Here is a 214,605-nt window from a genome sequence, read left to right as displayed (position 1 = left end):
TTTGTCTAACTAATTTTTTACCAAAATCAGACTTACCGCAACTTACTTATAAATAGACGGCAGCATATTACCCTTATTATAAAGCTGAAAAGTTTGTTTCTTTATACGCCTTCATTTCATAATGTTCTAGGTCATTATGTGCTTTCTATAAATTCGAGTGTTGAGACAAATAAAAAGACGTATCATTTATCAAAATGGTCTAAGTTTGATGTAGATATAGTGCCACAAACAAAGGTAAATCGGCAGTCAAACTACTCTCTTTTACGTTGGCTCAAACGGATAAAAACCTCTTGTTTCATCAATATATTCCATAGTATTCGTTTATCTGTGCTACAGTTAAAATACAGGTCTTCTAGTTCAATGTTTGCGAATAACTAGACACAGACACCTACAATGTCACATAAACTAACGGTTTCAATTACTTACCTAAATGTGGCTGAGACGAAAATAGCAATATACATAATAGATGACGCTGGACAACTTCAAATTGTCTCGGGTTAAGCCTCCTGTAATACTAGTTATGCCGATGGAGTTACTAGTATTTGAATTACTGCGGATTCTTATATCTAGCCGATATGCCCGATATATAGTCGTTGTTTTTCGATGAAAGATTGTTTGCCATACCTAATTTATAACAAGGAGCTAATGTCAAAATTCAAACTCCAATCGCAATTTAAGGTATGGTATATAATATAAATCCATCATAGAGCTATAATGGCTATATAGATTTACCTACATAACATAACATTTAAAAAGGAACGGACTCCGAAAAGCTTACAAAAGTTCTGGTTTACTATACTTTGTTCTATATGGTTACAGAAGCCGGCGCCTTGGAATTATTTTTCCTCAATAATAATATTACACATTAAAGCTTGAAAGCCTCGTTATAAAATAGAGCTTTCTATTTTCTTTTCAGGGATGATAATTTTACAACTACTGCAACGTATAAAACGAAAATGATAATGCAATAAACAATTTCATACTTACTTAAATAATTTAAAATACGATGTAATTCATATTAACCTTTTTTGACTGCACGGCTATAAAATAAAAACAGAAATATTCCGGGAAAAGTAACTACAGAACATCAAGTTCTTCATGAATATGCAACAGTAAAAAATTCAACATGTAAAAAAAAAATATTAATTAAAGCAGTATTCTTTAATTAAAAAGACTTAATAGCCTTTTGAAGTGCGATTTAAAAACGAATTATCATTTATGTCCTACTATTACCAATGTGATTTTGTTATAAGTATGTTTGTTTCACTTTATCGGAAAACATGCTGAATTAAATTGTAAAGTGAAAAAAACTATAGTTCGGCCATTCAGAGAATGCGTTCCTGACACGTCGCGATTGAACTGACGACGTAACTACATTCATTGATTATTGATATAATAATGTTGTTTTAATGCTCCTCAATTGTTAAAACGGTAAACAACCAGCAAAAATATTTTTATCGTAACTGCAACGCCATTGCAAAGTTACGTCGTCAGTTCAATCGCGACGTGTCAGGAACGCATTCTCTGAATGGCCGAACTATAAATGTGATTTTTTTAAATTAAAATATAAGTAGCTTTCAAAGCGTATAGAAACTGCATATGCATCGCCCGTCTCAAAGGTGAGAAAACCTGGACTTGGAATAGTCAATCGTCTTAAGTAATTAAGTGCTTGCACACTGGCTGATTTTCCGACGTTCCAAACGGCAAAAAACCCGATGCGGCATTTCAACTGTCATTCTTTGTACATGTAGTCGTCAATTGTTTGTTTTCACATACACGACAACGTTCGTAAGAAGATGTTTTGCCGTGCGGTGTGACCGATCAACATGATGAAAATCTACTAGGTGTGAAAGCGCTGTTAATAACAATGATGATCATACTTTTCTCCTGATATGATAGGAAAGCCGGTCTGAATAATTCGACGGCATAATACTTGATATTTACTCAAAGATATTAAGAAAGTTTGAAAAGTAACTGTAAGTAATTTTACTTTATAATAGCAAAAATAATTTCACTTTATTTATACTTTGAAGGATTACTTATAAATGAGTGAAATTATAAAGTTATTTGTTTTCCAGGCTTTCTTTGACCCTTTTAATTGAGAATGATCCTCAATTGATAAATTAATTATCTAATAAGTTACTTGCTTTTGATGAAAATAAAGCTAACGCATATTTTCTTGAAAGAGTTGATTTTAATCATAATTGCACCACTATTAATATAATAAGATTATCAATTGTGATAAAAAGTTCTCTTAAGTTTGTATATACTATGTGAGAGAAGAAGAAACGCTTTGATGTTACGGCTTTTGTCTATATACGTACAGTAGGACGCCAATCTGACAAGACCAGAGAGATCAGGCACAGAACCGACAGTTACATACCCTTCAAAGCACGGGCGTATCACCACCAACTTCTAGACTCTGGACTCCTATGTAAAAGTTTCTTAAAACCCACACAGCGATTTCGAATTGATCCCGAGACCCCGTGCACAGCAGTCGCCCTTTGCTCATACTATACCAATAGAGCATTCATGAGACAACATAATATTTAACTACTATGATATAGAATCACGAACAGCCGTTAGCGACACTTGCCAATTAATAATTAAAACTTCGCACATCAATAACCTCTTACATACAAATTAGGGTTGCCAGATTACCTTAATAACTAATGTAGGAAATTATGAGAATGTCCTCACTTGATTTAGGTAGTTTATGGCTAATGTTGTCAAATTATGCAAACAATAACAGTTTTCGCCAAATAATGATGCGTGTGTGTGTGTGTGTGTGTGGAGGTTTGTAACTCTTTCATAACAAAATCTGATATTGATGAATCTTTTTAGTAATATAATTCATGCATTGGAGTAGTAACAGCTTTTTTTTATTCAAACGCAAGAAGTAGGTTTCTCCGGACATTATAATTCAGATTTTTCTTTTGATAAAACATTTTTTTTATTATTTTTTTAATTAATTTATTTATTTTATACTATGTACACTACACTATAAAAGAAATATTTTAGTGAAGTCTTTATCATTTTTGATTACATACACATCCACACAAGTATGTAACTGAGCAGTGAAAGCCTAATACTTTCATTCTACACACATTGATAAAAGTACCTACCTAAGCAGTGATTACACTTACGTTTTCATTGAGAAACGAACCCAATAGCAACACGTCACGATAACTTTCCCTTATAAATCAATATCGATCCACTAACGATACAGTTTGGTAGTAATTACTGACGTATGACGTCATCATTCACGTCCTTTAGATTTTCTTCTACGTATCAAGAAGTTAATCGTAGTGTGACCTTCGATTTTTTATTTACAAATAGCTTATGCTGGCGTATTACGCGTTATAAAGTGCCTTTAGCTTTCTTAGTTGACTGATATAACTGAAAGATAGTATCAAGTTGTAGTTTCTGACATTAGCACATGCACGCTAACAAGCAAACAAACAATATCTAGATAATATTAGTTTAAATTAATCTATCATGGTTTCGTAGTTACTAAACTTTGTTTTCCATCTAAGTGTGAAAAATATTTCAGTACGTAAAAGTTGGTTTGGGATTTTGAGTAAGATCGAAGGTACAGTAATTTTTACCTTGCCTTTCTTAACTCAAAAAGTGGGACTGATTGTCCCATCTTCACCACAAAAAAGACATGATAAATAAAAACACAAAAAGACAAGATAATTAAGAGATTCTAAGGAAATAAAGACCTATTCTAATCTATATTTTTTTTAGACAATGGTTGCCACTACTACTTTCAACATTACTTTCTGAGACATGAAGTAGGTATATTGTATATGAGTTTATTCACAGACTAACTGTAGCAAGCACAAAATCACCTTCGGGATCAGCTTATACTTAGTTATTAAACCGCAAACTCATCCTAAAATTAGGTCCAAAATTAGGAACTATATTACTAAAACCGCCTACCGAAAATTTCAATTCAACTAATATATAAGCCAAAGTGAGGCATTGTTAATGATTGTTGCCAAGTGTAATTTCCCGAGGGAAGCCGGGAGTCAGAGTACTGACACACTGAAAACTTTTAGTCGGCCGATAGTTTGTTTGAGCTCATAAGTAATCATAAGTCATTTTTATCAGGATCAGGGATTTAACCGAGGCCGACTGAAAAGTTTGACTGGAATCAAGATGTTATTTTAATATAAAAAAATGCGGAATAATAAATAATGGCGTCCAAATCCGATTTCGACTACGGTGGCTGTTTTGATATAAGGAGATCAGCCAACTGCGCAGGATATACATATTTCTTATAGTGCACGAGCATTTGCGCACACACAGGTGCACTCACTATTCCTTCACTCTCACAGCCCGATGGGGCGGAAAATCCGACACGACCTGAGAGAGGTCAGATCAGGATTAACAACTATCGGGTCAACTGTCGGCCGACTGTTTAGTCTTCCGTGTGTGGCTACTCTAATTGTATAAGTTTTAAATAATTAGCCACTATCCAACATGGCGGGTGAACACGATGCAATTAGTGAATAATGGCGCAATGTTTTAACTTGTATTTGGGTTCTAGGATAATGATAATATTTTTAAGCGTCCATTTGGAAATGTATGGTTAGTGATGCAGTTTTTCATGTAAATACATTATAACTGGCTGTTTCTTGCGGTTTTACTCACGTGTGAATCACGTGGGGATTACACCTCGCAACATGTTAAAAAGTGGCCTAGGTACCTATGTATTTTCTCAGTCTATAGTAAAATTGTCTACCAAGGTTTAGTAGTGTCAGGATAAAAGCATGACAGACAAACAGATACAGTAACTTTGGCATTTATAATTAAAGTTCGGCCATTCAGAGAATGCGTTCCTGACACGTCGCGATTGAACTGACGACGTAACTTTGCAATGGCGTTGCAGTTACGATAAAAATATTTTTGCTGGTTGTTTACCGTTTTAACAATTGAGGAGCATTAAAACAACATTATTATATCAATAATCAATGAATGTAGTTACCTACGTCGTCAGTTCAATCGCGACGTGTCAGGAACGCATTCTCTGAATGGCCGAACTATAGTAAAGATATTGAAACCCATTTTCTCATTACTGTGGCATTACAAATTTCTGCGTGGATTACACACAAGTTTATAATGAAGTAATGTCATCCTCCGAGCCTTTTCCCAACTATGTTGGGGTCAGCTTCCAGTCTAACCGGATTCAGCTGAGTACCAGTGCTTTACAAGAAGCGACTGCCTATCTGACCTCCTCAACCCAGTTACCCGTGCAACCCGATACCCCTTGGTTAGACTGGTTATAATGAAGTAATGTGCGCTTTCAAATACCTGCTATACTGAACTATCACATTAATAATTTGTAAGTAAAGAAGTTAAACATTATCCAACTATTCAATTTCTAACACAAATCTCTTACACGTAACGACAAGCTGTATCGAAATATCATTTGTTAGTCCCATCCCATGCGACATCATGTTTTATTCATACTGAACAAGCTAGGGGAAGGGAAGGGGGTGGGGAGGGGTAGGAAATGACGTCAAATGAGGGACCCAAGTAGGTGAGCTAGATTGCTAAGGCATTATATGAAAGAAGGTTGTCTTTGTCTATGGGTTGTCTATGGATAGGAGTAGATAAGGAATGTATTGGGTTAACTGATAATGAGTTTGGCAACTTTATTACGTCAATTGAGTAAAATATTCAAAGTGCTTACTGAAGGAGATCGTTCTGAAGTTTTAGCCTCCCAAAGTTGACCACTGTTTAGAGTAACGCGTGTGTAGTAGGTACGTTTTAATTTTAGGCACTCTCATCTGACCACCACCACTATGTCCATTTTTGCTTGTTTTCAAGAAACAGAAGCATGTAGCTTTGATCCATTTACCTTAAACAGATGTCTCTGCGGTTTCCTAATTGGTGAAGTTTATAGCGTTTATTTCAAGGATCAGGATTTAGATTATCAAGCTTGCATGTTTTCAGGTGGAAAAGTTACAGTATACACAAACATAATTTCCAGTCAATAATATCTACTTAAGTATCAATCTCAACAATTCACCGAGATACACTACAAACAATTGTTCAAAAACAAAAGCCGGGTAATTAACTGGCGTTTCTTTTGTTACGACTTAAAGAAAATATTCCTTCTTCTACACTAACAAGTGGCTTCATTTTTTCATTGCCCTTTGTCTTTATTTTTAATTCATCTGCTCAATGGTTCGCCTTCGAGATAAATAGGCAACTTTAAATACAAAGAAATGAACTTTGTCAATTATTTTTACTGAAAGAAATTGTAGCTCTTTTATGGGCGAGTTTACTGTGAATAAACTTCTGAGTACCTAAGCTTTAAAATAAAATAGGGCAAAATGAAAAAGAGATGATGAGTCTGTATCTGTGTTTTCAGAATTATTTTTCAGTGTCTCAATTAGCCACTATGTCTATTTGATACTCGAAAATGACGTTCTGATTATGGAATCATATGAACAGTCACATTACTCTTCATTAATCTATTTTTTTTATTGGTTTCCATTAACCGAATAACTAAAATGCTGTTGAAACTTCTAACATATAGAAAATATTCGTAAAACTATATAATCTGGTTTACCTTCAGCCTACTATCACTAAGTGCAAAACAAACTATATAAACTTAAACGAGCACACAATTAATCAAAAATCCACGCCCTACTTTACCAAAATATTTTTTCAAAATAAAAACAACCTGGTCAGGTTAACTACTACCTTAACTGTTAGTCGTTTAACTTACAGAATGGTTTTAATATATTCTGGTATAAACGCTGCAACGCTTAGTTAGGCGATGCAAAGCAATGCATATTAAAGGCATCTGGTTAAGGGTGTAGATACAATATTTTTCCACCTAATTTTCTAGGTAGGTATATTTTTTAATCTGTTGGTAAAATTTTTAGCTTGTATTATTTTTTATTTGCTTTCGGCAATATTTTCAATTGCTATTCACGATATTTTTACTTATCTCCACCAAATTGCACTAATATGTCCATAGACCCATTCCATGCCTTTAACAAATTTACTAGAAATGTACGTACAACCCATATTACTAGTCAGTTTCATTAAAAAAATGTTGGTGATTTGTGAAGTGATTTTCTCCATGTTTAAGAATTTCAGATTTCCACAAAATACTTCAAGCATAATGAAAACTCGAAACAGATACTTACAGTGAAAGATTGCAGTGTAGACCTGGCGAATGATAATCATATTAAAAAAAGATTAAGATTAACTCATATTGTAGTAACCTTCAGTCATAAGGTATTGAGGAAGAAGATTATTAGTTATCTCAGCTAACACCTGTTCATACATTGTAACCTCACCCTTACACGGGTCTGAAACGAAGAACAAATGAATCTACTAATGAGAACCGCAAGGGGGCCAATTATACAGCTTACCCCCTTGCCGGAGCTAGATAACGTTTTTATATTTAAATACCTTGGCTTCGGGGCTTTCTGCTTTTTAATAAACATTGGTTTTTATGCAAAAGTATTGAATTGAAAAGGTCGGGGCTAGTGGAATAGGTAACTGTTTTCGAATAGGAACGCACTGTTTTATTTAAGTGCATTTTATTTCGAAAAGGCTTTTGCAGGTTTTTTTTGTGAAATACTCAACAACTTTTCATTTTTCAAAAAATGGGTAGTTGATTGTATAAAAAAAAATCTTAGCATGATTTTAGTTGTCTAGTTCTGATATTTTATGTGAGAAAGTAACTTAACTACCATATAGACTTATACAGCCAAAAAAATAAAAACTTAACTACCAAAATCTACATAAACATTAAAACGAAAATGTTTCGAAAACACTCTATTTTACGTACCTATTTTCATAGATAAGAACTATAGTCTGGCTACAGCTTAGCCGGACCTCTATTCATAGCCTAGACTAATCACCTAAAGCCCTTGGGAATTAAATTAAGACCCTCTGAATTCTCATCAGGTTTCTTGTTTGTCCTGTACCTTGGCTTTGAAAACGTGGCACCCATGTTGATGCGCTAGTTTCAATTTTGAGTTTAAGTTTTCACATATTTTAGGTTCTAGGTTTGTCATTGCGTGAAAGTGCTGTATTTGGGACCTTTTATTAGAAAGATTTAAATAGGCCAAAGACTCCAAATGGGACGCGTAGTATTTTTCTTGTTTTGTTTTTAAATTCATTTCAGTTTTTGTGGCTGTTAAGTATTTATGGTATTTTTTACCTCGGTGCCTTTGTACTCGACTGATATTTTTTTTGTCTCACCAGCTGTGTACATAAACAGTTTAGTAAATAAAATAAAAATAGTTCTTATAAACCTATGTAAATATTTTTCTAGACAAACGTTCCATGATAAATAAACCTGACTTAATAAATAGTTTCAAACACCTACTTCCACTCAGCAGTTTTTTCACTGGGTAAAATTGTCAAAAAACGCTACCTATTAAAACAAATGAAGTTATCACACTATCTTAACCAGCTACATAGCTTCCTAGCAGCCTTATATTATAAGCTACAATCTCAGCATCCAATCTTCAGAGCATAGCCTGAGAATTAAATTAACCCTGCCTCATCGTAAGTTTCATTGACACACGGTAACGTAGTTAGCAACTCAGTTAGCAGGACTATCCGAGGCTGTGTCAATAATGGATCAGTGTTCGAGAGCATTCTCTTGGTGATACGGATTTATTTATTGTGCCATCATGATTGTCTCTTTTTGATAAATTTTTCTAATACCTCAAAAAAATTGACCAAGAAGGGGACAATCATGACCTTGAATTACCTATGTATTTTAATAAACATACTATCTCCACCATCAACTAGCTTGACATTTCGAAAGAGCTTTTATAAGCCCATTTGAAATAATAAAAAATCTACTTTGACTTTTGAATAGGGCTTGGATTATAAATATTAGAAGTCCTTAATCAGATACATAGCAAGAAGTACAAAAGAAGAGCATACCGTTAATGACCAGTCGATCACACTTCATGCAATGTAATTTTTTTAGGGATTTATACAGTGATGTTAATTCTCTCGAAGCCTTCTTCTAACTAAACAATTATATCAACACAATAAAACCGTAAAAACGGACTCATTCTTAAACTCTCGTTTGATGAGGGAAAATACAGGTTACGACCAAAAGCTTCGGTTATCGGTAACACAAGGTATCGTCGCGTGCTAAAAGCCTTTGACGCTTGGTACCGTATAGTGTTGTAATGAAACTGTCCTGCTTTAGGGCGAACACAAACGAGGATAGTGGTCTGAGCTAGTGGTTTGGGTTTATGAGAGTAGAGTTTGTGGTAAGAATTAGATACTAGCGTACGTTCTTCGTTCTACGATGCAGTAGTTTGTTTGCAAACTGTAATTATGAATTACTTAGTTTTAGGATTTTTCGGCATGAGCCAATTGTTTGTCCCACCATTCGCACGAATAGGGCGATGTACATCGGGTTTTCCGTTTAATAAATCCTCCAGTAAGAAAAGCCTGTAAGTTCAGAAGAAGAAAAAATAAATAATATAATATTTAACGTATAAAATAATAGAGTACAGGTATCCTTGCAAGCCCAATGCCTGTGACACTTGTGGTACCTTACGGAGCTGTAATGAAATCTTGCAAACAGTGCTGCTTTGTCGCACCGAGCGTTAAGGCGTAAACAGACGAGAATAGTGGTTTTAGACAGTTCAGTGGTACGTGCGACGATAGTGGTTTTAGTCCAGTGTTAGGTAGCGTTTTTTCAGTTTCCATGCAAAGCAGAACGTTGATACCTATCCCTGGAGTAAAGTAGAAAACGGTGAACTTACTACAAGCTGTTAATAAAATAAGACTGCTTTCTATACTTCGAATATTACTATTTCATAACAAGTAACAATAGTGCAGATTTAAGCGGACATAATATTTTGCAAAATCATTAAATGCTTTCCCCACTCGACTGGAATAAAATAGATACTAGGTCAGTGTGAACTAGGCTTTATTTACAGGGTTGTCAAACGCATTCTGCACTCAAGGTTTTTTAGTTCGTTGCTTTGAGAATTGCAATTTTAATTAACTAGTATTGTTTTAAGAGTTTAATATTATTTTTACGCAATCATTGCAATACAGTGACAATATTGGAATTGGAGATTTTTCTGTTTTGTTTTAACCGTGTTTGTAGTGTAAATGACGTTTTTATTTATGTTTCTTCTCTTTCTGTAGCTAGGTATAAGAGTTGAATGTCGCAAAGACAAAGATAATTACTACAAAAATTGATGATGAGAGGAAATTACTCTTCAATGAACCCTTCTGAAAAATATTAGTTAATCTTCTTTACTTTAGGAAGAAGTTATTCTACGAAGAGCTAGGTTTACTTATCCATAAAAAAGTTATTGCTTTACATTTTCATTGAAACAAATTGCTCATTCAAAATCTAACGACTGCCACAAAATGTAATGTACACATAATTTTATTTTTAAAGCGTCATTATTCCGCAGGATGAGTGCTATCCAGCAGCTAAGATAAACGACTCGTAACTAAGAGTCGCATAAACTAGCACAATATAGTTTCTTTGTTGCACTAAAGGTGCAGTCCAGATACATGCAATTGTCGCAAGCTGCACGCGACCAGGAGCTTGCGAGAACCGGCTATGTGACAAAAGTTAACATTTAAATAAAACAACCTTTTACGGATTGTATCGTAGTTATATTATAATATTATTTAATCCAGAGTTTTCGGATAAAAAAGGCAAAAATGTAAAAGTAGTTTTCTTTAAATGTGTAATATTAGCGTAAGTGTCAGAAATCAAAAGATAACATGTGAGAATTTATGAGACCATTTCCGAGGCATGCGACAGCCAACCGCAGCTCGCGATGATAGATGATTTAATCCAGATATATAATTCATCATTCGCTTGTTCTTCACTTATTTTTTGAGGTCGGCGCATCATGTCTTATTCTTTAATACCTTTTTATCAGACGTCATCTCCCAAGTACCACTCTTTGCGGTCATATCGTCTTCGTTAATATAAGGGAGGTATTGTTTGCATTACCCATACATCCCCATATTGTAGTAAAACTATCTTCAAACAAGCGATCAAGTGGCGACAGTCGCTAGTTTCTGAACTGTACATTTACGGTTCCACTCTTCGTATCAGTGTCTTGAGGGACCTATGTCGGTGATGCTGCAACGAGAAGTGCAGTTGCAAACAAGATTTCAACAGTTCGCAGTTAAACTTATGTGGGATCATTTGTAGAATTGCAGTTGGTTTTGGAAAATGAAACTGTGTATTTGGTTTGGTTTAGTTTTTGATTTTGTTGTGTAGAGTTATGAAGATAATCTTGCTTCTTTTATTTTATGAATCAATATTGTTGCTTTCTGATGTAAATTATTCTAACCCAAAAATACTGGATTACCTTCCTTTACGCACAACTTGTTGTCTATTTTTGAATAATTACTAAAATAAAAATTAATACAAAGTTCCATTGTTTGTAAAACCATATTGAGTTCGTTCATAATCAATTTCAAAGACAAACCTTAAGCCACAACCCTGTCTGTATACCTGTCAATATTTAAAGCAGATCCCATTGATTAGAGGGGTGCAACGTGGGTCAGATATTTAATTATGTAACGCTTTGAGCCTTAGAGTATTTAAACAACCGGAATTGCTATAAGCATAAATATTTAAGCAAAAAAGTCGACCGTTTTATTAGTGGCAGATCTGACCTTTTTGAAGGATGAATCCACACCTGCGTGGATGATAACTCTACTCAAAAAATAGTAATAGCTCATTCTTTAATTTGAGATCATGCCGTTATGCACGCACTGGACAAAATCTAACATAAACTTGATATACACATACTTATAAATAAGTATTACCGGAGGTCTCACATCTTTCACCGCGTGGAAGGCGGTAATGGCGTGTCCGGTTACATAAATCATCTAAGCTCTAAGCTAGAAGGATTTAATATGCGGGTTCTGCGCAACTTTGAGCGATTACCATAGTAATCTGGTGAGCCAGTGACAATTGTTCAAGGTAATTAAAACTAATCTGATTGAACTTCAGGATTACCCGATATAATAGGATTTGTTTACAGATTAATTGTTCTGTTAATTAATCGTAGTTGGTGACGTCAAATTGAGTGGTTTGATAATCCTTTGACTAGTTCATTTTTTTGTGATAGAAAAGGTTTCGTAATCAAAATAAGGTCTATGTTTTTAATGATTGTACCGGTCCTATGTGCTGAGTTAGGATATAACACATGCGTATTTAATTTTAAGACAATACAGAACACGCTTTCTAGAATCTTCCTATTATGTCGTTAATTAATTGTAAATAAAAAAACCCCATTGCTAAAAGCTAACGTTGAAAAAGTAAAAAATTATATGAGAAGTTATATTTTCACGTTGGTGTTCCGCAAAGTTAGTAACTATTACCAACAATAGATGGCACCGCAGTGACGACGTATAGCGAGTAACAGAGAGCAATATTCGTAGAGAACTTATTGCTCCACCCCAAGTAAACTTGGGAATAGGGTACGAAGAAGCAAATAGATGGCGCCAAGTATGTAGTGATTAAGAAGCAAAACCCATACTAAAGTCCCTCGCGAAGTTATGCTATGTAGTTCTTGTAATTTGCAATAGATGGCGCTGTATACAAGCTTTTAAAACGAAAACTAGTCAAATGTTCAGTAACCTACTATCTGAAATTGGCTCTAGATGGCACTGACTCCATTTTTTTTCAAGCTTTTCTTATGTTTTTTCTAGTATGTAATAATATGAGACTTTTTCACAGATAGATATTTCATAGCTCTAGGCAACATTTAAAATGAAACAGAAAATACTTCCATTTTTTGTTTTATTTAAACAATAAAATATGGGTCACAGAAAACAAAATTTTACTCGATCAGTTTTAAATTGGATAAATTGTTTGATTTTTTAAATCTTGTCTGGCGCAAGTAGATAGATACGAAATGCAATTTTGTGACTAGAAAATATTCATGCTATAGTATAATTTGATAATTTGAAAAAAAAAAAACAAAATGAATTCCGCTCTTATAAGTATAACACGCATCTAAATCAATAAAATATTTTCATTGTGTCTTCACCAAAATTAACAAAATATTGAATTGACTACTTACTATACATACATCTATAGATAAACCCAGCAAACTGTTCAGGTCAATGGCATAATTATCACGAATTAATTTGAAAAATGTTTTTTTTACATAACTTTAGGTGACTATATTTCACATATTTGTCAAATATGTAAATCATAAAGTCTGTCTAAATGTCTGGCGAACTTGTTTTAATGTGCCAACTGCACAGACCGCTCGATAAGTCGATAGTCGTTGTAAAACATTTTGAAATATTTATTTTATATTCATATTTATATTTATAGATATCACAATTTAATATATTAACATTGTTTTTTTATAAATCTAAAATTATATAAACATAATGCCAAATTAAAACTGATCTTCAATAAAAATAATTGAAAAAACGATAACATTAGAAAAATAGTCTAGTTCTAAACAATTTTTTGGTATACTAACAATGTTAAGGGAATTTTATACAAATCGTTCTTCACTGTCAGCTGAATTTTGATTTTATAATTTACCTTTGCTAATAATTCAGCAAATCTTTATAATGATAGTCTTGTTTCGTGTGGTAGTCTGAAGTATACATCTCGCACGAACTACCTTTTGAGGCATTTTAACATATCGGAAATCGTCAAATTAGGCCTGCGTATAAAAAAACTGAAAACAAAATTGTTGCAAATTATAACTTTACATTACGCCAAAAAATTATATAATTTTCATTCCACACTATACAGATAGTGACCCTCAACAGCCTGGTATAAACTAAGGATCATAAAATTTCTACTTTTTATACGGGTCAATAATAAAAAAATCAAATTCAGCTCACAGTGAAAATCTTTCTTAGTGACAACGTAGTCAAGAATATACAATATCCTAATTTACACTCCGACTTCTTACTATAATTTCAAACAGCCATCATTAATTATATACTAATTATTATATACCTAGATATCTACAACGTTCCAGTTTGGCACAGCTGAGATTCAAAAAAAGCCATTTTGGCATTTTATTTTCAAAAATTTGGCTTTGGTAGCAAGGTAAAATGTTGGCAAATATGACAATTAATTAGATTCAAAGGTTGTAAGAAGATATTTACGTGGTAAATAATGTTTTTCTGTAGGCAGTTTTAAATAATTACATTATTTGGCACAGGAAAGTTGAACATGCTTGATATGAACAAAACTTATCGGACTATAATGAATTAATCGTATAAAATTCATCTCTGTATTTGAACAGTAATTTCATGGTTTTAACAAGTAAAATAACAATGGATAAAAAACAAATATTTACTATAATACATATTTTATTTTACTTATTAGGTTACATATTTATTTGGCAAAAAAGGAAGAAATCTGTAGTCTATTTACAAATTGATCACTGTCATGTCTTCCATTTACAAAATATATATACAAAATATTTCACAGTTCGTACACGTAAACTACATCAACTAGAAATTTTTAGTTTTGGTCATTGGTTTGACTAAAAGATCGTTCTTAGCGAAACTATTGTATCAGCTTGTTTATATGCAAAATGGAAAGAACATCAAAACTTAAATCATTCTTCTGGGAAAGCTATTTCTATACATTAATTATAGTTCGGCCATTCAGAGAATGCGTTCCTGACACGTCGCGATTGAACTGACGACGTAACTTTGCAATGGCGTTGCAGTTACGATAAAAATATTTTTGCTGGTTGTTTACCGTTTTAACAATTGAGGAGCATTAAAACAACATTATTATATCAATAATCAATGAATGTTATTACGTCGTCAGTTCAATCGCGACGTGTCAGGAACGCATTCTCTGAATGGCCGAACTATAATACACATTTTAGTGCAATCATATTTTTCTAATCTTTTCAAATTTTCTTCCACATAGCACCTTTACACTCCCATCATCAATAAGTAAAAATATTTCAAGTGCCTTATCCTTTATATACCATGATTTGACACAAATATATTGACTAGAAAATTCTAAGAAAAGAGATTTCTTTATATTACAGATTCATAAAATCTAATGGGAGACATTTTTATCTAACGGGGTTTCACAGCTAGAAACATTTACAATTAACATTTAATAAGAATTGTTATTGGGACTATCATCATTATCATTTGAATTCACAATACTGTTAGTGTCTATTAGATTAGAATTAATTTCATCTTTAATCACATTATCATTATCAACTACTTCAGATATATTATGATTGCTAGATTCACTGTAGCCATTAACTTGGTCTGTTTTATTTGAATCTTCGAAAGCATCACTGTCTTCTGCTTCCCTTTTTTCTACAATGACTTCGATTCTGGGTTTATATAGATCGTCTTTCTTTTCTATGTCTGGTGGCCTTACTGTTGATAGGGTGTTGGAGAGGAATGACGATTGGAGGTTGTAACCTGGTAGCAACTTGGGTTGTAATGGCAGCATGAGGTCTAAGGAGCCAGTGGTTGCAGGTCTTGGTTGCAGGGGTGGGGCAGTCATTAGAGGCGGTTGCAGTGACGCTAGCGATATGGCACCCGACTGCGTGTTGATTACCGGACTCTCGACTGGAAATAGAGAATTACTTCATTACTACAATGATTTGGCTTTGATTATACAGTTATTATAATCAAAGGAACTTGGGTTGCTTGATTAAGGATAGCATAACCTCGTAGTGCATTTTATGACAAGGCAGGTGTTGGTTTTCGAATCTATGGGTTGGGCATGAAGAATCCAATTAGTGCATTTTATTAGGGCTAGGTTTTGGTTTTAATCTAATGGTGGTGTTTGGTTTTAATCATGCAAAGATTCAAAAATTTATTGAAGTTTGTTGGTCATATAACATCGTGGTTAGTTCGAAAGCGATAGTAAGCTTTATGATGTTTCTTTAGCATCAGCTATGGTTGAAAAACAATGATGTGGGCTTTACCAATGGGTGCTCTTGCTTGAAGAGGCATGGTGGCAGTGGCTGGTGGCCGGAGGAGATTCGTCGTTGGACCCTGGAGTGCGAGGCTGATCATGTTCATTCCGTTGACACCTGGAATGTATGTACACGCATGTTACTGAAGAAAAAGAGAAATATATTAAAGTAAATAGTGACATTTTTAAACATATAAATTAAATGACCTGTGTTTCTATTATATCTAAAGTAGTCTCTCCAGCTATCTAAAACAGTATAACAGCACTAGGCATACATTTTTAAAGCCCTCATAAGATGTTATCATCATCATCATCATGATCATCATCACATATCATAAAAATAATTGACATAAAGTTGATACATAAAAAACGAGTACCCATAGGAGGTCTCCTAGCGCCATCTGTTGTCAGCAACATAAATTACAATAAAACTCAACGTACCAAACTTATTCCCTCCCGGAGGCAAGTCTTTCAGTACTACGGGATGTTTCACAGCATTGACACGGCGGTTGGAGGCGCTAGCGTCGCGTTTTCTTCTCGGCTGTTCCACTGGTAGCACGCGGCGCCGTTTCTTTGGAAGTTTCGACCGGGCCTGCAATAGATGGCGTTGGTAGTTAATAAAAATGTAATATAGCATGTGCTTTATTTTTTACATTATTTTGAAGTCGTGAGATTTGTTAAACAGTTCGCAAGAATTATGTAAGTAATTTTGGTTGTATTAAAATTATAGTTCGCAAGCACGTCATCGAAACCTCCCAAAGTTAAATATCATCTTGCAGATTCAATCGTCAATTTTACTACATTGAATTACGTGTAAGAGTTTAATACAATTACTCAAAAGATGGCGTAATAATAGTCTTTCAATGATACCATTTACTCACTAGATGTCATTATTAAAAATGTCTGCTTTACATCTTCCTAATCCCACCACATCGTTACATAAAATTGTGTCATGTTAAAAGGATTTTATTTATCATCTTTCATACACCAATGACTTCTAACTGTCGCATTATGGCGAAAGCCTTTTATGAAATTCCACTTTCTGCGAAAGTAGGCATCAATCATGTCACAATATTATGATGACAGACACAATAAGGATTTTGGGTTTCATATTGAAAGTTTGAAAGCAGACTATACTTGAATTAGGATAGTAAAATAGAGGTTTATTTAAAACTAGCCATCCCGTTGATATACTTCGCGCACCTGGGTAAATAAAGTCTATAGCTTTCCACGATCTAAAACTGAAATATTTTTTTGGTCTTGTATTGACTGAAATTAGTGTGTCCAAAGAAACTTTTCAGATTTATAACAGTAAATAAGATGGCCGCTCTAATGGAAACATTTACTCTTAATTTTACATGGATTTTAATCAAAATATTTGCTACGAATATACCGACTGACTGACACCATGGATTTTATACACACTGAAAAAGTTCTTGTCGTGGTCTATCTTCGGATGGGTGACCATTTAAATAAATAAATAAATAAATAATCATTTATTTCAGGATAACCCATACATTACATTTGATTAAAAAATAAAATAAAAGTACACTATTAATTACCACCTTACATCACATTACATTAATCATTGAAATTATAATAGAATATGTATTGAATCATTATAATTATATTAAGTTATTAATTGAAATTACATTTTTACACATTTTACATGACATTTTACAATACATGCAAGTACCCAGGTAGTGCAATATGGGACAATCCCATTTGCCAGCAATAACGTTTAGGAGGCTGTTGGTGCTGCCACGAACTCTACTTAACAAGGAGGCAGCTCGTTTGCGTCTTATAGCATTAAAACCATCAGTATGCGCATCTGCGAACATGCCTGACGCACTACAGTAGCGTGGCAGCCCCAGCAGCATCCTAAACGCATTATTGTACTGGACACGAAGAGTATTCATGGCTTTCTTTGTACAGTTCGTCCACAGACTACACGTGTAAAATACTTGGCAAAAGGCTTTAAAAAGTGTTATTTTTACTGCTGTGCAACGTGAGAATCTTCGTACAAGCATATTACTTCTCACTGCCAATGCTCTTCGCTCCCTTTCAACATCAAGGTCGTCTTTCATATTCTCCGTAACAATATGTCCCAGATATTTGAACTGTTGAACACGGTTTAAGACAACACCACTCAAAGTAATTGAGGGATAGATTACTGATTTCATATTGGTTGGTCTAAAGATGAGTAACTCACTTTTCTTTGAATTGTATCTCAAACCGTGCTCTTCAGCATAACATTCACAGATTTTTATTAATTTTCTGAGACCTGACATTGATGGGCTCAACAACGCCATGTCATCAGCATAGCTAATATTGTTAAATGCAATTCCATCTATGTAGCAACCTGCATGCACACTGCTTAGCTCAGCAATGAGCTCATTTATATAAATGTTAAACAGAGTAGGGGAGCTCAAACCACCCTGTCTCACGCCACATTCCATTGTGTACTCTTTCGATAGTACATTTGCCCATTTCACATAGTTAACCTGATGCTTGTACCAGAATCTAAAAACATTTATTATGTGCGAAGGAACATTTGCCCTAGATAGCTTTTCCCACAGTATGTCATATGATACCATGTCAAAAGCTTTTGACATGTCTAAAAAACAAGTAAAAACTGGAGTTTGGCTATCAGTGTAGTATTTCACAGTCTTTTTCAGGCATAAAATCGCTGTTTCGGTTGATAAACCTTTTCTGAAGCATGTTGAGCATCGTGCAGCTTTACGCTATGTTTTAAATAGTTATTTAGTAGACTGTCAAAAACCTTTGCAATAATCGTAGCTAATGAGATAGGCCTATAATTTGCTTTATCTGACAAATCACTAGTTTTGTTTTTAGCAATGAGGACTACAACAGTTTTCATCATATCCCCAGGCAAATAAGAGTGTGACATACAAAAGTTAAATAATAACGCTAACACCCGAGGTAGATGTTTTCCCGCGTGCTTTAAGTGTTCTACACTAAGCCCGTCGTGTCCCGGAGACTTACCCCGTTTCATATGATCAATAACAAATTTAACATCCTTTGCTGTGAACATAGTTGTCAAGTCTATCGTTTATCTATGTGAAAATCTTAACAGTAGTTGGGAAAAGCCTAGGCAGATTGTAAGCTTTCTTTTGGTCATCAATAAAATTGTTTTAAACAATACATAGGTACCGATTAAAACAAAGCCACTACAGACCAGCAAACACGTTGACAACATGTAGATAGATCTATTCGTAATGCAATTAACATAGCCGTTAACTGCCAGTCACACGCTGTGTAAACAAACTGACAATTATATATGTATGTTTGTGTGTATGTATGTATCTATGTATTTAGGCCTAATTGGCCGTGTTGTTCGCGTGCGTTGTTTAAATGTGTATCGACTAATTATCTATTTGTGGTGCTTGTTTATTGGTTTTACATTGAACTGTATTGTGAAAATTGTTTGTTGGATTATACCTACAGGTATTTTGGGATTCATAAAAGTTGAAGAGTTGTTGCGCCAATAAGTATTTATATCCTCTTTGGTTTAAGGCCGTACTTGTGATTTAATAAGTAGATAAGTTGTAAATAAATAAATAAGGGTGGGTTCCATTTAACTTTGACAATATCCAAAACATAAACATCATTAAATCAGCGTTTTGACAACTGAAAATGTTCATACATAGGAACACATAACGTGCCATCAATTTTTACCACATATAAGCAAGTAAATAGTATGAAATCATTTAGAACAGCTATTAAGAACATATCTACGAACATTAATATTTATCTGTTTAGGTATGATTGTCCTTGTTTATACAAAACCAGATAAACAAAATCCAATTATATTACATACTTAGTTTGTTTATTCAGTGTAATAGTGTGAAATTATTCATATGTTTACACAGACTCTTAGAATAATATAGTATCTCCAAATAGGTCTTTAAATAAATATTTAAGTAGACACTTATCTAGAACACCTTACTTCTTCTTAGAGAGCTAAAAGTACAAAGAAAATTACTTACAAGTCTTAAGAAAACCTAAATTTTAAAAAGTGGCAATTAACGCTCTTAGCTTCTCTTTATGAGACAATACCCATGCCTTGCAAAAATGCTCACAAAATAATAACACCTCTACCATGAGTTTAAAGCAATAGTATTTGTCAATACTCGATTCCAAATATTTTTACTGGCTAATTTTACAGCGCCTCTAGTGGTTACTTATGGAAATAAAATTTGTCCTATGTGCTCAACCCTTGCATCCACTACTCATTTATAAGGTTTCAACTTTAACATGTAAACTAACACTTAACTATAACTAAGTATGTAGTCAGTTTAGAAGTGAACCGCTTGAGGTTCTTCGCACTAGGTTACAGAACTTCTAGACTGGTCCAACTCCGGCTTTGATAACAAACTGAAACTTGATAACTATCCAGTAGTTATGTAATGAAGAAAGTGATAGCGGAGTGTAAAACACTAGATTTTAGACCGCTAGTTCACCCGCATCTCGACAGAAGTACATTTGCACCCAGATAAAAATTAAGGCTTCTCTAGAGTCTTATCTCTAAGCCAATTTTCATCTCAATTGGTTCAGATTCAAACGAAATTGTTTCACGAGTTCACAACTGTGCATATTTGCATGTATTCGCATATTAAGGTTGCAATTGCACGAGGATTTTATATATGTTCACACACCAATTTCTAATGTCATGCCAGAACGAGAAGACCAGAAGAAACATTTGGGTGCACGACATTGCAGTAAACCGGTTAAATCTCGCTTTTATAACAGATAGTTTTTTCTTCACAAATAGCCTGCAAAATATTCTCAAGGCAACCACATGTCACTTTAAAATAAACCTATCTACAGTAATTTATTTACCATCCTTCCCTTCAAGTCCCCATAAATAACCTTGGCCTTTCCACTCGTAACGAAATGAATCAATTACCAAGCCTTGCTCAGGCGCACTCGATTAGTTTATAATTGAGCGCACTCCTTGAACATGTGACTTCATGCGAGCTAATAAGTAGCGACCGGCTTCGCTCAAGGTTGCGGAATTGCATTTCATGAGGAAGATTGAAATGTGGGGTGGATGCGGTTTATTTATTTAAAAGTTGATTTGATGTGCTTGTAGTAATCTACATATTATTGAAAAACTATTAATGGAGATTTTGTTTGCAATTACACATTGTCAATTTGTCTATACTTAATCTTATCCTAATCTCAGGAACTACTAAATCGATTTGCAAAAACTTTCAACATTAGATAGCTCATTTATCCAGAAAAACAAGAGCCTACATTTCATCCAGGAGCCCGGAGTGGGTCTCCCGAGACGCAGGTGAAACCGCTGGAGGAAGTTATAGATGTAGGTTAGTTCCTAGTAGGGTTAGGTAGTTATCAAGAAAACTAGAGCCTGTGTGACTATTCCAATTAAAATCACCCTTTTGATCTTAGATAAAAAAAAAACAAAAGCAATCCGTAACTTTGTTGTTCTTGAGAGTTCTTGACTTGATGTCAAAGTGAAATCAATCGTGACTGTCATAAACATAGCAAGGGTTATATTATGACATCAAATTAATCTTCCGTATACAGGGTTATCGAAACTTAGCTTATCTCTTACAACGGGTTAACAAAATCAGCCAAATTGTTCCCCAACTTTCCTCAAAGTAATTTCAGTTTCCAACTACGGAATATGATTGATGAATCCATCTAACGTAATTGACTTAATGGGATAAATAATGAAGATTTTTCCTAAAAGAATATCAGAAAAGATTTTCTTCTAAGAAATTTTTTGGCTAACATTTTTGGGGAAGTGACTTTATTATTTTCTTTATCAAAATTCCTTGAGTCCTAAGTTTATTTTAAGTTAATTCAGTTTCTCTTCTTTTTCTCTTCTCTATTACTGAATCGCTGAATAATAGAGTTTCTTTGATTAAGCCCGTAGTCTCAATTAACGCTTTTTCCTTGTGCCTAAAACAGTAATTTTATTTTTTTTTTACGTTTTTAAGAATATTTGAGAGAATTATCTAGGTAATTTAATAATTGATCACTTTTCAAATGGAGACTAAAAAAGATTATTACAAACTTCTTTATTAAAACAGTAAAACTGAAGTGGCGTAAAACCGTGAAATCCGATTACAGTAGATTACGTTCGTATCACTGGGAAATGAAATATTTTTCGGACATAAATCATTTGTGTTGTAATCGTAAATCTAAATTATTACATCACACTGTTTTACTTCACTTTATTTGATCATAATGACTTTAAATTTGCAATGTTTTATCATTACAGCGCTTTTACACTTTACACTAGTGGATTTTCCGATCGGCGATTCTGTGGAATAACGTTCGGTTCGTGTTTGTCAACGAGTGTTGTGCTTAATTGACCAACATCTTTGCTTTATCTTTATTGAAACTCTCCTATAGCGAGCCTGCTGGAAGAAATTTCTTTAGAAATAAGCATTGCCTTTGTACTTGAATGTTCTATTTTTATATTTTCTATATTTATTGTCTCAGCAACTGTGTACATAAACTGTTAAATAAATAAATAAACAAACAGTTGACAATTGAAACCTGATACGTTTTTGCCTAAACCTGACACCGAGCCAAAAAACAGCGTTTAATAAGCTTCCGAACCGTACACTTGCCTAAGGTACTATATTATATATCTTCTATATTCATGTCTATATTATTATACCTCTAGAACTTCTATATGTACATAGTATATTATTCCTGCTACCAGCAGCTAGTTCTGACGTCTTAGTCTGCATAAGCTATAGTTCCAGCAAGTAATTCTCGGTGACAGTGAAGTTTCAGTTAGTAACAGGTATAAACATATTACACTGAAAGCCGCTTCTGTTGAACTACGACGCTCTTATGTTTAGTTCTAATACAGCTACTTTAATGTTTAATTTTTAATGTTTAACCTTAAGGTTAATAAAACTAAATACCTAACAAATGTTACGTTTCTTAATACTTATATATTACTTCACAGATCCCAATCAAAATCACACTGTCTTAAGTTTTGTATATCTAAATTAGGCCTCATATTATGCCCCTTGAAGAGCGTGATATACATAAAGAGTTAAAGAGCTACATCAATTTTTTAAAGGTACTTATTATGCCATGAAGGGCAGCTTACACTTTAATTTTTTCAACGTTTACTTTGATTGCAGACAAAAATCTAAATATTTTCGACGTACATAGAAAATCCCAATGGCATGAATCTCATTTTGATCCTCAATCATGTTATGAGGAAGCTTCTGAGCAGGAATGTGGATGGATACATACAGAGGAAGATGGCGACCATAGATACAATGGATGTATTTTGATAGTAAGGTGTGGAAGAAGAAGACATGCTGAGCCAACTCAAATAATAAAATAGGTAGGTATAAAAACAAAGTAATGATTACATAAAAAATGCCAAAACTTCTGACTCTCCATTTTCCGCCTTCATAAGTTCACAAAAAGCGAAATTTAATACATCCAATCAGTAAGCTTAACATGTTTTTGAAGATATTCTTTATCCAGTAAGATTACTACCGAAATCCCTTGGAGATTGAACCGTGTTTTTGCTTGGGATACTTCTAAAAGTTAATAGAATCAAGACTTACAGAATAAATTAGGGAATTAGTAGTTGCTTGCGTAATAATGATGTTGGACTGGTCACGTACTCAGCTAATCTTAGAATTTGTATACTATAGATTAAACTATCGGCCGATAGTTCTGAAGGTTAGTTGATAGATTATTTTGAAGGATAAGTATTGTGAACCCAATCAAAATTTTAGTCGGAATGATCCCCGTCGTACTTCTGATTCTTGTAATGTGCACACTATTATTCGTCTGCCGATTTTCGTTCGTCAGCCGACTTAGAGTTTGCAGTGCGTCTTTTAAGGTCATGGCACATTATAGCGGCACCGCAACAGCACGGCTGCAGCACGGCGTCGCCTCGAATTTAGACTACGGCTAGCTGCCAGCGCGCTAACCACGCGCTGTCCGCTCGCCGTGTCGGAGCGCCGTCGGCGCGCCGGCCGCGAGGTGTAAGCTTGCTGTCACCGCAAACTCAATGTTATTTTAAGACAGTTATGATTGAACACGACTCAATGACGTTGTTTCGCTGCCGGCTCGGAGTCGGCGCGTAATTAGCACGCCGTCGGCGCGCTGTACGCATGAGGTCCGCTCGTTTGCAGCACGCGAGCGGCGAGCCGAGTTGTGTGGTAGCGGCAAGCGCGTTGAATGCTCGCCGTTGGCTTTTTCATATTGACATTACGAAATATATTATAATATACACGATTTAATGCTCTAAATTGAATGACAACTTAAATGCTGGTGTGGAGCCGTGCTGTTGTGGTGCCGCTATACTGTGCCATGTCCCTTAATCTTCATGTACTTATAACATATCTTAAACTTTTTCTACTGTTCCCAGTCGCAACTTTGATCGCTAGTTTAGCTAGTCTTTGTCATAAGTGTGTTTGAAGAAATGTCAGCAACCCCAGCGGGGCCAAGGCCTGCCGGGGCTGCGGGATTTATCGAATAGGTAAGTTAACGCGGCCCTGGTACATAAAAAGGCCTACGACGGAATATGACGGTTTTAAGGTCATCAAGCGAATTTGACCCGGTTCAATAGTTCCTAGAATTACTTTCAGCTTTAAAAATTTTGCACAGATTTCATATATTAAAATTTGTTCATATATTGTGCTAAATACACAGCCATGCCAAAATAACCAGCCCTTTTTCAAACATGAAATTCAAAAGCGCTAGATGGAAACGAGTATTACATTACACGCAGCATAAATTATGAAATTAGGTCATTTTGCATGCACTATTTGTACTGTAAGAGAAATGCTGGAAATCGCTGCTAATTAGTTACTCTTTGTTATAAAATTCACGTTCATTATGATTGCGGCGCTTTGTTGTATGTACTTATGTGCTGAGAATATCTGCGTTTATGTACCTACTTATGTGTGTTCTTTATTAAAATAGTAGTGTATAATATTTAACTGTAGATCCATTAGGTTTCAGGGACAAATCAATGAATGGAAAACTATTTAACGTGTTTTCCGTAGCTGTTTTTTTTAATTGTCACCTGTTCACTCCGATCGACGGATCCTAATGTTAAAAGCCACTTTTTACCGGCTTCAGGATAAGGAGTAGCTAACTACCCAATTCGTCGTTTATTTTGAAATTAAACACATCAGGAACCGCGACAACCACCAACTTCTAACGTGCAATTAAATATATTTCGCTCTGAAAATAAACTAGTAGCAATCTTTTAATGAATGTTCCGAGCTCCTCTCAAGACGCGAGTAAAGCCGCAAGAAACAGCAAGTTCCAGACAAATATACGGAAAGTGCATTTATGTCATATTGAAAAGTTTAATGGAACATTTTTCAAAGCATACCGTCCGTTCCTGACTTGTGAATATTAAAAACTTGGCCCGTGAGTGCCTGCGGAAATTGTGCGTCTTTATCAGTTTTCTTGGCAAGATTTATATGTTGAATTTGCTTTATGGCCATTTTTATTATTGGGTTAACTTACCCGTTTATTTTGCAGTGGAGTGTATGAATGAGATAAAATAAAATCAGTTGGTATGTAATCTAAAATGTCACTAAGGCTGATCAAATTGCTTGGATGCGTTATAACAAAAAAAAAATAGCAATAATAATATTTTGCTACATGCCCAAACTTTTATGAAAGCAAAAACAAAAAAAAGTATTTCGAGGGCTACGATCAAATAACACCTGTACCCTTGATACAAATAAGTAGTCTGATATCCATTTTTTCTGTCTCTCAACACATGAAAAACAAAACCAAATTCATAGAAAATTCTAGAACATCTCTATTAGGTGACAAATTGAATACTTCGAGGCTTCTCTCAGCTTCAACAGGTAATCCCGGGAGATGAGATGAACTAACAACTTCTGATATAATACTGCCTTTGGGATAAACGTATTTCAAGTTTGTTTGTAAAGACAAACTGTCTCTAGTTTGATCTGTATGAGGCTTGCTATTATATAAATATGCAAATGTTGTACTTAAGTTTACTCGCGACTTTGTCTGTTACTACTTTAAAAAAACCCAGAAAAAACCATTTCCAAGATACCATCTATCTTTGAGCAAAATTTTATCCAAATCGGTTCAGCCGTTTTCGCGTGAAAGCGTAGCAAACTCACCTTTGTTAGTACCTCTATAATGTTTGGTTAATACAGGTTTTCAAAGGTAAGCTTTCGAATTTCGACCTTCGTAAAGACTAAAAAAATTGTCGTTCTAAATATTTTGTAACAAATATGACCGTTACCGCACAGAATTTTCTCCGCCATTTGTACCTACCTGTGATAAATTGGGCAGTTATGTTACACGTAGCCAAGGAAATAGGAGGCATTAATCATGTAGGTAGATACTAGATACTTTAATATTTTGTTTACAGAGCATTTTTCGTGTAGGTAAACAATCCCTAGTTTCAAAAAGGCAAAGTTTAAAAAGTGTGAAGACGCGATTCTTTAACAGATTTCTGAATACTGCATCAATTTGAAATGTTATCTTATAACTTAACTAGCTTCCGCCCGCGGCTTCGCCCGCGTCGAGTTCGGTTATATCGCATTTCCAAGAGAACTCTTCAAAAGTCCGGGATAAAAACTATCCTATGTTCTTTCTCAAGGTCAACTGTATCTCTGTACCAAATTTTATTAAATTCGGTTCAGTGGCTTAGACGTGAAAGCGTAACAGACAGACAGACAGAGTAACTTTCGCATTGGTTTATGGTTTTAACACTGTGAACTACTTCGCGCACCCAGATAAAAAGCAATTCATACAAACCAATTGCTGCGACATTTTACAAAAGCATTAAGCCGTCTATTTGATTACCGCAAGTGTAGGCCCGCCATTAGACGTGAGTGCCATGTAACCGCACCAGCGGTTTTCCAAGATGGACGCACATACATACATACATACGTATGTATATGAGTGTATGTCTTTTGATGTCGGCATTGAAGCTCCAAGTATTTATGTACTAAGATATAATATTTAAAAATAGACTGAACATCATTCTCAAGTAATTCAGTTGCAAAAATACTTAAAGATTTCGTATCAGAAAAAAATACATACATGTTTTGAATTAATAGTCTTTTTAGTCTCACCATTCTTATCAAATTATCAACAAAATTGATCTAACTTTAGACTACCTGAACAATACAATCTTTTAGTCGGCCGATAGTTTATATGTGCTCATAAATCAGTATAAAGATATAAATAGTATTTACTACGAACATTATCTAGCCAAATATCTAGCCGGTATCAGAACGGCTGAAAACAATGATTGAAACCAAAAATTGTCAACTGGTCGACTGTTTAGTCTGCAGTGTGAATCCACTCTAACTGTAATATTACTGACTACAATGTTATATTATCCTAACACACAACAACATGTCCACATTAATAAAAACACCAGCCATACAAAAGAAAGCCCAAAACTTTTGTTTCCCAAAATCTTATCAGGCATACAGAAGAATCAGAATTACCGAACAATAGGAGTAAATGTTTAATAGCATACGAGATGCGAGGGCTGGACGCTGATTGATTAGGCTGATGGCTTCGGGAGCGAGGGTCAATCACTTAGTATAAGTTCCACTGATGTATATTGGATGTGAATAAACTTTGGACAGCTTGAACTTGGTCACTGGAAGGGTGTTTTAGTGCAAGCAGTGGTATTAGAAAAAAAGTTAGACAATTGGACGTTGGACAATTATGATTCTAATCCCGATACATATACACACTCACATTAATCGCACGTAACAAATGCAATGACCATTTTTATGTGAGTATGTTATATCTATAATAATTTACCTCTAATAAAGAGGATTTTTTTTTGTTTATTTGTTTGTATTTAGAATGCTCCAAAACTACCGGGCCGATTTAGAAAATTCTTTGACTATATGTAAGCTATACTCTTCCCGAGTAATATTTATACGAATTGCCTACAACACGAGAAAATAGAATGCTAATAAAGAATTAGTATTGATAAAAGTCCCACACGTTTTTTTCTTAATATCACTGAAGTTGGTCAAGTACAAGAATACAATAAAATTCAAATAAAATAAAACTTGCAAAGGTTGAATTATTCTTATATTCTTTTTTGATTTTATTCAAAAAGTTATATTAAACAGATGGTAAGGTTATGTATACGTTTACCTACGCTACTTTAAGTTCGATAAAAACATTTATTGAAGCTAAACTATAGAACTTTTTCAATTGTAATTCTGAAAGTTGTCAAAAATACTTTGTTTTTATTGAATTTTTTGATCATGTTATGAATATTTAATTTAATAATCTTAATTTATGAATCCAGCATAATTTATTCTAATCATTTTAATATTATATCACGCGTAAATTAGAAAAAAATACATATTATTCAGTTCATTGTATTATACTCCATGACTATCAATTCATTATTGTAGTTTATGCTAAGAAGAAATGGGGGACCACTGATCACTGATATTTTCTTTAATTAGTCAGCTCTTTGCTATGATTAAAATTTGATAAAATTAACCATTTTTCGGCATAAGAACAAAAACAAAAAAATGCTTAACTTTCCCTCATAAACACAATATTTGCCCCAAGTAATAAATGGTATATTATTACCGCACACATATCTTATTACCGGGTATGATTAAGGGACCCCGACTTTGCCGCCTGCAGTCGACACGGATACCCGTATATTTAGCTAAAGTCCCCTAATTTAAATAATGGGGGACTCGTCTACATTAACTTCGTAACCGCATTAAATCCATACGTCTTTGATGTTAATGGCATAAGCGATTTCATTTGTTTTTTCTTTTATTAACTACTCTTTAGGATAAAAAATCTAAATCAAAAACCCTAAAGTTACCGAAATCAAGATTTTAATTTAAGTAATAAAAAGTCATTTTTTTTTATTATGTAGTCAGTATTTTTTTCTAAGTATCTCATTTTTCTTCTTGGTGTCAATGGGCTTAATCGTGTCAAGTCTACTTTTTGATATGGTTTTTTTTTATAAGACTTCACAGCGCACTTATTATAATGTCACTAACATTAGGGTGCGTCCACATCTGGCGAATGTGCCGCGAATGTGCAGCTCGCGAGCCGTTTGCGACCTGCCCGCGAGCTGCGCGCGTGCATTTTTGTTCGTGCGCCGCTTCTGCGCCGCCCGCGCGCAGTTCGCGCAGGCGGCGCGCGACGCGCTCTTTATTAAATAATAAACGGAACTGTAAGGGCGAGAACTGAGTGCGCGCAGATCGCGCGCTCTATACGAGCCTTGCATGAGTTGCGCTAAAGAGGCGCACCAAGCTATTGCAGTCACTGCACGCGCGCAGCTCGCGGGCAGGTCGCAAACGACTCGCGAGCTGCGCATTCGCGGCACATTCGCCAGATGTGGACGCACCCTTACAAAACATAAAAGTACAATTGTGTGGAATTTTCTCAAAATCTTTGTGAAAGAGTCACGCAAAAGCTACAAAACGGATTTTCCAGAAACTTGGCCTTTATCTAGATTACGTCTGTTAAATAGTCTACTGTTAATCCTAAAGCGGTTTTTAATTCCTCCGAACCACTACTAGACCACTGAGAACAACTAGTTTTCATTATTTCTTATATTACTGAAATTCGTTTGGAATTCATAATACCTCTAATTTCATTTCCAAAAAATCACACTGTTTTTAATGGCAACTAAGTCCTTCTATAACCGCCTACCCCCCCCCCCCTAAATCAAAGCGCAAATGCCTCGTTAAGTCATCAATCAGCTTCGACAAAGGCTGTGTATAAATATAGCCAGCACTAGATGGCATCACTCGCCAACTCCGATCTGATCAAGTCCTGGGTTAATCACCAGAGATGGAACCACTACTACGATTGTCAAAAAAGAAACGGATTTGTAAATTGAGAAACCCTTATAATACTTATATTTTTTAGCACCTGATATACATAGTTTAACCATAGATTTGTAGTAGTTTAAGAATGAGTTGCACCATTTAATTATTACGATAACCAAACCATAACCAGCCGTGTACAACCCACCGATTGGTCAAATCGATAATCGATAATCGTAATAGTGAAATGGTACAACTTACAGTAAAGACAGGTATCTTCAAACACTGCCTTTGAGTTCCATTTTAATGTGATAGGTAGTCGTTTGCTCCAAATAGGCATATTGGCTGGTAAGCGATTATTGCGGCCGAGGACTAGCCTTACAAAAAAGACATTGACATCCATTTAAAAACTAAAAATATATTCTCTTTTCAAATAATTTACGAAATCCAAGTCCGAATTCAAAGACCAATACTAATGAAAACTCCTGCAATACATATAACAGGAACTCACACAAAAATCACCTTCATCCCATCTTGATACCCATAGTAGTATCCCCAAGCAGTCTATTAGGAGATCGTAAATTAGACTGTGGCTGGCAATCTGTGCCGCTTTTGATTAAATTCACCTGCCGCGACGGTGATTTGTAGGCACAATATCACCACAGTCTAACATATTGAGTTGCCGAGTGAATGAAGGCGACAATTGCTTCACATTGTACTGAATTTGTCAAGTTCATTTGGATTTTTCCTGTGGAGAATGTGAGTCAATTTGTGTTAAGGCCTATTGTGTTATCTTTTGCTGCAAGCTTTTTCATCTATAAGTTGTGATTGTAATGGACTGAGGATGCGTGATACTAAAAGTTTTGTATTTCTTTGCAAGCACTTCAGCAAATTGCAATCTCGATTCGGTGATGTCCCTAGCAATCCCTGTTCAGTCCAGTTTAAGAGATCCTGTCTTCAGGACACCAAAACAAAGTAGCAGTAAATATTATTATATTTCTATTCATTTAATTAAAGTGATAAATCCTAAAAACCTTTACATTTAATTCCCCTAAAGCAGCACCCATAAAAACTGCACCGTCACTAACTCCACTTAAAGCTACTCCCACAAAAGCTGCAGCCTCACCTCAAATGAATGTGCTCATCAGTAACTCGGACAGCACATAGGAGAACTAAAGCGCTGACTTTGACGAACATGTATTCAGCCGGTAATACCTCTCCAGCGAGATTTACTAGGCTTAGTAGAATTACTCCTGTGTTTGAACTTAGGCAAGATTTAATGAGAGGATTGTTCTGTTTGGTTATGTATTAATTTAAGGAATGTGTGGTGTCAGTGATAGAATTATGTGTTTATAGTGATACCAGCGTCTCGAGTGAACTACTTCTCGCAGACGGATAAAATGCACCCTGTGTTCTGGCTCAGGCTCTAGATTATTTGTGAACTAAATCGCATTTAAATCGGCTTAACAGTTTTAGCAAGAGCGATAGACAAGTTATCTTTGCATTTATAATATTAAAGTATGGATTATCTCCTAGTATAAGGTACTAGACATCTTGCAAAATCTCAGATACCTATTTACTATTAAATATTGTCACTCTACTAAAAGCGGTATAACTCAGAATTTTGAAACAAGCTGATGTAAATGCAACAGATTTTCCAAGAATTCATGAGCTAACGTGAATTTACCTGCAACATGTTCTGAGCTATATTATAAGGTATGTTGATTGTCTGACGTTGCAGTGAAACTAGAAAATTACCTTCACAATTGTTGGTACCTTCAAAATTGGGGCGTCATCAAAATACCTATGAAATACCTATAATAATAATAATAAATCATTTATTTCAGACATATATCCATAATTTTGCTAGTAACAGTATATCTTAAAACCTAATGTTAGTTTTGACAACACTACACAACACATTTTTACAACTATGATTTGTAGGCCAAGGTAAAAACTATGCTTTCTGAAATACAAATATATATTTTTTATGTGCGTTGCCCTAAAAACTGCAGTTACATTTTCAGAGCTACGATGTATATCCCCCATTCTATTCCGTCAAAGGTTAAGGAGGATAGAATCCCTTCTTTTTCACCTATCACATTATTTTTGCGCTGCTCTGGTGAAGGAAAACATACGGGCTAAGAGTTTTTCTGACAAATAACCGACTAATATTGTTTGTTTTAGGTGTAAATATGTAATGGTATTCTATATATGTATAATATTTTATACATAATAGGTATACCTATAACTTGTACTTAAGTAGGAAAAAAAACACAAATATCCGAATTTGTAAACCTCCTCGTTTTTTGGTAAGTCGATTAAAAATTACTCAATATTAAAAAAAATCCAAAACGTTACAGCCCTTGTTAGCTAGCTAGAATTGAATAATTTTACAAGTCATGGCTTCTTTTTCTTTATTTCATTCCTGACTCACATGTAATGCTCAACCCACTCTTACATCAAATAAAAAACCAGCATGCTCGTCAAAACACAAAACCATACAATTCACGTAACCACGTATGCTCCTAAGTGGAAAACAAGATAAGGGGTGAATTCTGCCGGTTCATTACATTACTCGCTAGCTTGACATGGAGCGACGTACGTGCGAATATAGCCAGCCGTATAATGCAAATATTAGTTAGGTAGTTTTTTATGATTTACCGTAATTTAGAAGGCACTATCTTGTGATGGAATTTCTAAAAGAAGTCGTTGTTTAAGGTTTCAGATTAATATTGTGGTTTAAGTAGCTGTAACCCTGAAGGACCTACTTCTCGCACCCGGGTAAAATATAATTTAGACGCATAACCTACAGGTTTCCTTCAGCGGTTTCACCGGCTTCCTGATGAAACTATGTATGTTTTGTATGTTATTCGATTACTGAAAATGAGTACAAATATGTATTAATCCGATGTAACTATTCTACTTATACATATATATAGTAGATATAGTCATATAAAGTCATCCGGTTAGACTGGAAGCCGACCCCAATATAGTTGGGAAAAGGATCCAGAGATGATGATGAGATATAGTCAATTTTCATCGAAATCCATGCAGTGTTTAGGTACTGTCTAAAAGAAAAACAAACCACACAGCCAAACTTTTCTATTTATATTAGAGTGAAGAGGACGCTATCAGTCTTTCCTGCCTATACCGTCTCATAGTAACGTGGCAAGCGTGATATGTTTTACGACTCCATCGATTAGCTTCGAGTGGTTATACCAAATGAAGTTTGCTCACAAATACAATAAAACATGTATTTCTCGCTCGTTTTCCTATATGCCATGTGACGTGTACGTGAGTTTGTCACAGGATTATAGTCAGAAAAATTGTTTTGGAGAAACATTCCGTTGGTTGAATACGAATTAAGTTAATGTGGATAAAGTAAACAAAATTGGTTTTAGCAAATTATGTGTGCTGTTTATTTCATGTGGAAATACATATACTTTACTAAACAATTCTCAAATAATTTTCATCTTTTATCAATTAAGGCTAATATCTTAAGTATGTAATATGTTAAGATACATTTCCAACTTCTTTTAACAACTTAATGAAGAGTTGCGTAAGTACTTCAAATGATTTCCGAAAATTCAAGTCTATTGATAGCCGGAAGGAAAATCACCATTCTATTAATGATGTAGGTAAACTGGGTAGATACAGAAATTAAGCTCAAGTGATGTGAAATATTTACTTCTCATTTCCTTTCCATTTAATCTTGTCAAACATATCCTTGTTTAATGTAGTTAATTAGAATCAATATACAGCATTTCTCTTCCAGTACAAATACTGCATAGGAAATTACCTCACTTCGTGGTCGTCTTAAATTTCAGCTTTAAATAACGCGGTAAAATATGTTCTTTAGGTATTTCTAAAGTTAGTACTAAATATTTCATGTTAATTATTGTAAGTCAAAAACAACAACAGGAGGTTTGAAACTAAATTTTAGAATAACACAGTGTTCTAACTTAATCAAAATATTAAAGTTCTTATAATATTAGAACTGAACATAAGAGCATCTTAGTTCAGCAGAAGCCGCTTCCAGTGTAATATGTTTATACCTGTTACTAACTGAAACTTCACTGTTGCTGAGAATTACTTGCTGGAACTATAGCTTATGCAGACTAAGACCTCAAAGCTGTGCAGAGTACCTACCTTGGTATCTGTACCATGGTTTACTAAAATTAATATTATTAATTCCTAGTAACTCTGTCTATCTCGCATTCACGCCAAAACTGCTGAAGCGATTTAAGTAAGTATGCAGATAAGCTTGAGAAATGCCAAAAAATGGAGGAAAAAAAGAAGTGAGACACGGTTGGACTGAGGGAAACTTTATTCCATTACTATGGATTCTTATTTCCGAAATAGCTACCTCCTACTCATTATTTTGTGTTGCTTACGAGACACAATTTGTCACTATTTTTGCTGATTTATTTGTGTATTTCCGTCAGTGTATGATTAAGATAATGAGTTCTCATAATTTCTTATAATTGATATTTTTCTTCTATATGGACAGTATATTCTAGTTACCATCTAAATCCCACAAATATTATAAATGTGAAAGTCCGTTTGTTTGCTACGCTTACACGCAAAAACGGCTGGACCGATTTGCAAGCTAGTAATACATAAAGGAATGGAGGATATGGATTTTATCAATCAGGACCGAGTAGATTAGTTTTTGAGGTTTATATCAAAGTTACCCATAAAAAACTAATAGTCTATTCACACAAAGCTATCCTGGTCCAAAAATTCATTTATTCAAAACCAACAACAATAATAAAATCATATCACCTATACTCCCAACAGAATATGTACCTACCTACATACTTCAATCCCTTTTAAAGTGAAACCGCGTAAGCACTAGCGGCTCGTTACTCACTGTAGCCGGTCGGCAAATTGGCAGATCCACGCCATAAGCTGAGCGGAATATTACTGCACTCAAGTGCATGGCCGATAGAACATATTTACTTCATATTTTCTACCGAGTTAGGGCCGTTTACTCTGTTGGATGGACTTTAAAAGTGGTTTTGGTTTTAAAATTTTCTATTAACTTCATGTAGGTATGCCGAAATATACAGTTGATTCAAAATGTCACGTCAAAAAATAACTCGCAACATACCATGATAGATAGGTACTGGGGTATTTTCGTATGCACCTAATACTTAAGAATCTAGATTTTGGAGCTTCTAGTCTTTTGGTGGAATCTAGTCTAGCTATAAAATTGTGAATAAAATTTTCAAATTATCTATTTTGGTTTCTCGGTATTAAAAAAAATAATATAAGATCATTACTGTGTATACCCTTACGCCCAAGTTTACGAAGTTTTCTTAAAATTTTACTGTTTATGTCCAATTTTCAAAGTAAATAGTTGTTTTAAGAATTATGTTGTTGGTGAAAATAAGTCCTAGAACGCTAGTCTAGAGCAAAAAATTTACAAACCTTTCATAGCAAAAGCACAGCAAAATCATAGTGTCAACTCCTTTTTACTGCGCTCATCTCCTAGCGTTAGTTAGCGAGTTTTTAATAAATGAAATATGAGTGCTCTTGCATAACATAAACAAACCGTGCTTGTACTAATTGCTGGTGCTCTCGGCAGCAGGAATTTAGAGTACTACCGTCAGGTGTTATGCTTGGTACATGTTGAGCTGTAATTGGTCGTTTTAAGCCTGGGGTTCACGCTCACTTGGTAGGCAAGCTTGTAGCAAGTTCGGACCCCGTGTCAGCTTAGATCACGGAGGAGGCTTAGATAGACATGTGATAGTGCGAGTAATTGAAATTACTGCTAAGATGAATAAAATAATATCTTTAAATATTTTATTGGTATTAATTGTTATTAAAACCAATTAAAGTTTGTTAATAAACTACTTATTACAATTCAATAACAATGCAATAACTTATTGGTGATTCGGTAATTATCTTAAATTATTATTGTACACGCTGATGTAGAAAGTACTAAGACCTTACTTTGTAGTTATACGTGAAGTGAATTATCCTCAATGCGACAAAAATACTGCCGAATTTTATCAAAATCCGTTGTATAGTATTCAGGCGAATAAGTAGCAAACACTTTACACCAACACAGTCATCCAAAATGTTACTTACTCATAATACAAGCTGTTGATTTGCATCCGTGCCATATTAAAGGAGGTAATTATGCTAATGATTCTCGACCCAAATCAATAAAAAAATTGGTACGTAATTTTTTTTCTTTAATTTTTTTTCGAAATTCCGTAAATGTCATCTAGCCTTATTTAAACTTGACGCGTATGTTACTGGCGTTAAAACCGTGCTGCACCCTCACACAAACGCAAACACAAAGCATAAGCAACGATCACTCATAAACTTCATTCATAAAATTGGATTACTTCGGAAATACCACGACATTACAATGACAAAAAAGCAGTGCATATTAGTTTTTTCCCATCTACTGTAATTCCAATCGATTATTTACGTATTGTATGTCCTCCTCCTGAACTATGGCACAAATGCAAATCAACACCTTGTATAGTCTTATTCAGACCAGCAAAAAACTGGTCTAAAATTCCTTTCTAATTTCCCAACAAGACTTACATTCCCAGCGCTATTAAAGTTGCAAGAAAGCATTCTACTCTTAGTTGTCACCCACTGTCCCGCCTAAGAAACAAACTGCAAATTGCTTGTACAAAGCTAAGAAGACCCACACTAAATTATTTACTAATTAGAAACTACCTAGCGAAAAAACATTACGTACAAGAGAAAATAATTTACTGAAAATTTTACTGAACACAAAGCAATTTTCTTCCAGTGTTTTTTCTTGTTAGAATATATAAAACATCGTTTATTCGGGTAATTTTATGAAACTAGTTCTTTATGAGTCTGTTGCTTAGGCATGAAATATTTTAATACTTTGTCTCAAGATGAGAAAATATTACATTTAGGCCTTTTTTTTTCTTTTTTGATCAAATTACTTAAAGGTAGCTATTCTGTTGTTTTTTTCTTCTTGATCAAATTACAAATACATACGCTGTTCTTAACGAAAAAGTTACAATAATTTGTAAAAAATTCAATCAATTATAGTGGTTAACAGGTATTTATTAAACATCTCCATAATTGTGAGTTTTGTTTTTACTTTTCTTCGCAACTTACTGCAATTTAACTTTCACCTATTATCTTTTACCTCACATAGACATACACACCGTCCCACACAAATCTAGGTCATGTTATTTCAGCGTCTATTACATAAGATTTCATAAAGCCTGCTGGGTAAGACCACCTGTCATAACTTAGGGTGAATCCCACTATTGTTAATGTTCCAGCTAATATTACGAGGTGTTATGAAGAAAAATACTAACGTTGTGAAAGATTACAGGTTATTTAATGCTGGCTGTGAGATATAATTTATGTTTCAGAAAAAAAATGTCTAGTTTTTGACTTGCGTAATCATTTATTGTAATGCTTAATCATTAATTTAAGTGCCGCATTCGTCAGCTTAGTACGTGAATGTATGGAGAAGAGGTCCGCTTTTTGATAGTAGTTGAAAAATACATAACAACTATATAATGCATACCAGCATCGTCAAACGGTCAAACAAAATAATTTACACCAAACACCAAAAAAAAGTAGCACAGCCCAAATAACCGAACCGTTAAAAGAAACCAATTCGCACACTTCTCACTCCCCCCTAATTAGTTGGTACATTTATAGGCACCACAAACACCTTCCACGGACCACAAAAAGAATCCAATTAAAAAACCCACTAATTGGATTAACTAACGAGCCACGAAGCTCTAATTTACAGCAGCATTCAGACCAGATTTATTTTTAGACCTCAATGCAGTTGGTCGGTTTTTCGTCTGCAAGTGTAAAGTTTGAAGGAAGTGACGGCGAGTGAGGTTAGAGAAGATGGGAGTAGAATTGAAATTAAATTCTTAGAGAGAATAATACCAATAGGAAGTAATTAGTTTCTAGCTCTTCAATATTAAACGTGGTCAAAAATATTGAACAATTAAAATGTAATCGTTCTTTCAAGATCCAACTAAAGAATCAATAAATAGCTGGCCATTATTTAGTTTAGTGCTCAACCACATAAATGCTGAATTTAAATCAATCTTTGAAATTGATGCAACTGTTTAAGACAACCCTCAATTTTTTTTAACACATATTAGTATTAAAAATATTAATCAGACATTGTTTTTAATGCAATTTTCCTAAGATACTCAAACAAATATTTGTTTCTTCAGTATTTATAGATTTCACAGACCAGAAATATGTAGGTAAGCCGTAAGATTTCATTGTACGTAGGATTTGGCGGGAAAATGAGCCTTCTTTACGATGCCCAGTGGGTTTGCTTGATATAGGTAATGCTTAGCTAGAAAAAATGGTGCCTTACTTTGATTTATAATTTTGGCCTATCTTTGCTTTGTTTTGTTTATAAAAAGTAAGTCTTCTAAGGGTATGATTTCTTTGTTTGTTCTTCAAATGACAAAAAGAGTTAGATAATCCTATGCGTCCTAGGCTATGATAATGCGGTACCTAACAATAATGTATACAACTAATATAATGTGTGTATAAAACTCATCATAAATTAATGTACATTTTTAATATTAAATTGGAAAAAAAAACATTTAAAAATGTGTCCGATAAGTTTTTAATTTATTTACCGTTACACATTTTAGCAAATTCCCTACAAATAAACAGCAGCAATGAAAAAAAAACTTATTTTTTCCCCTCTCTATGATTCAATCAGAGATCTATTAAGAGTCGGAGTCGCGAATCTAATCTCTGGAGATTGCAGAAACCTAGTGAATTTAATCTAATATCTACCATACTTTTATAACTCGGTTCAAAAATTGTATATTTATTTATTTTCTTAAGGGAATTATTTTTGTCAAAAAAACCAGTAAAGTATTTGTAAAAAACTTGTGAAAACATTCAAGATCATTTTATTTAATTGAATGTTTCTTTTACCCTTCATAAAAGTAAATCATTGAAAATGTTGTACATAATTGTATTTTTATGTATCTGAGACTGCCTCGTTGGTATAGTTGTCGCAAGTGTGACTGCTGAGCACGAGGTCTCGGGTTCGATTCCCGAGTCGGGCCGAAATCGCTTTGTGGGTTTTAGAAGACTTTCACAAAGCAGCCCGAAGCCTGGAAGTTGGTGATTGATTCACCCGTGCATCGGAGAGCACGTAAATGTCGGTCCTGCGCCTGATCTCTTTCCGTTCGTGTCGGATTACCGTCCCATCGGGCTATGAAAGTGAAGGAATAGGGAGTGCACCTGTGTCTGCGCAAATGCTTGTGCACTATAATATGTCCTGCGCAGTTGGCTAATCTCCTTACATGAGAACAGCCGCCGTAGCCGATAATCGGCTAGGAGGACATCATGCATGAAACAGACCAGTTGGTTAATGTTAGTGTATTCAATGACTTATGTATCTAATCAAAATTCAAAGTAAAATTATTTATTGAAAATATGTTACTCAAATTTCCAAAAACTCCCAAAAACCCTTTAACGCACTTCCTAGCGTTATGGCTGGAAAGAAGAAGAGGTGATGAACAAACATCCCAGTAACGCAGTTGTCTATTACAATTTAATTATTAATATCACATTTTTTTATTTAGGTAATAACAATATGTTTACCTATACTTTTCTTATAATACCGCTTTACACACTTTGATACAAACAAAATGTTCTACTTTTACTCGTGAAAAGCTAACAAAATGTGTCACTTAGCTTCCCATAAGGAAAGTCTTTCAAAAGAAAAACGCGACCTGTATAGAAAAAAAAAACATTCCTAAACAACGTATATAAAATAATGTGTCTCCACGTGACAAGAATTATAAACCTTTTTTGGTGAAAAATATAATATTTTCTATACCCACTGAAGATGGAGTTTTCCTTAAGGAAGTTACCCACAGTTTAATAATGGCGTGACATGAGGTTACTTATTATTTTTAGATTAATTTTCCTTCTCTAGAGTGGAGAAAAGGATCGAAAATTTGATTAAGGTCTTTTTAGAAGTGCCTCTATGTATATCTATACCAAAATATGGCGCATATTGAGGAATCTGTATCTCAAATAAACAGTACATAAATATGAACAGACAACAGCATCTCAAACTACCTTTTCGTCATTTTTTTATCAGATTTTCTATCTTATCCCTATAGAGGGTTAGTTATATAACTTAATGTGCGATTTTGTAAGATTTAATACAATCGGATAGGTTGACCTGCATGAATGTGTTGAATGTTGAATTAAGTGACCATCAGTGAGAAAATACATAGCTACGTAACTTATGTACCTAATGTAGGACATTTCAGCAGACAGCAACTAAAGCAATACGTGGCAACACAAGTGCTTGGACCGATGCCAGGGGAGGCGAGTTTTTTAATATTTTCCTACAAACGGATTAAAACCTCTTTTCTTGTTGTGGCAGATTTTAGAATAATATTTGTTGGTAGATCAGTATTGCAGTTTTTTGTAATCAGCTTAGGTTTCTCCCAAGGATTGAACAAAAGCTTCAATTAAATAAAGATCATAAAAAATTTAATTGTTGCCGTTAAGAATGGCAAGTAGTCCGTATAATAAATTATGATTATGGCGAAAAGTGTATCTGCTAAAAGTAAACCACTTTCTAGTTTAACTAAACGCCAAGCTTTGCCGCCTATGTTCAGCAGTGGACGTCCTATTGCTGAAATGATGATGATGATGATGAAGCTTTGCCGAACCTGGATAAAAATTATAAGTATTTTTCTAAGTAAGTGCTTAATTCATCTACCATTATCTCTTCTCTACAAATTCCAAAGTGACACACGCGAATGTAAACAGCCAACGTTCTCGGTTGAACTCACAAAGTGGGTTACTAATGTGTGTAAATACGAGCTACGGATTACTAGTCGTTAGACAAACTAGTTGGTAATTGCATAAGTGCTATAAAATATTTTGAAACGCTGATAATAAATTGGGATGCAAAAATAAATAATATTATATGTCACACGTGTTGAATTTATGGAAATAAAAAGAAAAATCTAACAGTAAAAAATGGTTAGCGTCAACTTAAATTAATGAACTATTGAATTGATAATATTTTCACAAAAAGTGCACTCTAGCGCGTTATGGCAGATCATAACTTTAGTCAGAGAATTTATTGCACAGTTCATAAAAAAAAAAATTACGACAACTGCTAAGATATTGATCGTTGATGAAATCAAGCCTAAAACTATAACCACATAAAGGATTTATTCTAAACTGAAACCCCAAGTGTGCCATAATGTTAGTAAAAACTAAATCACGGATAAACAACTAGATAGTTCCTTCCAAATAAATCTCTCACGGTTCTGACAACCCACATTTTATAACTTTGAAATTTTGCAAAACAAAGCTAAACCATAGCAAAGGATAGTACATAGCGACGCAAACAGAAGATTTGATAGTTCCAAATAATGATTTTGGTTTGTATTTACGTAATCTTAATGCACTTACAGGTCCGAAAAAGTCTTTTAGTGTTTGTATCACATTTACTGAGGAAGGCTATAGACTTAATCCTAAAAGCCTATAGGCTGTCATTGAACATCCTTGGCAGTCGTTACGGGTAGTCAGAAGCCAGCAAGTCTGACACCAGTCTAACCAAGGGGTATTGGGTTGCCCGGGTAACTGGGTTGAGGGGGTCAGATAGGGCAGTCGCTCCTTGTAAAGCACTGGTACCCAGCTACATCCGGTTAGACTGGAATCCGACCCCGGCATAGTTGGGAATGAGGCTCGGAGGATGGATGGATGGATGGATGGCTATAGACTTAATCCGAGTGTACAGAGTAGCTTCTACAGGATGCGGGTGAACCTTCTGCTCCTATATATTCTACAACAGTGGCGAGACAAAAGTTTCACGAAGCGCCACTCAGTAAATCGCCTTTATATCCCCCGGGGGAGTCAGTCCATCCTCCACCGACACTAAACACCGCCAAATGTTTTATACGGATGAAATATTTCGCCTTTGTATGCCGTTTTGTTGAGGTTTAAATAAACTTTTGATAGTATGGTGATAGATCACAAAGTGTACCATGTATTTTCAAGTGCCTGGTACTAGATCTTGTAGTGGCTTAGAAACTACTTATTATTGATTTTTTTTTACTTAATAGATGGTCAGTATATTGCAAAAAAAAATCGACTTTAGGTAAGTATTAATTAACTGGTCTAAACAAAATAAATATATTTTGTAGGATATATCTGTAGCAAATGAGGTTGCAGATATTCCTTCATAATTAAATCACAGGATTTTGAAATCACTGATTAAAAGAACAAACTTATTTGATGAAATAACATTTTAATAACAAACTCATCAACTCATTAACGAAAAAAACACGCAATCAAACTTAATTCAAAAATAAAAACTTTTTAATTGCGTCAACGAAAAATTCGTATCACAAACAATTTACAAAATGGTACTGTCATCATCAAAAAATTGGTCGTTACTCTGAAAAAGAGTTAATTTATCAAATAATTTGGGATCGGTCCAAAAGCCGGGGGTGGCCTTACTAATTGCCTACTATTTGGATTAACTTTGTGATAAACTGACTTCTGTCTGAAGCTTTGTCCTGATTTAATGAACCAGTTACCGTTAGTCTATACCTGGTTCAACTTTGTCATTGTTTTTCTTTCTATTTTCTGATAATTTATATTTTGTAAGTATACCCTCCAGCTCCCAATAGTGGTCTTTCCGTGGTTACAAATCAAGATTTTTTTAAATCGGTCGCAAAAAATATCAGAAAATTAATACATTTTATGTAATGAAAGATAATTAGTATATTTTAAGCGTAAGAATAAAAACATAGTAACCAACAATTTTGTTAGAATATAGTTCATCTATACTAAACTTCCTTTTACGTCCCCTATAATGAAACTTCCAAACTCTCGACGCACATTAAGTGCTTATAACTAAATAATAATGTTTAATATTAATGCTCGTTCAGTAACTTAATTCAGCAAGTTTCGGCTAACTAAGTTACTCGCACTAGCGTTAAGGATATCTTTGATATTATTATCTTTAACAACTTATATTTGAGGCATAATTAAGTTACGTGATGGTAAAATAAATAGTAGGCCTTATTACCTTTATTTTAGCAGAATATGTTTTATTTATTAGTTTGTCATTAACTACATATCTTTCTGAGCATAACGATTCTCAAAAAATTGTCCGTAGGTTGGTCTTTAAAAAGTTAGCGTCAGGACCGCCGTCACAATTCTCCGATCCTCTCGAAATACATATAGAGAGTTGCTACCTAATTGCTACCAGCTACCATTAGTTGCTACCAATTGCTACCCTCGTGGTTTTGAAGATATTCCGCATCCAAAGGTGACAGCCATTCTGATATCAGGATGGCTGTCACTTTTCCCAGTGTGAAGAAACGGCGCAAAAGTATTGAGTTTTTTTTCACCCAGAGTTGCTACCTAATTGCTACCCTCCAGAATTAAATTTTGGGCCACAACGATTCCCTGGATAAAAAGATATTTAAAAAATGAGTTTTTACGCCCTGCCAAATTAAATTAGCAAGCAGTCAGTTAATACAAATGAGTACTTTTGACGTAGGCGCTATCTATTATAATCCGACAGCTGATATAAATGCGGCCGAAAAGTGAACTAAAGCAAGCCGCCATCTTTGAACATCATTTTTGATTAGGTGTATTTATAAATGTTACCTGTTGACTGAAATTTCCCGAAATGCATGAAAAAAGTATTTATTATAATTACCTCAGCCTTCGATTGTTAACACGAAATAATTCAAAATTTATTAAATCATGTCAGGGTATGATATACACTCTTTTGCAAAAAAAGCGGGCACCTATGCGAAATCTTAGTTTTAAGGACTTTATGTGTGTTTCAAAGGGTTGTAATGATTGTAGTATGTTTCTAGCATCAAAAAGGTTAGCCAAGCATGCGTGAGAGTGTATTCTAAATTTGAATATTTTAAAATTGCTAAAAAATTTGTAAACCTTGTTTTGGACTAATCGCTTGCAGAATGTTCGTTGGTGTTTTGAATTTTTTTTAGTCCTTAAAACTAAGATTTCGTATGGGCGCTTTTTTTGCAAAAGAGTCTATTTTAAGTCGGTGACTGAAATAAAAATATTTTTTAATAAAATCAATATTGTTTTACTGTGACCAAATCAGTTCATGTTTTACGTAGAGTTGGGTATGATTTTTACACGACTGGCCTTACTGGATGTTTTCGTGTTAACAATCGAAGGCTGAGGTTATTATAATAAATACTTTTTTCATGCATTTCGGGAAATTTCATTTAACAGGTAACATTTATAAATACACCTAATCAAAAATGATGTTCAAAGATGGCGGCTTGCTTTAGTTCACTTTTCGGCCGCATTTATATCAGCTGTCGGATTATAATAGATAGCGCCTACGTCAAAAGTACTCATTTGTATTAACTGACAGCTTGCTATTTTAATTTGGCAGGGCGTAAAAACTCATTTTTTAAATATCTTTTTATCCAGGAAATCTTTGTGGCCCAAAATTTAATTCTGGAGGGTAGCAATTAGGTAGCAACTCTGGGTGAAAAAAAAACTCAATACTTTTGCGCCGTTTCTTCACACTGGGAAAAGTGACAGCCATCCTGATATCAGAATGGCTGTCACCTTTGGATGCTGAATATCTTCAAAACCACGAGGGTAGCAATTGGTAGCAACTAATGGTAGCTGGTAGCAATTAGGTAGCAACTCTCTATATGTATTTCGAGAGGATCGGAGAATTGTGACGGCGCTCCTGACGCTAACTTTAAAAATAGTCTTTGAAGCATAAAAAACACGTTTAAATTATTTTCAACTGTCAAAGAGACAAAATAATGATATAAACGTTATTAAAAAAATACAAAATTGCTTTTTACATCAAACGATACAAAAATCATAGACAGTTATTACATTTTTACTAGAAAAAAAAGAAAAACAAAAGTATTGTTAGACGACTGATACAAAAATACAACAGTATCTATATAACAAAAGAAAAGGTGAAAGGAACGTATAAAACGCCACAAAAGATAAAAGAAAGACTTTTCTTTTCAATACGTGGCTGAATCAAAGAACGTGTATGTGTGTTGGCTTTTCCTGCGTCTTGTAAATATGGCCTTATGTCGAACATCTTTTTTTGTATGGAGATGAAAACTGGGACGAAAATAAGTACGACTTTTTATTTCAAAGCCTGTGAGAGTGAAATATTTTCTGCCTATGTCTGTTATTGATTGATTGACAACGAAATGTACTTTTTGTTTCTTTGTTCTAACTGTAGTGTTTCTTTATCGCAAATAAAAATGTCAGCAGATGAAATATTAAAATCAAAACCAGAAAGTATCAAAAAAAATCTGCAGTTAATATAACTTTTAAATAAAGAATAGTTCAAACTGGCACAGCCAGTTAATCATTAAACAATATTTAATACTTCATCTTTGGTTTCAATTTAATTCAATATTCAAAATGAAAATATTGCTCCTATTTTTTTAATACTTTGAACTGATTGGTCGTAAATAGAACCTGGTTTATGCTAAAATTAGCCGACTGACTGGGTCCATTGGGAGGCTCTATCGATCCCAGCTACTATTTTTAATTTCCAACATAAGTCTATTGAAATCATACTAGAGTAAGAAGTTCAAAAGCTTTTGAAATAAGTTGGCTATTGTCGGCCTTTCTTAGAAACCTCAACAATAATTGACATAACAATGGATGTTAATTTAAATTTGTTTTGCTCACTTTTGTTTTTTAGACATTGTTTTCTTTTAAAGTGAAGTGGAAAACTGTTCAAAAGGTTTAAAGTTATTTTGATTCAAAGAAGTATAAATTGCTCGTATAAAAGTAAATAAATATGTAGCTTTCTTTCAAATCATGTAGTAGAAACAAAATTGAAAAAAAAATATTCTCTTTGCACCTTCAAACCTGATTTCAAGGTAGATAAATTAAATTACGATCAGTTCTTTTTTGTCCAACTTTTGTAACATTTGTCCTAGAATAGATAGTCTTCTGCTTTAACGATTGTAACCTGAAATTCAGGTAATTTTCCTTGACCTAGCGCCCCGACGGTAATGTCTTTTGGACGTCGCTGCAAACGTAACAATGACTGGGTACGTAACTTTAATTATATTACTTAGTAGAACCCGGTTTTCGTGACAGTTTTAAGTAACATTTTTACAGTAAAACTGCAAAAGAATATATAGCGCATTTTAAATTGTAAAAGGTACTTCTGTATTCCAATTAAAACAATTTTTTTTTTTGTTCTCCTGAACTAACAAAAATACATAATCTAGGATAAAATTACAAAACAGTTTAACCTAATCCTAGCTGTTGTTCATTTTAGTATTGTAATCTAATATTTTCATCGGACACAGACAGTAAAAAAGCTACCTGAATGTTCGCCAAATTGTATGCAAAAAGCAAACAAAATTTACAATCAATCTCTATTCACATTGTATACGCTAAAATCTTCATTCGTTTTCAAGTAAAACAATAAACCTCGAATTACACAACAAATAAATAAAATAAGTATCGAAGACTCTTCAAATACTCAAGTATTTTATTCTTGTTTTCAGTGACTAACTTCTTCTATCAAGAAAATATTTTACAAGCATTTTTTTTATATGTATGACAAGTCCATTTTTTCATCGTAAGCACTACTTAACGCAAGTAATAACATTAGATTACAGACTCATTTTAATTAATATTCTAGACCCTCTTAATGACCTACATTATGTGGGCCTTGTACATGTAACTAATTATGTAAATGATTTTTATAGCTATTAAAATAATAACAGTTTTTTTTTATTCAATTAGGTCTCTTTTCATTTCATAGCTTTAATTAGTAAAAGCGCTTGTCATGGGAATTGATGTTCTTCGTCTAACATTTTTGGTTTTGAAAATGACAAACTATTAAAAGCAATGAGTACATTTGTGTGTTTCATATCGTTGCGATTATTCTATTTATAACAACAACCCTAAAAAAAAAATGAATATAATGATCCTCTCTTCATACAGTGTAAGGAATGAGCAAATTTTTTTAAATACATACCTAGATATTTCCCCGACTTAGAATCACACCCGCATAATTTAAATAAGAGTTTAAAGCTTGTGGCACATTATAGCAGCACCGCAACAGCACGGCTGCAGCACGGCGTCGCCTCGAATTAAGACTACGGCGAGCGGACAGCGCGCCAACCACGCGCTGTCCGCTCGCCGTCGGCGCGCCGGCCGCGAGGTGTAAGTTTGCTGTCACAGCAAACTCAATATTATTTTAAGACGATTATGATTGAACACGACGTAATGACGTTGTTTCGCTGCCGGCTCGGAGTCGGCGCGCAATTAGCACGCCGTTGGCGCGCTGTACGCATGAGGTCAGCACGCGGGCGGCGAGTCGAGTTGTGTGGAAGCGGCAAGCACGCTGACTGCTCGCCGTTGGCTTTTTCATATTGACATTACGAAATATATTATAATATACACGATTTAATGCTCTAAATTGAATGACAACTTAAATGCTGGTGTGGAGCCGTGCTGTTGCGGTGCTGCTATAATGTGCCACAAGCTTTATGCTTTAACCACAACTAAATACATGACAAAATTTTTGTAATTTCCTGACGCTTTTAATATAACGGTTAGACTGCAAGCCAACTCAAACATTACTTTAGCAAATAGTTTAAAGTCAGATACTAGGTATCCCAGTCAGAGATATGCGTCAAAGGATAGAAACTACCCTTGCAGTTGGATGCATGTATTAAATGTTTCAACAAACATGAAGTTAGCAAACGTGGTTTTCTTAGTGGATGGTAATTAGAATAGTTTAGCTTCACATTGCTGTATTTCTATGCCTTGTTGTAAAAATATTATATACCTATTTGAACACAATTGAAAGTGTTGTACCTACTTCTTTTGCTTGTTTGACTATTTCTATTTACAAAACAGACTAAGAAAAGGTGTTGCTGGCCTAAGCTGAATTCATGTAGTTAGTAGATACATACGTAACTAATGCGAGACATGATTTTCTGAAAAAAAAAACCGTAAGCTTTTTTTCCTACTAATAATAATTGTACCGCCCTTAAATGTAACCTTCACTATACGAGCTATGCCAGTTGTTATCAGTGACCACAGTTTAGCTTTATCACTCCAGGTTGCTTTACGAATTAATAATCAACCACCTATTAATAAATTATTGATCAATAACAATTTTACACACAAAGCTAGCAAAACGCCAAAATGTACCAACTCACCACATACCCATTTTCATTCGCAGAAACGTAGCCAATAAATTAAAATGTCAACCATTAATTCTCTTTGAAACCATGGACGGCAAAATGCGAATAGTTTGTGTTAATTGAAACGCATTAACTGCTGATCACGCTTGACCGATTGCCTTTGAGATAGTGAAACCGGTCAATGGGCTGGAATCATTTAGATAGGTCACCTGGCCTGATATTTGTGTTTTGTGGAAGATAAACTGGAAGTATTTGTCAGAAGTTATGGAAGATAAGATGTTAATAGTTTCTGAATAATGAAGAAAAGTACATAAGAATCAGGGGAGTATATAAGGGAATACATAAGGAAGTACATATGCAGGTTCATAAGGGTAGTACATAAGGAAGTTCATAAGGGGAGTACATAAGAGGACTACATAAGAAAGAACTTAAGGAAGTACATAAGGGTGTATATAAGGAATTACATAAGGGGGATAGATAAGAAAGTACATAATTACTTCCTTATATACTTCCGTACTCCCCTTATGTACCTCCTTATGTACTTCCTTATGCACACCCGTTATAAACTCCCCCTTATGTACTTTCTTATGCACTCCCGTTATGTACTTTATTATATCCATTCCACTTGAAGTTATAAATAAAAACAATATAATTAAGAAGCCAGTTTTGTCTTAGAGTATCAACAAAATGTACATAATTTTTGCTTTTCAGTACCTGGCTTTGAAACGTTTCATACAACACATACTTAGTTCTTTGAACAAAAATTGCTGAGCAGAATAGCATAAAATTATATACTAAAATGAACATTGCTCCTATAAAACCTTCCAATTACTCCTAAACCTTCAAAAGTAAGAAGGGTCGACTGAAATAAAATTCTATGAAAATGGAACAAAAAAAGAATTTACAACAAAAAATACAAAATGGCTGAAAAAATTCAATAGACGCTAAAACCCATTGTGAGGATTGTTGCCGGGGATTTTTTCAAGTTAAATGTGTAAGAATGACGTTGGATGGAAAAACGGCTATTTAGTTATACAACAATATGTTTCAAATTGTTAGGTTTTTGTAAAAGGCAAAAAGTTGTTTCACAAGCAAGAAGCCCAGAAAAGTAAAAACAAAAACGATAGTATTATTCAAACATCAAGTAGTCGTGGTGGCCTAGTGGGCAAAGAACCAACCTCTCGAGTATGAGGGCGCGGGTTCGATTCCGGGTTCCGTACCCAAAGGGTAAAACGGGACCCTATTATTTTCGCTCCTCTGTCCGTCCGTCCGTCCGTCCGTCTGTCACCAGGCTGTATCTCATGAACCGTGATAGTTAGAGAGTTGAAATTTTCACAGATGATGTACTTCTGTTGCCGCTATAACAACAAATACTGAAAACTAGAATAAAATAAATATTTCGGGGGGCTCCCATACTCATTTTTGCTCGATATCTATAAATATATGTATGTATATAGAATAATAGTTTGGATGGTACGGAGCCCTACGTGGGCGAGTCCGACTCGCACTTGGCCGGTTTTCTAAGTTTGTATGTACTTTCTAAGTATATCTTAGACACCAATGACTGTGTTTCGGATGGCACGTTAAACTGTAGGTCCCGGCTGTCATTGAACATCGTTGGCAGTCGTTACGGGTAGTCAGAAGCCAGTAAGTCTGACACCAGTCTAGCCAAGGGGTATTGGGTTGCCCGGGTAACTGGGTTGAGGGGGTCAGATGAGGCAGTCGCTCCTTGTAAAGCACTGGTACTCAGCTACATCCGGTTAGACTGCAAGCCGACCCCAACATAGTTTGGGAAAAAGGCTCGGAGGATGATATTCAAACATCAACTTTTTATCAGAATGCTCGATGTACATACATACTTGCTTCGATGCGGGGGTGATCCGCGCGATCAACTAGTGCCGTGTGAAAAAGCTAACAGAAGTAAATAATATTGGCTGTTTCACAACTCACACAAATGAATCAAACGAAAAAAAAAAACAAAAGAACTCACAAACGGAATGCATTTCAAACAAGCTCAATACAGCTAAACTCCCAGCAAATAAAAATGCAACCCTCTGTAGTTTACCTGAGAGAAATTCCTAAGCAGGCCACATGAATGTGTACAATGCTATTACCAATGGATTCCAACAGGTTAGCAGCGGTGAGGGAGTGTCAGACTCTTACTGACTAAAAGCCGTCGTGTTCCGTCGTAGGCCTTCTTATGTGCTAGGGCCGCGGTACTTCTTTCGAACAACCCGCAGCCCCGGCAGGCCTTGGCCCTGCTGGGCCCCGCTGGGGTTGCTGACATCTCTTTGAGGAGCGCGTGGAACAACGCGCGCCGCCGACACGGGTCTGTTGTCTAAAAGCAGACATGAGCGATGAGCCACCCGAACTCACCGCCCACAGACCCACGCCTACGGTGGCCAGGAGTCGTCTCGCGACACCCGGCGCCCGTGGTGTCTACCTGCTCCAGCGCGGCGGCCGGGATGAGAGGTGCGAACTCTCTGACGTTCCGCCGCCTCCTTCTCGAGCATGACTGCTTCGCAGAAGGAGGCGACGGCATCCCATTCCCTCTCGCCCCGGACCATGGCTTGAACCAGGGCCGGACGCGAGAGGTCGCCGCCGCCTAAAGCCTCGACGAGGACCAGGCGGTGCCCTTCCCACGCAGGGCACTCCTGGACTGTGTGGTCCACCGTGTCCTCGGGGCTATCCGCACAGTGGTGACACCCGGGCGCCTCCTCACGACCGATTCGATGCAGGTACCTCCCGAAACAACCGTGTCCGGTGAGGACCTGCGTCATGCGGTACGTGAGGGCGCCGTGACTCCTCCCGAGCCACTCCTCAAAGAGGGGACTTACCGCCACTATGGTGGCGTGCCCTGCACTGGGTTGCGACAGTCGCTCCCTCCAGGCCACCATGATATCCCGCCGGAGCTCTGCCCGCTGCGCGACAACTTGTCGCGGCAACGGGGTTTCCCCCTGTCGCTGAGCCTCCTCGCGCCAGTCGTACAGGCGCAAGAAGACTCTCGCCTCCAGATCCCACGGTGGTAGTCCGGCTAGTAGGCCAGCTGCTTCGCGGGAGATCGTGCGGTACCCCCGGATTAGCCTAATGGCTATCACCCTTTGGGGCACGTTCAGGTAGTGTACAGCTCGCGGCCGTACTGAATGTGCCCATACCGGGGCCCCGTAAAGGGCCATGGACCGCAAGACTCCCGCGTAGAGTTTACGGCAGGGGGTGCTTGGGCCTCCCAGGTTGGGCAGGAGCCGCTTGAAGGCAGCACCTGTCTTCTCCAGTTTGGGGCCCAAACGTCGGAAATGTTCGACGAAGTTCCACCGGCCGTCGAGGACGAGTCCTAGGTACTTCATCGCCCTCTCGACGCCGATGGTAACACCTCCCACCGTAACTTGGGAACCTGAAGGTGGCGCGTTCCGAAGCCCATGAAAGCACATGGCCTCGGACTTGTGCAATGCCACCTCCAGTCCCAGCAGCTGGATCCTCTCAACGACTATCGCAACCCCGCGCGCCATTATGTCGGCTGCCTCCTGGTGCGACCTCCCTTGTGCCAGTACCAGCGTGTCGTCAGCGTAGCAAACCACGCTGACGCCGCTAGGGAGGTCGGCGCGCAGCACCCAGTCGTAGCCGATGTTCCACAAGAGCGGCCCCAGTACCGACCCCTGCGGAACACCGCACGACATCTCTCGCCGGTTCCATTCCCCATTGTGACCGGGGTAAATGATGGACCTATCCGACAGATAGGCCTCGACCACGCGACGAAGGTAGGTCGGCACCCGGTGGTACCGGAGTGCCTCCCTAATGCAACTCCAGGGAAGGGTGTTGAAGGCATTGGCGATGTCAAGAGACACCGCCAAGACGACCCCCCCCGGGACACAGCATCCCCCGTCGTGAGAGATCTCACGCGCATGATGGCGTCCACCGTTGAGCGCCCCCTGCGGAAACCGAACTGGTTGTCCGCGAGGTCCGGCCCCATCCCCCCAAGGTGCTCAACGAGGCGGTGTGCGACAACTCGCTCGAAGAGCTTGCCCACCTCGTCGAGCAACACGATGGGCCGGTATGCGGACGGAGAGTCCGCAGGGCGCCCCGGCTTTCGAATGAGGACCAGTTTCCCTGTTTTCCAACGAAGTGGGAACTGGCCCCTCTCCATACATGCGCTGAGAAGCCCCCTAAGTCGAGGCCCGAGAGCCTCAAGGGCCAGGACCCAGGCCTTGCCAGGCACGCCGTCAGGCCCTGGGGCGGTATTTTTGGCTTTCAGCCTGGTTACCGCCACTCTCAGGTCCACCCCAGTCACCTCGGGGACATCGTCGTCGTCGGATGTGTGGTCCACAGTCGACACCGCGTGTTGCAGAAACATGGGCGGGGGAGAGTGTTCCCCGCGCGAAGGGAACAGAGCGCTCACCACCTCCTCCACCAGTTGAGGCCGAAGACTCTGGGTCAGCGGGGGGGCCCATGGGCGGAGCTTACCCCGCACCATTTTGTAAGGGCGCCCCCACGGATCTCTGTCCAGAGTCCCCAGCAGCTCTGTTTTGGCTACGTCCTTGGCCTGGATGATGGCCAATTGGAGGGCGGTCTTCGCAGCTCTGTATCCCTCGTACAGTTCCGCTTCCCTGGCCTCTGCATCCGGAGGGCGGATGCGCAGCCTGCGGTGTCTGGTGTACAGGTGTCTCGCAGCGACGCATGCCTCACGAAGGGCCGCAATCTCGCTGGACCACCAGTACACCTGGCGTCGGGCGCGTCCTGGCAGGACTCGGGGCATGGCCATGTCACAGATCTCGGACATGGTCTCCCGGAACCACTCCCCCTCGTGGTTGATGTCGACGGGCCTGTCCGGTGATGACACCCAAGCCCGCACGACTGAGGCTTCCAGGAGAAGCTCCCGGTCTCCAACAGGTATCTAGTAGATAATTATCTAGGTATAGGTATTATTGTGGATATGTGAATAGCAATTGCGAAGCGTGTTGATTTACATCTGTCAGTAAATAGTGTGTAGCATTCTGGATGGGCCGTTTACAAATTTTATGTTTTTAACTAGGTTCAAGAGGTTGTAAGATTAAACAGCGATGAATATATATAGGGGTACACAATTTTGCATTATTTGGGAAAATGTGTCCTACTGAAGTTTTGATGAATTCTATATCCCTATTATCATGAGAATATTTGTCTTAACTTGGGATAAGTAAAGTATGATAGACAGACGTGTTTAGCCATTCTAAAACACATTTTTTACGTCTATAAAATATTTCCTAAAAACAATAGCTTAGCTTAGCTATCTAGTCCGCTTAGCAGTAACTATTAAGTACGAGCATATACCACTTTATTCGTGGTTAAAATCTGTCCTAAAACACATACTTCATGTATCTATTCCCCTACAATCCATCACGATATCCGGCCGCCGGTAATTGGCTGTCGACCAGAATCACTTCATGGTCTCAGGGTACTTCTGAATGCTAGATACATAACCCATTCGAGGGTTAAGTAGACTAAAATCAAGGTGAAGTGTGCTATGATTAAAGACTGTCCATTGATATTTTTTATTCATATGTAATCTGGTAACAAAGGTTCTGAAAAAAACAGTCGAATTTGAATTTTATTCGGAAAAGAAACCATCAAGAACGATCGATAATATTAGGTTAAATATTTGAATGTTCTTGAGAAAGCACAATCTTTCTTTTTGTCACATTTCAGCACTTTAATTACAAATAAGGATGATAATTCAGTAAGAACCTTTTATTATCTGTCTACGATGCAAAATGTATTACATGTCCAATTTTATCTTATTTAATGTAAGATATTAGGTTACATTACACCTTTCCCGCACGGTCGGTAAGCCCCGAAGCATCTTCAAGCATTTAGAATTGTTGTCCAATCCTTACTTTAAACCTAATTTTCTGCTAAAGTAGCATTTAACCAAAAGGTACAAGAATAATAATGGAAAGTCCAGGTAAAATGGTTTAAAAAACAGGTCACGCCTGAACAATCAGCAAGGTTGTGTTTATTTTGTTCAAGTAAACATGCGTGTATTTATTTTGGTATATTGTTCTCTGAATCGCGTGGTTTAAACTTTATCAGTGTTATACAAATATTGTAAGTACTTTTTGCGATAATATTGTTCAATCATGTCTATGGGTTCACAAATGTATTAAATAATTATGAGTATTGACAGAGTTATGTAAACTTAATACTTGAAATTATTGCTCTATACAAAGTTAACATTTGGGTTTGGTTGATCGATCATAGGTTAAGCAAGGGAAGGTTTAATTATATTGTTAGGTCCCGGCTGTAATATCAATAGTGTTGGCAGTTGTTTGAGTACATAGTCAGAAGCTTAAAAGTCTGACAACCAGTGGGATAAAGGGATATCAGGTTGCGTGGATTACTGGGTCGAGGAGGTAATACAGGCAATCGCTTCAAGTGAGACACTCAGCTGCATCCGAGAGGCCACAGAAGCCAATAAACTATATGAAATAGATAATCTGACAAGGTCTTTAATATCTATACTGGACATTAGACATACTTCCATCTCTTGTCACAAACATCGACCAATCACAGAACAGTGTTTCACTCGATTGAAAATCGTCAGCAGACGACGAAATTATCAGCACTTACCGCATTTGCTGAGCGCGGAAATCGATTCGGCTCTCGATTTAGACTGCATAGAATTTGGTATATTTTGTTGGTTTAGAAGTGTTGGAGGGAACATAGATTTTGTGTCTATACTGTTGATTATAGTTTGTGAAAAATACAATGCATGTTCTAATCAAGGAACCATCGATATTACTCATTGCTTCAAACTTTAAAAGGAATTAAAACAACCATTTCAATTAACTGTATTTTGTCTTCGCTAATTACTGCTAACTTGTAATTGGCCATGGTTATTAAATGACATTGATTTACTCAAGAGATTCAATCAAAACAAAAAATATATACGCATACATATTTAAAACATTGCTTTATAGACAATAGAGCTTCTAAACATTAGTATGCACACAAATTAATTTTTATCAGAAATACATATTTTTGACATGAAAATCTAGTAAAGCTTTTTCATAAAAACAACAAATTGAAAGTCAATTGCCTAACAAAATAAGATGCATCATTCAGAAGTAATTTCATTCATACATTAATAAGCAAGCAATTTTCTATTGCAACGAGACGAGCTCATTTCACACAAAAAACATCGTAACAACACATCGTATAAAAACATTTTTCTGCCAAAAAAAATGTTCAAACAAATTGCTCCCGAGAGTACCGGCAGTGTGTTTCTCAGAATAAAATCACTAGTGGAGATGTCATAACGAGCTGCGGAATAGTTCGAAAGAGTTACCGCGGCCCTGGCACATGAAAGGCCTACGAAGGAACATGGTCGGTTTTAGTCAGTAAGAGTCTCATACTCCCTCACCGCTGCTAGCCCACAGAGGGGAGGAGTCATTTGATGATTTCCCATCAGAAAAAATAAAGATATCATAATGAAAAATCTCCTAAGAAAGTAGCGCGCCTAAATACGGGTGTTCGGAGGACGAGAAACGTTAATAGCTCTGCCCTTACACGTCTTTTATGAAAACCACCCCATTAAATAAAATCACTAATCAATCAAGACTAATCTTTGATTTGACAAATAACCCGAACGTCTCTTTAGTTCTAATAACTGAGCACGCTTACCGTACGTTACTTGAACTACAAAAACGTGACAGATCTACCTTTCCTATCGTATCTCCACTATCATTCCTACCTCCGTGGTTTCTCATAAGAAATTCTTTTTGATTTATTCAACTGGCTGAAACAAAGGAACGGGCCGTACACTGTCTGTCAAAATAATGGACTATTTTTTTTATTTGCGAAAGATAATGTTGTTGTCATGTATAAAAAATAAGCTCCGTGTGATGAATGAAGTTCACTTTTATTGTATCTAAAGATTCGTTGAGCGAGGTCAGTGACCTCTGTAAGTTTTATGACTAAAACGTAGAGGTTGGGTTATGAGGTACTTCATTATTTTTATACCCAGCTTTAAGGATTAGGTACTATTTTGAACAGGATTTTTTCATCTCAGAAAACTATTGAGTACAATGAATTACTTAAAAAATAGATCTGTCGCCTTCAGAGACTGAAAATGTTGAAATGAAATCTTGGTCTAGCTTTTACGAACTATGTTTGGGTCTGTTTCGAGCAAAGCTGGATGTGTTTTATCTGACATCTTTAATAAGGGATACTCTTTACCTACTTGTAAAGTTGTAAGTCAGCACTAACTTTAATATTACCTCCAATCATGATCAACAATAAGTCTTTTAAAGACAACAATAAAAGGTCACCGAACGAGGTTCCTAAAGCCTATAGAGTCTTATAAGGTCGCCAACACCATACAATCCTTTACAATAAAGTTGGAACTCTGCTTATTCCTCTATTATACTAGCTTGAAACAATAGGGCTTCAGAAGGACTGGAGAGCCCTTACAACGTGCATACTTCATCCACGGAGCAAGGAATGGTGAGCGGAGATGCCATAATGCAGGTAGGCCAGGCGCCTTCTTGTAGGTCAAATACTTATGGTGGGCATGATCTAAACGATCAGTTATGAGTCAACTAAAGAGGCGTTCGGGTTCTTTAAGGCATATGTCAACGATTTTTAGTATTACAGAAAAGGTCGGGTCCAAAGAAGGTGTATAAGGGCGAAGAAAGTAACGTTCCTTGTACCCCCGCATTTTGACGATCTACTTTCTTAGGAGATTTTCCGCTATGCCACCTCCGCTAGTAATTTTATTCTCCATGACTGCATTGTTCAACCCTCTTGCCTCTCTTTCTTGTTAAGGGTCTTTGTATATATCCGTCCTGCTTTACTTCGTGCACAGTCTTGGTCTTTTGTATGTGGGACACGTAGTTTTAATATTTAATTATGTGTGATGCAGTGATCTTGGTACTTGGATGAATTGAGATTGTTTCTCATTATTGATTAATTAAGGTGGTCTTTGCTATAATGTAATATGTACCATGTAATAAATTGTATGTTAATTTCAGCCAGTATTAAATGCTTGACTTAAGTTCAAATTGTACGCCTTAAAAAGTCATTTAAGTATATGTAAGTATATTAAGTATAATGCGTTCGATAAGGTCTCAGTTTGATACATTTGGCAAGCTTTTAACCGACTATGTGCAAGTATATAATGTTCCCAAATTGATTAAAAATAATTGGCTTCTTCCTATACCCATAAATAAACTTTAAGCACCTTATTTATATCAAGCAGAACTAAACGAATTCCTTCCGAAAGTTTTTTGTCAGACCTGCCAAGTTGAAAATTAAAGGTTTCCAGCTAATGAGTACGCCGGGTTTCTATTAGCAGAGAAATCTGGCGAAACGCCAAAACGATAGCTTTGTGAGAAACAAAAGATCATTGGAGAAAAAAACATTCGAGCAATCAGAGCGAGAGCAGAAGAGGAATTATAGAGAATTTGTTGGACTTTTAGGTTTTGTAAAGTGAAAAATGTGCAAAAGAAGAGCTCAGAAATAATAAAAAAGTTTAGGTATTGCTTGAAATAGCTCGATGGTATTATTTTTCTTTGAATTGGTCAAGTCTAACTTTAACTTATTTGTTTTAAGAGTAAGTATTATTATATCTTTGTGTATAAATCGTACAAACTTGTACGTTTTAACTAAAACAAATAAATACCATAATAGATAAAAACCCAAATCTCCGCTGAAAAGCCGCTGACTTACAGACAAATAAATCTTATTATAATCAAAACATAGGCATTAATCCTACAAGAAGCTACATATTAAAGCCCTTAAAATCTTCAAAGGTTTCCACCATCTTTGATTATAAACATCTCAGACTAAACCGTCAAACAAAATTCAAAACAACTCGAAAACATTTCGTTCAAATCATACATCACCGAAAAGTTAGATTTACTGGGAGCATTTACAATCCAAAATGCACCTTATGATGTAGAACATAAAGTTGGAAATGTCTAAAATGAAATTCAATTGAAACTGGCACTTTATACAAGATCCGTTTCCGAGGGATGAGACGCAAAAGTTTTATATTGGCTTAGCCGACTAGCGGTTGTGACAGATGTAGACATAAATGTACTGGAAGTGGCTTAATTTAATTGTTTTTTAATTGTAAAACTACTGAACATTTAAAATTACAGAGTTTATGCAGATATTACCAGTATATCAGTTTATGTATTCATTACCCACGTGTAACAAAAAAAAAGCACGACAAACTTTATATAAAACTCGTGAAATCATTGGAGATATTTTCAGAATTATAGAGATGAAAAATCACACAACTTTTGATTTGGTTTATGCCGACGACTTAACAATAGGACCTACATTAAACAAGTGAATGCCACTACTTATTAGACTCTCCCATCGGAAAACTTTCAACCCTCGAACCAGCATTTGCCTTCGAGGTCCGCATATTTTTTCTGTTATATTTTCACAGGCTTGTCAGATGAATTCCTCATATTTAAAAGTCAACCACAAAGCCGCATCCAGCGACTTTATTCGTGCTACTGAAAAAAAAAAACAGCCGTGAATAAAAGCAGAGATTTCAGTAATGCCAACTGGAATACTGAGGACGTACTTTTGAGAACTGCTGAATTGTTTTTTTTTTTTTAAGAAATTAAATGTTGCAAGGTCTGCGTTGCGGTGCTCAGTTTAAATGAACTACTTTTAAGATTGTTTTTTTTTGTTTGTATATAGGGTAAATATGAACTGAGTTTAAGCTAGGAAAAACTGTTGTTCTTATACAGGCTATATTGTTAAGTTGGGACAGAGAATAGGCATATTTTTTGGAGTCATACAGTGATCATCCATTTAATTATAACGATAACCGAACCGTTTTCAGTTGACAAATCGCTGATTTGATCAATTGGAGGCAATTTCACGGCTTGTTATGGTTTGGTTATTGTTATAGTTAAATGGTGCATCTAATTCTTGCATTTTTTGTCAATGCATTTTTTCATTGAAAAGGTCATATTTTTTAATTTCTCCGTTTTGAATATAGAACGTTCTAAAATTTCAGCAACTGAATTCTGAAACAAAACTTCACTAGCCTCCAACAACGCACTAGGTAAATTTTTGGCACTGCACAAACCAACGAAATACCGCTTTGTATTTTCACTTCCACAGTGCGAATAACGAACAAATGAATTTAGCTAATATTTCCTCTAAACCGGTTACAACTGGTGTGAATTTCGATAATTTCTTTCAACAGTACTGTTTGGCGATAGTGCCGATGATACTGTGGAAACCAACCGTTATAGGTACGATTTTCACTTAATACTTGTGTAAACGTACGAAGAGGATCTGTGGTGAGTGAACTATTCATTTTTTAAATAGTTATATTTTTCTTTACTTTTGACCACTTTAGGTAGAATTTTTAATATGGTCTTACTACAAAAAAGTTAAACAGACGTTCGTCACGTATTTGCAAAAATGTTATATATAATCTCAACCATAGATTGTTATTACAGAAAAAAAAAAATATTAACAGAAAGCTCACATTACCTCAGCCATATTTAAGTATACTTAGTCTGCAAGGATTATCCCTACTGCTTTCAACTAGGCACTTACATATTTAGCCTTTCAGTTGCAACAACCCCTACATACCATTTCATAGCTAAGGGATGTAACTCGAACCCACCGCTGATCTTTAGCTTTGGATCAGCCAGGTTCCCAGTCCACCGAAGACTCCACTATCCTCAAAACAAATAAATTTAGACAAGCAATAAATTAAGTAGCTTTAATATCTTTCAATTTATACCGTTTGTTGGATTTAGAGGCGATTAATCTTGTTAGGGGAGTTTAGGAAAGCTGGTAATTGGTACGGACAAAGGAGTCCCTTGGTCTAATCTTATTACCATTGAATTTACTGTCGTATTCACTTTTTTTTGTTTGAGGCAATCGTCATATTATAGGATATATTATGATTGGTTTGGAGCGAGAGCTTTAGAGATAAGATATGGTGATTCAGCAGAAATGTGTCATTGTTTAAGAATATAAATATTGTGTTTGTTATAACTGGTTTACGCGGTTCTACTCGCTTTCTAAGGGAGTTATTTCCAGTATCAGAGTAAGATATAGCAATATGTTAACAAATGAAGTAGCTTTTTGTTGAGGAAAGTACATTTCTAAATCAGTTTCTGTAACTTCTACAACCTCAAAACATTATAATAAAAAAATATTGATCGACTAATAATGCACGTAGTGAAGGTTATTTAGATAATAGATATTAAATTATTATCTTAAATAATGTGTATTCTTCTTCTTCTTTCGTGTCGATGACATGTCATATATTGAGACTACAGTACGACTACAAGTCAGAGAATTATGTGTATGTGTATGTGTGTATTTATTTAGTACGGTAGAGATTTAAACAATAATTTTTCCAAGTATTTTCAGAAGATTGTAAAAGTTATCAAATTCAGTTCTGAGTAGAAATGGAAATATAAAAATAACTGTAAAAATAAAGACAAAGACTTGGCAAACGTTCTGTTGCTTTTACTTGCAAATGTTGGACGAATAAAAACGTCGTTAGTCATTATTTTAACATGAAGAGCTTTGGAGTAATATTTTATTAATATGCGAGATCATTTTCCTGGTACACTGTGTACTTTGGTATATTTTTACTTCGAAAATGTATGTTTGAATTGATTAATGAATTTGAAGAAAAGCCGTACCTAACGGTAAAGTGGATAATTATTCGGAGATAATGATGGTGGATGACATTTAATTCCATCTGTGTGCAAATAAAAGAAAATTCAATAAAGTTTAAAATAGAAAGAAAGAAAGAAAGAAAGAAATCAGTTTAATTGCGCAAAATATAAGACGCATAAATGCCCCGCAATATAAGACGCATAAAAATATAAGACGAATAAAATATTTGACGAAACCTTGAAGAAAAACGGTATATCGTTATTAAAGCGAAATTGTAACACCTCCTTTATACATTGTGGAATGCAAATAAATAATATTAATATGAATATACCTGTGCGCTGTTATTTTGATAAATTATAAAATCCATCTGTGTAGTGTGTACTAATAAAAACAACAGCAATAAAATGGTATGTTTCTCTTAGGGTGCGTCCACATCTGGCGAATGCGCCGCGAATGCGCAGCACGCGAGCCGATCGCGAGCAGTCCGCGAGCTGCGCGCGTGCATTTTTGTTCGTGCGCCGCTTCTGCGCCGCACGCGCGCAGCTCGCGTGCGACCTAAGCGCCGCACGCGAGCGGCGCGCAGGCGGCGCGCGACGTCTGCCATCTTCGATAGTACTGAGCCAATATACGGAACTGTAAGGGCGAGAACTGATTGCGCGCAGATCGCGCGCCGCTCGCGCGCTCTATACGAGCCTTGCGTGAGTTGCGCTAAAGAGGCGCACCGAACTATTGCAGTGACTGCACGCGCGCAGCTCGCGGACAGCTCGCGATCTGCTCGCGTGCTGCGCATTCGCGGCGCATTCGCCAGATGTGGACGCACCCTTAAAGTGAAAACAGAATATAAGCCATTTAAAATAATAATATTTTTCTCTTCCAAAGTAATGTTATAAAACCTCATAAAACATGACTACACAATAACACGAAACTATAAAAATAACCACGTCGTTTGTCACGACAGTTATTTCGCTCGACATACATTGACGGCTACGTTTATGTGCTCACCTTGTGAGATGGAACATATAAAGTTATGTATGCGTTGTCATACGCAGTTTCCGTTATAGACTGTTTGAATTTTATTATGTACCTCTAGTGGTAGATAGAAGATGTGATGAGGTGAGAAGGAATTGATTCTGTGAAGTTAGTTTTCGATTGTTTTTTTTTTTTTTATAATTCCGTGGTATTCTTCTTGTTAGTTATTATAGTGAGAGGTAAAGATATTGATCGTAATTAAGCCAACAAAAAATTGCAACTTTTGGATTTTATTTCATTTTTTAGGGCTCCGTACCGAAAGGGTAAAACGGGACCCTATTGTTTTCGCTCCTCTGTTTTAATCTCTGTCTTAACCGTGATAGTTAGAGAGCTGAAATTTTCACAGATGATGTATTTCTGTTGCCGCTATAACAACAAATACTGAAAACTAGAATAAAATAAATATTTTGGATTTTTTTTGCAAATTTTTGCTCTGGTACGGAACCCTTCGTGCGCGAGTCCGACTCGCACTTGGCCGGTTTTTTATGGTACAGCCAAGAAGAGCTTTGTTTCTCCTCAAGGGTAAATAAATCAATTATAAAATGAAAATTATTATTTAAATACCAAACGCTTTCAGATGTTTTCTTCATATTATTTTTCAAACTACCATCCAAAATATTTTTTTGACGACAATATTTTCCCAAACAGCAAAAACCAGCAGACAACACAAAAAAAAAACACAAATAACAAACAAAACTTTCGTCTTTTTTTATTCGACAACGAAAAAGCAAAAGATACACAACTGAAAGTTGATAAACAGTTTTTGTGAAGATGGCCGGTTAAGTAAATATTATTGTCGTTTTGTGGGTAGACGGAGATTTATCATCTCGCTTATGAAGGGACCCGAGTGGACCGGTACTGTGATTAATGTTTTTTTATAAGAAATAGAGCGAAATGGTACAAGTTAGGAGTTGGTAAAAAAAATATAAGAGATTGATGTTATTTATGTAGCTTGAAGGTACGGTTATGAAACAATAGTTCTGTGTTTTTTTCTGTAAAAAATAACAAACATCCCTTTCTATCAAATGACCTCGTAAAACCTATTTATTTCTCTAAATAAATAACTAATGAATACACACAATCCAAAAAGCAACATCAACGAATTTTACAATATTCCTCGAAAGCCTTAACAAACATCCATCAAATTTACCAAACCGACGTGTTCTTACATTCAACCTCATATTTCAGTTCTGAAATTGCTCCACATTTGAGCGCCGTAGCATTTTGTAGCTCAAAATATACAACCAGACGTCAAGTGTTCTACAAGCTACGAAAGATTCGTAGCCGCGTAGCCTCGTAGCCTCGTAGCTTCGTAGTAATAAAATATTCGTAGCGTCCCGTATTTCTTTGGTGGTATCTTTGTTAACGTTTGCAAAGATAAGTCAGAGTAATTATTATTAAATGTTTCTTTTATGGGTCTGAGTGTTTAATTAGATTAAATGTTGATTTATATTGGAGCTTCCTTTTGTATTGTTGCTTTGAATAAATGGTAATATGTCATCATAAATATTACAGTGAAATGAGAAGCTTAAGAACGTATGATGATGATTCATAAAATATTTATCTTGAAAAGCGCTGACACGTCATTTTAATGAAATAATATTATGCTAAATATTTTAATATAAAGTCAGATCTGCAGTGCTTGCATAAAGTGCTATTTCTCGTTCCTAAAAACACTATATTTTAATAACTTTGTAAAACAACTACGAAACTTCAACAAAGCAACGTAAAATCCCGCAATATAAAAGCTACAAACATAAAAAGAAATTGCAATATTTTCTGCGAAATATTATTACGAAATTTACAAAAGCGTAGCAATCTTATAAAGCACATTCGTAGCCGTAGCAACCTCGTAGTCGTAGCGTCGCGTAGTACCTCGTAGCACCTCGTAGAACCTCGTAGCAAGTATTAAGTTATTACTTGGAAAGGTGCAAACTTAGTGATGACGTCATAATATCAGCTTTACGTCTCATATTGCAAAGTTGAGACGTCGTGAACAACGAGAAAGAATTTGCGTACATTAAAAGTTTCAACAAAATAGCATGTGAAAATAAAAGTTAACGTTTTATGAGAGTTCTTGTGAAAACGTTTTGAAAATGTTATTTGACAACTTATAATAAAATACTTTATGTAGTGGTGGCTTGTTATATTATACAGTTTTGTAAAATTGCATTATAAAAAAAGATAGTTTAGTATCAGAAATTACAGCGTTAGTAGTAGAATTAATTGTGAGCTGTCACTTAAAGTCTGTGACCTCGCTAATTCGTTTTGTATTGATGGTAGAAAAAGTACAGTAATATTAGTATAACTTTCTCAGAACCTGATATACTGAAATAAATACATTTATCGTGATCTAATTTGATAACTTGGCAAAAACCTAAATAATAACAAACGAAGAGAAAACGCCCACAAATAAATATTTACCTAAGAATCTTACACAATAAGCCATCTGCAACTACCGCTGACCTTTAGTCTAGTCTAAAACAGTATTCAGGTCGAACACTCGGGCTGAACCTAATTTCTATCCAGATACATTGACAGTGCATTAACTGGATTTCTCAAAACAATAGAATTAATATTATTGCAAAATTATAAAAATATTATTGAAAATTTCAGGTGATCTAGTGGGTAGTAAGTAGTGATAGTAGTGATATGCATGTGAATACAAATATATTTGTTAATATTTCTCTTGATTAATAAAAGTTTTATTTCCAAGTAAAACTGAATTACTTTCCTTGATCATCAAGACTAGTAGATTCACTGTAGAGCCAAGAGATTCACCGTCATTCACAATTTCCAGGTAAATGGTCAATTTCAAGATTACAAAAACAATTTGAATCCCCTTTGAATGCCAAAATTGAAGTATCTTATAAAGGAAATCGTTGTGCGACATCACAAAGATTTTCTTTACCGTATTTAAAAAATCTGTACCTACGTGCATTCTGAAGGCTATAAAATAATCTGCTAGAAATAATTTAGTCATCCCCACGCCTGGGGAGTGACAAACCGTGTTAGTCGGACCGACATAAAATATTTCGGGAGGCGTTTTATTAGCGGTAAGCACATTAAAGGCTCACAAGCTCAGCGGACATATGAGGGGTTAATAATGATTATGTGAATATATGAGAATGCTGACCTTGGTATTTTTTGAGTTATTGTGGAAGAAATATTGAAGGTGAAATATCTGACTACAGGTTTATTTTTCATTGATAGACTTTTTAAAAATCGAAATTGTGAAAGATTTAAAAATACTTTGTTTTTAAAAAAGAAATCACGCCCCTTAGCCATACCAGCTGTTTCCCCGCAGGTTCGACTACTGCCCGTACCGGGATAAAATATAGCCTACGTTACTCGGGAAGAGAGTAGCTTTTCACCTCGGTTCAGTAGTTTCGAAGCCCGTAGGGGAGAAACAAAGAAATGTTTCCATTTGTGTGTATTTTGATTTACATTTGTGTATGTTGCTAGCCCTTAAGGTAGAAACAAAGAAATGTTTTCTATTTGTGTGTATTTTTATTTACATGTATTGTATGTATGTTGCCAAAGCTAAAAACAGGAACTATTCAATTGAAAATTGATTATATTTTAACAAGGATCTGAAATTTTCTTTACAAACATCTCAACCACTTTTTCCCAAAAAAAAAAATACGCCCAAAAAGAATATTCAAATACAAAATTCCTCTCTGTTTTCATACAGAAATAACCTTGAAGCTAGGGGTGTGCATTGGACCGCTTCGCTCACGGTACATTTACTTACAAAACGATATTAAACCCCACCTGACTTATATTATATTTATTATACGTCAAAATATCTTCGTGTCATGCTGATCGGCAGTTTGGACAAGCCTTGGATTATTCAAAGGAAACATTTCGTGGTGGGTTTTTCTTATTCTTATTTTTGTGTAAAAGATTAAGTAGCTATCCGTTTCTCTTTCTCTCGGAACAAAATATACATACAGGTCATTTTGTAGGCCTACACATAAAAGAGTGTGAAAAAAATAATATTTCGTATTATTTCCTTGGATATTTTCTATATTAAAGCCCTATGTGGTGACCTTTTTAAAGAAACAAAGTTTACACAATGAAACTATAGGCATTTGTTTATTTTTACAAAATGTTTTCATCATGTTCATGAACTTTGAGTTGTATTAGACCGATATTTAAACCGAGATATCGTTATTAATATGTTATGAAAATAAGTTATAAATACAATTTACTTCCTTACATATTTCAGTCATTATTTAACGTATTTGATGTTCTTCCTCCTTCCCAAAATTAATATTTAAACGCAGCCCAATGTTGTTGACATTTCCTGGTTAATTACTTCGGAAGACAAAGGTCGTAAGTCTTTTTCCTTGCAAACAAATGTATAATCGCGAGCAACAGTACAGGAACACACAGGAACTAAATATTTTTTTTTGTTTCCATCACTGTCAACTGTCAACCCAATGCTTAAATCACAGTTTTGACATAGATCGATGGAAAACTGACCAAAATAAGAAAATTGTACATTCTATATTTTTAAATGGTTCAGTTAGATTTTCTAGAAAACGTGACTACATGATTCTCTGGCGTCCTGTTTTGCAGCCTTTTGCAGATAACAAGTCTAAGCTATTCTCACCAATTTTCATTGAATTGATTTAGGCGTTTTTGTGTTACAAGTAGTGTAACTAACAAGACTTTCCTTTAAACATAATTAAATATATTTTCGCCCACGACTGTACACACTTTTCCTCGATTGGCAAATGACCTTTCTAGTGAACAGTTAATTTCCTCGTTTGTCGTTTCCGAAGATATTTGCCGAACGAATTGGTGGGCGGTGTATTAGTGAAAAGTGACGTCCTGAACAAACAATCACTGGAAGGGGCCCTTTGTCCGTGTTTCCTGAATGGAACACTCTTTGATGTTTGGGGATGAAGCTTAAAATGAATTGGAGATTTAAGTCTATTGGAAAATATTAAGTCTTCTCCAGGAAGTCTGATGTTAATGTCATTCTGATTCAAAAGCAGTGTATTCAGAAACGAAAATAATATTTAATTAATTTTGATATATGGTAAGTGCTTCAAAACGATCAAGTTTGTTGGAATTTGGTTTAATTATCAACTCCGTCTTCAGTAGTTTACTCAAGTTAATGCACAAACTTATTAAAAGAAATCTTTCAAAGTTTAAAACATTAATAGTGCAACTTTAAGTCTGTTTTTCATATCAAGCCGAAACCACTCAATGAAAGGATTTTCCATAAGATTTTGAAATATTCTTCTGATCTTCACTTCCTGTACATATTCTAGTTTATTTCGTTGCAAACACCCACGATACATGTCAATATCCCCCAAAACTTTTACTGAAAAGGCAAGATTTTCTCCTAAACTTAGGATTGAAACTTTCAACACTACTCTGAATTTATATTCTAAAACCCTCCTATTTTTACTTAAGTTTCCATCACACTTGTCGACGGCTAAGCTAAAGAAGTACTTGTTATTTTTCACACAACTTTTATTTTCAAGTTGGTTAACTTACTGCAACAAAGTTCTTTCATCTGGTGCGTTTAACTTAAAAAGTTTAGTTCGTCTCAATTAATGGTTTAATTAAGATGTAAGGAGTTGTTAACTGCGGTTTAATTTTATGTCCTGTTATGTTTATGTTGTAAGAGATCAAAAGTTTATCGGTTTTATAATGGAAACTGCTTGAGTTTGAGGCTGAATATCTCCTATGACGGTTGTTGAGGCTAGGTGGAATATGACTAATATATGTAATTTGATCATTGAACTCAAATTGGTAGTGATTCCTTGTACAAGACGGGTGAAGTACCAATATATTCAAGAAATTTATTCAAAATGCGGTTGACCTGATTTATTTCCATAAATAATTGTTTGATTTTTTTTCTTCTATGTACACGTATTAAATCGACAAAAGGACTATCACGCAAAATCATGATAAAGAAGGTGCGTTCCATCAGAATATCTTTCCTTTCCTATTAGATATGATGACGTAACCATAGATACAATCTTGTATCATAGTAGTGACGTGGACACTCGGATAGTGTCGGAATATCAATATTATGAGTTCCATCTTGATGTATTGACAGTTGACACGTCTGTCGTCTAGCGGTGAGGAAATTAAACGTGATTGCTATCGGTAACCACCGAAAAAATAAATGAAAAATAATTTACCGAAGTCGAAAAAAAATGTTATGTAAGTGTTTTTTTATCCATTCAGTGTTATTAGAGTCTTGAGACAAAAATCAAACTTTCTAAAATGATAATACAATCACTGTATTATAGGTTTCTTTTAGCTTTACTAAAACTGTATAAAAATTCATTTTGACCAGTCGTAAATCCTAAAAAACTTATGTAGGTACTTACCCGATACTTGACAGAACACAGAGTTATAAAACCACATAGTTAAAAAGTCACCAAAACGCGTTCAAAAAATCCACATACCTTTCTAACGAATATCACGTCATATTTTTTTTGATATTACGTATCTTAAAATGTATTTTCTTCTTTTATGAGATACAAAATAGCTAAGCTACACTTACCTGAGTATGTGAATAAAACATAGAGAAGTTGGACACGATGACTGGAACCGGCAACGCAATGGTGAGTACGCCCGCCAAAGCGCACAGTGCGCCCACGAACATGCCTAGATATGTCTTGGGTGCCATGTCTCCGTAGCCCACGGTGGTCATCGTTACTATGGCCCACCATAGACCCAGGGGGATGGACTTGAATTGGTTGTCGGGGTTATCCTGTGGACAAAATTACGATTCCATTAAAATATAAGAAAAACACATACACACAGACATGGAAATTGAAATTGTTATAATAGGGGTATCGGTTTTGGATTCCAGACCAGAACCTACAATCTTTTGCGCCAGGCTATGGTTCAAGCCTTGGTTAGGTTAGTTAGAAGGATGGGACCTCATTGCTTCTTTCTTGTCATTTACCTCAAGACAGTCAGTAAGACTAGAAGCCGACCCCATTGGGAAAAGGCTAGGCGGATGATAAGTTCTGTTTACGTCGTATATTTTTTCAATAAAATTTTTCATGTTTTACTGTCAAGGACTAGAATAGAATATTTTTTACGAAACTTTTTATTGCTCTATATGTCACTTCATTTTGCGTTAACTTATCTCAACTTACCTATACCCAGTAAATACAGAATATTGATCACGATCATCAATCTAATTTTCTTTTACACAATTTTCAATATTACCGAAATAGAATTCTAAAACAAGTTAGGTTATTGCGTCATAACTCACAGTTAGTGACAATTAAGAGAGTTTAGTCGAAACGAACCCTTTTGAAGCCTTGCTAATTGAAGACAATAAATCATTTTGGAAATATCACAAATTGAACGAAATTATTCTTTATTGATTATCTACTAGCCAACCATTTATATATGTTTACGTTGTATTGAAAGCTACATGATTTATTAATCGCAGCAAAATTTAGTATCGAAAACAAAGTGAGTGCAAAAGAAAGATACGTAGAAAAAGATATACATAATTTTTCTATTATAATAGTGTTTTATGTAGCTCAAATCTTTCTTTTGCATACATTTTGATAGTTAAAGTTCCAGGCATTTTATTATTTAATTTAGCAGGCTCTCAAATTGATTCCTGTTAACCTGAACTCACCACTTTATTATTACGAACTACATAATATACTTCTTGAAGAAACTATATACTTCTCAAAAATGTGGCCTACGTTACTTTATAGCAAACGTACAAAACTACGCATCATTCCTCCTTATATCGATTATTATAAAGTAGTATAACGTCACGTCTACATTCCCTGGACGCAATCACATTCAGATTCAACTCCACTGATATAATTTACATGGAGAAATCCAATCATATTTTGTTGGAATCGATTTCCAGCTTATTATCTGTAGTGGCTTCACCAATAAGTAGTATAGTTCGACCAAGCAACCTGTTCAGTACTGCTAGATATAACTTGGTGAAACCACTTCCATTATTCTTTATTAAGACTACGACCAAACTACTGAAAAAACATAAAGTTAAGGAACTGTCTTTCTGTTGAGTATTAAATGTTTCGATCATGACGTGAGAACGAGTGACTTTAATTTTTTTAACATTTTCAAATATCTAAAGTTATAAATAGTCAGTGAAGTAACACAGATACCTTTTTGGTGATTTTTGAAAATCTTTTAATGCACCAGTTTACTTTGAAAGTTTAAATTTATATTCTACAACATCAGTAAAAATAATCCAATCAACCACATCTCCCAGAGGCGAAAGAAATAAAACAACTTACCAAAAAATAAAAATAAAACCTCAACTTACAAGACCCAATCAACGAAATCCAAATTAATTAATACAGATAATAATTAAAAACTTTCGGTTAGGTCAATATAGGTTCGTTTATTACGTCTCTTGTCGCCGTAATTAATTATTTTTATTAATCTTATTGCGCACTGACCCGGTTCAGAAAGTAAATAAATATAGAATCAGATTGAGTAGGTACGCAGTAAGGAAAGATGAGCGGAGATGACACAATGCAGATAGGTCGCGCGCCTTCTTCTAGGTCAAATACGTACGGTGGGCATGACCAAAACGATAGTTATGAGTGAACTAACGAGGTTTTTGGGTTCTTTGAGACATCTGTCAACGATTTTTGGTATTCCAAAAAAATATCGAGCCCAAAGAAGGGGGAAGAAAGTAACGTTCTCAGGTTTCTACTTTCCTAAGAGATTTTCTGTTATGGCACCTCTGCTAGTCATTTTGTTCTCCATGAGTATAGCCTTATATCATAATATTAACATGTGGATATTCTAGTGACCTATAAAAGAGAAAGAGAAAAAGTAAGGAAGGCGATACAATTATAGGTAAGTTGTTGAGTGAAAATAAAATGTAGCGACATGCGGACAGTTTCTTTATAGGTATGGAATATTAAATTGATTCAGATAAGAGTAATAACTGCGTAATACCTCATGTATCTGTCTGTTGCTTTTTGTAAAGTAAACATTTGTAAACAATTGGGGATAAATTAAATTCTTAGTTAGTTAATAAATAGTACGTGTGTATTGGGATATAGTTTTAGGTAGCTTATTTACCTAAAAATATTATCCTAACCTTTGTCAAAAAAAGATTCATGAAAATCCAGTCCAAAAGGCAACTTTTAGCATGAAATTGGTGTATGATTATTTTCTAAATAAACGGTCTAGCAAACTCGCAATACGATTATTCGGTGACGCACCTGAACACAATATCCCGTTTCGGTTCCGAAATCGAAAAGATTTGGAGGAAATTGACGTCTTAAACGAAAAAGGGATGAAGGGAATCGATGCTGATTCAGAAACCGATCTGACGAGATATCGATTAGAATACTACTTGTGAAAATGCCTACCGATCCGGTATTTTTGTTTCTATTCATCACACTTTGTGGGGCTATTGTTACGGAGAAGGCTTTTCAAAATTCTGGACATACGATGAGACCATGCAACTCTAATGTGACTTCTGCTAGAAAAAGTTCATCGACACCAATAAGTATTACCCTTCTAGGTCAGCTTGTATCGTGCTGCGGGATTGTTTGAAAGAGTACTGTGATAAGGATAATTTCCCACCTCGAAACTAAAGATTGCATTTGCCTAATCGCAAAAATTTAGAAGCATGTAAACTCGTTAAAATGGTACGATATTTCAATTCACTCAATTATTTAATAGTTTACCTAACTATTAAACTAAATTGCTGGTTGATCTAAATATTGAATCAATTAGCAAATGCAAACAGCAAACTGGGCAAACCAAAATAAATAGCTTGTGTACAAAACACTCAATTCAAAGTGCAATTAAACAATATTCACTTGTTTCATAAATGGACGTAAAAATTAATTATTTGGAACGTGAGTGGACTGGAGTCAAATCTATACTAATATTATAAGTTTTAAACATTTTTAAGTTTGTTGATAACCTTCTTATAATAGAGCATTATTGCCGTTTTTTATAAAAATATGGCAAACTGATAGACGGGCTTATATTTTTCTTAATATTATATGAGTGGAATTAACTATCTATTGCACTGTCACGCCAAAACTACTGAACAGATTTTGTAGCCGTAGTCTAGATTCTAAGAAGGGACATACATGGTTACTTTTTATTTGTATGCGGGAAGTGGTTCAATTTGGGATCCGGGTAGAACCGCAGAGAACTACTAGTATATTCCCATCATCATCATCATCATCATCATCAGCCTACAGCAGTCCACTGCTGTATATTCCCATGCTTGATATAAAAAAATGAACGATATTTTTTCATTAAAACCGAATCTCATTTTATTTCAAAAAGTAGGTACCGTAGCAAATTGTTTCTATTCCTAGTTAAAAATGTATTACATTTTGTTAGTTTTCTTTAGGGAATGTAGATTGGATTTTCAGATTTTTTACAGGGTCGTTTTACAGATTCATTTTAGACATAATTTTCGTAGTATTACTTTGAAACTCGAGTTTTACTTACCTATTCTAGGGCTATTTTATCCGTAAGCTGACAGAATTTAAATAATACTTTTGTCTTGGCAGTGATGATTACAGTTGTGCAGGATATCGTCATAAAAGTAAAGTTCTCGTACTATAATGAATCCTACAAGAAGAGCGAGATTAAAGTAAAATATTGACAGTCGCATTGAACGTGAACTATAAATATCTCTTTTGAAAGCGCTCAAGTTAGCTAGCTATATATTTTTAAGAAATATTTGTATTCAAGAAGAATATAATATTTTCAATCTGTTATACACTTTTTAACTCGTTGTCACTTTAAGTTGGCTTACTTTAATTTACTGAGCAAGCGTGGTGATTAATGCTCAATCCTTCTTCGTGTGAGAGGAGGCCTGTGCCCAGCAGTGAGACCATAAAAAGTCTGTAACAGTAACTTTAATTTATAATTTTTATATCCGTGTTACGTCTTCAAAACGATTATTTTAGTATCTTAGTTTTGTAACATAGATAATTTCACATGAAGTAAGTAAGCTAAGTAAGGTCCGGCTCAAGGACCTAGATTATTATTCAAATAATAAATTCCTTACTCCACATCAAAGCCAGTATTAACAGCTACATTAAGCGTATGTTTCACAATATAACTGAGTATACTGGCCAGGCCTTGTGACGTTATGAATCGACTGCATACTATGGAATCGTTCCGAAATATACTAGTCATTGTGTTGACGCCATAGCAGTATTTGTGCTCGTATATACGTCACATTTGTCGCACCAATAATACATGTATTCGACTTTATGAATTCGACACTATACTATAGTGGAGTAACCACTATCACGTCTTCTTCATGAGTATTGGCCAGTATAGCGAGCCACATTTCGGGAACACAAGAATATACTTTGAGATGATCGTATAAGAAAGCGAAGAGGATTACACTCATACATATGTAACATTGTAATACGTGAGCCTCTGGTAATAAAACCGGGCGCATTGAAAAAAATACATTGGTGAGAAAAATTTCAATACAGGCGGCATATTGGCAAAGTTTCCTAACGCATTCTTTGGCGGGAATATAACAGCTGCGCGTTCGGTTTGTATAGTGATGTAACAGTATCGGTTTGGGTTATCGACAGTCGATGTTTTGTGTGAAGGTTCATTTTGAATGGATTCTTGTCATTTAGTCGAAAATAATATATTTATTAACGCCTTGTGTATATCAAAAAATCTGTTAGTGAAATAAAGCTTGGGGACAAGTGGTAACTAACTTTTTCTTATTCAAAGAAATCTTTCCGACAGCAAAGCTACAAGAGTAGTTTTATTCGTAACTTTTAATTTATCTTGCTGGTTTCAATCTTCCTTTGCTTAAAGGCACGACGACGAAGATGACAGTTCAGCAAATAATTAAGTAACAGTTATCTTATAACATACTTAAGTGTTTATTTTTCTTACTTTGTCATTTTAATGCAATAACGGGCCATTTTAGTAACTCGACTTATTGTTCATTACAAAGACCAGTATCATAGTAGAAGTACATCTCTATGATATGTAGTACTTGAACATCATCATCATCCTCCTGCCCTTATCCCAATTTTGTTTGGAATTGGGGCAGCATGTTTTCTCATTCCATGCTCTTCTATCCGTCATCTCGCAAGTAACAGGTTGATGTGATATGTTCTATGATAGTGCTTAGATGCCAATTTTTTATAGAACATTATTTGACAACTAAAAATACTATCGATAAAAAAACTTTAAGGTGGCACATCCCTATCTTTTTACAGTGTCACACAGGGTATTACGCGGAGTGTAAAAGCAAACGCCACCATGAGCCGCAGTGTAACTGGGTTTTTGTTTGTCTTCTTATTTTTATATTTGTGCTGGACAGAAGTTTTATCATAAATATAGGGTGGTAATGGTCACACAAACAAGACTGCGTATGTGTGTGATTCTAACTTGATAAGCTGAGCAAGAATCTCATTGATCGTTTATGCGGTTTCGAGATACGAGGACTTGTATATACAGAATGTAAAGAATAGAGATAACAGACCCATATTGTGTCACTAATCCTAACTACTAGGATGTATCCCTTACTAATTAATATATGGATTAGAGACAAAAATAACTCTGCCTGTCTGTATCAACCTCTATTGGGCTTTCACGCCAAAACTACTGAATCGATCAAAATTTTTCGTTTCAGAGCCTGAAAAATTACTTAAAATAAAATTGGCTAAAAAGCATGAATATTAATTGGTCGGCTTGTTTTCAAAATAATTTACGGCCATTCAATTTTTATTGTGGAACTTAATTGATATGTTTTCGATCATAAACTGAATTTTCCGCTTTTGCATAGTCATGAATATGCTGAGACCTTGATGATAGAAATATTGGAGCTGGCATGTTGATAATGTAAATAATGTTGATAATGTAAAGCAGACCCATGAAGAATTAAGAAGTCGTGGTTTACCACTATTTCAATATTATGAGAGACAGTTGCAGTATTTGTGTCTGTTAATGGATTGTATTTACATGAACCTAATAAACAATTTAAGGTACTGAAAATAAACAGACTATGTTGTATTCATGACGTGTCTCAAATTGATGTTTTAAACTTTAAGAAGGTCCAATAGGCTCTTTTATAAAGCCATCATATAAAACTGGTCCACGTTCAGACAACAACGATTTAAAGAAAATCTGGACTTTCCTACTGATCTATTTTCAGTGATGACCTTCCAATATATTTTTTGGCAGATTTTTTTTCCCGTATCTCCTCATTTTAACAATCCATGTCCTGAACTTTTTTCAGTAGACTGAATTGACAGTCAATTAACTTTCAGTAGCCCACTCAGTGCCGGTAGTCTGAAATTCAGCCGAGTGCCTGAAATACATGGCAAAGGTGATATTGAGAGGGTATTTTTACATTTTTCAGAAGCGATTACAGTTTTTATGGATCGTTTATTTTGATTATATTTCAATTATGGCTTGAAGTAGATTGTTAGGGCTGCATCAGGTAATATTGAATTTTAATGGAGTTAATTTCATGGGGCATTTGAAGGGCATCGTAAAATTTAGTTTAATTTTATGATGGTGTGCTTAATAGGATTTAGAGCTGATTTGCAATTCAATCATCAGAAGGTGACGATTACAAGTACGGGAAAGAAGTACAGGAAGTAACTACTACCAATAAATAAGGATTTTCAGAGAAGGAATCAATAAGATGATATCTTGGGCCGTATCAGAAAGCCCAGGCAAACTGATTGAAAATTTGAATGGTTGAAAATGTCATAAAGGTCATGGTACTGTACCTATCTAGAATTTTGGAAAATGCTACTATGAACCGTATGCGGCACTGAATTGAACGTGAAAAGAAATGATGACACTCACACATAAATCGAATAGACACAAGAGAATAATTCGATAAAAATTTGCTTGATTAAAGTCATCCAAATCGATTACCATCATCTAGCTCAAAACACTTCCGTAATATAAAAAGACCTGTCATTATATTCAAAACTTGCCACCGAAAATGAAAATTCCGTATACAATAAAATTTTCACCGAATTTATTCAGTTTCAGCGAAGTGGCCATTTTGTGGGTATAATCACTTTGTTTTCGTGAGAACGGTTGATATTATGCAATTTTCATGAAATCATAATGGTTTATTAAATGCGCATGAAATGGGAAATATAATTGGGTTCCGTGTAAAAGTAAAACGTGCTTTCAACGTTTACTGGTTGGTTTTCATGATTTTATTATGTTTTCAGTAAGTGATTGCAGATGATATTGAATATTTTATTATAATTTCTTTCAGTCTTTTTCAGGAGTAATTTATATGGGCTCATCGGTAAGTCTGAGTTAATGAACAGAAAATTAAGTAGTAATAAGCCCTAAAATATTTTTTATTATGTCCGCAATATCTGAGATTTCCGCTAAACACTTGTTTATTTCTTCAAGTTTTTTGACTAACAAATTTTTATCGTTCACAAATGGACGTAGGTCTATCTTGCGTACTACAAAAACATCACATCAACAACTTTATGATTTTGAAATGAACGTCATGAGGTAAACAAAACACGACATACTTATGACGTCATTACAACATCCCCATAAATAGACCATTCTAGAGACCAGACATCCGTGCGTAGGTAGCAATATATATTTTAAAATAGCAAGTCAGGCTAGCGTAAAAAGTCCGGCGCATAAAATGAAACGATTAAAATAACTTAACATACATTCTGTGACGTCACAGGCTGCGTCATAAACGTCAGTGTAAAATTCCTTTTAGCGGTTTATTTTGGAGATGTGAGCTGCAGTGAAATGATATTAATGAAACGGAATTCCAGGAAATAAAATAACTGTGAGAATATGTTCCTCGCAGTTATTTTATTTCACATTATTTCATATTTTTTCCTATCACATTTATACGCCACAGAGGACTATTTAGTTCATAGAGCAACACCAACCAGACATGCCATGAGCACTTATTTAATTAAATCTAGCTCGATTTCGTTTGCGTGCAATAATTTGTAATTTTTTATACCTATGTATAAAATTCCACGCTATTTTCCCTCCTTAGATGATAGTATACTCTTAACGCCAACTATCTTTACACAGGCAGGTAGATACCTTTACCTTCCCACCTACAAACGATCATTCAGCCGAAATTATTGACAGTGCCAACAAAAGGAAAGTTCGCTCCAATACGATAGTGATGCATTGTGATCGAGCTGTTATTTACTCAATGTGATCGAATATTGTATGTGGGTCTGTTTGTTTGTGTCAGTTGTTTTAGCGATCAGTTTTGTAGTGTGTGTATTCTATAGATGATGGAGTTTTGTACCTAAATATCTGGCTTCAAGTACCCTTGGCAGTCGTTACGGGTAGTCAGAAGCCAGTAAGTCTGACACTAGTCTAACCAAGGGGTATTGGGTTGCTCCTCAACCCAGTTAGGGTTGAGGAGGTCAGGCAGGGCAGTCGCTTCTTGTAAAGCACTGGTACTCAGCTACATTCGGTTAGACTGGAAGCCGACCCCAACATAGTTGGGAAAAGGCTCGGAGGATGATGATGATGATCTGGCTTCAAGTACTTATAGCAAGGGCTTTGTAAAACAGGAAAAATCATAGATCTACCCATAACTTACATACTCCACATATTCTTCATTTTCACGTGAAGGAAGAAATGAGGAATAATAAATGCAAATTTGTACTTTTGGTGAACAAGAGTTGCTCGGAACTTTGAATGTTTATATTGGTGCAATTTAAAACAACCTTGTACACGTAACAAATCTACTTTGATCAGAACTGTACTGCGAATCAAGGAAGTGTCCGTGCTTCATCCGGAAAATTGACTAGCGTAAGAATTGTCAACTCATGTAATATTTCAAGATGTATTCTTGCTCTGGGTTTATTTCCTTTATTCGTCACAATTTCCTTCTCACAGTATTTTGTTACATGCTTTACATTGACGACTAGCCATATTTTAAGAAGTAACCAAGTGAAAGTTGGGAGACTACTCAAACAGAGATTTTTATGTAGGGGAAAATAGCTATTATTTTAAAACCTTTTTGGGTAGGTGGAAAATTATCGAATGTTCGCCGTGTATGTAACTGACTGAAACCCACCCCTATTGTTTTGGATCCAATGCTGTTCCAGAACAATAAAAACTTTTTCGAATTATCCCCTCATATTATATTAAGCCTAGATTAAAAAGGCCGTTAAAAACTCACCTGCGATTTCTCAGCATAATAAACAAGGCTCGCAAATATCACGATGCCGAGCACCAGAAAAAACACCAACAGCGTCAATTCCTTAGCCGACGCCTTGAAGGTATGCACCAGAATCTTTAACCCTGGGCTGTGCCTCGTCAGCTTGAACAGTCTGAGGATCTTGATGATGGAGATGAACTCCAGAATGTCGGCTTTATCCACGTACTGCCGAACCACTGTCAGTTCTACTACCACGTCCATGTAAAAACTTAGTGTTGCTATAAAATCTATTATGTTCACTGGTGATTTGACGAATTCTATTAGGTTTGGGGCCACCTGGAACAAAGAGAAAATGTATTTTAAAAACATACTAACATATGAATCAAGAAACTGCTCCTTTGTGGGCAATCGGTTAATGAAAAGGTCAGTTACTTTGCACGTAGTTTTCAAAAAAAACTGAATAAGTAGCTTAGTTAGTTTTCAGTTTTAGTTTTCTAGGTTTCAAATAATTTAATAAATGTATAATTAATAATTTTAATTTCAATAAATAATTTTCTAGGTTTCTGTTTTCATAAAAAAACTGTTTTAGTTTTCTGTTCTGTGTGTCAGTTTTTTTTGGCATTCGGGCTGCCCGTTACTAAAGACATATAAATGACAGCAGAGTCCCACAATTTTTAACACGGAGAAACTTGTCATCACAAAATGAACACACATTCACAGACAGACCACGCCAACTTTTGCTCAATCTTATGTGCGGTAGGTACTTAGCCACGAACACCTTAAAACACCTACTATTACTTATAATTTATGCACATATTCATTATTCTCATACTTTAGCCTGAGTCTTTAGTGCATGGTGCAGCTGCACACTACTAAACCAGACGGTTGTTCCCGTATGAACACTAATTGAGAGCTCACCGAGGTATTAATATAGCTTCGTGCTAGTTCGTAAACTAAACTGCCTTGTATTCCCTATAAGACACGTATGATAAATATGTGTGTCATTATGTTGAAATTAACCCATTTTAAACAAGTTTTCAATAGCGGTTTCACCCGCGTTTCGTGGTAACTTCTTCGCGCACCCGGATAAAAATTAGCCTATAGACTTTCTCGATAGATAGCCTATCTAACACTGGAATACATTTTTAAATAATAGTTTATATAAAATACTTCTACGTAATTCTTGAGTCTATTTCATAGAGCTTTTTTTTTTCAAGACTCGAGAGTAACAGCTACGCTAAATATATAATCATGTATATGTAGTTCGACATTCCCTACAAAGATTAAAGGGTTTTCCATGGAGCTCATCTGTCCAATTTTCTGCTCAAGTAGTTTCAATCTGAAGGTTATGGATTACTTGTGATGGTTCCCAAGCAGCCACTTGAGATATAAATAGGTATATGATATAAGTTTTATTGATTTATGTACTGCTAAAAATATTCAGAGACCAAAAGCATGTTTTGAATTCAAACTTCAAAGTAAGATGTGACGTCCAGAAATAGGTCCCTAGATATTCGACTAAAACCTGTGTTTCTTTTTCTTGAATAAAAAGAAAAAAGCGTTTATTTATTCAAAACATAGGCAGTACACACTGGTACTCAGCTGCCTCCAGTTAGACTGGAAGCTGACCTCAATTTACTTGAGGTCTATAGGGGAAATTTGAGGCACTAACTAAGACAAAATATATACCTACTTGGAAAACGTCTTGGCAGATGATGATAAAAGTATACAATGGTCACTCAATTGTTCTAAAATCTACCAGAAAATCTGATATAATTACACAGACCAATCTATTTAATCCGACTAATCACGGAAATACACCGTGCCTATTGTTGGGAACGCCTCTGAAGTACCTCGATAAACCTATTCAGTGGGGCTTGTAATAATAATAATGAACTGGAAATAGGCCTTATTGACGTTACGGACACAATAGGCTAAAAGGAAGATGATAAAAGTAAATGTTATGGTTCATACTTACATTTTGTTGGTAGGAACCGTTTAGGAAAATTTTGGGTACTCAAGATATTTATTTAAAATTCATTTTTTAAATCTGAGAATATTCATTTTTATTTCAATTACTTTATTTAGACGTTTTGTCTTGACCGGCGTCCCGTGGGAACTACCGGTCGTACTAGGATAACATATCTATGTTGCTCGCAGATAGTGCAACTTTCTAATGGTGAAAGAATTTTTAATATTGGTCCAGAAGTTTTTGAGTGTATTCATTACAAACACCAAACAAAATACCAATTTTTCATCTTCAAAATATTAGTCGAGAAGTATGGATAAGAGAAAGCATGATTGCGATTGTATTTTTTTTCGATAGGTGACAATTTTAGGATCGGTTTCTTGATTACAGCTAGAAAAATACTTGTGCAAACGCTACCAAGATGGCCAGAATAAATGGAAGTATTTGTCAAAAATTGAGACAAGTGGCGCGGAATCTAAAGAAATGGTATACATTGTGGTTTTCTGCAGAAATGGTTTAGAATGAGTTCAATAAATCTTGGTTTCAAAGTTCAACCAGTATCTTTTTGGACTTGGATAGACTTCAAAATAGTAGACTATTTATTCTACCTGTATGCAATATTAAAAGGTTTGGTGTTGAAAAAAAAACATATCCTTCAGTTATTGTGAGAAGTGTACTTACCTACATGTTTGGTCATAAAAAACTTCAAAAGTACAGAGATAGAAATAAACATTTCTTTCTACAAAATCCTATTTTATAACCCTTAATAACTTCCAAATTTCCATACGACAACAAAAAAATGCTAGCTCTAACAAACACCTAAGGCCATACTCAAAAATTCCAGATTCGCTTATCACGTTAAAAAGAAACGAAAATGCTTTCTAAAGGTAAAGTGGGCCCAAACAAACACGGGGCCCAATTAACAGGGCCCTTATCACGCCTGCGGGGCCCAATCGGATAATAATGAGACGATTTGAAATAAAAAATATATCGTGTAAAGTAATGCGTAATTGAAAGGGTTTAGGGTTTAAGGTGTGGTTTTAGTAATGCGATTATCTGAAGTATGTATTATTTTGCAATGGATTTGTGGATGATAGTATACTTAATATATTTTTTGTCTTTTCTCTAATAAAAAATTTAACTAATTATTAAGATAAAATGTAATTTTTTGGACAGGTAAGAGACACTGAAGCCGGTTTCAAAAACGTATCAGGTTTGTTGGACCATTCAAGTTAAAAATGTGATGCAGATGTAATTTCATGTTTTATCTGCAAGCTTAAGCAAATCTTCACGTTTAATCAAAATTATAACTTCCTATACTACAGTGGAGTTCATTTTGCGCAACGTGCACGATAAAGTCTGTGCTGCTGCAAACCGTGAAATAAACAGATTATTGCGATGTCGTTTAGGCAGGTCTCACATATTTGGCTTGTGAAGATGCCGTTTTAATCTTTTTATACGAAAAGTGAAAACGGAAAAAAGGTGGAAGATATATAGTAGGTTACAAACCTACGAACCTTCCTAGAAGCGTGCGATATCTGTAGACTATACTATGACAACTAATAAATAACACTACAAAAACAAATACTGAAAGTCTATCACATAATCGGTAAGCCCATTGTATTTTTTTAGGTATTTAAACACTATTTTGCTCCACACTGCAAGTATATCACTTGGTAGTGTGTGATGAGCTTTAGTTACGTACTCTGTGTCATTTATATTTCCCGTTTATAACATGCAGGATGAAAGCGCAATGATTTTAATGTGCAAGTAAAACTTTCTCGCGTTATTTGAAATTCTGTATTTTTGCTAATGACAGAACTAGAATTTGGATTCAGAATAAAGTTTGACAATTTTAAACATACAGAGTGTGCATATAATTAGCATATTCACATTTTGACAATTTCATTTTATAGTTTTAGCTATAAGTTAACTTTATTTAAAAAAGGGGCTAAAAAAGTCAATGATACGAAAATTATATTTAATTTTATACTAAAACAGTTACAAAAATTTCGTTTATACCGACGGTGCAGCGCCATTTTCTATGGACAAGAATTTTAATTAACATACCAAAAAACAAGAATGTAAAACAAACAAACGTAAAACTGTAATTTGTCCTACAAAATAACTCCCCAAATCCCGGTTTACACTGATACCCTGCATACGACGACTAATCCGCGAGAATGGAACCACACCTTAAATTTTATGGGAGAAAACCCGTTGATTCGGTGATCCTGTATCTAAAAGACTGTCAATATGACCTTTTCTCATTCTATACCTACTTATTACTGGAGATTATTTCACTTATGTAATATTATTTTTAAGGTAAAACTCACGGTCTGGAATATAAGGTTTTATAAGAAAACAGTTCATAACAGCAAATCACACCAAAGTTTTGATTTCATGTCGCTCTTTTTGAGATACAACTAAGAAACTTGTAAAGTCTAGAGCCTTACATGGCCAGTCTACAGATCTGTTATTTTTTGTAACTCAAGGCGTGACAACAACGTTTCGACTTTGATTAGATACTTACTTATAAACTTTTATGAATATATGTAGAATAAAAAAAATCGTATATAGTACGTCATAAGAGATATAATATCATACACTGCTCCAAACTTTGTGTAAACATTTTCGCAGGTTTTACGACCTAACCAAAATACTTTGACCTTTTAAAATCTATTTTCCAAATTTTATTTCTAGAAAATTCTGTTTTTAGACTTCGCTGTAAACTCGTTACTTTGCTCCTAGTTTTATTGCTTTGTACATTTTAATAAATTGTTTGGTTTTTAAAACGAGTTGTTATTTTAGGGTTTTTACCTGTGCCAGCCTTTTTTAGGTTTTTGTGTTTGAAATATATGAATTGTAAATAACTTTGTTTATGTTAATTTCATTTCACTGATTGATTTTCTTTCGAGAAAACATTTTCTTTTGTAGTTTTTATGAAATAAATATACAAAATACAAACACATTGTGACACATTGTGTGGTCAGTTAATTGTTATAAGATTAAGATTACCTTTTATATAGAAACTAAAACATTCATATACAATGTTAAGTGTTTGTTGAATCAGTAAAATAAAATAAATGAATGAAAATTACATTTCAACCTTCCAGTCGTTGCAATGTTGCAATGCCTACAAAAAACAACTCCAGTATTTTTCTCTTGTTACTGTAACTGGCATTCTAAAACAAGAAATCCTTGAAGTAGAACACAAAAGTTTCCTCAGGGAAACCTCACACAAACAAACAGAAACAACAGCTGTATTATAAAACTTATTTATTCCGCAAAAGGTAACAGAGTATGGACTTGTAATTAACATTACAGCGAACAACTGTCACCTGTTTTTCTTCGCAAATAATCAGATTTTCACAAGTATATCTGGTTTGTCTTAACATAATATTGGCCTTTATCTTTTGACAAGACAGGGATGACCTGTTTTCTTTTTTATATAGTAAAAAACCTAAATCCACATTCTAATCACAGCCTATTGGCCAGATGGTAGCACCTTTCTCGCTAGTTTATTTTTGTATCGGAAAAAGTTCAGATAAGTTCGAAAAAAAGACAGGATCCAATATAATACCATACATGCTGTCACAGTAAGTTTTTTGATCAGGTATACAATGCCTAGTACCACAAGAATGAAACGATCAGAAAACCTATTACCGAAAGTCGTGAAATGAAAAAATAAAACCATTTCATTTATACAATCAAATATAAAGCTCCCTCAAAAATGAACAAACCAAGAATCAGTAGAACGATAAAATTTAATACCATTTACAATAAAACATGAATATCTCAAAAAGTACAATTTACATGTAGATAATTTGGAAATGAAAAGGCCTAACGCTTGAGTGGCTTGAAGGGTACCCATTTCATTCGGATTTGAATAATTCATGTATTGTTAATTGTGGGCTTACATATGTGTTATCTTATGAATAATCTGCAGCTAGAACTGGTCTAATATTGCTGATGTATTACAGTAGAGGACGGTGAAGGAAAACATTGTTAGAAACCTGGGTTATAAATTGCGGAGATCTAATTGGCCAGTTGAACAAGCAAGAAGTGACCCTTGTTCAATCGTAGGGTATCTAATGGTGAGATGCTAGGGTCTAGGTTTTAAACTTGATATGCCTCTTTTTCTCTTCAGAGCTCAAATCATTTTTAAAACCTCATTTTCTTAATATGTTTGACAAAACCACGTACCTATTTGTATTTCGTTCACCTATTTTGTTCGATACCAAATCGTACTAATACAAATGATTTGCGACCGCAGAGAAGTTGTAAAAATATTACAATATAAACAAAAATAAACATCAATTTTCCTCATTTACACAAAAATTAAGAACAACAAGAAAAGTCATTATATTCTTTCAAAATATAGTACCGTCGCTTACAATTTTCTTATTCATATGAATATGTATTATCCTACTTATACCACAATCTCGACAAATTGCAAGTCCATTTGCAATACAAAATAGTACATTATTTCTGCCTCAAAATTGACGCTAGAAGTTCTCGAGCTAGGAGAATTTATCACTAGAAATGTTTCTAGGTGAAACTTTGCCTAGGGGTAGCAAATGAGGGTTACCTTCAAATGAAATGTAGTGTAGTGGGTATTTCAAGGTTAGTTATTTAAAGTAGTGAGCGCAAGTTAATTGGGGTCTGTGTTAAATAATGAATTAATATTTAATAAATTTATATTTTTAAAAATTCTCAAAAAGGAGGAGGTTCTCAAGTTGGATTTTTGTATATTTTTAAAGGACAAATATCAATTTTTGGAAGTACCTACAGTCAGTAAAAATGTTGTATTTTTTTTTGTATATGAAACATGTCAGTTACCAACTGAACATGTAATAGGTAAATTAATATAGTTAAAAACTTTTTTATTGTCAGTCAACAATATCCATAAAAAAATAAAATAAACAATAACAGCAGTTACAGTTACAGCCTTTTTTATCGTCCCACTGCTGGGCACAGGCCTCCTCTCACAGGGAGAAGGATTGAGCATTAATACAACAATAACAGCAACATGTTTAAAAATCTAACTGTTTTGTTGACCATATTGCTATTGGTTCTGATCATTGTACATTGTACAAGCAAAGCGAGCGTTTCATTGCCCTTAGGCTAATTTGTGGCTAACCACTACATCATAATAGATGAATTGTTTCATAGGCATAATATTGTGTAGGTACCTATTGCAAAATATGAATGACAGGGTTTAAATTGAGTAGAATAATGACGCGGTTGCAAAAGTGAAATATTGTATTGTCTATCCAAATTCTATAAAAAATCATTTTCATTTAAACATAAAAAAAACCTTTGCAAAATAAACTGGATTGTTAATTTCAAAAGTTTCGGTGTTGTTAAGGATCATTTTATTGATAGGTCAGTGTTAATCTTGCTATCAAACAATGATGCTCTATATAGGACCAAACTTCGATTAACACACTTACAGCCAGTTTCTTCATCAAAAGTAAAAGCCAAAGTAAAAGTCAAAGTAATGTCTACAGTAAAAGTAACGGTAGTCAAATTCATTTTTTCTATTAGTTTTGCTGTCACTTTAGCCTTGAAAAAACGAATTTGACCGTTACTTTTACTTTAGACATTACTTTGACTTTTACTTTTGATGAAAAAACTGGCCGTTAGACCATATTTATTACATCTTATTATATTTGTCTTAAACGAACAGCAAACGCATATTAACTAATCTTCAACTCACAACACAAAATTCTGAAAAAAAAATTCCCTCCATTTTCCCTCAAAAAATTAAAGAAAAAAAAACACAATAAACAAATAAAGCAGTCCTTTAAATTGCCGTTAGTATGTCACCGCAGGAAAATGCTTTAATATCATAATTAAATTACGGCCCCCAGAGCTTTCCGCCAGCTGCTTCTGTGTGGGGTACAAGATTAAAGAAAATACTAATATAAAAAAAATGAATAAAATTTTTTTTAAGGATATTCTAGCTGGGGTAATGGATTTTTGATGAAAATTGTTAGTACTAGTTAATACAATGTAATTGTTTCTACCCTAAATGCTCCGAAACGACTAAGCCGATTTGAAAATGTTTTTCACTGTTGGAATGATACATTTTTCCCGGGTAACTTAGGCTATATTTTAATCCGGTACGGGCAGTAGTTCTCACGGGACGGGGTAGAACCGCTGGGAAATGGCTAGTCTTTCATCACCGGGAAGTAGTTAATTAGAAACATGGGTGAAGCAGTGGGTTAGGCTATTTAAGATATTATTGAATCCCAACATTATAAATTTAAATAAATCTAATACAAAAGCCTTAACTCCTTCCAAATAACTAAAACTCTTACATTATAAATTAAGTCTCCAAATTCAAACCGCTCCTAACTTGCACCGCATCAAATAAGAAACTTCACTATAGGCGGAAAACTTGAGTTTTCATAAGTTATTTAGCAAAACTCCGCATTTGAAATATGCATCTTGTACCGAACTTGGGGATAAGTAGTACTTATAATTTAGTAGATTGTGTGTTCAGAAAATGGACGGAGATAGCAAATTGCTCCAGTTAGAGAACATTTTAATATTTAAATACAGGATTTATATACGTATGGGTGTTTAATGTTTTGGGTTTTCCGCACTGTATTAGGCTGAGTCGTGGTGGCCTAGTGGATAAAGCATGAGTCTCTTAAGTACGAGTGCTCCGGTTTCATTCTAAGACAGGCAAGTACCAGAGTAATTTTTGTTAAGTCGTCTTCCAGTAAAGGTGAATGAAAATATTGAATAAACTGGGACTTTAACGTCTAAAGCTGTCGATCCACTTTGAGCAAGCGCAATTAACGATCATTTCATTTCTGTTTTAGAAGAAGATTGTTAATCTTTATTGAGTGCTTACAAATCTCTCAGAAAGAAGTCTAGGTGTATAGTTGATAGTAATAAGTTAAACCCTACTGAGGATGTATGACTATGTGAGGATGAATATATCAAAATTGACGAGGAATTTACAAGCAATTTGTTTAATAAAATTTATATCAATATTAATTTCTCGCCATAAAAGTATTCGTAAATATTCAAGTCCGTTTACCGTAATATTATTCTGTAGAAATATGATTGCACAAAAGAATGTAAATCAGAATTCTCTTTGATTGTGAAGAAATGTTCAGAATAAATTGATTTTTCGCTTTATACGTTTATGTGATTCAGTTTTATTTAATCAACGTAACGAGGAAAATGAGTATATCTCATTACGAAGGTACAAGGATGTCAGTATATCAGTTGTATATTTCGTAATGCTATTACTGCTTTTTATATTAAAATTATTGCGAAAGAACTATCTTTGCATATTCCTTTTTTGTACTCATATAATAAAAAAAATGCGGTTCCAATTATATTTTATATAAATAGTTATTAAGGTGTATTATTGGCAAAATATCGAAGAATAACGATTCAGAAATTCTATAAATCTTATTCCAAATCATGTTTCTCCCGGTTTCATCTATGTTCCGGGGGATCATCTTCCCCAAGGTACCTGGATAAAAGTAACATAATATTGTCACCGGGATATAGCTTCCACTTAACAGTCAAATAATTTTAAATATTTTTAGTAGTATCGGATCCTTTATCTAACACCAGTTTACATAATAGAAATTCCTAACTTTACCACAAAGAGAATAATTCTATTAATCCTTTAATTACTTTATCAATAATTACCACATACCGTCGACGTATTCAATTAACTTTGTATTCGAAACAACAGCTTAATCCTGAAACATAATCGAGTTACGGAAGTATCGAGTTAACAGAACTGATACTTTAATATCGATTGTTGATACCAATTTAACTTTTTGGTGATTAATTAATACTTCATTTAAAGCTTATTTATAGGTACGTAATTTTGCTTGTTATATAGTGTTTTGTTATTTTAGTTAGGAGAAATTGTGCCCAATAGTGGACCGTGAATGGGCGTGCCGTCGAAACTCTTGAAAGGCTCTAAGAAAGAAGTCAATTATAATACTTCACCATCAGCTTTTTTTATTATTCCACTGCTGGGCACTGGTCTCCTCTCAACAAGAGAAAGATTGAGTTCTATAAGTATACATAGGTATAAATAATCTGGTATATTATAGCACATTTCAATTCATTACATCATCATCCTCCGAGCCTTTTTCCCAATCATGTTGGGGTTGGCTTCCAGTCTAACCGGATTTAGCTGAGTACCAGTGCTTTACAAGAAGCGACTGCCTATCTGACCTCCTCAACCCAGTTACCCGGGCAACCCGATACCCCTTAGTTAGACTGGTGTCAGACTTATTGGCTTCTGACTACCCGATGTTCAACGACAGCCGGGACCTACAGTTTAACGTGCCATCCGAAACACACAAAAACAATTTCAATTCATTACATAACAGTCAATTTACATAAAAATCCTTAATAGCCAATTTAAACAGAAATCATAATTTTCCTTCACGCTTCGCAAGTTACGCAAACTTCAAACAAACTTCCTCATACTTATTAAAACAAAAAATCAAGGGAAACATCTTCGAAAACCTACCGAACTCACTTAAAAACAACAAGTGGAAGAAATATTTCCAACAAAATGAACAGACTGTTGGAAGTTACAGTCAATTTCGTATCATTAATTGCTTCCGTTCTGTTCGCGACTGTACCTTCAACTGAGAGATTTAAGAGTAGCTCTATACTGTAGACTAAGAGTAAGCCCACACTATAAACTTTTAGTCGGCCAATAGTTGATTGTATGAAGATGGAAGTACACATGTCACAGTCTTGCCAAGTAATACTGGGTTGCCCTTGTTACTGGGTTGAGAAGAAGAAAAATTTAATAGAATATTAGTTTATTGTATTGACATTGATATTATATGGACAATATGGTCAGATGGGCAATGGCTTCTTGCAAAACATCAGTTGAATCTGGTGAGAGTGGAAGCCGACCCCAACATAACAACGATCAGGTATTTCGTCCGGTATCAGACCGACTAAAAATTTTGATTGCATTCACGACTTTCTAAAAAAAAAAATATTTTCCAACCACCGGGTCAACAGTAGTAACAGCCAGCCCTACAGTTGAAAATCAAACAAACAAATGAAAATCTTGATTTTAATCAAAGTTTTCGGTCGGTCTGATACCGGCTAAATACCTGATCTTTGTAATGTGCGTACTACCATTCATCTTCATACTGATTTACGGGCTCAAACAAACTATCGGCCAACTATAAGTTTGCAGTGTGCGACTACTCTAAGGGCACCTACGCATTATGCGGTTAGCCGGACTGCGGTCAGCCGTGCGGCTGACCGCAATAAAAAATTTGTACGAGAATGTAGTTTTCATTCGCACTACGACGCGGCTGCCGCCCGACCGCTCCGGTCGTTCTGAGCGCTGCGGCCCGACCGGCGGCCAGCCGGACGGTCGCCATACACACTACGCGGATATGCTAGTTTGCGGTTGCCCGCCATTGACGGTAAACGTGTTCACCAACATTCGCGCATTTAACTGATACTTTATTAATATGGATTTCGTTACCGAAAAAATTATAATCGAGATACAAAATAGGCCAGCAATCTGGAATACTAAATCCGCAGAATATTCCGATAAAAACCAACCGCAAACCACTACGGTTTCTAAACGCACTTTCCGGTTGGAGTTGCGGCTATCCGCCACCCGGCTAACCGCAAGCGCAACCGTTTCCTACGGTTAGCCGGACGGCTGACCGCATTCCGGCTAACCGCATAATGCGTAGGTGCCCTAAAGGTAACGTTTAATAGTTCCTTTCACTGCTGCACTTTTCTTTGCTCTAAGTAGATTTTATTTTTTATCAAATGGATGGCTACAAAGGGTGATGTTCACTTTTGTAGACGTTGTAGAAATAGTCGGGTTCGAACAAAGGTTCCGTATTACAAGAACTTTAGGAGGAAGTCAATATTCACTAAAACAGTACCCTATGTTATATTTGAACCGATTTTTTGACAATTATATTAATTTCATAAGAACGCTTAATATTCTTAGGTTTTTTTTTTGTATATTGCACCAAGAATCACACCAATTCGATAGATCCTTAAAATTATAACTGACATCCAAAAAAACATCCTTACAAAGAAAATAACAAGCACCCGATTTTTCCTCAAGCAACAACTCAACCAATTAAAATGCCGTAAATTAAGAAGAAACGAGAAAAAATAACTTGTAACAAAATAAACAAGATGAGTTACACTCGGAGTTAATTTATTTGTTTCTTATTAATTGCTGACTTGCTTTTGGTTTGAGATTTACCCTTTGAGAGACTTTGAGAGATCTGAAGGCACTTATCCTTGTCTTAAGCTGGTCTTTAAGTAAAGAGCTAGTCTGACTGCTGATTTGTAGTACCTACAATAATGTTAGTTAGTTAAAATATTTGGTTGTAGATATATTATTCTGTTCAAAGTACTTATTCATTATGACTTTCAAGTCAAATGGTTAAGGCCTAGTTCACCGACAACATAAAGCAACTTTTTAATATGTATTTTCACGTTCAATTGTTGAAATACACAGTTACGGACGCTTCTCTTATCGGTGAATTGGAGCTTCGGCCACATATTGATATATCATAAGATCTCGTTGCTGTCGGTCCGTGGTTGAGTGACCATTTGGCCATGCCGAGTTCCTCAGTGATTTATGGGCTAACTACACGTACCGACTACAGTGGCGAGTCAATGCCGTTGGCCGGGTGCTCGGTACAATTGAACATTTTGACGAGTGACGAGTGACGCCGAGCAGAATGGCGAGAGAGTCAATAGAAGTACAGTTTGTTTGCTAGGCCGAGCGCCGAGCGAGTATCGTGTTACTGTCTCGCCACTGGACTCGTTACGTGTAATTAGCCCATTAGAAAGCCCCGCGCCTAGTTATCATTATACACCGAGCCACCGTGATCATCATCTGCCTAACTTTCGCAAAGACGCAAAAACGCTACCATCCACTTATCACCCCTTTCAAAAACCCAGCTACATCAGACAAACAAGAATTATTCACACAACACAAGATATCTAACAGAGGCTCGTTATTTCCGCGTTCTGGTTTCTGAAGGAATGTCTGACAAATCATATTTGTTATAAAGCTTGTAGTCAAAAGAATCGTAGTCTTTTGATGTGACTGACTTGGAAGTAATGGTCTTTGAGTTTGGAAAGGAAAGGGTGTACATAAGTACTGGTGATAGGATATATCTTTGTAATGTTTTGTAGTTTCGTATGCTTTTTGAAGGTCAAAAGTTAAAAGTAGGCTGATAATTCAACGTTCATTCTTTTTAAACGTTTAGCTAGGGAAAAGTGATTTGAAGTCTGCATAGGTAAAACATTAATTTAAAACTAATACTTTTAAATTACACAATCTTTGTCGAGATTGAGAAATTCACTTCGTCGAATACGTGTAAAATGAAAATAGAAATTGGATCTGAAATCCTTGTATGGTAACGTTTTTTAAATATTTTCATCCTCCGAGCCTTTTCCCAATCATGTTGGGGTCGGCTTCCAGTCTAACCGGATTCAGCTGAGTACCAGTGCTTTACAAGAAGCGACTGCCTATCTGACCTCCTCAACCCAGTTAGTTTAGTTTTTTAAATATTAATTAATTGAATTACATTACGTTTTCACTGTCAATGCAAATAATACTTAGCTATAACATCATTTCATTTTCTTGATCAGGTATAATAAGATCACATTACAGTCTGGTCACGAACTACCAGGATTATGATGTGGGGGAATTATTAGGGCATTGTGGCCTATAGGTATTAAAGATGTAATAAGTATTAGGGAACTGGGGAGGTCAGTATAAGGTATAATAGAAAGGTCACTTCTTTTTATGGAGATGGTGGTATATTTTGCAATGCATGAAACTAGTAGAAAAACGTTATCTTTGGACATGACCATGAGTTAACTGTACCATATTATATGGGTTGAGTATTGAGTACACAAAAAAGATCGATTTAAATAAAAATAAGGATTTTTAAAGTAACTAATTTTAATAAAATGTAATAGCGTAACTCTAACTACTTTTCTAACAGCATATGTATTCGTAACTTAATCTACATAATTTGGCACTATATCATATCGTAAGCATTATTATATAGAAACCTTACTACCCTAAAATACTTAGACACAAGACTCGTAACTTGAAGGTACAAGGTACCGTCTTAATCAAAACTAAGTGAATACTATGACGTAACCGATGTTTGACTTGACACAACTAAGTTATGTGCGGTTCAAGCGACATGTTAAGTTGCCAACTAAGTTATACCAAGTGACTCAACTTCCATTGAAACTTGCTTCACATTGTTAAGATATAATAGTACCAAATATTGGTCTGTTTGACGACCGTTTTACAAGTGGTATTATCCTACTAATATTATAAACGCGAAAGTTTGTATGTATGGATGTATGGATGTTTGTTACTCTTTCACGCAAAAACTACTGAATGGATTTTAATGAAACTTTACAATAATATAGCTTATACATCAGAATAACACATAGGCTACAATTTGTAAGCATATTGTTCGAAATACTAAACCTGCGCAGACGAAGTCGCGGGCACCAGCTAGTATGTTATAATAACTGCTTCGCGCATCTGGGTAATTGTATTTATAAGTCCTTTCTAAGATTCTAGACTCTCTGTACCAAATATTTTTCTAGTCTGTTTAGTAGTTTTTGTATGAAAGCGCGACAGAAAGACGGACAAACATTCTTTTGCATTTATTATATTGAAAAAAACATAGTAAGAATTACTAACAAGGATAATTGCTTTCCGTTTGTATTTGAGATCATTTACTTGATACACTGATGTACCAAGGTATCACCTTGATTTAACACACATAATTAATAAGATCTGGATAATAACTATCCACTGAATTGATAATGACTAATGATTTGCTATGCGAAACCGCAATACACACGCTAATTCAAATGTAATTGATACATTGAGTGGTAGGTATAATATACCTACTTAGTTACCAAAATTATAATCGTTAGGAAGGTTTGGTTAGATATCTTGAATCCTTAAATTTCCTAGGGTTTATGAAAAGCTGCCACTTGATTTATCTTACTATGTATGTTGCGGTGGTGGACATACTATATGTGTTGGTATATATTTAGATATCTACAGCTTGAGAAATGACATAGTCTACTTTTCATCTAGGTTTGGGAAGCCGTTTCCTTGAGACTCAGCTAGTAATAGTTTAAAAGCAAAATTAAGTCTTGTGTGTCTGTTGCCCTTTCATGACAAAACTACAAAACTGATATCAATGAAATGTACAGTAAAAATAGTTTACAGTCTGAGAAAGCGTTTTACCTATAGTGTCGACCACTAACAATGTGAAATAGACGAAGAAGAAAAAGTTATATATTTTTTATATCTGACCAAAAGCAAATTCACAGTTAAACTCTTTCAACAGTAATTTTTCAAACTAACCACTCCATACCGATAAGAGAGGGAAAGACAAAGTTTCGCGTCAGCCAGTTGGCAAGATATCCGCTAAACTTACAACGTTGAACTCACAAACTATTGTCGAGTAAGATATTACTATCTGCCGCCAAATCAATGATGTCTTGCTGAAAGGGTTTTTGTGTAGTAAATAAGTTAGTAAATTGTCTTATAATGTACCTAGTTTGTAATACTCTCATCAGCAGGTAAGCCATACTTCGTATCTGTAAATGTGTATACGCATTGTCTTTCAAAAGTACATTTACCTACGTAAGCTCGAGAGCGCTCAGTTTTGGTCGAGGTATTAATAGAAAAATGGATCCACTAACTAACTTTTAATATAGGTATTCTATAGAATATAATATTGTCTAAAAAAAGTCACCCCTTAATTGTTTGAATCATTTTATGTCATGAATTGTAAACAAGCTTTATGAGGCAGTAATTTGAATTTTGAAAAGTCACCTTCATTAATTTAAAAGTAATTTTCAACAAAATTACTAGAAAAAAAACTCAAAAAATCTCGTAACTTCTCAATCTAAATGAACTGTACTTTTGTTTATTTGGACCCCCGAGGTCTAAAACAGTGAATTGAATCCACTAACGAGACTCCGGTCAAACAATGTTATTATTTCGTTCAAAAACTTACTTCAGTTGTTCAAATAAAAGTTGAAAGTTTTCTGCTTGATTTTTTTTCATTTGAGCTTTGATTTAGAAGAACAAATGTTTTGATTTTGATTTGATGATTTGTGTAGCCGCATCAAAAAATATTGTTATCCCCAATGAGCCCTCCTGAATTTATTCCTGAAAGGAACGTTTGGACACGCTTACGTTCAGTGCCCTCTTGTGTGATATAGCCCTATTGTCTGATAGTCCAACTGCCTTGATTGTCTTATCTGCAATTCACGGATAATATTTGATTTAAGATTAAAAGTGAGCATAGATTGTGGGCTCAGGCATATTAATTGTACTTAAATGCGAAAGGTATATCTGAAAACTGGCTGAAAACTTTACCTAAGTTTCCATAATTACTACATTGTCTTAAAACGTCCTCATTACACTCACGCGCATTTTTTATTGTCAACCGCGACTTTACCTGATATCACGTGAACTTCAAACTTCGGTCTCTGAATCATTAATTCCTAGAAAGCTTTTAACAAATTGCGGGTACGAACAAAAAGGCTTGCTGCCTTTGTGGCGGCTCCCAGCTACAATTACAGGCCACTTTGGTTATAATTAATTTTTAATTGCAACCCCTGTTCAATTGTGAAGACTTGGCTTGAAAGTTGAAATATTTTTATGGTGAGTCTCCGTGGGAGGTAATGGGAAAGGTTGTCCATGTTAAATATTGTCAGGACAAGGTGCTTTTCTATTGTGAAGGATTGCGCATTTTGTGGAAAAAAAAAGTTTTGAAAATGACCAAAAGTAAAAGTTAAACTTTAGCGACTTACAGCCAGTTTCTTCATCAAAAGTTAAAGCCAAAGTAAAATTCAAAGTAATGTCTAAAGTAAAAGTAACGGTCAAATTCAATTTTTCTATTAGTTTTGCTGTCACTTTAGCCTTGAAAAAACGTATTTGACCGTTACTTTTACTTTAGACATTACTTTAACTTTAACTTTTGATGAAGAAACTGGCCGTTACTTTAGTAAAACTAGCGTGAAGGTGATGATAGTCACATTATTCAGTTCTAATTTATTTTTTTAAGTACGAGTTAAATTCACATGCAGTAAGTATTGCAATTGCATAAAAGCGCTCGTGATTTTCCTTCAACTCGAAAGACATATCACTCTAGTACTTCCGAGGTATTTGTATCAAACTTTTCCAAGTACCCGCATGAAAAGCACGATAAATTCATTCTGAGTGCATACAGTAAGCGACAAAAGTTGCTACATTATCTGATGCCAGGCACTATGCCAGGCACTATGCCAGACAGATGAAAAACTTTGAAGAAGGACTGTAATTAAAACTGGTTGCTAGACTTGTCTTATCGTCGTAAATGATTAATGTGAAAGGTAACGTGTTATGCCCTTTTTAGTTTAAATGAAAATTTGGCGCGTTTTTTACACCTATAGCAGTATATATGTTGCAAATAGTTGCAATCGTTAATATGTGCGAAGTAAGGTAAAGTTATGGTAATAGAAACACTTTTTGTCATTTAAAAATTATACTTACCTACCAAAATTTTATTTAAAACTCAGGCAGTTTTTAAATTCAGGCAATTAAATTGATGCGAAGTCAAGTTAGCCCTGATTTGCAAAGTTTAATTAGATTCTCCATCAGAATTTTTTCTATAGTTCTAATTGATGCTTATAGCTAAAATTAGTATTAAAAACAAGCAAACTTATTTTCTTTTTTAATCTTAGAACAAATGTCACTGGACAGTGGCTGTTTTTTTATCAACTAAAATAAATTACTTAATCTTTTAAGGAAGCACTTAAATAGTGTCCATTTTTAAGAGAATATTCTTAGGTGCCCTCTGTGAATATCTTCGATTATATCGTTTCAATATTCAATTATTGTTTGATTTCTCGTATTAGTAGATGAAAGGACCAAGAATGACCTGACCAACGTAAATTTTTTTGACATGTAATTTAACATGCTTATGGAATTTCATAGCATAACTTTGACAATTTTTTAACCAAGTACTAATAAAAAAAATATCATGGAAATACTTACCAAAAATCGCACCAGCAATTCAATAGTGAACCACACATTACACACCAGCTCTATATAAAAGAATGCTGCATGTGGTTTCCCATTGTCGTGCCAGAGCATCTCTAGAGACTCTGAGCCGTTCTCTCTGACCAGAGTCCCGTGGCTGAACACCCGGAGGTCAGGGTGCGTCTTCAAGCAGAAGGACAGGACTGATATGCAGATGAAGAAGACGGATATTGCTGATATCACCTGTGGAAGAGAGAGATAAAGATGTTATGCAGTGTTTCGTCTTTTTATAGAGTGATAAGTAAAATAAACAGTGGTGGAATTTAAATGCCTTGTCGCTGATATAATGTGGAGCTCAAGTTTTTTTTTTATAAAATTTAAGAAACTCGAAGAAGAATACTTGCCGACCCCAAATAAAATATTTAGGCACAAAAGAAGGGATACGAACAGAAGGATTATGCGACAGTTTACAAGCAAACAAACTCAATCAATATTGATATTAAGAAGTAGAAGTAATAAAGTTCAAAGTTACAAAATAAAACTAAAACCATTATCGTTTCTTCCCGTGTAATAACATAGGATATTATAAATTGTGGCACATTTTTAAAACCACTTGGAACACATAAAGCGGTGTTACATCGTCAATCATGGTGTTATTCTGGCGCAGACACTGCGCAATCATGGAGTCTAAGTTAGAAGATTACGCGAATTAAAAGAACGTTAGCGCAAATAATTTGTAGGAATGATAATCAGGAACTTGTTAGCGCAAAAAAAATTTAAGAATGTAGGTAATCCAATCAGGAACTTGTCTGACGGATGCACTATTTTTGGTTTCGCAGTTCTCTGAAAGTATATGGCCGATATTATCTGGTAAATAGCATTAACTATGAGATAACTGACACTTTATTGAAAACCTATAAAGCTAGGCCTTAGAGTTGTTTTTTAATGATAAGATATCCGAAAAGTTTTACATGTTACTTGCTGTTATGACATAGTAAAATGTGAAATTTTGTTTCAGCAGTTTCTCACTAGCGGCTTTCGTAGAGCCAAAAACATAATTTTAAACAATAAGACCCTCTTTAGAGACCTCGAGCTTTAAGTCATAGAAAAATAACCTTCCTCATTCCCGCTACCGCCTATGGTTTATACCAGCGGTACTATATAATTTGTCACAGCGGTGACGTACAAATATTTAGTGAGAATCTCACCGCCATTCTAGTTCAGTTGGTAAACATAGCTTAATCGCGGATAATAATGATGTAGGACAATGTCTTGCGTATTTTCCGGGATGAAACAGCACTTTACTATGATACTAAAATGTAAACAGTCACACTAAAATTATAAAGACGCAAGTTTGTAAGTGTGTGTATTTGTGTATGTTATTTATTCATCCGCGAATGGCTGAATGGATTTTAAACGTTGGCAGTTGTAATTTTATGTTCTACCTATCAAATACAAAAAGATTCTACAGCCCAATTCACCAACTTTTTCACAACACCAATTCTTTTAAACATTTATTTGTGCTGCCCTCAACAGTTCACCAGCAAATCTTAGATCAACAGACGAACGGTCTCAACGTGAACTAGTGCAAACATTCGCGGACTATCCAAACAGAAGCGATAGGGAGGATTTGAAACGGTTTTATATCTGTCGAATTGATATAGCAGTAATAATTGTACAGTATGTATTTTAGTTAGTTATGCCGGTGGTTTTATGTATCTCCTGAGAACTACTCAAATAAATCGGTCCCTTACTTCCTGATTCAAATCAAAATCAAAATTCGTTTATTCAAACTTCCCTGCGAAACAGCACTTTTCGAACGTCAGAAATTTACAAAAGACAGCCCCCAAAACGCCCACCCTTCACCATTTCCTATGTGTTTTGCTGGGAAGAAGAAGTGGCGCAACAAACTCCCCAGCAATTTTTTTTTTAGCTTAGCGCGAAGTGAAGTAATGAATGCCATGCCATATGGACACTAAAAATCCCCACATAACGCTTCGTATGAATTAACGAATCGATTAGATGTCAGTAATTTTTGGTATTCATTTACATCCTTCATCCTTCATTGTTTAATCCACTTTGTGCAAAACTTACCTGCATATCATTTTATCAAAAGAAAAATACTTACTCTAACTTTAGAAAAGTCATTTTCTTTTGTGCCTGCCCTTATAGAAGTTCACATCCGTCCCTTTTAACGACTTATCATATCCACGTTCTCATAATCCATCTCTTTTTCAAATTAAAACAGTTGACGAGCACTTACTTGGGAACAAACGGCACTGCTCGTTTTTTAATGAAAACGCCTCGTAATGGGCGACCCTGCAACGGGTTTTATTCCACTTAAGACTGATATATTACAACTGCTTTGGAGGGGTTGTAAAATGTCGCTTTTTGGAATTTTTGGTGCTAGTTAAAGATTTGTGAATCGTTTTATGAAGATTTAACATCTTATATTTTACATTATTTACAAGAATTAATATAAAAGAATTAAGGATATTAATTAATATACGGTACCTATATTCATTAATAAATAGGCAAATAAGTCTCTTTAGTATTGACCCTGAGACCGCGGGGAATAACTTGATTAAATAGGACTGCTATAGCAGAGAAAATTGATGAATTTCCAGTTTTAAGACAGTTATGAAAAATAATACTAAAATGATATCGATTTCTCCTTAAGTGATCTCAGTCTTAACCAATCTCTTAATTTCATCTCAAACCTAGAGATTTTAGTAATTACTGAAAATATTTTGTTCAAAGCGCCATTTTAGTTGCCCTTTTTCAGCAAAATGAGCAACGTTGATTAGTCTGTGCTCATTCTGGAATACAACGCGATTTTACACCATTTGTATCAGTTTGTTACTTTTAACCCCTGGCTCCAGGGTTCACAAATCCCCAGCCCGTGTTTTCCAACATAGTTGGGGTCGGCAACCAGCCTAACCATACAACTCAATGCTTGTTATATAGAGCGATTGTCAGAACCTATTCAACCTGGTTACCTGACCAATTCGATAACCTTCGGTAAGACTATTTCTGATTCTGACGTCGAAAATAAAATCATAGTTATTGACGTGAGTACACGCATTACTAATATTAATTGAACACAAAATATTTATTTATATAAATATCTACTTCAAAATAGGGCAAACATTTTTACTGGCAAATTGATTCACTAAGAGCTTCACCACATAAATACGATGTTTAATAGTGACAATTTTTCTTTAAGTAGTTTTATTGTATGAAAAGGAGATGTAAATTAAATCCTAAGATCATACAAAATGTATTCTGAGCATTAAACAATTGCTCTCTTGTTGCCTTTGGGTTTCAAGCCGATATTATTAAAGTAGAAGTAAAAAATAAATTTCAATTTGCAAAATAAATTATACAATGAAAAGTTAGTATTTTTGAATTTGTGATAGAAAAGTACATCAATCTTGTCGTCTATTAAGTACTTAAAGCTTGCAAAATAATTAATTGACGTAACATTTGGGATGACGATCAAAAATGTGAGGAATGTGTAAACGAATTTAATCTTCTAGATTCCAGGCTTAAAATTAGTGGATAATAATATAAGGTAATTACCACAGGAGCTAATTAGTAGTGTTGAAGTCTTGTCAAAATAATGTGGGATATGAATGTCAGGGGCAAAAACAGCAGATATCTACAAGATTCTTTTGATAAGATAACTAACGCTAAATACAAATAAAGTAAGGCTATATTTAAGTGAAACAACGCAACGCGAATCCTATCACCTTTAAATACCAATGAATGGACGCTTTTCCATATAAACAAAACCTGACAAAATACGGTAACTATGCTTGTCGGTCCAATATCAGACGAACACAAGTCTTGTCTTGTCTAGTTGTACTATATGCACTATCATTTAACTCCATACTAACTTGCAAACTATGTATTGGTAGACTAAAAGTTTGCAGTGTGTTTGAGTTCTGAAAAATAAAATATTTAAGTACTCTAAACCCCCAAGACAGTAAAGAGCTTCGAAAATAAAAGTATTTTATTAATAGGGACCCCTGAATCTTGTTCCCGACAGAAACAAGAGCCTTTGATTAATAGATATGTTCACCGCGCCGTTCGTGACGTCATTTGTACAAGCATGTTTTTACTTAGACAGAGTCTTTTTAGTAAGCTGGGATTAAATATTTTTAAGTATATAATATAATTAGTTAGTAGTACCTAATTGGTAGGTATTATAATGTTGTATTATGCCGGAGAGAATATTATGTTGATTACTTTTTAACTGAAGAATAACTATGGTATGAATGTCAGTTCGCTTATCAGTATTAGTTACATAAATTATAACTAAGAAATATAACATTGTCAAAACAAAATGAAAACAGTTAATTATTTAAAACTAATTTATGAATTTCATCGAGACTTCGTCAGGGCTGTCAAAAAGTTCAAAAAGTTTCTGATATTTCTTTGACTAGGTGTACAAACAAACAGTAAAACATTGCTTTTGTAAGAGTAAAAGATTAAAATATTTTTAGCTTTGAATAAGAGTTTTTAACGAAATAAATTATTCTCTAATTAGTGCATTTCGTATCGGATTGTAACTAAAATAATAGCAAAAATATTAAGTTCTTTATTTTAATCTTTCTATGAGCTTATATTTTTTGTCTGTCTCATAATCCGAAGCAGCGTAAAAAGTCAAATTCAAATGAAAGTCGAGTGAATTTTTCAGTCTACGGATTTAGCTGAGTTTATTTTAATCTATTTCATTCAGTTCTTCAAGTACCTACTTTTGTCAGTTTCTAGATAGGAATAGCGTTTGTTCATTTATTTTATTATGTACGAGATATATCATAAACCATATTTGAAGCCATATTCATAGCTCCAAATTAAAAGTTCATAAATCGGAAGGCAGGCACTTCTACATAAAAATACCTAATTGTTAAGATAAATCCATGGTGACACCCACATCCTGTGGATTGTAATCTGTGCACATGGACATGAAATGGCCTGCAGCTTCCCTCAATAGTAATTGAAACTATATAATAGTGCAATAATTTCCTGAGATAAGTGCGTTCAAGCAAACAATCCTCTTTCTTCTTTCTGATTATAAAACAATTTTGTTTCTAAAATATTTCAATAACAATGAATAGGTAATCTTTTGTCTTATTCGACAACCCTTAACCTAACACAGAGATTACTCCGCATAGAAATAAATTAACTAAACTTTAATAGCATTTGAGGATAACTGTAATTAGTTAAACACAGGATCAGGTTTAGATCAAAAGCTAGTTACTATTGTAGCCATCTGAAATAGACACTATAATTGGATTATACATAGTTAAGCTGCAGAGTATAATGACCAATGAAACTTGCAACCAAAACTATAACTATCAATTATTTATTGATATTGGCTATATTAAAAGGCAATTTAAATTTCTCCCTAATTATCCTCACACTAGTTATTTTCCCGCGGTTTCACTCGCATCCCGGGGGAACTACTGCCCATACTGGGATAAAGTACCTAACCTGTGTTACTCGGGGAAAAGTATAGCTTACCAGCGGTGAAAGAGTTTTTCAAATCGCTGACTTTGAAAGTGCAATATTTTTCAGTATTTGTGTATTAGTAAAATCCAAGCCAAGAAGAAAGTGTTAAGCCAGTCCAGTCAGTCAGTCCAGTCAGTTCAGTCAGTCCAGTCAAGAAGAAAGTGTTCAGCCGTAATAACCTCCTGCGACGTCTAACCACCTCCAAATGGGGTGCTGCAACGAATGTCCTGCGTAACACTGGATTAGCATTATGTTTTTCTGCCGGTGAATATGCTTGCCCGGTTTGGGGTCGCTCCACGCACACAAAGGGGGTGGATGTAGCTCTTAATGAGACGTGTAGAATAATAACAGGCTGTCTCAAACCAACACCGGTTCAAATGCTATATCCACTCGCCGGAATTGCACCCCCAGCGGTACGCAGGAACGTGGCTGCCTCCCTGGAAAAAATGCGCCAAGAAACGGACCAACGTCATCCGCTACATGGCGCTAGACCACCGCGCAGCCGACTAAAAAGCAGGAACAGTTTCCTCGCCAGTGTAGCCCCAGTTAAAGATGCTCCTAAGACCCGCATCGAACAATGGGAAGAACTTGCTCTGCCTGACTTCCTTCCACCCGTGGAACGGCTTCCACCAGGTCACAACCAACCGTGGCCTGTATGGAAGTCTCTTAACAGGCTACGTGCACAGGTAGGCAGGTGCAGGGAAAACCTATGTAATTGGGGCTACACTGACGACAATAGCTGCGGGTGTGGTGCCATACCACAAACCATGTGGTACCTTCTATGCTGCCCACTATGCCCCGACAGCTGCATAGTGGATGAGCTTTATAACGCTACTGACAATGCCGTATGCGTAGCGAAATATTGGGCCTCCAAAATTTAAGTTGCCATCGACTCGCCAAGAAGAAGAAGTAAAATCCAGCTTCTATACTATTATAATGAAGAAGATATTTATAACAATAGATATTACTATTTATGAACACTAATTGGATTTACCCTCAAAAGCAATCCAGAGGTCATTAACATAAACCAAAATACTAAATGAAAATTTTGAATATTAATTTTCTCTTTGTTGAAAGTTGGTTTTAGGCAATTTTCCAAAGTTCATAATATATTTATTGGTTCCCAATTATATTAATAATAGAGATTTATTTATAGCGTCGTTTGTACTCAATAAGAATATTTGGACCAAGTTAATTATGTCTTCAGGGAAAATTTAAGTGAAAATGTAATTGAGACGATTTAATTTAATTTTAGTTGTGAAAAAATTACTTTACTTACTTATTAATAATGACAGTCTTTGTTAATAATAAGTTAGTGGAGATAACATTAAAAAAAATCCAGATCTTTAAATAAAACAGAAACAGTTAAAGTTCATTAGTATTGTAGTAATTATTATTTTTGTATTTTTTTATCTTATTTTTGTAATTTTCTTTTTATTTTCTCATTGTGTTTGATACGTGTGCGTCTGCGCAAAAATAAATGTTGTGTTCTTTCTTTCTTCTTTCTCAATAGAAATATGCATAAAAAACTTTTCCGCGGCGTTATCACCTCACATAATCCTTTCTGCCCATATTTTTAATTAATCTCAATAACACAAGCAAAGTAAGTGCCAGAAAATTAGAAAATTAATTATACAAAGTCAACATTGTCAAAATGCTTTCCATCAATTTTAAAAGTCCTCACCTTTGTTATCGGTCTAAGTTTGAAAAGTCCTTGATTTATCGGAACTGTGGATAGGACATGAGTCTTTCGCGTTCAGTTTGAGACCTCTTGAAACTTTTTAAATTTAATGAGTGTCTTGTGATGTTTTGTAAAGTTTTTTTTAGTAAATATTGAGAGTGATTTAGTTTACATGAAGGAGCTCATTTCTAAGTAACAGTCGCACGGGTCGATCATAAGGTTAAGCAAAGCTTGGTCAGTGTGTGGATGGGTGAACATATTGTAATTAGTACCTCCGTGTATTGGAATGCACGTTTAATTGGTGGATCCGAGACCCTGTCATATGAAACGTCTTTGATAAAATTAGCCAAAAAGTTACAAAACAGTTCGACCTTGATCAAACGGGGAGATTAGTGCATTTTCATCTGCAGTAGAAGAAGTCTGTGCTGAAATATATACCGATAATAGTAAATAAATTATGAAAATATTCCACACAGGTCAAAAAAGAGCCCTTCTTTTGATACATCTGCCGAATAAGCGTACAAAGTATGCCGTTTTCCCCATAACTAACCTCTTACTTTTCAACGCGGAATAATTCAAGCACTTCCTCCGAGAATCGAGTGATACATAAAACATTGAAGCGTTACATTCGATTTCCTTTATCGATTCTAAGTGGATTGAAGGGGAATAAATGTTGAGAGTTTAATGTTTAATAGGCCAGCTAGCTTAGCCTCCACAGGCGTCTACTTGCGTAGATTTCGACAGATACCGCGTGGATTTTTATTTTGAGATGAGTCATGATTTGATATTTATATAAACTGAATGTCAACCATTTATTAAGCCGCCTATGTGTTATATTGATGCACAGACGTATCGTGTGTACATACACACCGTATCGTGTGTACATACACACCGTATCGTGTGTACATACACACCGTATCGTGTGTGAATCATCTTAGAATCACACTCCAAACTTTTAGCATGTTTGGGCTGAAAAATCAGTATGGTTTTAAATGGTAGTATATAAAAACAATTCGTTATTTGGCATGTATTACACCGACTAAAACTTTGATTTTTAGTCTGCATGTATGCTCTTAATGTCATGTTATAGTCTGTTGAACTCTTACCATGATTTGGTACATACAACCGTATTTACATATTTTCGATTTTATGCACGAAAGGCAACAATTTAATGCTACCAACCAGCAAGAGAACTCAAAGACTAATCGTTCGGTTAAACTTTAACTCTGTCGGTTAAAGGACTACTTACAAAGGACTTTAATATCACAGTTTTATTCTACACGCGACTTTCATTCTGCCTCTGTAATGGATATTACTGGTTTTGTAACTAGCAGTTCCTTTTTCAAAAAGCAGCCCCAAAGGAAGTGGACGTGGCAAAGCCCCGACACTATGACAAAAAATGAGATTGACTTCATCATGACGAACAAGAGGCACATATTCAGAGACGTCTCCGTGATCAATAGGTTTAATACCGGTAGCGATCACCGACTTGTCCGAGGCTCTCTGAATATCAACTTCAAGGCCGAGCGTTTCCGTCTGATGAAGGCCAGGCTCCGACCAACACTGCTCCAAAACATGACAGGATCCGAAACGTTCCAGTCAAATTTGGAGAACCGATTTGCCGCCGTGGAAACCACAACAGACGTTAACCAGAACCACGAATATGTGGTTCGGATCCTCAGGGAGGAAGGTTCGAGATTCTGTAACATGCAGCGTAAGGGCAAGAAATCAAAGCTTTCGGAAGAGACTTTAGGGCTTATGAAGAAACGACGTGAAAACCCGCCTGTCACTTCGTCAGCTAAGCGGGCTCTAAACCAAGAGATCAACAAGCACGTACGACGCGACCTCCGGTGCTCCAATACTCTTGCCATTGAAAGAGCAATTGAGCTGAATCGGGGGTCAAAGGTGTTCGTACAATCTCTTGGAAGAAGCCACTTGACGAAGCTGACCACAACAAGTGGAGAAGTTGTTTCTTCGGTGCCGGCAGTCCTTTCGGAAGTGGAAAATTTCTATGGCCGGTTATACGCATCGCATGCATCTCGACCTGATCCCGGAAATGAGGATTCTAGAGCCACATTAACACGCCATTTCACCGAAGACCTGCCAGAAGTCAGCAGTGGCGAAATCGAGATCGCTCTGAGACAGCTCAAAAATGGAAAAGCCCCTGGCGAGGATGGCATTACAACAGAGCTTTTAAAAGCAGGAGGTAAGCCCGTACTGGGGGAGCTCCAGAAGCTTTTTAATGCCGTCCTGTTTGAAGGGAGAACTCCAGAGGCGTGGAGTAGGAGTGTTGTCGTCCTGTTCTTCAAAAAGGGAGACAAAACCCAGTTGAAGAACTATCGACCCATTTCCCTCCTAAGCCACGTCTATAAGCTGTTCTCAAGAGTGATCACGAACCGACTTGCGCGAAGACTCGACGAATTCCAACCACCGGAGCAGGCTGGGTTTCGGAGCGGATACGGCACCATAGACCACATCCACACAGTGCGGCAGATTATACAGAAGACCGAAGAGTATAATCAGCCCCTGTGTCTAGCATTTGTGGACTATGAGAAGGCCTTTGACTCGGTTGAAATCTGGTCTGTTCTGGAGTCCCTGCAGCGTTGTCAAGTAGATTGGCGATACATCCAAGTGATGAGATGTCTCTACGAAGCCGCTACAATGTCCGTCCAAGTACAGAATCAGCAAACAAGGCCCATACCGTTGCATCGAGGAGTGAGACAAGGGGATGTTATTTCCCCGAAACTCACTAATGCAATGGAGGATATGTTCAAGACGCTGAACTGGAAAGGACGCGGCATCAACATCAATGGCGAATACATCTCTCACTTGAGATTTGCTGACGATATCGTCATCATGGCGGAAACGCTGCAGGACCTACAACAGATGCTTAACGACCTGGCTGAATCTTCTCTACGCATCGGCCTACGGATGAACTTGGACAAAACCAAGGTCATGTTCAATGAACATGTTCTACCGGAACCGATTGCGATACACGGCGCCGTTCTCGAAGTTGTTCGGAAATATGTATACCTCGGGCAGACATTGCAGTTAGGTAGAAACAACTTTGAGGACGAGGTGAATAGGAGAATTCAGTTGGGTTGGGCTGCATTTGGGAAGCTACGTCGAGTCCTAACATCGTCGATTCCACAGTGCCTAAAGACAAAAGTCTTCAATCAGTGCGTCCTACCTGTCATGACTTACGGAGCCGAAACGTGGACACTGACGGTACGGCTGGTCCACAAGTTTAAAGTCGCTCAGCGGGCTATGGAAAGAGCTATGCTCGGCGTTTCTCTGAGGGATCGCATCAGAAATGAGGTAATCCGTCAGAGAACCAAGGTCATCGACATAGCCTACCGAATCAGCAAGCTGAAGTGGCAGTGGGCTGGCCATATTAGCCGAAGAACCGATAACCGTTGGGGTAAACGAGTTCTAGAGTGGAGACCGCGCCTCGGCAAACGTAGTGTAGGACGTCCTCAGGCACGGTGGAGTGATGACTTGCGCAAGACGGCTGGCAGGAGCTGGATGCGAGAAGCCGAAAATCGATCTCAGTGGCGTGCACTTGGAGAGGCCTATGTCCAGCAGTGGACTGCGATAGGCTGATGATGATGATGAACTAGCAGTTTGTGGAAAACCCTATTTAGAAACTGGTTGCTGGTACGGCTTTTTAATAGACTTTATAAAAAGATAGTTATCATTAGACGTTGCTACTGAGTTAAGATTTTAGATGGCACTTGTTTGATGCGTACCTATTCTAAGTTTGATGAGTAGCATAGACCCAAAAAAAAATATCTGGCATTACATGGTGAAAACTTGAGTACTAGTACACAAATAATATGTATAATAGAACAGATTGCGACGCAAATATTTTTGTCATTATCATGTTCAGCCCATTAGGGTAGGTATCGTTTAGTTAGAGCATAGCGGATAGGTTTTTAAACAACCAATAGAATTTGATTATTCAAACAGTTTAGGAAAGTCCGGATCTGAATGTGAGAGGAATATATTCAACCCCAGATCCACTTCTTGCAAGTTACAAAGCTTACCTTAGCAGCAGGTGAACTGGAGGGCTCGTCAAACAGCGCCCACACTTTAGGCTTGACTCTCTGCCAGATGCCCAGGTCCCCTGACAGGTACGCCTCCTCGTACCCAAACAGCCGCGCGATCTCCTCTTCAGACGGCTTCTCACTGTCAATGTCCAGTTTGTCGAGGATTGCCAGGGTGTTCTGAAGACAAGAAGAGAAACAATATGTTAAAATAGAAGAGAATAGGCAACTTATGCAGGCCGATACAAATATCCAATGAGACCATAGAAATAAATGGTTCGCTAGATTTAAAGAAAGTTTTATTTAGTACTGGTGACCCGTGGCTTCGCACGGTTGCAATTATGATTCTAAATACACTAAATTGTACATATAAACCTTCCTTTTCAATCATCATCATCCTCCGAGCCTTTTTGCCAACTATGTTGGGGTCAGCTTCCAGTCTAACCGGATGTAGCTGAGTGCTTTACAAGGAGCGACTGCCCTATCTGACCTCCTCAACCCAGTTACTTCCTTTCCAATCACTCTATCAATTTAAAAAAAACGCATCAAAAACCGTTGCATAGCTTTAAAGATTCAAACATACATTAGGATATGGGGCAAAGAAAGCGACTTTGTTTTATACTATGTAGTGAAAAAAATAAATGTCAGTACAAATCAAAAAACAACTTTGTCAATTAGCACCCGAAATATTTACAAAATTATTTAAATAGACAACAGTTATTTATTACACCAACCAAGTCAGTTATCGAATTTCGCTACCATTTCATATTTCAGTCTATTGTCAAAGAAACCAAAAAAAAAAAAAACAAATTGGAGTCTCAAATTTCACTTCGTTATAAAGGCCTCCGTTTTTCCAATCACGAGGTAGTACCGAAATTTTTTCGTCGTCCTAATATTTTTAATAAGAAAAGGCTGTAAGCTACAGGGAGGGGTAAATAGGCTTTTTCCTTTAAGTAGATGGTATGATACTTTCAAAGTACACTTTGAGACAAATAAAAAGGAACGCGCGTCAGTTTTAATATTTCTTTTTCTTCATTTATACAATGAACAAATACAACATGTAACGTAATTAACGCACACCCTCAAACACCCCAATTAGAATATTATGTTATAATCATAATACATACACTGAATTTTTAATTTAACATGTATATGCATTGTTATTTAATAAATTAGTTATACCAATTCTTGGAGAACTTTTTGGTCATACTACTACGCACGCAAATATCGCGCCGCGCGCCGCTCTACTCGACACAACATAACGAAACTACGGAAAAAGCCGACAATACACGAAGTCTTATTACTTTGAGTTACGGTCTATTTGAATTTGTTTTGACTGTACAGGGTTAATATGACAATAATTTCCGTAGTTTTAATTATTTTTGGGATAAAAAATTACCTATATTAAAAATGATATAAATCGATTCAGTAAAAGATTCTGAATAAACTAATTTCAGGATGTGCGTTAATTAAGTTACATGTTGTATATACACATTTACATTAATAAACAATTAAAAATAATTATATCCATATACAAGTTAAAACTAATAAAGAGAATCAAAAAATTGATTCTCATTAGTCAAATTAGACAGTAGGTACAGTAAGATTTTTTCAATTTTCGACTTAATAGACTTCTTACGACTTGCAAAGGAAACTGCAGTATTTTATTTTAATTCTTAAATAGTGACTAAATGCACTTCATAGTGTAATTTGCACTTTCTGAATGTTAATTACTGCGCTTAAGTTGGCAAACGTCTCAGCGATCATCATCTGTTTCATTTGTGCAAATTAATTTCGTCTTGCAGTTGAAGTTAAAGAATCCTTTTATGTTTGAACTAGTTGTGTTTTTACCCGCATTTCATGAAACTTTTTTCCGTACACGGATAAAATGGCCTATATCACCTGGGGATAGTAGGATTTCCAACAGTGAAAGACTTGATCAAATCAGTCCAGTAGTCTCAGAGCCCATCGAATCAAAGAAACAATTGAATATTTCCTCTTCATTAATATTGATTTGTATGTTTTACACGTAGTATGTAGTAGCAGTATGTAGACATAAAATAAAAATAAACATCATCCTCATCCTCCTCCGAGCCTTTTCCCAATCATGTTGGGGTCGGCTTCCAGTCTAACCGGATTCAGCTGAGTACCAGTGCTTTACAAGAAGCGACTGCCTATCTGACCTCCTCAACCCAGTTACCCGGGCAACCCGATACCCCTTGGTTAGACTGGTGTCAGACTTACTGGCTTCTGACTACCCGTAACGACTGCCAAGGATGTTCAATGACAGCCGGGACCTACAGTTTAACGTGCCATCCGAAACACAGTCCATGGTGTCTAAGATATACTTAGAAAGTACATACAAACTTAGAAAAGTTGCATTGGTACTTGCCTGACCTGGGATCGAATCCGCGCCCTCATACTTGAGAGGTTGGTCCTTTACCCACTAGGCCACCACGACTTTTTAAAATAAAAATAAACAAAATACTTAAATTCAAGTATCCACTTTATTATGGCCGACAGTGTACCGACGCGTACTCTAGTAAACCAAGATATCTTACGACAGACATTTTTGTCTCGAACTTTTAACGAAGCGGGGCAAGAACCGATAAAAAAACATCAAAGTTATTATAAGTTAGTAAGTAAATACATGTACAACGACTTCAAACAATAATGAACTTAAGATCTTATTGTTGAGGAAACAAGTTGAAAGTTAGGTACGTAGTTTATGCTTGCGGTGATATTAATTGCAATGTGAGCGTCTTATCTATTTTGAAACTAAGGAAGAAGATACTTTATCAAAAAATAATTGATTGAAAACATGCAAACATCCGAATCGAGAACCTCATCCATTTTTGCGCAGTCCGTTAAAAAGTAGACTACATTTGTAAATAGTTTGCAAAAAAGTAGATATGCACCTATATTATTATATTCTATAACCACAAAAGTTCAATATCTATTATTATCGTAACAGCAATTTCACACTAGCAGATTTTGTCGCACGCCTGGTTTAAGACGTCGTTGCTTGTATCGGTAGTTGTCAATTCTTTGTGCACAACGCCCATGCTATCCAAGCGTCGTAGAAAAGCCGCGAGTGTAAAAGCGCTTTAAATCCATAATCTAACTCTTCATTTGATCCCTTAAAAAGCAATGTTTATTGGATTAAATTATTTTTATAGCCAGACTTTATTAAGACAGCCTTAAACTAAGAAACTTACTAAAGAGTATTTCAAAAGAATTACGACTGAATTATATTTTGAAAAAAGGTTTACCTAATCATAAAACGTAAAGTTTGTTGGAACTTTTGACGTAATTCCGAAAGTGTTACTGAAACTTTTCATTAAGGTTGTGCCATATTAACATCTGGCTGTATGATGAGTTTCCTTAGTTTGTAATAAAGTTTGTTAAACTAGTAATCATTATCAGCTAATTTTATTTACATTGTTACCTAGCAAGCACAATAATGGGGGTAAACATTATATTTTATTCAATTGCTACTAAAAATATATTTACATTAATTGAAAATAAAATAAAATAAACTTATATATATATATACAACTTAAAACTAATACAGTGCATCAAAAAATTGCTCCTCATCGCTGTCACTGGGTAATGTACCCAAAAGACTGGCAGCATTGCCACGTTGGATGGCAATGCTCAACCTCTGTGCGAAATAAAATAAACTAGTAATTAGTTACCAAAGGTGTTAATAAGTATGGAATGAACGTTATGTTTTGAAGGGATAATCCATTTGAATCATTCTATACAAATAAGGAAATTGAAACAACTTGCCGATTTAGGATGAAATAGTATCATTTCAAAAATATATATTTTGTTTGTCTTAAAAATACGTTTTATCTAAAAAAAAGTTTGTGCTATCATCTACAAGTCAAGCTAAAAATTTTCTAAAAATAATATCCGATACTATACTTTTTACCATTAATTTCGTAACCAAAATCATAAATCAATGTAATCCGACCCTTACTTTACAGTGGACGCTCAAAACCACTGAGCATAACAAAATTATTAAAGAGAACATGTAACTTAAATAACTTACAAAACCAAATTAACTTTCAAACCATCTAAAAGGTAATAAACTCGTATTTTAACGTGACCAACTGAATTTCTGTGAAGTCTCATTTTAGTTTTAATTAATCGTAATTAAAGTTGGCTATCTGTTTTAAAGTTTAATCAGGGTTCCGGGGTATGTGATGCTGTCATTGCGGTTTTAATATACTCGTACATGGGTCGGATGGGCGTACGATACGTGTGTATATTAGCTACTTCAATTTAAACATAATTTACAGGCCAGTTATTTTACCTCTAAACAGTTATTTTACAAAAGGGCATCGAGTTGTACAAAAAAAAAACAACAGTAGCATATAAAATCCTCAGTTTTAGAAGTCTGTACAAAAAGATTATAATACAAACTTTTCGCACCTGCGGATTTTCCGAGAGGAAATCATCAACTCGAAAAATGGAGCGGAAAATCCTCCAGTGTGAAAAGGCTTTTAAGCATAGTATCACCCATACATATTTTAAAAAAACCTTAATGACTTGAAATGGCTTCATGGAGTAATACCAATTCTGAGAGAGCTCTAATACTAAGTGGACTGACACTTTCCAGGCTTACAGGCACTAATTGGGCATCACATACTATTTATTTCGATTCCTCAAAGCCTGCAAATTAGCAATCAAAACGAAACCTATGCTATCGAAAGGCTTTTGGAAAAACACTGAATATCATGTGAATAAACTCCAGTATTATAGGTGTAGTAACACCCAACCTATTTCCATAGCGTTATTATGTAAATCCAGTGTTTGTTTGTCTAGTAAAAACTAGTACAATGTTGTGAATATCCGCCAAGTTTGTCGCACTTATATCGTAAATATGAATAGTTGATATTAGCCTGCTTACTTGCAATGCTGGCAAGATTTCTTAAAGACTCCTGTTGTGAAGAAAATTAGTAGTTTTGTAATTTTTACAGCCTTTTCACACTGGCGGATTTTCTGCGCTATTTTTTGATGTTTTATTTGTACTTAGTGTTAATTGTAGTGTCGCTCGGAAAATTTGACAATGTGAAAAGGCTACAATTTTTTATTTAAAGATTTCTAAAATTCGACAGACTATCAGAATCTACCGTCACAAGGTCGTCACGGTAGATTCTGATAGTGGTGCGTTCACCATTAAGAAAGAGTGCTTTTGACACAGCAATTTAGCGTTAACATGATGGAGTTACAATTATGTTTTAGCCATCTTTAAAAACAAGTAGCGTTTCACTATTCAGCCGTAAGCCTGAACAATATTTATCAAGGCCGACCACATTTGCTATCAAAGATAACACTAAAAGTGTCGCATTGCTGAAAATGGTAGAAAGTACCATTACCCTTAATCGTTCTTGGTACCAGACATGAATGTTAAACAGCTGATATCCGCCGTATATTTCTTTTTAATCCAAGATCGGCAATCAGCGAAGTAATTAAAATAAATAACGGGAACGCAGTTTAGCTGATTGTCTGAAATGAGATTAGGCGGTTTGGGGATGTTTTTCTTAGTCCGGTAATGGAGGATGGTTGTGTAAAATTGTTTCACGAATTAAAGGCCTTTGCGATTGTCTTTGCATTGTGGATTAGTATCCAATTGATAATACTTATTAAATTGCAATGTCTTCGGAAATTATATAATAATCCAGATTCCAAAATTGGCAGTTTGTTTAGGTGCTAGTTTAATAAAATGATGTTTACAGAAACCAGTCGAAAGAAAAGTCAAATCCATTACACACACATACATACATAGCAATAAGAAAGAAGAAATCCTGGACATGTCATAAACTATTTGTAATGTCTCTCATCTGATTGACAATGATGATTTCATTCAGTGGACTTCAAACCACAAATATTTCAACACCATTATCTCAAGCCTAAAAACTTTTATAGACCATTCCTTATCGGAAATACCCACAGATTTTTCTCCTACTATAAAATTATAAATATCGCCTTATTATTATTCCGTCCGTATATACAGGCTCGTTTATTATTCACGCACGAGCTTTGACCGCATTGCCAAGTGCCGAAGCTATTTCTTTCGGAGCACCCTGTGTGTGATCTTTAAATCGGATATATCAATCTTATATGGGATATCATTTGTACGGATTTATTTTGAATGAAACGTGTTTAGAAATTTGTATGGTCCATTGTGTTTTTTATGTCGAAGAACGATACGTATTTGTAGGATAATCTTGTGTATATGGTAGTATTTGGTCTGTTTTGTCATGTATGCCTACCGAAGGGAAATGAAAAGCTGATGATTTTAAATAAGAAAGTCACTTTGTCGCTCAATTGTTTACTTTATTTACTTACGATATAGTGCCAAAATCTGGATTTGGAATGAATAATAATTTAAATCTGTGTTGGGATATTAAGATTATTTTGATGCATGGCACCATTTTCTCATTATAAAAGTTATACCTTCCAGTTCAATGTTTAAGATGTAATATCACTTTCTTAAATATTAATCACCCCTAAGCAATTTCCTTTTCAAAATTTTTTGTTTGTTGTTCACAATAACGTCTTTTAACAAATTGTTTGCTAATAAGGACAAAAAACAATTTTTAAAACGTTGTCTACAAAAACTTTTCTCCGGCGTTCCGTTATTTTGGCAAAAAGAGCAATATATTTCGCTATTAGAAACATAATGAAGATTGATGAAGGTGTAGAAAATATGATTTTCATTACTCCAAGTAAGCCAGGTGGATATTTTTAAATGTCTGCCGAAATATGTCGCTGGCCATTTAGATTTGTGAGGAATATATGTAATTAAAATGTGCACTTGGTATGTAACTTTGTGCAAACTAAGGCTCTCTGTACTGCTTTAACCTATAAAGCTGAGGAGTTTGTTTGTTTGAAACCGCTAACCTAAGAAACCGCTGGATCGATTTGAAAAATTTTGTTTTTATAGGTACGGGTCCGCAAATTAGTTCTTAGGAGACCTGGGTGAAACTGTTGGTTCTAGACCTAGTCTTACTGAAAATGGCATGGTCTTTTGATATCTAAACATCTGCTCTAAACTGGCTACCTACCCTTAATACTACATTATCAACACTCACATTAAAAACCAACCCAAATAATCACCCAACAGTAGAATCAGTTGAAACGGTTGAAACAACACCACCGTCTATCGCCCCGGGCAAACCCGGGTACATAAACAAAGGATCACCATTCCATTATCGGAGATTACGAGCGGTTTTCACCCGGTTTTCACCCGGTCAGGCTGCCCGCGATTTACCAGATATGATTGAACATTGCGCTTTGTTCAGAAACGTGAATTTGTTTGGTTTCTTTTGTGTGAAAGTATGTGCTTGATTTTTGGTAAAGGTTAATCTTTGCGGGTTTTAAAAGTGATTTAAGGAGGTGTTGAGGCTAACCGGTCGTTATAGATAAAGTAGCTATTGCCTTTGCGGTATGATGAAGCTTTAGGTTTGAGACTAATTGATGATTGATAAGCTAATGTTGACAAAGTAGAGTTTACCTGTTTGTTTGAATGCGCTAATTTCAAGAACTAGTAAACCGATGATTGATAGCCTATTTATTTGAGTGCATTGAGTAGGTCCCGTGGGATTAAACCGATGCTGGCGGAAGTTAGTATTGTTCCATTAATTTTCATTGAAACATGCAAACCGTTATAGAACAAAGATGGACACATTCAAACGGTAAGATTTTTCACCCAAAACCTAATTCAAAACCACACCCACACAATCAGCCCACAGCCCACAGTCCTTGCATCCACCACAACTGCAACTTTGAATAGATTTTACGCTACAAACCGAAGAGATTTAGTTCAAACCGAGCTAAACTAAAATAGGATTAGACAAGCCACAGTGGGCGTGTGTCTGATTAGCTTGGTAACAGCCTCACAGGCGGGCTTTGCTTTGCGGTGGGGTCATTGGGTGTGTCAAAAGATCTTTGTGGATGTATGGTTTGGAGAAACTGTATGTCATTATCTCTACAAGCTTTGATATAATCGGGACACCTTTCACATATTGTCGGTTAGCCCCAAGGTATAACCTACCTATACCTATAGGTGACATATTATAAAACCTCTAGACCACAACCAACAAACATGCTCATTATACGAATGATAATCGTACCCGGAATTGAACTCGGGACCACCAGTTTGACTGTCAGTAGCTGGGTTGTTTTGGTAGTTCTTGCAGTTTTCACAGTTTTGATCAGATAGTAAGTTTCTGGCAGGCGATCTGGTACAAAAATTATTGGGTTATATCTAATCTGCAAAATGTTTCACACGCTGATAAAAAAAAAAACAAATGTTACGAGCCTAATAAAACTGCACTTAAAACAAAACACTACACAAGCGTCAATTCCAACATCCAATATTAAAAACAGTTCTATTTTGTTTCCCATTTTGAACCTAATAGAAACAACTTATTTTAGGTCCTTTCTTATTCTTAGTATATATAAATGATTTACCGTTCCATTTGAAAAATATATGTGATATAGTATTATTTGCAGACGATACATCTCTCATTTTCAAAGTTGATAGGAATAGAGAGCAATTTGATGAAGTGAATAGTGCACTCTCCTTAGTTACGCACTGGTTCACAACAAATAATTTAGTTCTTAATGCTAAAAAAACTAAATGTGTTAAGTTCACCTTGCCTAATGTGAAACACTTAGGACCTAATATTATCCTAAATAATGAAGTTCTTGAAACTGTGAAGTCAACAGTGTTTCTGGGAATAACAGTTGATGCAAAGCTACAGTGGGGCTCGCATATATCTAGCCTCGCGGGAAGGCTTAGTTCTGCTGCTACGCCGTCAGAAAAGTAAGACAATTCACTGACGTAGACACAGCTCGACTAGTCTATTTTAGTTACTTTCATTGCGTTATGTCCTATGGTATTCTACTGTGGGGCAAAGCTGCAGATATCGAAAACATTTTCGTACTACAGAAACGAGCCGTTCGTGCAATATATCAGTTAGGTAGCAAGCATTCCTTAAGGGAGCTTTTCAAAGAAATAGGTATCCTTACTGTGGCATCTCAATTCATCCTTGCTAACATACTATATATTAGGCAGAATATTCATCTCTACACTAAGAAAAGTGATGTCCACAGTATCAACACTAGGAACAAGCATAAACTGTGCGTACCCATTCACAGGCTTCACAAGGTGCATGGAACATTTAAGGGGCTAGGTATACGATTTTATAATAAACTTCCTCAGTCGTTACTAGAATTGCCATTTGATAAATTTAAAGTCCAAGTCAAATCTATTCTGTCGAAGAAAGCCTACTATACTGTAAATGATTACATAAACGATAAGAGTAGTTGGTCCTCATGTTAAACACCGGACAGCTTCAAGAGTTATCATTGATAGTTGATGTGATTTACTTTTATTTTATACGTGACATTTTCCATTTTGTATGTATACAGACAGATTATCACCATCGTACTGTTTTCACGATGAGTTGTTTCGCAATTTTGTAAATGGTTTACTAGCGACTGTAAAACTATTAGTATTAACTGTTTTCTTGTTATGTGGTTGCAAGTCGTCATGCTCCCTTAGACGGTATTGCTTGCGGTAGCGTCGGTGGTCGGGTTGCCTCCCTCCCTCAAAAATGTGCGAGGGGGGCGATGGCTGATCCTCGCGTTATGCTCGTGAACGGGTGCTGCTTGTGGTACCAGGTCGTCTTGCTGACTACATATTTTCTTGACTCGTAATATAATGTGTATGACTTTTGATTTGAACAGTAGTCCCAGTTCACCGTTTTCACTGTTTATGTTGTAAATTTGTTTTTTTTTTTTTTTTATATATTATATATATAAAAACACGTCGTGTTTCGCATGTCGCTGAGTACGCCCTAAAACTATACCTATTTTCACTGAATGGAGGCATTATGTTCTCTCTTTTTTTTTTCCGACATTTTTTTTTTTTTGTAGCTGCTTGAGTAATAGGTATGGGAAAGGTGTGTACTAGCTAACATGATTACATGTTTACTTGTTTTTTTTTTTTATACAAATTTATGTGTATAATTTTGAGTGATATTTTTATTTATTTTTTTTGTATACGGTTCTTCAAACCATACAGACAGAATTGTGTTGCTGGGGAGTTTGTTCCACCACTTCTTCTTCCCAGCAAAAACACATAGGAAGTGGTGAAGGGCGGGCGTTTTGGGGGCTGTCTTTTGTAGATTTGACGTTCAAAAAGTGCTGATTTTCAGCCTACTTTGAATAAATGACTTTTGATTTGATTTTGATTTTTTCAACAGTTCACCAAAGCGATGACATTCAAATCAGTCGGTAAGTTGTCAAACAAAATACATATATTGGATACTATTGGATCATCCAACACGTTCTGTTGAGTGCGCTTGTCTGTTTGTGTTGTAGCTACAAAACAAGAACTTGGCTTTGAAATGCTCGTTTTGAAATTCTGTACCAATTCGTCATTCACCTATTTTATTATTATTGTGGTTGATAACTCTATGTTATGCAAATTGTAAGGCGGTATTATTACAATATACAGCTATATAACACATATCTAAGAATATATTACAGCCCATACTGGAATTGTATAGCTACAAATATTAAAAACTGTGTCTGGAGTTCTAATTCGTTCGATCGAGTCTCAATATTGCAATGGGTAGCAATCGTACTCACAACCTTCCGGCCGCCTGGCTGGCGTATCAACCAGAGAGCTATAGCAACTTCAAATCTATTCGAGTATAAAACTAAGTATATTTATTTTGGTGTTCATTGTGTTTTCCTCAACTGCAAGTATTGCTCCATGTAATTCTACATCCGTCTTATTAAGCAATTTACTAAGATGTTAATGAATACTGAGTGTTTACGATAAACAAGGGGAGGGAATGTTAACCTTTACATGCTGAAAGCTTTTATCTAATAAATTGTAGTGCATTACTATGAAGGATGCATTAAGAACACGCTTCAATGTAACAAAATAAATGGGTCTTTACTGTACTATACTTACCCACAACACGGTTAGACTGGAAGCCGACCCCAATATAGTTTGGGAGAAAGGCTCGGAGGATGACTTACCCACAAACAACATAATTATTTTATGTGTATTCTTTGAAATTTCGATGAATAATTTCATAACCTACATATTAGAAGCATTTTATGATACCCATGTGTTATCTACTGGAAAACTTACTTAGCAGGTCTAAGTGACCGATATCAAATCGCTTTTACGAGCAGACAGAATAGCATCAAATATGTATGTTTGTGTAGGTTTTGGAGTTCTGGGGATAGCCACTTGATGGACTAAAGACTAAGACACCACCATTTGCATCGTGAAGTCACTATTCGGCTCATTCGATAGTGATACTCCCATGGTCTGTAGGTGACGCTTTCTCTTGAGAGTCAATAAAGTTTTTCATTATAAGCCAAAAATCATTCCCGACTAAACCCTTCTTAATTCAAACCAATTAATTACCCCATAGCATTTAACATTTTAATGCAAATAAATTAAACCGTCAGCCGTCAACAGTAGTAAACTGTCAACAGTCTGACGGACTGACGGAATGACGGACTGTCGGATGGCGTCGTGTCGTACCGTCGTAAATCTTTCAATTAGCACGGATCACTTTCATTGGTAGGGTTCAATTATTTTAATGTTTTACGTTATAAGCGACAAGCGGGAATGCCCAACAGTAATTTCTTGGGTTATACGACTTAAACATAAAAATATAAATAAACTTAGTCTGTAAGCCTTCTTTAAAATGTAACAAATAAAACAAACTGAAAAAAAATAGCTTATTAAATGGCAGGCGTTGTGTATAACAGTTGTAACAAACATTTGTGTCCTGTCAAACAATTGAAAACTACCAAACGATGACGCGTGAAACCGCGCGACATGTTTTTATTGTTCGGCGCGTTGTTCCCGTAAAAAAACCGATTGGAAAATACGCTTATGTAAAAGCGTTGTAAGGAAATATACAGTTTATTGATTTGAAAAGTAACGTAGTCAATCAGTTCTCATGAAACTAGGCAAATACATTTTTCAAATTGACTGACGTTAAACAGCTTTTGTAAAACTGCTAAAGTCAGAAATAAATGTTAAAGACATAATTATTATAATCCCTCTTCACTTGTACCAAACACCGAGCTTTCAAAGCAACAGATGGTTCGACAACTAAGAAAATACTTTTTTGCCCTTTTATACATTTTCACGGGAAATATAAAAAACATTTTAGTGTGCACTTATTTTGTAACAAATGAATGCGTCATCGTTTGAACGAAAACTATTGCATGTGTTTTTTATACCTTTTTCAGTCAGAGAGAGGATGAATGGAAAATATGGCCGTGAATGTTTTATGAAATATTGTTTCGTCGAATTGAGGTATTGCGATTTTTTTCATGTTATCATTTTTATCAAGATTTCTATTAAGTCCACGTTAAGGCTGTCAGACGGATTTGAGAAAACTGACACCAGGTTTTGCTAGGTGATTAACCTTGCAAACCACTCCATAAGAAGAGTATTAACACCAAGTATAATATCGTTGACAAATAAACGACACATTTTAAATTTTTCCGACAAAAATGATAAAAGGTATGGAACTAGATTTTAACGAAAGTTTTAATAATTAAGCCTAATTACGCTTAATGTTCTTCAATTGTATAAAGTCTACTGCTTACATAGAGCCACCGTAAAAGGACCAATTGAGAACCATTGCCAACACTCAGATATTTTTATAGAAAAAAGGCAGCAAAATACAAGTCTGACCGAACAAAAATCTTCTTCATCAAGACTTGATCTCCCAATAGCACAGATAAGACATGTAACCCTCATAAGTTGCTGTTTCTAATGGAAAACCGTTCGTTAGGGTCGAAACGACCCTTGTCCAGACCCAAATACTTCAGACCTTTAATTCAATGGATAACCTGGGTGGATTGGCTATTTATATATTTGCGAAGGTGGAGCTCCGATACACGCATTATCGTGACAACCGAATGTTGATTTCCTTGCTGTGACAATTGTTGTATGGTTCTGAATTCCATCTATAAAATAATTACTGGTTTGTTACAATGTTTATATTTAAACTTTATAATGACTACTTCATAACAGTTTTTAACATCGTTTGTGCAATTGATATACTCAAGACATATCGTAACACAGGTTATGTAGATTTATATCAATGATTACTAACTCGCTCAAATTAGTAGTTGTCTACTAACTACTAATTTGAGCGAGTTAAGTTGTTCAACATATAATTTGCAACAGATTTACTTAAAAAATTCGGTACAATTTTCATTGCAAAAATAAAACGTTGAGACTACTCTTTACCGATGTGATCTATTTTACAGCAACATAGCATTTCCATTTGTTAATTAGCATCATCATTCAACGTCATTAGTATCATATTCCTGCCTGCAACGTCATTATTTTTACACAAAACTTCATCAACCTATTGTTTTCATGTCATATTGATGAAGAATAAGCCAATTGACATACTTTACCCGTCATAATTGTGTACTGAGCTATCTATTCAGATCAGTGCCGCTTTGATATGATATTGCCATTTTAAAGCCCAACTTTATCGATGACACAAACGTCCGTTTTGCTTGAAACAACGTAAAAAAATCATAGTACCTAAACAGTTTGTTTTAAGAAAACTGCTGTTTATCTTGTCAGTGAACTTGAGCTTATACACAGCTACCGCGGCTGCGGGATTGTTCGAAAGAGTTACCGCGGCCCTCATAAAAGGCCTACAACGGAACACGGGTTTTAGTCAGTAAGAGTCTGACACTCCCTCACCGCTGCTAACCCACAGCGGGAGGGGTCAGTTGATGATTTTTGGCGTCGTCGTTAAAAAAAAAAGCTAATACACATTACACAGCTACCAAGTAAATCGACAGTGACTCCATGTTAAGCACCGGTACTCAGCTGCATCCAGTTAGACTGGAAGCCGACCCCAACATAAGGTGGTAAAAGGCTAACCAGTTGATAATGTTTGAGACAAACAATTCAAAAACTATTTGGCCTCTATTTTGAATACCAATTTAGAAATATTATCTGAAGTGAAAGGAAAGGGATCAGTTTGTATAAGGGTGATCCCTAAGGGATGGTTTCGTGTTTGACCATCTGTTGCTTTGAACAACTTTTAGTTTGGGAATTATTTTACGAAGTTAGTTGGATATTATTGTATTTGTAAATGAAATGAATTTGCTTTATGCTAAGATACAGTCTTCGTGGCTAAATGGCTGTAACTGTCTCTTGAGTAGGAGTATGTGGGTTCGATTCTTACTAATATAACTTTATCATTATCATGATGCCTCTTATATACCATTAATAACCAGGTAGTCGTTTTAATCTCGAATACTGTAAATACAAAACTAACCTGCCTGTCTGTCGAGCTTCACATCAAAATTGACACTTTTTTGTGAAAGTTTTACAAATAATCTAGACTCTGAAGCTTGAGAAAGAACGACATCCATGTTTTACCCAGTTTGGAGGAAAAGGTTCTTCCAAAACGTGGGTAAAACTGCGAGGAACAGCTAGTAGGTAGGATATATAATACGATATAATTTCAAAGATGCTTAGTACGATGTTCCCAGTACATTAGCTTTGAATTACCGCTGCGTAGATAAAAATATTAACTGCACGTTATAGACGGTGACCTAGATATTCACTAACACTGGAAAATACTAGAATTTAATAATAGTTTGTGAGTTCAGTATTTATGGGAAATAAGTTAACATGAGTGAAGGCTTTGGAAAAATGTTAAAAACTGTTTAATAACTGTGCTTTTTAATATACTAGTGATGCACCCTGACTGCACCCGGGATTTATGTGTATGTATTGGTGAAAACTGCATGAAAATCTGAGAAGCGTTTTTTTGGTTAAGATTTCTAATAGCCAGAGTGACTAAACCAAGCTTTGATATTGCCATTAGTGAATTGAAATAAGGTTAATTTAGTTACACACTTGGTATAGTTCTTAATCAGTATCAGTATATCAGTTGTACGTAGGTACAATATAAATTAACGGGGTAAGACGACACTATAAAATACTCAGTTAAAATGTCTAGACCTCATACTTTACTGAACACAAATGAATGAACAATGCAATTCAGAATTAGTGTCTGGATCTGAGCAGTTCAAAATATTTTAGCTACAGAATACATTGAACTTAGACTTTAGACAGATAATAAGAAGGATTACAAGATTTAAACTATTAATACAAGCTTAATCACAAAAGTAAAGTCTAAGCCAGGTTTAAGTGTGCCTAACATATTTAAATTTAAAACCATACTAATATTATACAGCAGAGTTAGCTAGTTGGTTTGAACGCTCTAATCTCAGCAAATACTGGATCGATTAAAAAAAAATCTGTGTTAGATAGCCTATTTACAGAGTAAGGTTAGGATAGGATATCTTTCATCCGGGTGCGCGGAAAAGTTCCTATGAGAGAGGTGGGTGAAACCGCAAGCACCATGAGAATTATTCTATCACATAGGCAGATAATTTCACAGATTTTTATTCTATAGTTGACAGAAATACGAGTTTTTCTTATCTGAGTAGAAGTCTTTATAAGTGACGGTAATTTTATTACCCTATCCGTTCTTTTTATCCGGTACCGTGATACATGATCCCGGGGAAATCCCTAGTGTCATAAAAAGTCATGCGATATAACAACGACGTACAATGATAATTATTAAGGCTATATTTACTGAGTAGCTCCTGCTGATTTAATGTGCTTTTCTGAGATAGGTGGTCAAGACAGACAGACGCATACACGGACAAAGAAGTGAACCGATGGGGCTCCGTTTAACAAAAAATGCCCTAAAATAGTTTTTAACACCAATACTTTCACTATAAATCGGTCTTTCGAATTCGACGAAGTTTTGTTCGCAAAATATTTTCGTCTACACATCCAGGTTTCTTGCGTGACAAATGTATTTTTTTTCCGTCATATTCATACGTTTATATATACATAAATAAACTATCGCAATGAAGAAGTTTCTTTATTGTGAAAATGTGATATATGTATGCGAGGCAATACGCTGCGAACATGGAGGAAGGAAAGATAGCGGAGATACCACAAGGAAGGTAGGTCAGGCACCGTCTTGTAGCAACGAACGACAGGCGGAATTAATTACTAGAACCGTTTCTTTATCAAAACTTTTTTTTTTTCAAATCAAAACCAATTTGTCTGAGATTGGTACTGTTTGATTGGTGATCTTATTTTGATTAAATGTGTGGGTTCCAATGAAGGCGGAGCTAGTAACGTTCCTCGTCCCCCGAAAATCGACATTTTACTTTTTTAGGAGATTCTGCGTTATGACATCTCCGCTAGTTTTTTATTCTCCATGGCTAGGAACGACTGCTTGAATTTTTTATTATATTATTTTCCGAGAAAAATATGTTAGATAAAATACGTGTTCTGATTCCATTTGAATTCTGCACGGTTCGTTTTATATTGAAGGTCATTGTTCTATAATTTATCGTGTTTTAATGTTCTTCCTAGGAAGTTTTTAAGTACATATTTTATTAAATACATGGTGACAATTACTAAATAAAACATGAATAAGACAAGTGCGGTCGGCATCTAGTTTTCAAAGTGCACCACCAGTCTTGATATACCTACTATTATTTCTATTACTATTACTTTCATTAATTTCAGACTTTATAATACAATCTGTACGAAAAAATAATAAATAGAAACTGCTCATAAATCTCTGAAAACCATGTCTTAAATACCCACAAAACAAAAGGAATTTAATTACTGCAATGTTTGATACAAACAGACACACGTCCACTATAATTTGACCTGCGTTGATTAAAAGAACCTCCGTTTTAGGGAACTTTGTTGATCAGTAGAGCAAAGTGAGGGGGTCAAGTTAGACTAGTTGTTAGTTCCAGGTAGGAAGAAAAGGGTATAATTATGATGAATACGGGCAATTAGCTCGTGTATTATGGTGTTAATAGCCCATTCTATGGTTATGGAATATTTTATGATATAGTGGTATTTATTTTATGTAACGTAAAGTATTATGTACAGTTCTTGGATAAGTAACCGCCGTTGTTCGTATCATAAGATTAAGCAACGTTTGGCGTGGTCGGTCCGTGGTTGGATGACATTTGAATATCTCTACCAGCCTTTATACGAGTAGAAGCCGAGATCAAAGCAGTTGGAAAATACCAGGCAGATAATGACATTGTGGATTTCCCATAATTATTTTGTTATTCATAGGTTAATTTCGATTAGACATAATAAACCAAAGCAAATACGTTTAGGTATTTCATCAGTCATCAAAGATTTATCGATGCAAAACGTATTTTTAACCCTCATCCACATCCCCCCAAAATAAACAGTTTATCAGGAAAAAGCAATTTTCTCAATAAAAGCCCATCCTCGTATCGCAAAATATTATCGATACAGAACAAAAATGAAATAAAAAAGATACCCCTCTTTACGAAATAAATGCTTTAGAAAAATAAAAGATAAAAGATTTCTCCTTTGAGGGTTATGAAATTGAATGTCGTTATTCCTCTTTTGTGGGAAAAAAGAATTAGGTGTGAAAGAAAATGTCAGTAATATGAGTTTAGAATAAATTTTGACATAATACTTGCTTTATCCTTAACGGATCAAACTGATTTAAAAACTATAGACAATGCTTTCATTTGTGGTTCTTGCTCAGTCTAAATTCCTGCAGTTTTCTTGACATGATGTGAATGTAATATTCACATTCACAAATTAAACCTCAAGTATTTCTGAAGAACATTTTTTTTAAATTGTTTACGGGAGTACTTAAAATATCGCTAATCGCATACTAAAAAGACAGCAACCATTGCAAATAAACCATATCACACAAACAATAAAACTTACTATTTCATTGTATCCAAACGCTACTTGTACGAACATTAGAGAAAAGAGTACCATTTTATTAGGGTCCCGTATCAGCGAGGTGAAAACGATACGGCCCCATATCAGCGAGGTAACAATGATAAGGCCCCGTATAAAAGAAGTCTTTATGGGCAATGCTATTGTGAGTGAATGAGTTTATTCATATGGAGATGTTTTCTACTAAATTGGAATACTTGTTTGCTTGAGTAATTTGTTCGAGCACGGAGTAATGCCACTTATTTACTTGCGAAGTGAATTACTGCTGAAATGATTTAAATTTAAAAGGTGCATTTTGATTCAAAACATGATTTGTTGTTTAAATGATAAGGAATAATAAACCAGAATAAAAGTCCAAGAATAAAATCCAGAAACTTCATATTTACTAAACACACTTGAAACTAGCCTAACAGGCCAGGCTCTAAGTACGATCATATTTCTCCTGAAAAGCCTATCCGATAAACCTAGCTTTACCAGCTTATCCTAAAGATATTATTCAGGTATATCCCCAAGAGCTGAAAACTTCACAATTTACATGAAAAACACTCAATATTTCGACATTTACGAACCAATATGTCTCCATTGGATGAATAATTTACGTGCGGAACCCACCTTCGGAAGAAAACTGAATAATTCAACAGTATAGTACATATCACATCGTCTGAGCTATAAGTTTACAGCCATTGAGAACTAAAGGACTAGCAGAGATGTCATAACGCAAAATCACCTAAGAAAGTTGCCCGCCAAATGCGGGTGTTCGGGGAACGAGGAACATTACTAGCTCCGCCCTTATACGCCTTCTATACCTCTAGAATTCATTGTATTCAAAATAAAATCACCAATCAATCAAGACCAATCTTTGACAGATTGGTTTTGATTTGACAAGGAACAAGAACGCCTCATTAGTTCTAGTAACTGATCACGCCTGTCGTACGTTACTTGACCTACAAGAAGGCGCCTGACCTACCTTTCTCATGGCATCTCCGCTATCTTTCCTTCCTCCATGTTTACCAACACTTACACGGTTATAACTTTCAACATTGTTGGAACTATAAAGTACGGTTTCAAGCAATTTATCGCGTTTATGTTGTGACGTATTGGCAACTGTTTGTTTGTTTGTATAGTTCGGCCATTCAGAGAATGCGTTCCTGACACGTCGCGATTGAACGATACTAACAGCGATTTACTTGCGTTGCAGTTACGATAAAAATATTTTTGCTGGTTGTTTACCGTTTTAACAATTGAGGAGCATTAAAACAACATTATTATATCAATAATCAATGAATGTAGTTACGTCGTCAGTTCAATCGCGACGTGTCAGGAACGCATTCTCTGAATGGCCGAACTATAGTGAATGTTCAGTTTATTGCTTGGAATGTAAAATTATCAGATAGTACTATGAAATAACTATTAAAGTTAGGCATGTATTTAACGCGGCGACTAAGTAAAACGAATATAGGTTTTAAAAAATAATAGAGTGGGTACCATTTATAATGGGTTGGCAGCTAATAAGGAGTATCATAATAAGTCAAAGGTAGCATATTAATATATCAGTTATGATGTCCGTTTTAATTTAAACTAGCATCAAGTTTTTCTTTTGGCAACTGAATTAATATCTAAGCGAAAACTTAATGATGACAATAAAATAGAAAATGGGCATTCATAAATAATACAAATCAGGTTCTATTTAAAATTGTTTGGATGAAGAATAAATATAAACTAGCTCATATTATAAATATATTGTGCGACTTTTTAATAGCTTTAAATAAAGTCTAAAATGGCATGAAGAAGAAATATTTTGCGGCTGATATTTTCAAAATTATAGGTGAATAGCATGGAAGTAAGCATGCAACATGCAGCAAGCATGACTTCTGTCACGGCTCCGGCGCTGCGGGGCTCCGGCGGTCCCATGTCTCCCGTCTCGCCCCTCCGCGCTGTCACGTTTAGCGTGTGGACGGTTTAGATTTTAAATTAAACCCCACATTGTGAACATAAAAATTTATTTCCAAGGTCGCGATTCGAATCATCATCATCATCATCATCTCAGCCATAGGACGTCCACTGCTGAACATAGGCCTCCCCCTTTGATCTCCACAGATACCTGTTGGAAGCGACCTGCATCCAGCGTCTTCCGGCGACCTTTATAAGGTCGTCTGTCCACCTCGTTGGTGGACGTCCTACGCTGCGCTTGCTAGTCCGTGGTCTCCACTCCAGCACTTTTCGGCCCCATCTGCCATCTGCTCTGCGAGCAATATGGCCTGCCCATTGCCACTTCAACTTGCTAATCCGGTGGGCTATATCGGTCACTTTGGTTCGTCTACGGATCTCCTCGTTTCGGATTCGATCACGTAGAGAAACACCGAGCATAGCCCTCTCCATAGCTCGTTGAGCGACTTTGAGCTTTGAGATGAGGCCGATAGTGAGAGACCACGTTTCGGTGCCGTAAGTCATCACTGGTAACACACATTGGTTGAAGACTTTCGTCTTGAGGCACTGAGGTATGTCGGACGAAAAGACATTTCGTAGTTTCCCGAACGCTGCCCAGCCGAGTTGGATTCGGCGGTTGACCTCTTTCTCGAAGTTGGACCTACCTAATTGGACTACTTGTCCTAGGTAGATATATGAGTCAACAACTTCGAGTACCGAGCTTCCAACAGAGACTGGGGTGGGCTGAACATGGACATTTGACATAATTTTCGTCTTGTCCATGTTCATTTTCAGGCCCACCCGTTGTGAAACTCGGTCGAGGCCCTCGAGCATCATACTGAGTTCCTCCATCGACTTTGCCATGACTACGATGTCGTCGGCAAACCGAAGGTGAGTGATGTATTCGCCGTTGATGTTGATGCCAAGTCCTTGCCATTCCAGGAGCTTGAAGGCGTCTTCCATTGCGGCAGTAAACAGTTTCGGGGAGATTACGTCCCCCTGTCTTACGCCTCTTCTCAATGGAATCGGCTTCGTGCTATGCTCCTGTACTCGGATCGACATGGTGGCGTTATTATACAAACACTTCAACACCTCGATGTACCGATAGTCAATATGGCATCGTTGGAGTGACTCAAGTACCGCCCATGTTTCCACCGAATCAAAGGCTTTCTCATAGTCCACAAACGCTAAGCATAATGGCAAGTTATACTCCTCGGTCTTCTGTATAACTTGCCGCAGCGTATGGATGTGGTCTATGGTACTAAAGCCTCTTCGGAAACCGGCTTGTTCGGGAGGCTGGAAGTCATCAAGCCTGTGCTCGAGACGGTTCGTGATAACCCTTGAAAACAGCTTATAAACATGGCTTAGAAGTGTGATGGGTCTGTAGTTCTTCAATAGGCTGTTGTCACCTTTTTTTGAAGATTTCGAATGCCCGTCCGCGATTCGAATGCCCGTCAGCAAAATTAATTTTGTTATATGGAGGTAAAGCGCGCTAGCACTGTCCTGGCTTCACGTGGAGAGATGTCCGGTGATGACGCTCAGCCGAGGAGGCGCTTCAGGGCGGACGACCCGCAGATGGTGATGCAGTATGGTAGAGGGTAATCGGTGCACGGTGCCTCTCGGTGCCTGTCGACGTTCGGCCAACGGATCAGCCGTGGCCCGGAATTTAAGCCGAACTTTGAACCCGAACTTTGGACCCTGGAATTTACATCCATTCAAATAAATGTCCATTTCTGATTGTCCTCCTCTGACTGTGTTTGCCGCGGAAGCAGGAAGCAGAAGCTCAGTGCGCTTAAGGCGAATGTGTGCAAATTCACAGTCAGAATCGGAGTTTACAGAGAACAGCTGAAATGTAATTTTTATATAAAATGTATAAAACATATAAAAAAATAAGATGCAGGGATAAGCAAATGAAAAGAATAACCCTGACTGCTTATGATGATGAAAAAGGCTACAAATGATGCGACAATGTGCAAAGCAAGAAAAGATGAAATCTGCAAGTCATTTGCCAACGGTCACCCAATAGGTGGGTGGTAGCAATTACACGAATTGTTCAACACTTACCCAATACGGGGAGATGCACTGATTCTACAATATAGAGAATAAGTTAAACGAAATTTGAAAAATATGTTTTCAAAATTATAAAATAAAACCGTTAAGACCACGATTAACGTCACGCACTAAGGACTGGCAAAAGTGAGTGCTTGTAAGGAGCGCGTGAACGTGTGTCTTCCGTGATGATATTTTAAAAATGGTCGAGTCGCTAAAGCAGCTAACCAACCTCACGGTACACGCCCGTGAATGAGTAGCGAACGAATCCGATTTGCATTGGTACAGCAGTCCAGGTAAAAGAATCGAAACCATATCACAATGACGTGAAGTCCAATTTGGTTTAACTTGCCGTTGCACCGATACAGATAATGACTACGTACTGTTTGTTTTTAAGTTTTGATTAAGTTACAATTTTTTATTTCTAGACCCAAGTTGTTATAATAAATATGAATTTAAAAATACGTTAATCAGTTTAGTAAAAGAAATAAATAATACTTAATTAACGAAACAAATAATTGTACGCGTTTCTAAACGCAACCGTAGGTAGACATTACATTTATTTATTTATTTTTCTACCCACCTTATATTAATATTTTGATTAAAAACAAAAGGCAAGTATTTTAAAACGTTGACATTAACGTACAACGTTACAATACCCCCGCGCACAGTCAAGGATTTTGTTATTTCTCTAAAAAAAATGACAAAATCCGCATGTTCTCGAACTATGTTGCTACACTATTTGTTTATTCTTCCAAAATACACTCATTCATACATCTCTCAAACACACTCCAGCAGCAGTTACTCTTAGTATCTATTAAAATAACTGACGCACAATTGCATACTGTTATAAGTGCCAGTATTCTTATTTACTTGACACTTTACAAATAGAAGTTCCAAGTGAAGGTGGAAAAGTAAGCGAGAGGGAACTAAAATAATAAATAAATTAAGATAAAAGATAACTTGAAGAAAAAAATACTGAATAGTTAAAATTGATGAACAAAAAATATTATCTATTGCCGACAAATAATTTTAAGTCTTTTATGTGCCAAGATCCTAAGTTTTTACCTGACATGTCCTGCAGCACATAAACTAAGGGAGACTTCTTTTCAATTATTTTAGCTTTAATAAATTTCGGTGCTAACTTTTTCGAAAACCGATTTGCCTTATCACTTAAAAAGTAAGCGCGCTTCATGACTATGTCTCCAACGTTAAATTCGGCAAACTTGCGTCTCAAATTATAATGTGAAGTGTTCTTTACATGGGCTTGCCATAATCTAGACTGCACAGTATCAAAGGTACTGGCCAAACAACCAAGGTTTTCTGCGTATATATCACGTGGCAAAAAGAGTATTTCATTGCCGAGGTCATTATCAATATAGTGAGACCCGCAAGAAACAAGTTCACGGCCGAAAACTAAAAATGATGGCGTAAAACCTGTGGCTTCGTTTACAGAGTTGTTGATGGCAAACTGTAAATAACAACTGTACACTGTGTAAATAAGTCCCATGATCTGTGGTCATCATTTACGTATGTGGATAAACAAGTTATAATAGTTCTATTATACCTTTCTACTAAATTTACCTGAGGGGTGTATTTAGGTGTAAAGTAAATGTTCGGTATTCTATATTTTTTAAATAAGGCATCTGTCACCTTCCCAGTAAACTGTGTACCATTATCCATTAATACAGTTTGAGGTATGCCGTGCACTAAAAATACTGACTCTTCTAAAATTTTTGTAACTATTTCGGCAGTTGCTCTTTTAATTGGGAAAATCGAACAAAATTTTGAAAAACAACAAGTTATAACTAATATGTAGCTATTCTGCTTTCTTGTAGTAGGAAGAGGTCCCATTAGATCTATAGAGATCATTTGAAATGGTCGTGAACATTGTTTAGGACGACCCATTTCTCCTAAATGCTGATGATTCTGGGCTTTGTAGGCTAAGCACTTATCACAAGTACTAACAAATTTAACAACGTCCTTATACATCCCTGGCCAGTAATAACGTAACGCAAGACGGCGGTAAGTTTTAAAAATGCCCATATGTCCTGCTTTAGGCTCGGAATGATTTTCGTGAATTATGGGCTCGCGAAATTCAGTAGGAACGACCTGCTTCCACGAGAATTCAGAAGTCATTTCATGCTTATTTTTAGAAAGCCGGAACAGTTTATTATTTTTAATAATAAAGTTTGCAAATTTTGAAGGGTCATTTAGGCAACCGTGGTAAATACTTTTGTACCAAGGGTCTTTAGTGTCCACATAAGTGGAAGAACCAATGGCACTAACTGGTACGCTCCTAGACAAAGCGTCGGGAATGACGTTGTCTACACCACGTCGGTGCTTAATAACAAAGTTAAAGGCTGATAAACGTACGCCCCATCGTGCCAGTCGACCAGTAGGGTTACTTAATGACAAGAACCATTTGAGCGCACTGTGGTCGGTATAGACAGTAAACTGTTGTCCGTTTTCAATATAGCAACGCCAATGCTCAAGAGCGGTAATGACAGCTAACGTTTCGCGCTCGGTTATGCTGTAGTTCTTCTCGGCAGCAGTCAATGACTTACTCATGTAGGCAATTGGATGTTCCTTGCCATCTATTGACTGAGTAAGCATTGCGCCGACACCGTAACTACTAGCATCCGTATGTACTTCAAACGGCTTAGAGTAATCTGGACATGAAAGTACGGGGGCAGAAACTAAACACTCCTTAAGTTTTTGGAATGCAGAGTCAGCTTCTGGAGTCCATTTGAAGGGAGGAGTGCCCTTTTTGGAGGAAGTCAACTTATTTAAGGGCCCCGCTATAGTGCTGAAGTTCGGAACGAAACGTCTGTACCATGTGGCAGTACCAAGAAAACGTTTGAGGTCCTTCCGACTTTTAGGCGTCGGATAATTGAGTATAGCCTCAACCTTGGCTGGATCTGTACGTAGCCCAGTGCTATCGACCACGTAACCGAGGTATTTGAGCTGTGACCTGAAGAAATTGCACTTTTCGAGGTTAACAGTTAAGTTAGCCTGTTTCAACTTGTCTAAAACGCGCAAAAGTAGTGTCATGTGACTATTGAAGTCTTCAGAAATGATGATGACGTCATCCAAATAAGCGAAGACTTTTAGGCCAAACTCGGAAAACAAAAGGTCAACGAGTCTCTGCTGAGTAGCCGGTGCATTTGTCAAGCCAAAAGCAGTACGCTTGAAACAAAAGGTGCCCCTGCCAGGAACGTAAAACGCTGTCTTCTCACGGTCTTCAGCAGCGATAGGTATTTGCCAGAAAGCCTTGGATAGGTCTAAACTTGATAAATAGCGCGCGTCTCGTAAGTTGTCTAAAATCTCCGATATGTAAGGGAGATTATAGGCATCGCGCTTAGTCACCGAATTAAGTTTGCGACTATCAAGGCAAAACCGAGGCTGGCCGTTCTTTTTATTTACGATCAGAACAGGAGATGACCATGCGCTCTCGCAAGGCTCGATTACGTCGAGTGAAAGCATTTCATCCACCTGTTCAATCAAAATACGCTGCTTCTCCGGTGACAGTCGGTAGTAACGTTGACGAATTGGTGCTGCGTTGCCCGTCTCAATGCGGTGCTGGATAAGACTCGTTACGCCCAAACCTTTGCGATGAAAAGAAATGTCTTCGAACTGTTTGATGACACTATCCGCCAGTTTCTTTTGTGCCTCATCAAGATTAGTATAGCCTTGTATGAAGGAATGTTGAGGAGTATCTAATGAGCAATTAATGTCATTAAACATTGTAACGCTACCAGTATATTTTGGACATATCTTAAATTTACGCCAAAAATCTATGCCTAAAATCAGGTTCCTTTTAATATCGGGAATGACATGTGCCTTCAAAATGTGAAATTGATTCTCGAATTTTATTGGTAAATTAATATAACCTAAACTATTTAAATTTTGACCTCCTGCTGCCGTTACTGTAATGCAATCGTTTTCAATAAGTGGCAAGCCATAATCTTTAAGTATGTTATGAGCACTGTTGCCTATAATGGTTACCGCGGAACCGGAATCTAGAAGACCCGAGACGGTAAGATCGTTAATCAGAACAGATACATAAGGCCTATCATCACAGTCTCCTTTATCCTCGAGAACCGTGTAGATGTTATACGATTTAAAAAATAACCTAATTGTTTGTAACCAATCCTGCCACTCTTGGTTATCAAATTTATTATTTGCACGGTTCTCTGTAATTAGTTTTTTTCCCTATTAACATCCTTGCTGCAGTTTGGACAATCAGGAGCTTTCACGCCCTCACGACCACAAGAAAAACATACTACCACATCCTTGCTTGTACACTGCCTTAGATTATGTGTGTTATTGCGACAACGTGGGCAGTAGCGCATTTTAGAACTAGTATTATGTTTAGGATTAGGGTTAGAATTAGGATTAGGAGTACCGACTGCATGAACATATTTAGCTGTAGAATTATTATTACCTTTGTTATTATTATAAATATTTTGATTATTATTTTGCCTATTGTTATTGTGAAAATTTTTACCATATGTGTTGTTATTATTAAATTTAGAATAATGCTTACTATTAGATTGTCCTGAATATGCTAATTCAGGAGCTAAGGTATTCGAGGACGGTTTAGGGGGTTCCTTAAATTGAGAAAATCGTGACTGGATATTTTCATAATTCCGACACAGGGTTCGCAATACGTCAATGGAATTTATTTCCGAAACAGATGCAAGGATATTCGCGTAGATTGGACGAATATTGTGAAGGATTATCTCCAATTTATCTTCCTCTGACACCTTCTTTGAAAGTCGCGAAAAGAGTCCAGACATAATAGATAAGTAAATGACGATATTTTCAGTCTCACCCTGTGTACGAGTCCGTATCTCTGTAAGCAGTCTGTAGTCATAATCAGACTCATCGAAATCACGTCTCAACGCCAGTGTAAGATCGTTCCAACTCGAAATCGTATCCCTGACACTTCTGTACCAATGCAATGCTTCGCCGATAAATATCTCTGTAGCGTTAGATAATATTTTATTATAAGAAATATTTTTAGCCTGACACAATTCTTCACAACGTTGAATAAATGCACGTACGCAAGACTTGCCATCATATCTTATCTTCGAAAATTTGTTAATGTTGCCTTCACAAGTGACGGAAACATTAACAGGTGTCGCAGTAAGAACGGATGAGCAGTCCGTACTAGTGGTAGCTAGAGGGTCCACAGCAGAATCATTAAGCGAAGTAAGCTTTGCAGAAGTGCTCTTGAAAAGGCCAACACATTGGTCGTAAGTCTCCTCTAATTTGTCATCAAATGCAATACGATTAAGACGGTGATAAACATGGTTAAGTAAATTTTGACTCCGTAACAATGTGTTTTTATCTATTGAAGTAGATTCTAAATTATTGTTAACCCTTTCAAGAACATCCAAAACTCCTTTAAGGTCGACTGCTGAATCGAACGGACTAGTGAGGATGTCTTCCGAAGGAAACAATGGCCCACACTTAGCAATTTGTTTGCGCAACTCCTGCACTGTAGTAGCTGGAGATTCACCCCTAATAGAGACTTCGTACTCAAGCTCAGCCTTTTGAAGCGACATAAACTTAACTGGATAAGCCATAGCGAAGAAAGATTGAATAAAAAAAAAATTATGCGAAAAGTGATTGGGTGAATGTTGAACAACTCAATAACGTGAAAAAACAATTAGAAATTAAAAAAAATACTCCGTCTGTTACAATTTTTAAATTTAACTAAGTAACGTCTTGGTTGTTTTTCCACGGAGAAGAATGTTAACTAAAATAAGCGTGTGACAAAACAAAAAAAAAAAATTGCAACCAAAAAAAAAAATTGCAACAAAAAAATAAAAAAACAAAGCAAATTTCGTAACTAATGTGTACGCACATTAAATACACAAACAAATTTATTTTTTAATAAAAACGACAAATAATGTTGCCGACTGTAATTGTAATTTGCAATACATACATTTATGATTGTACCGTTTATATTAAAAAAAAAAAATGTGTAAAAAAAACTATATAAAAAAAAAAACAATAACGAAGTATTAATTTACACTGTCGACTGTACTGCAGATGTAATAAAATTAACTGTAGTACCAAAAAAAAAAAATTAAAAATTAAGTGTCCACCAAATTATGCCGTTGATAGTACCTTATGCAAGACATTCTACGAAGCAAAATTTTATTTAAGAAACAGTGGGTAATTTACAATAACTATAATGACGGCTAAAAAAAAATTTGAAAAAACAAAATTAACGGCAAATTATACTAGTGTGTGTCAAGTTTAGGACTGTGACTGCACTTTGATAATATCAATCACTGATTAATATTTAAAATGTTAAATATTACAAAACAAATGTGACGTACACCTTAGTTACTATGCAACCAAAAGAAAAAAAACGTTTCACAAAACTAAAAAATATAAAGAACGCACACAAAACACCAAAAAGCACTACTACCTCCATAGAACAAAAAAAAAAATTACTGACCATATAAATATAAACCACGAAAAGGGCGCCAATGTCACGTTTAGCGTGTGGACGGTTTAGATTTTAAATTAAACCCCACATTGTGAACATAAAAATTTATTTCCAAGGTCGCGATTCGAATGCCCGTCAGCAAAATTAATTTTGTTATATGGAGGTAAAGCGCGCTAGCACTGTCCTGGCTTCACGTGGAGAGATGTCCGGTGATGACGCTCAGCCGAGGAGGCGCTTCAGGGCGGACGACCCGCAGATGGTGATGCAGTATGGTAGAGGGTAATCGGTGCACGGTGCCTCTCGGTGCCTGTCGACGTTCGGCCAACGGATCAGCCGTGGCCCGGAATTTAAGCCGAACTTTGAACCCGAACTTTGGACCCTGGAATTTACATCCATTCAAATAAATGTCCATTTCTGATTGTCCTCCTCTGACTGTGTTTGCCGCGGAAGCAGGAAGCAGAAGCTCAGTGCGCTTAAGGCGAATGTGTGCAAATTCACAGTCAGAATCGGAGTTTACAGAGAACAGCTGAAATGTAATTTTTATATAAAATGTATAAAACATATAAAAAAATAAGATGCAGGGATAAGCAAATGAAAAGAATAACCCTGACTGCTTATGATGATGAAAAAGGCTACAAATGATGCGACAATGTGCAAAGCAAGAAAAGATGAAATCTGCAAGTCATTTGCCAACGGTCACCCAATAGGTGGGTGGTAGCAATTACACGAATTGTTCAACACTTACCCAATACGGGGAGATGCACTGATTCTACAATATAGAGAATAAGTTAAACGAAATTTGAAAAATATGTTTTCAAAATTATAAAATAAAACCGTTAAGACCACGATTAACGTCACGCACTAAGGACTGGCAAAAGTGAGTGCTTGTAAGGAGCGCGTGAACGTGTGTCTTCCGTGATGATATTTTAAAAATGGTCGAGTCGCTAAAGCAGCTAACCAACCTCACGGTACACGCCCGTGAATGAGTAGCGAACGAATCCGATTTGCATTGGTACAGCAGTCCAGGTAAAAGAATCGAAACCATATCACAATGACGTGAAGTCCAATTTGGTTTAACTTGCCGTTGCACCGATACAGATAATGACTACGTACTGTTTGTTTTTAAGTTTTGATTAAGTTACAATTTTTTATTTCTAGACTATTGTTATAATAAATATGAATTTAAAAATACGTTAATCAGTTTAGTAAAAGAAATAAATAATACTTATAATAATTAACGAAACAAATAATTGTACGCGTTTCTAAACGCAACCGTAGGTAGACATTACATTTATTTATTTATTTTTCTACCCACCTTATATTAATATTTTGATTAAAAACAAAAGGCAAGTATTTTAAAACGTTGACATTAACGTACAACGTTACAGCGCCTACGCGGTTTTGAATTGCACTCTAGGGGTAGGGCAGACAAGACTACGTGGAGTCGGTTTTGCAGCGATTCGTTTTCGTCACTAACTTCAATTTTTAATACAATGTTTTTTTTAATTGAAGGTTATAAATGGCAATATTGGCAATATGCTAAATAAAATGAATCCAAATTAAATTCTACCATCTTCATAGTGCGCCAAGTGAGATAATACCACCGCACCTTCCGCCGTTTTCATGAAATTATGATACACAATATTAATATTAACTCTTATTAATTTTTATTGTACTCCTTTTAATATTTAGAGCTATCCACAAAGCGAAGCCTGAAACTGGGTTTTTAGTCGGCACGAAATAGTTGGTAACATATTATCTTTGCCACCCAACTAACATTATTAGTCGCCAAGTCATTATAAATAGCTCCTAACCTAATATTTCAATTGACTGGTATAGTTTATTTGCTACCCAAACGCAGCTGCTAGTTTTTAGTTTTTATAACACCCTTAATTTTGAACCTAACATATTATAATAGTCGCGAAAATATTTAATCGCTGGCAAGTTATTTTATTTGTTGCAAACATTTGTCGACTTTTAAGTTATTAGTCACCCGGAAAATAATAAGCCTTAAAGTTATACAAATAAATAGTAAACCACTTACTAATTACATTATTATAAAAGGTTGTAAAGAAATGAAACAGCTAAACACGGGATATATTATAGTGACCAAGCATTTGCGCAGACACAGGTACGTTTTTTATTCCTTCACTCTCATAACCCGGTGGGACGGCAATCCGACACGACCGGAGAGAGATCAGGCGCAGGACCGACATCTACATGCTTTCCGACAAGCACAAACTTCCAGAGTTCGTACTGTTTTGTGAAAGTTTCTGAAAACCCGTAAAGTGACTCAGGAATTGAACTCGGGAAACCGATACAATGGTTCAGTTATCCTTATGTATCTATCACAAAAATAAACTACAACCCACAGTCAATAAAGCCAGTCTAATATAAGGACAGGCTCATACATATTAATATACCAAACCTAATATACATATTTGTAAACAAAGGGGTTATTGATTCTCCATTTGGAAACTTAAACCGTCTTATGTATTTGTTATAAAAGGTATGTTTATCCAAGGTAGATTGTTTGTATACTATATAGGGATCATAGATGATTTGGGTAGTACGCTTCAGGGTTTGAGAACAGGCATCTGGTAGGTATTGTATAATCATTTTCTCACGCATAACTTCCTACTCTAGAAAACGAAAGTTTATTATTTTTAAGAAGAGTGTATATAGCCAGTAACTTCTATGACGCGTTAAAAGAGCATTACATGACTTTAAAAAAATATGAATATCTAGTCTTAATTCCGGTACCCTTAATCAATTTAAGAAAGAAGACCCAGGTTTGGCCCATTATTAGTAAAACAATCAAACTGTCTTTATAATTATTCTGCATTTATCAGACAATCATTTACTTCCATAAAATTCACCGTAACAATGTCTACAACAGATGAAAAACAAACCAACAAACTTCGCTTTTAAATACCAGAAACAACCATATAACCTTGATCTACCCAACTACAAAATAATCATGACAACACAACATGTAGTTTGCGTTTGATCGACGTTACATTTCGGAGCTAATTTTAACTACCGATCGGAATCGAAACACATTAAATCGTGTTTCCCGGAATGCAGTAGCTTATAGTTTGGTATTTACATAATATCATACGTAAATGTGAATGGTATATATTTACATAATATTGAACTAATGTTTGTGCAGTAATTAGTGTGTTTCTCATGCATCTGCATTTTGATGTGAAGTTGGTTCATCATGAAAGCATAACATACTTAACAGGCTACTGCGAATAGCATATTACTAAGAAGAACTGGAAAGGGCTTTGGGGGGCTGCTGTTATTTTTTTACGTGAAAAAGTGATATTTAAAGAAGACAAGTTTGAATAAACAATTTTAAGTGGACTTTGTTGAGATCCTGTCTTGCATCAGAATAACATTTTTAAAATTGTTTTCCTATTTACAAAACTGTTACCCTGTTGCCTACTTAGGCAGTGTAAAGCCTGAGAAAATAGAAAAAAAGTAAAAATCATTTACTTTTCAAATACACGTTTAAGTTAGCTACGTTTTGATCGAGTGCGGGACATAATTTCCTCAGGGCCCCGATGGAACCAAATAGCTGAAAAGTAAGTACCTACCTATATAAAAACTAGCAACTCACAAAAGTAATAAAAAAGCAACTAATAAATCCTTTATTGCATTGTTTGTGCACTTCATGCAATATTACAGCATGCAATATGCAGTCTGCAGTATCAGGTTTAATACCTCATTCCCGCTATGAATAATAAACAGACAGAACGACGTTATTTATGTAGTTAATTTCAGAGATGCTGAGGTAAGAAGCGATGTTAATAATATATTAGTGAGGTAAATTGTTTTTTGAGGTAAAATAGTCTCGTGACATTATAATGATTGGAACCAACTTATAAATAAGAAGACGAAAGTTTGTAAAATGCATGTTTGTTACTTCTTCACGCAATAACTACGGCATGGATTTTGATGAGTCTTCGCAGTAATAAAGCTATTGCTATACAATAACGTACCTATTTGCTACTTTTAAGCCACGTTCAGAAAACAGTTCCCTCGGGAAGCGGAGACTGCTTTAGAATAACTTTGCACGGGATAAAATCATATACCCAAACCTTCTTTGTTAATGACTCAATCTATTAATAAAAACCGCGAGAAAGTTGCAGTAGATATGAGCTTATCGCAAACAGACGTACCAACACGATGTAAGATTTGTTTATTACCATAGTAATTCACAATACCCATTGCCTGACATCACCAGTGAGATCACTATGGAAGATTTTACACTACACAAATAAATCAGAATAATAGAGAACATGCAATAAACAACGGTCGAACATTTTAGTAAATAAAATAAAAGAAAACCCACGTGTTTTGGGTCGTTCCGAAGATTTGTTGGTGCACGTGGAAAACAAAATGACAAGCGGAGATGTCATAACAGAAAAATCTCCTAAGGAAATAGAGTCGCTAAAATGCGGATGTTCGAGAGACGATTAACATTATTGCCTCCGTCGTCATACGCCTTCTTTGGAACCCACCAATTTTTTGCAAAATCAAAAATTGAGGAACTCGTAACACTCGTAACTGATTATTTTGGACCGCCCACCGTACGTTTTTGACCTAGAAGAAGGCGCCTGACCTACCTCATAGAACCTCCGCAGATCTTTCCTTCTTCCGTGGTCGTGTCGAAGATTTGTAGGTTTGACCTGTACATAGTTTTATGGCTTGCACCGATTTTGTTCTCGATACAAGTTTAAATCATATTATTTATTGTGTTTTCTTACAGTACATTTCCTGTTGTAGTAAGATATTGGAGTATCGGATTGTAATAAGGTTAGGAATTTATTTTGCTTTCTAAAATATTTGTTGTAAAGTCACTGTAGTTCTGTACTTATTTTGAGTTTAGTGGCAGATGACTTTTTGATATATGACTTACTAGTATGATCCTTCTAAGACCCATATATTGCAATTGCTATTATTATATGAAAGATGTCCACTACTGGACAAAAGCCTCTCTCAAGGTTCGCCACTTTGCTTGACCTTCAGTAACCAAAACTAGCCAGCAAAATAAATATGCTTACAACTTTCTAATATTCTACTTATTTCCTTAAAACAATATTTTGCTATTATATACTTACTACTAAAAACTTACTACTTAACTTTATTTATCAGATTCAGAGCAGCCTATTTCCCGTTCTGACGTCACTTCCCCTGGCTTGAAAACTCTAGATTTTTCCATCTGGCCTAACAAATCAGATTTATAACGCTCGGCAGTTCCTTAAATAAAACTGGCGGTATTAGTTCTTTATTTAAATGCGCATCACTGATTGGTTTGTCACGAGGTTCCTTATTTAAAATAATAGATACGATTGGCAACTTCAGTTTTATTGCAAGAAAGTAAAACATTTGACACGTGTTGCAAAAAAATTTGGATACGACATAGATTCAGACAATGACAATAGTTTAAATACATTACCTCGAATTAAACAATTTCTAAGGTGCGTTTAGACTAAAACTATTTATTTATTTATACTTACATATTAATGTAAAACATGATTTAGCTAAACACGTCACGTTCACGAAATACATACATATTTTCAATGAAGGGATATAACACTGCGGCTTAACTATATTCGGAAATATGCATAAAGATTCTGATCATGCAGATAATTATTCCATACAAAAACACAACAAGCATACACCAATAATTTGGATGGCCTTTAGTACAAAATTTGAAATGCAATACACAAAATTGACAAAATATCACATTCCTCCCATTACTAGTTAACATGATATCAACAAAATCATACTAATTACCCAAAATTAAACAAGCACGTTGTCAGCAAAATACCAACCAAACAATATGGTCGAACGAAACATTAAACAATTGTAATCAACGATTAACATTAAACGACGATCAGTATCGAACAACGGAGGATTAACACTGCAATTACTGCTAACGCTCCGTTAACCTCAAGTACCTGCAAACAGCCAACTTTTAGTCGGCCGATAGTTTGTGTGGGCTCATAAATGAGTATGAAGATAGTTGGTAGTTCGCACATTACAAAGATCGGATATTTAAGCGAAATCGCTTTGTAGATTTTAAAAGATTTCACAAAGCAGCCCGGAGCCTGGAAGTTGATGATTGATACACCCGTGCATAGGAGAGCACGTAAATGTCGATCTTGCGCCTGATCTCTTTCCGGTCGTATTGGATTGCCATCCTATCGGACTATGAAAGTGAAGGAATAGTGAGTGCACCTGTGTCAGCGCAAATGCTTGTGCACTATAATATGTCCTGCACAGTTGGCTAATCTCCTTACATGAGAACAGCCGCCGTAGCCGATAATCAGCTAGGAGGACATCATTTAAGCGACTGAAAACTTTGGTTTGAATCAAGATTTTTTTCATGAAACATTTTTTGCCAAGCATGGGGTGAACCGTCGGCCGACTGTTTAGTTTTCAGTATGTTGCTCTTAATGTGTTTTACAACGTCTTTATACTGTCATCGTAAAAGGATCGAGAATATAGCTTTATGTCGAATGTTTTATGTCTTTTTGATGGAGAACAAGCGTGGTTTGAATCCTTATTATGATGTCTTTGAAAAGGAAGAATCATGGATGAACAGGATCTGAGTGCATTTAGCTTGTTGTTTCGTTACGTCCAACTCAATAAAATAAAAAAAAAAACTAAATCCTAATACTGAATTTTATTTCCGTTTACCGTATTGAAGTCACATTTACTGACTTGAAAATATAATCAGTGGGTCAAAATGTTTATTGAACCAAAGAAAGCTCTCTAAGTTTTTTCTTATATTTCTGAACGATATATTTCTGGCCCTTAATATTTTTTCTATGGATATTCTAATATTTTTGTAAGGATTTACAATGGTGTCTGCCATCGTAAAAGGAAATCATTATATTATCGCCATAAAAGCGTTCAGGATAATATTTTTGTCAAAGTTAAGATTGTTTGAAACGAAGATAAATCATAAGTTTATAAATCTTGTGATAATAATATATTTGGTCGGAGATTTGAGAAAAGAATTTATATTTATTCACTATTTGGTGTTAGTTACGAGGAGTTATGCCCAATTCGTCATTTTAGTGATTTGGCATCCATAAAAAACGTGTCCCAGTTTGTCATTCGATAAAATATTTTATTTTGCTTAGTCTCAATTCGTCATCCGTACTTTATTTTGTAAAAAGTACTGTCAAAAAGAAAAGCTTTACAGTATTGTAATATGTTTTTTTTATTTATGTTGGTTATGTTTTTTTCCGAATATGGCAAGACGCTATTAATAAAATCGCGATTTCAACGGGCGTCACACAACGCACGGCCGAAACCAAAATACCAGGATCGCATTTATAAATCAGATGAGTAATATACCAATCAACGAGTGTCCATGGAACTGCCCACCGTGTACTAGGACCGCATAACTTACAGGAGTATAGCAGTCAAGAGTTTCACGATTTTACGATATATAAAATCAGGTAATAAAACAGAAGTCTTTTGTTTTTTAGAAAGAGACAAAATATAGAAGAAGGGGCAAAGTATGGTCCGGTTTCTATTGTTTTGTGTAAGTAACTATTTACTATTATCGGTATTAGCAAAAAAATATGTGGTGTAAATGCATAATTAGTTGGTTGTTGAGTTAGTAAAAATGAATGTTTGCATGTGAGTTAGTATAAATGAATACCGGAAAAACAGTAAATAGCACAATTTGTGACCAAAACTTAAGCTCATTTAAATAAATAAAATAAAAATATTTTCTTAATTGTGTATGGACGGTAATTGTCTATTTCACCACCACCCTAAGGTAGACTGGTAGAGAACACCTAACGTCGTTGTACAATGTGCAAAAAGTATTTTAAATAAATAAAAAAATAGTAAGAACAAGAAGTTTAAGAAGATAATTGAACTGAAACGTTCTGTTTATACGGACAAGGTCCAATAAAAAAAAACTGCAGTATGTGCAACACAACTGTTGACTAGATTCATATTTATTTTCTTGTTTGTGAATATTTTTATGTATACAGTCTCTTTGCTAGTTATGGGCTCCTGGTACTTTTGTTACCGGTACAAAAAGTATCGAGTCACATTTTCGGGTTTATAAAATGCCCATGTTGTCTTCACCTGTGTTTTGAATGTAAATTTTATTATTTTATTATATTTATATGAGACCTTTACTTACATCGAAGTTTTTCATTTAAAATGTCTTCTAACACTTTTATTTCTGACGGTACTCTGCTACGTGAAATTTTATGCGGGTGACGAAATGAAACTCAAAATTTAAATATTAAATTATTTATTTTGCTCGAATGACCAATTGGGATTTGGTGTATGGAAAAAATAGTTGGTGACCAATCGGTACTAATGACAAATTGGGAATAACTCGTTACGAGTGAGGGAGTCCGATTCTAGGCCAGGAGAGTACCACTGCATCTTTCCTTAAGCTAAATATGATACATAGTAGTTTTTGAATGACTGAGTAAAGGTGAAGAAAACATGAATGATATAGTCTGAATTCGCACCACTATTATGATATGAACGTTCATCCCTTTTATGAGGCTCCGAGTTATTTTTTTTATGTAGTACTGGTAAAGAGTCCACTTCTGTAGCAAAAATACATGGCATCTGTCTGTATATAGCAAATCCATGTAAAAGTTTCTAACATTTTCGACTACCACTGCAAAATAGATAAAAATACCTAATTAAAAAGAGTCTGATGTTACCTTTTACCACTCAGCTTTGAAAGAGATAATCAACGCTCATACTACGCCCTTTTGTGTGAAAAGAGTCGGCACCCAACGGGTCAATAAATAGCTTAGGAAACTTAGGTACAATTTCTCACAGACGTTATTCATTAACTTTAATGGCCCATTAACTAACAAATGCTAATAGATGACCTAATATCTTCACTGGACATGGGTGTTAAAATTATTAACGTATCACTACCGAGATTTGCTCATATTTGTATGGGTTTTACTGCCTTTATAAGTAAGGCTACCCAAAGCGATAACTGGATAATGGGCCATTTGTTTTAATGAATAACGATATTGTGGAGTTTAGCAGTATTCAGTGCAAAGATAATCAAATGGACATAATATGTATAAATATGCTTATGTTATAAAGTTGAAGAGTTTGTTTGAACGTGCTAATCTTAAGAACCTATTTGAATCATTATTTAATATATATATATGTAATGGGCTTATTTGAATAATTATTTCATTGTCAGAAAGCCTATCTATAGAGAAAGGCTAGATTTTTTATCTGTGTAGATCTTACTGGATTAGACGCGCGGTAGTTTGTACTGGACGTCGGTGAAAGCACTGAAGACTTTAGTTGTCTATGTTTGGTTGGTCGATCGAAAGTTTCGCTCATAGTTGTCTATGTTTGGTTGGTCGATCGAAAGTTTCGCTCAATCAGCTCAAAAAGTGTGACCAGAAGAGGTTCATTTCCCTCACCAATGTCGGAGGAATTGCGTTATGTACCTTCCTCTTATCCGTGACCTCTCATATCTCATGGCTCCCAAAATATTATAGATGGATCTCACACCACAAATTGGGAACATTGAGCATGTGTGTCAGCGTGTCAAATTGCTGTGCTGGGGTTACAAACATAACATAACATACAAAAACATGTAAGCCAATGGTGCACCAAAATTTAGGTGAAAGATTCCAATTGGTCCTGTGGTGTAGAATAGGTAAAAACCTCCATGGATACTACATGATGACCACGTAGTTCACTGTAGCTATAAGTCAGAAAAACAGTGAAAGAACATAATATATTTAGATTGTGCTAAAAGCTTTGTATTGATTGACGGCATATATTTACAAGCATGATAAATGCAAAACTGGAAAACCATATATTTACAAGCATGATAAATGCAAAACTGGAAAACTGTATACAAAACTGGAAAACCCTAGGTCAAGTGTGGTAGTGTGTGACCTACCCCTAAGTCCAATACTACCCTTGGGTAATACAAGCAGACCTTGAAATCTTCAGACCGCAAAACATTGGTAAAATATCCGCAACCATATTTACGAGGATACAAACCGTAAATTTACATATTTTCTCCCGTTTACAATCTTTTGTAAACAAAATATGGTTATATTACTTGGGTCAAGCCTTAGATCATGAAACCAACCGGAGACACCAAGAGCAGAAAAGTATACAGAAAGTCTGTCAATTTACGCGCGGTGCGAATCAACGCAAAAAATAGTTATAGATCACTCACGCGTACACAACGAAATTGAGAAACACAAGCATTAACATGACGCAAATATGTACATTATTCTGAACACCGATATCATACATTTGGAAGAGGGAAAGTTACGGCAAAGGCGGCTTCAGTTGGTGAAATTAGCCAAGAGTCTAATAGATTCAGTTTACGATTTTTCTATGAAAATGTATTGCAATATTCATCTAGTAATGTGTATGAATTTGAATCTGTAAGTTGTTTTCATGTGTTAAGGTAATACGAAAGTTGTAAACACATACGATTAATAAGCTGAAGAAAATAATATTTTGCTATATTTTCGTCTCATGGGAAATAAGTGGGTGACAAATAAATAACAAAATCTTTAACTGGTAAACATACCTGTAGCTTAAAATAACGTTAGGAATATATGGATTTTTCCATTATAACACCATTCATAGCCATCCTCATCATAAGATGTCCACAGCTGTACATAGACTACTCATGATAGAATATGATTTAAGTAGCGAAAAAAAAAAACTTTTGGCAGATGCATGCACTTTTGAGTATTAATTGTTTTCATAAGTTGAATAAAAAAATGATTAAGTAATTTGTCCACGTGAAAAAATCAGACGTAACAATTTAAAGACCACATTATTATCGGAGCACCACTTTGATCTGTTATAACAGTTATTTCAGACAATCTAAACATTGATTTCGTTTGATCTGAAGCGGCTTTTACTAATACAGTTAGATTTCACGATAGAAGTACGAATGATTGGCTTAATTCCGATTTTCTAGGAGATGTTTGGTTTGGCAAAGGTTTTCATGTTTCATAAATAAATATTGGAGAGCAAGATTGGATGTGAATGTAGAAAATCAAGAAGTAGTTTTGGATTTATTTTAAAAAGGAGAATATCAAAAAGTTTTTAAAGGAATTTAAAAGTATGAGACAAATATCTTAAAAAAATATGGACACAGTAATGGAGTATGTATTAAAAGCAAAACTACATAAAATGAGTGGAAAAAATCCAATACTTTACTTTATATGAAAAATGTATAAAGGAAATAATAGAGTTTATTTCTCGAAGGGCGAACTTAAGTCAATATTGGTTTTTGTGAAGTGGTTAACCGTTTATTGGTATTTTATTATCCTGGGATAAATCATAATGTATAAAGAATTGAATTTAGGATGATGCAGCCAAAGTAAATAATAATATGAAATCAATTTAGTAATGGAAGACGTAAAAATATGACAAAAAAGAAAATGTACCTACTCGGTCATTTTCACAAGATTCCTAAGTGTCTTTTTCTGTAGTGAAATAAAATACAGAAAAATAAAAATAAGAACTGGGTTCAAGATGTCATACGGTTAGACTAGAACTCAACTCCAACATATTTAGTTTGAAAAAGGCTAGGCAGATGATATGATGATAGAAAAACAGACATATAACATTTTTTTTTCATCAAACTCTTTTATGTTATAGGCATCCTACCAATAACTTATCTCAAAGAAAAGTTACCACATCCCTCTATAACTGTAGTACCCAAAGACTCTTACTTGAAACAACAAGAACATTTAGGAAAACTTCTTCTCACGTCAAATACTTGTATACATCATAAGTCAAAAGTTTACCTTCATACACTAGATAGTTCTAAAGTATTTGGCTTTTATCCCTGAACTTCTATAGTTGAACGACTTAGAGCTTTTAACCCTTCAAACGGTTGTGGCTCGAAGTTTAAGTGAGATATGTCTATTGGTGTTTAGATACATACCTGATATTTTTTTAGTTTGGATTTTGATAAGATCTTATCTACACTACTTACATCTCTAGAAAGCTGAATCGTTTAAACTGAAAATTAGAGGGGAGGTAAATTAAACCCGGGAAAAGTACAGGAGTTTTTGTCACCATTCGGCTACGGGAAGCAGAAATAGTTAACGAAACCGTAGTGGGTTTTAACATCTCATACATACAGACATAATTATTTAGAATGTTTTTACAATTTAAAAAACATACCGGCCGAATTGAGAACCTCCTCCTTTTTGGGAAGTCGATTAAAAATGAGTAATCTATTACTCAAACAACTTTTCCTCGTTTCTGACAACATTAAAACGTTTGAGATCTTAATCTTCTAGAATATAAGCTTTAAACACTCTTGTACAATTAAAACTAGTATTTCTGATTCCGATTAAAACTAGTTTTTGCCACTGCATTAATTTAATTCCTACAATCTGTAGCACGCAATGCAGTTACAGAGAATATACGCTGAACACTGCACTTGACAGTTGTGTCTAAGCCATACACGGCTTTTCAAGCCTTATAATAATATGTGTGAGTATAGTAATTTATTCTTAAATTGTTCTAGTTTTTTTCAACCGACTTCCTAGAAAGGAGGAGTTTTTCAATCCGGTTTTTTTTTTTTTGGTAGTTCGTAATTTCAGTTCTAACTTTAGAAAATTCCGTCACGGCATCAAGGTATGTATTTTACGTCATTCTCCTGCTCTCATTTATTTATTTAGCTACTTTCATGCTGTCTTCAAGTCTATATTTTAAGTAATAATCTAGGTTACTATGGGACCCTGGAACCCTAAGAAATAAACTTGCCTTCATAATAAGGTCTAAACCCCTACAGTAATTTCTCAAGCCTGGTCATTACAATAAATTCTTTGCAAATTACGTTTTGGACATAACTTTCTGTTAGGCTATGTTTATGCCGGAATTCTGCCTACAGCACTAAAATATTTGAGGCCCAAAAATCACCTGTCGTGCATCGTCCCACTGTTGGGCACATGCAATGTACATATATTCTCAGAAATGTTAGATGACCTGGAATCGAACCCACACTAATACTGTTTAGTTTGGTTCTTTACCCACTAGGCCACCGCAACTTCACACGAACCCCACCCGTATATGAAATATATTTTCTAAGCTGGCCATATTTTAAGTCCAACCTAAAATTCCCCATTTGGCAAAAAAACGTGCGTAGAAATTCAATGGTTAGCCTATTTATCAGGGGGTGTCATGTGGCCTAGCTAGAAGGCCGTTTAGACTAATCGCTGGGGTACCGAGCGACCCCATTCAGTGGCTTTTATCCAGATTTGAGACCCCTAATGCCGGTTATTTGCCATTTCGTGAACATTTTAGTACTCTTGTACAGTTTGCGGTCACTTCTCGCGTGATGAGGACATATTTATGTACATAGTTTATAAAGTTGTTTGTGGAGCTATTATTCTGCTTAAGAATACAATTTAGTATGCTAACATTATCCATCTGTCTTACCGTTTTCAGTCATAATCGGAAACAGCTGAAAATTCATGCAGTGACTTTTATCTGACCTTCTCACTTCAATCATCTTTAAACCCCATAGCCCTTGGTAAGCCTGGTCGTCCCAATTCCTTATATCTGACAATCCGAACTAATCTTGAAGACGTATAGAAGACGTCCGTACCTGGGCTTTATAATTTAAATATTATATAGAATTAATCTAATGCCTTGTCACCACATATGAGCGATAACACCTACTCCTTTCACGCATTCATTCTCTAACATCAGCCTTTCACAGCTCATCATTCCACCTTTCCTTACTAAAATAGTTCAGCTGGTGTCTCATCAACATAAAACACTCGTTTCATAAAGAAATACGAGGGTCCATCTAACCCTAGAAACGCGATCAGGTGTCAACTCGACCCTGCAAATATTTTCGACAAGCCTATTTTTGTGGATTTACATAAAAATTGCCACATATCAGCGGTCGGGTAAATGTTGGAACGAGTATGAACGTGGATGATGTTAGATTCTGTAATCAGTATGATAAACGACAAACTAATATTTTAGAAGGAAACAGAAAATAAATATTTAAATATGAAAGAAATACTTATTTAGAGAAGAGTGTGGTTCTTGACGATTATAGAAATTACCCACTGAGGGAAAGTTTTTATGAAGAGACTTGTAATGATAAGATTTTCATACTCAAATCTGATCTACTGAAATATGAAAGAGTCATAGATAACAAAACAAAAGCTTACACAGGTATTTGTATTAAATGCTCCCAGCAATAGCAAAACCAAATTATCCATTACTAACTTAGCAATACCGACCCATATGGCTATTATCGAACCACGAGCACCTCTAACTTAACTAAGCAACTAAATGAAGACACATTAGTACAGCTTAAACCCACTCAAACCGATTAAATACATACGTGCTTAACTACCATGTATACAATGAATAGATAGTTGATTATACTAAGATGTATTTGTATTTATAGTAAGACAAGGTGTTCCCTACGGTTCGACCCGCATCCCGGGGGTACTGCTTCTCGCACCTGGTTGAAAAGTTGTTTGTTACCTACTTAACCCAGTTACCAGGCAATCAAAGTCAAAGTCAAAGTCAAAGTATTTATTCCGATACCCCTTGGTTAGACTGGCGTCAGACTTACTGGTTTCTGACTACCAAGGATGTTTAATGACAGCTGGGACCTACAGTTTAACGTGCCATCCGGAACACAGTCATTAGAGTCCAAGATATACTTAGAAAGTACTTACAAACTTAGGAAAGGTGCATTGGTACTTGCCTGATTTGGAATCGACCCCACGCTCGTACTTGAGAGGTTGGTTCTTTACCCACTGGGCCACTACGACACACAGACACACCGACTAACTTTTGGACACATAATATTAGTAAATATATAGATTTACATAATTGTATGTATACCCAACAAACAAAAAATCCTCTCATAGTGGCTAAAAATGCCAAAAATAAATTTCTTATAAGAGCCGTATTAACGCTAATAAGGGTGCGTTTGGGCACAAATTACAAGAACAATAACCTCAAACCCCCCTTATATTTGCTTTATTGTCAGCTTATTTTTCTTATATATACTTTATTATAGCAAGCGATAAGGGAGTCAAACTAATAAAAGCTAAAGGATTTGCTCTTAAAAAGCCAACCAACCTTATACATGTTTTATAATGGCGAGCAACAAGGGGGTAAAACTTATAGCAGCAAGACAAATTCTATTTTAAAGCTATTCGCCTTAAAATCAGTGTTTGGATTCTGCAACAAGTGTTTTGTTGAGTGATTTTTCACAGTTTGGCAGCGTCAACGAATATTTTAAATAAAACAAGAACCATGATTAATTTCATTTATTTTTCTTAGTGTACCTTTTTTTTTTTTTTTTTTTTTTTTTTTTTATCGACGTAAAATCATCAAATGACCCCTCCCGCTGTGGGTTAGCAGCGGTGAGGGAGTGTCAGACTCTTACTGACTAAAATCGTCGTGTTCCGTCATAGGCCTTTTATGTACCAGGGCCGCGGTATCTCTTTCGAACAACCCGCAGCCCCGGCAGGCCTTGGCCCTGCTGGGCCCCGCTGGGGTTGCTGACGTCTCTTTGAGGAGCGCGTGGAACAACGCGCGCCGTCGACACGGGTCTGTCGTCTAGGAAGACAGAGGGACGATGAGCCACCCGAACTCACCGCCCACAGACCCAACTCACCGCCCACAGACCCATTCTTAGTGTACCTGAATCCGAGAGTATATTGTGCTTGTTTATTGAGAAAACTTTGTGGGAATTCAAACGTATGATAAAATGTGGTACAAAAAGTGTAATTATATCAACGCGCCCTTGAATTTGAGTAGTTTTGACGTAAAAATGGGAATAATTATTACGGCATGTTTTTATAACGCTTTTACAAGGGTAATATCATTCTCACAACGTCTATTAGAAGTCTATAAGGTTATAAGCTCTGTAATGGCAACATTTATTCCATCTGCTATCGCCATTTTATCTACCGTTAGGGTTCCTTTCATCATTCCGTAGCTGTATTAATATTAGCTATATTACATTTTAGGTATTATCACAAATTGTTCACAATGGTCGTATTTACGGAGATTTCACTGTTCAAAACAAGAGATGGCCATGGAATTTGACACATTTTATCGTACGAAGAAAATGTTTTCATTGCAAATATCAGACTTTGTCAAACATACCTTCACACTAAACTTTGTGATTGGTCGTGAAAAAATAGAAGTTTTGCTACTATTCACCTTCTTGTTTTGTCAAAATTGTAAAGATTATTTTTTCGACCCAAATATCGACCAATAGAATTGCACCATTCGACGTCACGTGGTACAACCTACATGGTATTATACTGAAAATTTTTTGAATATTTTCTCTGGTCGTTGCTACGTCAAACTGACAGGTTGTGGCCGACATTTGGGACGGAAAAATAATCTCCCGAATACCACACGAGCTTCATAATTATCTGGCATTTCCCTCAAGGTTCCCTGCAAACAAATAAAGTCGTCAAGTTTTTCAGGAAAAATCACTCGCGCTTCGCGCTCGTTATTTTTTAACCTGAAAAACTTGACTCCTTCATTTGTTTGCAACGAACCTATCGGAAAATACCCGATAATTTTGAAGCTCTTGTGGTATTATAAGTGAGTATTTGATTTATGATCTTTATTGAAGATGAATGTGAAAATTGTAATCCATAATTTTATTACACATTTCTCAGTAGTAATAAAAAATTTCAATACCAAGCAATGGAAAATAATTATTACTAGGTAAATGTAAATAAATAGATATTTTAATAAATAGATTAATAAATAGATTGTAATATTTTTAATAGATCACTCAAAGCCATTGTGAAATATTATTTTTTACTGCCCAGTTTTTGACATCACCACCGATATCCATCGTATTCAACTCAAAGGACGATGGGCGTTTTGGTACCCTGTTCAACAGTGTTGATTCTAGTACCATTGCGTAGGTCTTGGCAAGGCAAAGAATGTTTACTATGACGACCAGTCCCAAATCCTTGTCCATTTCGCGTGACATCGACGAATAGAATGTGTAATGTTCATAAATCATCAACGTAGATGTAGTTCATAAATCTAACTGTATTGAATTCAAACTAGTAAAGTTACAAAAAAAAAAAACAAGAATTTGGCCTTCATAGAAAGTTTGCCTGCCCACTGCTTTAAAAAAAGACTGGAAACCTTTGCAGTTCACGCAGAACTAGCTTATTAGCCCGGTCAAAATAGACATTTGAAATAACAAAAATTCCCACAGAGCTGATTTTTGGTGGAGAGCTAGATTTGATTATTATAAATAAAATACTAAAAGTCCCCATCGATCCCATGTGTGCGTCAAAAGTTATTCGAGGTCAAATGTCAAAATTTTAGGTTTTTTGATTTTTTTTCGAAAACGGTAAGTTTTATCAAAAAAAGACATCAGACCAAAATCGTAGATCTTTAAATTTTCTACAAAAATGGCATTAACAGTTTTCTCCTAAATCTTACCATTCCTGAGATATTGCGCATCAAAGTATATTCCATACATGACATGCACACATGTCCACGCCACCTGTGAGGTAGTGTACTCGGTGCGTTTTTTTTACCGTAGTTTCTCCTGTAGGCCTACTCCACTAACTGTCATGACAATTTTAGGATAGTTTAAGGGAATAATTGCCGTCAAGTTCTAATATGATGTCATTATTGATATTAACTATTGGGTTAACTATTATTGTGATTGTTTTAGATTTATCAGATTCATACAAAAACTCGTGGTGGCCTAGTGGGTAAAGAACCAACCTCTCAAGTATGAGTGGGTTCGATTCCACGTCAGACAAGTACCAATGCAACTTTTCTAAGTTTGTATGTACTTTCTAAGCATATTTTGGACACCAACGACTGTTTCTGATGGCACGTTAAACTGTAGGTTCTGGATGTCATTGAACATCCTTGGCAGTCGTAATGGGTAGTTAGAAGCCAGTAAGTCTGACACCAGTCTAACCAAGCGGTATTGGGTTGCCCGGGTAACTGGGTTGAGGGGGCAGATGGGGCAGTCGCTCCTTGTAAAGGACTGGTACTACATCAGCTACATCCGGTTAAACTAGAAGCCGACTCCAACATAGTTGGGAAAAGGGCTCGGAGGATGATTTGATACTACAATATTTTTTGCAATTGCAAAAAATTATGTCAGGAGTTTTCCTGGAGCAGGTGGGAGTAAAGTTTTAATAGGTTCCAGATATTATGTATCAATTTCCAACCCCAGTCTTCTGGATAAAAATGGAAATGTCGAAGGAAAATAAGCGTGCGATAATTTTCTACAACTTTAAAAGCGGATTGTCGCGACTTCAGCGCTTAAAAAAAAAATGTTCTGTGTTTAGTGATGCAGAACCATGCCTTAGGACTGCAGTACGCTGATATTTAGGATTTAAAAGTGGGCAATCTAGCCTTAGAGACAAGCCACTTGAAGGTAGTTCAAAACCCGATATGACCCAAGATAATATCGAGGCTATGCGGCAGTTAATTGTCGCAGACCAACATGTAACATACCGTGACATAGATCCGTGGGCATAACGATTGTTTTACATTCCACAAAATTAAGTAAAGTCTTCGTGGTAAACGTTTCAGCACACCTGAAAAAGCTATTGACTCATACAAATCGGCCAATTTGACTACCCCACTTTAGAATGGAATAAATGTTTCAAGAACTGGGTTTAATGCGTGCAAAAGTACATTAAATATCGCAGAGAATTCTTTGAAAAACAATAAATGGTATTAACTTATTAGATTGTCTGTACTTATTTCAAACGATACAACTTAAAGGTAGCCCTCGTATGTACGTGGCTTATATGTGCATATCATGTATAGTGTGACTCTTTGAATCGCTATATCTCAGGAATGGTAAGATTTAGGAGAAAACTGTTAATGCTATTTTTGTAGAAAATTTAAAGATCTACGATTTGGTCTGATGTCTTTTTTTGATAAAACTTACCGTTTTCGAAAAAAAAATCAAAAAACCTAAAATTTTGACATTTGACCTCGAATAACTTTTGACGCACACATGGGATCGATGGGGACTTTTAGTATTTTATTTGTAATGATCAAATCTAGCTCTCCACCAAAAATCAGCTCTGTGGGAGTTTTTGTTATTTGACCACTACTTTTATGTCTATTTTGACCGGGCTATATGTATTTGATGAAAGTCTTTCAGTATTTACAATCAATTAAGGTTGAAAAGTCAGGAGACGATGTTAATCTAAATTATATAATAATTATATATTATATTAATCTTGCTCCTCAAGAGGTGCTGAGATAATGATGAATTTCTTCTTAAAAAAAGATGAATAGAAATGTTTTGAACTTTTGTCAAATCAGATGACGATTGTGTTTCCGTAGTATGACTCCATAGACTATTACAACCTTTACATTATAATAGAGTGTATCTCAAACAATGTATGATGTCTATTAACTAAGTTTAAAATTATTACACTGACGACGTATGCCTCTTAATGAATTCGCATATATGGATGACATACTTGTTTCTATGTCGATTCCATTTTTATCATTACTCGGATCGGACAGCTAATTGAGGCAAGCCCCCTAGTTTTTGTTATTCTTCACGTAAATACCTTTCTAATGATATATCATACGTTACTGTTGGAGCGGGTACCAAATCCCATACAAAGTGCCCATTGTCCTTTAGTTGAAAATGTATGTCTTCTTCACTACCACTACCGTTATATTCTTCTTGATTGGTTTCCTGTACTTCATTGTCATCTTCCATATAATCATTGACGGAACCCTCAAGTGATTTGTTGGCATCGGGTTGTCATTTTGTAGTATTATTCTCGAAGCAGTAGAAGTGGTATAAGAATATTTTAATATGACCATCTAGAGAATAAGACCTTTTTAATGACTATGTAAGAGATTATGGATTGCGTTCATTCTTGTAAAGACCATATAAAATGCAGAATATTGTTTGTTGGGTAGACATCTTATGAAATTCTCCTATGAGTTTAAAAGTATCATAGTTAGCTTATGCATTACTATTATAAGAACAGTTAGCCAAATAAAAAGCTTTTATAAGGTTTTGAATATTATAAGGCTTAAAAGCATTGTAAATGCGCTTATGAGAATAACACATTTTCAATCCTTATTATAATCATGTAATTTGGACTTGTTATGGTTAACCCAACCAAATTATAAGAGTAAAGGTAATATTAGCCAAATCTTCTTATATTGTGCCATAATAAGGAACATTGACATAATGAAAGCGATTTTAAAGCAACTATAAGAAATTAGACCTTAAACATATAATTTTATAAGAGTAGTTTGTTTGTTGGGTAGTGATTAATGCATGGAATTACATGAATGCGGTGCAATTGATCGTGTGTTCAATTAATTAATGTATTCATGCTGTATTGATGGGTTCATTCAATTATGGAGTGAATATTAATTATGTCTTTGTAAACATATTTATGATAGGACTAAATAACTTAGGTACACTTTGACTTTATAAATTGACTAGCTTTTGCCCGCGGCTTCGCTCCCGTCAACTGACTTCTCTACTTTACCCTATTTTTTTTTTACACGCTTTTTATTAGCTTCACCTGTATGTTTGTATGTTTGTAACCGACTTCTTTGGGCGCGATTTTGACCCACTTTAAATGGCCAGATTTCGTTCAAACTTTGTAGATTTATTGAGGACCGATGACAATACACTAATTTGATAAAATTATTCCATTTTTAACCGACTTCCCAAAAAGGAGGAGGTTACACATACACATCGATTACTCCGAGGTTTATAGACCGATTTACGTGATTCTTTTTTTGTTCGACTCGGAATAGCTGGCAGTTGGTCCCATAGTCATCAGGTTAGGATCTGATGATGGAAACCCTGAGAAATCGAGGGCAACCTTCAAAAGTTGTAGGCATACATAGGGTAAAAACTTGACACTCAGGTGTACGCCTAAAAGCACTATTCAACTGTGAAGATTTGGAGCTGACCTGATGATGGAGACCAGAGAGGGTCGAGGGAACTCGACAACTGAATATGTAAACTACCTCGTGTTTGGGCTTAGATTATTCGTATTGACAAGACCTATGCAACAGTGAAGGTTTGGAGCTGACCTGATGATGGAGACCAGAGAAAGTCGAGGGAACTCGACAACTGAATATGTAAACTACCTCGTGTTTGGGCTTAGATTATTCGTATTGACAAGACCTATGCAACAGTGAAGATTTGGAGCTGACCTGATGATGGAGACCAGAGAAAGTCGAGGGAACTCGACAACTGAACATGTAAAATACCTCGTTTGGACTTATATTCTTTGTATTGATGAGAACTTCCCACATGTATGGATAGTGACAACTATTCGTATCACTGAAAAGCTTTGAATAAATAACCTTTTTACAAAAAAATTAAACATACTTCCCAAAACACTAAAAAGCAAAAAAAAAACTAATTTTAGGTGCACCGGCCTAGAAGTCGGTGGCAAAATTAACTTAGTAACATCCATTAGACACCGACTTCTAGGCTTTTCAATTTGCAAAATATGATTTTTGTTAATTTACCTATATAATTTTCATCTATAGTCGATAAGGTAAGAAAATTAATTAAAATTTTCTAGAATTTTTCTCTACAGTCGATAAGGCAGGACTCGATGTAAATTTTTATTTCCAATAATTATCTTTAGCCGTTTTCTCTAATATTGACAATTTTTTGTATACTAAAGAGAATTTTAATTCTACAAAACAAATAATAGTTTTGAAACAAACTAAAAAGTAGAAAATAAATAATAGTTTTAAAAAAAACTAAAAAACACGCTTTTTATAGAAAAACGAACTAAAAATTAGAAAATAAATTTTAATGGATTTAAATTAAGAAAACAGTGTTAAAAATTTCAATGAATATAAATTAATAATAGTATGAATACAAAAAAAATATTTTAAAAAAGCGTGGGGTGCTTTTAAGATATTATCGAAATGAAAATCACTGTACTCATATCTGTCAATAAAATATTTAGAACTATTGACACCATGCACCCCACGCTTTTTTAAAATATTTTTTTTGTATTCATACTATTATTAATTTATATTCATTGAAATTTTTAACACTGTTTTCTTAATTTAAATCCATTAAAATTTATTTTCTAATTTTTAGTTCGTTTTTCTATAAAAAGCGTGTTTTTTAGTTTTTTTTTAAACTATTATTTATTCATAAGAACCTTCTCCTGACAATAACAAACACAACAAAAAAAGAATTAGCCAAATTGGTCCAGGCGTTGTTGAGTTATGCGCTTACCAACACATTTTGCGATTCATTTTTATATTATAGATGGATGACTTACATATTTACTTAATGCATAAGATTTTTGAAACCCTGTCTGTGTGGTTGTAATTATGTATGTATTTATTACAAAAGATATCCGGTGGTCACTGTCATTTTAGCTGGTAAACCTTATGTGTTGGTATTTAATATTTCAAGCGTGCTTAAAACTTTTCCGATGCTTTTTATACAGTTCTAGAACAATAGACCTTCCTGCCAAGTGAAAAGATAAAAATAAAATTCAGCCTAGTAGTAGTATATATAGCCTGTATACCTACCTCTACCTACTCACAAAAACTGACTGAACAATACGTTCACTTAGCCATTAATCTAGTAAACAGACACAAATACCGTTTTCCGTAATTTCTGGGCTAAACACTCCTTGCTATTGCTAACTAATCGGGTCTACTAATAGGTGTCCCAAAGTAATAAGCCTAGTACCACATAATACTCAATATCATTCTCATCATCTGCCTAACCTTTTCTTATCTATGAACGTATCAAGGCAATATGGACCCATCCAAAGACCGGCCATACTAAGTATAGCTTAACCCCGCGAGGCTTAATTTGACTTAGCCAAGCTAGAGCTCTTCTCAATCTCATGCTAATTTCATAAATATTACACACTATTAGCATTTTATCATCCCTAACAGCCTTCACAGAACTAATCTAGTCTCCAATAATATATTCATTAAACTTTACATCACAAATAACCCTTTTTCTATGTAAATAGCTTATCAAAGAAAATTAATTTCGTATCTATCAACCTTATTGGTGAGCAATAAGGTTGAAAGTTGTGTAGCAGTTTGATTTTATTGTTTGTTCAAGGGAAATATTGCCTTCTTTTAGTAGATTTGAGGAAAGACTTTTCAAATATTATGATGAGGTATTACAACCTTTTTGATTTACTTTGCCTGAATTGGATGGTTTGGAGATGTCAAATATTGTGGCAGATGTTGTTTATCCCCGTATTTTACATAATACCCTTACATTTTTACTTCGCTGATATCAATAGCTACAGAGGAATGAGACTTTTTGTTGATCGTTAACACAACTTATCGTAACTACATTCTGACAAATATTTTTTTCGTTCTTTAATATATTCTTGTTTTAATAACCAGACTCCGCCGAAGTGCAGCGGAGAAGTTTTTAAGCAACCAACAGAATTCCTTGGCTCTGGGGTACTACTGAGGAGGCGGAGACAAGATGGTATGGTAGTAAAAAATGTTTAAATAACGAAATTCTATTAGTTGTTTAAAAACTTCTCCTCTCAGCTCTGGTGAGAGTGGAGAAGCCTGAAACAGAAGGAAGTGACAGATTCTTATTGCTAAAAAACCATCGTTCTCTCAAAAAGCTATCACAATACTGTTGAAAGTCAAGAGCTAAAGCCTAAAAGCTATGCATAATTTTCACCAACAATTTGCATAAAACTCAAAACAATACACCTTTCTAATGAGATTTGAAACATTAAGTATAGGTATCTTCTGGTACCAATGAGTATAGAATTTGCAAAAGTACCACTTTATATCTTAAGATAAACGGGGAAGATGTGGGCCATTATTCGATAGTACTTTGCGTTTAGTCTTTTAGCAACAATTGTCGCTAGAAATTTAAAAAATGAAAAGTTAATTTTACCCAACTAATAATTTATACTTGTTTATAGAATCGAGCATGAATTGATTTATCAGTTAATCATTTCTAGTTCCCGCCACAGAACTTTATTCCTCTAAACTCAGGCATTTGATACTTCACGTTCAGTTTGTTTACAGTTTACAGGAATTAGTTCACAGTGTTTCATCAAGTCCTTAAAATATTCAGCCGTCACTCCTGTCAACTATTTTGAAACATACATAAGAACACAAATAGCACACTATAATTTTTCAGTCGAGAATTGGTTTGGTTGGGCTCATAAATGAATGGTAATCAAATATGAAATGTTACTTGCGAGATGATGGCAGATACAAGAGAATGGAAGGAGAAAACATGCTGCGCAGACCCCAAATAAAATTGTAATAAGGATAGGAGGATAATGATGAATCAAATTACTCTTAGTGGGAGAAGTGAGCCTTCTGAACATAATCTTATACATAAACAATTGTTTACCGTTAATTCCTGTCTATTTTATAATATAAAGAGGATTTGGCGCCTGCCAAGGTAAATACGCTTTCACGGTAAACTGTTTACGGGAACGTGTGACTAAGGTTTTCGGGAACAATTATCTTGATTACTAAGCTAAGTGTGTTCAAGAGTTTTAAATCTGTTATTTTAGGTTTTTCTCAAATAACTCATTGACCCTTTCAAAACGCTAGGCTAAAAACCGGCCAAGTGCGAATCGGACTCGCGCACAAAGGGTTCCGTACCATTATTTATAAAACGCACAAAAAAATCACTTTTCTTGTATGGGAGCATCCCAAAATATTCATTTAATTTTAGTTTTCATTATTTGTTGTTATAGCGGCAAAAAAATACATCATCTGTGAAAATTTCAACGCTCTAACTATCACGGTTCATGAGATACAGCCTGGTGACAGACGGACGGACGGACGGACAGACGGACAGAGGAGCGAAAACAATAGGGTCCCGTTTTACCCTTTGGGTACTGTACGCTAAAAAGGAACTTTTGCAAGATTATATTAATCTTGATCTAAAAGTATATAATCTTGCAAAAGAACAAGTTAAACCTATTTAAGATTCTCGATTCGACTACGTAGATATGTAAACTTTGTTACTGTATCAAAGCAATTCATCTGTAACCCTCCTTTACATATGTAGGTTTAATCAATACTTATCATCAATAAGCAGTCTTCTATGAAGTATAAAATACTACAAGACCCCCTTTTGCCCCACCATATTCAACTGCAAAATAATCCTATTATCTACTAAAGTTGTAAACTCTCCAACAATAATAGTCCGAGCGACCGTACAATTTAAACACAATACATGACTTCTCTTCACTCGACTTCCCGATTGCCATTCAGGCTTCAGGCTGTAAGTCCGACCGGAAGTCTCGAGTCCGAGAGCCGACTTCCGGTTCCTAATGCCGCCATAATAGTCGTATGGGACATAATAATTTATTATGCTCTTTAAAAATGCATGGTTAGTTGTTAGTATAGGATTATGTTTGTCAGTTCGTCATTTTGTATGTACTTTCTAAGTATATCTTAGACACCAATGACTGTGTTTCGGATGGCACGTTAAACTGTAGGTCCCGGCTGTCATTGAACATCCTTGGCAGTCGTTACGGGTAGTCAGAAGCCAGTAAGTCTGACACCAGTCTAACCAAGGGGTATCGGGTTGCCCGGGTAACTAGGTTGAGGAGGTCAGATAGGCAGTCGCTTCTTGTAAAGCACCGGTACTCAGCTGCATCTGGTTAGACTGGAAGCCGACCCCACCATAGTTGGGAAAAAGGCTCGGAGGATGATGAGTTCGTCATTTTGTTACGTCATCATCAACCTTTTATTATCTCATGGGGACAGTAACAAGCTTGCTTAAGGTGGATTGGGGATATCAGACTTTTAAGTACAAGTTCCTTAGAGATATTTACTTCACCTTTCATCAGCATAAAATAAAAAAAAAATGGACAAAAAGTAATTGAAAGTCCTTATTATTACTTCATCATCAGCCTATCGCTGTCCACTGCTGGACATAGGCCTCTCCAAGTGCACGCCACTGAGATCGATTTTCAGCTTCTCGCATCCAGCTCCTGCCAGCCGTCTTGCGCAAGTCATCACTCCACCGTGCCTGAGGACGTCCTACACTACGTTTGCCGAGGCATGGTCTCCACTCTAGAACTCGTTTACCCCAACGGTTATCGGTTCTTCGGCTAATATAGCCAGCCCACTGCCACTTCAGCTTGCTGATTTGGTGGGCTATGTCGATGACCTTGGTTCTCTGACGGATAACCTCATTTCTGATGCGATCCCTCAGAGAAATGCCGAGCATAGCCCTTTCCACAGCCCGCTGAGCGACTTTAAACTTGTGAACCAGCAGTACCGACAGTGTCCACGTTTCGGCTCCGTAAGTCATGACAGGTAGGACGCACTGATTGAAGACTTTTGTCTTTAGGCACTGTGGGATCGACGATGTTAGGACTCGACGTAGCTTCCCAAATGCAGCCCAACCCAACTGAATTCTCCTATTCACCTCGTCCTCAAAGTTGTTTCTACCTAACTGCAATGTCTGCCCGAGGTATACATATTTCCGAACAACTTCGAGAACGGCGCCGTGTATCGCAATCGGTTCCGGTAGAACATGTTCATTGAACATGACCTTGGTTTTGTCCAAGTTCATCCGTAGGCCGATGCGTAGAGAAGATTCAGCCAGGTCGTTCAGCATCTGTTGTAGGTCCTGCAGCGTTTCCGCCATGATGTCGATATCGTCAGCAAATCGCAAGTGAGAGATGTGTTCGCCATTGATGTTGATGCCGCGTCCTTTCCAGTTCAGCGTCTTGAACATATCCTCAATTGCATTAGTGAACAGTTTCGGGGAAATAACATCCCCTTGTCTCACTCCTCGATGCAACGGTATGGGCCTTGTTTGCTGATTCTGTACTTGGACGGACATTGTAGCGGCTTCGTAGAGACATCTCATCACTTGGATGTATCGCCAATCTACTTGACAACGCTGCAGGGACTCCAGAACAGACCAGATTTCAACCGAGTCAAAGGCCTTCTTATAGTCCACAAATGTATATACTACTTTATACCTTTACAAATAGGTTACAATGTAAGACAACAAATACTAAAATCCTTACTAACCTATAAAATATCTTCGCAAAACACGATAAACCAAACATTCCTTATACATTCATTCCCCTACATTTCTACGTAATAAAGTTTAATGTCAATTTATTTGTAAATCAACGGAAAAGCTTTCCGATACAGTGTTTGTTTTGTCACGAGGATTATGTAGTAAATGGAGTGGTAATTGGTAATTAACTATGAGTGGAGTGTCATGCGTGTGTCAACGCCGGAGTCGAAATGTGTCTATGCCGTCATTATAATTGTAGCTTTAAGCCTCTTAAACACATGTAACATTATGGAATGCAAACAAATTATGACTAAGTATAGGTCATACGAATGAATGCTCATATGAATACAGCTTAGTTTGCTTATTTATTTGTACACTCAGTAACTCCAATAAAATAAGTATTTCAGTATTAGAAAGCCTATTTATCGAAGAAGGTTACAAACTACTTTTTAGCAGAATGAGCGTTTCATATAGTTTTCAGGAGATGAGGTTACAACTGTGAGCAGAGCAACTCTAACCTCGTTTAAGTATATATATTATTGCCAGTGAGTACTCCATTTGTTACCAATCTTTGACTGCAATATTATGTGAACTGGATAAAATCCAAATGGATGCAGTTTTATGCTTTTACAAGTTAAGATGTTAACATTGATTTATGAAAAGTTTTAGTATATTGATTTAAGATGGTTACCATTATCATGAACTATGGCAGTTTAAAATCTTTTGGTTGTTATTGATGTTTGTGTGAGAACAATGGAAATATATTATTATAAGTCAGAGGTTAGTACTTCTCGGTCTATTTTGTTGGTGATAAATAATAGGTTTACAAATCATTATTCATTGGAGCTTTCCGGCGTTAAAAATATACTAAAATAAGAGATATTTTATTGCAAGCTTTTATCCAACCTATCGATTATTAAATAAACGAAAAGCTGTCAATTACCAGATTGATGATGATAATTGATAAAAATGGAATAAATTGAAGTACAAAACTTTGTTTTCTTTTAAAATAAATGTCATTTATATCTTGTTTTGTATTTAGTTAACCGTTTCATTTCATCATGTCAATTGTCACTGTCTTTCTTTCAGTATCGGGACAACATGTAACACTACTGTAATTAGTTATTTCACTATTTCCATATTAAAACAACCAAGCACTAAACTAAATTGAAAACAAATTCCGATCGCGAATAAATACACAAGTGACAATGCATACAGGCAGAGTACAGTCGAACACAGAAGTGAGTTGGTACAGTCGCAGCCAGAAGCGTGCTCTCAAAGAGATAGGACAGCTCATTCGCAAGCGATATGAGCGATGTTAGCTCTGAAGCAATTGTCTGTCGCTTTACGTCGACTTCACAGCTGAGCAGATAGGGGCCGTAGAACAAGCGGTTTTGGAGAACTTTCGAGAAAAATGTGTTATTAATTGAAAAGTTCTAAGTATGATCTTAAAAACTTCTAGATACTAAATTGCAGCCGTGGCTTTATTACAAATGTAACCGTTTTTTTTTCAGAATTTCGTTTAATATTGTGTAAAGGGATAGGTGTGGAGTTATTATATTCTGATGTTTTATGTAGTGTAAAATATCTCTCGGTACCTAGGTTATTTTATAAGCTATGTCATAAGCATGAGCATACAAAGACAGTGTACAGTCGAACACAGAAGTGAGTAGGTACAGTCGCAGCCAGAAGCGTGCGCTCAAAGAGATAGGACAGCTCATTCGCAAGCGATATGAGCGATGTTAGCTCTGAAGCAATTGTCTGTCGCGTTACGTCGACTTCACAGCTGAGCAGAGTGGGGCCATAGATCTAGTGTGTAATATGCTCTTTAGAGAAAAAAGGTGTCCTTAACGGAAAAGTTTTATGATCTTAAGAAAAATGATATAACCGTAGCTTTTTTCCTAATATAACTTTAATTTCTAGAAGTTACTTTAATATTTTTGACAGGGATTGATGTGGACTTTTAATTATGTCTTACGTGAAACGTACTACAATTGAAAGTTATGGGTTCAAACTTCATCTTAATTACTTTCTGTTTTATGTAAAATATTTCTCAGTATCTAGGTTATTTTATAAGCTATTTCTCTACTGATCACGTCTCTCTGGAGATATAGCATTACACGAATGTACAACTCAATCGCGTCGATAAACCAGCGTTAAACCAAACCGCGTGTTTCATGGCCCCACAGCAAACAGCATGACGAATCCCCATGAAATACAACTTCCTTGCCGGTTTTATGTTAAATAAAATACGTTCAAAACAAAATAATATATGAAAAGTTACATTGACCATACGTTTGAAAAACGTTTATATTAATACCGGTTCCTATTTCTGAGATAACATAAAAATATATCGGGAAAAGGTTACATGGAACATCTGTCCATAATACTAAGAAATAAATACTGTACGGAAATGTCTGTATGAATTCTATCGAATGGCTAAACGAGAATCTAAATAAATATCTGGAAGAATTTTCATCTGGTAGCGTACCAAATAAGCAAGCGTACATATAATCAGCGTACAAGCGTACCCAAATAAGCTGGCAATCATTTTAAAGATAATTAATTCTCAGAACTTATAGAGGCTCAGGTCACTGGTCTCATATCACCTAGAATGTAGTACCCATAATTTAAAAACTTAGAGGTACAAAAGAGCATTGTTTACATGCATGTGCCTTGCCTTACTTGACAATGGTAAAATGTGGTGATAGTAAGTAATTATGTGCAACATTTCCACCTCTTAACTATTCTTTATACTTTTACTTCTTAAAAGACGTCCATGATCACAATTAGCTAAAAGTTAACGCACTAAAGGATCGCATACATCAAGCTACTCCAATATGTCAAATTATCCCAATCAAAATTGAACCTTTTCCTTTAAAGATAAAGTTAAAAATCCATTAAAGACATTTGACAGCCTGACGTGCTGTAGTGTGTTCAAAACAAAGTACAAAAGTATCGTATAACATGACTTTGTATAAACAGATTAACATTTCAACGTGAAATTGTAGTAGATAAAACACTGAATATGACACGCTCGCTAATGTATGTGTTAGCTTTGTTTATCACCCTTCGTTAATGTAATTGATTTAATATATTTACCTGTTAAATGAGAGACTCGGTATTTGTGTTTCACGGAATTTTCCTAAAGGTAATGTTATTGTTAAGACATTAGATGTTGTCCTATTAGAAATTGTTGTTGTTGAATATGTTTTCTTGAGAGATGAATGTCATGTTAATGTAGGTATAATAATATACTATGTTTTTTCAAATGTTTGAACATTCTATCTTCTTCTAATTTAATTCGACGTAGAAGGTTCATTAATATTATTTAACGGTGACGAATATCAAACAAGGTGAACCAATAAATAGAACAAGAGCAATATTACTCAGCATTTCAGCACTTTTTATTTGATTGCAAGATTGATTTGTTTCTGCAAGTTAATATTTCTTTTAAAACATCAAAAATTATGGTAGTCCAAACTCCCAAAAAACACACCTCAAAAACCGGTTGAAAGCTTAAAATCCCTTGCACCCAAGATAAACCAGCTCAGTGCCCTCATGAAGCAATATATATGGGGATTTTAACATAGACATAATAAAAAGGAATAGATTTACCTTGGACTTTGAATCTATACTGCTCAATTACAATCTTAAATTAGAAATACAACAACCAACACGCCTATTGAGTAAAACTTGCCTAGATAACATTGCTCATAACTGTAAGCAGAAGTGCGACAGTGAAATAATAGAACTTGCTTTATCTGATCATACGGCTCAACTTTTGAAAATCCCTGTAAAGAAAACTTGTATAATTAATTCCTGGCGAATAAAAAAGCGCATGATTACAAAAGAATACTTGATTAAATTTAAAAAATGTCTAAAATCTCTCACTTTCTTAGATGTGTTCGATACTGAGAATGCCAACGAAGCCTATAATAATTTCATTAATATTTTTTGCCTTATGTATAACCTTTGCTTTCCAATTAAATTGGTTATTGTCAAACCAGACAAAAAAATTAAGTGGATATCTCGAGGAATCAGAATTTGTACTCGCAAAAAAAGAAGTTTATTATGGCAGTACAGGTCATCTCCTACAGCTAAAAATAAACACACGTTCAAAACTTATTCACAGAAACTCAAAAAAATTATTAGACTTACGCAAAAAGCCCAAAACAACTATATGATTAATAATTCTGAGAACAAAAGCAAAGCAGCGTGGCAAATTATAAATAACACTAAATTTACTAAGGATCCTATATTACAAATAAATAACCATAATTCCATCGTTAAAGACCCTCATGAAATTGCCGAATCATTCAATAATTTCTTTATAGACCAAGTAAAAGACGTATCCAAAGAAAAATCTGAAATAAATAACATGACTAAAATAGATAATAATCCTAACTCAATGTTTATGCCGCCCGTGGTTCCACAAGATATAGCCAGAGCAATAAGAACATTAAAAAACAAAAAAAGTCATGGCTACGACGGCATAACAACTTCTGTTGTCAAATTTGTAGCTGAAATTATTGCTGCACCCCTTAGTCATATCATGAATGCAAGCATTGCCTCAGGTACCTTCCCCGATAACCTTAAAAAAGTAATTATTAAACCATTATATAAAAAAAACGATAAAGAAGACTTAGCTAATTATAGACCAGTAGCCCTAATTCCTGTATTTTCTAAAGTTTTTGAAAAAATTATGTACGAGGCAGTTTATGATTTCTTAAATAAAAATAAAATATTATGTGATGAACAAAAGGGGTTTAGAAAAAACAAAAATATTAATATGGCAATTTACGACCTACTCAATAACGTAATGCCAAATGTAGACCAGAAAATACCTGTATGCGCCATATATACTGATATGACAAAAGCATTCGATTATGTAAAACATGAAACTCTTGTAACTAAACTCTTTAAGTACGGAATAAGAGGAAACGTCCTGAATCTAATAAAGTCATACCTTACTAATCGAATGCAATGTACCGAAATATCAAGGGTATGTGTATCATCAAAACAAGAGCTTAAATATTTATCCAGTTACAGAATAGTTAAATATGGCGTACCCCAAGGGAGTGTGCTTGGCCCCTTACTATTTCTTTTATATATCAATGACATGCCTTCGTTCATTCGATCATAAACACGTCTACAGAAGTGGACAAAATAACTATTGCTTCGGCTTATAATTGCGATACTTTGACGTGTAATACTCTCATTGGTAATAACAACAAGTCATTAAATATTTTTTCCCTTAACATTCGTAGTATATACAAAAACTTAGACAATCTATTAGTTTTATTACACAGTCTAGCATTTGAAAATGACGTCATTATTTTAACGGAGTGTTGGCTTCACGCTAATAAAAATGTCCCATCTATTGATAACTATAACACATATATTTCTAAAAAATATTTGAATAAAAGCGATGGTATCGTTATATACGTTAGGAAATCGATTAAGTGTTCTGTGGTGGAGCCGGATTACTCTGGAGCCAATTTTTTATTGTTGCACATTGAACCCGATATACTTATATTGGCTGTATACAGGTCGCCGTCCATACAATGCCTGGATAGTTTTCTTGACTCGCTGGATAATATTCTACGCCCAATGAATTCTAATAAAAACGTATTTCTAATCGGAGATATTAATATTGATATTAAAATTAATAACACAGACAGATGCAGCTCGTCGTATTTGAACCTATTGGCAGAATTTGGGATATTACCTGCTCATACTTATCCCACCAGAATGCTTAACTGCCTCGACCACTGCATGATGAAAACTATGTATCCTGCAACTGTTTGTGTTATTGACTCCTGCATAACAGACCATTTACCTGTTATTATCTCATTGGGCATGTCCCAGCGTAGAATTGTAAACAAGAACTGTAGTGTAATTAAATTAGACATAAAAGCGTGCGTTAGTCAAATAGAAGCACTTGATTTCTCCTTCATTAACACTATTTCTGATGCAAACAATGCCGCTACTGTTTTTGTTGATAAACTCTCTAACATTGTGAATATGAATACTAAAGTCTATCGAACAACTTGCAAAAAAAGAATCCTTAAACCATGGATTACTGGTGGCCTTCTGCGCTGTATTAGGCATAGGGACCGACTGCATAAACGACATAAGACGTGCCCTTCTAACCACATCTTAGAAATAACGTTTAAACGTTACCGGAATTATTGCAATTCTCTGTTGAGGAAATTAAAATCTAACTACGAAAAGTCTTTACTACAAAACGCCAAAACTCCTAAAGATTCGTGGAAAGCAATAAAGGCTATAATTAACTACACTGGTGATAAATCGACCTCGGATGGCTTATTAAATTCTAATTTAAACAATATTGACACCATTAATAAATATTTTTCGCAAATTGGCAAGCAACTTGCCGATGCCATTACTGTTACGCGTAAACCTAATTACAATTTTAAAGTCCCTCGCAACCATAATTCTATAGTTCTTTTACCGCCGGATGAATCTGAAATTGAAGCTTTAATATCAAACCTTAAAAACAATTGTGCTACTGGCTGGGACTCTATTCCAGTTCAGTTACTCAAACTGTGCAAAAATACTATAGTCCCTCCTCTGACTTGTCTGTTTGAACTGTGTTATGCTCAAGGTATCTTTCCAGATGTGTTTAAGAGGGCACTCATTACTCCTGTGCACAAGGGCGGGAATCGAGACGATGTGTCGAATTATAGGCCTATCTCTGTATTGTCCTCACTCTCAAAACTATTAGAAAAAACTCTTAACAGCAGACTCATTAATTTTCTTGAAAGTAAAAGTATTTTGGCAAACAATCAATTTGGTTTTAGGACATCAAAAAGCACCGATGATGCAGTTAGTCTACTTACCGATTTCGTAACTACTAAAGTTGACGAAAATCAAAAGTGTATAGGTATTTTCCTGGATTTAGCCAAAGCTTTCGACACTGTCTCGATTCCAGCACTTGTGAACAAGCTGGATGTCATTGGCGTGAGGGGAACGGCCCTAAAAATTTTTGGAGACTTTTTATATAACCGTAGACAACAGGTAAAGATTGGAAGTTATGTTAGCTCTGAAGAAAATGTTGTTTTTGGCGTTCCTCAGGGCAGTATTCTAGGACCGAGTCTCTTCCTGGTGTACATCAATGACTTATGTCTCCAACCGCTCTGTAACGGGAAAATATTTACGTATGCTGATGATACTGCCATAGTATTCCATGGTGGGACTTGGGAAGAGGTAACTCGTATTGCCGAGAATGGCCTCCATCGTCTTGGCCAGTGGCTGGAAACCAATCTCCTTACCCTCAATGTATCTAAAACCTCATTCATTCAATTTTCATTTTCCAAAAACAACCTTAATAACATTACTATCAGAGCTCATTCCTGCAATTATCCTAATGGCACAGGCTGTTCTTGTCTTTCTATTAATAAAGTTACACATGTCAAATATTTAGGTGTTATATTAGATGAGAGGCTAAGTTGGGAACCTCATATAAATGTTGTGACGTGTCGTACTAGGAAGTTAATTTGGGTTTTCAAAAAACTCAGACACGCCGCGGACTTCTCGCTTCTCCGTAATATATATTATGCCTTAGCTCAATCCATTCTTGGATACTGCATAGGAGTTTGGGGTGGTGCCTGCAAAACCCGCATGATGCAATTAGAGAGGGCTCAAAGGTCATTACTAAAAGTGATGACCTTTAAGCCCTTCAGATATCCGTCTAAACAGTTGTACGAAAATTGCGAGCTGCTTACAATTAGACAATTATACATTTTCCAAATTATAACTAAAAAACACAAGCAAACTCCCTGTCCTGTAAATGAGTATAAGAGGAAACGAGTTATTAAAAACGTTTGCTTACCGGACAGATGTCGGACGGCTACGGCTAGACGACAACAATCTTATAGGTCATCCTACTTATACAATAAAATAAATAAATTAATAAACATTCATCCACTTACCGTTCGAGAAACAAAAATCAAAGTTAAAAACTGGCTACTTCAATTGAACTACGACCAAACTGAAAGGCTATTGCTCGCAAATTAACATTCCCTATTATCATATTCAGACATAACACACGCACTTACACACACACACACACACACGCACACACACACACACACACACACTCACACACACACACACACACTCACTCACTCACTCACAAAGACTTCTATAAACACTCATAAGTAACCTTCCATTATTATTAGATTTATGTTAAGCTACTTTAATTTTCTAATTTCCTTTTTTATTCACAATTTGTATAACAGAAACTGGAAGAGGGTACTGACTTCTGTAACACAAGTTTTTACTTAGCTCAGAAGTCAGGGTTTTCAATAGGATTTTTGTAAAAAGTTTGTGTGAATAAATTATTTATTTATTTATTTATTTATTTATTTATTTATGCCTCGCCAAATTAACCAATGTATGGTACTATTTGCGGATGACAGCACAGCAATAGTAAAATGCCAAAATAAACTTAATTATGAATCCGATATAAATAATACATTACAGAGCATAATAAATTGGCTAGATAGGAATAATTTAGTTATAAATATACAAAAAACAAAAGTAATGCACTTTCATCAGCGTCTAGTAGCTGAAGATTATGATATAAAATATGAAGGACAAAAAGTAGATTCGACAAACATAACAAAATTCCTTGGCATTCTTATTGATAACAAATTAACTTGGAGACCGCATTCCGAGGATATATGTAAAAGGTTAGGCAAGGCAGCGTACTTACTCTATAACCTAGCAAAAAAAGTAAATAACCGCACTGTACTTGAAGCTTATCATGGTCTAGTAGTTTCTGTTTTGAGATTTGGCGTAGTTTTCTGGGGCAACTGTACTGAGAGAGAGAGCATATTCAAAGCCCAAAAACGTTGCATAAGATCAATGACTAGCCTTAAAAATACCGACAGTTGTGTACCTGTGTTCAAATCCCTAAAACTACTTACATTTCCATCTCTGTACATAATAGAAGTTGCAATATTTGTTAAAACAAACAGTCACTTATTCACCCTAATGGACGATATTAGAACACGTCCGGGATTAGTTAGATCACAATATAAAAATCGAATGTTTACAGGTACATACAAAACAGCATTATTAAAGAAAAGCCTTCTGACAATGGGCCCTGTCATCTATAATAAAATACCCCAGGCCTACAAAGAACTAACTTTAGGTCTTTTCAAAAAGAGGCTAACGTCACTACTTATAGATAAATGCTATTACTCAATTCAAGATTTTCTGAATGACGATAGTCTATAATAATGTTATAGGTATATTTCTTTTCTATTATAATTTAAGTAATTGTTGCCTTTTAATAAATTTTTATTTGTTTGTATAGTACCTAATAACTTTAAAACTTTTATTTTTCTTTTGCATGCCGTAAGGTAGAATGTGTTGGAACTATGTATAAATCTAACATCTTATTTTGTACCCATATTCTTTGCAAAATAAACGATTTGATTTGATTTGATTTGATTTGATTTGAAGCGTGATACACTTCATCCATCAAAATGATGGACAGGTGCTCAGATCCTCAGCTTACACAGCGAGAAACCGTCCTAATACCATGTAGATTTGTAAGCCTTTGAACATAGGTTATGTTTGTGATGAATACTTGGAAAAGGTCACTATTTAGTGTGTAAGTACATAAATCTTTGCTATTATAAATGGACAAGTAAGTCCGTTTGTTTGTCGTGCTTTCACACCAAAAGTATAGAACCGTTAATTTTGGTACACAGATAGTTTAGAGCCTGAGAAAGGAAATACTTTCATCCGCTTGCGAGAAGTAAATATTTCTCTTTTGACGAGTGGTACCACAGGAAACAAAAAGTCAAATTATAATTAACTTTCGTATAAGAAAATCAAAGTAATGAGAAAGTTAGCTTCTTGTACATGAATATTTGTTTATTTCCATCAAGACCGGTTTCTTTGAAGTTAATTATTTCACAGAAAACTATATTATCTCAAAGAAATAGGACTTATCAAAATGTTTAGATGACGGCTGAAACAACGAACATAACCTACTTACTAAGTAATATTCCTAAATAATAATACTTTCCCACATAAATTATCAAGAAATAAAGAGGGTCTAAGATGGTTATCTTCACCCTGGAGCTAAAAGGAAAAAGAGGTCCCTATCTATTAAAGGCGACGAAAGATCGCTTATCAAGTGAAAATGTGACATCTTAGGCCTCCTATTGGTTGATTTTAGATGGCCTCACTTCATTCAAACCCTTTTTATTGGTCCAGACTACGGAATAAGGAAAGATGAGCGGAGATACCATAGTGCAGGTAGGTCAAGCGCCTTCTTTTAGGTCAAATTCATACGATGGACATAACTAAAGTTATAAATTACAAGTGAACTAATGAGGTGTTCGGGTTCTTAGAGACATTTTAGAGAGTTCTTAGAGTCAACGATTTATGGTATTATAAACAATGGTCGGGACCAAAGAAGATGTATAAAGGCGGAGACAGCAACGTTCCTCGTCCCCCGCTCACCCACATTTTGGCGCGCTACTTTCATAGGAGATTTTCCGTTATGGCACCTCCGCTAGTCATTTTGTTTTCCATGATCCAAACCCTCTTTATTGGTCCAGACAGATTCTAAAAAAAATTGAAAGGGTTGACGATTTGAAGAGATAAACAGATAATCCATTTTTGGAGTGCTTTCTTTCAAATGATGGCCTAGTTATTTTGGAAATGAAAGCCTTTGAAGACTGTTTGGAGTTATTTCAGGCTAAATTGCTAATACTTATCTTTATTGACAGCTAACTACTAGTTACCTTCTAAAAGATTTTAATGAAACAGGTCAATCTTTCTTATATTAGAAACGAATGACCAGATGTAGGTAATGAATGTTTGTTCCTCTTTCACACAAAAACTTCTGAACGAATGTTTGTGTAACTTGACAGTGACCTAGCTTACTTATATACATATATGTATGTCAGGATAACATAGAAGCTATTTTTCATCCATGTGCTTGAAGCAGTTCCTAGAACCCCAAGTATACTAGAACTGAGGATGGAAGGCGACCGAGAGTGAGACCAAGGAAACGCTGGAGAGAAGACTTGGACAGCTTCCTCTCTGACTGGCCTCAAACAGCGATGGACAAAGAAAAGTGGAAGGCTATGGGGGAGACCTTTGCCCAGCAGTGAGACAGCATAGGCTAGTTAAAAAAAATACTAGAACTGAGTACCTATATTTGTAGAAATAATTTGTGGAAGAACAAAATTCGATCACGTATTAACGCTGCAATTGGCACTTCCTTTTACTTAATGAAATTGTATAGGCCCTTTTGATCCGTATTTATGTTTCCTTTGTGTTCTCAAATGCCTATTTTGGAATTAATTTAAGGGTTAATTTCCTTTATGTCGTGGCAACAGGTAAATTATTGACTTTGGAAACGAATTTAAAGGAGGTTTTGATTTTAATTCTTTTGAAGATGTTAATTAGTTTGAGTTAAGGTACCTTTCATAGCTTACTAGCTGTAACTATTATAAAGTTCCTCAGACGTCCAACTGGAACTACCTATTTCCCGCATATATGTAGATAAAAAGCTTCTTATAATAAATATTATTGTTACACTCTTATCTTAAGGGTCCTTAAAATTCAAATAAAGTTACTAATGTCTTATTAATAATTACAAAAATTATATAAATAGAATAGTCACAAAGAAAGTACCTAAGTGTGAATGAATATTTATAACAAAATTATTAGCGATGAATAAATTGTAATTGAATTTATTTAGAACTCGTCAAAAGTGACCTAGTTCGAAACAGGATTTCCATCAACTAATGAACGCTCTATTCGTGAACATAATACTCGGAAAATGTTAATTAACATGGCCTTAATATTTCAATAAACGGCATTATTAATGTGTCAAATATATTTTGTGATTGGGGTGATTTATTTTGTTTTTGGTGACGAACGTATTAGTGAAGTTAAACCTGTTGATCTGAATCATTATTTACTAATAGTGCTTTCGCCTACCGTTTCACCCACGTCCGTGTAGAGCTACTCACATCGCCCATATAAAAAGTGACCTATGATTGACTCCAGGGTGCCATTCTTAATTATCTAAAGACCTACTGCTAACATTTTGTATTTCTCTTCGTTAAACAATAAGCCCGTAATAAACCTTCAACAAAAAATCTATTGTTTATAGCAGTTAATTCAAGCTTAAACTCATGTAGATGGCTTAGCAGCGTTTTTTTGGCATCTCGCCAATCCGGGGTGAATTTATTGCTTTTTTCTCGTATTTCCCCCTTTCGGGTCAACGGTTTCATCAATAGTAATCTCTATCATTGCCAATCCGCCAATCTAACGTCTCATGAAGACTCCGGCTATCCGGGAAAAGTCTGTGAATAAATCTGCAGCTAACTGTTGGATGGTGCTCTGTCAATGTTTCGCTTGCTTGAACGAGTAGGTGACGGTTGCCAAGTTAGGATTATGGTATGATGGACGACTATGTGAGTTTTATAAGTCTGTATTGACTTATGCTTTGTGGCGTCCAGACAAATTAATTTGCCACAGCCGCTGTTCTCTATATACACATATAGACATATTGATATTAGTGGACTCGCAATTGTGCAGACAATAATGCACTCTGTTTCCTCGTTCTAATAACCCGATTATACTGCAATTTGACGTGACGAAATAAAATATGATCGCGTATTCAGATATAATCCGTTCAACTACAAACCTTATAGATAAAATAATGATTAAAATAATTGCCGTATATATTTATGGATAAAATTCACATAAATAATATCTGTTTTGTATAAAATTCACATAAATAATAACATTTGTAATGAGCAGTTTTTAGGTGCCTTTTTCCAAAATACTTTAATCATCGATATCTTAAAATGGTCAGGTTTAAATGAACGTCATACCATGGCTAAATGTTGAAAATCACCACCACCTTATACTAAACTCACCTGTGTATCCCTGTGTATACTGTAGGTGGACCAGCAGCACGGTTCCACCTGGTTGGAGTCCAGCCCCCAGAACTCCAGCTCCTCCTCGAACAGTGGCCCGCACACATTTGTGGGATAGTGCAGTTTGCCGGTTCTGGGAAAAGAAAATAGAAATGAGCCTTTTTGGACTGATAGTGTGGATCTATGCGCGGTAAACTAATTTAAACTTCCAATTATTTTGTTGGTACTAATGTCTAAAGCTAAAGATTTTCATTGTTTTTTTTTTGTTCGTTTAAACGTGCTAATTCTAGCACTACTGGACTTATTTGAAAACCAATTTCAGAGTTAGATAGAACATTTAAGGCTACATTCGGGTGCGCGGAAAAGCTCTCACAGAATGAGGATGAAGCCGCAGACATAAGCTAGTGGATCCATGCACTAAGACATAATGGCTATTAAATCTACCCGACTTCTGTCCAACCACAAATAAATCTATACAAATCCATCATCCCAACACAATCGTTCACCATCAGCAGTCCCCCATAACGAAGCAGAATCCCCCATAAAGATAAGTGGAAGCCCCCACTGCTTCCGAACAATATCCGCCCAATAAAATAAAAATAAAGTGTCTCTCCATCTCCTCATAGGGTGTTATTTATTCACGATAACGTTTTCCATCAAAACGGGTGTGAAGGAAAATCATTTTCTGTTGGGGCTTGTAATGGTGTATGTTTTATGGATTTCGTGTGACGGTGCTTAGAAATGTATGGTGTTTTGATGACTTAAAGTTCAGAAAAGATAAAAACGTAACCTAATTCCGACTTAACATGTTGTAAGCATATTGTTCCACTTCTATATTTTGATAAAAATAAATTAATAGATGGCGGTTCTTACAAGCTATTTTGTATTGTTCTTATTCGGTGTAATGTCGAAAAATGCTTTAATAATTAAATTGCAAAAAATGTTGGTTACGTAAATTTAATTACAGCTCTAAAATTGAGTAACAATTGCTTATTGATAACACACCCTTGATCATTACCTTACAATAAAAGTAGGTGTCAATGCAGACATTTGCGCGACGCTTAATTAAAATCGTATTTAACAATGCACTGCAGATCCAGGCCAGAAGAGTCTAGCTAGGTTTCCATAGCACTATTCTATTCTCGCGCTTTACCAAGAGAAAAGCTATGAAAATACCAGCCGTTTACAAGAAGCATTCAGTGGAAAGCTATGAGGATCAAATTGATTAGGAGCGATGAGAAGAAATTTAAGGAAAAATGAATTGCTTACTTGTTAAAGAACTTAAGAAGAATTCGTGGCTAAATAACAGCCGTGTGGTTCGATTGATCGTAAGATTAACCTATGCTTAGCGCTGTTGGTCAATTAATGACCATATTGTCATGACGAGTTTCTTCGTGTTTTGGAAGGCACATTAAATTGAAGGCTGTCAATTGAATATCTTTGGCTGCCGTTACGGGCAATCAAAAGCTAGAAAGTCTGACAACCAGGACCCACAATGAAACGCACCTTCCGAAACACAAATGGGTGAGACCCAGATATTAATACAAAACTGAATATCACAGGTTTTTTACTTCCACGTAGATTAACATTGATTTTAATCCGAGGTTTACATAAAAAGGCTGCATGCATCGCTATTTATTTATTGCTTTACTTGGCTGGCAGCCAGAAACAATCATGGTTTAAAATATAAAATGTATGTTAAAGATGATTGCATGGTTTTATTTATTTTTGTGTTTGATGTTTACTTTTGATGATTACAGTGGAGTTACTTACAATTAAATGAACCACTTTTTTCATCTTTTGATGAGAAATTTTACCGGTTTGTGATAGTGTGACGTACATAAATATTTCTTCTGATGTACTCTCTACTCTCTCAAACAGTAAGTTTAAGAAGAAGAAGTGGACATATGCCGACGAGAACATATTTTTGATGAAAAATCGTCGTAAGAAGTTCCGGATAATACTTGTTAACTAATAATTTAAAGCAATCGAGGTTCATAGTGAAATTAATACTTAAAATTTTATCATTTAGTCTCGACATCTAGCCTCCGTCTATGAGTAAGAGGGCTTAAAATTTTTCACGACAGCATAAAAACGTGTTGATCGTCAAATATACGGAACAGTGTCGTGACGAGCATGACAAATGACACTTACTCCAGCTCTAAAATATAAGGAAAGAAAGACCCTATAAAAATATTATGAGGTACTGTATAAAAATGAGAACGGTAATGGCAATTTCTTGTACGGTATCTATAAAATTCCAGTATCTTACAGAGGTACAATGCTCAAAACTAGGACTTAATAACTGTAGTACCCTTTTCACGTCATAATCTAAGAAACTTAGTACATTTGACTTCAGATCAAGCCTGTTAATTGATTTCAAATTTTATACGGAAGTAATAAGGTCTATTTTCATAACTCTCTTCATCTCATTAATGAATGTGTTGCAATTAAAATTGGAACTTGAGTTAGAGGAATAGAGTTCAAAATTGTGTGAAGACGTAGTTTTTAATAACTGCAAATGTTTCAGACTTTAGTGTTTACATTATTTGTCTGTGAACTGTTCAAATGTAATAGATTTTAAATTGAAATCTTGTAATGTAAAATGTTTCCGTAAATAGTGGCTCCTATTGCGTGTACGCATAAATATATGTATTTTACGATTTGAGTACGAAGGTGAGAAAAAGTTCCATTTGGATGTCTTAGAAAAATAAATAGGATTGTGTGTACAAAAATAAATTTTGTAATGCTGTTACATTGCTTGTTTGGAGTAAAACAAAAACAGTTTGGGTGAATCAGACATATAGTATGACTGCGGTAACTGATATAACTATTGCGGTAACTGAAGTAAATTAATAGAAATTGGTATTCGCTGTGTAGAGTTAAAACGTGAACGTGATAGAGAGCTCTTCAGCTGGACTGTAACTCAGTCTGTGACACAGTCAAAGGCCTACTATTTATACCTATCTTCTATTTACACAGCAGTCAAACTGAAATAGTCAAAAAATAGACAAAGCAACAGGCGTTACTAATTAAATTCAATTTAAAAATCTACTGACGTTTGTTACTCAAAACGTCAGTCGTCACTGCAAAAGTTAGGTGTATTAAAAGAACGACAATATTACCTCGATAATCCACAAATTGATATAATTTCGACACAGTAACATTTACAAAATATCGAAATCATTAAGTTTAGTAACAAACAATTTTTTGTCAAATAAAATGAAAAACAATCGTCTCGAATATGACTAAAATTTTATTTTGGTACGATAAATTATAGATATAACAAAAATAACTGAAATATAGAAAAGGTTTGATCGTTTCATCTTTCAGCTTTTATTCTAGTCATAAATTATTATTTTCAGCGCACGACTAATGGAAATTCGACACTTTCAGTTCTTGAAATGACGAATCACCTAAATCTATTTTCAGATTCAGTTGAAGTGTTATATGATTTTCTAGATCAAATTGATATTGTCGTATGTTAAACTAGCTCCTGCAAGTGGATTCACCCGCGTCTTGTGGGAATTACTTCATGCACCTGGATGAAAACTAGCCTTCCTTGATTATTACGAGTATCGTGTTCATGGAACAAACAAACAATTAGTTTATCAAGTGTTTTGTTCGACAGTAGAGAATTCGTGTAAATGTACCTACACAAGTATGAATAATGAAAAAACTTATTTGTATGTCACAGTTTTATTGCCAACCTATAGACCGACAAAGTCGACAAAATTTTATCAATAATCACAACCAAGCCTTACAGTTTATAAGTCACCACAAACTGGCAAAATGTAAAAGCAGCTTCAAGTCACACCTCAAGAGATTTTATCACCATTTCACCGCAAATAACAATAAAGAATTGGGCTTTAAAAATCACTAAACTTTAAACGAATTCCCCGGGTGCCTATAAAATGTGATTTACAATCGTTTATACGGTTTATTTACTGATCTTGAATTCAGGAGAATATCCGAGCAAACATGTTAGAAAACAGAATAAAAAGATCTATTATGTTTCGACGTTTATTCAGTAGTTCCATGGAAACTGGTATACTGACTTTTATGTGATCATTTTTCTAAACTCTGACAACTAGTGTTAGTATATAAGTCGTATATTGCCTGAGATGAGGAGGTATAATAGGCAGTCTTCCCAAATAAAATACTTATACTTAGCTGCATTCAGTTAGAGGTTTAGCCAAACTAAGCACAATTGGGAAAAAACTAAGCAGATTATTTTGATATGAATCTGAATACTTTACTTCTCACACTTTTCACAACTAACTTTCAAAGCTACATATGTGGAGTTAAACATGACTTCAGTGAATATCCACACTTAGCAGAAAGAACGTTATTACTCCTTAAATTGGTCTATCAAATGCACTTCGACTCAACAATGCCTGCGTTTTTCCAGCTACTGAAATAAATCGCAGAAACTTCACGCCAGTCGAACACCTACTGCCTTCGCCTCGTAAATCAATGCCATTTTCAGTGCCACTAGTATTTTGCTCTCCCCATGCAAATAGAGAATTGAAAACTGCTCTAGTATCGAAAAAGCTGAGTTTAGTTTTCGCAATTTTGAAATAGAAAGGGGAAATTTTGTTTGGGGATGGAAAAGTTGGGCTTCAGATTAGACTAGGGTAACGATATTTCTCAATATATACAAGATTCTTTTTTCATCAATGACTTTGATTATTCAACAAATTAAAACATTTTAATAAAAAAAACTTGTAGTCGCAAACACGACTGCCCTGTAACGGGTCAAGGGTTCGAAACCTTTGCCGGGCCGAGATTTCTTCGTGGAATACCTATTCACAAAGCTGCTTGGAGTCTGGAAGTTATTACTCACGCTGTTAGACTGAACCAATTTTACATTTTTCCACTGTTCATATATTCCCCAAATACCTATAATAATTTCTTTATTACCTACACATATTTTCAACATTTTGGACAGCACAAAGTAAGTATCAGGGAACATAATATTTCCAAATGTACTGTCATCATTAGCCGCATTTTCAATCAAGATCTACTCAAAGGGATAACAGATGTACGGGAAGGGACGATAACCCAACGGAGGGTTTCCCGGGATCGGAAGGTCGTGGGTTCGGATCCGGTCGCATCAATTTATTATGGGGAACTTTCATCAGGGGGATTAAGGGAAATAATAGTTGTGTAATTTGTGGCGTTTTAACTTCCCGGTTTAAGAGAAGGGAAACTAGTTAAATTATAATTTGATTTATTACTCGAAGTAAACTTTGTTTCATACCCTCTTCTTTACAAAACATTGTAATTATTCATTTCATAATCAATATCATGCAAATTTTTGTTTGTTACACCCACAGTCCACACGCTAAAATAGCAGAATCCATTTAAATGAAACATAATAAAGACAAATGGGACCTTAGCGATGATGACTTAAATCACACAGAACAAGATCAGAAATGCAGTAAGTTCTAAATACTCATATCTTAATCACATCCACCCATCCACATAACAATCAGAGAAAGACCAGCTTAAACTAGCTTAATGATCCATCCATACGGTTTTCATAGAGGCACCCTTTACATTCGTACATACAAGTATATCCTCATTACTACACTGTAGTTGACCACTACTTAAGTTTCGGGAGCACCATTTTAGAGTAACTTACTCGTAAAAGACAACCAACATTGTACGCAACAATTCTAAGTTTTATGACGTTTGTCTATCCCTACTTTATGTACGTAACTCGTAAAATGCTAAGCGGATTGTGACCAAACTTCCACTGTTAGAACTTAATGCTAATTTAAGGGACAGCGTATGTTTAATGTTACTGAGATTAATGCATTTAATGGTAAAGTTAATGGTGGATGTGTGACCCAGAATTTTATGAACGTGGTTGAGATGGTATACGAGTATGTTTATACAAAGTTGAAGTGTATGTTTGGATATTAGAATGCGCTAATCTCAGGAACTACTAGATCGACTGTTTTTTTTTTTCAGTGTTTGTTGTGTTACCCATTTTCAAAAAGACTTTTGGGACACCAATGTCTGTTAATTTCAGTTTACCATTAACTTTAATACGTTTCCATCACAGATTTATATTCTTCAAATAAAATGTACAGCTTTCGTTGTTAACGTAAACAACTCCCTGCTTTGAACATTTCTACGAACCAACCATTAGTTGACTTACAGATATTTATGTAATACGGAGATATTTCTTAGTAATAATCTTGTACGGTGTATGGTAGTAATGATAAAATCTGAAGGCTAACACCCCCATTTTAAACTGATCCTTTATTTCCCTTCAAAGAGGTTCAAAATAATTAAACAATTATTTGTTCGTATTTCTGTGTACAATTTACAAAATAATGGCTTAGAAGTCTGTGATAAAAAAAGGTAAAGATTTAATAAAAAAAGATATGAACTTTAACGAAATTAAATGATTAATACTAATTAACTCTCAACTTCCAGGGAAAGTGAAAAGGAGTGATGAAAATGTGGGTTTAGCTAGTTTGAATTATAAATAGACCCATTAGGGACGAGCCACTAACTCATGTAACTGCTAAGACGTATAAATATATTTTAAGTAAGTAAGCAAACGTCATTAAGTTGTCTTTATTTATATTTTATAATATTTTGTTTTCAACCTGTCTTAGGTCGCCCTCTGGGACTGCGGGATTGTTCGCGCGAGTTACCTCAGCTCTGATACACAAAGGGCTCCAGAAGGAACATGGTACTTTTTAGTCAGTGAAAGTCTGCACATACATCGAAAGAGATCTTCTGATCATATGCCACTACAAAAAAGAGGGTTTGCTGTGTCATGATCTGTGGTACAAAGAACACAACTTTTATGCGGATTAAATAATATGAATGAATGTCAGTAATTAAGGGCGGATCACAATTTTTGGCTATATAGTGTAAAAATCGTAGCAAAATGTTTACTAAAGCAGTCTGAATTATTTAAATGACAAAATGAAGATGGTAATCCGTATTAATTCATTATCCTATCATAAGTCGCAATTTTGCTTTCATAAACCCACAAAATTACACCAACTCCCCTCTCTTGTCTCTAAACAAATAAGATTTTTTCAAGACAATGAAGATAAGCTTGTTATTTTCAGAATAGCAACTCTGGTAAGATTGCTAGTAATTCCGCGTCTTTCAAATGAAAAAGCAGAATTCAACAACAAGAATATCTTTAATAAAAGAAAAGCTTCGCTAGAGAAAGTGAGTGCTTGAAATAAAGCGAATGGAGCGTCGAAGCCACTTGTCGAATACAACCTAGAGAATTTACAAAACGTTCGGAAACTTTGTTTTTATATGTTTGAAATCTTTGCTGTATAAGGATATTATCTTCCCCGAACTATTTCCGGATTAAACGTAGTCTTTGATCTATCTCAGGCTCTAGAATTTCTGGGTACTTTTCATTAAAATCTTTTCAGAAGGTTAGGTGTGTAAGAGCGGTAGACAGAGCTACTTTAGTATTACTACTAGGTATATCTTTGCTTACCTATGGAAAAGGCAGGTTGTTTCATTGCATCGTTAATTATTGCTCTACCAACTCATGGAGAAAAGGAATGACTAGTTTTTACTAGAAAAGTAATTTAGACCAATTTATAAGATCAAAGACATAATAATCACAAACCAAGTTTAACTTGAAATGATCCAACTATCTCACTTGGATGATCAATATTACTGTAAATAGAGGGGGAATCGCTTCGTATCAACGCAATGAACAGCCATTGAATATAATTATAATATATGGAGATTAAAGCGACAGGATTTACTGAACCTGATAAAGAAATTTCCGTCTTAGAGGTGAGCGCTTGTTGCTTTGTGACGCACTGGGTGGGATAACTGCGACGTTTGACACTCGCGTTTTGGTCATAATTACTTTGAAAGACTTAAAACTTTACCGATTGAGGTAGCTCCAATTAAGAAACTGGTTGGAAGAAGTAGAAGTAATAAGTCTCATTTGAGAGATTCTTCCACCTTTCTTCTCAGTTTCATCTGCGTTCGGACATACCACACAGCAATTCCCAAGATTCTCGTTTTCAAACTAACTCTTCTTCGACCGCTAGTACATATATCGAGAGCCGGGGCGGGTCGCGATATACTAGCAACCCACCCCAGCTTCTCGCACGGGTACAATGCTGATACATATAAAAACTATGATGATAATATATGCTAATACATACTATTATATCCATAAACCTCCCTCTTCAATCACTCTATCTATTAAAAAAAAAACACATCAAAATCCGCTGCGTAGTTTTAAAGATTTAAGCACACATCGGTAAACAGAAAGCGACTCTGTTCTATACTAATGAAGTGAAGTATAGATGTGCGTTTTCCACGCCTAGTGCGTTCATATGTTGACACAAGACAAGCAAACGAAGCGTAAAATCGCGTGGAGCCAGCGATCCGGTCACTGCTACGTCACAGCCGGTGTGTCGGTTCAAGCTGTGTTATTTTTAATTTTATATCAGGTGCCTTGTTCTAAGGTTTATAGAAACAATGGAGTATCTGTATTTTTTATTAGGAACTACTTTAGCGCTACCGCGAGTGGGTAGGGTAAAAGTAGCCTATGTCTTTTCTCTGGGTCTAGACTTAATTTCTGTGTACCAAATTTAATTTAAAACGGTTCTGTAATTTTGTAGTATAAGCCCGGCAGACAAATATACTACCTTTCGTCGGTGAAAAATGCGTAAATTAGTTGGTGATTAAGACCTTTCTTTACATACGGTTGCTTTTTCAAGAATAATATCTGGATATTTGTAAAAGTCCGAACACGCATTCATTTACAAATGTTGACCCTATTAAAAACTTCAGCGAAAACCAGTCCCGAACCTAACATAAAAACTATTTGTAAGTACCTTATTTAAAGGTCAAAGTACCCAATTATCTGTGCCTTTCAAGGTTGTAAGGTTGTCGAAATTATTTTATGATGTAGTTCAACAAAGGCGGTACCATATATCCTGGGGCTACGTAAAATATTATGGGCCACAACAATGTCTGGGTGATCCCTTATATTTTGGACCACCTGTAGTTACCATGGCAGCGCTTGTTCTCACTTCTAAGAATTTGTTTTGAAAAGGTCAGGTGAGGTTGTTAGGATTTACAAGATTAAAGTGCTTTGTATTTATAATATTTATTTAATAATTAATAATGTAGACGCTTTTAGGTACTAATAAGAAAAATATAGAGAGATGATGTTTTTAGTTCCAAACATTTGAGATTGAGATAACTTTTTTATTAAACCATTAGCTTAAAATACATTAAAAACAACAAATTCAGAAAACTAAATATCTAGTAACTCAATAAAAAATGACGCACTAAGAACCATACCAAATCTAGGGATACCACGTAACCAAAACTCACACATAAATCCATAACAACCCTGTGACAATCGAAAACAACATGACTTCCGAACCAATAGTAGAACCACAAAACAAAAATAAATAAAACCAAGACAGGTCCATCCCTCGGTTACAAAGGGACCTCGGGGTTAGAAAAAATAACGGACCACAAAATACTAGGGGTTTTTGCTGATCGAGCGAAAAAGTACGGAGATACTGACAAAAGGTTTCCATCCAGATTCCGTAATGGAAAAGCAAGAATTATCTGATGCTGTTACTGTAATGGAGTTGAAAAGATAAAATCAAAAATGAAATAAAATGCTGGCAGCTATTTTTCTTTTTTTCGACTCGTTCCTTGTATTTTTGCTTAACGATCTTTACGAAGCCTATAGTTTTAAATGGCTCTTTTAATTATCAGAGCAGATGCGTTGAATAGTCTAAAGACAATGTTCTTGGATATAAAGTGAGCATTTATTTTAAAGGTTAACACACTTAGGCCCAAGTTCCCCGACAACATAACCACTCAAGCGTTCGCGTGCGACACCTGTCAACACCTCGTACGTTCACGCGCTCGATCTGTGTTGAATCGCGTCGAGCGCCCCATGCCGTTACCGATTTAAAGTGTATTTTCTAGCAAACTATTGCAGCTATAGCAAAGTAAAATATACCAGTATAAAGCTGAATTATTAATGAATAAAAATATGTACTAATTAAAGTACAGAAATCAATCACAAATGCATAAAAAAAAGTTGATCTTAACAGAACAGGCTAAATTCAAGCAAAATATTTGTTTTAACAAGTTTTAACTAAACGTTATTTAACTTTTCTCATTGATTTATACTTATTATTAAACTAGATTAAATAAGCTTTTTTTTGATACCAATATTATATATACTTGGAATGAACAGTGTAGCACATTAAACCAAAACAAACAAGGCATTCCCGCAGCAATCTGTTATCGCCTCGGATGACAAAATGACGAAAAAAACGTTAAATCCTAACTATTTCCGTTTCTTTTTTCCTCATATTTTTTTTATACATTAATTATGACCTATTCTCTTAATTTCAAGAAGAATTTTATTAAAATATAGAATTTAACACACAAAAACTTAACGAAAAACTGGTACTCAAAGGCAGTTCTCGCATGCCGACTTTATTTAAATGTAAAGACAACCTATCAAATTTTGGATTGATAGCACTTATGAATATTTTGAAAGAATGAATCTTGAAGATTATTTTAATATATAACACTAATACAGTAGGATGATAAATAAATGAATAATTAAATATTAAATGTAAAGTTCCTAAACACTTCACAAAACTTGACACACAGTTTGTAAACAATTATTTTTTATATTCTTGCTGTACCTGGCATACTGTTTTACCGACCCATAGACGCGTTATTTAATACAGATCCATCTAGTGTAACATTCGTAAAGCTCTTTGAAACTTGTCATAGATAAAAATTCGTTTAAAGTGCACAAGTCAAAGAGGCTGCTATAGTCGCCCGGACGCTTAACGCCAAAAATTTTTGGGCGACTATAGTCGCCCGGACGCTTGAGTGGATAAACGTCAGTTTTATTAAAATAACTGTTTATAGTGCTACAGATATTTTGTGCAATTGACAGCTGTCAATTTTTAAGGGAAAACAGTTTTTTTTGTACTGACTGACAGCGCTGTCAATGGCCCCAAAAACGGTCAGTCCATACTATGAATTTTCAATTTCAATTTTCAAATGAACAGTTATTTGAAGAACAACGTTTGTTTATGTAGTCGGTGAAAATGGGCCTGAGAATAATCTCTTGTCATCTCTATATAAATCATATAATTAACGCAATATTGTAATAGAAAAGAAAAATGTTTGTTTTGATGACATCCCCCTATAATTAATGCATTTGTCAGATAGATTAGTGGTCGTATGACGTTATTGGGTCGCGTCTGATTAATGATAGAGGATGTCTATGTACGAGAACGATGCTCTTGTTCATATGCGCTGCATAGTGGTATGCGGTAGTTTTTGCTGGAAGTAAAGTTATTTATTTCAAGTATTTATAATTTAATCTCTTTAAGTCAAAGATCACCAATTACGTTAATTATTCCATGATTAGTATTTTGCCGACTGGTGTTTATTTATTTGTTAAATAAAATTGGGCATAGAGGTAAGTGGAATAGTTATAGAGTCAAATTATGGTAAAAGCAATTTTCTTAACAATACATAAATTTGAGTTAAACCAGAAAAAAGAAGTAGGGTCGAAATGTTTCATCCACTGGCAGTGTCATTTAATCTAAGAACCAGTTCGATCAACATTTGTCCCACACTCAAAGACAGCCATTACGACCAGCTGAACACTTTCAAAAATTTCACGTTCCCCTTGTAAATCAAACAGCCTGACAGGCTACCTGCCATTTTCATGTTATAGCACACAAAAGAATTTTTATTGCCATACTCGCTCCACCGCTGGTTTCACCCTCATCCCAGGGGAACTACACCATCCATCCGAATAAAAGTACCGTACAACCTTCCTCAATAAACAGGCTAGCTAACACTGAGAGAATTTTCCAAATCGGTTCTGCAGTTCCTGAGATTACCGCGTTCAAACAAACTCTTCGACGTTAGAACATTAATATACCTAGATTCTTTTCACCATGATGTTTTCAATTCGAGTTTTGAGTACAAAAATTGTGCACCAACACTCAAAAACACATTAGGTGCTAAAAGCTTTCCCTGATGAAGCGGTTCTCTTGTGCAAAGTGAAATTTGTGTTGCATCCGAAATGCAGTGTGAACGTGTACGTATTTTAGAAGGAATTTGTATGCGTAAAGCTATGAAAGCGAATACCGACTACGTGAGCCATAATGCTGTTAGAACGTTGAAATTTTGAAAATTATGCCGTTGACATGTATTCAAATTTTCATTAGTTTACCTGTTTGAGTCATGAAGTGAGGGATCAACTTCATTCATCCGGATATAAAAGACCTTTCTTTTCTTTACCTATGTTGTTTTGCAGATGGCAAAAAGATACTTATCCAGTTTTTGGAACTGTGGAAGACTGCCAGCACTTTATTATAAAATCCAGTTGGTCTAACGCTTTTCTGTCTACAAGAATATTTGGCACGTGATGATAAAGATAAAAGAATTTTCTGCTACAGCGCTTTGGAGCGAAATAAATTATAATGTATAGTACTAACCCAGTGTTCATGAACATTAGGCATAAGTTTATGGACGATTTGAATAGTAAAAATCTACTGCCTCTTTGAAATAGTATTTTAGGTGATTCTCAAGACCGATAAAAGTGTGAAGATTTCATGAGAAATATTTTGTGTTAGAACTTCGTTTATATAATTATAAACCCTGATATTCTTTGCATTATTCTATATATCTATGAAAAACAATTGTAATATTATAATATGGTTATAATGCAAAATCTATTCAAAATCAAAAGATTCATTGATACGCTAATAAATCAATGTTCTCATTGTCTAGCATCATTCATCATAGTTAGACGTCTAACAACAGCTTCTAAAACTGTCAGAGAAACTATTCTATTCATCTGATTAATTATATCAATACTATCTCCCTCATCATCTTTCAAATTTGAACAAAAAACTTTAATTTTCGTTTGAAAGTTAGCGAATATCGTGACAAAATCTTTCAGCAAAGGCGTCCAGCTAACTGAAAGGGGGATCAAACTTTGGACGCTCGTTAGAATCTTAAAGCGAACCACACACTAACACTCTAGTATGTATTAAATACCTTGCTACGGATAGTTTTGCTTCGTCGGCTGCAATACTTCGGAAAAAGAAAAAGGAACAATGAAAGATAGAGAAAAGGAGGTAATAGATAAAACCTGGAGAGGGTAAAAGTAGAAGAGATTAGAACAACGTCTAAGTCGAGAAAATAAAGTGAAAGTAGGTGGGAAAGACCAGAACGGAACGAAAAGAATAGATCAAAGAAACTTTATATACTTCAGTGTTTACAGATACTGCGTTGAGAGCGTTGAAACTGCAATGTTAGCTTGTGTGGGATCCTACAAAATATTGAACGTTAATCAATAACTGGCAACACTTGCCCAAACATGTCATGGCGGACATTAAGGAGATTTGTATTGTAGAACTTTGACTTGAAGCTGTTTCAAGCTCGTTTGGGCGAATGACTGATTTGAATTGAAATTAATGACGAAGCAGAAAGGCAATATAATAAAAAGTTTCACAAAAATAATTTATAGAAACAGAATGAAAATATGACAGATATAAATTGCATTTGTCGTGTGAAAATGTAGGATTAAATAATAACGTTTAATAAGACAATGACTAGCATTACCAGAAATAAAAGTAAAAGCACAGTCAGAGAAGCAGATTAGAAAAAATAGAAAGCTTTCTAACAAAGGAATAACCCCATTTGTCATCTCGCAATGGCACCACATGTTCAATGTTCTATAAATTCAATTATCTGTAATGTTCTAAATTGCTTTCAATACACATGTATTTCTAAGTTCACATAGCACGTTTGGCTCAACTTCAATCTACGTAATTGTCTTGCCTTACTTTACTTTTATCCTTTTTTCTCGAAATTGTCTTCGAAATGTCCTTTTAATTTTTGTTCAATCAGCTCAAGCAAAGATGATGTAATGGAAAATATTTAAAAAAAATTAAAGTCATTATCATGATCATGACATTTATACCTATTTATGTTTTCATTTGTTGTTTCGGTTTAAAACAAGTACGTCTTAATCTAGATGTCTTAGTAAGAGTCTGAACTGATTGGGTTATTACTGCATTTGCTTTTTTATTCGTTTTATATATTACTAGCCGTTTTCCCGCGGTTTCACCCGCGTCCCGTGGTAACTACTGCCCGTACCGGGATAAAATATAGCCTATGTTACTCGTGGATAATGTAGCTTTCGAATAGTGAAAGAATTTTTAAAAACTATCCAATAGTTTTTGAGCCTATTCATTACAACCAAACAAACAAACAAACAAAGTTTTCCTCTTTATAACATTAGTATATATAATATTGTTCTATGTATTTACTTCTTACTTATACGTGTAGGCCATACGTTTATGTTGTAATCTGAAACTGCCTCACATTGAATTTGAAATTCCACTTAAGCTAGTCGAGTGCCATTTAGTTCATAATTTTCTGCAAGCCACATAACTTGATCACCTCGCCTGGCTAACATCCTTTTAAACCTAATATACTGGACAATCAATTTTTATTTTTAGCGTACAAGGCTAAAAGGTGAAAATAGCTTGAGTACCTACTTCAGACCATGATAGAAAATTCTGACTATAAGGCTAGTCTCAAACCCATGAAATGTGTGTCAAACTTTAACGGAAAACTGTAAAACCAATTTAGATAACATATTGTAAGATTATTTTCTTGGGAATGAATATACCTATAGATATTTTTTTATTATTATAGATGATAGAGGGTCTCTCAAACTTTCAATACGCAAAAGACGCCGTAGAAATAAGCTAGTTTCACAACAAGACTTTGACACCTAAAACATCCATCCATTACAACCATTTAAAACCAAATAAATCTTACCAATCCATTCTTCACGAGAAAAGAAATCTCCAGTTTTAAATCCCAAATCGGTCCCAAAAGGATCTTTATCTGGACCAAAATCATTTGATTTCAGATTCTCAAGTTCAACGTCACCCTCGCGACCGATACGCATAATTAATGAGTGTCTAAGACCATCTATTGTACCATCAGACAACGTCACATTGTTGATTGAGCCTGTCCATTTGTCCTATCTCTCTTCGACAGACATGCCCATTGGGACACAAATACTAGTTGGCATCAGCCAGGAACATTTTATTTTTCCCATCTTTTGTATAAGTGTGGACAATGTTAGGGATGCCTTCTGAAATGAAGGTTTTATGTAAATTAGTTAATTTTGTTAAAAAAATATCCTGATGTTTTATATGCTGATTGGTTTTTGGGTTATTTTTTTCCTCAACTTTGGGCAAATATTTTTTACGTTCACGCATTCGCGATGAAACATAATCTACTTCTACTGCCATCCCACACATATTTTCCACACACATGTTCAACAGAGCCCCGAATTAATCCACCCAATTTAGCAAGAACATTTTTTTTGCACCTTACAACAAAACAATTGAGAATTACCTGAGCAAAAATCTAACCTCTATATTTTTCGCTAAATTAAATGCTACAGAAGCGGAATCATCTCACACAAAAATAGACTTAAACCTTCCTGAATTAGAATCCAATTTCGTTTGATCCCAATTAGAGGGATAAACTCTCGGCCTTTTAGAAATTTTGGCCTGAAAAATCCAATTGCCTTTGCTGTAGCTGTTTGTAGGAAATTACAGTTTTTCAAGAACATTCAGGGGAGAAAATACGTAGTTATATACCTACATATGTCTATGCTTTTCCCCTTTTTGAATACTTCCTGTCGTGTGTTGTTTATCTGAGAAAGTTTTGTACTAATGGCTTGGAGCTTTCTGCTGTATTTTATAAGGAACGTTTATGGTCGTTTAGGAGTTAGATAATAGTGAGCTAACTTGTGCTAGCTTTGTCTGAACTCTTGTAGTAACTTAAAGACTGGTCGTAAGTGGGTTGTGAACAATATTAGAGTTTATTATCATCTCAAAGTATCAAATATTACTCTGTTATTCATCTCTGTTATAAATTCCCATTAAATCGTGCTGAAATAAAGCTAATAAAATCTCCAAAAACTATGCCTAACGATTAAAATATTAAAAGACATTCATTACAAAGATGCACCAGAAAGATATTTTACATAACGTATCAAAGCAAAACTACAATTTACAAACATTGTAAACATCTTAGCTCATACATCAACATTGTAAATTGTAATCTTTGTTCAAGTAGTAAACTACACAAACAATAAATAGAGTTATTAAAGACTATGTAATACATTCGGATTTCCCCGTATCCCAAAGGAATCCTTACGGGTATGGTGAACTATCTAATGGCCTAAACAGTCCCGTATCATAATCATTTGCATCCCATAGGAGCTATTACGCGCACAAGGATAAAAACCCTTTTACACTTCCTGTATAGTATCGTTTATCTATCACTGAAATATTTTTCAAATCGGACCAGTATTTCCCAGGATTAGTACGTTCAAATAAATAAGCAAACTATTCGGCTTTATAATTCAAATAAAAAATACATTACCACAAAAATGATCACAATGAATGTACATATACAAATGGTTGGTCGTTATTTAAAAAAAAAATATAGTAAAAAACGTAAGAGTAAACAATCTAGATAAAATAATACAAAATTATTCGAAAAGTTAAATGCCAAAAATATTCATTTTCAATATACATACTTAGGAACTACCCGAACAAGGTTAATTTAAACCTGCGATTTCATATAAGCTTAGATGTAAGATTAACTAGTAAATATTAGAGCAATATTAATATAAATATGTATGTCAAAACCAGTTAGCTTAGAATGTCCCTAACTGGGTTAGGGTCTGCTCCAGTCTTACAAGCTGAGGCTAGTTATCAATATTTAACAAGAAATGTCTGATATCTGACAGGCTATTAGATAGTTCCAATATTTGAAGACCCAAGAGAAAGTAAATCCATTGTAAGAGAGATAATTACATCAAAACCAAAACAAAATTATTCATGAATCTGGTGCCAAGGCACAGGATTATTATTTTACTCAATCGCAATCGTTTCAAAAGAGGCAGAAATTTATAATTGACTGAATTAATACGTTTTCTAGTTGCATATTATAAACACGATTGTGAGTAAATCATACATACACTAGCGACCCGCCCCGGCTTCGCACGAGATAACAGTATTTCTCAACTATTTAATGCATGTTATTATACATATAAACCTTCCTCTCTATTAAAAAAAGCCGCATGAAATCGGTTGCGCAGTTTTGAAGATTTAAGCGTACAAAGGGATATAGAGACAGTAAAAGCGACTATGTCCCCTCGTCTGTTGAACGGACTCCAGGAGCTCTCTGTCAAAAAACGGTCATCTGTGGCGCGGACTCCAGGAGTCCTCTGCGAACCGTCGCTTTATCTTATCGCTTTATGACGTAATGCTGTACCTTTCTTGCTCTTACTTGTACGAATTGAACGGGAAAGAACATTAACTATGCATAAACACGCACTTGAAGTAACTGGAACCCACTTGTGACGTATACTAGACACTTGAAAAGTAGTCGGCCGGCTCACGGCTGACGATGCGTTTTTGTTAAACGTGTTTGTGTAAATAAAACATATGGCAAGTGGTGTTTGTTTTCTTTTTACTTTAATTAATGTTAATTCAGCAGTGTAAAGAAAAAACTTTGGAAATCGTTTTTTTTTTTTGTTTTTTTATGACGTATTTTTTACTATAAACTGGGAAAATAATAGCTCATCGTGATTTCAAATTAGGACTAATTATACATTACAAATTGAAACTGGACTAATACATATTTTTATGTTAGCCTATTTCTTTGCGATTTCAAAGATATAAGCTTTATATAAGCTTTTATTAAGACTTTTGAGATATTGTAATTTTAAATACACGCGCCGGTATCGCGCGGACCACCCACGAAGTGCTGACACAGATGCGCCGAATCGCGCAAAATGGCCGCCACAGACGAGAGGATGTAGTGACAACGAAATTGAGAAATTGATTGAATGAATGAATTTGATGACTATTTTCACAAACCAAAAACAACCTTTCTTCCTTTAACCATCTCTTCCTCAATAAAAAAATCAGACAGATTAGATAGAACCAGCAAACCGATTCATATTTTTTTAAAAAATTTTAAAGTCTACGTCATAAATCAAAAGCGATTGTATCTGGTACCCGCAGTGGCTCTTTTGTGGACACTAATGGAATATTGGAACCTAAATTTAGGCCAACTGTGTTTGACAGACGGCGTCTCGTTAGGGTAACTGCTAACTGGGGCGTAACGTTAGTTGTTTTTTTATTTTTGTTTTTGTTGTGACCTTGACCTGTATTTTTTTACGGTATGTAGTCTGAGTGTTACTGTGTATATTGCATAGTATATTGTTTTAAATGGAGTCAATAGGACGAGTTTCTGATCATTGAGGAAAGGTGCTATCATATTCTAAGATTATAAAAATCGTTTTTGCATTTAAAGTTTAAAGAACATGGAAAAAAGAGTCAAAATATTTCAATGTACCTAATCCAATAAGTGGCCTTTCTATCTTAGAACATGTATTAGAAACCAGCACTTTTCAATATTACATGCGCTATGCTAGAAAATGTCAATAATAAAACGCACATATTTTCAAAATGTATATTTGATTATATGTTGCATATATTTTATCGTATGTCGAAGTACAGGTATTACATTGAATTTGTATATTTGCATATTGCAACTTAATACACACCAATATTGGATATTCAGCATTGAAATTTCAATATTACATGCCAATGCAGGTATATGTTTCGTTTTATTAAATCTACTGGAATGCTTTGAAGCAAAATGAATCTGGAACGCATTTACATGTTAGCAAATATACAAATGTACAAGGTATATTCACAAATACATGCAATAGAAACGTTTGTGTTCTGACTTAAGAGCTTTTCTTGAAATACATATGAAAATATAGGTAGCAAGAAATATGTCTTTCTGTTTGTTCCAGATGAGATGTAAAAAAGCTGGCCTGGATATGACGACACGCACCTCGAAAATAAATGATGTTAAAAGGAGCTAATGAAACAGATATGTAGATACCTCATGATAAATGGGAATCATTATCAATGTCATTAGATAGGTATTACTGATCCGGGAATCTTATCGCGAAAACTTTCTTCTTTGCGAATAAGTGATCGCGAATATCTGGTCACATTGCACCCCAGTGTGGACTAACCTTTAAATCATTGGGACCTGACTGAATTTGAAATATCGGCCTAAATTAATAACTCGGTAGAGTGGCAGCCGGTATTGTTCATTTGTTACTATTGTTTTTAGTTATTGGCTAAATTATAGCACTGGATCCCAATGAGGGTAGGCAGATATTGCGGTTGGCAGTTATTGAATGGATGCCGTATTTCAAATTGTTTTTGGGGGGGGGCAGAAGATGGTAGCTGAAAGAGACACGTAAGTTATTAGATAGATTTTGATTGTTTTCGAATATATTTAAATTATTGCTTTATATTTTACTAGCTTTTGCCCGCAACTTCGTTCGCGTGGAATAGTGACTACCAGCAGATTTTTGATTTGACCAATAGATGGCGCTATATGTCCGGAATAATTTTATTTTTATTTTTTTTTTGTAATAAAAACTATTCTATGTCCTTTCTCAAGTTTCAAACTATGTCTGTACCAAATTTCACACAAATCGGTTCAGTAGTTTAGGCGTGAAGAAAAGACAGACAGAGAGACAGACAGACAGACAGACAGACAGAGTTACTTTCGCATTTATAATATTAGTTTGGATTTAAGGAAATCAAAATTAAATCAAAAAATCATTTATTCAAACTTGGCTGCAAGACAGCAATTTTTGAACGTCGGGAATTTACAAAAGACAGCCCCCAAAACGGCCACCCTTCACCACTGCTTATGTGTTTTCGCTGGGAAGAAGAAGTGGCGCAACAAACTCCCCATGAATTTAAGAACCTCTGCAGAAAACTTGTTCTCAGTCGATAATTTGATCGAGCTCTTAATCATCAATGTTTGGTCGTGCGTGTTAGCCGATTATCTTCCAACTGCCTACAGTTGGCCGAAAGTCTAGTCTTGCAGGGACTTTAAACCCTCAGATAGCTAATTTACTGAGCTACGAAGAAAAGATAAAACTTTGAGCTAAATCTATACTTGGCAATCCAGCCATAATAAATCTACCTTTACAATACGAACCGTTATACTTATAAAGATTTCCATGTTATGTCTGAATAAGGTATGCAGGGTTTCCTCAAAGGGTAGGGTATCTCATAAATAAAACATGTCTACATTCACTTACCTCGTTAACTCGTTTAAAGAGAAGATTTGGATGTCTTGTTACTTCTTACTGTATCAGCGAAAATAGACGTACAAGAAAGATTTTGCTAATGATTGAAGATTTTAATTCTGTCTTTATGTCAGAGTTTCTGAAAGTGGGGTCTACGGTCTCCTGAAGGGGTGGCATCAGGGGTGTATCAGTCTATCAGGGCTTTACTCTTGTGTATCAGAGGTCCACAGTAAGTCAGTTTGTAGAGTGTAGATTGTGGAGTAAACTCGACGAGACGCATTGTAGTTTTTGGGTGGCGAAGCTACGAAGGTTTTATTTTTTCATTTCCAAAAATATTTTTTAACAGGGGTGGGTGGAATTGTTTATATTATGAAAGTGGTACGTGGCTGCAAAAAGTTTAAGGAAGGGTTTCTTAAACTTAACAGGTAGGTATAGATAATATCTATAGAAAGCTGAATACATAGTTTGTTTATTTGATTGAATAGGCTACACGCTGACCCGGATTTTGTTGGGGAAAATGAAACTGATTTCAATAGTCTAGGTGTATCAGAATCAGAGATAACCATAAAAGAGATCATAAAATGACTTGTGATGGGGTGGTTTAAGCTTTCATAACTACCATTCCAGCTATTACAAAGGACTTAATCTAGCCGTGTGCTACAGTTATAAAGCACACACTATTTTACAAATTCTTTCCTAATCTCCTTCCTAACAACCTAACCTAACAACAAAAAAACAAACGCAGAAAATTCCCTGTTTATATAAAATCAAGTATACAGAAACGTACAGATTCCGAGCCTCATAAATAATACATTCCTGAGTTAGCTTGTTTAAATGTACACAATTTGTTCACTTAAATACAACTTATTCAAGTTCTTTTGGCCTTAAGTTGTGACTTTGTTGATGTTTTAACTTAGCTTTGCATTCATTAAGACGACAAACTCATTCACATCAAATGCTTTAGCTTAAGAAAATTACGTGTTGGTGTTAACATATTAACAACTCAATTCTTGTTTGTGAATTTTGGGTAAACCAAGAATTTTGGCTTCTTAGGTATATTTGTACGTACTTTTTTATGGTACATTCTATGACCCTCTTACTATCCACTTTCGTAATAAACATATCTAAAAGAAATTCCTCATATTTTTATGTTAAAATATATAGTTGCAATCCAATCTCCATAAAACTTAATTCAGATCAATTTCTAAATCATATATTATTTCAATTTCTAGAAATGCATAAAATGTTTAATATAAACATAGACACATATAACTTTATGTTATTCAATGAAAACCATCTTAACGTAACGTTTTTCCAATGTATATCAATAATTTTACGTGGATATACTTAATTCATTTCTATACTCTTTATTAGTATCGAGATGTATTGTAGTGCGTATTAGTATCGACTGACGAAACAAACTAAATTGTCGGCCCACAGTTACAACCATAGTCTACCAACACTATAGTCGTACGTCTGCAACAGCTCTAAGATTTAATTGAAAACAGTAGCAAATTACCAAAACAATAGATCCGACTGTGAAACAATGAGGTTTAAGCGTGCCAAGACGTAAATTGTAAATCCCATCTGCAGTTGGCACATATTGTCTAGAAACATACACACTTAACGTCACGCCTACGTTTCAAAGGGAGCTAGGCAGTATTGTTGAGTACTATTTATATTTCAACTTGCTGTTACCCACGGTTCCGCTCATGTTTGTGAGACACTGAGAACGCCGTTCACTCAAGTGAAAGTAGTCGATAGCCTTCCTAGATAAATTGGGTAATTAACACTAAAAGATATTTCAAATGGGTCCAGTAGGTTCTTAGATTCAAGCAACTAAGTCCTTAGTTTTACAATATTAGTACAGTACCACTTTAAAGCGCTTTAAGGAGTGAAGAGTCGTGGTGGCCTAGTGGGCAAAGAACCAACCTCTCGAGTATGAGGGCGCGGGTTCGGTTCCAGGTCAGGCCAGTTTGTATGTACTTTCTAAGTATATCTTAGACACCAATGACTGTGTTTCGGATGACACGTTAAACTGTAGGTCCCGGCTGTCATTGAACATCCTTGGCAGTCGTTACGGGTAGTCAGAAGCCAGTAAGTCTGACACCAGTCTAACCAAGGGGTTGAGGAGGTCAGATAGGCAGTCGCTTCTTGTAAAGCACTGGTACTCAGCTGAATCCGGTTAGACCGGAAGCCGACCCCAACATAGTTGGGAAAAAGGCTCGGAGGATGGAGTATAGTACCGCTTTAAACGATGGCCGAATTTTACAATTAGATTATGATTTTACAGATCAGACACATCTGTTCCAAAGTACCTGTTATTTTATTACACTTTTTAATGTCATAGAATTCAAAATGAATTATCTGAAAAACGTTTCGTCTAAAACTATAAAACCATTATGGAAACTGCGCGTAAATCCCAACTAAAAACCCGAATATAAAAGAGGGAATAGTGAATTTAAACTTTAAGCCGCTTTAGCGCTCAATAAGAAAATTGAAGCACTTATAGAATCAGCTGGATCGTTCAGTGTCAGCGCTTTTTAGAGTTCCGCACCCAATACGAAAAACGGAGCGCAGAAAAAGTTACCGCGTTTAGTCAGTAAGAGTCTGACACTCCATCACGCTGCTTACCCACAGCGGGAGGGGTCATTTGATGATTTCTCATAAAAAACCCCATCAGGCTGTATGTCATTAACCGTGATAGTTAGACTGTTCAAATTTCCATGGGTAATATATTACTAAAACTTGAATAAAATAATTAAATATTTCAAGGAGCGCCCATGCAAAAAACGAGATTTTCTGGCCATTTTATAGATACTGGTACGGAGCCCCTCGTGCGCGAGTCCGACTCGCACTTGGCCTGTTTTTATCCCTTCCACTTGAATCTTAAGTATGTGGGTCACGTTAAAACATTATGGGCCTTACTACAAAAACTTTAACCCCTGTTTTACACTTGTCTAAAAAAACTTTGGCTGCAAAATGAACCATATGTCAACGTCATAATTTGACATTTTTTTAGACAAGGCATAAACTGACGTTTAAAAGTTTTTGTGGTAAGACGGTGTATGTTATGCAACGGTGTGTCGACGGAAAACTGTCTTATGTTTTAAAAGCAGGTTCATGGGTAATGTTTTCGTTTGTAAATTGTGTTTGGGTAATAAAGCTCCTGACTTTTATATTCATTCTACAATATCAATTCTACTTTTCTGCGCTCTTTATTACGTTTTGATGAATAAATCTGCAACTTACTGATTTTCACCTGGGGAAAGGGGGTAAAACTGCTAGCAATACAGATAAAATAATGATTGTTTAGAGGCAAATCTTCGATAAAGGACAACTATTAGTTGAAAGTCAATTAAAGTCATAGAGATCATAGTCTTGACCCGCCTAAATCTGAACAAGCCATAGCAGATAACTCTAATACACGAACAAAATCAGCCAGCAAAACAAAAAGTAACGCGGACGATAAAACAGGGGACAAAAGAAGGCGTTTTATAGTCCTCACAAAACACTGATTGAGGTCGAAACTCGTAAAACTTATAAATCAAAGACCAACAATACCTCGGGATCTGCCAACCCCCTTAAACTTTAGATTTACGAGTCCAACCGTAGATGTTAAATTAGAAATCCATGCTGATTTTAGTGACTGTAATTTGTCAGAATTTATGTACTGCGGAAATTGTAAATCATGTTTCTGATCGATGTGACGTGATTTGTGGGTTTTGCATTGATTCTATCAGTCTACGTCAGTGTTTGTATGTTCCTTGGACTGATTATATTACCGGTCATGTTGGCGGCTTTCCTCGGAGGATATTTTGTAGTGTACAATCGCAAGCGCAGATGCACTCTCTACTTCTTCATTCTTATAGAATGGCAATCCAAAACAATCAGGGAATGATAAGTCGTAAGAGCGTACTGTAGACTAAACAGTAGGCCGTAAAATTTAATATTTAATCTTTGTAATGTGCGTACTACCATTCATCTTCATACTGATTTATGAGTCCAAACAAACTATCGGCCGACAAAAATTTTGTAGTATGCGTAACTCTAAGACCGACAGCTGAACAAAATCTCCAAGGCGTGGCTCCAATATACATAAGTATTAATCTTAAGAAACCTTGTAATGAAAGACGATAAAAATGAACAAAAACTTTTCCACTTTTGGAAAAACTTGAGCCTCACTGGCTCAGAACATAATAATTTAAATAATTCGAAGTACGAGTTCTTCAAGACTAATGACTGCTTTACAACATTAATGCTCCGAAATGTAAGAAAACCGAGATAAGAAAAATCTAACAATAGAATAAACGTCGAAAAAAGAGAATAAGAAAAAGGCTGGCCGGCTGTTACAATATTTTTATAGACATCATTTCTGTCGATGCATTTTTCAGCACAATTTTGTCAGTGACATTTAAATACTCAAGAATAACTGCGATTGGGTGCTCCGTGCTGCTCTCCTCACCGCTGTCCATGTGGTGAAGCTGTCAGCAGCCTTGGACACCACGGCTTGTCATGTAGTCGCAGCGCCGGCCGTTTTACACGGCATGCGAATATCAATGACATAATCCGTCGCGCTCTTGTTGCCGTCGGCGTTCCAGCCCAGTGGTCTGGCACGCGACGATGGCAAGAGACCAGACGGTATGTCGTTGTTCCCGTGAAAGATAGGTAGGTCTTTAGTATGGGACGCGACCTGTGTCGATACTCTTGCACCATCTCACCTTCCTAGCTCGGCGCGATGTGCTGGCTCCGCTGCTGCGGCTGCAGAGGACCTCAAACGGCGCAAATATAGTACCCTGGTGGGTAACTATACCTTTGAGCCGTTTGGGGTTGAAACCCTCGGGCCGTGGGGTCCAAGTGCTCATCTATTATATAAGGATATCGCTAAGCGACTTGCTGACACTTCAGGTGACCCAAGGGCTGGTTTTTATTTTGGCCAAAAAGTAAGCATTGCCATCCAACGTGGCAATGCTGCCAGCCTCTTGGGTACACTCCCGGTGGGCAGCGATGAGGAGGAGTTTTTTGATGCAATTTTTTAAACATTTATATTTATAGTAAGTGTATATATTAGTGGGCGAAATCGAGATCGCTCTGAGACAGCTCAAAAATGGAAAAGCCCCTGGCGAGGATGGCATTACAACAGAGCTTTTAAAAGCAGGAGGTAAGCCCGTACTGGGGGAGCTCCAGAAGCTTTTTAATGCCGTCCTGTTTGAAGGGAGAACTCCAGAGGCGTGGAGTAGGAGTGTTGTCGTCCTGTTCTTCAAAAAGGGAGACAAAACCCAGCTGAAGAACTATCGACCCATTTCCCTCCTAAGCCACGTATATAAGCTGTTCTCAAGAGTGATCACGAACCGACTTGCGCGAAGACTCGACGAATTCCAACCACCGGAGCAGTCTGGGTTTCGGAGCGGATATGGCACCATAGACCACATCCACACAGTGCGGCAGATTATACAGAAGACCGAAGAGTATAATCAGCCCCTGTGTCTAGCATTTGTGGACTATGAGAAGGCCTTTGACTCGGTTGAAATCTGGTCTGTTCTGGAGTCCCTGCAGCGTTGTCAAGTAGATTGGCGATACATCCAAGTGATGAGATGTCTTTACGAAGCCGCTACAATGTCCGTCCAAGTACAGAATCAGCAAACAAGGCCCATACCGTTGCATCGAGGAGTGAGACAAGGGGATGTTATTTCCCCGAAACTGTTCACTAATGCAATGGAGGATATGTTCAAGACGCTGAACTGGAAAGGACGCGGCATCAACATCAATGGCGAACACATCTCTCACTTGAGATTTGCTGACGATATCGTCATCATGGCGGAAACGCTGCAGGACCTACAACAGATGCTGAACGACCTGGCTGAATCTTCTCTACGCATCGGCCTACGGATGAACTTGGACAAAACCAAGGTCATGTTCAATGAACATGTTCTACCGGAACCGATTGCGATACACGGCGCCGTTCTCGAAGTTGTTCGGAAATATGTATACCTCGGGCAGACATTGCAGTTAGGTAGAAACAACTTTGAGGACGAGGTGAATAGGAGAATTCAGTTGGGTTGGGCTGCATTTGGGAAGCTACGTCGAGTCCTAACATCGTCGATCCCACAGTGCCTAAAGACAAAAGTCTTCAATCAGTGCGTCCTACCTGTCATGACTTACGGAGCCGAAACGTGGACACTGACGGTACGGCTGGTCCACAAGTTCAAAGTCGCTCAGCGGGCTATGGAAAGAGCTATGCTCGGCGTTTCTCTGAGGGATCGCATCAGAAATGAGGTAATCCGTCAGAGAACCAAGGTCATCGACATAGCCTACCGAATCAGCAAGCTGAAGTGGCAGTGGGCTGGCCATATTAGCCGAAGAACCGATAACCGTTGGGGTAAACGAGTTCTAGATTGCCATCATGCTGTAAAAACGGTTGCTTAAAGTTTTTTAGATAGGTATTAATGGCCATAAGTGGTGAACGAAAGTATCATATCTATCCGAGTCGAACGAATTAAACACACTGAAGAAATCTATAGGTCCTTCTTTATAAGTCAGGTGCATCGAATCTAATGACGTACAAGAGGATGATGAATCCTCCTCCTCCGATCCTATGTTGGTGGTCACGACTTCAAGAGTGTGAATACGAAGAAATACGAAGAAGTAAGACTAATAAACTTACCCACTGGCTGCTCCAATAACAAAGGTTAACCATTTAGGCATCATCCTCCTGGTCGGCACCCTTTTGTCGGCCATTTTAACGTATATTTTAGAATTTATTCACACATACATTTAATCAGATTCAATACGAATCTGATGAATGTAAAATATTTTTTTCATTTTATATAAAACTAGATTTAGCTGTTTTTGTTTAATTTTACATTGAAGAAGTCTAAACTTTTGACAGAACAGAATGTGACATTATCATAGATGTCGGATCCTTAATCTATGACATTTATATCAATGTCTATCTAAGGAGGTGTCATGAAATATCTACTTATTATCGTACTACTTACAGACCACAGAAGAGAAGATCCGCCAATGTAACACAAATGCAACGGGCGGTCGAACACACAGAAAGGTTTTTTAAATGTTGGATTCCGGACACTGGTGTCCCATTTGTTTCATAGGCAACTAGTAAAATTCAGAATCTTTTTCCAACGCCTGAAAGATAACGCGGGCACCGCGACACGGATAACGCAGATTTTGTAGAAACAACGCATGCACAGCTAGCGTACTGACGCGGGGTGTAATGGCTGGCAAGTAATTTATTATATGGTAAACTTGTTTCATGGGAATTTGAGGTAACAATTTCTTCAATCAGCAACTTTTGTCACTACTTATTCTTTGAGAAAGGGAATTGTATTTAAAAACAAAAACAGCAATATTAAATTAAATCATAATTTAATAAATTACCAAATACTTTCCCAAACAATATACAAAAGGAATGCACAAATTTTACATAACTTATTTAAAAATATTGATACCGACACAGCTTCACATAAGCTTCCGCCTTCTCCTATGCGTTTGCGCATCGGTTTTGTGGTACAATCATTTTTACAATAACTTTCACTTGCACCTTTGTAAGACTGAAAATTAAAAGACAACGTTAGTACATCCAGACAGGAACTTCCATACAATGAGCCCCGTTTCAAGGACTATCGTCTTCTGAATCAGACCCTTGAACCAGATGCCTACCTAGAACCTCGCAAGATATTGATAGAGGCTCTTGGCTGTTAGCCGTCATGACAAGTACCACTTACACATGGCGACAACCTCGTACGGAGTCCATATACTTAATTTGTTTCTCTTTCTCGGCTTTCTCCAGGTTCTCGTTACGCGGCACGGCGATTTACTTTCATTGTGCGGCGCTCTATCATCAGGCTTATTGGCTACAATAATCCTGTTAGTGATGATAGATCGTGATATAACGTTACATGATATGTTTCGGGACTCGTAGTACGGTACATTACATATATGGTACATAGATGAAAGTGAGCAAATACTCACAGAAATTACAGATTGACAGCGACAGGATAGGAAGTCAGGATTCCACAAGAAGGTACCCGTAGCTTCTCACTTTCGAAGTAGGGTAGTACTGTACACCTCACCGCGGTCATCACTGTATCAGAAAGAAAAGACGAAAAAACTCCGTAAGAAAAACATGTTTTCATGATATTAATTGGTATGCCTCCCTAAGTATATTATGACATTTTTCTTTCAAGTAAATATGTAGTAATAAACAACAGATACAACGAATCTTAAAATTGTTTAATCTCGCAGCTATCCGTCTGCTTTATGCTAGCAATAGCTCAAATATATTTTTTTTTGCTTTAAATACATTTCCTATATCGATAGAATTACCCGCAAAAATTAACTTGATTTTTTATTTATTGTCATCTCGCAGTTCAGCTTAGTAGGCTGTTTACTGCTTAACCGATAAGTGGACAATTCAACAACACAATAGACACATATAAAATATATATAAAGTATTTTACAGAGATCCCATACAACCATGAAATGCAGTAAAAATTGTTGAGATACTAACCGTTCGTATTTGTGATACAATCGTTTCATCTGTTCGAGGAACATGAATATCAGAACTGTCATGGGACCAATCTTCATATAAGTCGGTAACAAGCCACTCCATAGAGAAAGAACACCTTCATTCCTGATAATTTTCCTTAAAACTGCGAACTGGCTCATTCCTTCTACTGAATTCTGTACTCTGAAAAGTGGCAGCAATCTTCTCATATATCTCTCAGGTCCATAAAAATTAATATTCGAAATAACGGATTTTCTACTTTTGCCTATTTATATATTTAACAAAGTTTAACTCCATAGATCAATTTTATTTTTTGCAAAGGTGCTCATTACCTTGTCTTGACGATGTCGACGGGCAGAGAAGCGACAGTTGTGATAAACCCGGATATCATAGCCGCGACCGTGTGAAGCGGCAAGCCATCACCAAGAGTCGGTAGCAGCATTTCTCGAGCCTAAATATAGGACATCACAAATTATTTATCTCAAGCCCTTTTGGGGAAAAAGGCTAGTTACTTTTAAATGTTTGTAACAATACAAGGTAAGTCGAACTATTCCTATAGCCAGATGATATTGTCAACTTTCTTTTATGTTCCAAAAAATCTTACTTTGCAGTAGGGTCTAAAAAACGAACCTGAGCATATGAGCCTAATTGAGCGCCGTTTACGACCATAGCTCTGCTGACTGTGGCACCGGCTCCCCTCCATAGAGTTCGCACACCCTCCTCTCTGACTATCCTGTCAGAAAAAAAATCATAGCTAGCTATTGCCTAAGAATAATAAATTCACCTACCATCCCGTGCTTAATAATTGCATCTTTGCAGAAAATCATTTTAAAAACACGCACGTACGAACTGATTAGCGCTCATCCCTTTCCTGTTATAGAAGAGGCCTGTGCCTCGCAGTGCCGTTTAAAAAGCTGAATATGATGAGGTATGGTACTGCGACTGAAACCTTCACTGAAGCTAAATAAGCATAATTGCAATAAAATAACAGATCCGCGACTCAAGCTGGACTACACCAAAGCCTAAATGTGGAAGACGTAAACGTAGACGTGGAGACGAGAAGGGATGTTTTCCAGCTTAGTTCTTTGATACTTAGTTTGTCAACACATCTACGCTTTGCTCTTGTCGTTTCTGCTTTGATGACTCATAATCCTTGTTACTTATGGCCAGAAGAATCAACTATCGTTAATTTTAAATAATAAACTTTAATGGTATCTAGAGACCTGGATATAGCGTTGAACACATTCCTATAGTTCCTCCTATCTTGCTCGGGCAGCCTGCCATCAGCCGTCATTCTGATCAGAGCTACCTCAGCCGGATTCCCAATCAAGGAACCAACGCCTCCAGCAACGACACCCATCACCACCTTCTTCGGAAATGATGGAGTACCGTATTTTCTAAAAAAGAAGAACAACTATTTAACTGAATATCAAAATAGAGCTTTACGAAGACATTCAAGCGATTACCATCAAAATGTTAAAATTTTAAACTTTTCTGTAATGTTTGTTTTAGCTCAAAGATTTCGTAGTAGAAAACCGTCTGGAGTATACTCCAGAAAACCGTATTTAAGATATAGGCTATAAGAAAACTTGATTGTAATTATAAATAAATAAACTGAATGCCAAACAACAGCAATTACTTGTTTAACTTACGATTTATACGTGTCAAACATAACGTTAAAACAGCCGAGGCGCCCAGTGGTGTAGGTCGCTTGGCGGAACAGGGCGGCGGTTAGACCTCCGTAGAACCCTCTGACGCCTTCATACTTCACGATATCCCTGGCTAAGGCAAATGCTGACAGGTTCCGTCCAGCAGGCCCTAGTAACTGCATACGAGTTTTCAACAAGTCTGCTGGCTGAACTATGGAGATTGCCATCATTCTATAAAATCGTAACATAACAAAAAAAAATATAACTTTTTCAACCAAATATCAGGTCTGCCGTCTGCAACAGCGAGACCACTCGATACGATGGTACGATACATCAGCAAAGAGGCGATGAGACCAAATTGAAGCAAAACGGAGATTTTTTCAAACAACCAATAGAATTTCTCCGCTCAGAGATACTCTTGAGTACGAGATTTTGAAAATAAATATCATGTCTTATAGTTCTTATAACCTACTCGCTACGCTCCACTTTCGTGGAGTGTAAGATCTTACGCTCGTCCATCGATTGACTTGGTAAAATTTATTTATTTTGGCTGTAAACTTACCCACTAGCTCCTCCTATGAGGAAGTTCAACCATTTAGGCATCATCCTCCTGGTTGGAGGGAACAACTTCTGGTCGGCCATTTTAACGTTTATTTTTAAATCAATTCACACATACATTAAGTCAGATTCAATACGAACCTGATTAATGTAATATGTTTTTTTCATTTTATATATAAAACTCAAATTTGCTATTTTTATTTCATGTAAGATTTTTTTACTAAAACGTGTATAGATTTATAATTTATTGGCGCATTGCATTGTTTAAAAAGACACTTTTATAATCTGTCAAATCTTTCGGCCAAGTTTGACGTTTGACAAAATTACCGGCGATAGAATTTAATTTATTTATGGTTCGATGGAGGTTTTATGCCTTCTTTAAATAAAAAATAAGTCGGTAAAGTACACGTTCATTAGTAAAATATACGTCTACTATCTGCTGCGTGCGAAAAACATAATCCTTTTTAGCAGTATGGTATAACTGCGTCCGCCACCTATATTGTTGTGCACGGAGTTTCTTCTATTCAACCTTCTTGCTGAGATATAAAACGTTCGTCTATTCACCGGTAGATGGCGCTAAACGAAAGTCTGTGGAATGTGACGATATTTATTTTAGTACCTACTTTGTTTTCATCATTTTACTGAGATACAATTTGACAAATTATTTTTATAATTAAATATTTAGGATTAAAATTCTATATCGACTATCCTAAAATGAATATGGATGTATTACGCGTCATAGTGCTAAAAGCGCAGTATAATTATGAATTAAGAAAAAAAACACAATAAGTACACTCAATAATATTAATTTATTCCTCTAAAAACCTCACACTTGCAAAATCTTATTAATAACATTCATATATCTAGACAGCACACTGACATCAGTATTATTGGCGCATTTGTCAACACTGACGCATTCTCCATTTGCATCTCGGAGAAGACCTGGGGCGCATATGCAACCACCCTTGCATATGCGAGTGCATATCGGCTCGGGGTCATCGCATGAAGGCTCGCATTGCCCGTTGCAGAGGTCGTAGGTTTCGTTGTCGTTTAGGCATGGTTCTGGAAGAAATGGAGACGATGGTTAAACTTAACTTTTGTATATGTGATTTTTGCAAAATTGTATATACAAAGAATAAAACTCATGTCACAAAGAGTTTGTTTAGTATGGCGGAGAGGGAGACGAAGATTGAAGAATAGGTGGATGGACTGTGTAAGAAAATAGTGAAGTAGTTCTTACGTAGTTCTTAGTTTTGACGGGACAATCTGTCCTTATTCTGTCAGGGTGAAACGCGTTTTCCCAAATTACATTCCAGGGTGTTTTGTCTAAGCCAAAATTGGACAAATCAAGTAATTTTTATTGGCACCCAACAATCGTACATACGTTTCACAACGGCTAATATCTAAACAGCTACTATACTATCACGTGCTATCCCCCTTAGAAAGTTTAAGTCAAGATCAAGAAGCAGGTAAAACGACAGTTAAACTTACCAACGGGACATTTATCCAGCGTAACACACTGATTGTTGACCGTGTCTCGCACATAACCAGACTTGCAGAAGCAGCCCATCCCACACGCAAGCCCGCAGATCAGTGGCTCTGGCTGCTTGCAGGTCAGGGGGCACGCTGTGCCGCAAGACAGGAACTCCTCGTTAGGACCGCAGACTTCGCTTTTACCTGAAAAATTATGTAGAAGTTGAATATTTTAAACTTAAGATAAAGTATTATGGCCTTACTACAAAAACTTTAACCACTGTTTTACACTTGTCTAAAAAAAATGTGGCTCCAAAATGAACCATATGTCAACGTCATAATTTGTCATTTTTTTAGACAAGTCTTAAACTGACGTTAAAAAGTTTTTGTGGTAAGACGGTTTAAGTCTAGGAGACCGATGTTTAAGCTGATGATGAAGAATCTTTGGTGTTTCAAGGAATTACATGGTGAAAGCTCAAATTAAATATTTTTGAAGGTATTACTATAACTTAAAACAACGAAATAAGAACAGGGAAACACCATACAAAATATGGCTGACAATGGGTCATACCGCATACGTGAGGATAACTGTCGCGGATCGTGGTAAAGTGCTAAGAAATCCTGTCTATTTTGCTGGCTCGTGTTGTATCGACCCATCAGACTATTTGGATAGAAAAAGAAACAGTACCCCTGTGTCAGTGTCAAATACTATATAGTGCCCTGTAACATGTTCCGTGAAGACGACCTGATCTCTTTCGAGAAAAATATCACTACAGAGGACATAATATTTAGTATTCAGCTCCCTCATTTTTTTTTTAAACCAGTACTTACCAACACACTGATCAGTGGTGACACAGGTGCCATTATCGTTCCTTAAGTAGCCAGCCTTACAGAAGCAACCTTCGATGCAATCCTCAGAGCATATGACGGGACCCTCAGGGTTGGAGCAGTTGAAGGGGCACGCTGACCCGCAGAGCAGGAACTCTTCGTTTTGGGGACATTCTTCTGTAGGACGAGAAAAATTATTTGAATTACGTTGACTCTTCGAGACGTTATGTACATTTTAATGGGAGTGAAGGAATAATGAGTGCAGCTGTGCCTCCGCAAATGCTTGTGCAGAATAATATGTCCCGCGCAGTTGGCTAATCTCCTTACATGAGAACAGCCGCCGTGTAATCGGCTATGAGGACATCATCATCACGTTTTACTAGAAATGTAGTGGCACGATAAAGAATAACAGTCGTTTCAAAATGACGATGGTTAGGAAATTAATTAAGGATAGAAGTAAAATATTAATTTTATCTCCTCAAAATAAACACCCTCTTGCTTTGTATTTGATAAAATCTCAATAAGTACTCCAAACTATCAATCGCGAATGCTTTTATAACCTTAACCAAGCTCACTGAACGAGCCCAATCGACTGAAAGAGCCTCAAAAAACACGCGGAACTTTATCGGAAAACGATTTTCTTCGATAAAAAGTCTCAATAAAATCGATTCGAATTGACTTGTAACTAATTGCCCTACTCGTTTCACAGTTGATTTGCTAATTCCCCTTATTGTTTCATTTTAAACTGTGATTTTAATTGAAAATTGATTTTCATATTAATTTGTTTTAATTTGATGTTATTGAACGAATGGTTATTGAGTGACTGTTTGTTAATTATTTTCGGTTGGCATGGTTACTGTGTAGTCAAAAATGAGGGTTTATATCTGGGTTTGTGAATAATATTGGTGGTAGAAGTAGAAGTACTCAATCTAAATGACTTGATTAATTCGGGCGTAATTTTAGTCTCAGTTCATAAGTTCATAACTGTTATGTGAAATAACAAACTAAAAGAAAAGCGGTACTGTGATGTGATCTGTCCAAATAATGATCTTTCGAAGAAAATACGTCTTTATTTTATTGTTTTTGATAATAATAACTATGCATGAGTCTGGAAACGTGACGTTGCGTGAGTAAATTTAAATTGCATCAGTAGAAGGAACACAGGATTAACATATTTTTAAGTTCTTATATACAAAATTCTTATTTGATTACGGAAAGAAGGATTGGAAAAAGCAAAAGACTGTCTAACTAACAGACACAGTATTCTGGCGTCATTCTGCCATAACTTAGCATCTAATCACAAAAATGGAACCCTCTATGTTTATTTATCCCTTGTGACATTTCTTAACGACATTTTGTTTTTTTTTTGCCAACAAGAAAATGTATAGGTATTATAACAAACAGCTTTTTAACCAACCAATACAATTTCGCTATTCAAACATTTCATTCGGCTACGTCATGAGCAGCTAAATTCACTTCGCTAATAGCTTCGGAGGAGCAAAGTTATTTGACGGAACCTACACTATGATCCTTCTAACTTTCAGGTAAGGAATGTCCAACAGATGAAGTGCACAAGTCCTGTTCGTTCCACGAGGAGTACACTTGCTGGGCGCAGCCAGATCGCATGGAGAGGGTCAAGTCTCCTGCACGAAGACTGCCCCATTGCAGGACGGGATGTTATTGCAAGTAAGATTAGTAACACACTAGATATTGTACAAGTAATAGTTTGTGTGTGTGTGTTTGTTATGCGATAAACGTTTAAATTAAAAATATATTTTGAACTGTTTAAGATTTTTTGGAGTTACACAAATACATCAGAAATTACTTTGAAGCATGTTATTAGGGGGAATGATGAGATCGGGACTGTCCTGCGAGACTATGAATAGTTTCGTCGTCATTTACGACTAATCTCTATTGAAAAAAATATTAAACATAGAGACATGCAGATACAACATATTTTGTCACTAAATTACATCTGAAGTGAACACGACATGTAAAAAAAAAATAATTTTCCTCACAGCATTTACCTCAAATACATATGTGTATTGAAAATCTTATAATTTCATCAAACATATGCCCTCTTTTTCTATTTTTCAGGAAGGGTTCAGTTCGGGAATATCCCGGTGGCCCATGCATTGTTACTGCTGGTTGCCGCAACCGTAAGCTACAATCGGTGTTGAAGCATTTACCCACGGGTCATCCTTACTCGACACGGGGAGGAATTTATTTTTAATGTGGTCTTGTAGAGAGTAATTAGAGGTATACTCCCTTGCAAATTGATTTTAGTACTAATGGACACACTCAGAGACATTTAATGTTTATTTAATCCGTTAGCCGTAGCCTTAGTGCAGAATTTCTATGAGAATCTGTCACTAACCAGTGACTTAAGTAATCATTAAATGTCTCTGAGTGCGGGGGTAAATCATTAAATTTTATCGAATCATTAAGAATTTTTACTGGTAAATTCGAATTAAACACTGCTTATTGAATGGGCTTTCATTCGAATAGATACTATTGAATCGATTTTAATAGTATTTTGGTAAACAAATAGTTAAGAGCCTGAGAAAGAACACTCTTTTTATCCCTTTGCAGAAGGTTAAGGCCGTATACAGAAAGAAAGCTGGAAGAAGCTGGAAACTTATAAGCGCTTATCGACGTGTGTTCATATATTTTCCTGCGCGGGTTACCAGCGCTGTCAAGCGCTGATAAGCGCTTATAAGTTTCCAGCTTCTTCCAGCTTTCTTTCTGTATACGGCCTTAGCGATTAATTCACGTAGAACACAAAGTTTGGTTTCTAGATAAACATTTCAAATATAAAGTAGAAATAATAAAGACTTACCTTTAGCAATAAAAATACCGGTACTCAACGCCACAAAACAAACGGACAACAAAATATACTTTTCAAAAACCGACAACATTTTTCGTATTATTTTCAAATTCTTTTCAAAACAACCGCCTTTGTTGGAGTATCGATATATTCTGATTATAACAAAAGTGCTAAACTAGGGTTTTTATTCGACCTCAAATTCAATAGTTTTTGTTTGCTAATAAAAATGTGTCATCCTTGAGTAATGCAATGGACCGTTGCAATAAAAACTAGGTAGTTACGTACATTTGAATCATTCTGGAATCTGTTACACAATTTTCTATAGAATTGTAGCGAATTATTTAATGTATTTGTGTAATACATTGTACATTGTTAAATAATAAAGTGTTGGTGCAATCGTATTTAAATCGGTCTATTTTGGTTTTGGAGCTACTATTTATAATCTAGACATACGCTACAAATGAGATAAGTTTGGACTAACACCGAGTGTAAGTGATCATGTCAACCTGTTTTTTTTTCAAAAACTGTTTCTATTAGACCTTAATGCTAAAGGTTTTTTCCTTTAAGTTACCTTTTTTCTTGTGGTATTCACAAATTGTTAAATAACTAAACCAATGTCTAATAGTTAAATTAAACGATCATTTAAAAAAAAAAAACACTTATTTTGAATTTTCTGACACACTTGGCGGGTTACACAAATTAAAATTCTTAGATAAGTCAATATAATTAGCTGTAAAAACGAAAAATAATAATGTTAAAATCAAAAGACTATACAAAAAAAAATCGATAATTTTTTTTTTTTAAGTTAAACGGATTTATCTTATGTGCACTGAAAACTAGAAAAAAAAAACTGTTACCTATAAACCTACGTAGGTGGTCCCGGTCATATTAGACTAAAATAAAAACGTGGGGCCCATTACCTTACTATTGTTGTAATACTTTCTTCTAGAGGTATAATAGGTGTGGATTGCATCGACTTACTATAATCGTAACTAGAGATTTTGACAATCAATAATCAGCCGTAGCGGCTTCACCAGCGAACGCCGAGCTCACGATCTACCAAAGTATAAAGATATGCTTTGCCATAGGTAGGATTTCAGAGGGCCCCACGTTTTTATTTTAATCTAATATGACCGGGACCACCTACGTAGGTTTATAGGTAAGTAACAGTTTTTTTTATTTTCTAGTTTTCAGTGCACATAAGATAAAACCGTTTAACTTAAAAGTTTATTACCGATTTTTTATTTTCTAGTTTTTAATATTTAAGTAAAATGCCTACCGCATATTCCTCATTCTATATATGGGTCAGCAGCGGTGAGGGAGTGCCAGACTCTTACTGAGTAAAAAAACCGTTGTGTTTCGTCGTAGGCCTTTTATGTAACAGGACCACGGTAACTCTTTCGAACAATCCCGCAGCCCAGGCAGGCCTTGGCCCTGTTGGGCCCCGCTGGGGTTGCTGACAGTATTCTACTTGAGTAGCCCTTTCATTTGATACCCATATTGAGGGGGTTGTGGAAAAAATATGTAATCCGCCATTTTGTACCGGCGGCCATCTTGGATTTAGAATGTTATTGATATAACATTCTTAAAACTGTATTGTATTGTCATCGGAATTAAAGGTGTGTACCAAATTTCAGATCACTCTGACAACAGGAAGGCACTTTTTGAATTACTAAATTTGACCCAAGAATAAATAATATAAATTGAGGTAAAAAAATCTTTAAAAACAAGCTTTTATTTAAATGCGCTAAAAATAAAAAAATAAACTTTTACTGTAACTTTACTGATTTATGTTTTAAAAGCTTGTCGCGATTTTACTAAGAAAGTAAATACGAGTACTTAAATCTCGCGACAAGCTTTTAAAACATAAATCAGTAAAGTTACAGTAAAAGTTTATTTTTTTATTTTTAGCGCATTTAAATAAAAGCTTGTTTTTAAAGATTTTTTTACCTCAATTTATTTTATACTTTTTAGTTTTGATTTGGTAAAGTGCACTTTATTCTACTTGCCTGTCATTGGATACCCATATGGATGGGATTGAAAAAAATAGGTTATTCACCATTTTGTAGCGGCGGCTATCTTGGATTTTTATTTCGTAAAGTGCAATGTGTTCTACTAGTCAATCCCTTTCATTTGATACCCATATTGTATAGGTACTTTAAAAATAACTAGTCCGCCATCTTGTATATTTAGCCATGTTGGATTTAGGATGACGTCACATAGCTTTACATGCATTGTCATCCAAACTAAACATGTACGCAAAATTGAAGCTCAATCGGTTGAGGGCAAGTGCCTTAAAATTGAGTTGTAAAATTCCACCCGAACACACATAGTTACATACATACATACATTGCAAGTTAAATAAAAGCTTGTAAAAACAAACGGGGTGAGCCAAATAAAACCGTTTAATAAAAACTAAATAAAAGATTAAAGCATAAAATACATTTTTTGTTTATTTATTTTGTGAAGGAAAAATAACACAATTTTAGTTAAAAAAAATTCAAGTTGCAGTTGTCCTTTCTTAGGCTATAGACTAGACCAAACATTTAAATAGGTTCAGTATATTTGGCATAAAAGCCTGACATACAGACAATTACTTTTGCATTTAAGTATAATATAAGTTAGAAAAAAACAAGCAAAACAAGGGAACAGATGCTTTTCATTTACAATATAAGGGCCCTCACACACGAGTGTGTATTATAAAGCTGTTTGCACACGAGCCGCTGTTTGCGAAGCGATCGCGTTACCTTGATTGGATGGACAGACAAACATACTGTATTATAATATTATAATGTTTCTATGGGCTATTGTTATAAATAACTTATGAACACGATAAATGCCATAGGGGAATACTTGAATTCAATGAAAATTAAGGATAGATATGAATTAATTGAATTTAATTGATAAAGGTAAGATTTTTAGACTAAACTTCCTAAAGTGCTAAACTGCAAATACATTGTTACATCTCCTTCCTTTTTATTATAAAGTCGGTTACGTCAAAATCGACGAACAAGACACCCTTGTTACTCTCAGAACTCATTATCATTCTAC

At 35.6% G+C, this 214,605-nt stretch overlaps 4 protein-coding genes and 1 long non-coding RNA gene across 5 annotated transcripts; 1 reads left to right on the top strand and 4 right to left on the bottom strand.

Annotated features, from left to right (window-relative positions):
• Nucleotides 1–14,867: 14,867 nt before the first annotated feature.
• On the bottom strand, nucleotides 14,868–202,430 carry LOC124639151 (potassium voltage-gated channel protein Shaw-like). Its single transcript, XM_047176387.1, has 9 exons — nucleotides 202,357–202,430; nucleotides 175,424–175,604; nucleotides 107,091–107,270; nucleotides 95,862–96,089; nucleotides 77,809–78,123; nucleotides 68,176–68,385; nucleotides 16,379–16,529; nucleotides 15,948–16,055; nucleotides 14,868–15,585 (listed from the first exon to the last, which is right to left on the bottom strand). The coding sequence occupies exons 1-9, from the start codon at nucleotides 202,428–202,430 to the stop codon at nucleotides 15,116–15,118; spliced, it is 1,917 nt and encodes a 638-aa protein (XP_047032343.1). The 3' UTR covers nucleotides 14,868–15,115.
• LOC124638640 lies at nucleotides 150,739–151,675 on the bottom strand. The gene is made up of 2 exons (XR_006985384.1): nucleotides 151,130–151,675; nucleotides 150,739–150,771 (listed from the first exon to the last, which is right to left on the bottom strand). It is a non-coding gene; the product is annotated as an uncharacterized LOC124638640 (long non-coding RNA).
• Nucleotides 202,431–203,243: 813 nt separating the features above from the next.
• Nucleotides 203,244–206,474, bottom strand: LOC124639149 (mitochondrial 2-oxoglutarate/malate carrier protein-like). Its single transcript, XM_047176386.1, has 8 exons — nucleotides 206,431–206,474; nucleotides 205,872–206,099; nucleotides 205,443–205,616; nucleotides 204,850–204,952; nucleotides 204,552–204,670; nucleotides 204,223–204,402; nucleotides 203,438–203,577; nucleotides 203,244–203,263 (listed from the first exon to the last, which is right to left on the bottom strand). Exons 1-8 carry the CDS (start codon nucleotides 206,472–206,474, stop codon nucleotides 203,244–203,246), a joined length of 1,008 nt encoding a protein of 335 aa, XP_047032342.1.
• Nucleotides 206,475–207,216: 742 nt separating this feature from the next.
• On the bottom strand, nucleotides 207,217–211,694 carry LOC124638923 (serine protease inhibitor swm-1-like). Its single transcript, XM_047176077.1, has 4 exons — nucleotides 211,567–211,694; nucleotides 208,731–208,904; nucleotides 207,918–208,103; nucleotides 207,217–207,488 (listed from the first exon to the last, which is right to left on the bottom strand). Exons 1-4 carry the CDS (start codon nucleotides 211,643–211,645, stop codon nucleotides 207,253–207,255), a joined length of 675 nt encoding a protein of 224 aa, XP_047032033.1. The 5' UTR covers nucleotides 211,646–211,694; the 3' UTR covers nucleotides 207,217–207,252.
• On the top strand, nucleotides 209,743–211,074 carry LOC124638924. The gene is made up of 3 exons (XM_047176078.1): nucleotides 209,743–209,853; nucleotides 210,272–210,413; nucleotides 210,825–211,074. The coding sequence occupies exons 1-3, from the start codon at nucleotides 209,772–209,774 to the stop codon at nucleotides 210,958–210,960; spliced, it is 360 nt and encodes a 119-aa protein (XP_047032034.1). The 5' UTR covers nucleotides 209,743–209,771; the 3' UTR covers nucleotides 210,961–211,074.
• Nucleotides 211,695–214,605: the final 2,911 nt, after the last annotated feature.

This window comes from Helicoverpa zea, chromosome 18 (genome assembly GCF_022581195.2).
Source record: "Helicoverpa zea isolate HzStark_Cry1AcR chromosome 18, ilHelZeax1.1, whole genome shotgun sequence".
NCBI lineage: Eukaryota > Metazoa > Arthropoda > Insecta > Lepidoptera > Noctuidae > Helicoverpa > Helicoverpa zea.
Note: the sequence above shows the minus strand (reverse complement) of the source record. Positions and strands in the feature narration are given on the sequence as shown.

Bases quoted from the DNA above. Each gene is read 5' to 3' on its own strand.
- LOC124639151 (XM_047176387.1), bottom strand. From the start codon at position 202,430: ATGGCCGACAAAAGGGTGCCGACCAGGAGGATGATGCCTAAATGGTTA. The intron at 107,271-175,423 runs GTGAGTTTAGTA...TCTTGTCTTCAG, and splicing joins GTATACACAGGGATACACAG to AACACCCTGGCAATCCTCGA. The intron at 16,056-16,378 runs GTACGTTGAGTT...CATACATTCCAG, and splicing joins TCCGGGAGGGAATAAGTTTG to GTGTCAACGGAATGAACATG.
- LOC124639149 (XM_047176386.1), bottom strand. From the start codon at position 206,474: ATGATGCCTAAATGGTTGAACTTCCTCATAGGAGGAGCTAGTGG. The intron at 204,953-205,442 runs GTCTCTAGATAC...TTTTTCTGACAG, and splicing joins GTGTTCAACGCTATATCCAG to GATAGTCAGAGAGGAGGGTG. The intron at 204,671-204,849 runs GTTCGTTTTTTA...TCCTATATTTAG, and splicing joins AATTAGGCTCATATGCTCAG to GCTCGAGAAATGCTGCTACC.
- LOC124638924 (XM_047176078.1), top strand. From the start codon at position 209,772: ATGATCTTTCGAAGAAAATACGTCTTTATTTTATTGTTTTTGATAATA. The intron at 209,854-210,271 runs GTGAGTAAATTT...TCTAACTTTCAG, and splicing joins GTCTGGAAACGTGACGTTGC to GTAAGGAATGTCCAACAGAT. The intron at 210,414-210,824 runs GTAAGATTAGTA...TCTATTTTTCAG, and splicing joins AGGACGGGATGTTATTGCAA to GAAGGGTTCAGTTCGGGAAT.
- LOC124638923 (XM_047176077.1), bottom strand. From the start codon at position 211,645: ATGTTGTCGGTTTTTGAAAAGTATATTTTGTTGTCCGTTTGTTTTGTG. The intron at 208,905-211,566 runs GTAAGTCTTTAT...CTCGTCCTACAG, and splicing joins CGGTATTTTTATTGCTAAAG to AAGAATGTCCCCAAAACGAA. The intron at 207,489-207,917 runs GTAAGTTTAACT...CATTTCTTCCAG, and splicing joins GCTGGATAAATGTCCCGTTG to AACCATGCCTAAACGACAAC.